Here is a 287,603-nt window from a genome sequence, read left to right as displayed (position 1 = left end):
CGTCACGTGTCCAACGTGGGCAGCACCTACTCTTGTTGTCTTGGCTCAGGGATGGCCCGCAGACCCCCTACCCCACTCCTCGGCAGTGGGCAGGACAGCACAGCACCTTACGGAAAACAAACACTCAACATATTTACTGCTGTTTCCTCTTGGGGATAGAAGAAAAGAAGTGTGGTGGCGTCTCTGTTTCCTGTTACAGGGCCTCCTCACTTGGGGCCTGGGTGCCAAGCCTCCAAACTGATGTCTCTGTCCCTGTGTGCCTTCCCCAATCCAGCAGTCCTCTAAATTAGTGCTAGCTAATTCTGTTAAATTTGTAATTATAATTGAAATATAATTTTACTTATTTATTTTGTGTGAATCATTTATTTAATTTGAAATGAATTATTCAATTACATAGTTATTAATAGCTAATTATTCCAGACACTGTGATACATTTTCTCCCCTGGGCTAAGGGCTTCCTTAGGACCTCCAAGTGCCTTGAGTCAGCTAATACATGTTTTTCTAATTGAAAATGACTTAGTGGTGTTTTTTTTTTTTTCTTTTTTTGGTGGGGGTGCTTCCCTGGTGGCTCAGGTAGAAAAGAATCTGCTTGTAATGTAGGATACCTGGGTTCAATCCCTGGGTCAGGAAGATCCCCTGGAGAAGGGAATGGCTACCCACTCTGGTGGCCATTCTTGACTGGGAATTCCCATGGACAGAGGAGCCTGGTGGGCCACAGTCGATGGGGTCACAAAGAGTTGGACACTATTGAGCAACTAACACTAGTACTTTTCTTTAGTTAGAAACAACTACCTCCCACTGCATTGTAAGGAATCAGGCCTGTTCCCTGTCTTCAGCAAATGGCCCCAACTGAATCCACCCTGGAGAGGTGGATAGCTATTTTCGTAGTATAAGCAGAGTGGCTTGCTGTGAATAGAGTGTCAGATTCTGATGGGTGAGATTAAAGATGAGGTCCCAGATGAATTGCAAAAGGGCTCTATTAGACTTTATGTCTGCTAACATCACTGAAATGGGGCTGACACAGAATCCCCAGTGTCACGCTCCCCACAGAACAGCCCCCATGATGGGCCAGATGACTGCTCCCTAACAGCTTTTTTTTTTTTTTAAGTGTCTATCTCTTCATTTATTTACTTTTGGCAGCACAAGGGCTTTCTTCCATGGCAGTGAGCAGGGACTCCTCTTCCTTACAAGGCACCGCTCCTCTTGTTTGGGAGCACGCGCTCTGACACGTGGGCTTCCGGAGCTGTGGCTCCAGGGCTCCGGAGCGCAGGCCCGGTGGCCGTGGCACATGAGCTTGGTTGCTCGACGGCATGTGAGATCTCAGTTCCTGGGCAAGGGGTGGAACCCACATTCTCTGTATTGACAGGCAGATTCTTAACCACTGGACCACCGGAGAAGTCCCCATAACAGCTTTCTTAAGCCTGAAAAGCCTCAGTTTCCCTCACCTGCCTGCCCTCTGGAATTTAAGGCTTGGACCTTTCAGTGGCTGAAAATCTGTCAGCAAGCTTTGACCTAAGATAACACAAAGAAGGCAGGAAAAATATCTGGATCACCTGGAAAAGGGCTGGCACAGGGCATTCTAACTGAAGTCCCTGGAGGATGCTAAAAAACCCCACAAAGACAAAAAAAAAAAAAAGGCTGATAAAAATATTGGCTGATGACTAACTGGAGGATGTGTTACCAGATATCAAAAGAATTAACAATAGGACATTTGGAAACGAAGACTTGGATGGAGTAAATGTCCAATAGGAGAACAGGGAGAAGATTTTACTGCTTTTTGTCAAAATACAGTGTCCGAAACGTTAGAAGTTTATTTGACTTTCATTCAAATGTAGAGTGTTTATTTAACACATTAGTTGGAGATTCAGCAAGACGCTAAAGCTCCTTCTTGGAAGAGTTTGTTTATTCAGTCAGGAAAGTAGGGCTGAAATAACTTTGCTAAGTGTGTTGGTTTTCTAAGGCTACCATACTAAGCGGCACAGGCTGCAGGCCTTCATGGCAGCAACCTGGTAGCTCATGTCTTAGGGGATAGAGCTCAGAGATGGAGGTGTGGGGGGTAGGTTTTTCTATGCTCTCTCTGGTTGGCTGAAGATGCCTGGCTTCTCTGTGTCCTCCTGTGGTCTGTCCTCTGCGCATGTGTGTGTCCTGATCTCCTCTTCCCCTTAGGACACCAGTTCTATTGGATTGGGGCCCACCCCAATGACCCCACTTTTAACTTAATTACCTCTTTAAAACTCTCTCTCCAAGTACATTCTGAGGCACTGGGGGTCAAGGCTTCAGCATATGAATTTGGTGAGGGTACAACATTCAGCCCACAAGACTGAGTGTTAGAAACAAAGCTAATTACGTCCTGCCAGGGCAAGAAAACTGTAACCTTTGGTGGAACTTTCTTCACCAGACAAATCTTTGCAAGTCTGCTGGACAAAAACCTACAATTAAGAATCTGGGCCATAGTTAGTAGACATTAATAACAAACAAAGCTATGTTCCCTGGAGAATCAAATAATCTTTGAGCAGGACTGTTCAACAATGTCCCAAAATAATACTGAAAGGAAATGCAGTCAGTCTTTTATCGCAATCCCAATTTGGCATACTTTTGGGCTGTTTTTTTTTTTTTTCCACCTGTGTAACAAATACACCAAAAATGTAAAAACAAACAAGAGACAATGCAAGAGGTTAGGAAAATAAGTAGTCTACAATGTGTATTGGAGAATTGTCAGTCTGGAATTATACTCAATGGAATTTCTCCAAGATTAGGTTATTTGCAAAATTCATTTAATAAGAGTGAAACTCTTGTATTGCCTCTTTCAATTTATATATAGATTGAAAAGTCACAGCAAAACTCATAATAAATGTATAAGTATTCATTCATTAATTTAGTCACTGGCTTACTTTTTTTTTTTTTTTTTTTCTTTTTTGACCATGTCACGAAGCTTGAAGAATCCCCATCGAGGGATCAAATCCATACCCTCAGCAGTGAAAGTGCCAAGTCCTCATCAATGGACCACCAGGGAATTCCTTATTTTAGCCCCTGGTTTAAATCAAGTCATTGTACTGGGGGGAAAATGGATCTAAGAAACTAATATTAATTTTTCCCCGTAGATGTTTGCATTTATAAGAGCTATTTTCATATGAATAATTAATATCAGTTCAGTTCAGTGTGTCCCAAGAGCCCATGCTCTGCAACCAAAGAAGCCGCCACAGTGAGAAGTCTGTGCACTGCAAGAAAGAGTAGCCCCTGCTCACTGAGATAAGAAAAAGCCCTCAGGTAGCAAAGAAGACCTAGAGCAACCAGAAAAATAACAATCACTTTAAAAATCAAATATGCGATATGGAGAAGGACATCCTTAGAGGTATCATCTTGAGGCTTTGGGGCATAGAATAGTCATGCTTAATCAGCAATGACTCTGTGCTCCCCCCAGACATTGGCAATGACTGAAGACATCTTTGATTGTCACAGCTGGCCAGGGGCTGGGGGGAGGATGCCATTGGCCTTTAGACCAAAGGTGCTGTTCAGTTCAGTTCAGTTCAGTCGCTCAGTCGTGTCCGACTCTTTGTGACCCCATGGACCGCAGCACGCCAGGCCTCCCTGTCCATCACCAACTCCTGGAGTCCACCTAAACTCATGTCCATCGAGTTGGTGATGCCATCCAACCATCTCATCCTCTGTTGCCCTCTTCTCCTCCTGCCCTCAATCTTTCCCAGCATCAGGGTCTTTTCCAATGAGTCAGCTCTTTGCATCAGGTAGCCAAAGTATTGGAGTTTCAGCTTCAACATCAGTCCTTCCAATGAACACCCAGGACTGATCTCCTTTAGGATGGACTGGTTGGATCTCCTTGCAGTCCAATGGACTCTCAAGAGTCTTCTCCAACACCACAGTTCAAAAGCATCAATTCTTTGGCGCTCAGCTTTCTTTATAGTCCAACTCTCACATCCATACATGACCACTGGAAAAACTGTAGCCTTGACTAGACGGACCTTTGTTGGCAAAGGAATGTCTCTGCTTTTTAATATGCTATCTAGGTTGGTCATAACTTTCCTTCCAAGGAGCAAGCTTTTCATTTCATGACTGCAATCACCATCTGCAGTGATTCTGGAGCCCCCAAAAATAAAGTCAGCCACTGTCTCCCCATCTATTTCCCATGAGGTGATGGGACCGGATGCCATGATCTTAGTTTTCTGAGTGTTGAGCTTTAAGCCAACTTTTTCACTCTCCTCTTTCACTTTCATCAAGAGGCTCTTTAGTTCTTCTTCACTTTCTGCCATAAGGGTTGTGTCATCTGCATATCTGAGGTTATTGATATTTCTCCCGGCAATCTTGATTCCAGCTTGTGCTTCATCCAACCCAGCATTTCTCATGATGTACTCTGCATATAAGTTAAATAAGCAGGGTGACAATATACAGCCTTGACGTACTCCTTTTCCTATTTGGAACCAGTCTGTTGTCCCATGTCCAGTTCTAACTGTTGCTTCCTGACCTGCATACAGGTTTCTCAAGAGGTAGGTCAGGTGATCTGATATTCCCATCTCTTTCAGAATATTCCATAGTTTATTGTGATCCATGCAGTCAAAGGCTTTGGCATAGTCAGTAAAGAAGAAGTAGATGTTTTTCTGGAACTCTCTTGCTTTTTTGATGATTCGGCGAGTGTCACAACTGACAATAGATCTAGTTGAATTGTCTTAGCTATTAACGTTACACTGGCTTAAATTGACCTTTGCCTTGTTTTAATGTTTGACAGACACTCTCAGCACTCAGTCACCTCTCAGATTTCCCAAATTATGTCAAGTGAATGAGGAATTATTGCTTCTTTATAAATGTGCTACCCTCTCCAGTATTCTTGCCTGGAGAATCCGATGGACAGAGGGGCCTGGCGGGCTATATAGTCCATGGAGTCGAAAAGAGTTTGACACAACTGAGTGACTAACACTACAGTATAAATAAGAAAGAATTCTACTCATTTATGGAAAAGCTTCAATCACATACTTTATTTCCTCTTCAATGATACTAGCTTTGTTGTTGATATTTAATAGGCAGTATTTTTTGTCATTTAAACAAATAGGAAATCTCATCCTCTCCCCTCATTTTAAACAATAGAGCAATGAATACAATTCTACAGGGTTCTCTCTACAAGTGGATGATTCTTTTCTTAATATAGTTTCTTAGACATGAAATCGTTGGGTTAAGAAGCATGTTTGTTGTTTTTTAGTTGCTCAGTCATGTCTGACTCTTTGCAACCTCATGGACTGTAGCCCACCAGGCTTCTCTGTCCATGGCATTCTCCAGGCAAGAATACTGGAGTGGGTTGCCATTTCCTCCTCTAGGGGATCTTTCCCATCCAGGGATCAAACCCAAAGCATGTTTAAATTTTTAATAGAGACTATCAAATTGCTCCTTGGTAAAGTTGTTCTTACTTTTCATGAAACACACAACCCTTGCACATGCTTGCTCATGTCTTCATATCCTGATTTATCTTGTAAGCCAATTCCACCTGCCCACCCCCAAAAGTTGTTGATCTAATCAGTACTTTTGTTCTCATTTTGATTTTAAGTTTTCTTTCTTTGATTATTACTAAAGTTGTTTTCCTTTCTCAGTTCATGCCTTTGAATCTCTTCTGTGAAAGTAATAATCATGTCCTTTACCTGCTTTTCTACTAGGGTGTTTGTTCTTATTGATTTGTAACAGCTCTTCCTATAGTAAGGATATGTATATTTTTTATTTTGTATTGTGTTATAGCCAGTTAAGAATGTTGTGATAGTTTCAGGTGGACAGAAAAGGGACTCAGCCATTCACATACATGAATCCATTCTCCCTCAAACTCCTCTCCCATCCAGGCTGCCACATAACATTGAGCAGAGTGCCCTGTGCTATGCAGTAGGTCCTTGCTGACTACCCATTTTAAATATAGCAGTGTGTACATATCCAGCCCAGACTCCCTAATTGTTCTTCCCCCCAACTTTCTCCCCGGCAACCATAGGTTTGTTCTCTAAGTCTGTGTGTTTCTGTTTTGTAAGTAAGTTTGTTTGTATCATTTCTTTTTAGAGTCCACATAAGGAATGTCATACGGTATTTCTCCTTCTCTGCCTGAATTACTTCATTCAGTGTGATGATCTTTAGGTCCATTTATGTTGCTGCAAATGGCACTATTTCATTCCCTTTAATGGCTGAGTGATCTTCCACTGTATATATGTACCACATCTACTTTATCTATTTCTCTGTCGATAGACGCTTAGGGTGCTTCTATGTCCTGGCTACTGTAAACAGTGCTGCAATGAACATTGGGGTGATATATCCTTTTGGATCATGTTTTTCTCTGGATATATGCCCAGGAGTGGAATTGTATGATCATATGGTAACTCTATTTTTAGTTTTTTAAGCAAACTCCATACTGTTCTCCAATACTGTGGCCACCTCATGTGAAGAGTTGACTCATTGGAAAAGACCCTGATGCTGGGAGGGATTGGGGGCAGGAGGAGAAGGGGATAACAGAGGATGAGATGGTTGGATGGCATCACCAACTCGATGGACATGAGTTTGAGTAAACTCCGGGAGTTGGTGATGGACAGGGAGGCCTGGCTTGCTGCGATTCATGGGGTCACAAAGAGTCGGACACGACTGAGCGACTGAACTGAACTGATACTGTTCTCCATAGTGGCTGCACCAATTTACATTCCCACCAACAGTGTAGGAGGGGTCTTTATCTTTAAAAATAAAATTTGTGATCCTAGTATCAAGACAAAATAATATATATATATATACTTTTGCAGCTTATACTTTCTTAGAAAGTAGGGATTGATGTTGCATCCTTACCTATTGATATATCCTGGATACTCTGGAAGTTGGGTAATTATTAAGAGTCAACAAATTTAGGTCTGGAAGGAAAAGTTAATTGCATAGTCATGAACAGTGGCATGCTATGAAAGAGATGACATTACTAGAAGAACAAAGATTGAATAATTTTTCAAGAATGTATTTAAAGGAGAAGTTAAAAGTTTACATGTGAGGCAGTGGATAATGGAAGCCACAGTTAGTAATATTCTGGAATTTTTTTTTTTTTTGCCAGTGTAATTGATCTTTAAAAAGTCGAAGACCCTGAAAAAAGAAATGAAAGGCTCTGGGAAAGTAGGATCATTTTGTTTAAAAATGCATGAAGCTCTTTGATAATACAGCATGGCTGGGGAAATGCCAGGAATCAAGATGGAGCCATAAGAACAAAGCTCAAGTGTGTTATGTCATGAAATGAAAAAAAAAGTTTAAAGGATAATTTCAGCAACTTAACGGTGATTTTCCAGGAGATCACTTACAACCCCAGATCTGCAGCTGCGACCAGAAGTTATCTGGGTTCCCCCGGAATGAGATAAGAAAACAAAGAAGGGCTCTGAGTTCACACACATCCAAGTCTATAGCCAAGAATAATTTAAGAACCTCAGCTCCAAAAGATTGGCAGCCCGCCTTCTTTGTATGAAATCAAGTGTGTTTGTAGTCTTAAAAAAATAGAAAATATATTGTCGGTCTAATTCCCCAAGAGCCACGTGAAAATCCTGAAGGCATGTTCAATGGCAGGTGGGCGGACACCCTTCCAAGCCTGTGCCTGAGGCTTGGTTAGTTAGGCTCAACTGTCTTGACATCTGGGCTATCAAGCCCCAAGATATTTTGGTTTTCTCCTTCCTTCTTTCTCTACCTTATGTCCAAATGGTGGACAGAGGGCATTTCTTCTCAGAAATCTTCCCAAACCTTGGTGAAAATTAGTCATTTCCTCCACCGTGCTTCTAGAAGGAAGGCACTGTTTCAGTGACGGAGCTAATCATAGCTGCTTTGTCTATATGGCCCATGTACACTTTGGCATGTGCTTCCCCAGTGGCTCCGTGATAAAGACTCCACCTGCCAATGCTGGAGACATGGGTTCAATCCCTGGGTCAGGAAGATTCCCTGGAGATTGAAATGGCAACCCACTTCGGTATCCTTGCCTGGGAAATCCCATGGACAGAGGACCCTGGTGGGCTAAAGTCCATGCGGTTGCAAAGGGTTGGACATGACTGAGCAACTAAATAAGAACAACTCATCCTGGCACATCATAGTTTCTCTTAGTTGTTTCCTGAGTTGAGGTTGAATCTAGGGAGGCCAGTCATCTGTATGATGTGTTTTGTACAGTGAAATTCATCTGGGTGCTGTTTTATCATTGTTGCTCCTTAATCCTTGCAGATCCTATTGCTATAATTTTTATGATGATTCTTCTCCGCCCCAGGATTCACGATGTTTTTCTGCAGCTGTTAGTAACCGCCTACAAAATTCTAGACTGTATCCCGGGGCTTGAATTAGTCTCTGTAAGTGAGTAAGCTACTGTGCTTACTTTTTATTACCAAATCAAAGAGCCATGGAGTGTGATGCAAGTTATTTTGTAACCTTTCAGAAAAGTATTTCTGCACATCATTCTCAGGCATCTTGTGAGTGGCAAAATGAGAAGACATATTGCTTTTTTTCTAAACAAAGAATTCTTTTTAGTCTATTCGCAGAAATAGCTTTCAGATTATTTCATTAAAAATTAAAAAACAAGATCCTGTACTGTAGGACCTTGTTTATCTGTTTTATGTAGAGTAGTGTGTATCTGCTTTCACACTGTTTTATAAAGTACACTTTAAGCATTTTTGTGCAATATGTATCAAAATAATGTTACTCGAGGTAAGTTTGGAAACAGGTATCAGAGCAGGAAGGCTAAACTGTCCTCCACCTCTGAAGAAAGCCTAATTCAATCATCACAACAGACCAGGCTCCTGGCCGGGTAGACAGGATGGGAAAGCTGGGTAGGCAGGTGGTCAGGAGAGATGTACTGCCCGGCTCCTGAGTTCCTATAGGCAGGGACTTGATCCTAGTCACCGTTTATTCCAGGGTCTTCCCAGGTGGCGCTAGTGGTAAAGAATCTGCCTGTCAATGCAGGTGACAAAAGAGACCCGTGTTGGATCCCTGGAGAAGGAAATGGCAACCCATTCCAGTATTCTTGCCTGGAAAATTTCATGGATAGAGGGGTCTGGTGGACTAAAGTCTATGGGGTGGCTAAGAGTTGGACATGACTAAGCATGCGCACGCTCGCGCGCGCACACACACACACACACACACACACACACACGAGCGTGCGTGTGCCATTTATTCCAGAATATCATCCCCAAAAGGCCCCCTGGAACAGTTAGATATTTCTGAGATATGCACAGACTTCAAACAGAGGGTGTTCTGTACTTACTTCCTTGGGATGCACGTGATGGGTCAGTAGGATTTGGTTTTTCTGAATCTTAAGTAATTAGTACCTGCTCTTGGCAAAAGTGTGTGGTAGTCGAGCTTTCTTTTCTTCACTCCTCTCACCTTTGGGGGTCCTCCAGACTCCTCTGTCCATGGAATTCTCCAGGCAAGAATACTGGAGTGGGTTGCCATTCCCTTCTCCAGGGAATCTTCCTGACCCAGGTAGCGAACCCTCGGCTCTTAGCTCTTCTGCTTTGGCAGGTGAACTCTACCACTAGCACCACCTGGGATAAGGGGAAGCCAAGGGGCTCATGGTTGTGTTTCTGCTCTGCTGGGAAGTAACTGTCTGATCCAGAAAGTTCTTCCTTCCTTTGGGTCCCAGGTTCTCAGCGGCTCACCGAGAGCAGAACAAAGGGAGCAGCCACCGAAGCTGCAGGCAGTAAGGAGATGCACCATCTGCAAATAATTTTAAAATAATAAGACCAACTAAAAGTCCATCAGCTTTTTATTATCACCATGCTCAAGCAATTCAAGCAAAATCAGTGATAGAATACTCCTCCCTTCAAGAATCTTTTTTGGATTATGTCCTAAACAATTGGTACAATTATTGCTGACTTTTAATAATGTTTGTGTAAACTTTAGCATATTTGTGTTACTTATCCCTTATTAGTGTTTCTATTTCTGCATAACACAGGGCCACAAACACAATGACTTAGAACAGCTCTTACTTCTGAATAAGCATCCAAAAACATGGAATCAGTATCTAGAAGACACATCTGTACTCATCTGTTCATTGCCACACTGTTCACAGTAGTGAAGATGTTTGTTGTTCAGTTACTAAGTGGTGTCCAACTCTTTTCGACCCCACAGACTACAGCACGCTAAGCTTCCCTGTCCTTCACTATTTCCTGGAATTTGCACAAACTCATGTCCATTGAGTCGATGATGCCATCCAACCATCTCATCCTCTGTTGCCCCCTTCTCTTGCCCTCAGTCTTTCCCAGCATCAGGGTCTTTTCCAATAAGTCTATTCTTTGCATCAGGTGGCTGAAGAATTGGAGCTTCAGCATCAGTCCTTTTAATGAATATTCAGGGTTGATTTCCTTTAGGATTGACTGGCTTGATTTCCTTGCTGTCAAAGGGGCTCTCAAAAGTCTTCTCCAGAAGCATCAATTATTTGGTTCTCAGCCTTCTTTGTTAAGACATGGAAACCACCTAAGTCCTTGATGGATGGAGAACATAGTACTATATATATATATATATAATATATATATATAAACATTATTCATAAAAAAGAAAGCAGCCTTGCCATTTTTGACAATGTGGATGAACCAGAAGGGCCTTATGCCAAGTGGGAGAAGCCAGACACAGGAAGACAAATATTGCATGAACTCACTCATATATAGACTAAGAAAAAATCAATCTCAGAAGCACAGAGTGCTGTTTTTCTAGATTCCATATATTTGCATTAGTATACAATATTTGTTTTTCTCTTCTGACTTACTTCACTCTGTATGAAGGACTCGAGGTCCATCCACATCTCTACAAATGACCATATTTTGTTCTTTCTTAGTGGCTGAATAATATTCCACTGTATATATGTACCACATCTTTATCCATTCATCTGGCCTCGGACATTTAGGTTGCTTCCACATTCTGGCCATTGTAAAAAATGCTGCCGTGAACATTGGGGGTGAACCTATTTCCAAGGCAAGATTAGATCTGCAGATGTAGAGAACAGACACAGGGACGCAGCTGGGGAAGGGGAGGGTGGGCTGACCTGGGAGAGGAGCACTGACGTGGATACATTACCCTGTATGAGAGGGAAGCTTTGTACAACACCGGGGCTCAGCGTGGCACGCGGTGATGACCGAGAGGAGTCGGGGGGAGAGGGCGGGAGGCTCATGAGGGCGGGGATATACGTGTGTGTGCCTGCTAAGCCACTGCAGTCCTGTCCGACTCTCGTGACGCCAGGGACTGAAACCTGTCAGGCTCCTCGGTCCATGCGATCCTCCAGGAAAGAATACTGGAGTACGCTGCTATGCCCTCCTCCAGGGGATCTTCTCAGCCCAGGGATGGAACCTGTGTCTCTTATGCCTCCTGCATTGGCAGGTGGGTTCTTTACCCACTGAGCCGCCGGGGAAGCCCAATAATAGGTATACATATAGCCGATTCACTTTGTTGTGCAGCAGAAACTAACAAACATTATAAAGCAATTATATTCCAATTTTTAAAAAGACAGTGGTTGGTTGTCAGGGGATGGGGGCAGGAGAAGGGGAAGATGTCAGTCAAAGGGTGCAAAGTGTCCAATACACAGAATGATTGTGTTCTGGAATCTCATGTACAGCTTGGTGACTGTAGTGAGCAATACTGTATCATGTATGTGAAATTTGCTGAGAGGGTAAATCCCAAGTGTTCTCAGCACACACAGAGAGCAACCTGTGAGGTGATGGACAGGTTAATTAGCTTGATTGTGATGGTCACGTCAAAATGCACACATATGTCAAAGCATCAAGCTGTGCATCTTAAATAGAGACCATTTTTGCTTGTCAATTTTGCTTCCGTAAAGTGAAAACCAATTAAACAAACCAACCCCAGCACCTGCTCATTAGCTCAGCCATGATCATCAGGATACAGCACAGTGATCCTTAGCCAGCTCTCTGCTCGGGGTGTTGGCCAGACTGAGTGCCCACCTGGAACTCCAGGGGATAAACCACCCACTCCAAGCCCATTCTGGTGGCAGAATGCAGCTCCTTGTGGTGGCAGGACTGAGGTTCCCACCTTCTGGCTGATGGGCAGGTCCCTAAGGCCACGCATGTCATCTGCCACATGGCCCCCTCCATCTTCACACCAGCCCCAGAGCATCCGGTGTGTCTCCTGCTTCAAATCTCTGATTTCCTGGGTCTCTGACTGTACATACATGTGTGTGCTAAGTCGCTCAGTCATGTCCAAGTCTGTGTGACCCCATGGATTGTAGCCCATCAGGCTCCTCTGTTCATGGGATTCTCCAGGCAAGAATACTGGAGTGGGGTGCCATGCCCTCTTCCAGGGGATCTTCTTGATGCAGAGATTGAACCTGCGTCTCTTGTGTCTACCTGCATTCTCGGGCTCTTTATCACTACGCCACCTGTGAAGCCCCTCTGACTACTCCCAGGTTGAAAGGGCTCCTGTGGTCACGCCAGTCCCACCTGTATAATCTTCCTAAAAGGCCAGCTGGTTGGAGACCTTCATTCCACCTGCAAAGTCCCTCGAGAGGTGCTTAGATGAGTGTTTGATTGAATAGTGGGAGATCGTGCCCGGACACAGGAACTGGGAATCTTGCTGCTACTGCTGCTAAGTCACCTCAGTCATGTCCGACTCTGTGCGACCCCATCCCTGGGATTCTCCAGGCAAGAACACTGGAGTGGGTTGCCATTTCCTTCTCCAATGCATGAAAGTGAAAAGTGAAAGTGAAGCCGCTCAATCGTGTCCGACTCTTCGCGACCCCATGGACTGCAGCCTACCAGGCTCCTCCATCCATGGGATTTTCCAGGCAAGCGTACTGGAGTGGGGTGCCATTGCCTTCTCCGGGGAATCTTGAGGCCATTTTAAAATTCTGCCTACCCCAAAGTTGAATAAACCTCATCTGCTACAGGAAAGTGAGTCAGAGGATTCCAGTTATGCCCTTGGCCACAGATTAGCCTGGGTTCAGCTACACCCATCCCTTTGAGAGCAAACTGGTCATGCGTTCCTTTTGAGTGAGTTCACTCCGAGTTCATGTCTAAGCTTCTGTGGAATGGCATACTCCTGCCGTTTAAACAGTAGATTTGAGATAAACGTGAGAGCAGAAAGGTTGTAGAGATGAAGAAATGGAATATGATTTCCTTCTACTCTGGCATTCTAGATGATCACCTGGAGTTTCTATTTTTAAAATTTAAAACCATGAAGTCAGGCACCCCGCAAGGTGTAATATTTTTGTTATGTGCAAATTTTCCATACATGAAAAACATGGTTAAATGTGAGTAATGTTTGAAAATGTATTTAAAATTCAAGTGTATTTTTTCTATTTGCCCTCCTTTTTAAAGAAGCATTTATTTGTTTATTTCTGGCCGCCCTGGGTCTTCATTGCTGCACGTGGACTTCTTCCTCTCCTGCACCGAGCGGGGACCGCTCTCGAGTCGCGGTGAGCAGGCTCCTTGTTGCGGTGGCTTCTCTTGTTGCAGAGACGGGCTCTAGGGCGAGCAGGCTTCAGTAGTTGCAGCCCCCCGGGCTCTAGAGCCCAGACCCAGGAGTTGCAGCCCACGGACCCAGTTGTTCTGTGGCATGTGGGATTCTCCCACACCAGGGTTTGTGTCTCTGTCTCTTGCATTGGCAGGTGAGTTCTTTACCACTGAGCCCCCAGGGAAGTCCCTTGCCTTCTTTTTTATTCCATTGCTGTGAAACTGTAGTATTATTCATTACCATGGGAGACTAATGTTTAGGTATAACCTTTTCTCCTTTATAAAAAAATTCAGCCTGCCAGGCTCCTCTGTTCATGGGATCCTTTCAGGCAAGAACACTGGAGTGGATTGCCATTTCCTTCTCCAGGGAATCTTCCTCACCCAGGGATCAAACCCTGGTCTCCTATCTCCTGCATTGCAGGTGGATTCTTTAACCGCTGAGCCATTTAGGAGGCCCATGTAACTAGAAAGTGCTATTCTGTTGCTCCTTTTCTTTGTTGTACTGGAAATTTATTTCCTTTGTTGAACAGAGTGTTTCTTTCATATGTTTTGCTGTCATCATTACCTATAAAGTTCAATTAAAGGGACACTTTACTGTGTTTTTCTGGCCATTATTATTATTGATTCCATTTCTTAATTACTACTGAAAGATGTTTTATTGTAAAAGAGGGAGGGGGATAAAAATCCATCTCTCTGGATGTCACATGGGTTGGGTGCCCACTGCAGGTGCTTGGACCTGCTTCCAGGGACATTAGCAGAGGCCACCATTTCCTGGCACTGCAGTAAGTACTTTGTATATAGCAAGGGTCTGCACCCCTCCAGATTGTGGGCTGGTACTGGGCTATTAGGAACCAGGCTGCAGAGCAGGAGGTAATTGAGTGATGCTTCATCTGTGTTTACAGCCGCTCACCATGGCTTGCATTACTGCCTGAGCTCCACCCCCTGTCAGATCAGGGGCAGCATTAGATTCTCTTAGGAGCTTACACCCTCCTGGGAACTGCACAGGAGGGATCTGTGAGGGGTCTAGGTCATGTGCCGCTGATGAGTATCTGATGCCTGATGATCTGATTCTTTTATTCAGTTGCTATGAAACTGTCATCTTGTTCATTATCACAAGGGACTAATTTTCAGGTAAACCTTTTCCTCCTTTATAAAAAGAAATTATAGTGAGTTGTATGATTATTTCATTATATGTCACAATGTAATAATAATAGAAATAAAGTACACAATAAATGTAACATGCTTGAGTCATCCCGAAGCAACCCCTTGCTCCCCTTCCCCAGTCTGTGGAAAAATGGTCTTCCACGGTCCCTGATGCCAAAAAGGTTGCAGACTGCTACTATTAAGTATTTCATTTAATCCTCACAAAAACGTCACTTTACAGATGACAAAGCAGCCCAGGGAGCGGCAGGCCTGTCAGTGGAGTAGCTGAAAGTCAAGTCCTTGCTGAGGCCACTAGACACAGCATTAAAATACAAAGCCTTGGTTTGCTGGAAGCAACAACTTTATATTCTGTTTGTCCTGCCTGAGTGTGGGCAATAATATCGTTTCCTGACACGACTTCTCTGCCATAGACAGCTGCATGGCCAAGCCCTCTGCACCCCACTGGAGGCTTCGTTGCTGGGCACAGCTGACCCCACTGACGCCGGATTTCTGACTCACTCCCTTCAGATGCCTCCCTTGGCCCATCCCTACCTGCTGCTGTTCTGATGTAGTAAATGAGGTAAGACTCGCTTGGGATATTTTTGAATCTGCTTGTTGGCACTCTAGTCCTTTCACAGCAGGGATGGCGTGTGGTCGGTAGGTGTAACCCCAGCATCTCCCAGAGTACTTGGCACAGAAAATGGGCTTAAGGAACATTGGTGGAACTTCCTTGGCTGGCTACTTGAAAACTGCTGGCTGAGAAGGTGTTTGGAAATGCTCTGGGAATACTGTTTAATAACACCACTCTGATCTCCCATGAACGATGATCAGTTCCTTCCTCTGGCAGGAAGTAGTGGTCAGGATTCCTCAGCCAGAGAGATTTATTCCTCTGCAACTGTGGGTGGATTGGAGCAAGGAGCAAGCAATGCTGAGAGCCGGGCGGGATGGCCAAGGTCAGCCTGGCTGACAAACAAGGCCAGCCACACTGTTGGGAGAAGGCAAATCTGGGAGCTGGGCTCCAAAGCCCTGCAGATAATCCATGCAGTTCTGCTGTCTTCCTGGCACATGGCGGGACCATCCTTCACTCCCACTGGGATGAGGCACAGCCGTGTGGCTGGTTAGGCCAATGAACTATGGCAGGAGGCTTTGGGAGCTTGTGTGTAATTCACCGTGTTGCCTTCATCTTCCATCCACCCTGGTCCCTTTATAATTCTAGTGAGCTGAGTTCCTCCACCAAGCCAGAGTGGGCGTGTAACATGAGCAAGAGATCAGCCCTTACTATCGTGGGTCGCCAACATTTTTTTTTTTTTATTAGTTGGAGGCTAATTACTTCACAACATTTCAGTGGGTTTTGTCATACATTGATATGAATCAGCCATAGATTTACACGTATTCCCCATCCCGATCCCCCCTCCCACCTCCCTCTCCACCCGATTCCTCTGGGTCTTCCCAGTGCACCAGGCCCGAGCACTTGTCTCATGCATCCCACCTGGGCTGGTGATCTGTTTCACCATAGATAGTATACATGCTGTTCTTTTGAAATATCCCACCCTCACCTTCTCCCACAGAGTTCAAAAGTCTGTTCTGTATTTCTGTGTCTCTTTTTCTGTTTTGCATATAGGGTTATCATTACCATCTTTCTAAATTCCATATATATGTGTTAGTATGCTGTAATGTTCTTTATCTTTCTGGCTTACTTCACTCTGTATAATGGGCTCCAGTTTCATCCATCTCATTAGGACTGATTCAAATGAATTCTTTTTAATGGCTGGGTACTATTCCATGGTGTATATGTACCACAGCTTCCTTATCCATTCATCTGCTGATGGGCATCTATCACAGCAAGATCCTCTATGACCCACCTCCCAGAATATTGGAAATAAAAGCAAAACTAAACAAATGGGACCTAATGAAACTTAAAAGCTTTTGCACTACAAAGGTAACTATAAGTAAGGTGAAAAGACAGCCCTCAGATTGGGAGAAAATAATAGCAAATGAAGAAAGAGACAAAGGATTAATCTCAAAAATATACAAGCAACTCCTGCAGCTCAATTCCAGAAAAATAAATGGCCCAATCAAAAAATGGGCCAAAGAACTAAACAGACATTTCTCCAAAGAAGACATACAGATGGCCAACATTTTTTAAAAAAATACTTGTTTATTTGGCTGCGTCCTTCTCTGTTGCAGCACGTGGGGTCTTCGTTGCATCATGCAGACTCTCTAGCTGTGTTGTTCTGGCTCTGTAGTTGTAGCACTTGGGCTTAGTTGCTCCATGGCATGTGAGATCTCAGTTCCTCGACCAGGGATCAAACCCCCATGCCCTGCATTGCAAGGTGGACTCTTAACCACTGGACCACCAGGGAAGTCCCCCCAGTTTTTTGGGGGGGATATAATTGCTTTACAATGTTGTGTTAGTTTCTGGTGTACAACAGTGTGAATCAGCTGTACATATACATGTATTCCCTCCCTCCTGAGCCTCGCTCCCATCCGCTGCCCCATCCCACCCCTCTAGGTCATCACAGGTGCCAGGCCGAGCTCCCTGTGCTATACGGCGGGTTCCCACTAGCTGTCCGTTTTACACGTGGTAGTGTATATATATCAGTGCTACCCTCCCGATTGTCACGCCCTCCCCTTCCTCTGTGCCCCTCCAATACCCCTCTCCCCCATTGTTGGGTCTCCAGCAGTTTCAGAGGGATTGCTCTGGTAGCAGCAGCTAGTAACACAGAGAACCTGAGGGCCTGAGTAGGACACCAAGGGCCTAAAGAGTTAAGGAAAAGAGACAGGAAATGTGGGCCAAGAGGTCAGCGGCGCGGAGTCTGGACGGACTCAGATGCTAGGCTGTCCACTGTGCTCGGCTGTCTGCGCTCTGTACGGCGGGCTGGGTCCCTCTGAAGGTTGGGAGGGAGTGGGGAAGGGAAGCACAGGCCGTGCGGTGACACCACCCAGGAAGTACGCTCATGGGGATTTTGTGGGACACCCTGACTGTGGTCACTGCCGACTGGAGAGGGTGTGTCCTGCACGGGGCCATGGAAGCCTGGAAAGTTCTAAGTCTCCTCCAGGGTGAGTGATCTGGGACACCTACCAGGGAGGCTAAGTCCAACTTCCTGCCTGGGGAGAGTACCCAGCTGTGGGTGAGCTGGTACTTTATCACACGTGGCTGGTGGCTGATGCCCTGGACTCAGTGGCCGCTTCCTGGATAGAGAATTCCTTTGGTCATTATTCATGTATTCCTTCTGCAAATATCGGAGGTCTGAGGCTCTGAGCCCACCGCGGGGAGTAGACTGGCTGCCTGGATATTACGGGCTGCATTTGCTGTCGTTCAGTCGCTCAGTCATGTCCGACTGTTTGAGACCCCATGGACTGCATCATGCCAGACTTCCCTGTCTTTCACCATCTCCCGGAATTTGCTCAAACTTGAGTCCATTGAGTCAGTGATGCCATCCAACTATCTCATCCTCTGTTGCCCCCTTCTTCTCCCACCCTGAATCTTTTCCAGCGTTAGGATCTTATTTCCAATGAGTGGGTTCTTCGCATCAGGTAGCCCAAGTATTGGAGCTCCAGCTTCAGCATCAGTCCTTCCAATAAATATTCAGGGTTGATTTCCTTTGGAATTGACTGGTTTGACCTCCTGGCTGTCCAAGAGACATAGCCCAATAATTAATAGTGATTTGCTGTGGATCGCTAAATCTTCCGGCAGAGGTAGGCACACTCGTCCAGAGGAAGGACACGGAGACTAGTGCACGAGGTCACAGAGAGTGAGGCTGCTCGTCCTCCCGCTCAGGTGAGTGAGAGTTAAATCCTAACTTAACTGCTGCAGAGCCGGTGCCCCCCACACTTACAAATAAACACAGCCCTTCCTTCCAAGGCCAGCAAGAGCAGGAGAATACTGAGTTGCCTGAGGATTTGAATGCAATATAAAAAGTTCTGAAAGTTCTTGGAATAAAACATTCATGAGATGAAGGCTGATGATTCATACTCTTGGGTTCACTTTGTGGTCAAACCAAAGGAGAAAAAAAAATATCTGGGGAATTTGAAAAAAGCCAGGTATCTGGAATGAATTAACTAGTCCTTTTTTCTCTCTCTGTCTCTCTCTCTCTTTTTTTTTTAAATTATAAGTACTATCAGAAACTCATAGGGCCTGAGACTATCAGAAAATTCATATATCACAATGATAACGTGGCTGAATGCTCACCTGGAATTAACTCTTTCCCTTCCAGAGAGTCCCACTCTCCTGTCTCTCTCCCATTTCCTCCCACTGACCGATTCTTTTCATCCTTTAAGGCCCAGTTTAAAACTTCCAGGAATTACACAAGTGAACCCTAAATAGAGGAGGTTTCCTGCTGAGACTGGAAGTACATGGGAAGTGAGGGGAAAGTTCCATTCTGCTTTTTTCAAGTTTCATAAGTGTGTGTTATTTTGTTTAACTATAACCAAAAATAAACCCAAAGAGGAAAATAATCCCACCTCCCCATGGAAGCGTCTTCCCTGATTCTCTGTTGCAGGGTGACATCTCACTAGCCTTTTCTCTTTGGCTAATTTTGCATGGGTGAAGCCTTTTCCTTCCTTTAGACCTCAGGTCAAAGCTGGAGCTATCAATGCACACCATAAAGCCCACATACTGGGAACTCAAGTAATATTTGGTGAATGAATAAAACCCTGCAACGCTGGCATCTCTGTTTATGGGAATCATGGATTGCTTTTGTGTATGTGTTAGAGGTCCATAACTTTAACCGAGTTCCCAACTTTGTGCAGTCTAGCAGAAAAAAGTGAACATGTTAGTTGCTCCGTTGTGTCTGACTCTTTGCGACTCCATGGACTGTAGCCCGCCAAGCTCCTCTGTCCATGCAATTCTCCAGGAAAGGACACTGGAGTGGGTTGCCATTCCCTTCTCCAGGGATCTTCCCGACCCGGGGATCAAACCCGGGTCTCCTGCATTGCAGGCAGATTCTTTACCATCTGAGCCACAGGGGAAGCCCATAGTTCAGTAGATGTAACAACTATTTTTCACCCCCTTCTGGTCCTCACACATGCACATCAGGCCCATCGCCTTCCCCAAGAAATGAGATAACAGGACACAAGAGCTGACGGGAGTCGAGGAGACTGACCGCTCTTCTTCCTGAGAAGAAATCGGACTCTGAGTCCTGCAGGGCCCGCTCCCCACCCTGGGCACCCGAGGCCCTGGTCTCCCCGAGCACCGAGCATTTTTCCCGTGGATCCACTAGATGGCCTTCGTCGAACACTGTGGCTGGAGGAGGCCCTTCTGTCAAAGGAAGCACTTTGATTATCTGTTCACTTGTTTGCTTTCCCTTTCTCTGTGTATCCCCTTAAATCCCCTGAAGCATCACTACTATTAAAAAGAGATCCCTTGTGGATGTGAGAATGGGACAGTGCTATGTCAGTATCAGATCTTCAGGTCTTCAGGCACAGATTTCTGATCGTTGGCAGAACAATAACTGATTTTCTGAGTGCTGGCATTTTGTCCATCTCAACATGACTCTTCCCAGAAAGAAAATAAACAGAAAAAAGCTAAGGGCCCATTAGGTACCTAATAAACTGACTAAAATAAGGAGAGATAGCGGGACCTAGGATGTCTGCGTGTGGGCTTCTGTGCATGGCTGATACCCTGCGTAAAGTCATGGCTTTGTGAAGCAATGTGGCTTCAGAGAAGAGCCGTGAAATAACTCAAATGCTTGAACCAGGAAACTTCTCTCTGAGGAACAATCTGAAAGTTAGAATAAAGTGACCAGTATAAAAATGTTCAGAAAACTTGGACCAATATCAGGGAATGACTCAGTCACCTGTGAGAAATCAGTAGGACACACAGGCATTAAAAACAGTGAAAAGGGTGACCTCTGTCTGTCTCTGTGCTTATGAAGGTTGTTAGGTGACGTTTCCCCTAAAGACTAATTTTCTAGTTTATCGAGTGAGATTAACGGCAGGTACTTTTCTCAAAGTGAGTCTTTATACAGACGGTGTCCCCAGGTAGGAGTCAAACAAAAGTAAACTCAGGGACTTCCCTGGCGGTCCAGTGGCTAAGAATCTGCCTTCCCCTGCAAGGGACGTGGGTTTGATCCCTGGTTGGGGAACTAAGATCCCACAGGCTGTAAGGCAACTAAGCCCATGCGTCGCAAGAGCTGAGCCGGTGCTCTTGAGCCTGGGTGGCCACAACTAGAGAAGCCTATGAGCTGCAACGAGGACCCAGCGCTGCCAGAATTTTAAAGAATAAAAAATAAATGAAAAAGCAATATGTAAACTCAGTAACTGCCTTTCATGGAGACTCTGGGAGGAAGTAAGCCATCTCCAGACCAGAGAGAATACAGTGCAGGCGTGGAGGGGTGGGGTGGCTGGAGGGGGTCTTAATATGTTTGGGCTGCTATAACAAAGTACTTCAGATTGGGTAGCTAAAACAACAGAAGTTGATTTTTCATGGTTCTGGAGACTGGGAAGTCCAAAACCAGGTGCTGTGAGTTCACCTCCTTGTCAGGGCTGTCTTCCTGTCTTGCAGACAGCTATCTTCATCCTATATCCTCCTTGTGCCTGGAGACAGGGGGCTCTGGTCTCTTCTTATTCTTTTTAATATTTTTATTTATTTATTCGGCTGCACTGGGTCTTATCTATAGCATGCGGGGCCTTCACCTGGGTATGAGAAGTCTTAGTTGTGTCTTGTGAGATCTAGTTCCCGGGCCAGGGATTGAACCCAGGCCCCCTGCATTGGGAGTGTAGAGTCTTAGCCACTGGACCACCAGGGGTGTCCCTGGTCTCTTCTTCTTATAAGGTCACTAATGCCTTCATGGTGAGGGGGTCCCATCCTCATGACTTCAGCTAAACCTAATCACCCGCCCAAGGGCCTGCCTCCAAAGACCCATTGCATTGGGGATAAGGGCTTCAGCCTTGTGAATATGAATTTTGAGGGAGTCAAACATTTAGTTTATGACAATAGACAATCCCACCCATGTTGATAGATACTAGGCTATTCACAGAATAGCTAAGGCCAGGGGAAGGCTGGAGAGCTGCTTTTTCCGCGGGATTAGCTGGGTGCAGTCACGGCTCCGCGGAGAGAGGCTGGGTGCGCCAGGACTAGCCCGCACTTGCCTGGATGAACTGTCATCTCCTCCGATTGCAGCGCTGACGGTCACTCACAGGCTGGTCTCTCAGATCTAGCATTTGGCCTACATTCAAACTCTCACACAGTTACACACTGCACCATTTTGTATACAGCTCCAGGCCCACGGGCTTGAACCGCTTGAAGGGACATTCTGGTAACCACAAGCAAAAAGCCAAGTGATAAGACAGCATTCCCTGGAAGGCCGAGGTTCTACTGGGAGATTTTTCTGGCATCCTTTCTATGCAGTAAACTTGGCGGAATATAAGGCATCAGTGAAACTTCCCTGGTGGTCCGGTGGTTAAGACTTTGCCTTCCAGCACAGGGGGTGCTGGCTTGATCCCTGGTGGGGAAGCTAAGATCCCACATGATCCATGACCCCTCAACCAAAACATATAACAGAAGCAGTACTGTAACAAATTCAATAGACTTTAGAAATGATCCACATTAAAAAAAAAAATCTTTACAACAGCACCAACGACTACAACATAAACATATGTATTTTAGCTGATAAAATTCATAAAGCTGACATATGTATTTGAACTGAGTTCTGTATTACAAAGTAAGAAGGGTGATACAAACTCTAGGACTGGTTTCCTTTCTCCTATAAGGTTGTAGAAATAGAAACAAAATTTTAAAAACTGCTCCAGAAGATTTCTTCAAATTTGGGGACAGCTTTCATGATGACATCTTAAAAATATTTATAGAGCATTTACTATGTGCTGGATCCTGTGTGCCAGATGCTGGGTTTATGTCACTGAATGACCCAGAGGCTGTCTTCACCTTGAGCAAGCACGAGCTGGTGGAGAAGCCCTGATAATTACACGATCAAGTAAGGCTACTGTGAAAAGTACTGCAAAGGAGAATATCACCTCTGCAACACTGAGAATCAGGGGTCCTGTCCAAACGGGAGTGTGGCGCAGGAGTGGGGGATCAGAAGTGCTTTAAATAGACCTGAAGCATAGAGGTTAGTTGAGTGTATTCATCAGCTAGAGCTGCCATAACAGAATATGTGTGTGTGCTCGCACGCGCGCGCGTGTGTGTGTGTGTGTGTGTGTGTGTGCGCGTGCGCTCAGTCACTCAGTCGTGTCCAACTCTTGCGACACCATGGACTGTAGCCTGCCAGGCTCCTTTGTCCATGGGATTTCCCAACCAAGAATACTGGAGTGGGGAGCCATTTCCTTCTCCAGGACATCTTCCTGACCCAGGGATCAAACCCACATCTCCTGCATGCCAGGCAGATTTTTTACCACTGAGCCATCTGGGAAGCCCCACCATAACAGAATAGACAACAGACATTTGTTTCTCACCTTTTATGAGATGAGAGCTCCAGCCAATCTGGCTTTTGATAAGGCTCCCTTCCTAGCTTGTACGTGGTATAGATAGATGGCTGTCTTCCCGCGGTATCCTCACCAGGTGGGGTGGGGGAACCCTGGTGGCCCATGGTGTTTTCTGTTTATATGACCATGAATTCTATTGGATCAGCGTCCCATCCTGATGACCTCATGTAACTGTAATAACCTCCGTAATGGCCCTATCTCCAAATACTCCAAACACTACGGACTGGAGCTTCAACATGTGGATTTTGGGAAGGATACAAACATTCAGTCTGTAATATCAAGGATGGATGGAAGGAAGGATGTTGTGAGCAGAGGCCCAGGGGAAGAAGGGGGAAGGAGTAACCAGATGGCTGGAAGACAAACCAGAGGCTGGAGGAAGGGGTGGGTCAGCCTGGGCCTGGGAGGCCAAGTGAAAGATTTTGTTTTATCCAGAAGCAGTGGGAAATGACTGGAGGGTGTGAAGCAGGGGTCTGACCCTGGAGAATGGGAATGAAGTAGGATGGGCAGTCAGCAGGCAGGAGGTGATGGCAGCTGAAACTAGGGCAGTAGTTGTGGGGATGGACAGAAAGAGATGGATTTGCCATATGTTTTGGAGGTCTGCGGGTCCCCCGCATTCTAACAGCCTCTGCAGTTCCATAAGGAAACTGGAGGTCTAGTCTGTGGACAAAGCAGACAGGACCATCAGCAAACTTAAGAGGGGACCTGTGCTGAGAGGTGGGGAAATGACCCGTGTTGTGCAGTAGGGCAGCCCCCGTCTCCCTTGACTCCCGGAACCCTAACCTGCAGACCTAACCCCTTATCCAACACCCTGTAGCCCTTCCCCGCCCTCCACCCGAGAAGTACCTGACCAGTCTTTTCCTGGCATTTTGAGAGTGTTGTAATGTCGATGGTGGAGAATCTTGGCTCCCTGTACTGCCAGGTTTGGCTTTGATATGCTATTCAGCATCCAAAACCTTGTGATATTTTCCCCATGTTCAGAAGGGTTTCGGGAAAGTCCAGAATCAGAGGCAGGTGTTGAGGTCACCATCTTTTCCCAGAGGTCAGCACCTGAGCAGTGGATGGGGAAGGACTACTTTTGCTTTTGTGAGAAAAGAATTCCTTCTTTTGTAAGAAAGGAATTCAGTCATGGACTCCTTGAACCAGCCAGGGTGGTTTCTGTTTGCAAAATTCTGTTTAATGTTTCCTCCAACTCTGGATGGCATGATATCTAATATGGATATTAAAATTTAATAAGTAAGTGTTAATCGCTCAATCGTGCCCGACTCTTTGTGACCCCATGGACTATAGCCCACCAGGCTCCTCTGTCCATGTGGATTCTCCAGGCGAGAATACTGGAGTGGGTGGCCATGCCCTGATGAGGATGCCGGTCCATGAACGCCACTCTGAGTAGCAAGGGTGGGACAGTGTGGCATCTGTAGATGAGGAAAAAGTACTTCTGAACTCGCTTAGGGTCCCTGGCTGGGTCTGAAAATCAAACTGACTAAGACAAATTAACAGGAGAAAAGCATACACATCTGTTGACTTAAAAAATATTCACACACTACAACTAGAGAATAGCCCCTATTCACCACAACTAGAGAGCCCAGGTGCAGCAATGAAGACTCACCACAGTCAAAAAATAAAATAAATAAATCTTAAAAAAGAAAATAGTCACAACCTTAAAATTGAGAGTTATGTTTTATTTGGTGGAAATTTTCAGGAGACAGTTCAGATGCTGTCCAGGAGACAGCATCTCAAGTAGACCCTGAGAGAACTGCTCCAAAGAGGTGAGGGGAGTCAGGTTATATAGAAGTTTTGCAAGAAAGGGCTGGTAGTCTGAACCTCAAAAGAGTATTGTTAACCAAAGAAAACCAGATATCCCAAGTTAAGGAATTTAGCACTTTTCTATGTATGGGAAGATGCAAGAGTTTGGGCTCACTGAAATCATTTCTTTGATATACACCTCAGCGATCCAGGGCCAATATCCTGTTTTCAGATCCTGAGTTTCCCCAAGGCTCACCATAGAGAGTGGCTGCAGTCTGGTGGCTGCTAGATGGCAGGTGTTCTTTCCTTCTGGAGTGTCCTCAGGGCTCACCAGTTCACATTGGAGGTCTGTAATCGCTGATGACTGCGACATCCTTGTTTACTGATATGGCAGGAAATGCTCCATTTCTCACATTTATGCATGACATGGGAGCCCACACAAGGGGAAGAAGACATGGAGAAACAGTCAGACCTGAGTGCTTCTCTGCTGGGCTTGTTGAGGAGCAGGCAGACTTGTAGAAATGAAAGTGAAAGTGTTAATCACTCAGTCGTGTTTCTCTTTGTGACCCCATGGATTGTAGCCCGCCAGGCTCCTCTGTCCATGGAATTCTCCAGGCGAGAATACTGGAGTGGGTTGCCATTCCCTTCTCCAGGGGATCTTCCTGACCCAGGGATCAAAACTGGGTCTCCCACAATGCAGATAAATTATTTACCATCTAATAGGGGAGGTCAAACAGGGCAAATAAGGGTTGTAAACTGGTTGAAACTCAGCCAGGCCTGTTCTCTTGGGTTCTTTTTGGTGTCCCTTTGTCTTTGGAAATAAGGCTGCTGCCTTCCTTGGGGTTTGCAGAGGGCACCCCTCTTGAGGGATTTATGGCCCATCTCAAGGGAGAAGAGTCAGGGAAAAGAGTAGTGACCTTCCTGCACCTGCCGTTTGCTCAAACGCCTTCAACTGGAAGCATTGATGATGCCAAGGTGCTATAACTGGGGCAGTGTGTCCTGAACCCCATCCCATTGCACTTAAAAAAAAAATATTTATTTAGCTTCCCAAGGTCTTAGTTGCAGCATGTGGGATCTAGTTCCCTGACCAGGGATCAAACCTAGACCCCCGCATTGGGAATATGGAGTTTTAGCCACTGGACCACCAGGGAAATCCCTCACTGTTGGTTTTGAATCTTCTCTCTCTCACTTATTGACACTTCGTTGTTGTTCAGTCACTCAGTCATGTCTGAAGCTTTGAGACCTTATTGACTGCAGCACACCAGGCTTCCCTCTCCTTCACCATCTATTGGAGTTTGCTCAAACTCATGTCCATTGAGTCAGTGATGCCATCCAACCAGCTGCCCTCTGTCACCCCCTTCTCCTCTTGCCCTCAACCTTTCCCAGCATCAGGATCTTTTCCAATGAGCTGGCTCTTTGCATAAGGTGGCCAAAATATTGGAGCTTCAGCTTTAGCATCAGTCCTTCCAATGAACATTGAGGGTTCATTTCCTTTAGAACTGACTGGTTTGATCTCCTTGCTGTGCAAGTGACTCTCAAGAGTCTTCTCTAGCACCATAGTTTGAAAGTGTGAATTCTTTGGCGCTCAGTCATCTTCATAATCCAACTCTCACATGATTGCTGGAAAAATCATAGCTTTGACTATATGGATTGTTGTTGGCAAAGTGATGCCTCTGTTTTTTAATATTCTATCTAGGTGTGTCATAGCTTTTCTTGCAAGGAGCCAGCGTCTTTGAATTTCATGGCTGAAGTTACCATCTGCAGTGATTATGCAGCCCAAGAAAATAAAATCTTCCACTTTTTATTTTTCCACTTCCACTTTTTTCCCCCATTTTTTAACCCATCTATTTGCCATGAAGTGATGGGACCAGATGCTATGATCTTAGTTTTTTGAATTAACACCGTAGTTGGGGTCAATTCATGACACTAATTTAACCTCTCTAAGGCTCAGTATCCTCATCTCTAAAATAAGGACAGTCACATCAACCTCACTGGTAAATTTCCATCCAAGGAGATGAAAACATGGAAAATTATCTCACTCATTCCTGTGAGAATCAGAGGAGCCGCCTCCGCCAATGCAGCGCATTAAGGCTGCTATCCAGACGGAGCTGTTAATGTTTGAATCAGGGCCCAGATTAGGGAGGCAGCTCTCATCGTCACCCAGGAAAAGTGGTCTTAAATGCAGCCTGCACTCCTTTCAGAGTGGATGTCCGGCAAGAGGGAAATTGCACGTTAAGTAGGCAGGATCCAGACCTAGGTATACACACATGTGCCTTATGTGGAACTTCAGAAATGGTTCCTCCCAACCTCAGGGTCCAGACTCTCCCTCCAACACAACTGAAAGAGGCAAAGCTAGATCCACTTCTTTTTTTTTTTTTTTTTTTGGTCACACTATGTGGCTTATGGGATCTTAGTTCCCTGATCAGGGATTGAACCTGTGCCCTTGACAGTGAAAGTGCCAAGTCCTAGCCACTGGACCACCAAGGAATTCCCAAACTAGCTCCAGTTTATCCAGAGAGAACAAGAAGATGGGATCTCATTTCCTCAAGCCCAGACTGTAGACAAATAGATCAGAACCTGGGTCTGTGTGGCCACCTGATGGCCAAGCTGGAAAGAGGTGGCCCTACTGTGCGCAGGTTGGAACTCCGCCTGCTGCCTCTCCATGTGTTTCCTTTCCTGGAATAGCAGTTGATTCTCAGTGCTCAGGGTTGCCAGCATTCCCATTCAAGCCCGTAGTATCAGGGCTTTATCTTCAAGTCAGGCAAAAATCGGGGTTTGAGCTGAAAATTTGGAAGTTGGGCAATTAGCATATTTGAAAAGAAGCCACTTGATCTTCTGTGGAGGGCGAGGGGCCTTTCCTTCTGAGTGACAAAAAGGGTTTGTGTTGGGCACTTGGGCTGTTTATACTGAAGTTCACAAGAAAATTGTCTCTGGGCTGTCTGGTGTGCTGTCTGCTTTGAGGCTTCAAGACCCAGACTGACCTTCAGGACTTCTGCTGACCAGAAGGGATCAGAGCACTTGAACATGAATGTGGGAAGGCAAGGAACTTGATATTTCATGTAGAACTGTTGGAAGTGGCCAAGTCCAGTGCTCTCTTCCATAATGGCATCAGGAAAAATACTGGTCAGCTGACAAATATATACTGAGTGCCTTCTCTCTGCTGACACTGGAAGCCCGAAGTTTGGAGCTCAGACTGGGTGGTGATATGTGATTGAAGAAAGGGGGTGGTCTGTATCTAGAGAGGTACCAAGGCAAGTGGGGCTTCCCTGGTGGCTCAGATGATAAAGAATCTGCCTGCAACGCGGGAGATGTGGGTTTGATCCCTGGGTTGGGAAGATCCCCTGGAGAAGGGAATGGCAATCCACTCCTATATTCTTGCCTGGAGAATACCATGGACAGAGAGCCTGGTGGGCTACAGTCCTGGGGTTGCAAAGAGTCAGACATGACCGAGCAACTAAACAACAAGAAGACAGGTGACCAGTGCATCCGGCCAATGGATGACCCAGATGCAGAGTGTTTGGGAAGTTTGGTGGGGAAGAGATTGGGAGTCCTGAAGAAAGATTCCAGGGTGTGTGTGTATTTATGTTTACAGAGGTCAAGTGGAAGGAATAAAGGATTTGGAAACTCTCACTAGCTGTGCGACCCTGGCAAATTTCTGAGCCTTGGGGAAGTACCAGAAACTATAAGAAACCTAGGAATGTATGCTAAATTTATGTAAGAGGTATCTTACTGTGCTTTCTTTTAGCCAGTTTATACCTCTACCAGCATGTATAAGTGTTCTGCTCATTTCACAGTCTTTTCTACATCTGCCAATCAACTAAGGACAAAATGATATATTACTATGGATGGATTTTCCATTTCCCTGCTTACTAACGATGTTGATCATCTCTTCATATGATCGTTGATCATTTGCAGTTCCCTTTTCTGGGGAGAGACTGTTGCACTCTTTGTCCATTTTTCTGTTGCATTTATCTTTTTCTTATTGATTTGTAAGTACTTTTAACATATTTTGCATTCTAATACTTTATAGGTTAAATAGGTTACAAATATTTACTTCTGTTTTGTGGCCTGCCATTTTATTTTTTATAGTGTTTGATATGATCCACAAAGCATCAAATATTTACTATCTGGACATTTATAGAAAAAATTTGCTGAACTTACTTTCAATTGTTTTCTACCTGAGTTTTTGGTATGCTTCATTTCACTGTTTTAGTGTAATTTTTTTTGTTACATTGTGATACAATATCATGTGTTTCTGTTTTGGTTTCTGGTTTCCCTGGTCTATTCTATTGAAATGCCAATTTACTAGTGTTCCAAAATAACCTTAATATCTGATATTGCAAATCTGTCCCCCAAGTCATTTTCTTCATTTAAAAAAAATTATATATATTTATTTACTTTTTGGCCGTGAGGCTTGTAAGATCTTAGTTCCCCAATTGGGGATCAAAACTGTGCCCCTTGTAATGGAAGCACAGAGCCCTAACCACTGGACCTCCTGGGAAGTCTCCCCATTTTCTTCTTTCAGTAGCCCCTGACATCCTCCCTATGTGGTCATGATGATCAGCGTTGATTTATTGCATGAGCTGATTTTTATACTTACACATTTCAACTGCCAGTACATAAGAATTAATGGGTTTTTCCTTTTTCTGGCCAATTATTTTATTGCTGTTCTTGACAGGAAGTGAGTATTTTCCAGCCCATGGCACCTGTTGGTATTAGTGGTAATTAGGAAACTTGCTAGGAGAATCAAAGTCATTTTGGGGACATCTGTTTGGCTTTCTTTGCCTTTCTGCTAGCTTCTAGCTCGGAGTTGAGCTCTTAATTAATTATTACTTATATCGAGCAGTAATACCCGCTGAGAAGGGCCACAGTTTGCACTGAACAAAGCATAGCAAATAGTAAATTGCTGTAGAGACAACAGAGTTTACTGAATATTTATATCTTTAAATATCATTGTGTACCTAAAACTAGTCTTCTTGGAGATCTATCAATTAGATTTGCATACTCATTCCAAAGTCTAAATTCACTTCAGCAGCAGAAATGTTTCATAAAAAAATAGAGTCAATGGGATTGCAGTTGGATTTCTAGATCTCTCTGTTTCACGTTTTCAAATTTTTAAACCATCTTGTTGAGGCATGATCTATATACCTTTAAATTCACTCATCATAAGTGTACAGTTCAATGATCTTTAACAAATTTACGGAGTTGTCTGACAATCACCACAATCCAATTTTAGAACATTTTCATCGGCCCAAGAAGTTCCCTCATACCCGTTTACAGTTGATTAGAGTAATTAGGCAACAGCTAATCTGCTTTCTGCCTCTATAAATCTGCCTTTTCTAGACATATAATACAAAAGGAGTCATATAATAATTAGCCTTTGTGTCTGGCTTCTTTCATTCTGTTTTAGCTGTGTTTTTGAGCTTCATGTATGTCAAAGGATGTTATTAGTAGTTTTTTTCCTTTTTATTGCTTAATATTCTGTTGTGCTTTGTTTATCCATTCATCAGTTAATGGGCATTTGGATTGTCCCTAGGTTTGGTGTTGTTATGAATAATGCTGCTCTGAACATCTGCATATGCATCTTTGTGTGAGCATGTGTTTTCATCTCTCTTGGGTAGATTCCTAGGAGTGGAATTGTTGAATCAAGTGGCAAATTTAACTTTCTATGAAAATGCCAGACTGTTTTCCAAAGTGTCAGCACCATTTTCAATTCTCACTGGCAACATATGAGGGATACAGTTTCTCAATATCTTTGTCATACTTTGTTTTTTATTAACACCATCCTGTGAGTGAATTGGAGAAGGCAATGGCACCCCACCCCAGTACTCTTGCCTGGAAAATCCCATGGATGGAGGAGCCTGGTGGGCTGCAGTCCATGGGGTCGCTAAGAGTCGGACATGACTGAGCGACTTCACTTTCACTTTTCACTTTCATGCATTGGAGAAGGAAATGGCAACCCACTCCAGTGTTCTTGCCTGGAGAATCCCAGGGACGGGAGAGCCTGGTGGGCTGCCGCTATGGGGTTGCACAGAGTCGGACACGACTGAAGTGACTTAGCAGCAGCAGCAGCAGCAGTGAGTGAAGAGTACCATCTCATTGTGTGGTCTTAACTTGCTTTTCTCTAATAATTAATGATGTTGTTAATAGCCATTTGTTTAACTTCATTAGTGAAATTTCAGTTCACATCTTTGACCATTTTTACATTGTGTGTTTGTGTGTGTGTCTGCATTTAGTTGCTCAGTCACGTCTGACTCTTGCAGCCCCAGTAATGTGGGCTATAGCCCACCAGGCTCCTCTGTCCATGGGACTCTCCTGGCAAGAATGCTGGAGCAGGTTGCCCTGCTCTCCTCCAGGGGACCTTCCCGACCCAGGGACTGAACCCGAGTCTCTCAGTCTCTTGCATGGGCAGGAGGGTTCTTTACCACTAGTGCCACCTAAGGGGGTTTAGTTGATGAAATGGTAAAAAAATATCTTCCCCAGGAGACATTTTCCCCAGTGTAACCATCCTCAGCAGAGACTGGTAGATGGAGCTCCAATGTATTAGTTTATAGATGTTTATATATTTTAACACTCATGTCTTCAAAATTTTCAGCATCCCTCAGTGGGAGATAGATGATGACCACTTAATGGCTGGCATGGCTATGTCCTTAAAAGATGACGAACAAGAACACTTATTCAGAACTCCAGTGGTCCAGTGGTTAAGAATCTACCTGCCAGTGCAGGGACAGTTTGATCCCTGGTCCAGGAAGATACCACATGCTGCAGAGCAACTAAGCCGGCACGCTGCAATTACTGAAGCCAGCCAGTCTGGAGCCTGCACTCTGCAACAAGAGAAGTCACAGCAGTGAGAAGCCCTTGCACAGCAACTAGAGAGTAGCCCCAGCTTGCTGCAACTAGAGAAAGCCCATGTGCAGCAATAAAGACATAGTGCCGCCAAAGGGTAAAAAAAAAAAAAGAACACACCTGTTCAATGGTTCAGTCCCTGGCCATGTACTGTTTCATTAACTATTCATTGTCTAGTCCATTAACTGTTACAGGCCACATTATAGCATTGAGGAAGGGACCCGCCAGGAGTCCCCAGCTAATAACTAATAACTGGGCTCTGAAAGCACCAGGGGGAGCCCCAGGGTTTGCGTCCTTCTTTACTGCCCCCTGTAGCTTTGGGACAACTCTTGAAAGCTAGAGGCCTGAGAGTGACGAAGCCAGGGAACAATCGTGGGTTGTAACCTCGCTGTTGTTCAGTTGCTCCGTCGTGTCTGACTCTTGGAGACCCTTCGGACTGCAGCCCACCAGGCTCCTCTGTCCATGGGATTTCCCAGGCGAGAATACTGGAGTGGGCTGCCATTTCCTCCTCCGGGGGTTGGTCCTGACCCAGGAATTAAACCCATGTCTCCTGCACCTCCTGCATTGCAGGCAGATTCTTTACCTGCTGAGCCTTCGCGGAAGCCCCCTTAGAGCTCCCTGCCCAAGGACCAAACCCACAGCCTCCTACATTAAAAGGTAAAATCCTAACCACTGGGCCACCAGGGAAGTCCCCCACTTTCTTCATTTTAAAGATGAAGAAACTGAGCTTTAGAGAAGTGATCCTCCCATAAATACCCCAAGGGTCCAGTTGAACCACTTCCTCCATCCCGAAGCCTTCCTTGTAGGGATCACTAGTCCTTACTGCTGCCCTGTCTTTGACTTCTTTTAGTGAGGTCAGTATGCAGTGTCCATGGCTGAGCTGTTTCATTCTCGTGGGGAATGAAAACCAAAGCACAGACTGGCGCCCAAATTGGGCGGTGACCTTTGTCCGGAGAAGAGTCGTTCTTCTCTGTGTCCACCAAAGTGAAGATGGGGGGGCATCCTGTCCTGTTTTTGGGGTAACATCTCAACTCAAACCCAGGGCCTGCTGAGAGTGGACATCATCTTCTGCTTCCACGGTCATGAAGAATTCTTTCTCCCTCTCTCCTTCCTTCTGCCTCTCTTTCTCCAGCTCTTGGAAACCAGAGACAAATAGGACTCTGGACAAAACAAGTGCTTCCCCAAATGGGGCCTCATCCCCCTGTGGCCTTGGACAGAGGGAACTTTTCCCTTCCCAGCCCTCTTCTCCTCACTGTGTCTCCGCCTCAAGAACTGGTAGATAAATACATCATGGGAAGCCCTACCCTAATGTCAGGGATCCTGGGAACTAGAGACCACAGGAATCTGTTAAGTAAAATTCCATCAAGAGCAGGAATTTGGACCAAGTTGTCCAACTATTTGTGGTTGGTTGGTGTTGCTAATGCCGCCTTAGTTCATCCCTTCCTTTCCTTTTCTTTGTATATTTCTCAGATTAAAGGGATGATGGGCAAGGGCGGAGATATTTAACTTTTAAAATAAAGCAGCTCATTTTCTATGCTCTGCTCCCCTTGCCGGGCTAGAAAAAGCCCTACAGTGATTCTGTATAATACTGTAGACTTGATAAGAATGAGTCCATGCATGTATATGGGCTCATTCACAATTTGTCCCATTTTTTGAACCAAAAGGACAGTGAGGCTGGTTCTACAACTAGGAGCTGCAAGGATAGTTTGCAGCTGACATTCTGCATTGTCATGGACTCCCTGACATATAGATTATAAACAAAGTCTACTCCATCCTTCATTCGTGCAAGGCTCCTGGGTGGATCTTCATGTCTTACAACACTCATGGGTGGAGTGTGGGTGCCTCTTCCCCATTATGTATCATATAAAGCTTCCTAGGTAACTCAGTGGTAAAGAAGCTGCCTGCAATGCAGGAGATGTAGATTTGATCCCTGGGTCAGGAAGATCCCCTGGAGAAGGAAATGGCAACCCACTCTAGTATTCGTGCCCGGGAAATCCCATGGACAGAGGAGCCTGGTAGGCTGTAGTCCATGGGGTTGCAGAGTCGGACATGACTGAGCGACTAAACAATAGCAATAACAATTCTAGGTATAATGACAATGATTTCAGTACATAAGCCCTTCACTTCCTTTTCCATCTGCTGGAGTGAGACCACAAACATTTAAGTTGAATTAAGAGGTTGCTCAAAACCATGTCATTTCTCATGTGTATCAGCTTACTGCCAAGACCATCATAGGGTCAGTTGTCCAGTTTTGCTCCTAGGTTCTTAGCAAGAAACTGGATTTCCTTTTTATCCTCTGGCTCCATGTTTAAAAAATAACTCCCACTAACCTTCCACTTCACCACTGAGGATCTGATTAGGCATACAGGCAGCAAAGCTGTAAGATGAAAAACTATCAGTTAGTTAATTGAACTAATAAATAACTCATTTGACACCAACCACTTCTTGGTCTCATCCCTTCTTTAGGTTTCTGATCCCTAGGACAGGAAGCTTCATGCCCGGTTTTCTTTTCTTCATTCCTTTAACCCTCACTCCCACCTCCCACCTCCCATACCTCCAGGACACACTCATCTACTAGAAAGGGATGCTCAGGGACTTCTCTGGTGGTCCAGTGGTTAAGACTCTGTGCTTGCAATGCAAGGGGTATGGGTTTGATCCCTGGTCAGGGAACTAAGGTCCCACATGCTATGTGGCACAGCCAAAAAAGAAAGCCTAGAAAGGGGCACTCACCCCACCCCTCCCAGCACCTGTGAGGTGATACACCCTTGAGTGTCCCCCTGGCCTCTGGCCCTGTTCCTTGCTCAAGCTTCCACGGGCTACTCGATTCATTGGTGACAGTCATCAGTCCATGTCCTCCACTGGTAGGATCTAATCTATCACAAGACTCTAAGCACAGAGGTATCGATCTCTCTTCTTCCCTCTCTGCTGCAGGCCAGTGTAAGGCACAATCTCGGCTGAGAGGATGTGCTTGCAAACCCAGCATGTGGGCTCTGTGTAACCACGCTGTGGGGGTGGGAGGACAAGGGTGAAAATGAGATGAAGAGCATGTTAGTAAGTCAATGGGAGCTCCTCTCCTGCACCTCATCCTCCAACCTAGCTTTCGTTAGTAACCAACCTGATATTTTGATCACCTGACTGTTGCATCTACCATTCAACTGGGTCTGTTCGCAGGAGGGGAAGAAACCATCCCTTCTGTTGTTGCCATTCAATCACTCAGTCATGTCCGACTCTGCAACCCCATGGACTGCAGCACGCCAGGCTTCCCTGTCCTTCACCATCTCCTGGTATTTGCTCAGACTCATGGCCATTGAGTTGGTGATGCCATCCAACCATCTCATCACTGTTACCCCTTCTCCTCCTGCGCGTAGTCTTTCCCAGCATCAGGGTCTTCTTCTGTACATCCCTTCTGTAACATTGCCTAAAGTGAACCAGTGATGAACGGTAGTAACTAGCTAAGCAGTTGAGCAGAGAAAGATCACATACCAAGGTGACATGATACTTAGATTCACCGTCTACAGGAATACAGACAGAGGTCAACAAAGTCCACTTCCCCTGCTCCCAGGAGGTGGAAACTCTCCCATGAAATCGGTTCCTCACTTGCTGGTAGATGTTCACCATCACACATGCGCTAACATGGAGGGGAGTTCAGTGGACAGCAGGGGAGTTGGAAGTTTGGACAGAGCTCAGATGGAACTGTTATCCAGGAAACACCTTGACCCCGGGATCCCACCCTCACTTACAGGGCTGTTTCCTGATGCAGGAGGAGGAATTCTGTGTGAAGCGCTAAATATAATGCTTGAGGTAGTGTTTCTGGACGGGAAATGCAGTTTGAAAGTGAGGAAGATAAACATATCGACAAAGGAGATGCAGACACGAGAACTGAGCCAAAGGAAAAACCAATGGCCTTCAAGCTGCAGACCTCAAAGAATGTATTGGAGGGGTGGCGGGTTTTGTTTGTTTGTTTCTTGTTTTGTTTTAGGGTGGCCTGAAGCAGGATGTGATGCAAAACTGGAAAATCCAAACTTCAAGGGTTTTTTGTTGTTGTTGTTGAGAAACTCAGCACCTTTGACTGAGGTAGAAAAAGCAGAAACAAAAGTATTTATGAGCTTCTTATAACTTCTGCTTCATATTGTGGTAGTGTGTATCTTTTTCATTTTTAAATACCAGTATGTTTCTTTCAGTTTAAATACCAGTATGTGAAGGCTTTTGATGGTAGTGGAAGTTTCATGGCTTTAGTCTATCTTCAGAGACACTGGGTTTCCTTTTTTGATAGCGTCTGGACAGTCCTCTGTATATCTGACTTTCCAAAGTCTCATGCAATCCTAAAAGCAAGTATGGGTCTCCCCTATCAGCTGATGATCTGTGTGTGCAGGCGTGCCCAGGTCCCTATTAACCATCCAAGTGACGGCTTAACGCCAATTCATAATCCAGACTTGAACCCGTAATTTCATGACCTTGATTTCTAAGCTTTATACTCAGGAAAATGCCAAATAGATACTGAAGTAGAAAGGAACTTCTGATGAGACCCTCACATGCCCATCTCACAGCGTCAATGATGATCACCATCTGTATGCCCACCAGCTCCCCACTGCCCAGTTTATTTTGAAGCAAATCCCAGAAATCACTTCATCCCATCTGTAGACAGTTCATCATGCATCTCGCAGATACAAAGACTCAAAACAGTACCCAGAATATCATTTTCACACCCAAAATTTTAATCATTCCTTAGTATTTCAAATACCTCCACTAGATTATTTTGAAGCACATATTAATATCAAGCATCGTAATAATGTATCTACAAATAATTGTCTATACGTCTAAAACATGAACACTGTTTCCTTTTTTCTAAGCAAAACCACAGTGCAGTTATCACAGTTTTTAAAAAATTAACCCCTTAATACCATCAGATATATTGTCATTGTATAAACTTTCCTGACGTTCTCATAAATGTTATTTTATGGATGGGTTGTTTGAACCTTGGTCCACGTAAATCTACAGATTGTGTTTGATAGCTGTGTCCCTTACATTTCTTTTGATTTCTGGGTTCCCCTTCTCTCTTTGTTTTTATTTTTGTTTATTTATTTATTTTTTGCTGCGCTGGGTCTTCCTTGCTGTGTGAGGGCTTTTCTCTAGCTGGGGTGAACAGGGCCTACTTTCTGGTTGTGTTCCTTAGGCTTCTCATTGTGGTGTCTCCTCTTGTTTCAGAGCATGGGCCCTTGGGTGTGCGGGCTTCAGCAGTTGTAGTTCCCAGGCTCTAGGGCACAGGCTCAACAGTGGTGATGCATAGGCACAGTTGCTCCTAGGCATGTGGGATCTTCCTGGACCAGGGGTTGAACTTGAGTCTCCCGCCTCTGCAGTCGGGTTCTCCACCACTGAGCCTCCAGGGCAGCCCTCTCTTCGTTTTCCTTGATAATTAATTCACGGAAGCACATGCCTTGCGTTCTGAATTTTTCAAAATTACAATCCAGTCATGGTTTTCCCCCCCAAAAAATTTTTATTTTTGCCTTTACTTGTTTAAAAAGAAAGTTTTATCGAGGCACACTTGTCAGACAGTAAACTGCACACTTTTAAAGTATGCATTTGGTAGGTTGTGACATAGGGCTTCCCAGGTGATGCAGTGGTAAAGAATCTGCCTGCCAATGCAGGAGACACAAAAGACACAGATTTGATCCCTGGGTTGGGAAGATCCCCTGGAGTAGGAAATGGCAACCCACTCCAGTATTCTTGCCTGGAGAATCCCATGAACGGAGGAGCCTGACAGGCTACAGCTCATGGGGTCACAAAGAGTCGGACACAGCTGAGCGATTGAGCACACACACACACACACAGGCTGTGACATAGGCATGCACTTTGACACCATCATCGCCATCAAGATAATAAACATATCTGTCCCCCCAGTTCCATTTTGCTCTGAACTACGGCCCCCACTTGACTCATTCTGGTCTCACTGTCTTTTCCATAAAATGAGGGCCTACAAAGGACAAGTGTATGAAACCAAATGATTGCCAATGTTCTACATGTTTTGAACCCTCTGTGATTGTTTCTTACTTGGTTCATCGCACTATCAGACGTTAGGATTATATCACATGTATAGATACATGTGAGCCTCCCCTTCAATAAAAAATCCACGGATGGAACCTCTAGGTTAAATTAGTTTTTTTTCTATTTCATAGAGTTTTGTTTTCCTTTCATTAAAAATACGAGTTTCTCTAGCTGTTTTTTCTCCTGTGTGTGAAAACGGTTCATAAATTGGTTGCTCAGTGCTGGAAACTGGCATATTGCTATTTAAATTCCTGCGTCACAAATATTTCATTTTGAACCTTTGTGAATCATCGCCCTTCTCCAAAACCAGACAATGCGATGTCAGTCTGGGGTCCTGCAAACTCTGATCATCCTCTAAAATAAGAAAGTGCCTGGGGAGGGGGATCAGTCATCTCCCTGGAAGAGGCCAGAGAGGTGTCGATTTTAGAATGTTCACAAGATGATCAAAATGGGCATAGCAGGAAAGTGTTTAAAGCTGACAAAACAGAAGCAAAGGCCGTTAGAATAATACAATGTCTATACACTGGGGTCTCGGCAGAAACTGCTGGCCGGCCAGAAGCAAACTGGGCTGTGAGCTGATGGTCTGAATAAAAGAATGGTGGCATTTTCCCTGGAGACATGCACATTTCAAGGACTCTAAAGCCTTCTGAGTAACAGGTCATTCATCTAGTTATCCACTTGACGCTAAGGGGCTGTTAGGTCTCCGAACACTAAAATAAATAATCCATGGCCCCCTAAGGAGTTTATTTTCTTGAGCTTCAGGATCTCAAGACAAAATACTCAAAGACAATTCAAAGGGAAGCTAAAAAGTTTCATTTCAGTTGCATTCTTGAGCATCTCTGACCCCAGGAATCTTTTCCCATCCTTTTCCCTGGTGAATACCTATTCACTTTCATATCTTAACTGCATGTCTTGTGTTCTAGAATGTCCTCTCCCACCTCTGAGTTTTGGCTACTGCTCTTCTCCATGTCCCCCATCGCTCTGCCGATCAAGAATCTGGTACTTCTTGGCACTGTCCACACTCTGCAGTAGGAAAGAGGCCTTGACTACGTCTATTAGCTGTGTCTGCTTTTTAAGAAAAGTCCCAGACTGAATGCCTTAAATATACAGCTAACTAGCCGGCTCATAAACTTAAATTCCCACCAACTGCGTAGGAGGATTCTCTTTTCTCTGTGACCTCTCAGCATTTATTGTTTGTAGATTTTTTTAATGATAGCTGTTCTCACCGTACACCTGTATCACTTCTGATTTTTCCTTTAACATGAGCAAGTTTAAGGATCATCACTGGGTCCTATATTTTTACTTTAACCAATACTGCCTTTTTTTTTTTTTTTAACACACTTTACCAGGAAAGTATTCAAACACATATATAAACAGACAGAACAATCTTCCTCTTAGGGAGAATCCCCCTCTACCTAAGACCTGCTTCCAACATGGTCAATTCCTGATCATCTGTTTTGTCTGTGCCCCCATCCCTGTCTTCCTCCTTCCACATTTTAAAAAACAAATCCAGGATTTCTCCTCTGTAAATATTTCAATGTGTATTTCTAAGAGACAGGGAATTGCTTTTAAAATGTATAATCACAAAATTGTTATAGCAACGTCAGATGAATGGATAAAGAAGATGTGGTATACACAGTGGAATACTATGCAACCATAACAAATGAAAATTTTGCCATTTTCAGCAACACCGATGGACTTGGAGGGCATCATGCTAACTGAAGCAATTCAAACAAATACCAAATGTTATCACTTACATGTGCAATCTGAAAAATATAACAAGGGAGTTCCCTGGTGGTCCAGTGGTTAGGATTCAGTGCTTTCACTGCCAAGGGTCAGGGTTCAACCCCTGGTTGGGGAACTAAGATCCCACAAGCCACTGGGCAAAAAAATAAAATTTAAATTAAAAATACAACAAATTAGTCAATAAAACAAAAAAGAAGTGGACTCTCAGATACAGAGAATGAACTAGTGGTTATCAGTGGGGAGAGGGAAGGGCGAAGGGCAATATAAGGGTAGGTAGAAAGGGTTAACATGGGATTACATGAAATCGTGTGTGTGAAACTTCAAAAAATTCTAAAGCACTATAAAGTTAAAAATTAATCACTATAAAAAAATTTTTTAAAGCACTTGAAAGAAACATTTGAAAATACAAATAAGAAAGGGAACAACAAGGGTTGCTCAAAGGTTCTAGCAGAGATGGAGTGGATTTGAATCAAGAGTTTGAATGCTGCAACTAAGACCTAGTGCAGTCAAATAGATATGTAAATGAAAATAGGTATTTTTTTCTAAAAAGAGCGTAAATGGAGAAGTGAGCCTTGAATAAGACAAAGGTTGTGAAAGCAAGGAGGCAGTGGCTGATCATTCCTGGCCCTCTCTGATGGGATGAGGGGCCCTGCTCTGCGGTCTTGCAGCCCCATGTCCATGCCTCTCTCTTATTGTTGTGGGGCGTGCTTTTCTCTCCAGTAAACTGTGAGTTTCCTACCAAAAAATAAAATATAACAATAATTCCATAAAATGATCAAGTATCCAGTCATTGTTCAAATTTCCAGTCGTCTCCACGCTAATGTCCGCGTATTACCAGTGACCTGTATGACTGAGTCTATTGATCTACAAGATCCTCCTCTTTCTCTCTTCCTTCTAAGATACTGAAAAACACCAGGTCATTTGTTCCACAGAGCTCCCCCTGATCTGGATTTTTGTGGATGGTGACTCGAAGCAACCATTTGACGTGTTCATCTGTTTTCTGTATTTCCTGCAAATGGGTAATCGGATCTACGGGCTTGGTTTGTTTCCAATTCGTTTATTTTGGAAAGACTACTTCATAAGTGATGTTTATTCTGGAAGATTTTTTTTTCTAGATTCATGGCTTTCCAACTCTGCCCTTCAAATGATGTCCCTTTGTGTCTTGAATCAATAAAATATTCACAATCTTTTTCTCCGCATTAATAAAAAATTTTTTTTTTGATTTTTCCATGTTTACTACCGTGGCAAAAAACACACAGGTTTTTGAAATGCCAAAGCAATAAATTTTCAAATTCATTTTGTTTGGAAGTGCATTTGCTGTCTAGGTGCTCTAATTCCAGCCTTCAGCAGTAAAAGTTTATGAGGAGATCTTGTGAAATGTCTCACACGCTGGTGAGAGCAGTAAAATACCAGCAAGTGGTTAGAGAAAACGAAAGCTGTAGTCACAGGGAAGTTTGGATATTCGGAAGGAAGAGAGAGATGTAGAGGCTGTTGATAACATCTGGTCCCACTGTCAACATCAGCTGTGTAAGTAAGACATCCCTGCCTCCATCGGCCATCAGGAAACATCCAGGGTAGTTGGCAACCCTTCTCGATCTTGTATCAGTTAAGATTTGAAGACGTGGCTGTAATTTGTTTGTAAACACACATAGAATCATTGCTGACATGGTATCTTTTCAGTAGAATTGCCTTCCCTGTTTGAACAATGCAGCTATGCAGACTACCGAAGCAAAGCTTTTTTTTTTTTCTAGATTAACCACTTCATCTAACAATCTCTTTTTTTTTTTTTAATTATTTTATTTTATTTTCTGGCCATGCAGCATGTGGGATCTTAGTTCCCTGACCAGGTATTGAACCTGTGCCTGTTGCATTGGGAGCGTGGAGTCTTAACCACTGGACCAGCAGGGAAGTCCCTAACAATCTCTTTTTAAAATAATTTTATTTAGTTAGCTTTGGCTGAGCTGGGTCTTCGTTGTTTTGCAAGGGCTTTTCTCCGGTTGTGGCAAGGGGAGGCTACCCCCAGTAGTGGCTGGGGGCGCCCCTCACTGCAGCGGTTGCTCTCGTGGAGGACAGCCTCTAGGGCTCCATGGCTGTAGACCACAGGCTCAGTCGTGGTGGCCCACGCGCTCAGTTGCTCCTCAGGCAGGTGGGATTTTCCCAACGCGGGGATCGAACCTGTGTCTCCTGCACTGGCAGGCAGATTCTTTACCCCTGAGCCACCAGAGAAGCTCCCTAATAGTCTCTTTTAAAAGAACAGCGACTTTAGAGCTGGTGGGAGCACGAATACGAAGAGAGGGGGGGTGCAAAGTGGAGCAGCCTGCTCTCCCAAGCCCCCGCAGATGGTGAGGGGAGGTGCTCCCCTGGGGAAAGGCCCATCTCACCAACTCACTATATGTGGAGTTCAGGCAGAGAAAGCCACCACGCGCCTTGCACCCAAGGGCCGTCAGGCAGCAGGCCTAATGCTTAACACAGCCTCGCTTTCAACATCCAGGTCTTTTATTAGATTCTTACGAGAGTGTGTATGGGGCTCTCTGTTCTCCCTCTTCTTTATTCTTGTGTTTATTTGTGTTCTCTTATTTTTAAGCAGAGGAAGCAAGGCACAGAGGTGACTTCCATGAAGAAGCGGTAAAGGGTTACATTCTAACCTGATAGCATCAGCTGAAAAAAAAAAGCACAACCTCAAAGTTGAGAATTGTGTTTCATTTGGCGGGGGGAAAAAAAAATAAGAGGACTTAAGGCTGAGACACAGCATCTCAGATAGCTCTAAGGGACTACTCAGAGGATGTGAGGGGGGAGCCAGGATATATAGGAGTTTTTGTACCAAAGACCAGGTATTTGGAACAGCCAGAGATTACTGTTACCTAAAGAGAACCAGACATCTCAAGTAAAGAAATTTAGGGCCTCCCATGTGGCTCAGACAGTAAAGAATCTGCGTGTAATGGAGAAGACGTGGGTTCGATCCCTGGACTGGGACGATCCACTGGAGAAGGGAATGGCATCCCACTCCAGTATTAATGCCTGGAGAATTCTATGGAGAGAGGAACCTGGTGGGCTACAGTCCCTGTGGTCGCAAAGAGTGAGTGACTAGTGACTAACACACACACATACACGTATGTTTGGGAAGATGCATCATTCCTTTAACGTGCACCTCAGCTCTCTGGGGCCAGTATCCCGTGCTTTTTCATCCCGAGTCTCCTCAGGGTACACTGTGGGCGGCAGCTGCAGTGCTTGATGGCGGGGCATCCCATTCCATCCGCAGTTCCCTTGGGGTGGCTGCAATGTGAACGGCTGTGACACCTTTTGTTCACTGATACGGCAGCAACACCTTTTCATTGACAAGTAAATACCACGGAGGCTTCCCTGGAAGCTCAGTATAGGGTGGCGGTGATATTATGCCAGTTCACGGAGGCGGGGACAAGCTCAGCCAGCAGCCAGGTTGATGGGAGCAGCAGGGAGTGGGAGGAGATGGAGGTGGAGACCCCAAAGCCTGGTGCCCTGCAGTCTCATGGACCTCATCTGCCCTCTCACATGCCCCACCCCATCCTCGCCCCTCCTTCCTCCGGCAGTTGTGCTTGAGAGGAAAGAAAATGTGTCTAAGTTTGTTGTTGTTTCTAAGTTGTGTCCAACTTTTTTGTGACCCCATGGACTGCTGCCCTGGGATTTCCCAGGCAAGAATACTGGAGTGAGTTGCTGTTTCCTCCTCCAGGGGATCTTCCTGACCCAGGGATTGAACCCTCAACTCCCGCATGGCAGGTGGATTCTTTACCACTGAGTCACTTGGGAAGACAGCAGTAGATGAGATAAAATGAGGAAAGTCATGGACTTGGTCCTTATAAGGCTAAAGGGATAATGGTGGTTTTGGCATGGAGGTTATAGGTTGTGCGTGTTCTAGCTTTTGCCTCTGGACAAGGTGTGCTGATTGGATGAATGGAAAAACATCACCAAAACAGAAGTCAGGTGATTAGAATTCACAGTTGTTGAGTGTTTGTGCATTATTTTTTTTTTCTAATGAAAATGGAAGCTCTCTGTCCAACCACTGGGGTGGTCGTCACCTGTTGTCATGTAAAATCCACTTTTGGTCACATGTCACAACCTGATGGAGTAAGTTTGTTGTTGTTGCATAGAAAAAGAGAAGATGAGGCTTCAGAATGATGATTTTTTTTTTATTTTCAGCCAGCTCATGAGGCACCCACTTACCAAGCTTTTTCACCTTTCCAATTTGCTTCACCTGCTGGATGACCATAGAGTGGTTGATGTTGAGTTCTTCAGCAGCTTCTCGTGTAGTTGTAAAAGCATCAGCTTTGATTATTACACTGAGTTGGTCATTGTCAACTTCTGATGGCTGTCCACTACTCTCCTCATCTTCAGGGCTCTTGTCTCCTTTGTAAAACTTCTTGAACCACCACTACACCATACATTTGTTAACAGTTTCTGGGCCAAATGCACTGTTGATGTTGCAAGTTGTCTCTGTTGCTTTATGACTCATTTTGAAACCAAATTAAAAAATTGCTCCAAAAAAAGAAAAGAAACTTTTCTTTTTTCATGTTTCAAACTTGGAACATGGCCTAATAGATCCCAGGAAGAAGGTCTGAATAAACCCCAAAGGGCAGGAGTTAACCTTGCTTACAGATAATACAGAAAGAACCAGCTCAGTGCTAAGTAAGCCCTGCAATGCTTTCTGTTTAAACTTCAAAGAGGCTCAAGGACAGTTCGGCTGCGTCCCGGCAGCTTCTCCTTTGATGGTGGGACCCCTTGCCCCGGCTTACCAAGGACAAGCTGACAATCTGTGTGTGAAGCAGAGGGCAAACATCCCTGAGAAAATTTCTCCCCAAGGCCAGAGCGAGTGCAAATACTGCAGATCAATACCTAGGTTCCATCTGATGTAGGATCAAAGCAGACCGTTTACCCACAAGTGAACACAGTGAATCAATGCCTAGAAGCAATTTTGGAAATGTAAATATACAAGTTTATAATAGCATGAGGTATGTATATAGCTCACAAATAAATAAGGATGTAAATATCAAGTTTGGTCAGACTCGACATCGGTTTGATCTTTCTGGATAGCAGTGCTGCAAAAAGCATAATGATAGCAACAAACTTGTTTTATGACTTCTAACCCAATACTCTACCCCGGCAATTAGAGCACATAAAATTGTTTATATACGGGACTTCCCTGGTGGTCCGGTGGTTAAGACTCTGTGCTTCCACTGCAGGGAACATGGGTTCTAAAACCCTGGTATGGGAGCTAAGATCCTGCAAGCTGCACTCTGTGGCAAAAAAGGAAAAATTTTTATTGAAGTTTAGTTGATTTTTAATGTTTCAGATATACAGCAAAGTAGTGGTTCACTTTTCGGTATACCTGAAACATTGTGAATATATATTTATACATATATATTTTACACATAATATTTTATACACATATACATGCATATATAGCATACATATACATACATGCATGTATACATGTATATTTTTACACACATATATACACATATATTTTTATGTGCACACACACATATATGTATATGTGTATATATTTTTCAGACTCTTCTCCATTGTAGGTTGTTAAAAGATATTGAATACAGTTCCCTGTGCTATTATTCAGTAAGTCCTTGTCGTTTTATCTACTTCATATTCAATAGTATGTATCTGTAAATCCTCAGTTCCTAATTTATCCCGCCCTTTCTCCTCTGGTAACCGTAAGCTTGCTTTCTAGTCTGTGAGTCTGTCTCTGTTTTGTAAGTAAGTTCATTTGTATAATTTTTTAGATTGCACATAATAATTGATGCTGTATGATATTTGTCTTTGTCTGACTTCACTTAGCAGGATAATCTCTAGGCCCACCCATGTTGCTGCAAATGACTTCATTTTTAAAAAAATAACTTTTATTTATTTATGATTTTGGGCTGTGCTGGGTCTTCATTGCTATGCAGGCTTTTCTGCAGTTGTGGAGAGCAAGAGCTCCTCTTCTTTGCAGTTCGCAGACTTCTCACCGTGGTGATTTTTCTTGTGGCGCGCCAGCTCTGGGGCACGTGGGCTTCAGGAGCTGCGGTCCCTGGGCTCTAGGGCACAGGCTCAGTAGTTGTGGCACTTGGCCTCAGTTGCTCCATGGCGCGTGGGATCCTCTTGGACCAGGGATGGAACCCATGTCTCCTGCATTGACAGGTGGATTCTTTACCACTGAGCCACCAGGGAAGCCCATTACTTCATTCTTTTTTATGCCTGAGTAATATTCCATTGTATATATGTACCACATCTTCTTTATCCATTCATCTGTCAGTGGACATTTAGGTTGCTTCCAAGTCTTGGCTGTTGTAAATAGTGCTGTTATGAATATTGGGATGCCTATATTTTTTGAATTAATAGCTTTCTCCAGATATCTGCCTAAGAGTGAGACTGCGGGATCATATGGTAACTCTGTTTTTGGTCGTTTAAGGAATCTCCATACTGTTTTCCATACTGATCATGTCAATTTATATTCCACTAATGGTGTAGGAAGATTCCTTTTTCTCCACACCTCCACTATTTATTGTTTGTAGACATTTTATTTATGGAAATTCTGACTGGTGTGAGGTGATACCTCACCAGTAGTTTTGATTTTCATTTCTCTAATATTTAGCGATATTGAGCATCTTTTCATGTGCCTATTGGCCATCTGTATGTCCTCTTTGGAGAAAGGTATGTATAGGTCTTCTGCCCATTTTTATTTTTTCTTATTGAGCTGTATAAGCTATTTGTATATTTTGGAAATTAATCCCTTGTCAGGCACATTATTTGCAAATATTTTCTCCCATTCCATAGGTTGCCTTTCCCTTTTTTTTGATGTTTTCCTTTTCTGTGCAAATAAACTTACATGAAGTTTTTAAATGTCAGCTTAAAATATGCAGTGGAGTGAACAGTTTCAAAATTCTTTTAAGAAGATGTAACAAAAATCTTTGCAAACTATAGTTTTTCGAAGTCCTATTAGAAATGCCTCACAAAAAGAGTGCCTTGATGAAATAAATTTGGGGAATGCTTCAAATCCCTATTTTGAAAACTTAACAACTCTTACTGATTATCTAAGAAATCCTATGTAAAGAAGTGTGTTTAACTTGGTTTAATTCAGTGTCTCCCAAACTTACTTGTTCACTGATGTATATTTTCTCAAACACTCCTTTTAATATCCTCGGGGTTGTTGGGGAAAAAGCTACCCTTTCACATCCCTCCAGTTACTTAAATGAATGTCCCGATAAAAGAAAATTGTGAACGAAATACTGAAAACAGTAGACCAAAATAAGACACGTGTTACAACTATGCAATACTCTTTATGGAATGAAATACTTTGGTGATCAATGTAAAGAGCTTAGCATTTCCTGTTCTGTTGTAAAGTTGCTGAAGACAAAGATGATAAGTAAGAGGAGAAGGCAGGAAGGGAGGGAGGGCGTGCGTGGGCGGGCAGGCGGGTTAGCTGGTTGACTGATTGATTGAGGAGAAGGTCCTGAGAAGAACAGGACTGTGGGCAGATATCCTGGATGCACACCAGATGACCGTCTCTGGGGAACTATCCCAACAACCGAGGAAGTTGTTTTAACCTGCAGAGCTCGGCTCTTGAGAATAATTACTCAGTGCAAGCTGGTGGACACATAAGCTTTACATTGCGGGGGCAAAGGCCAGCTTCAAATTTGGATGTGAACATTTTATGTGGCTTGGATGAGCCATCTCCAGCTCATGCCCGTCCTCCGGTAAAGAGATGGGAAGAGCTGGAACAGCGGGCTGGCTTTGATGATGTCCAGGGGAGCTGTGTTTCTTCTTCCCAGAGAATCCAGCTCTTGGCCAGTGCTGGCACTTCTGTGGCAGACTCAGCTTGTCACATCTTAGGACCAACATCAGAGCATCTATAAAACAAAGCCTCCCGGCTTTGAAAGGAAGAATGGACCTTAGGGGAACAATGCCACAGAAAATCCAACAAGAGGCCTTTTAGTGCTCAGAGGGGCAGGAACATACCTGGCGGAGAGCCCCGAGAGCCAGTCCTCAGAACGGGCCAGCCTCCCTTGATGAGGATGGATATGAATGACAGAGGACCGTCTTCACTCCAAGGATCAGTCAGCTTAGCTACCAAAGAAAGCTGGTATTTCTTAAATGACAAAGTCTGAGGTAATCTACTCTTGACTGTCTGAGCGTTTATCTAATGACAGATTATCTATATCAATCATGTGCTTGTATTCTGAAAACAACCATAATTATCTACTCTCCTACTAATCTTTTCATATTTTTATTGAGGTAAAATTTACATAACATACAATTAACCATGTTAAAGTGTACAGTTCAGTGGTATTTAGGATATTCCCAAAGTTGCACAACCATCAGCTCTGGCTGGTGTCAAGTTTTTCTAATTATCCCATTAAAGCACCCCATACCCATTAAGGAGTCACCGCCCACCTCACCCTCTCCTCAAAGCCTCATTGTTGTTCAGTTGCTAAGTTGTTGTGTCTTAATCTTTGTGACACTATGAACTGCAGCACACCAGACTCCCCTGTCCTTCACTATCTCCTGGAGTTTGCTCAGACTCAAGTCCATTGAGTCGGTGATGCCATCCAGCCATCTCATCCTCTGTCACCCCCTTCTCCTCCTGCCTTCAATCTTTCCCAGCATCAGGGTCTTTTCCCATGAGTCAGCTCTTTGCATCGGGTGGCCAAATCCTGATAATAAATTCAATTTCTTTGTTTGTTGGAAGCAACTGCGATTGGTTGTTGCTTCTGACCAAATATTCCTTCCTAGGCCCTCTTGGACTAGTCACTTATCTTCACAATGTTTTCATTTCTTCACCTACAAAGCAAGGAAATTTGCCCAGATACCACTGGACCTCTGATTTGCATCTCCCCGGAACCTGACTCCAAGGTGAAGCTAGGGTTTTGCTTACCCTTGGAGGCCACCGAGATCTTCTACTGTGTAAGTCAGCTCTCTACAAGTTACACAAAGGCAGAATCTCACTTCCCCCAGGGGATGCCAGCCAGAGGGACTTTTCATTTTTATGTATATCTGTTAGGATTAAAATCACCAAGAGATAAAATATCTAGGTCGGCAGAAGTCTTTGCGAACAGAATATGGTTAGAATATTTTTTTCCAGATGGGAATCTGGGGTTTGACCCCATAAACATGGAAACATTCTGGTCTCTATCCATTCTCTATGTTCAGTCAGTCCCATGAATTACCTATTCCATCCTGAATTATATACTTTCTGATATTGTCAAGTATGGTTCTGTGATCATATATCACATCTTCCTAATGAGATTAAATATTCTTTCAGTGTGTGTGCATGTTAAGTTGCTTCAGTGTTCATCTGCCAGGCTCCTCTGTCCACGGGGTTCTCCAGGCAAAGATATCTTAGTGGGTTGCCATGCCCTCCTCCAGGGGTTCTTCCTGACCCAGGGATTGAATCCATGTCTCTTATATCTCCTGCATTGGCAGGCTGGTTTTTTTTTTTTTACCCCTAGCACCACCTGGGAAGCCCATTCTTCTTGAGTAAAGTTTGGAAATGTATACTGCCTGTTCTGAACCTTTACTGTATCCATCCCATTTTGGGATGTGGTAGTTATTTTTGAAAAGCCACTGTTAAACTGCATTCACCATCCAATCAGAGCAATGCTGTTCTTACTTCATCAAGATGCTTAAGAGACGTGTATGCCATTTCGTGACTGAAGGGACAATGGATTGAATAAACGAATGATGCCGATAAGGATCCACGGAATTCATGCTGAGCATCAGAAAAAGTGCATCCCCCACCCCACCCCGTGTACCCACAGCTCAGCTCTCCACAAGCCAGGAGCAAGGAAACAGGTGGGCGACTCTTCTGTTCCCATTGGCAGAGGTTTGTCAAATGTGTTGCAGAAGGATACTTTGCACATAGTAGATGCTGCTTTAATCCAGGTCATTGGAGAAATAGATGGAATTAAATGTGCAAGAATATATTGGGGGATGGGGAATGCCTGTGTGAGAGAACATAGAAAAGAAGCTGAGAAAGGCTGGAGACTGATTCCAGTTTGACTCTGAGTGATGTAGAGTGGGAGGAAAAGTTGGGTGAGGGTCTCCTGGGTTGCCGTGCTGTGAGGCTGCTCCCAAGAAGCCAGAGGAGTCCTGTGGCTCCCAGGCACAGACCTGCCTTCATACTGTGTGCAGCTCAGGCCCCGGTGGAGAGCAGCCCATGGGACGCACGGTCCCGATGCAAACACACAGGACAGATTTCAGTGGAGCAGCTGGGGTCCTTGATCATCACACCCCCATAGTCGGCAATCTGTAGGGCATGGCCATCACAGATGCTCGTATTTTTGCTTCATTGAATTGATGATTTTACCTGAAAGAGTCACGTCCCTCTTCTTTTCTTACCATGTGCATCCTTTCCGTGACAGAAGATGCTACAGTTCTCGGAGTGTAAGTGGCCTCAGCCATTTACACGCTGGGCAAATCCCCATGAGGACGTTTACAGGATCCATGCTTTCTTCTTTTATTTTTTATTGAAATACAATTGAAGTACAATGTTTCAGGTGTACAACAAAGTGATTCAGTCCTACATATATATGCACACACATATATATGTGTACATTCTTTTTCAGGGTCTTTTGCATTATTGTTGTTTAGTTGCTAAGTTGTGTCAAACCCTTTGCCCCCAAGGACTGCAGCCCAACAGGCTCCTCTGTCCGTGGAATTTTCCAGGCAAGAATACTGGAGTGGATTGCCATTTCCTTCTCCAGGGATCTTCCCGACTCAGGGATTGAAACTGGGTCTTCTGCGCCTCCTGCATTGGCAAGCAGAATCTTTACCACTGAGCCGCCTGGGAAGCCCCATTATCAGTTATTACGATCTATGGAATCTAGTTCCCTTTAGTTCCCTGGGCTATCCAGTATGTCCTTGCTTTTTATCTACTTTGTGTGTAGTAATGTGTAGTAATGTGCATCTGCTCACACACTTTTTTCAATTGCAGACAGTTCAGATCACCTGATAAACATCTTATTTCTCTGAAATAGCTCAAGATGTGGTCTCCAAAAAATAAAGGGTGCAACAGGAGTGTACGTATGTGACAGACAGACAGACAACACGTTTGTGACAGACAGACAGACTATAGACACTTGTCCTATTCAGAATTTGCTCCAACTAAGCTATGACTCAGAATGTTTCAGTGCTTACCCTCTTCTGACTAAAATGAAAAAGCAGAGATAATGCAGCCAGATCCACTTAATATCAAGTCATTAATTAAAAAATCTGTTTTATAGATCTTTTTCTTTTCAGATTCCAAGCAATTTGGCAAAATTGCAAACCAACTAGCCAAGTACTCACTGACATAAAAACACCCTCAAGGTTAGCATTACAAAGAAAAACATTGCTTTCTGGTACTACTAAAAATTACCTGCCATCAACCAAAGCAAAAAATCAATAATTATAATAGATCGGAACTTGCTATTTTTTTTTCCATCCTCTATGGGTGTGTTGGTTACACACAACAGAACCACTTGAGCGGACCATAATAATGTCAATTCTGTAGAATTAAAAGGCTAAGACCTTGCTCCTGCTTTGATGATGTCATTTTCTTCCAGTTTTATTTTTAGAAAACCCTGTTTACCTTACTCTGGAAAAAGAAGTCTAATCACATTAAAATCATGGTTTCTAGTAGTTCTTAGCAGATTAAACCAGACTTTCAGAGGGTCTAGAAATAAAAGTTTTATGATATTTGCAAAGACGAAAATTTGACTGGAAAGTTAGACTCATATTGTGTTCATGTCTCATTGTCCTACATAGCCAGGGCAAGAAAAAGACATTTTGTTCATGGAAAAGCCATTTGGCTATTTTCCTTGGACCCTCAAGTCTAATTTCATGAAAACCAAAGGCAACAGGCCCTGGAGAAGGTAATGGCAACCCACTCCAGTGTTCTTGCCTGGAGAATCCCGTGAACAGGGGAGCTTGGTGGGCTGCAGTCCGTGAGGTCGCAAAGAGTCGGACACGACTGAGCAACTAACACACGCAAAGGCAACCGGAGGGCTTCCCAGGTGACTCAGTGGTAAAGAGTCCACCTGCCAATGCATGAGGCGTGGGACCCTCGGGCTCGATCCTTGGGTCTGGAAGATCCCTTGGAGGATGGCACGGCTACCCTGCAGTATTCTTGCCTAGAGAACCCGCAAGATCAGAGGAGCCTGGTGGGCTACAGTATTGGAGTTGCAAAGGGTCAGACAAGACAGTGACTAAGCAAGAAAGGGCAACAGGAAGCCAAAGGTAAATTTATACAGATGGCTTGGATCAGTTTTAAAAATGACCTTTTGTTCAGACGTCTCATTGAAAATGGGAATACCTCCTCTCAAGTTGTATGATGTACTTTGTTCTTGAACATTCTTTTCTTTTTAAAAAATTTTTATTTATCTATTTGGCTGCCCTAGGTCTTAGGTGCAGCATACAAACTCTTGGTTGCAGAATGTGGGATCTTGTTCCCAGACCAGGGATAGAACTCGGGACCCCTGCATTGGTAGCAAGGAGTCCCAACCACTGGACCACCAGGGAAGTTCTATTCTTGAATACTCTTTCATTCAGCTATTCCTTCCAACATTTGTTGGCTAGACTGTGCCTATCATTCTATTTGGGTCTAACAGAAGGATATAAGGTATATGGAATGCATCTATACTATCAGAAAGTTTTTCAATTTAGTTGGAGAAAGAAGACATGTACATAAATTCCTACAACACATGAATGACCACAGGCAATTAGTGAAGGAAATTTAAAGCTGAGAGTAGGAATTTTGACCCAATTCTTTGGTGGTATTTAAAGTACAGATTTGGAAAGATGCGTCTGAGGTGAAAGAAGACAAAGAACATAGCAGACAATGAGAAAACTATGGAGAAAGAAGAGAAACATAAAGCACAGTCAGTTTTGTTGACGGTGAGGCCCATCTAGGGGAGCAGTGAGTCACTGAACTGGAAAGGCAGGCAGGGCCTGACTGTGGAGTGTTTTAAATTCCAGCTAAAGAGTTTAGCAATTAGTTGGAAGGCAACAGAGAACTCTTAATGGCTCTTAATTTTTTTTTTATTTTTATCTTTTATAGATATTTGAATCTATGAACCTTGTTGTTTTTAAGTTTTTATTTACTTATTTTTGGCTGTTCTGGGTCTTCGCTGCTGCACGCAGCCTTTCTCGAGTTACAGGGAGTGGAGCTACTCTTCCTGGCAGCGTGGGGGCTTCTCGTTGCAGTGGCTTCCCTTGTTGCAGACGGTGGGCTCTGGGGAGTGCAGGCTTCAGTAGTTGTGACACGTGGGCTTAGTTGCCCTGTGGCGTGTGGGATCTTCCTGGACCAGGGATTGAAGCCACGTCCCCTGCATTGGCAGATGGATTCTTAACCACTGGACCACCAGGGAAGTCCCACTAATGGCTTTTAAAAGAGGAGTGACAGAAAGAAATGTTTGAAAGTAAAAGTGAAGTTGCTCAGTCGTGTCCGACTCTTTGCAACCCCGTGGACTGTAGCTACCAGGCTCCTCCGTCCAGGGGTGATATGCAGATTCCTGGAAGAGGCAAAAACAAGAGGCTGGGGACCAGGAAGTAACCCAAGAATCAGAGTGTGAAGAAGGGGGGTCGATTAAGATTGTGGTGATGGGGATGGAAAAGCAGGGTCAGAAGGAAGAGCCACTAGAGGAGGACAGACAGGACACGGCCCCTCAAAAGGGATGAAGAGGCAAGAGAGGTGAACTCAGAGGTGACCCCAGTCTAAGGCTGGGTGATGGAAAATGGCTGTGCAACCAACAAAGATAAAAACAGTGAAGACAGGGACATGCTGGTATGGACAGAAAGGACGTATGAATGTGCTTCAATATGATTTCATTGCATCCCAGTAAACTCATCTTAAGTTGAAAGAATCGTTAAGTCGAAATTCATTTAATTCACCAACCTACCGGACATCATAGCTTAGCCTAGCCTACCTTAAACATTCTCAGAAGACATATTAGCCTAGATATAGGCATAATCTTCTAACACAAAGCCTATTTTATAATGAAGTGTTGAATAATTCATGCGTTGATAACTGATTAACTACTATACCAAAAATTAAAAGACGCTTACTCCTTGGAAGGAAAGTTATGACCATCCTAGACAGCACATTGAAAAGCAGAAACATTACTTTGTCAACAAAGGTCCATCTAGTCAAGGCTATGGTTTTTCCAGTGGTTATGTATGGACGTGAGAGTTAGACTATAAAGAAAGCTGAGAGCCAAAGAATTGATGCTTTTGAACCGTGGTGTTGGAGAAGACTCTTAAGAGTCCCTTGGACAGCAAGGAGATCCAACCAGTCCATCTTAAAGGAAATCAGTCCTGAATATTCATTGGAAGGACTGATGCTGAAGCTGAAACTCCAATACTTTGGCCACCTGATGCGAAGAGCTGACTCATTTGAAAAGACCCTGATGCTGGGAAAGATTGAGGGCAGGAGGAGAAAGGGATGACAGAGGATGAGATGGCTGGATGGCATCACTGACTCAATGGACATGGGTTTCTGTGGACTCCAGGAGTTGGTGGTGGACAGGGAGGCCTGGCGGGCTACAGTTCATGGGGTCGCAAGAGTCAGACACGACCGAGCAACTGAACTAACTAATACCAAAAATGAAAAATAGAATGGTTGTTTGGTAGCTTCATGGCTGTAAGTGAACCAGTTATGTATCCTCATGATTGCATGTCTGACTTGAAACTGCAGCCCACTGCCCAGCATCATGAGAAGGCACTCTTCTGCCTATCACTGGCCTAGGAAGAAGTCAAAATTCAAAGCATGGTTTCTACTGAGTGCATATAGCTTCTACACCATCATAAAGTCAAAAACTTGTAAGTCAGACCATCTTAAGGCAGGGCCATCTATAGAGGAAAAGTGAAGATGTGAAGCTGAACCTTGATCACATGGAGTTTGAGGGGTGAACAGTAGTCCCTCGGCAGGAAATATGGGACTAAAATCCAGGAGAGAAGTTCCAGGCTTGTGATAGAAACTTAGGAGTGCAAAGAAGGAGGAAGAGGTTGAATCCATAGGTGTATGTCAGCCCATGGAAGTAGGCAATGTGGGGAAGAGAGGACAGGTGTGCTGGAGAGTCGGGGTGGGGAGTGAGAACAGAAAAGAGAATTCAAGGGAGAGCTTCATGAAGTCTGGCCCCCCACAGCCGTGAAGGTGTACCTTCCTCTGATATATGTGGGGATGAGCTTGCGTGCGGTGTGGCTGACCCTCCATCGTCCTATGCTCCCCTGAGTCCCTCTCGGCACGCCTTGGGCTGCTCACACTGCTCCTCCTCACTTGGACCTCCGGCTCCTATTCTCCCTAAAAGAGGAACCTGGGTGGGGTAGGCTCTGTGCTGAGATGTCAGTGTGTTTCCTCCCTGGGCCGCCCCTTATTTATCCATAAACCTCTCAAGTAAGGCTCGGGGGCATGCTGAAAGCTTTCTTAAACCTTTGGGAATAGGAACTCCCCTGGTGATCCAGTGGTAAAGACTTCGCCTTCGAATGTAGGGGGTGCAGGTTTGATCCCAGGTCGAGAAGCTAAGATCCCACATGCCATGGGGCCAAAAAATGAAACAGAGGCAATTTTTTTAACAATTCAATAAAGTCTTTAAAAATGATTCCCATCCAAAAACATCTTAAAAAAAAAAAAAAAAAAAAAGCTTTGGGAATAACTACAGGAAGTGACAGTGTAGGAAAGAAGAAAAGGCAAGTTTGTGTGCTAAATAGACGACTATAGCCCCGAATCCCAGAGAAAAGAAGTCACCCCTTTCCCAGGGCCCACTCACTTCCTAGTCTTGCTTTCATGACTTCAACCCCTTCTGTCTCTCTTCTTAAAGAGAAGCCCATCTTGAGACTTCCGTGGAGGACCAGGGGTTGTCCCAGGTGGCGCTAACGGTAAAGAACATGCCTGCCAATGCAGGAGACCCAAGAGATGCAGGTCAATCCCTGGGTCAGGAAGATCCCCTGGGGGAGGAAATGGTAACCCACTCCAGTATTCTTGCCTGGAAAATCCCACAGACAGAGAAGTTTGGAGGGCTACAGTCCATGGGGTCGCTCAAAACTCAGACAAAACTAAGCAACTGAAGACACACACACACCAGTGGTTGGGACGCCAAGCTTCCAATGCAGGGAGCGGGGATGCAGCCCTTGGTCAGGGAACTGGGGTCCTGCGTGGCACGTGGTGTGATCAAGAAAAAGAAAAGCCCCCTTTTCCTTGCAAATCTCCACTTCTCTATTCTGGACCCAGTGGACTATCTAGCCCTGCTCCGCACTGACATGCAGTCCAGGGCACAGAAAGCTACCGGGACATCCGTCAGAAGGTGAGCTAATCAATCTGGCAGGACAATGCAGGGGCTTCAGGAGACCAGTCCACAAAGGGCTTTCCTCCTCCAAGTTCAGTCTCTGTTCAGACATCTTGAGGCGGAGGTGAGGAGCCCTCTGAATTGTTCTGCAGATGATATGAAAACACGATCTCACACCCTCTTTTCAAGGACAAACAATAACTCCCAGAGACCTTGTAGTCTAAACACACATTAAGGAAGAGAAACATTTTCCTAAAGGTAGTATAACCCGTAAAAATTTCCCCAGTCTATCACTGAAATGGCCTTTGAAGCTGTTAGGCAGAATGATTTTTTCTCCTTTTTTCATTCTCCTGCTCTAGGATGTGCCTGGGGCCCACCTGTGAGACGCTTGACTTTCCAACAACAGAACCATTCATCTGCTCCAAAGGCCTTGCAGAAATTCTTAAATTGTGGTTGTCTCATAAGGAATGTGGGAAAGGCAGCCGGCTGCAGTGGCCGAGACATAATGGTGAGAAAGGTAAAATGATAAGGGAAATAGAATTGCACTTTAGGTCAAGGGAAAAAGAAATTTAAGAAAAGTAGGCCACAGTTTCATGTTCTCCAAAGAAATCAACACAAAAGAAAATGACAAAAGTCATTGCCAACCTAGATGTCATTGGTCACCGTCTACAAAGGAGTTTCCATAGAATGGGGTGAAGGTGGAATGGAAACCAGATATCTTCAGGAAAAAATATCCATGTCGAGAAAGGAAAAGAGGAGCTGACAGTCTGAGATGGTAGGAGATTTGGGGTGAGGTTTTATTTAGGTTGGAGTCCCTGGAGATGGCAACCCACTCCAGTATTCTTGCCTGGAGAATCCTACGGACAGAGGAATCTGGCGGACTACAGTCCATGGGGTCACAATTGGGCGCGACTAAGTGTCTAAGACTTTTACTTTCACTTTTCACTGGGAGACGGCTAGTAGTATATGGACAGGAGAGGTTGAAGACAGACTGTCCCCAGTTGATGAAGCTAAGGTGAGATGGGGTTGGAGGAGAAAGGCTAGAGAAAGCTGCAGCCATACTAATAATAGTCAAGCCGTTTAATTTATCTTAAAGTATTTATTTATTTATTTATTTGGCTGCGCTGGGTCTTAGTTGCAGCACAGAGGGTCTTTATAGTTGCAGTGTGAGAACTCTTAGTTACCACATGTAGGATCTAGTTCTCTGGTAAGGGATGGAACCTGGGCCCCCGGCACTGGGAGCTCGGAGTCTTAGCCATTGGACCACGAGGGAAGTCCCTCCAATCATCTTATTTTGAGAAAGGGAGAAAGGAGGCAATAACATCAGAAGATACAAAAACAAATAAACAACCAAACAATTATTTAAAAACTGACTCTGAGGCAGAGAAAAGGGCGTTGAGATAGATATGCCTCCTCCAGGGGGCAAAAACCTAGTGTTGAGACAGAAGAACAGACATTGTCTTGGAAGCTTGGAAGTTGGGATGAAGGACACAGTGGCTCCTGTGTGCAACCTGAGAGGCAGTAACAAAAATCGTAGAATTTAAAAATCCACTAGAGGAACTTCCCTGGTGGTCCACTGCTTAGTTCCTTACCTGCCAATGTGGCAAGGGTCGACGGGGAGTGTGGGTTCAATTCCTGGTTGAGGCTCACATGCCATGAGGTAAAAAACAAAACAAAACATAAAACAGAAGTGATATTGTAACAAATTCAATAAAGACTTTAAAAATGGTCCACATCAAAAAAATCTTTAATTAAAAAAAAGAAAACCCACTGGAAAAGAATGTATATATGTGTAACTGAGTTAGTTTGCTATACAGCAGAAATTAACACGACATTGTCAATCAACTATACTCCAATAAAATGTAAAAACAAACAAACCTTGCAATGCATACAAACTAGAAAAACAAACAAAACAGAAGAAGTAACTATTGGGAGGGGGTAAAGATCTGTAAGAATTACTCAGCTAGATTCAGCAGATCTGGACAAGTAAGTCTAGCATTTGGTGTCCTTTCCCCTTGAGGGTGTTTGCTCATTCTTGCAGAGGCATCTTGAGCCATGTCTTGGACCTCACGGGGTTATAAGGCAACATGAACTTAATTAGTCAGATACCCTGGGAAGATGAAGACTGAAGGACCAAGGACCGCAGTGAGGGAAGCAGAGGGGGTGTGGTTCATGGATGGGAGAGTCTGCAAGAAGTAAGGGGTGTTACATGCCAGGGAAAGCACCAGTGCACACTCCAATACAATGCAGTATAGTTGGTTTTTGTTTTTGAAGTATTGTTGACTTACAATATTATGCCAATCTCTGCTGTATGGCAAAGTGACTCACTTTTACACATATATACATTCTTTTTTAAAAGATGTTATTCTCCATTATAGTTTGTCCCAGGGACTGAGTATAGTTCCCTGTGCTATGCAGTAAGACCTCGTTGTTCATCCAATCTAAATAATAGTTTGCATCTACCAACCCCAAGCCCCCAGTCCATCCGTCTCCCTCCCACCCTCCCCCTTGGCAACCACAAATCTGTTCTCTGTGTCTGAGACTCTGTTCCTGTTTCGCAGATAGGTTCATTCGTGCCACATCTTAGATTCTGTCTATAAGTGAAATCATATGGTATTAAATGCAGTGTACTGATAATACCATGTGCATAGAACAAGCACCTTTTAACCTAGTGTTCACTCATTCATTCAACAAGTGTTTACTGAGCATCAGGAATGGTTTCAGGTGCTGTACAGAGTACAAAAAAGCTGTAAGATAATTGTTCTCTTTCATTTTAGCCAAGATAAAACATGGGCTTTCCAGCTAGTGGTAAAGAACCCACCTGCCAGTGAAGGAGATGGAAGAGATGCAGGTTTGATCCCTGGGTCGGAAAGATCCCCTAGAGTACAAATGGCAACCCACTCCAGTATTCTTACCTGGAGAATCCCGTGGACAGAGGAGCCTGGCGGGTTACAGTCCATGGGGTCGCAAAGAGTCAGACATAACTGAACGATTGAGCACATGACATATCTCACATTGAGAGGTAGGTACTGTTATCCCCTTCATGGTCTGAGTGATGTAACAGGCCCAGAGAGGTTAAGTAACTTGTTCATAGTCACTCAGCTTGTAGGTGCTGGAGCAGGATTCCAGTCTGGCTCCAGTGGACATGCTGTTAACAACCACAGGCATCTTTCTCTTCAAACCCTTTCTTCTTGCTGTGGCTTTGGATTGCTTCCTGCTGGCTTCTTCTCCATGGAGACAAATCTGTTCATCTCCCCAAACCCAGCTTGAAGGCCACCTTCCTACGGAGCCTTCCATGGCCTCCTCCTCAGGGCCAGGCTTGCCCTTGATGTTTCCTGGCTTTTGCTAACCCTAACAAGTCCCTGGAAGTCCCTGGAGGCAGAAACGTTGACTCATTTGTCTGTCTGTCTTCTCCAGGATCGGTCACACCTGAGATCATTGGGAACAATGAACTGGATCCAAAGAAGAAGGTAAATCCTGAAGAAATGTTGTCAATATTGACATTAAAGTTAGAAAGTTAGAGTCATGACATTAAAGTCATTGAAGTTAGAAAAAAGGGAGGCTTTGTAGTCTAAGTAGCTGGGGGGAGGTTTCTGAACCTTCAAGGATGAGCAAAAACATGCATGGCTGAGGAGGATGGAGGGTGGCCAAGGTGGGAAAGGTGGGTGAACAGGCCTGGAAGCTGCAATGCACATGTGTCTCTAGCCTTCAAATCCTTCCTTCAAATCTAGCCTTCAAATCTCAGTCTTCAAATCCGCCAGATAGGAGGCTACAGGCCATGCAATTGAGGTTCGGGAAGCAAGCATATCCAACTCCCAGTATGAATGCCTACCTACCCCAGTGGGGACTTCCCTGGTTATGACTTCATGCTCCCCATGGGACTTTGCTTAGCGTTATGTGGCAGCCTGGATCCATTTGGGGGAGAATGGATACATATATATGTATGGCTGAGTCCCTCTGATATTCACCTGAAACTATCACAGCATTGTTTACTAATCGGCTATACTCCAATACAAAAAATAAAAAGTTAAAAAAAGAAAAAAAGACTTCGTGCTTCCAGTGTAGGGGGCATGGGCTTCATCCCGGATTGAGGAACTAAGACCCCACATGCTGTAGGGCAGGGCCTTAAAAAAATAAAAATACCTACTCTGGATATTCTCAAAAGGTTCTTCTCCTTAAGTGAATCCAAAAAAAACTGGAATACACATAAGTACAAGAGACCTGGCAACCGGGGGGAAGACAGATTCCAGTTTAATCAGATTTAGATTTTTTTCCATACTTTTTAATTGGATAGTGTGGTATACAATTCTTACATTCTTAAAGAGATGGGAATACCAGACCACCTTTCTTGTTTCCTGAGAAACCTGTATGCAGGTAAGAAGCAACAGTTAGAACTGAACATGGAACAACAGACTAGTTCCAAATCAGGAAAGGAGTACATCAAGGCTATATATTGTCACCCTGCTTATTTAACTTATGTGCAGAGTACAGTATGAGAAATTCCAGGCTGGGTGAAGCATAAGCAGAAATCAAGATTGCCGGCAGAAATATCAATAACCTCAGATATGCAGATGACACCACCCTTATGGCAGAAAATGAAGAAGAACTAAAGAGCCTCTTGACGAAAGTGACAGAGGATAGTGAAAAAGTTGGCTTAAACTCAACATTCAAAAAACAAAGATCATGGCATCTGGTCCCATCACTTCATGGCAAATAGATGGGGAAACAATGGAAACAGTGACTGACTTTCATCTCTTGGGCTCTAAAATCACTGCAGATGGTGACTGCAGCCATGAAATTAAAAGACACTTCCTCCTTGGAAGAAAAGCTATGACCAACCTGGACAGCATATTAAAAAGCAGAGACATTACTTTGCTGGCAAAGGTCTGTCTAGTCAAAGCTATGATTTTTCCAGTGGTCATGTATGGATGTGAGAGTTAGACTATAAAGAAAGCTGAGTGCCAAAGGATTGATGCTTTTGAACTGTGGTGCCGGAGAAGACTCCTGAGAGTCCTTTGGATGGCAAAGAGATCAAACCAGTCAATCGTAAAGTTAATCCGTCCTGGATATTCATTGGAAGGACTGATGCTGAAGCTGAAGCTCCAATACTTTGGTCATCTGATGCGAAGAGCTGACTCACTGGAAAAGACCCTGATGCTGGGAAAGATCCTAATGCTGGGAAAGATTGAAGGCAAGAGGAGAAGGGGACGTCAGAGAACGAGATGGTTAGATAACACCGCTGACTCAATGGACTTGAGTTTAAGCAAACAGAGGAGATAGTAAAGGACAGGGAAGCCTGGCATGGTGCAGTCCATGGGCTTGCAAAGACTTACATGACTTAGCAACTAAACAGCAACAAGCAAAAGCTTTATTGGTTGCTTAAGACTGCGAAGTTACTAAGTCGTGGAGTTAGGGCCCAGCCTAGGACCTGTGTCCAACTCTGTCCCCCGTGAGAACAAACACATTACAACATAGTCCCATTCCACAGAACATATAAATTTTTGCTGTATAATTTTTATAATTCCAATTTGGAGTTTTCTTATACCTTATAAATATTTTCTCATGATTCAAAAGGTTCTATTTTTAGGTAACCACACAGAGTTTAAGTTGAGTAACAGCTGACTCATTGAGATCACATTACATTTTGCAGACTCCTAATTAAATATTTATTTCAATTTCAACTTTCTTTTTCATATTTAGGAGCCAATACATTTTTTCCAGCTTTGGAATATTGCCACGGGTCCAGGAAGGCTCACAGGGTACTCAATCGAGCATGCCTTATGGCAGAAGGAGCCCTGCTCTGGCTTCGGCAGTACTGAGCCTCCAGCACAGGGGTGGGATGTGAGCAGAGGCTTGGAGGGTGAAAAGCAGAAAGCAGAAAAAGGTGGCCGTCACAGCCTCGGCTGGCAGGCGCAGAAAGAACAGGCTCCAGTGACAAGCTGGCCTTCTAACAGCCACGTCTCTCTCTGTGGATCTTCCCTGGGACACTCCGGTGCCTCTGTTCAGGATCAGGCTGTGCCCTTATGTTAACCAGTCTATTAATCCACAGAGTGAAGCCACCATCCAGAAAAATTTCAAAGATGATCAGCGGGAGAGTTTATTCTATTACATATGTTAGTAGACCTCTCCCTACAACAAACCTCATGGGATTCAGCGACCCTGGTCCAGACTGACCTCCTTACCCCTAAACTCCCAACCCCAGAGAGCACTAGGATTGGAGACAAACTCAGAGCAGAAGGGAGCCCCTTCTTCTGTTGCCATGGAAACACGCAGACCACCCCCCCCCCCCACCACCACAGACCACGGGAATTCAAAAGCTGTTTCCATTGCACCTCCCTGGGCCCCATCCTTGCTTTATAGGCAGCGCATTCCCAATAATTCTGAGTAAGCTGAGATTTTGTGAGATCCATTTTAAAAGCACAGGCCAGGGAAACCTAACTATTTAAAGGGACACTGCTTCAAATTTGTTTAGGAGAGGAAAACAGAGAAATCTTTAATTGTGTAAACTGTCAGTGACTAGATTCACTCTTTGGATGTCCATATTTTTATGTTCTGCAGTTTTATGAAATCAGAACACATGACCACAGCACTTGCTAAAAAACCTACTGCATCAGGCTTTGGGATTTAGAAAGAAGACCAGGTTGTTGTTTATGCCACATTTCTTCAGTAATTGACACAAATTTGGAAAGAGAGAGAAACCTGGGGATCTGGGTGAAGCGCTGTACTCTGTTCTCTCAGTTGCCATGGAGAATAACAGCTTTAAAGGCACCTTTGGATACAGTCAACCCTGAGTGAAACCTCTTTTGTTGAGTCAGAGAGAACATGAAGCAGATTGGTGGGGAGAGAGGTGTCTTTGGGCTCCAAACAACAAATGAGTCCAGGAAGACACTCCTCAACTTTGTGCTTGTGCAGAAGAGGAACTCATGGGGAAGACAAAGCAAGCTCCTGGGGTGGCATACTGGTCAGAACTCAGGGCCTCCCTCTCAGCCTTGGGATCCAGGCTCTGATCCCTGGCTACAGGCTTCCTTGCGAAAAGCTGGTTCTCTCCATGTTCACCAGCCTGCATTTACCAAAACTTTTGCTTCTTCCACCCGTGGTCCTGGGAGTCCTGAGAACGCAGTTCACCCTGTCTTATTGCTTGCCAATATTAATAACTCTCTTAGCCCATCTTATACCCTCTCCCTCTCCTTCAAATTTCCCCTCTGATCCCTCATTCCCAGGGGCCTCCTTTATTCTGTTTACCATAAAGAAGGAGGGGATTGCTAATCTAATGACAACTATAATCATAATCATATATGTCAAAGGACTTCCCTGGTGGTCCAGTGGTTAAGACTCAGTGATTCCACTGCAGGGGAGTGGGTTCGATCCCTGGTCAGGAAACTCAGATCCTGCATGCCATTCAATGTGGCCAAAAGTTTTAAAATAAAAATAAAATATTATCATTAAATAATAATATACATCAATTAAGCACCTATGAAGCACCTAATGTGCGATTTTATCCATGGATTTTAAAATTTTTTCCTCACTTTATCTTCCAACGGTCTTAAGATAGATCCTAGTTTGACCCCATTTTACAGAGGAGGAAATAGTCTTAGGAAGTATGATTGCCTTGGCTACACAGTTGGCGGCGGCAGAGTTGGGATTCAGCCCACACTGTCCAACTCTGAAGTCTCTGCTCATGTAATCTCTCCATCAAATCATTCACTCACTGATGCACCAGATACTTACTGAGACCTCATTGGGGTCTCAGATGGTCAGGGTTTATAAGCGGTGATCAAGGCAGAAGAGGTTTCCACCCTCATTAGGATTCTTTGACTCCAGTAAGGGGAATTGGACAAGAAATGAGCAAATAAATTAGGAAATTTTGGAGTGATAGGAGCCACAGAGGAAATACATCAAGGAATGGGGGACAGAGCTGTCCCATTGAACTTACATGAGCTCCCCTGGGGGGCTTTGTCTTTAGTCACTAAGTTGTGTCCAATTCTTTGTGACCCCATGGACTGTAGCTCACCAGGCTCTTCCGTCCATGGGATTTCCCAGGCAAGAATACTGCGGTGGACTGCCATTCCCTTCTTCAGGGGACCTTCCCCACCCGGGGATCAAACCTGCATCTCCTACATTGGCATGCAGGTTCTTTACCACTGAATCACCTGGGAAACCAGCTGAGAAGCCCCTTGGGAGGCTTGCTAAATTGACAACTGCTAGGCCAGCCTTTCAGAGTTCCTGGTCAAGGTTGGCAGTGAAGCTTGGTGCTTTGCTTGTCTAACAAGCTCTTAGCTGAGGCTGATAGCGCTGGTCTGAAACCACACTTGAGAATCACTGGAATTGTGTATACTGGAGTTGGGGTGAGGGAAACCTCTCTAGGGATGCATGCTTCTGACCTGAGACGTGATGGATGAAAATGAGTCAGCCATCCTGAGACGTGAGGAAGAAGGATTCCAAGCGGAGGGTCCAGGATATGCAGAGTCCTCATGAGCTCCGACATTGAAGGGACAAAACCAAGATGTGCAGGGAGTTTAATGAGTGAAAGGAGAGAGACAGACAAGGGCCAGCTTAGACCCGACCAGCTGCGCCCTTTCTTTTCCTTCTGCTCCACTGGGCTGTGTTGTTTTAACAGAAAAACCAGACCCTTTCTAACTGACAAAATAGTGGTAGTTAGGTAATTCAAAATATAAAGCTCCCATATAAGATGCAATGTACACTGGCACTGTATATCTTTTCAATGTCGTTGTTCAGTTGCTAAGCTGTGTCTGACTCGTTGCGACCCCATCGACTGTAGCATGACAGGCTTCCTTGTCCTTCACTATCTCCTAGAGTGTGCTCAAACTCATGTCCTTTAAGTCGGTGATGCCATTCAACCATCTCATCCTCTGTCGTCCCCTTCTCCTCCTGCCCTCAATCTTTCCCAGCATCAGGGTCTTTTCCAATGAGTCGGCTCTTCGCATCAGGGGACCAAAGTATTGGAACTTAAGCTTCAGCATCAGTCCTTCCAATGAATATTCAGGGTTGATTTCCTTTATATTTAAAAAATCTGGCCATTTGTCAAATCTGCCAGTTGTTGCAATAACCCGCACCTTTTCTTTCCTCATTCTTTTTTTCTTTTGGCCGTGCCATACCACAAGTGGGTACTTAGTTCCCTGACCAGGGATTGAACATACGTCCCCAGCATTGGAAGCAGAGTTTTAACCACTGGACCACCAGGGAAGTCCCTCATCGTTCTTCCACTTCAGTGCTTTCCTAATGCAAATGTGCTTAGAACTGAACTCACCTACCAGGAAAGGGGCATTTGTGAAGGAAAAGTGATCTGGGTGAAACTTATTCTTGCCAGAAACCCTTGTCCCCACTCTTCCCCCCACCTACCCTGAGGTGCAGGAATGCCAAACTGGGAAAGCATGGGGTCCAGGCTTCCGCTGGGGTCTCTGCCAAGGTGAGCCTGACTGTTGGGATCATTGTCTGCTCTCCATCTCTCAGTAAACACACCTAGAGCGACTTCTGCAGCCAGGGTTTCATTAACTTCCTTTGCTTTGATCTGTTCTGATTAAGCCATGATGTTCTGCATGATTGATAAAGCCAGCCTGTTCGTCTCCTTCCTAAAAGAAATCGGGGCAATCCATCAAACATCGGGGATTTCCCAACTATGGTGCAGTGGATGGTGGGAGCATCTGGAAACTAACCATTGGTGAGTGTAATGGGCTGAATCTTGTCCTCCCCAATTCGTATGTTGAAGTCCTAGCCCCTGGGGCCTCAGACTGTGACTGCATTCAGGGACTTTCAGGTTAAAGTGGGTAAGTGCAACTAAAGATCCTGCAGGTTACACCAAAGATGGACGATCCCATGTGCCACAACTAAGACCCAGCACAATCAAATAAATAAATACATATGTTTTATAAAGTATATGTTTATGGGAAAAAAAATATACTCTTTAAAATGGACATGAGTTTGAGCAAACTCCAGGAGAGAGTGAAGGACAGGGAAGCCTGGTATGCTGCGGTCCATGGGGTCACAAAGCGACCAAACAACATTTATGCAAATCATTTAAAAAACCCGAAAGTTAATAGGGCTTCCCTGGTGGCTCAGATGCTAAAGAATCTGCCTGCAATATGGGAGACCTAGGTTCAATAACTGGGTTGGGAAGATCCCCTGGAGCAGGGAATAGCAACCCACTCCAGTATTCTTGCCTGGAAAACACCGTAGACAGAGGAGCCTGGCGGGCTACGGTCTATGGGGTGGCAAAGAGTCGGCCCGACTGAGCGATAACACACACACAAAGTTAATTTAAAAATTTTGTGGAGCAAGTCAGTGCTGATTTTATAGCATATATTCCTGCTGCATTTACTTTAAATCTTTACTGAATTTGTTACAATGTTGCTTCTGTTTTATGTTTTGGATTTTTGGCTGTGTGGCTTTCGGGATCTTAGCTCCCCCCAGGGATCAAACTCGAACCCCATGCGCTGGAAGGCAAAGTCCCAACTACTGGACCACCTGGACTGGGCCACCTGGGAAATCCCTCTTGCTGCAGTTTTTTCTAGTTTTATCTAATATACATCAAGGGTGTTTTCCCAAGTGAAAGTCACTCAGTCATGTCTGACTCTTTGTGACCCCATGGACTAGTCCGTGGAATTCTCCAGGCCAGAATACTGGAGTGGGTAGACTTTCCCTTCTCCAGGGGATCTTCCCAACCCGGAGATCAAACCCAGGTCTCCTGCATGGCAGGAGGATTCTTTACCAGCTGAGCCACAGGGGAAGCCCAAGAATACTGGAGTGGGTAGTCTATCCCTTCTCCAGTGGGTCTTCCCAACCCAGCAATCAAACCAGGGTCTCCCGCATCGCAGGCAGATTCTTTACCAACTGAGCTGTCAGGGACCAAGTCACTAAATATTCTTCTAAATTATGATTTTTCTAAATGGTTGCGTCTATCATCAGCCCTTAATAGATGTACCATAATATATGTTTCCAACTCTTCATAACTATAAATGTTACCTATTTGTTACTATTAACAATAAACTTGTGCACACACTTTTAAATAAATAGATGAAGTCAGCGGAGTGGACCCTCATCTGATTTGAGTGGGGTCCTTGTAAGGAGAGGAGATTAGAACACATACACCAATAGAGCAGCTTCCTAGGTGGCTCAATGGTAAAGCACTTGCCTGCCAAGGCAGGAGACACAGGTGTGATCCCTGGGTTGGGAAAACCCCCTGGAGGAGGGCATGGCAACCCACTCCAGTACTCTTGCCTGGAGAATCCCATGGACAGAGGAGCCTGGCGGGCTGCCGCCCATGAGCTTGCAGAGTCGGGCACAATTGAGCAACTGAGCATTCCCACACGCACTCACAGAGGTGAGGCCGCGTGAAAATGCCGCAAGCGGAGGTCTAGCCACAAGCCCAGGAGGGGGGCCTCAGGAGAAACCCACCCTCCTGCCATCTTGGTCTTGCCCTTCTGACCTCCAGAACAACGAGAAAAGGCATTTCTGCTGTTTGAACCCTGTGGTCTGTGGTCCTCTGTCATGGCAGTCGGAGCAAAGTAATATAGGGAGTACTTGTGTCTTAGATTTTTATAGAAGCTTTGTCATCGTTTTCATGCCATGCTGCAATGTTTTTTTGTCTTTTACAAAATAAAAATTAAGAAAACCATGCGGCTCCTCTGAGCGTATCTTGAAGATTTCAGTTCAGCAGGAAGTCTGTCGGCCAGAATCAGAGTGTGGAACTCCTCTCTCTGAGACAATGGTGGGTGGGTTGGGGGGGGAGGTGTCTCTTCTTTCTGCTACAGACCAACCTCAAGCTCCAGTGATACCCAAACTTGTCATTCCCACAGAAGAAAACACTGAAGCAGCAAGGAAGGTGCAGCTGAGGGCCCACAGCAGATGGCATTGGGGTTTGCAGATTTTTTTCTATGATCTTATTTGTTTATTTTTGGCTGTGCTGGGTATTCCTTGCTGTGAGGGTTTTTCTCTAATTGCAGTGACTTGGGGCCACTCTCTAGTTACAGAGATCTGGCTTCTTATTATGGTGGCCTCTCCCGTGGAGCACAGGCTCTAGAGCGCTCTGGCTTCGGTAGTTGCCGCTCACGGGCTTCCTAGTTGCAGCTCCCAGGCTCTAGAGCGCAGGCTCAGTAGTTGTGGCTCAGGGGCTTAGTTGCCCCATGGTATGTGGGATCTTCCCAGGTCAGGAATCAAGCTCTTGTCTACTGCACTGGCATGAGGATTCTTTACCACTGAGCCACCAGGGAAGCCCCGGGGATATTTTTTAAGTTATCATTTGCTGACGCCTCACTGGGTACCAGGTACTGGCTACGTGCTTGCATGTCTCGCACTCATTTCATCCTCACAGCCAATCTTTTATAAGCTTTATTCAGATATAGTTGATACACAAAATTGCACACATGTAACACATACATCTTAATGAGTTTGCTTTTTTCTTTTTTTTTTAAGCTGGACGTCATGAGGGATAATAGTTCCCTCCACCAGGGATTGAACCTGCGCGCCTGTAGCGAAAGCATGGAGTCTTAACCACTGGACCCCTAGGCAAGTCCCCTAAAAGCCAATTGTGCAGTAAGTTTTAGTGGCCCCTATTTTATGAATGAGGAAACTGGGATACAGAGAGGTTGAGTAACTTGCCAGAAATGACACAGCTAGTAGAGGAGCTCAGATCCAGTTTCATTTCATTTAAGCCCAAACTCTTACCCACTTTGGTCTTGGGGCTCAGGCAGCCCTGCTTCTTTCCAGAGCCTCATACACCTCCCTCCACTCACCTACCCCCTCCCACCTGCTCGGGATCAAGGTTGACAGGGTCCAGATGGAGGCAGGCAGGTCTAATGAGATGTGAAGGGTATTGCTCACAGGGAGCCAAGAGTGACTGGGAGAGCATCCCAGACTCCCGCATCCCTGCTTGAGATGTCAGGAGCACACAGTATAGCCGTACATTAAAGACGAGCTCGGCCCCAGAGCCCGCGTCGTCAGGGAACTTGTCCAGCTCCCGTCCCTCCCGCCTCTGTGGTTGGTGTGTCTGGTGAACCAGGCCCCTCAAGCAGCCCCATCATCCTTCTGGGTTTTCAGAACAAGTGACTTAGTTTTTCAATGCTTTCACTGTTTTTCTCCCTTTAAAAACAAAACAACAAAACTTGATTTCAAATGAAGGAATGAAATTGTGCCATTTGTTGATATCTGGGTGGCCCTAGAGACTCTCATACAGAGTGAAGTAAGTCAGAAAGAGAAATCAAATATTGTATTGTTGTTGTTCAATTGCTAAGTCATGTCCGACTTTTTGCGACCCCATGGACTGCAGCATGCCAGGCTCCCCTGTCTTCCACTATCCTCTGGAGTTTGCTCAAACTCATGTCCATTGAGTCAGTGATGCCATCCAACCATCTCATCCTCTGTCGTCCCCTTCTCCTCCTGCCCTCAATATTTCCCAGTATCAGGGTTTTTTCGAGTGAGTCAGTTCTTCCCATCAGGTGGCCAAAGTATCGGAGCTTCCTTCCAATGAATATTCAGGACTGATTTCCTTTAGGATTGACTGGTTTGATATCCCTGCAGTCCAAGGGACTCTCAAGAGTCTTCTCCAACACCACAGTTGGACAGCATCAATCCTTTGGCGCTTGTGGAATCTAGAAAAAGGGTGCAGATGATTCTATCCGCAAGTGAGGCCCTCCGGGAGGCCCAGCTGTTGACTTTCCCCACCCTTCCTTCCCACAGCTCCTCCCCTCTGGGCCTGATGCTGATAACCAAGTTTCCAGGTTGGTCCTGGCTCTGGGTCTCGCTGAGGCCTGGGGGCATCTGAGCTCGTGATCTTCCTTCCTTCTTTGTCAGGAAGTTCTGATGAACAACTCAGTGGCCACCTCATCAAGTCCTCACTTCTGAAAGGCAGCCCATGATTGACAGGAGAGCCTGGCAGAGGCCAAGGCCACAGGCTTTTTATGGTAAATGTGACAGCTCTGTCAGGGACACGTTCTGAGGGGTTAACATCTCACTACGAAGGGACTTGCCTGTCCATCCAGTGGTTAAGACTTAATCTTCCAATGCAGGGGGTGCCAGTTTGATCCCTGGTTGGGGAGGCGGGGTCCCACATGCCTTGAAGCCAGAAAAAGAGATAAAAATATTGCAGCACATTCATTAAAGACTTGAAAAATGGTCCACATTAAAAAAAAAAAAATCACACCAAAGAAAGAGGCGGGCAGGTCTTAAATCAGGCCCAACTGCGCATGGACAGAGGAGCCAGTCCATGGGGTCACAGAAGAGTCAGACGTGACTTAACGACTAAGCAACAACAACTAGCTCAGAGACTTGAATGCAACACGAAGCAAAGTGAGTTTGGGTTCTAAAAGGAGCGGTTTGAAATTTTCCTCCTTCAGGGAAGGCTGAAACGGCGGGTTCTGAAGAGAAAACATCCCAGTTCTGTGCTGGGGGAAATTATGCAGGGACATTATGAGAATGTGTCAGTTAAACGTTATTACATCGATGGCTGTTTAGTTGCTCAGCTGTGTCCGGCTCTTTGTAACTCCATGCACTGTAGCCCCTGCCAGGCTCCTCTGTCCACGGGCTTCCCCAGACAAGAATACTGGAGTGGGCTGCCGTTCCCTTCTCCAGGGGATTGTATTGACCTGAACCCTGACTCCTGCGTTGGCAAGTGGGCTCTTTACCACCGACCCACCAGGGAGCCCCAGTCACACTGATACGAGATTTTAAAATGCAATTCAAGTTTCTTGCTGGTAACAATGGCAGTGACTCATCCTATATGTCTTGATTAAGAGTTCTATTTCAGGAGAACTTCATTTTAAAACCGCAGATTTGAGAATCTGACTTCCATTCAGTCACCTAAACAGTACACGCTGCCCAGAAAGAATGAAATTGCATTGCAGAGACCTACGTGATGCGGTTAGAGCTGATGAGGGGAGTATGTGGGTTTTAACGGCGCCTTCTGATTTCTTGTTTCCTCAAAGTTGCTCCCAATAAGCTGTTCCTCAGGGGACACGAAAAGGTTCTTTTCTGTTTTGAAAAAAAAAAAAAAACCTAACACATATTATAAAGAATTATTATGGAGAACTTCACGGGTGGTCCAGTGGTTAAGCCTCTGTGCTTCTACTGCAGGGGGCATGGCCGGGAAGCTAAGATCCCACATGCCACCAGGCCAAAAAAAGAATTATTGTGGTGCCAGCAGTCAAGCAAACAGAATTGATTTTCATGATTTCCTAAAGTCAGTTCAGTCAGGTAAGAAGAATAAAACTGTTACCTGAAGAATAAATCTGTCAGGTAACATTCACAAGATACCTAAGGTGTGATCTCTAACTGAGTCCAACATTTTAAAGATTAAAAAAAAAACAACACGATAATTCATAGGTTCTTTCTCCAGGGATTCCTCTGCCTTAGAAGAAATAGTTGTGTATCTTCATAGGTTAAATAGATCTGAGCTTAGAGAAGGAACTTATGGTTACCAGCTGGGAAGAATAGGGGGAAGGGATATTTAGGAAGCATGGGGTTGACATGTACACACTGCTATATTTAAAGTGGATGACCAACAAGGACCCACTGTACTGCACAGGACACTCTGCTCAATGTTAGGTGGCAGCCTGGGTGGGAGGGGAGTTTGGGCAAGAATGGATACATGTGTATGTATGGCGGAGTACCTTCGCTGTCCGCCTGAAACCAATACAACATTGTTAATCAGCTATGCCCCGATGTAAAATAAAGGTTTAATAAATAAATAGAGCAGAGAAACAGAGGCATCAGAACACACCTGGACAAAGCCAATGAGAAAAAGGCTCATACTGTTGGTGTCCAGCTGAGTGAATCCTCGCAAACCGAATGCACCTGTTGAATCAGCATCAGATGAAAGAAGCAGAACTAGAAGTCCTCATTCTCCCTCCCCAGAGGAGCCAGCATCCTACTTTGAACACCACTGAAGAATTTCGCCTGCATTTGTGCTTTTTGTCAGTAGGACGCTGCGGCATGTCCTCTTTTGTGCCTGCCCTCTTGCACACACGTCACGTCCGTGAGGCTCACCCATGTGTTGGTAACTGAGAGGTGGTTGACTCTCTGTGCCGGCGGGTGTTGCATTGTGTGAACGCACCACCGTCTATTTCTCCCTTCTACAGCTGATGGACGTTTGGGTTGCTTCCAACGCGGGGCTGTTACAGAGAGCCAGCTGCGTGGCTTCTCACACTGGTTGCAGTGTGCTGGCCAGTGCCCGGTCCCCCTCCTCAAGTGAGAGCTTCGTGAAGCCGTTTGGAATGGCACTGGCCCCCGAGCCCCCAAATGGCATTGTCAGACGCTGACAGATGTGGATCTTAGGAGAGAAAGGCCGCAGCACTCCACCTGTGAAAACTGCCTCTTGTTTTCATGAAAAAAGTTTCTTAAAAAAAAAAAAAAGACCAGCAACTGAGAACAGAAGTCAGCATTGTTCGCATTATCCCAGGGTCTTGAGCAGCTGGCCGTGGGGAATTTGGATGGGAGATAATAAGGTAACTTATCTTATTGAAACAGGATACAGCCTAACAGTTCTTGAACAAGGACCAGGGTTTACCCAGGGAAGTGGGGGATCATATAAGCTGGAAGAGGAAATGCTGCCAAGAAAGCCTAACTGAACCATCTCATCTCAGTGGGTGAAGGGTCTGAAATGAGGGCCAAAAGCCAAGATCCTTCATGCTGAAAGTTGTGAGCGAAAGTCTTCCCTGATGGAGCAGGTTCACATCACCACCCTGGACCACCTAGAGGATGCTGCCCGAACTTCCCGTGAAGTTCTGCTTCTCACCTGCAGAGACGCGGTGATAAGTGTGCCTTCCAGGACATTATGGTCGAAGAGACACCAGAATGGAAGTACAGGGAACACTGAATAGAGGCCGACAAAATGCTGTGTCTCCCGCGGCCGCCATGGGTCATGATTTAGCTGGGACAGGGGTTATAAATAAATAGGCTATAAAGGGTGAATTGGGGCTTCCCAGGTGGCACTAGGGGTAAAGAACCCGCCTGTCAATGCAGAAGACATAAGAAACGCGGATTCAGTCCCTGGCTCTGGAAGATCTGGAGGAGGGCATGGCAACCCACTCCAGTAGTCTTGCCTGGGGAATCCCATGGACAGAGGAGCCTGGCGGGCTGTTGTCCGTAGGGTCGCAAAGAGTCTGACATAACTCAAGCGACTTAGCATGCTGAAAGTGGGAATTAGTGGAAAGTCAGAAGGTTGACCGCTTGTTCCTTTCAAATTGAACGGTTGAACAGTTTCAAGTTAAACAGTTCTATGAAGACCTACAAGACCTTCTAGAACTAACACTCAAAAAAGATATCCTTTTTATTATACGGGACTGGAATGCAAAAGTAGGAAGTCAAGAAACACCCGGAGTAACAGGCAAATTTGGCCTTGGAGTACGGAATGAAGCAGGACAAAGGCTAATAGAGTTTTGCCAAGAGAATGCACTGGTCATAGCAAACACCCTCTTCCAACAACACAAAAGAAGACTCTACACATGGACATGACCAGATGGTCAACACTGAAATCAGATCAATTATATTCTTTGCAGCCAAAGATGGAGAAGCTCTATACACTCAGCAAAAACAAGACTGGGAGCTGACTGTGGCTCAGATCATGAACTCCTTATTGCCAAATTCAGACTTAATTTGAAGACAATGGAGAAAACCACTAGAGCCTTCAGGTATGACCTAAATCAAATCCCTAATGATTATACAGTAGAAGTGAGAAATAGATTTAAGGGACTAGATCTGATAGACAGAGTGCCTGATAAACTATGGACGGAGGTTCGTGACACTGTACAGGAGACAGGGATCAAGACCATCCCCAAGAAAAAGAAATGCAAAAAGGCAAAATGGCTGTCTGAGGAGGCCTTACAAATAGCTGTGAAAAGAAGAGAAGCCAAAAGCAAAGGAGAAAAGGAAAGATATGCCCATTTGAATGCAGAGTTCCAAAGAGGAGCAAGGAGAGATAAGAAAGCCTTCCTCAGTGATCAAAGCAAAGAAATAGAGGAAAACAACAGAATGGGAAAGACTAGAGATCTCTTCAAGAAAATTAGAGATATCAAGGGAACATTTCATGCAAAGATGGGCTCAATAAAGGACAGAAATGGTATGTATCTAACAGAAGCAGAAGATATTAAGAAGAGGTGGCAAGAATACACAGAAGAACTATACAAAAAAGATTTTCATGACCTAGATAATCACAATGGTGTGATCACTCACCTAGAGCCAGACATCCTGGAATGTGAAGTCAAGTGGGTCCTAGGAAGCATCACTACAAACAAAGCTAGTGGAGGTGATAAAATTCCAGTTGAGCTATTTCAAATCCTAAAAGATGATGCTGTTAAAGTGCTGCAATCAATATGCCAGCAAATTTGGAAAACTCAGCAGTGGCCACAGGACTGGAAAAGGTCAGTTTTCATTCCAGTCCCTAAGAAAGGCAATCCCAAAGAATGCTCAAACTACCACACAATTGCACTCATCTCACACACTAGTAAAGTAATGCTCAAAATTCTCCAAGCCAGGCTTCAGCAATATGTGAACCATATGAACTTCCAGATGTTCAAGCTGGATTTAGAAAAGGCAGAGGAACCAGAGATCAAATTGCCAACATCCACTGGATCATTGAAAAAGCAATCGAGCTCCAGAAAAACATCTACTTCTGCTTTATTGACTATGCCAAAGCCTTTGACTGTATGGATCACAATAAACTGTGGAAAATTCTTCAAGAGATGGGAGGCCACCTGACCTGCCTCTTGAGAAACCTGTATGCAGGTCAGGAAGCAACAGTTAGAACTGGACATGGAACAACAGACTGGTTCCAAATAGGAAAAGGAGTATGTCAAGGCTGTATATTGTCACCCTGCTTATTTAACTTATATACAGAGTACATCATGAGAAATGCTGGGCTGGATGAAGCACAAGCTGGAATCAAGATTGCTGGGAGAAATATCAATAACCTCAGATATTCAGATGACACCATCCTTATGGCAGAAAGTGAAGAACTTTAAAGAGCCTCTTGATGAAAGTGAAAGAGGAGAGTGAAAAATTTGGCTCAAAGCTCAACATTCAGAAAACTAAGATCATGGCATCCAGTCCCATCACTTCATGGCAAATAGATGGGGAAACAGTGGAAACAGTGTCAGACTTTATTTTCTCGGGCTCCAAAATCACTGCAGATGGTGACTGCAGCCATGAAATAAAAAGACACTCCTTGGAAGAAAAGTTATGACCAACCTAGACAGCATATTAAAAAGCAGAGACATTATTTTGCCAACAAAGGTCCATCTAGACAAGGCTATGGTTTTTCCAGTGGTCATGTATGGATGTGAGAGTTGGACTCTAAAGAAAGCTGAGTGCCGAAGTATTGATGCTTTTCAACTGTGGTGTTGTAGAAAACTCTTAGGAGTCCCTTGGACTGCAAGGAGATCCAGCCAGTCCATCCTAAAGGAAATAAGTCCTGGATATTCATTGGAAGGACTGATGCTGAAGCTCCAATACTTTGGCCACCTAATGCGAAGGTCTTTTCACTGGAAAAGACCCTAATGCTGGGAAAGATTGAAGGCAGGAGGAGAAAGGGGACAACAGAGGCTGAGATGGTTGGATGGCATCACTGACTCAATGGACATGAGTTTGAGTAGACTCTGGGAGTTGGTGATGGACAGAGAGGTCTGGCATGCTACGGTCCATGAGGTCACGAAGAGTTGGACACCAATGAGCGACTGAACTGAACTGAAGATTGATTGCTTTTCCTTTCAAATATGCAAAAGCAAATATGTGAAAAGACTGCATTGGTGCCAGGCCAGAGTGGAAGGGTGAGAATCTGGGTGCCCCTAAGAGAGCAAATGGTAGCCAAGAGGTAGGATGAGGGGAGGGAGAAGGCTGTGCATGGAGCTGCCTACCTGTCTGTTCCACTTGGCTTCACTCTCTGCCTAGCCGACTCTGGGTACCAAGAGAAAAGCCTCTATCATCATTTGCATCTTTGAGTATTCTCACCTCTCTGAACAAACCCACCTACTAAGGCACTTGACCACCTGGTTAGGTTAACAGACTAAGTCCTGAGGTCTCGGGATTTAGGGCTTCTCAGGCGGTTCAGATAGTAAAGAAGACCTGGGTTCGATACCCGGGTTGGGAAGATCCCCTGGAGAAGGGAATGGCTACCTACTCCAGTATTCTTGCCTGAAGAATCCCATAAATAGGGGAGCCTGGCGGGCTGCAGCCCATGGGGGCCCAAAGAATCGGACACCACTGAGTAACTAATACTTTCTCAGGATTTTGGTGGCCCCTGCCCAGAGCTTCTCTGTCCGGGCCCTGAGGTGGTGGGTCCAAGACAGCCCTTCATTTTTCTGCTGCAGTTGGTAACGACAAGTTTGGATTTCATGCAAAAGATGGTGTTATCTTTGGAAATAAATGGCAGGCAACACAGTGATGCTTTGAGGTCTTGCTGCCTGAAGCATCTCTCCTGCAGCTCTAGCTGGGCCTGGAGATGCCCTGCTGGGGTTTGCAGCTGGGCAGTCATCCTGGCCCATGAGAGGCTATGGCAAACAGAAAAAAATGATTGCTCTGGCATCAGGCAGGAAAGTCACTCAGCTGATTTCCCCATCCTGAGTGAGCCTGACAATGGAATTCCAGCCCCAATCATAACAATCCTTCGAATTCACTCATAGATGTGATAATGCTTCCCGGTCCTCAAAGCTACTAATTTCATCCCAACATGAAAGAGATATGGTGCATCTCATTACACCCATTTTACAAATGCGTGCTAAGTCGCTTCAGTTGTGTCCGACTCTTTGTGACCCCATAGACTGTAACCCACCAGGCTGTCTGTCCATGGGATTCTCCAGGCAAGAATACTGGAGTGGATCACCATGCCCTTCTCCGGGGGATCCTCCTGACACAGGGATTGAACCCACATCTCTTATGTCTCCTGCATTGGCAGACAGCTTCTTTACCACTAGGGCCACAAATAAACTCAGGCAAACCCAGAGACACTAGATGATTGGCTGGTGTAGGAAGAGCCACGGGTCATAGGTCCAGGATTCCTGGATGTGCTCACCAGACCACACCTTCCAGAAGGACAGACATGAGTCTCTGACACAGGCAGGCATAACTGCCTCTGAGTCTCCATATTACCAGACCCTGGATTTAGGGGTCAGATGGCAGTGACTGATTCCCACGTGAGGAGGATTAGCTTGTTGCTTCCTGGGATTCCCTTGTGGGTCAGATGGTAAAGAATCCACCTGCAATGCAGGAGACTCCAGTTCGCTTCCTGGATTGGGAAGATCCCTTGGAGAAGGAAAAGGCTACCCACTCCAGTATTCTGGCCTGAGAATTCCATGGACTCTATTAGTCCATGGGGTCACAAAGAGTCAGACAAGACTGAGCTCCTTTCACTTCACTTCATATCTGAGAAAATGAGGTTCACACCCACCTGGGTGTGATTCTGCCTCTGATGGAGCGCTCCACACTTACAGCATGGGCAGGAAGGAAAAGCCGGGCAGACATCGGCCCAGAGCTCCACGTCCTTACTGTTGCCACGAGGTTTACACCACACGTGGTGTGATGTGACCGGTTTCAAGTTGATTTTTAGAAACATGTGAGTTAGAAAGAGTTTAACTTCACACAGCACAGGGGGGAAACGGAGTTTAAGTTGAGAGTTTAAATTTAACTCCATTTGTTTGGAGTTAGAAGTCCCTTTTCACTAGACAATGGTCCAAAAATCCCTGTGTACTTTTTCTTGTTTACACCTCTGCCCACTGTGTTCCACTGTCAGTCCCAGTTCAGACAAATCTGCAAGCCTGTGATACCGGTTATTTGGAATAATTCATGATCATTACCGTTTTGAAGGAAAAGAGATGGTCAGTTCTCTTCTGGCTCAGGTCAGATCATAGACTTTATATCTAATTAAAAAAAGCCAGTGAAGGAATCCTCTGATTGCATTGATCATGGTAGAAGCAAAAGTCAAACCAGTCCCTCCATGATCAGTATTTCTCAAGGTGTACACAATAAAATTGTTGGACTGAAAAGAAGACAGTGAAGTGAACAGATTTGAGGGGTGCTCGGGTGGTGGAACAAGCAAGAGTCGGTGACAAACTGCTGGTGGGGAGAGACGTGGAGATGGCCCTAGGTTTGAACCTGGTTCTGCATGATCACCATGGGGTCGCCCTTGATTGGAGGAGAAAACCAGCGTGGTCTCAGCAGTCATTGCTCATTTATTTCATGACTAACCTGAAGAGCTGTAAGTGTGGAGCGCTCTATCAGAGGCAGAATCACATGGGGCTGGAGGAACTGGTGTCAGGAATCAGCTCCCCTGAGGGATAAAGGATGTGCTTAAAAGTCCTCCTGGCTGCCCACCACATTTACATAAGACTGGGGCTCCTCCCCAAGAAACCACCGGGAGCCGGCCTTTGCAGACCTCCCTGCCTCCTCTTCCATTCTCTCTCTGACCTCCAGCCTGGGGTCACCACCAACCTGCAGCCTTTCAAATCTGTGGGTTTGAGGCAGCTGTGGAATTCTCTTCATGGTCCCCAAATATCACCTCCTAAAAGAAACTTTCCCCCACCTCCTTCTCAGGTCACCCTCTAGCCAGTTTCTCTGGTAGGCTTTCTTCACAGTACTTAATGTTCTGAGAAACTCCCTGATTTATTTGTCAGCATGTCTGTTAACCACTTCCCCAACCACGTTTGTTTTGGGGTTTTTTTTGGTTGTTGTTTCTTTTCTGGAGTATGGTTGATTCACAGTGTCATGTTAGTTTCAGATATATAGCAAAGGGACTCCGTTATAAATATACATATGTGTGTGCATGTGTGCGAAGGTGCTTCAGCCACTTCTGACACTGTGACCCTATGGACTGTAGCCCCCCACCCCTCCCCCAGACTCCTCTGTCCGTGGGATTCTCCAGACAGGAATACTGATTGGGTTGCCGTGACTTTCTCCAGGGGATCCTCTCAATCCAAGGATGGAACCAGTGTCTCTTAGGTCTGCTGCATCGGCAGGCAGATTCCTTACCACTGGCAGCACCTGGGAAGCTCCAGGTGTAGGTATAGATCTATTCTTTTTCAAATTCTTTCCCCTTATAACTTATTGTGAAATACTGAGTCTAGTTCCCTGTGCTATACAGCAGATCCTTGTCGGTTAACTATTTTATATAAAACAGTGCTGCCCACCACGTTCCATGTCCTGAGCAAGACTGTGGGCCTGGGGCCACCCTGGGGGAGATGGAGAGAAGTGAGCAGAGTCATTGGGGTGATGCGTGGGAGGCAGAGCTGACGGTGTCTGTGGATCAGCCTTCACGGCCTGCGTGGTTGATGCTGCTCACCACTCACCCAGGTTTCCCCAGCAGAGGGTGAGATGTGGGTAGAAAAGGTCTGAGACGGGCTTGTTGCTTACTGTGTCTGTGGCGTTTGAGGCATCCAAGGGGCCCTGCTGGGTGTGCAGAGGGCCCCTGGGTCTGAGCTCGGCAGAGAACTCTGGGCTGGAGTGTAACTGTGAGAGTTACTGCTGGGGATGGGCACAGAGGGTGTGATGACGGGCCGAGTGGAGGTAGAAGGGGGAGGCAGTGGGGGATCCTGGGCTTGAAAAGGAATCAAGAAATGGAGGAAGAAAATCAGGCACAGTGGCCAAAGATGGAAGAGTGTGCTGGGGTGTGGGCGGACTCTCGGGGCTCTAGAGTGGGACCCCTCAGGAAGGCCGCTTCCCACACTGACAGCAGGACCCTGGGGCTTTCCAAGTGACGGGTAACACGGCCTCTGTGAGTGCTGACATGACAAGGCTCCACAAGCACCCTGTCGGTTACTTTCCCCCAGGCTTCAGAGCAGGAAATCGAGGCACACGGAGGGTAAAAGGCTCCCCTCCATCACCAGCCAGTGAGTAGGGGTCTCAGGGTTCAGCCCAGGGTCCATGGTCTTTATCACCACGTGTCCTAACACCCCATCCCCACCCCTACTTTTTTGCAGGCTCCCCTTTCGACCATGCTGGTCCAACATCAGATAATTTGCAATTGCCAAACATCGTCTTTAGCAATCAAAACAGCTCTGACTGTAAACACAAGATATGAGCCAATCTCCTCTGAACACTTTGGTTAAACCTGTGATGCAATCTGGGTTCTTTTTTTTTTTTTTAATTGCTTTGTCACTGTCTGGGATCATTCTCAAACCCTGGGAGGCTTTGAAGAAGCTTCTGAAGTCAGGATCCCTGCCCAGGATCCCTGAGCCTTGTGGGTCCTCCTTTCCCATCTGGCTCGAAGTGGCAGGAACCCCTGAGTCAGATCCACAGGTACATTCAGGTGAAAGCAGCTGCCCACCCAGCCTGCGCTGGCCGGCCCTGCACACGGCCGCTGGGCTCCTTGACCTACCTCACTAGGCTGTCTCAGTAATGAACTGAACGAGAAGGTGCTAACGCAGGCGGCACCTCAGCGTGTTTGTGTAACCTTGACACTTCCTCTTCTTGACAAGCTGCCCTCCAGCATCCTTCAAAGCACTGCTTTCCTCTAACACTGATGACGAACATCTCTTTGCTGCCACTCCCCTCACAATTTCAAGAGAGCCTCTTTAAAAATTTGAAAACCTGCAATGTAAATGGGAGAAAAAAAATCCTGATGGGCATTTAGTCTTGTCTTTCACCAGACTCAATAGGAGTTTCCCTTTGGTTTCATCAAATACCAGAACAGCCAGCCTTCATGTATATTTTAGTCCCTTGGTATTCAAATAACACTGTGTGATTCGGTGAAAAACCGCGTGTTCCTTATCATGAAGTACAAGTGTGCCGAAAACATCAAATTGCGAACGTGCAGCCTCTTCTAATAGTCTGCTGGAACCTCCTTCACTTCAGAAATGACACAGTTTGGGATAGAACTTCCCTTTTAAAAACCACATAAACTCCCCACCCATTCCCCTTCCAACACTTCAGTCAGATTGCAGTATTTTTCTTTCCCACTTCAGTTCTTTACATCAAACATTACCCAGCTATACAAAGTACACAGGAATGCAGTCACACTGGAGGAGAGTCACTTTGGTTATTATTATTATTATTTTGCTGTTAAAGGTTATGTCCATTTACTATTTCTACCATTCGGCTCATGGTAATCAGGATCTGTCTGGAAAATGTGTTATAGCCTCATGACCAGTACCCAGAGAGAAACGTGTTTGCCTTTTGCATTGATGGAATAATTACACGGATTATGTCATTAGGGAAAAAAAAAGCAACTTGGGACTGGTGGTCCAGTGGTTAAGACTCTGTGCTTCCAGTGCAGAGGGTGTAGGTTTGATCCCTGATTGGGGACCTAAGATCCCTCTTGCTAGAGGCCAAGAAAAAAAACATATATAAAAAAAAGGCAACTCGATGTTATGACTGCATTTTTTGTAGAAATCTTTCCTTTCATCAAACTGATTAATCTCACTGACCAATTAATCTGACACGGATTGCTCATTCATTCTCAGAAACAAACTGTAGGCAAAACTTGCACAACTTCCCTGAAGACTCACCTGGACTTGGTTTGGCTTCTTTTTTAAAAAATTAGTTAATACTTATTTGGCCACACCTTGTGTCATGTGTGATCTGAGTTCCCCAATGTGGTATTGAACCTCTGCATCTGAAGCACAGTCTTAACCACTGGGTGGCCAGGGAAGTCCCCGGTCTGGCTTCTGACCCTTTCTCTGAATTTATGTTCATGATGGTGATTCTCAGCCACAAGTCTGATTGGCTGGCACTTCTCTCATGCTTTCAGTCTCAACGGCTGTGGACGCCGAGGACCTGGGCACAAAACCTTCCTATACGGTCAACCATCCAAAGCAGAAACTTCTGTGGAGGGTCTCCCTTGATCTCCACCTACAGCCAGTCAATCAGTGCACCTACAGTCCTGTCCGTTCTGCCTCTTGAACCACTCACCGCCCCTGCTTCTCTCCATGGCCCCAGCCTGGCTCAGTCGCCATCACCCATGGCCTCAGCTGGTCTCCCAAGTGGTCTCCTTGCCTCTGTGTATGGGATCAATCTATAGAAGGGCTCCTTTAAAAATGTAGCACCCACTCCGGTATTCTTGCCCAGAGAATCCCATGGACAGAGGAGCCTGGTGGGTCTCAAGAGGCATGTAGTCAGGTACGACTTAGCAACTTAACCACCTGTGGAACAGCACTCAAGGCCATCCATCACCTGTAGGGTACAGCACAGGTCCCTTCATCGCCCTGAAGCCCCCTCTGTGACATGATCTGGCCCTTCCTGCTTCCCAGGCTTGCCTCCTACACTCCCACCATCTCACACAGCCCGAGCCCTACACCTACCATGAGCTGGTTCCCTTTCCTGTGTCATCTGGGCATCACTTTTGCCTCTCTTCCCTGGGTTCCTGGTTACAGCCTCTAGAAACTTGCTCATCTTTGCTCTGTACCCCACCCCACCCCCACTCCTCCTCCAGGTCTCCCCGAGTGCTTGCCTCCCAGGCTCGCAGGAAACCCTACACTTGATGGAATTTCTCTCTGGGTCTACCTCATCTTCCAGACCAGCATCCTTGTGGATGAGGGCAAGCTATGTTTATTTTTTTCCCCTTGTATCTCCAGCCCAGGACAGAGTCTGTCGCAAAGCAGGGATTCACTAAGCTCTTCTTTCTTGATGATGGGGTTGGGGTTCAAGGTGGTTCTTAGGGTACTGTGCTTCCATCTCTATCCCCTAGAAAGCACCATTCAGGTTTCCACAAATTTTGGTTCAGATTTCATGCTTAAAAGGTTGTTAAGCTATTTTTAATATTGTAGTGTAATAGGTTCAAATTTGTTACTGACAAACACGTGACACACTGCTGATTGATTGGCAAACTAAGAAGTGTGTTGCAAAGAAAAGTTATCTTTGTAAAGACTGAATAAATATGTCATTGGCTGGTTCCTTAAATCCCAAGGTTATAAGGCTGGTTATTTTTAAAAAACTGTTACAGTTTACTGCCATTTGTGTGAATTAGAAATTTCTTATTACAATGTGACCAAAGCAAATGGTGGAAATAAACTAGACCCTGAGGCTGGTATCAGATTGCAATGGTTTCCCGTAACCACAATTTCTATTTTTTCCCATTTATTAAAACAGGCTATAATCCTCACTGGCTGGCTTCACGATGTGTGAGTATCATAGGTCTGAATGGAAATGTGTACCAATGAAATGTCAGCCCCTTGATATTTTAGGACTTTCCCTAAAGCATTGTTTGAAAGATGGGCTTAGCTATTTCTTTAAAAGTTTGGAAAGCACTGGCCAAGGGAATAGGGTCCTGGGCTGAGGCTGCCAAGAGATTCAGCTCTCAATTCCCACCCCTCCCCCCGCCCCCCCCAAAAAAAACAACAAGGCAGCTGCCTGGGACTGGGCTGGAAGGGCAATGGAAGAGCAGCAGAAACTGGGAAGAACTTGTCAGAGTTTTTCTGAGAGGATCAGAGAATAGCGTGGAGCAGCTCTGCATCCCTTTTAGGGGACTACTAACTTCCTCCAGTATCTGTGACCTCCTCGAGCATCCCCGACCTCCTCCAGCACCCCTCACCCCCTCCAGCATCCCTGACCTCCTCCAACATTCCTCACCCCCTCCAGCATCGCTCACCTCCAAGGTCGGTAGGTCGGCTCATTGCCTGCTTCACAGTGGCGTCCGCTCTGCCGGAAGACAAGTGATGGAAGGACAGATGCTCACCGCCCACGCGCTGCCTACTGGGAGGACAGTTCCTGTCCCTCCACATCTGCAAGGGTACTTCCAAAGGAACAGAGGTGAGAGGAAGCCGGGCCTCGGGCTCTTTATGGGAACCTGAGTGAGCTAAATGGAATTCAGTGACTGCCAGCGTTTGGGGGCAGCGCACAGATCCGTTCCACCTCCCACTGTTCCTCCTAGATGTCAAGCCAAGCTGCTGCTGTGGGTCAGCTGTCCGCAGGGCGTGGTGCCCTTCCCCCTGATTCTGGGAAATTTTCTTCTTTCTCATTTAACAAGTAGAGAGTGAGTCCTATCTCTGGAGTTTCTACAGCCATGCTTATGGGTAGCCATTCCCTTCTCCAGGGGATCTTCCCGACCCAGGGATCAAATCCAGGTCTCCTGCATTGCGGGTGGATTCTTTACCATCTGAGACACCAGCGAGGCCCTCATGCTTGCCCAGGACTCCCTAAATACCACCTGGAAAAAGTCCTTCACTCAGGTTCTGGACTCCCTTCAAGCTACTGTCCTGTCTCGTTCCTGCAATTCAGACTGAAACTTCTTGAAATAAGGATTCTCCACCCCTAGAGCATCGTGTCACATTCCTCACACCCTAAGTGCCCTAGATTTTTCCCTGCTGCACCAATGACATCATTTTCAAAGGTCATCAGTGACTTCCTGGTGTTGAAAGCCAGCAGCTTTCCGTAAACCCTGCGTCCCCGCTGATGGTTCACATCCCCTCTCCTCCTGCGGATTCTCTGTTCTGTGACTTGACCTCCTGCTTCCCCCTCTGCCTCCCTGACCACTTCTAGCCAGTCTCCAAGGGCTTTTCTGCCTCTTCTCAAGGGAGATGGCTGTGTTTGTTAGGGCTGCTGGAATGAGGTAGCACTCAGGGATTGAACCTGGCTCTCCTGTATTGCAGGCAAATTCTTTACCGCTGAGTAACCAGGAAAACATTTGCTTTTCATTGACATATAGTTGATTTGCAATGTTTCAGGTGTACAACAAAGTGATTCTACACCTATATATCTGCTAATCCCAAACTCCTAATGCATCCCTCCCCCACCCTCTTTCCCCTCTCATAACCATAAATTTATTTTCTATGTCTGTGAGTCTGCCTCTGTTTTGTAAATAAGTTCATTTGTATCATTTCTTAGGTCCCACCTGTAAATAATACAGTATTTGTCTTTCTCTGTCTGGCTTAATATGATCATCTCTAGGCCCATCCATGTTGTTGTGGCTGCTGCTGAGTAGTATTTAAACCAAGCCCAGGGCCCGTCAGAGAAGGTCATAGGCCCTGAGGCAGGCCAGCCTCCCCACCCTGTTACCCCCTCCCCAAGTCCCCCTGTGCCCCACCCCCATCGATATCCTGGGTTTCCACCAGGGCCTCCTGGCACCCCACCTCCTTCCCCTGCCCCCCTGCTACCCATCTCCCGATGACTCCCATCCTCACCGTCCACACAAGACATCCGCTGCTCAAAGCCTTTGGCATGGCCTCGCTTCCTCCCACGCTGGGCTTGGCCTCTCAGGACAGCACTTAAGGCCCTGATTTCCTGACTTGACTCCTACTCAACCGGACACAGAGCTTGGGGTGAGTGCTCTGGTCTCTCCCCTTGACTGTCCTCCAAGAGGCTCGCCCTCCAAGCCCTGTCTCTCTGAAACCCTAGCCCCTCCTGTCTGTATCAGCAGAACCTCTCCAAACGCCAGGGTCTTCCTCTTCCAAGTGTTTCCTGGCCTCTGACCCGGGTCTGATGGCTGCTTTCCGGTCAGCCCCACACATCCTGCAAGGGCTGGTGTGCTGTCAGCCTTTAAGCCTCCCACCCCCCAGGGGCAGGCTCCATCTCTTTCCCCAAGGCTTAGCTGGGCTGGCAAGTGGTAGTCAGGGGCTCCACCCCACTGGTTTGGCTCATCTGCCCGGCCTGTTCTGCATTTCGCTTGAACCCGAACTAGACAAACCCTTTCTAAGGGTTTAGAAAGAAAAGGATCTTTTTCATCTTCGTTTTCCTCAAGGCACTTGCCTTCAGCCCATATTGTTTCTGTGATGGAGCAGGAAGTTTTGAAACATTGGGTTAGCCCAGGAAGATGCAGTGACCAAATCTATTACCTTATGTTTCCCAAAACTCAACCAATTAAGGACTCTTTGGTGTGACAACAGTCCCTTTCAAAAGCAACATCCGTTGGGGACCGTTTAGGGAATCATGCTTGACTTAACAAATGCCTGCCTGCCTTCCAAATGAGATCCCTGGGGGTGGGGGGAGGGGGTCTCTGATGGGAGGGTGGCGGTCCAGGTTCCCCCACTGTTACACTTTGATTGAGTTTTGTGTTAAACCTCTGTCTCCATTTCACATTAGGCCATCAAAACTGAAGGAGAAAGCCAGATCTCTTGGTGTCCCGATAGCTTTCTTCTCACTGGTGCTGGGGGAGTCAACTTCTTCCAGGACTTCCGTGGCGCCCAGATGGGAATGGTCCTGTCTCTCCTCTTAGTCCATTTCCTGCCCCAGGGCCAGTGCTGCATTGAGAACTGACGGGAGCGAGAGGTCAGCAGAAAGTTAGGGGATGTTCAATTATTATACATTGTAGAGACCTCCCTGGGTCCAGTGTCTAACACTCTGTGCTCCCAGTGGTCTGACCCTGGAGGAAACTAGATCCCATACGCTGCAACTAAGACCTAGTGTAGCCAAATACATAAATAAATCAATTGTAAAATAACATTTAATAATATGGAAAATGTTCATCATATTACTGATCAAGGGAATAAGTGGGTTACAGAGCAGTATGTATGATAGGATCGCATTCTTATATTTTTATATTTAAATAAATACATGTATATTATATTTTACTCATAGACATTTCAGAAAATATTTATTGTAAAAAGGAAGACAAATTTTCCAAAGATATTCAGCAAAATGTTTTCAGTTTCCGGATAGTAAATTTTGGATGAAATCGTCTTCCTCTTTTAAACACATATTTTAAAAATTGTCTACACTCAGAGTGTATTGACATGTGTCCCTGGTGGCTCAGCCGTAAAGAATCCTCTTGCAGTGCAAGAGATGCAAGAGATGTGGATTCAATCCCTGGGTTGGGAAGATCCCCAGAGGGAAGAAATGGCAACCACTTCAGTATTCTTGCCTGGAGAATCCCATGAACAGAGGAGACTGGGGGGCTACAGTCCATGGGGTCACAAAGAGTCAGAGTTGGACTCAGCTGAGCGCACACACACACAAACGCACACACAGACACACACACACACACACACACACACACACACACACACACAGTGTATTAGTCCTTTGGGACAGGCGTGTTTTGCATGGAGTTGGAGACTTGCAAGCCAGTCTGCATCCCACATGCGGGTTTCCTCCTCTGGCACCCTCTCCTCACCTTTCACCATCTCTCCCCGAGATGCCAGCTCCAGAAAGAGGAAGTAGGTGACATCAAAAGTCCTGCTCCAAAAAAAAAAAAAAAAAAAAAGTCCTGCTCCGAGGTCAGCAGGCATGTGATTGCCTTGAGGGGCCGGAGCTTAGTCAGGAGTGCACTACTTCCCTCTCGGCGGGAATTCCAGGACTGAGGTGGTGATGTGGTTTGACCTGCGAGGTGTGACTGCCCGGAGGAGGAGGAGGGAATTGAGCTGAGCTGTCCTGAGTCCCCACGGGGCCAACGCAGTTCTTTGTTGCTGGGGTTTTTGCCGCACTTGGGGCTGGGTGACAGCCCAGGGCTCCCTGGCAGTTCCCTTCCTGGAACCATGTGAGGTGAGGACAGGGCTAGATGGCTCAGAGGGGGCCCTCCACCCCGCCAGCCCATGCCCTTCCAGGACCTTCCTGCTCCCCTACTCCAGAGTGCATCAGCTGCGCTGCTCCCAGTCTCTCCTCTGCCTACCAGGAGCTGGCACACGGCTCCTGGGGCAGGGCGGGGGGTGGCCTTCTAGATCTGCTGGCTTCACGTGCTGCCCTCTTTCCACCGTGCCCGTCACACCTCCCCTGAGACCGTGTCAGTCACTCACTTGGCTCTGACTTGGTGAGCATAGCCCACCAGGCTCTGCTCTCTGTCCATGGGCTTCTCCAGGCAAGACTACTGGAGTGGGTAGCCATTCCCTTCTCCAGGGGATCCTCCCAACCCAGGGATCAAACCCAGGTCTCTTGCGTTACAGGCAGATTCTTTACCATCTGAGCCAGAGATCCCTTCCTAACTCCCCTCTCCCCCTCCCTGCCCTGGAAATCCAGCCCGAGAAAACAGAAGGGAGGTCATGTTGAAGAACACCCTATCCCCCCCACCTCCACATTCCCTAGCTTCAGACAAGGTGAAAAGTTTTAATGTAAGTGAAGAAACCCATACACCAAGAAGATATAAAAATCATGAAATCATACCTATTTAATAGTATAATCTTAAAATTACAAAGCTAAAATTGATGGATTTACATGGGGAACTTGAAAAAATCTACACTCATAGCAGGAGATTTTAAAGCTTATCTCTCAGAAACTGACAGATAAAGCAGACCAAAAATTTTAGGAAATTAGGACCCTTCAAATTTGGGGAAAAAAATTAAAATAAGCTGTGCTCAGTTGCACCAGACTCTTTGCGACCCCATGGATGTAACCCACCAGGCTCCATGTCCATGGAATTCTCTAGGCAAGAATACTTGAGTGGGTTGCTGTGCCCTCCTCCAGGGGATCTTCCCAACCCAGGGATTGAACCCGAATTACTTAACATCTCCTGTATTGGCAGCCAGGTTCTTTACCTCTGGTGCCAAACTGACAAGCTAACTGTAGTGGGTAAGATATAGGTTCCTGTACCCGTCAAATAAATGTTTTTTCTCAAGCACAAATGAAACATTTTCACAACTCGATCACACTAGGCCACAAAGGAAGTTGTGACAAATTTTAATGATTCAATATCTTAAAAGCCCATGTTCTCTGGAAGCAATGTGATATTAATGATTATTAGAAATCACCAAAGGGACTTCCTTTGTGGTCCAGTGGCTAGGACTCTGGGCTCCCAAGGCAGGGGGCCAGGTTCAATCCCTGGTCAGGGAACTATGTCCCACATGCTGCGATTAAGAATTTGCATGCCACAACAAAGATCAAAGAGCCTTCATGCCTTAGATCAACGATCTGAGATCCAGTGCAGCCAATAAATTCACTTTTTTAAATATTAAAAAAAATCACCAATAAAGAGATATCCAAACCACTTCTCCCATGTATATCAAAACCCAATGGCACACTTCTAAACAGTTCATAATTTAAAGACAAAATTCAATGGAAATTATAAAACATTTAAAATGAATAGTTATGAAAATTCAACTATAATTCTTTTGGACTGAAGCTAAAGAAGCAGCTAAGGGAAAATTAGAGCCTTATATATGTATATTAGAAAACAAAAAAGACTAAATTACTGCCTGGGAGTTAAACTAACAAAACTAAGACAAAACAAAAGTGAATTGAAAATTTGTCTTAAGAAGTGTTACATTTCAATAGGATGACATATATATCTATATATATATATATGTACACATATATCTTTTTAAACAGCGTGCAATGAATTTCTAAGGTGCTCTTTTCTATTGCAGTAGCTATTATACTTACTCTGACTTAGCGCATATTAGATGCTCAATAAATTCATCATGAATTAATGAAAGGGTGGAAGCCCCCTAAATTTCCCATTTTCTAGCAGCCACATTAAAAAACAGAAGAGCACAAACACAAGGCCTTCCCAAGAGGCGCTAGTGGTAAAGAACCCGCCTGCCAGTGCAGGAGACGTAAGACATGTGAGTTCAATCCCTGGGTCTGGAAGAGCCCCTGGAAGAGGGCGTGGCAACCCACTCCAGTATTCTTGCCTGGAGAATCCCATGGACAGAGGGGCCTGGTGGGCTACAGTTCGTGGGGTCACAAAGCGTAACTTTGTAATGGACATGACTGACACCCAGGCACAGCACACCCACAAGAGCACAAAACAGGTAAAATTAATATTATATTTTATTTAATTCCCTATTTCCAACATATGATCACTTCAACATATAATCCATATAAAAAACCATGAAGACATTTTACATTCTCTTTTTCATACTAAGCTTTCGAAAGCCAGTGTGTACTTCATGCTTAAACCATATCCCAGTTCAGATGCTAAATTTTCATCAGAAACACTCGATTGGTTTTCAGATTTCACAAAGTTAACCGTGGAAAAGTATTTCCACATACCCAAGTTTTTGAAACTTATTTCAAGGGTTTTCAGTAACTGACTTGTCAGGTTTTTAATTTAAATGTTAAAATTAAATAAAACATTCAGCCCTTCCATCAACATTGGGCATATTTTGCATGTTTAATAGCACAGGCCCCAGAGACTACAGTACAGAACCATGCAGGTCTGGTCCATATAGACATTCACACACCAAGGAATTTCCACCTTCCCTTGTCTGTTGGCCTCTGTTAGGATCTGGGACTTTTCATTCTGACTTCAGAATGAAGCAACTTTCCTGCCTAAGCCACTATGTAGAGATCAGGTAGCCTGGGATGTCAAAGCGCCCCTCCCCCAACATCTGGTGAAAAATTCGGTGTAGCAATAGTACTGATTAGTGCTATTTTCTTTCTTTGTCAAGGATCAGCAGATTACACTTCCAAGAAATATTTTAAAACCTTAAGTAAGGGAAGCAGAAACCAGTGAGAATTCGATGGGTCACCTCTTGCCCCGGTCTCTACATTGGGCACTTCTGAGAATGGTGCTGAAGGAGGGCTCCGCCCCGAACCCACCCAGAGCCAGGCCCCCTGCATCCTCCTCCCTCCACTAGGCTCGGTCAGAAAGGAGGGCTTATTTCAGCTGAGAAACAGAATACCCCGATCAGGTCATTCTTTACACTTTGGCATAAGTTCAAGACTTGCAGAACCCTTCTTACCTCATAGCCTCTCAAGTCTGGTCCTCCCAACTCGTGGGAAGAGAAACGGGAAACAGTTCCAAGGCTCTGCTCCTGGGAGGCCACTGCCCTGCAGTGAAACCTGGGGCCAGTCTTTTTGGCTGAGATCTTAAAACAGGAATCAGAGGGAATCAGGGTTTCCCCACTTATATCATGGACTTTTTTCAGGAGGCTTTCCTGGTGGCTCAGATCCTAAAGAATCTGCCTGCAATGCAGGAGACCTGGTTTCCATCTCTGCGTCAGAAAGATCCCCTCGAGGAGGAAATGGCACCCCACTCTAGTATTCTTGCCTGGAGAATCCCATGGACAGGGGAGCCTGGCGGGCTATGGTCCACAGGGTCACAAAGAGTCAGACACGACTGATGTGACTTAGCACTAGCACATGGATGTTGTTCAGTCGCTAAGTCATGTCCAACTCTTTGCGACCCCACGTCCGACTCTTTGCGACTGCAGCACACCAGGCTTCCGTGTCCTTCACTATCTTCTGGAGTCCACCCAAACCCATGTCCATGGAGTCGATGATGCCATCCAACCATCTTATCCTCTCTTGCCCCCTTCTCCTCCTGCCCTTAATCTTTCCCAGCATCAGGATCCTTTCCAGTGTCTCCTCTTCTCATCAGGTGGCCATAGTATTGGAGCTTCAGCTTGTATATAGTTTTTATTTATTTACTTTTGGCTGTCCTGGGTCTTCGTTGCTGCCTGGGCTTTTCTCTGGTTTCTGAGAGCAGGGGCTACTCCCCAGCTGCAGAGTGGGTGCTTCTCATTGTGCTGACTTGTGCTGTGGGGCACGGGCTCTAGGGCACGTGGCCTTCAGTAGCTGCAGCTCCCAGGTTCTAGAGCGCAGGCTCAGTAGTAGTAGCAGCAAATGGGCTTAGTTGCTCCGCTGCATGTGGGATCTTTCTGGACCAGAGATCAAACCTGTGTCCCCTGCATTGGCAGGTGGATTCTTTACCACTGAGCCACCAGGGAAGCCCCATCATGGGCTCTTGTGAGGGTCAAAGGAGAACACATATTCCATATAAGAATTCCTGGAAAAGTGTATTTTGTGCACCCAGAGTATCATTTTAAAATCACGTTGGCTGCAAGTCTTCCAACATACACCCAGGAAACACTTAAAAAGGTAAGTCCAACAGGTTTTCTTGGTTCTGGCTGGGGATATAAACCAGAAAAAAAACATTTTCTGAAGGAAATTTGTGTGTATCTATCAAAATGTTAAATATTCATACCCTTGGAATCAATAAATTACATGTTTGAGGGTAACCAAAGAAATACTCCCTTGTGTTGAAAAAAATGTACATGCAGAGATTTTACTGTGGTGTAGTGCAAAAAAAAATTGGTGAACCTAGTGCCATTATTTGTATTTATTTATTTATCTATTTTTTATTTATCTCATTGTTTTTATTTATTTATATGTTTTTATGTTTTGGCTGCAGGACATGTGGGATCTTAGTTCCCTAACCAGGGATGGAGCCTGTGGCCCCTGCACTGGAAGTGCAGAGTCTTAATCACTAGACCTCCAGAGAGGTCCCCAGCATGGCTTTTAAAAGCAAAAATTAAAACCTGCTTGAATTTCCAACCATAAGAAGAGTTAATAAAGGAAGTTGTGAAATGATGGAAAAAATGGTATATTCCAAATGAGACCATAACATTTTGATGGTTTCTAAGAGCGGATTGCAGATAGACTGAGTAAATATATTATTCATATTGCGCTAAAACCATGGACAACATCAGTAAGTAGCCCCTTAGGAGATGGACCTAGTGAGATCTTTTTACTTTTTGTTCTGTATTATTTAAGGAGCTTTTCTGGCAGTCCAGTGATTAAGACTGTGAGCTCCCAGTGCAGAAGGCAAGGGTTTGAGCCCTGGTCGAGGAACTAATATCCTGCAGGATCCACTCCCCCCCCTAAAAAAAGAGGGAGAGAGGGACTAGAGAGTGATACCTTAAAAAAAAACATTCTCCACTTCTGTATTGTTTAAACTTTACATTTATCATATGCTACTTTATGATAAGCAAAAGAAATAAAGATGTTCCCATTGTCATAAACAATGAAAGAGAAAAATTAGCCTAAAACCTGTGCTAGGTAGTGAGGATTGGAAATGATTTTAAAATATGGCCCACCATCTTGAGGGATTCAGAGGTTAGCTGGGCATATTTAAAGAAGAGAGACTTCCTGACTTTCCCAAATCATTATCTCGATTTTCCAATTCACTTTGTAAATTTTATTTTTAAATGATTACATGAGACCTTCCTTCCACTATCTTTGAAGCTTTTCATTATTGCTTTTAAAGTCTCAAGATACACTTTACTTCAGTTTTTCCCTTGTTCATTCAGGAAATATTTACAATGCACCTCATGGTTCAGTACAGCCAAGGCACTGTATTATGTGCTATGTAAAAACCAAAGGATTTCTGCTTCTGATCTTGAGGAGTTTGCAATCTGATGGGAAACACAGAGATTTACATAAAGAACAATAGTGTGTAAGACAAGGACTTCCCTGGCGGTCCAGTGGTTAAGACTTCGCCTTCCAGTGCAGGGGGCATAGGTTCAATTCCAGGTCAGGGAGCTGAGATCCTTCGTGTCTCTGGGCCAAAAACCCAAAATCATAAAGCAGAAGCACTATTGTCACAAATTCAACAAAGACTTTAAAAGTGGTACACATCCCAGAAAATCTTTGAAAAAAAAAAAATAATGCGAGACAGAAGATGATGATAAGTGCCCAAAGAGATGAACTGAATTAAGAGTCCCAGGGCTTCAGACAGCATGTCCTGGGGACTGTAAGAGGTGAGAGGCTGGCCAAGGCTTTGTGAAAGGGCTGCTGACCCAGGGTGGGAAGGAAAGGTTTCTCAGTTTAGAGATGAATTGAGAAATGCACAGTAGTTACAGCAAGCCCTGAAGCTTACTGCTGTTGTTTCTATTTCCAATGACTAAACCTCACCCTCCGGCACACACCCCTTCCTTTATGTTGATAGCTGAAGCCTGAACATAGGGACTGGCTGCCACCCACGGTCTGCCGGCAGGTGCCTGACCCGGGGATGGGCCGGGAGCCCGCCATGGCCGAATGCTGGCACGGCTCTTCAGGGTCACCACCCCTCATCCCATCAAAGCAGCCCTTGGATAGACTTTTCTGGCAGTCGGAAACCTCTCAGCAAACCCGATCCTCTGAACTAAGTCAAAAGTCACGCATGTGTGAAACCCATGATCCACCTCCTGCATGTCTGAAGGCAGCTCAGGTTCACTGGGGCCCTGACACCAGCCATGTGAGTGCAAACAGGCCCTTGAGCAAACGCCCGTCTGTGAAATAGCAACTCTAACCATTTCCTCCTAAATCCTTCTTTCAACACTCTAGAATGTCCCTCGATGAAGATGCTCATTTTCTCCTTTTTTATTTTGTTCTCACCACAGTTTAAGGAAAGCCTTCATGAAGGTCACCCCTTCCTTTCCCGATAACCAAGAGGAGCTAAGTCGCGTGGTTGGTGGTTTTGGTGGAGAACATTCTAGCAAACACTTTGGGAACCACTGAGATGGTGAGCACAGACGTTCCTGGGCACGGTCGCCAGGGTGGGTCTCTGTCATCCCGTTCTGTAGACATTTATTAAGCAGTAGCATATCCCGGGCACAGGAGATACCCTAAGGACACACCTGGTCCTTAAACTCTAGCAGCTGCCGGCTGGTGACAGTGATGTGGCAGATCAGATCAACAGCTCCCATTATTTGGGATCTCCTCTAGGTCAGGGGCTGTGTCAGTGTGGTTTCAATCCTTCTCTCCAAGCCTGCAAGGTAGGTTTTGTGAGCTTCTTTCCACTGATGAGGCTTCCCAGGTGACCCAGTGCTAAAGAATCCACCTGCTAACATAGGAGACTTGGATTCAATCCCTGGGTTGGGAAGATTCCCTGGAGGAGGAAGTGGCAACCCACTCCAGTATTCTTGTGTGGGAAATCCCACGGACAGAGAAACCTGGCGGGCTGCAGCCCGTGGGGTTGCAAAAGAGTTGGACACAACTTAGCAATGAAACAGTAGCAGCTAAAAAATTCCACTGAGGAAGCAGTAGAGGACGTGCTCAGCGCCCGGGCGCGCCTGGTGGGGCTGGGGCGGGGTCTCTCCCACAGATAGAGGAGGGCGCCTGGGCCCCACGATGAGCACATGAGGGCACAGAGGCAGGGGCTCTGGGGAGACAGACAGCCCTGTACGAGGCCAGTGGGCAGACGGGTGAGCAGTTCTGAGCCCAGAGAGATCTACCAGGGTCAGAGTCCCCAGTCCAGGAGCCTGCAGACAAATGGCTATGCTTGTGATCAGGAATCATGCGAAGGCCCTGCTTCCAGAGGGGAGGTGTCTTTTTCTTTTAAGGAACTTATATTTAATTTATTCATTCATTCATTTATTTTCAGCTGCAATGGATCTTCATTGCTGCTCACAGGATTTCTCTTATGGCATCTCAAGGGTTTCTCTTTGCGATGGCTTCTCTCGTTGCGGAGCACAGGTTCTAGGCACACGGACATCAGTAGTTGTGGTTCCTGGGCTCTAGAGCTTGTGGCCCATGAGCTTAGTTGCTCCACAGCATGTGGGAGCAAGGGATTGAACCCTTATTGGGAGGCAGATTCTTTACTACTGAACCACCAGGGAAGTCCTCAGAAATGTCTTGAGCTCTGCCTTCTTCCACCCAAGAGCTTTCTTGCCTCTGGCAGCCCGCCTCCCTGGGTGAGCCACCCTGAAGTTGCAGGAGGACACATACAGGGAAGACTTGGAGGAGCATGGCCAATCTCCTTTCCGGGAAGGACAGTGCTCCCCTGCGAGTGATTTGGCAGGATCAGGGCACATCAAGTAGAGATCAGGGCACATCGTGTGTCTGTCACAGACTAGGTTCTCCAGTGGGAGGGGGTGGGCCTGTGGGTGGTCGAAGGTGGCACTGGTCCCCAGAGGTTTGTTTGCCTTTTCTGCCATTTCCCAAAAGCTCTGCATGTAGTGGTCAAACTCGATCTGTGACACTGGGCAAGACACACTTCCTGTAGAATCTTGTTCATTTGTTTGCATAATGGTCAGTGTTGGACTCGATGATTTCCAAGGTCCCTCCCTGCTCTCAATATTCACAAGCCTCCATCAGCGTTTTGAGAAGCAAGATGCATTCTCACAGTCGTCCCCGGTGGCTCAGACGGTGAACAACCTGCCTGCAACGTGGGAGACTCGAGTTCCGTCTCTGGGTCAGGAGGATCCCCTTGAGAAGGGAATGACAACCTACTCCAGTATTCTTGCCTGGAAAATCCGATGGACAGAGGAGGCTGGTGGGCTACAGTCTACGGGGTCGCAAAGAATTGGACACGACTGAGTGACTAACACTTTCACTTTTGTGCACGCTCACACCTCTTCAACCCTGTTAGATGAGTTATTTCTCATTGCAATAATCAAACTTTACTCATGAAAAGAAGTATCCTAAGTCCTAAGCCGCTTGTTACACATGGGGTGGGGGAAAGGTATCCTACGCCCTCATGTATTGACAGAATATGGAAATGTGAGTTTTACAGATTTTCAAAGGAGCTGGTGTCAGAGAATGCAGGTTTTAATCAGGTACTTCCCAGGTGGCTCAGTTGTCAAGAATCTACCTGCCAATGCAGGAGACCTAAGAGACATGGGTTTGATCCCTGGGTCAGGAAGATCCCCTGAAGAAGGAAATGACAACCCACTCCAGTATTCTTGCCTGGAGAATCCCATGGACAGAGAGTCTGGTGGGCTTCAGTCCATGTGGACACGACTGAGCATCACTTATTGGCTACTGAGGTTTAGGCTCTGCCTGAACCCCAGTTTCTACTTCCGTCAGTTCCACAGTGGTCCCCAACACTTTTAGCACCAGGGACTGGTTTCATGGAAGACAATTTTTCCAAAGACCATCAGGGGGTTGGGGAGAGATGGTTTCAGGATGATTCAAATGCAGTACATTTACTGTGCACTTTATTTCTGTTTTTATTACATCAGCTTCACCTCAGATCATCAGGCATTAGATCCCTGAGTCACAGGAAAGCATCTTACTGTGTAGAGTTGTTGCAAGGATCAAATAAGATGATGGATACAGAAGAGTTATAGGTAAGATGAGAAACCAGACACGTGTACATTAGGAATGGAATTTCCAGTATTAAATTCTTGATGACGGAAGATTCGGCTAGCCAGGCAAAAGACAAGAGGATGTGTATTATGTGTGAACACAGGCAATCATGGATCAGGACCCAGTACTGCAGGGGAAAAGTTGCTGAAAAAATGACAATCTGAAGAAGGTGAATTTATTTCAGTTGAGGAGAAGGGCGGGAACAGTGGTGAGCCTGTGGAGAATTTTAGAGGAAAGACAGAAATTTGTGAAGCGAGTTCTTCTTTATGTAAACCTATCTCCTCCCATGGGAAACCAAGCACTGAGGTCAGAGAGTGCTGGAGTTCATGGGGCTTCTCAGATTGCCTGCCTTAGGATCATCTGACCGCCCCAACCATGGCGTTGAAGGATGAGGGAACAGACCGGGGAAGGTGAGGTGACTTCCCTGAGGTCACAGGAGTGGGAGCAAACTCAAGGGATCCAGGAAAGGGAGCATTAAAGAGGGAGAGGGACCAGCGACACTTGAGCTGGCGTCTGGGGTTAGGCAGTGGGCAGATCTCTCCTCACTCCCAAGGTTGTACAGGATCCTGCCAGGAAAGGTTTCTGACCTCAAAGGTCAGAGTAAGGAGGTGGGCTCCCGTGGTCTGAGAAGTAGGCTAGGACTTACAGGACACAGATGCAGGCCTTAAGGGGCTTCCCCGGGGGCTTGGCGGTAAAGAATCCGCCCCAGTACAGGAGATATAAGACATGTGGGTTCGATCCCTGGGTTGGGAAGATCCCTTGGAGGAGGGTATGGAAACCCACTCCAGTATTCTTGCCTGGAGAATCCCATGGACAGAGGAGCCTGGTGGGCAACAGTTCTTGGGGTTGAAGAGCTGGACATGACTGAAGTGACTGAGCATGCACCCAACATAAGCTGAATTGAACTAGGCTCCATGACAAAAGTGTAAATTTATGTATCACCCACCACTATGTAATATCAGTAGATTCTTCACATTACTGTGAAGTAATTTTGTAGCCTGCAAGGCTTCCCTGCGCACAGGATGTGTAAATGAGCCACTACCATTGGTCTGTCGTGGTCGTGTGTGTATACTCTGTCGTTTCAGTCATGTCTGACTCTCTGTGACCCTATGGACTGTAGCTCCCAGGCTCCTCTGTCCATGGCATTCTCCAGGCGAGAATACTGGAGTGGGTTGCCATGCCCTCCTCCCGGGGATTTTTTTGATCCAGGGATCAAACCCGTGTCTACTGTGTCTTCCTGCCTTTCTTTGGGATTGGAATTCCAGTTGAGCTATTTTAAATCCTAAAAGATGATGCTGTGAAAGTGCTGCACTCAATATGCCAGCAAATTTGAAAAACTCAGCAACAGCCACAGGACTGGAAAAGCTCAGTTTTCATTCCAATCCCAAAGAAAGGCAATGCCAAGTAATGTTCAAATTATCGCACAATTGCACTCATCTCACAGGCTAGCAAAGTGATGCTCATATTTTTTTTAGCCAGGCTTCAACAGTACATGAACAGTGAGCTTCCAGATGTTCAAGCTGGATTTAGAAAAGGCAGAGGAACCAGAGATTAAATTGCCAACATCTGTTGGATCATCAAAAAAGCAAGAGAGTTCCAGAAAAACATCTACTTCTGCTTTATTGACTATGCCAAAGCCATTGACTGTATGGATCACAACCAACTGCAGAAAATTCTTAAAGAGATGGGACTACCAGACCACCTTACCTGCCTCCTGAGAAATCTGTGTGTAGATCAAGAAGCAACAGTTAGAACTAGACATAGAATAACAGACTGGTTCCAAATCGGGAAGGTAGTACACAAGGCTGTATATTGTCACCCTGCTTATTTAACTTATATGCAGAGTACATCATGTGAAATGCCAAGCTGGATGAAGCACAAGCTGCAATCAAGATTGCCGGCAGAAATATTAGTAACCTCAGATATGCAGACAACACCACCCTTATGGCAGAAAGTGAAGAACTAAAGAGCCTCTTGATGAAAGTGAAAGAGAAGAGTGAAAAACTCAACATTAAGAAAACTAAGATCATGGCAACTGGTCCCATCACTTTGTGGCAAATAGATGGGGAAACAATGGAAATAGTGACAGACTTTATTTTCTTGGGCTCCAAAATCACTGCAGATGATGACTGCAGCCATGAAATTAAAAGACACTTGCTCCTTGACACGGAGAAGGCAATGGCACCCCACTCCAGTACTCTTGCCTGGAAAATCCCAGGGATGGTGGAGCCTGGTGGGCTGCTCTCTATGGGGTCACATAGAGTCGGACATGACTGAAGTGACTTAGCAGCAGCAGCAGCAGCTCCTTGACAACATATTAAAAAGCAGAGACATTACTTTGCTAACAAAGCTCCTTCTAGCCAAGGCTATGGTTTTTCTAGTAGTCATGTATGGATGTGAGAGTTGGACTATAAAGCAAGCTGAGCACCGAAGAATTGATGCTTTTGAACTTCAGTGTTGGAATACTCTTGACAGTCCTTTGGACTGCAAGGAGATCCAATCAGTTCATCCTAAAGGAAATCAGTCCTGAATATTCTTTGGAAGGACTGATGCTGAAGCTGAAGCTCCAATACTTTGGCCACTGATGTGAAGAATTGACTCATTGGGAAAGACCCTGATGCTGGGAAAGATTGAGGGCAGGAGGAGACGGTGACAACAGAGGATGAGATGGTTGGATGGCATCACTGACTCAATGGACATGAGTTTGAGTAAGCTCCGGGAGTTGGTGATGGACAAGGAAGCCTGGAGTGCTGCAGTCCATTGGGTCTCAAAGAGTTGGACACGACTGAGTGGCTGAACTGAACTGAATCACTCTACTGTGTAGCAGAAATTAACACAACATTGTAAATCAACTATATTTCAAAAAATAAAATGAAAAAAAATCACCATTTCCACACTGTATCTAACTACTGTTTAGTTCGGGTCACCACTTCCTAAGTTTGGTGTTGAGAGCAAGTACCAAGGTAGTAAGCAGTCCATTAACATAAAATGTGTGTGTGACAGGAAAATAATATTTATTCTCAAGTAACGTTAGCTGAGTAATTCCAAAAGCACTTTCTGAGCATCAGCAGTTACTAAATCCTGTATACACTACCTGGGAAGGAGTGGTTTCTTCCTAAGACCTATAGGTGACACGTAAGAAGACAACATCTTTTTATTAATATTTGACTAATGCTTATAAAGGGCACCCTTGGTGACTCAGTGGTCAAGAATCTGCCTGCAGTGCAGGAGACAGGATTCAATCCCTGGGTCAGGAAGATCCCCTGGAGAAAGAAATGGCTACCCGCTCCAGTATTCTTGCCTGGAGAATCCCATGGACAGAGGAGCCTGGTGGAGTCACAGTCCATGTGGTCTCAGAGAGTCAGACACGACTGAGTGCACATTTGCTCACAATGCTTATAAATGTCTTGGGACTCTTTTTAGAGATCATCTTTATTAGCTGAATCAGTGATTTCATCCAGCTGGACCATGGTAGAGGCATGATGAAAAGAAGTCCTATGTTCATAACATAATTTAGAAGTCTAGAAGGGAAATAAAGAATGAAATTCAAGCGGTAAGTCTGGAGATGTGAATCAGTTTCTGAAACAAGATGAAGGGAAGTGTCACAGCCCAAGACAGAGCAGTCACTACAGCATCTGGAAGCTGCCACTGTGGGGATGGCCAGTGGCACTGGCCATAGAAGGCAGCTCCCTGGACCTCTTGAATCCCCAAGGCCACTCCTGTTATCCCATCCCAAATGTCAGGGACCTTGGAAGCGAGTGGGCAGCAAGCCAAGCTTGAAACATTCTTGTGAGGATAGTCCCGGGTCTTAGGAGTCCCTTGGCCTTATTTCAGGACATGTGTGTGTGCGTGCTCAGTCGTGTCCGACTCTTTAAGACCCCATGGACTGTAGCCCGCCACACTCCTCTGTCTATGGGATTCTCCAGTCAAGAATATTCTCCAGTCAAGGTTGCCATTTCCTTCTCCAGGGGATGTTCCCAACCCAGAAGTTGAATCCATGTCTCCTGTGTCTCCTCCATTGCAGGCAGATTCTTTACCACTGAGTCATTGAGGAAGCCCCTATTATTCTCTAAGGAAAGCAAAAAGTTGGACTAAAAAGAAGTGTAGTTTATTTTAGTTAATTATAGTACACCACATGGACTTCCATGGTGGCTCAGATGGTAAAGAATCTGCCCACCATATGGGAGACCTTGGTTCGATCCCTGGGTTGGGAACATCCCCTGGAGGAAGGCATGGCAACCCACTCCAGTATTCTTGCTTGGAGAATCCAATGGACAGAGGAGCCTAGCGGGCTATAGTCCATGGGGTCACAAAGAGCCGGACACGATAGTGACTAAGCATAGCACAGACAGCACACCACGTGGCTAAGTCTTGAGTAGTATTTCCATAACTGTGGTAATATAAATGCTGTATGCTGATTTCTGCTCATATACATGCACGTGTGCTTAGTCTTGTCCCACTCTTCTCCACCCTATGGACAGTAGCCCCCCAGGCTCCTCTGTCCATGGGATTCTCCAGGCAAGAGCGCTGGAGTGGGTTGCCACTACCTTACTTCAAGGGAACGTCCCAACCCAAGGATTGAACCTATTTCTCCTGCATCTCCTGCATTGGCAGGCAGATTCTTTACCAACTGAGTCAGCTAGGAAGCCAATTTCTATTTAATAGAATATATTTATTTATATTGGGAAGGGAGTACAATATATGAGACCTAATTCTTTTCTTCCACAGAAGGGAGACAAAGGATAATATCAAAGCAGAACAAATCAAGAAATAGCAGCATAGGCAAGTGGTTTTTCAACATATGGAGGCAAAAATCAAAAAAACAACTAAAGTAGTTGGAACTAGAAACCTCTTGATGCGAGAATCAAGGGTGGGCAGGCTGGCTTGGCAACTGCTGCTTTTGTTACAAGCTCATAAAACGATTTCACTTTTTTTTTTTTTTAGCCACGTGGCATATGATGTCTTAGTACCCCAACCAGGGATCAAACCCCTTGCTGTGGGATAGTGGTGTCTTAAGCACTGAACCACTGAGGAAGTCCTTTACTTTCTAATGTATGTGCATAACTTTAAAAATTGGAATTTTTTTTTAAAAAGGGAAAAAATAAACTTCCAGACATTTGTAGGTATCTATAGAGACACGAGTGCATTAAATGATGCAGGATCTCAAAACCCCTGTCCTGTAGGACTCAGCTGCCCACAAGTCCCCAGGGCGACATTCCAGCCTGCTCAGACCTGCCTCTGGCTCCTCCTAGCAAGTTGGTCTTTAGGTCACTAAAGGCTGACGGAGTTGTCTTTGGAGGTTTATACCCAGTGACCAAAATGCAAGCTCTAACAACAGTACTCTTTTTTTAGCATGAGAAAGAAACGCATAGGTTGCCAGCGAATGAACTAAATGTTATATTTAGCTGGGAAGATAACATATCCCTAATGTCTGGATTTATCAAAACAAATTCCAGATGGCAGGCAAGCCATAGCGTGGGGCCATCTGCTAAGTTACAGCAGGGCTCATTTTTCTAAAGGTGAAAAGTAGCAAATGTCAAAACTTCTGATGCTGAAACTGTATCTATCTGTTTCTACTACTGGATTAGTCATCCTGAGCTGTGCGTCCTATATGTGCTAATTTAAACATCTGTCACCATATGTTCTTTCTAATAACTGAATGAGGAAGTATATTTTTTTAAAAAAGAAAAAACACTTAGTGGGAGAAAAATCGTATGACAAACTTATATGTGGTATCTTTTTTTTTTTAATGTGGTATCTAAAAAGAAATGATACAAACGAACTTATTTACAAAGCAGAAGCAGACTGGCAGACTTAGAGAACAAACTGATGTCTCCTGTGGGGAAGGATGGAGGGGCAGGGCTAGTTAGGGAGTTCCGGATGGACATGCACACATGCTGTATTTAAAATGGACCACCAACAAGGACCTATTGTGAAGCACAGGGAACCTGCTCAATGTTGTATGGCAGCCTGGGTGTGAGCGGGTTTGGGGGAGGATGGATACGTGTGTGTGTGTATGGCTGAGTCCCTTTGCTGTCCACCCGAAACTATGACACCATTGTTAATCCTCTATACCTCAACACAAAATAAAGTCGTTTTTTTCCTTAAAGAAAAAAACCTCTGAGTGGATACAGTAAGTTTCAGTGTACACCTGCTAAACATATATTGTATGGTGACAGCTGTAGGCATTAACAAAACCGTTTAACAGGCTACCATGACACAAACTGGGAGTAGAAACCACTAAAAACCGATATCATTTTTTTTTCAAAATGATTTAGGATGTAGCTGCCATTTTTGATTTAGCGCAACAGTGGTATTTTTAGTGCATATTCTGTTTGACAGGATGTTTCTTGCACATATTTTCTGCTCTCCCCACTCCCACTGTTCCCTCTGAAACTAATCATTACATGCCTGTGTTTATTCACCCCCCACCCCACCCCCAGGCCCTGCTTGCACACAACTGCCAGCTTAATCTTCTTTAAACATGGCTCTGTTTATATAACTTCCCAGCTCAAAAAACAGTCAATAACTCTCCAATGTCTAGGAGATAATGTGCAGGCTTCTATTCACAGACACCCCTGCTTTTTCACCCACCCCTCACCGGAGTCCCCCATCTGCCCAGGCTGCAGCCAGGCTCTCCTCCCCCAAACTGGATGGAGCTGTCTCTAACCACAAGGCATTTGGCAGGGACCCTGATTCTTTCTGATGGGCTCAGCCGCCTTCTCCCCGAGAAGTCTGGTGGGTGCTCTGTCTACCGTGGACTGAATCCAGCATGCCATGCCCACCAAGAAGGCAAGAATTCCTCCAACACAGAGACTTCTGTGGCTAAGCCCACCCCCAGCTCAGCTTCCAGGGGTGATGCTATTATCCCTAGGTATGGTGTGATGGAAAACATTGGTCACCCCCTCAGGTAACTTCAGAAATGACCTCCCCACAATGTCTATGTCAGGACTTCCCTAGTGGTCCAGTGGCTAAGACCCCACCCTCCTGCTGCAGGTGGCCCAAGTTGGATCCCTGATCATGGAACTAGATCCCATATGCCACAAATAAGAGTTCACATGTTGCTACTAAAGATCCTGCACACGGCAACAAAGATGCCACCACTAAGACCCAGTGTAGCCAAATAAATAAAATAAATATATGTATTTTTTTAAAATAAATATATGTATTTATTTAAAGGTCTATGTCTTAATTCCTGAAACCTGTGAATGTTACCTTACAGAGGAAAAGAGCCTTTGCAGGTATGATTAAATGAAGGCTCTTAGGACGCGGAGATGATCCTGGGTTATCCCAGGTGAGCCCCATGTAATCACTTGAGTCTTTATAGGAGGGAAGTTGAGAGGATCAGAGGTAGAGGACGTGATGAGATAACAGAAGCAGAGGTCAGAGAGAAAGAGAAATTTTGAAGATGCTCAACTGTTGGCTTTGATGATAGAAGGAAGGGACCATAAACCAAGGAATGGAGACAGCCTCTAGAAGCTGGAAAAGGTGAGGAATCCACTTCTCCCCTCGATCCTCCAGCATGAGCCAGTCCTGCTGACACCTTAACTTCCTGCCTAGTGAGACTGACTTGGACTTCTGACCTCCATAAATGTAAGACAATAAATAACTCTGTGTTGGTTTAGGCCACTGAATCTGCAGTCGTTTGTTCTGACACCAACAGGAAATTAATACAACCTCTTCTGGCTCTCCTAGGTCCAGCCCTAACAATCCTGGCCTGAGTCCAACTCTCTGCGGACCCTTAGTGAGGTCCCAGCAGGCTTAGGCTGAGATTGGTTAAAACCTGCCTGGTCCAATACATTAACCACTAGTCTCCGGTGGTGATTTATATGTAGATTTCACTTGTTTAGTCTATAGGTCATGTCTGACCCTTTTGCGACCTCATGGACTGTGGCTGGTCAGGCTGTCCCAGTGTATGAGATTTCCCAGACAAGAATCTGGGAAAATGGATAGCCATTTCCTTCTCCGGGGGATCTTCTCCACCCAGGGATTGAACCTAGGTCTCCTGCATTGGCTGGCAGATTCTTTACCGCTGAGTCACCAGGGAAGCCCCAAATTTCACTTAATTAAAATAAAACACTTAGTTCTTCTGGTATACTAGCTACATTTTAAAGTGTTTAATAGTCCCATGTGGTTAGTGACCACTGGATGGTGAAAATACAGAATAATTCCTTCACCAAAGCAAGTTCTACAAGATGGTGCTGTTTATAAGGGTACACTGTGTGCCACTAGTTTTTATAAGCCCCCCAGTTTTTTAACCAATCTAGTTTGACTTTCCCCCCATTGAGCTATAAGGTAAATGGTGGAAGTTTCCTGAGGGGCGCTTTCCAGGCTGGGGAAACAGGGTTTAGAAGTTGGATAAACCTAGGGTCCGTCATACAGAGTGAAGTAAGTCAGAGAAAAACAAATGATGTGTATTAATGCATACATATGGGATCTAGAAAAGAGGCAAAGATGAACCCATTCGTGGGGCAGGAGTGGAGACACAGATGTAGAGATGGACCAGGGGACGCGGGGTGGGGAGGAGGAGTGGAATGAACGGGGAGATTGGGGTGGACACGTGTTCACCACCAGGTGTAAAGCAGATAACTCGGGGGTCCCTGCCGCGGCGCAGGGAGCTCAGCCCGGGGCTCTGTGACGACCTGGAGGGGTGGGAGGGGATGCATGTGTACACCAGGCTGATTCACGTGCTGTGCGGCAGGAACAATTATTCTGATACGTCACATCAATCAGAGGCCTGTTCACCATGGCATGTGGTTATCCTATGTTCGGGCTTTTATTTGATAAGATTTCATATGAATTACCAATAGGATGACTTAGAAAAATAGGAATTGAGGGACACTTTCTGCACTTGTTGTTTAGTCACTGAGTCGTGTTCAACTCTATGTGACCCCACGGACGGTAGCTCACCAGGCTCCTCTGTCCACGGGATTTCCCAGGCAAGAGTACTGGAGTGTGTTGCCATCTCCTTCTCCAGGCGATCTTTCTGATCCAGGGATTGAACCCAAGTCTCCTATACTGGCAGGCAGATTCTTTACCACGGAGCTACGAGGGAAGCCGCTATAAAGCAATTACATCCCTAATTTTAAAAAAGGAAGTGGGTGAAGTGAGTGCACCTGGGTGACCGCACATCTTGAAATGCTCAGAGGCACCCCCCCCACCCCCGCTGCTGGGGGAAGGTGCCTCCAGGGCATCCCCAAGTGCTGGGTGTGGGCCAGGGGCCTGCCACCTGCCTCCAGGGAGCATGTCTGGTTTTTCAAATTGCTTAGGAAGTCTGTTCCTATTGTTAGAGGATAAAAACATTCTTCACTATTTCCTTCTAACAAGCTCAGAAGCTTTTATTTTAAAACTTTCTGTAACTAATCTGAAATTTGTTTTTGTATGTGATATGAGACAGCGATCTTTAAGTTATTTTCCCCCATGGATAGCAACAGTCTTATCATTCTTTCCCCACAGTTGAAATGCCACTTTGGTTGTGCAATAAATTCTCATGTATAAACAGATGTTTTTCTACTTATCTACCTCTGCGTGACTATCATCCCATTTTACTTGCAATAGCTTTGCAGTTTATTTTGTCATCTAACAGAGCAATTCCCTCTCATTGTCCTTGTTCTTCAACATTTTATTTTTCTTTTCATTTCCTCCTCCTGATGCACTTCAGCATCAGTTTGCCAAGTTTCACCTAAATATTCAGTGGATTTTTTTTTTTAGAATTATTTTGGATTTAGGTTCATGAGTTCACTGACATTTTAAAAATATCAAGTCTCTCAATTTAAGAACAAGATTTGCTGTTCATTTATTTAGGTGTTTATTTTTGTACTTCTTGAAGGTTTTATATGTGTCTTCATTGGAAGTCAACGTACAATGCAATAATAAACAATAATAAGGCATTTGTCATTGCTAATGTGAAAGGCTTTTTCCCCCCATGGGTTTTTTAATTGCTTAATTTTAGTACATAGGAAACAGCTGATTTTTGTGTATGGCTCTCTTAACTGAACCCTTTTTCTATTTTAACAGTTTTTCTGTTGATTCTCTGGGATTTTCTAAATAGATTATCATCCCATCTGCAAACCAAGGCAGTTTTTCCTCTTTTGTCCCTAGAAACTTTATCTCTCACTTCTTTTTCTTGACTTGACTCAATGGAATATCCAGCATGCAGTTGAATACTAGTGTTAAAAGCTAATATTCCTGTATCTTCCTGGGTTTTTTTTCCCCCCTGCTTTTCTTAATTGGAATATTTCTGTTATCTCACGATTAAGTATAATGTTGCCTGAAGAAAATTTTTTTTCTTTTTCTAATTTGCTCAGAAAGAGGTGTTGAAATTTAACCAAAATATTATTTTACCTTTGAGATGATTATGTGCTTTATTTTCTTCTTTAAATCATAAATGTTGAATTATAATAACAGATCTCTTAATATTGAGCTGGCCTTATAGTCCTGGAATAAACCCCATTTGACCAATCGCATTAGAATTAACCTTTAAATAAACTGATAAATTCCGGAGGGGTTTGTCCTGTCCAGCTTATGTTAGCCTTGTACCATAATTTGGGAAACTTTCCAACTTTTTCTAGCCTCTTTATATGTTCTAAAAGTTTATATGTTCTAAAAAGTTTATATGTTCTAAAAGTCTGGGAGAACTTTGTGATAATTGTCTAGGACAAGTAGCTTTTTAAAGATAAAACTTTCTCGACTTTAACTTCTTCTGTAGTGATTGGTCTATTCTGTTTCCCTACCTCCACCTCCAGTGTTCATTGCACCATTGTTCCCAGTAGCCAAAATGTGGAAACAACTGGTGTCCATCAACAAATGAATGCTCTATACAGACAATGGGACATTATTCGCCTATAAAAATGAATACATTTGTGATACACGCTGCAACCTGGATGAACCCTGAAAAAACACTAAGTGAAGTAACCAGTTACAAAATGATGGTGTGATTCTACTTATAGGAAATGTCCTTGTTTAATCGCTCAGTTGTATCTGACTGTTTTGTGACCCCCCCAACCCCATGGCCTGTAGCCCACCAGGCTCCTCTGTCCAAGGGATTCCCCAGGCAAGAACACTGGTGTGGGGTGCCATTTCCTTCTCCAGGGGTTTTTCTCAAACCAGGGATCAAACCCGCGTCTCTTACATTGGCAGGCAGATTTTTCACCAGTGAGCCACAAGGGAAGCATAGCAAATTTGCAGAGACAGAAAGTAGAGGAGAGGTTACTAGGGGCTGGGAGGTGAGGGAAATGGGTGAGATTGCTCTCCTGTTTGGGGTGACAGAAGAGATTTGGAAACACAGAACAGTGATGGTTGTACAACAGTGTGAATGTAATTAACACACTGAATTGTACACTGCACATGATTAAAATGACATATTTTACATCATCTGTATTTTATCACAATAAAAATTTTAACCTACATAAAGTACTTTGTGTTAAAAAAAAAGTTATTTTTGGTAATTTGCATTTTTCTTAGACTATCTCCTATTTCCTCTAGATGGTGAAATGTATTATGTGAATTTATAGTTTTGTCCATTTACTTAATTTCATTTGTTTATACATCTTTGGGCTTCTCTGGTGGTGTAGACAGTAAAGAGTCTCCCTGCAATTCAAGAGACCCGGATTCGATCCCTGGATCGGGACGATCTTCTGGAAAAGGGAATGGCAACCCACTCCAGTATTCTTGCCTGGGAAGTCCCGTGGACAGAGGAGCCTGGTGGGCTACAGTCCATGGGGTCACAAAGAGGCAAACATGACTGAGTGACTAACACATACACGTATGTCTTAGCGTATTTTGTTATTCAGATTTGTCCAAAGCTTTCTCCAAAGCTTATTATACTGATTTTCACCCTTCACCTCCTAGGAAATAGTTTTGAGTTTGGGTTTCTTTTTTTTTTTGGTTTGTGTTTGGCTGCGTTGAGCAGCATGCAGAACCCCAGTTCCCCAACCAGGGATCGAACCTGTGCCCCCTGCAATAGAACTACCAGGGAAGTCCTAGCTTTCTGTTTTATTGATGAAAATGTACTGGGTTTTTTTTTGTTTGTTTGTTTCTTTTCAATTAACTCCTCCTATTCTCTTTATAAATTTCTTTTTTAATAGCAGTTATTTCATTGTCTTTTTAGCTTCCTGTCTTCTATATGTAGTCCCTCACTGTCCTTTACTTCAAAATAACTCACAATTTAGTTAAATGTTCTTTTTATCGCAGGGGTTAGACATTTTTTAAAAAATTGCAAGCAAATTGATTTCTTTTCTGCTACCTTTTTGCTGTTGCTTATTTTTTATTTTATTGCCTTATGGCTTGAGAATGTATCCTGATTGTATGATTTGAAATTTTTGAACTGCATTGAGGTTTTCTGTGTAGGCTAATTCAGAGTGGCTTTTATGAATGTTTTAAAATCAACTGAAAAGAATATATGTGAATATATATGCATGCATGTGTTTATAAATATAAATACATATGTATGTGTGATTCAGTGGTTGAGCTATGCACCAAGTCACTTCAGTCATGTCTGACTCTTTGCGACCCCTTGGACTGTAACCCACCAGGCTCCTCTGTCCATAGGATTCTCCAGGCAAGAATACTAGAGTTGGTAGCCATTCCCTTCTCCAGGGGATCTTTCTGACCCAGAGATTGAACCCGCATCTCCTGTGTCTCCTGTATTGCAGGTGATTCTTTATTGCAGAGCCACTGGGGAAGCCCTGTGATTCAGTACTTAATTATATTATTAAATATCCCACATCCATTCAGAATTAACTTTTTGTCTGTTTAGTCTTTTCATCTGGGGGGAAGGCATGTTAAAATATCTGCCTAAGATTTCTGATTGTCATCTTTTTGTGTATTTGCATACATGTTAAAGCTATGTTGTTAAGAGGACAATGCTTCATGACAATATGTTTTCTTGGCAGATAGTAGCTTTTACCACTACAAAATATCTTTTGTCTTTCTATCTAGTACATTAGTTATTTTGTTTAATTTATGATAAATTTTATTTATTATGATAATTTTACAAATTAAAGGTTTGTGGCAAACGTGTCAAACAAGTCTACTGGTACCATTTTTCAACAGCATTATTTTTAAATTAAGGTACATTCATTTTTTTTAACACATAATGAAATTGTATACTTTGACTACATTATAGTGTTATCACAACTTTTAAAATATGTTAGTCTTAAACTTTATTTTGTGTGATATTAATATTGCCATACTTACTCTCTTTAAATTATTTTTTAATTTCCATAGTTTATTTTATATGGGTGCGTGGTTTTAAAAATAATTTTACAAAATTTGTAACCAAATAAACTTCTTGCCCCAACCCTCCCACTCTGATTTTTCTTTCCCTAGAGGCAACCACTTACTATCCTTTTCATAGTTTCCTCAGATAATTGCTTCCACATTTTTAAGTAATAACCTTCCTGCTGTTATCTCTCGATTTTTCAGTTTTAGATTTTATCCATTTCCTGTTGTGGAACATTATTATTTAGCTCCCTTACATGATTCCATTCCCAAATCCTCCCCAAATTGTTACAATGTGGAGTTAGGTCAGTATTCAATATTCATTATTATGTTTATGAAAGTATGATTCATAGCCAACTTCTTTAGTATATGATGATTATATATCTTTTTAGGTATAACTTTCTGTTTTCCCTGGAGTCATTACATTCCTCCCTTCGCTTCATTGTTTAAGTATCACCATTTCATCCCCAATTTTCCACCAGAAGTTAAACCTGTGTCCACATGATACAGTCTTCTCTCTGCCCTCTGGTGACACTGGTGGATCTCAAGGCCTGTTGCACTGTTGCACTGCTGGGCTTCGGAGTCTCTGAATCTGGGTGTTCCCTTGATCATCCTCCTGTGTTTTTATTCCCCAAGTGGCGCTAGTGGTAAAGAATCCACTGGCCAATGCGGGAGATACAGGTTCAATTATCTGGGTCAGGAAGATCCCTTGGAGAAGGGCATGGCAACCCACTGCAATATTCTTGCCTGGAGAATCCCATGGACAGAGTAAGACGTGAGTGTGCGTCTGAGCACAGTCCCATGGTGGACCCTATGCAGAGCTTCTTAGGACAGGGGACAGGAGGGTGAACAGTCTGAAACTGTCTTTACTCTTACATTGGATTAAACAACGTTTGGGGGTCATGTCTAGGAACTCTAAGCTGCAAATCATTTTCCCTTGGGATTTAGAAGGCATTGCTAGTTTCTAGTCTTGCTGTTGACTTGTGTTGCCAAGCTGATTCCTGCTCCTTTGTGGCCTGTTTTGCTTCCTGGGAGCTGTTAGGACTCTCCTACGTCCTGGGTTTGCTCTGAAATTTCACAAGGAGCTGCCTTGGTCTGGATCTCTGTTCATCCACAGTGCTGGGCACTAGTCAGTGCTTTTCTTCTAGAAACTTGGGTCTTCTATTTCTGAGATTTCTCTTGAGTTGATGATTTGATCACTTCTCATTGATTTTCTCTCTGTAACTCCAGTTTCTCAGGATAATGATCCTATTAGATAGATGCCCTGATTTTCTATAATTTCTCATCCATTTACACTCTGTTTCTTATTATCTTAATTTATTACTTTTGGGAAGACTTTCTCAAATTTAACTTTTTATCCTTTCATTGAATTTGTCATGCATACTATTGTTTTTCATTTCCAAGGCAACTTTTGAATATTCCTTTGCAATCTACTGGTCTCTTTTTTTCATGGATATAAGTTTCTACGAATTCCACTTCTCTGAAAATATTGCTTTGTTTGGCTTTCTAAACTTCTGCATTGTTTCTGTCTCCCTCAAATTTAATTTTTCTCTTTTGTTGAACTTTTGTTTTCTACTTTTGTGGGGAAGCTTTCCTCAATTAACTGGTGATCCTTAGATGATCTTTCAATGTCAGAGGGAGTCACTTAAAAGCTTTTTGGAGGAATTTTCCTGGTGATCCAGTGGCTAAGACTCCATCTCCCAATGCAGGGGGCCCAAGTTCGATCCCTGGTCAGGGAACTAGATCCCACATCCTGCAATTAAAAGTTCGCATGTCGTGACTAAGACCTGGCACAGTCAAATAAATAAAAATAAATTTTTTAAAAATAAAAGCTTATTGGAAACTCTGAGTGGATGCAGCTTGTCTCCTAGTGGGCCTACTGTAAGAACATCTGGCTGGGCAGTATAGCTAGAGAACCCCAACCATTAACATTTGAAGGTCTTTTCACTTAGGTGAGGTGAAGAACTGAACTTTTTACTTAAGTGAAGAAGAACTAAAGAGCCTGTTGATGAAAGTGAAAGAGGAGAGTGAAAAAGTTGGCTTAAAGCTCAACATTCAGAAAACTAAGATCACGGCATCCAGTCCCATCACTTCATGGCAAATAGATGGGGAAACAGTGGAAACAGTGGCTGACTTTATTTTTCTGGGCTCCAAAATCACTGCAGATGGTGATTGCAGCAATGAAATTAAAAGATGCTTACTCCTTGGGAAGTTATGACCAACCTAGACAGCATATTAAAAGCAGAGACATTGCTTTGCCAACAAAGGTCCGTCTAGTCAAGGCTATGGTTTTTCCATTGGTCATGTATGGATGTGGAGTTGGACTATAAAGAAAGCTGAGCGCTGAAGAATTGATGCTTTTGAACTGTGGTGTTGAAGACTCTTGAGAGTCCCTTGAACTGCAAGGAGACCTAACCAGTCAATCCTAAAGGAGATCAGTCCTGGGTGTTCATTGGAAGGACTGATGTTGAAGCTGAAACTCCATTACTTTGGCCACCTGATGTGAAGAGCTGACTCCTTTGAAAAGACCCTGATGCTGGGAAAGATTGAAAGCAGGAGGAGAAGGGGACGACAGAGGATGAGATGGTTGGATGGCATCACCGATTCAATGGACATGAGTTTGTGTGGACTCCGGGAGTTGGTGATGGACAGGGAGGCCTGGTGTGCTGCAGTCCATGGGGTCACAAAGAGTCGGTCACGACTGAGCAACTGAACTGAACTCACTTAAGTGAATCAGGTTCCTGGGAGACAGCATCTCTAACGCCTGGGAGTAGAAGAGCAGACTAGCAGCATGCCTGAAGCCAAGTGGAGGCGGGAGACCAGGGGTTTCACGCTTATACTGTGTGATGTTTCCTTCAACACTGTAGTGCGTTTAACACAGTGTGTTCCTCTCTCCTTCCTCACCTAAGTCCAGGGTCACTCTGGTTCATTATCTTTCCAGGTATCTGTGGAGGTGGGGAGGACAGTTGGAGCTCTAACTACATCGTATGTGGACTTGAATCAATAGTCCCGTCTTTAGCCTCACATATACCACAATGTTCATACTCACACTGTTGCCTCCTCATGAGACTTTCTGTTGGTTTGTGGCCCAAAACTGCCTACTTCCGGGTTCCCCAACTGCCAAATGGGCATAAGCTCTTTTGGTTTTTTCAACCACTTACCAATTAGATGTCTAACCGCTTTCCTTTTTCCAAGACATCGTTGCATCCGTTATGGGTCTATCCCTGTATGAGAACATTCACCTCATGGCATCTTCAGTGGCTCTTCAGATGGAAGTGGGAGCACCTTCAACCCATCATACTTAACTCAGTGCTCCCTGTTTGTTTTCATTAGTATTAGCTTGCTCTATCTTTGCTTGTTGCTGTATTTTCAAACTTTAAACCCATCATTCTGTTTCAGCTGTCTCCTATAGTAACAAGAGCTGATATCTCTTGACACTATCTGCTAGGCACTTTACATATACTGTACCTGTACATGCATGGTCTAATTTATGACTCATGACGACACTCTGAAGTAAGAACTGCGTACTATTCTTATGCTCATGTTACATGTATCTAGTAAGCAGTGATGTACCCGAGATGCAAACCCACAGCCTGTACCACTGTACTAATCACTATAGTACCAGTAATGGCCCCTGGATTTTTTTTTAACACATCAGAGTCTTTGTCCTTTAATAGGAGAATTTCAACTCATCGTGTTTATTGGGCTAATGTATGTATGAATGTATTCTTACTATCTGTGGTGAATTATGTCATTACTAGAAAATATTCTCTCTCTTTTCCAACTGAGGGACGGTTACAGTTCAGTGCTCCTCAGATGTTGAGTGTGGATTTGTCTTTGTTTTAGGCCGCAGAATGTAGGTGGCTTCTCTTCTTTCCCCTCTGGCATAAACAGGCATATCTCAGATAAGGGTACTCCTTCATGGCAAGTCCCAGAGTGAGAAAAGAAAGGAAAAGGCCCACATCCTGAAGGAGAGCCATAGCAACCCATGGCCATCATACAATGTGAGCTGAAAATAAATGTTTACTGTCATAAGATACTAAACTTTTTGAATTGTTTGATATGGCAGCTCTTTTAGCTTCCTTTAAAAACTTGTTTTCTCTTGCTGAAGTACACTCAAATACTGTCTAAAGGGCTGATGGGATATAAAGTTTCTTAATCTTTGAATGTCTAAAAATGTCTTTATATTGCCCACTTGAATGTTAATTTGACTGGGTATAAAATTGGACATAATTCTCTCTTGGAATTTTGAAATTATTTTTTTCTTTTTCCCCCTTTTGTGTCTATTGTTTCAAATGCCAACCTGAGTATCATTCCTTTCTGGATAACCTGTTTTACTCTTCTGGAAGTTTTAGGAATTTCTCTTTATCTTTGGAGATTTAAAATTTTAAGATGACACTTCTGGATTTTTTTTTTTTTTTCCTTTTTGTCTCGCTCTGCACACAGTGAACTCTTAAATATGAACATTCATTTTTTCCACCAGTTCTGGGAAATTTTCTTCAATTATTTATCTAATATTTTTTCCCTTCTTTTGTCTCTTACTTTCAAATTCCTGTAGGGAAAAATGTTCAGTTCTCTCTCTCCCAGGTCTTGTATTTTCTATCTCCTAATTGAAAATTATCATTATTTTATACTTTAACGCTATATTGGGGGAGAATTTCTTGGGTTGATTGTACACTTTCAATATGAATCCATGCTTCTATTTAGCCCAATTATATTTTTATTTCATGAATCTTTTAAGTGTTGGAGCCAGGATTCAAATCTAAGTCTGTGCTATTAGTTACTACATGACTAGTAAATGGTATAATGACTTTTTTATTTAGCCCAAAGAGAGTCTTTTTCCTATAAGAGAGAAATTTTAACCCACCAACATTTATTGAACAATTGATGTGTAATTGAATGTACATTAACAATCTTGATTTAAGAACATGAAAACATTTCTCTGAGTATATCATTTATAAAGATTTTTTTCCCCCTTTCTCTATTGAGGCTGTTTACTCAGGGTTTGTTTCTTTCAGTGGGATGACTTTGATGTATTTATTTCCTGATGCATTTATTTCAGGGTTGCTTTTTCACAAGTAAGTATTAGAGTGTTCATACTTGATTCCCTCTTCACCTGTCTTTGAATGTCTTGATTAGGATAGCCTGCCTCCTTCTGATCACGAAGAAGGATTGGAATTTAGGATTCGGTGTGTGTGAGGGGCTGGTTTCTGGATCTCCGTCCCTTCTGTATTTTGCTAATTTTCTGACTCCTTAGCCCCATTACCTATGCTGTGGGTCTCTGGTGTCAGATTTCCACTTAGGAGCAGTACTTTTATACTCGGGAAACAAATACTGAATCAGAAGTTTTCACATATTTCCTCCAATGTCCCTACAAGGCTCCGGAGGTGCGTCCGAGTTCATCTGTATCGTCCTTTAATTCAGCCCAATATAATAAATATTTCTGTTTTGAAAACAGTTCTAAGGGTTTTAACCTGGGAACACACGCTGCTATCACCACTGGCTACACACAGTGAAGCAAAGGTACGAGAAAGGACTTCTCCGATTAAATTTACTTAACTAATTGCCCTGCCAACTGATGGAAAGTCCAGGTCTGTTCATCATAATCATTTACGCTGAGTGTGGAGACATTTTAGAATTGCTTTTGTGGCCCTGAATTTTAAAAAGGATTTTCCTGTTCTTGTTTTACCATCGTGCAGTCTTTAGTCACTCTTTGTCTTCTAGGAGTTCCTAAAATTTCTGGACTGTGGACATTTCGTTTGTGTTTCTTGTGCTGTTGTTGTTCTGTTTTAGCTGTTCCTTTAATGGAGAGAGGGATAAAACATGTCTTCCATTTTTCCATTAGTCACCTTGACTCAGCACTCTACTTCATTTTGAAAACGTTTTTTGTCTCCGAAACAAAGTAAGTAGGGGAAGTGAAAAGGGTATATTTGTGGGTAAATTGCCTCCTCACAGCCACTGCTGAGGGCTCATCTGAGGGCCCTTTCTCATCAGTCTCATAGCCCAGACCCAGTGGAGACTCTGGTGCTTGGTCAAACCAGCTAACTAGCTTTTTGATCTCTTAGAGCACTCTCCCTTCTACTTAGAACTTTTCACTCATCCTTCTCCCTCCACCACCTCTCACTTCACTTGAATGGTCAGAGTTGTCAAGTAGCCTACTTTCTCCTGTAGAGCAAATCACCCAAGACACTAACTTGCACTAAAATGTTAGGAATTTAATATATTTTCCCTACCAGTCATATGCGTACTTTGAAAATGATGAAAGAAGAAAGCAAGGCTCACAATAAGGGATTGCTGTGGGCTGAATGCTTGTGTCCCTGCAAAATTCACATGTTGAAATCCTAATTCTGACTTCCCTGGTAGTCTAGTGGTTAAGAATCTGCCTGCCAATGCAGAGGACACAGGTTCAACCCCTGGTCCGGGGAGCGACTAAGGTCATGTGCAACAACTACTGAAACCCGTGCTCCCTAGAGCCTGTGCTCCGCACAAGAGGAGCCACTGCAGTGAGAAGCCCGCTCACCACAACCAGAGAGCAGCCCCGCTCACTGCAACTGGAGAGCAGCCCCACTGCTACTAAGCCAGCATGCAGTAACCAAGACCCAGCACACCAAAAAACAAACTCCTGATGCTAATGTGACGCTATTAGGAGGTTGGGACCCTTGGAAGGTGACTAGGTAACAAGGATGGAGCCTCAGGGATGAGATTAGGGCTTCCCTGGTGGCTCAGATGATAAAGAATCCGCCCACAATGCGGGAGACCTAGGTTCAGTCCCCGGGTTGGGAAGATCCCCCGGAGGAGGGCATGGCAGCCCAGTCCAGTATTCTTGCCTGGAGAATCCCTATGGACAGAGGAGCCGGGCGGGCTACAGTCCATGAGATCGCAAAGAGTCGGACAGGACTGAGCGACTAAGCGCAGCACAGAAATGATACGAAAGCCCCTGCTTTCGCTGTCTGTGCTCTTTCTGCCTTGAGGACACACTCAGTCAGCAGTGTGCAACCTGGGAAGAGGGGCGCATCAGAACCTGATCTGCATTCCAGCCTCCAACTCTCTAGGAAATGAATTCCTGCTGGTTATAAGCTACCCGATCCATGGTATGTGGTTATAGCAGCCAAGCTGAGACAGGAGTAAATAGGTATTAGCAACAGTGGCACTTCAGGTATTTTGGAGGGAGAGCTCATCAGTGCACAATTTTCAGGCCGCTGTCACTTTTCATGCCCTTAAAGGTAGCCCTGGGACTTCCCTGGTGGTCCAGTGGTTAAGACTCTGCACTTCAGTGCAAGGGGCGTAAGTTCTATCCCTAGTCAGGGAACTAAGATCCTGCATTCTGTACAGGCGCAGCCAAAAAAATTAAAAAATAAAGGTAGCCCTGACTCCTACCTTCTAAGGGAAGTCTGCAGGGTGGGTTAAACTGTGGACGGTCATTTATTTTCTCTCTTTAGTTCTTTGTAGTTAAGGATATTCATGCTTAACTATTAACATTTTAGCAAAAAGTCAGGGGAGACCCCTGAATACTTGTTGGGGTGACCTGTCGGGTAGTTATAAATGGGCAACTTTGGGCGGGTGGAAGGCATGGTGGTATGCTGGCGGAGGTCGGGGCGGGGTGCGGAACCTTTTTATTTCCATCTCTTTTGACTTTTCTCCAGAAGTGAAACAAAAGCCCCACTCTCTGCCTTGTGGTTTCTCATTGTAGGAATTTTCCTATAAGGAGGTGATTCCACTCTGTTCCCCTGTGGTTGGGAGGAGGAATTCATACTGAAGTGGTCCGTCTATCAGGTGCATCACCTCACTGGGCTATGCACATGAAACATCTCGGTTATTCCTGATAATTCTCCCTGGTTTTTGGATCCCCTCTGGGCTTCCCATGTGGCACTAGTGGTAAAGAACCTGCCTGCCAACGCAGGAGACATAAGAAACAGAGGTTCGATCCCTGGGTCAGGAAGATCTCCTGGAGGAGGATGTGGCAACTCACTCCAGTGTCCTTACCTGGAGAATTCCACGGACAGAGGAGCCTGGCAGGCTCCATGGGGTCACAAAGAGTTGGATACAACTTGAGGACTAAACAACAACAACAAAATATAACATAAACGGTTACGGCCTCTGTGTTAGCCATACTTTTTACTCGTGTCCCTCCCCTGCCCCCCAACAAAGTCAGCATCAGTGGTCAACACAGTCTTTTCCCCTCCTGGGTGCCACCACAGTTATATCAGAGGCACCAAAACCCAGGCGTCAGCCAAACACCTGCAGAGCTGCAGTTAGAACTTATTTCTTTTATCAATTGTCTCTTGCACTTTCATACCTTGTAAGGGAAGAAGGTGTTCAGTAAAGTCTAGATTGTGTGTGTGTGTTTCTGCGTGTGTGTGACATATCAAATACATCTGAAATGAGCAGGCAAATCAGGGAATACTTTCCAGGGTTATCTTTTTCTTTGTCTTTAATGAATTTAAGTGTGCAGCACACAAACTGATCCCTGACATTCCAAAATGGCGCACAGAGTCATGCTTAGGGTCCAGTCTGTTGGCCTTTGTTCAGACCAACAAACTGGGCATTGTCCTTGCACAGTCACTCAGAGCTCTAAAGAGTTGTCAAGAATGTGTAACTAGACATGTAATTACCCAAAGTGCCCCCTGTTCAGACGGCCACGGTAACGGAGTGCATTCCCCTCGTTTCTCATGTTTGCCAGCCTTGCTGGCTTCTTAAGATTGAGAGCCCAGAGGACCAGAACCATCTGTATCTAGAACAGCATCTATTATGTGGCTGGAATTCAGCAAATGTTGAAAAATAATGATAATTACATGTAGAGCAGGTTCAAGGATTCCTTAATATAATGCCAAGTATTTCACTTGTCAGGCAACAGAATCTCTGACATCGAGGCTTTCTTCTTGATGAGAGGCAGTCGATGAGAGGCCAGAGCGTGACAAACCAGATGTGGTCCAGGCTCCTTTGCAGAGAGAGGTGTGCATTTCTTCCCTAATTTTTATTTTTAATTAAAGTATAGTTGATTTGGGGCTTCCAAAGTGGCACCATCTGCCAATGCAGGAGAACCCACCTGCCAATGCAGGAAACATAAGAGACCTGGCTTCGATCCCTAGATGGAGAAGATCCCTTGGAGAAGGGAATGACAACGCACTCCAGTACTCTTGCCTGGAGAATCCCACGGACAGAGGAGCCTGATGGGCTACAGTACACGAGGTTGCAAACAGTTAGACACAACTAAAGCATCTTAGCACACAGGCAACCTGCTTAAATGGCAACCTGGTTAAATGCATCAGTTTCCCAAAGCTTACTGATCAGAAGCATGGGTTGTTCACATGACTCTGGGTTTTAGTCCTGGATTTGCTACTTTCTGAAGGCGCCATTGTGGCCGTGTGAATTCATGTCTCCAGGTCTTGTTTTTCTCTTGTCTGTGAAACTGTGAGAATGGGAGGGCTGGCTGGCTGCACAAGCTTGTGTGAAACGAGCAGAAAGAGTGCCAGGCACAGGCAAGCTCCCAGCCAAGGGGAGCGGCCCGAGGGAGAGTCGTGGTGCTCGGACAGCCAGCCTTGCCTGGGCAGCTCGTCAGCTTATCTGTGGCCCTTCTTACAGAGCCGAGAAGAGGGGCTAGGGGCGTAAGAGTCTGAGGACTCAGGAAATCCCACATTCTGGGCACAGAGTGGGGAGAAATAATAGTCTTTGTATCCCAGCAGACTTCGCTGCCCCGTGTGAACTGTTCTGACGCATCATGTTCAGGGCAGCCGGACACCGGCTGCTGGGAGAGCAAGTCCTAATTTCCTGGCATGCGTAGTGAAGCGGCCTTCTACTGGCACGGCTTTGTGTTTAATTTCCTTAGTTTTTTGACACAAAGCATTGTCTGCAAGAAAATGGAACTAAAAAGGAATAACTGCACAGTGGGAGACACGTGCTGATCTGAAGATGTCACCGAGAGTCTCAAAAATACTCATTGTGTAAATGTGTGCGTGTAACAAATGAATGTTTTTGCTTCTGAAGGCACACAGCAGCAACGGAATTGTCTTTAGAAAATATAGTCCTGCTTGCTTTATCTGTGCCATACTATACTCCCTTATTTATATTTTTATATCAAGCAGATTCTGACAAACTTAGCAAAAGACAGCATTCTTTCAAAAAATTAAATAAACATGCTGAAATTTCAATTAAAAAAAAATGAAAATATCTTCCGCCATGCTGGGGGTAGAAGTCCCCCAAAATAGTTCAAAGCCAGTAAGACACTATTTTAAAACATTTAGTTAATTCCTAAATATCCCAACCAAACCCCAAATTACTCAATGCTGAAGAAACATTTTTCTATCTTTACAACAAGCAAAAATGATTTCTACTTGGACCTATTTCTACTTTAGTTTTCTTCCTTCTTTTTTCTCTACCATCTGTTTTATATTTGTAAGAAGGTCTAAGAAATTTTGTTACAATCTAACTTAAAGGTAATTCTTTATAGTGATTTGTAGACTGAAGTCATTGATTATAAAGTCAGTCTTTAAAAATTACTGTGTAGATGAAAGCAACTTGTTAGAGTTTCCTGTGATTTTTGATTTTGATAGATCTACACAGTGCTATGAACTCAGTATGAGCTTAAAAAATACATGTTAGAGACTGAGACGGGGTGGCAAGAGAGAAGGTGAGGAAGTCTTAGCAAAACCTATCACAGTGACCCTTCCTAAACTTCAGTTCAGTTCAGTTGCTCAGTCATGTCTGACTCTGCGACTCCATCAATTGCAGCACGCCAGGCTTCCCTGTCTATCACCAACTGCTGGAGTGTACTCAAACTCACCCATGTGCTAAAATGTGGAAACCACTACGTCACAATAAGAATGAATAATGGTCTTCAACTTCTATAAAAACATCAAAATTGTTAACATGGTTTGAAAGGATACATGCATCCCAGTGTTCATTGCAGCACTATTTACAATAGCCAAGACATGGAAGCAACCTAAATGTCCATTGACAGATAAATGGCTAAAGAAGATGTGGTATGTATATACAGTGGAATGTTACTCGGCCATAAAAAAGAATGAGATAATGCTATTTGTAGCAATACAGATGAACCTAGAGACTGTCATACTGGGAAGAGTAAGTCAGACAGAGTCAGACCTAGAAAGAGAACTATCATATGATACTGCTTATAGGCAGAACCCAAATGACACAAATGAGTTTACTTAGAGAATGAAGCAGACTCACAGACTTGGACAAGGAACTTATTGTTACCAGGGGAGAAGGATGGGGTAAGGGATAGTTAGGGAGTTTGGGATGGACATGTACCACTGTTGTATTTAAAGTGGGTAACCAACAAGGACCCACCATATGGCACAGGGAACTCTGCTCAATGTCGTGTGGCAGCCTGCACGGGAGGGGAGTTTGGGGGAGAATGGATACATGTATACATATGGCTGAGTCCCTTTGCTGTGCCCCTGAAACTATCGCAAGATTATTAATCAGCTGTACACCAATATAAAATAAAAAGTTTTAAAAAGCAAAATTATTAAATCATTGTTATAGATTGGATTGTGTCCCCCCCCCCCCACAAAAGAATTTTGTAACCCCCACTGTCTCAGAATCTGTCCTCATTTGGAAATGAAGTCTTTGCAGGTGTAATTACTGTAGTTAAGTATAGCCATCATGGAGCCGGCTGGGCCCTTAATCCACTATGACTGGGTCCTCATGAGAAGATGGCCTGGTGAAGACTGACACCCAAGAAGGTCCTGGGCCTGGAACTAAGGCGCTGTCAGCCAGGTGTACTGAAGATGGGCAGCCACCCCTAATTAGCCAGAAGAGGCAAGGAAGGCTCAAGTCCCCTGCAGGTTTGGGAAGGATGTGGCCTGCCAACACCTGCTTTCAGACCTCTCACCACCAGAACCACGAGACAGTACATTTCTGTTGTCTTAAGCTACCCAGACTGTGGTACTTTGTTAGGTCTGTCCTAAGGAAATGAATGCAATTAGTTTTATTTATTTAAACAGTAGTTTCTTTTATTTATTTAAATTATTTTATTAAAGAACATTGTGTGTGGGATGTCCCTGGTGGTGCAGCGGCTAAGACTCCATGCTCTTAACACAGGAGGCCTGGGTTCCATCCCTGGTCAGGGAACTGGATCCCACATGCTGCAGCTAAGACTTGGCTCAGCCAAATAAATATTTTCAAAACAGAGAAAAGTTTCACACAAATTTTTTAAAAAATGTTTGTATTCTTTATTTCACAAAATAAGACATGGTAATAGAAGAAATTTGTAGAATTATATGTCCTGAAAGAAGGGGAAAAAAAAATCACAATTTCCATCAATCAAAAGCTACTATAATTTGATATATTTCTTCCTTGTTTTCCTACACATAGTTTTAAATTTTCTGCAGCTATAACTATAACCTCATAACACTTTTGTAAAATGATGTTTCCAATTAACATGACAATATACATCTCTACATTACTACAAACATTTTGTAAATACCCCTTCTTAAGTTTTTCAGTATAAACAATGCCCAGATTATTGCTGGATAACTCTGCTATTTTCATCTTTTCAGTCAGTCTTTTGGTGCTAAGGAATTAAAAATATTTTTTATTATCTCATCAATTCTCTGTAAAGTGTGTTGTGAGAGACAGGAGTTAGGTGATTTGGTAAAAAAACCAAAAATAAAAACAAAAAACTGGGCCCTCGAATAGACCCTAGGTTTCAAGTGTATAGGAAAGTGATTCAGTTATATATGTACATATATATGCAAATATTCTTTTCCCTTTAAATTATTACAGAACATTGAACAGAGTTTCCTGTGCTATACAGTAGGTCCTTATTAGTTATTTGTTTTATATCTGGTACGTGTGTGTGCATGCTCAGTTACTCAGTTGTGTCTGACTCTTCAAGACCCTATGGACCATAGCCCGCCAGGCTCCTCTGTCCTTGGGGTTCTCCAGGCAAGAATGCTGGAGTGGGTTGCCATTTCCTCCTCCAAGGGATCTCCCTGACCCAGAGACTGAGCCCGCCAGTGTCCTACGTCTCCTGTACTGGCAGGTGGGTTCTTTGCCAGCGAGCCACCCTGGTAACCCCATAATAGGCTGTGGTCACACTCAAATAGTCGAGACACAGCTGATCCTCACATCTGTGTGTGAGACTTCATATGAGACGGAAGCTTGTGCTAATGACTGAAACAGCAGTTAGTGAATATTTGGTCCCATGACACCAGGCTGCCCCCTGACAGAACCGATGCTAGTGGCACCAAATCCAGGGCCTGGGTTCCCAATTCCTCCTCCTGGATCTTCCTCCGTCTCTGCTCAGGTCATAGCAATGATTTGAAAAGTGCCTCCAGTGCTTAGTTTTGAACTCAGCAGAAAGAGAGCTCATAGATGCGTGCCATGGGATCATGGAAATCTTGGTTCCAAGGGTACTTTAGCTTGTGATTTGCAAACTTTTCTTAGTGGTGGAAATCTTGTCTCAATAAACTATTACTCATATTCCAGACGTATAAAAACGTCTGAAAGCAGAAACTTGGTGGTGGAAGGAGGGAGGACCAGGCGGCCAGCTCAGCGGTTCCCTTACTAAGTCCCTCTGACTCTCATTGGGAAATCCAGGGAGACCCTGGGAACCCAGTTTGTAGAATAGAGCACACACTCTAGGTCTGTGTCCACTTTGCACAAATGGCCCCACAGAAAGGAACTTCCTTAAGGCCCAACGTGTGTAAGGAATTTTCAATTTTTCCGAGGCCCTGGTTCTCTCTTCTGAGTGACTGCCATGTTCCCATTTCCTGGAAATTTCAAGATGGGGGTTGACACATACATGTGGGTGTCTGTTGAGTCCACATTCACATGGCTCCCTTTTCAATTCCTCTTGCCAACTACTGACATCCCACCACCTCTGCATTTCTCCTCTGCTCAAGAGCTAAGCTGTGATTCTAAAGGCCATTATTGTGTAGCACTTCTCTACAAGTACTATTTTAACTCTGAATACATTTTTTACAAGCAAGGCAGCTAATAATAATTATACATTCTAAAGCCATAAAAGATGCAATTTTGTGAGGATAAGAGGTCTTCCCTTTTTGGACCCTGAGGTGCATTTACAGAAGTCAAGGCCCTCCACTGATCCAGACACACTTTCTTGTCCAACTCTTCCCCTCCTCCCCTCTCCCACTCCTCAACCTCCAACAACCTCAAGGACCATCTGTAGCCAAGAATTAGGGCAAGTCTGGGTGATCCAAAAGTCAATTGGTCATGGCCAGCCTCTTGACCAGGCCCTAACTATATTTTCTAAACTAGCTGGCTATCGAATATGGGATACAGACAGGGAAAAGAAGATGAAGATGATAATTACGTTTATTTAAGAGAATGGGACAGGCATTACAATTTTGTAATTCATCAATGACATGTATGGTTCAGAGTTTATCATTGGTGTATCGCCATTTAATCTTTTATCATAGGGTGTAGTTTAGGAGATTTTGAGACTGGAGTCAGTGTAATTAATTTAGAACTACAAATCAATAGGCCTGGCCAGCTTGCAGGATCACTAATGGAGGCTTGTGGTTCATTCATTTTTAAAGGGATAAACTTGATTATGACTGACTCCTCTCCAATGGCAGTGCTGATGCAGGCTGATGTGTGTCAGATGCCAGAATCTGATACATCCTATTCAAGCTCCAGATCCTTTCCTGGTTGTGACATACTCAATGACTGAGCATCAGAGAGGCCTACTGCTCAGGTCACTTTCTGAGATTTAGCTGCAGAAGCTTAGGACACAAATATGGACTCAAGGATGTAGAAGCCTATTGTCTCTTCAGCTACCAGGCCTGACTTACTTTTCCCTCATCAAAGCCCCTGGTTCCTGTTGCCCAATCAACTTTTGAAACTCGACATACCTGACAACTATTTAAGGTCCCCATCCAGCTTCTCCCAACCACTTCCAAAGGCTCCTATCTTGATTTCTAAAGCTGTAAGTCTACCTTTGGGCTTCCTAGGTGGCTCAGTGGTGAAGAATGTCTGCCAATGCAGGAGTTTGATCTCTGAGTTGGGAAAATCCCCTGGAGAAGGAAATGGCAACCTACTCCAGTATTCTTGCCTGGGAAATCCCATGGACAGAGGAGCCTGGTGGGCTACAGTCCATGGGGTGGCCAAGAGTTGGACGTGACTGAGCGACTGAGCACACACACATACACAAGACTACCTGTGACCTTATTCTTGAGACCCCTGGGGGATTTTTGCAGGTTATGGCTGAACTTGATTTAAACTATCCTTACATATAAAATAGAAACTTACAAAAAAAGATTGAGACTTCCCCAGCAGTCCAGGAGTTGATTCCATGCTTCCACTGTAGGGAGTACGGATTCCATCTCTGGTGGGGCAACTAAGATCCTGCATGCTGCATGGTGCAGCCAGAAAGAAAAAAAAGAGAAAAAATAAGAGGATAAATTAAGGGAAGTACTTCTCTTTACAGAAGATTTCAAATAGGTCCAAAATAAGTTCTTCTGCATGCAAAGAGCCAACTCATTGGAAAAGGCCCTGATGCTGGGACAGATTGAAGGCAAAAGAAGAAGGGGGCAACAGAGGATAAGATTGTTGGATAGTATCACTGACCTAATGGACGTGAGTCTGAGCAAACTCCAGGAGACCGAGGAGCCTGGTGTGCTGCAGTCCGTGGGGTTGCAAAGAGTCAGACATGACTTAGCAATTGAACCACAACAATGGTATTTAAAATACCATTTAATGTTTACAAAACCCTTTTCTGTGATCACAGGTACACATAAAGTAAGGTCAGTCAACATTTTCTCATTTCCTGACCAGCTCAATGCATTCAGCCCAGCTGCCCAGTAATAACCTGTCTGTGAACACTCTCCTTGTTGATGCGTCTCCATCCCAGGTTTCTCTTTCCCTTTTCATTCACTTATGTTTCCAGGCATTACCTCTGAAATAAACCACCAGCACCCAAAGCGTTGTCTCAGGATCTGCTTTTGGGAGACATCTGAGCTCACACCACTTCCTCATCACGGGAGTGGCAACTGTAGGGCCCTGGTAGTTGGGGTACGGTGTCTGTCTCGCCTCTGGCCTGCTTCTTCTTTTGTTGCCCTTTGATCCTGCTTCTGTACCCCACGCCTTCCATCCTGTTGTGCACTAGAGGATATGCTTCCTTTTAAATCAACCGATCAACTGGTTTAAAAAGATTCTCTGCCAATGCTCGAAGATAGCCTTTAAGGGTTGAGCTTGGCTGCTAAATCTACAGCATGCCATGGGTTCTAGAAACTTCCATTGGTCCCATCAACCCTCTTCTACTCAGATAGGAGGGGTGAACAGTTCCAGGGCTGATGCCAGGGTTCTAGAAATCTGAGTCTCTAAGTTCCCTAGAGGACCTTTCAATCATTTCCACACAATTCCATGTAACAGAAAACCGAGGGAGGTGGGAGGGAGGTTTAAGAGGGAGGGGATGTATTTTAGCTGATTCACATTGTTGTGCTGGAGAAGGCAATGGCAACCCACTCCAGTACTCTTGCCTGGAAAATCCCATGGACAGAGGAACCTGGTAGGCTGCAGTCCATGGGTCACTAAGAGTCAGATGCGACTGAGCAACTTCACTTTCATGCATTGGAGAAGGAAATGGCAACCCACTCCAGTGTTCTTGCCTGGAGAATCCCAGGGACGGGGGAGCCTGGTGGGCTGCCGTCTGTGGGGTCGCACAGAGTCAGACAAAACTGAAGTGACTTAGCAGCAGCAGCAACATTGTTGTGCAGCAGAAGCCAACACAATATTGTAAAGCATTTGTCCTCCAATTAAAAAAAACAAAACTGAGCGGCAGGGAGGGTGAACATTTGCAACACTGTCCATCAGAGAGTCAGAACTCAGATCTCTGACCCCCTACACCTCTGCTTTTCCTTTTCTGAGCTTCTGAACACATTCCACCATCATCTCCTTGTTCTATTCGTTCCCCTCACTGATCAATACTTCCAGGATTCATTTTCGGTTGCTCTAAGGCTTCAAAGACCCTGAACCCTTGAATTACGTTTATGTAGTTCAGTTTCATGGCTCTGCAGCCCCTCCTTTCCCTGCCCCATTCTGAGGTTGAAAATCAATTGCTACCAATATTTTTGCAACTAAGAAAAACTAGGAAATAAGTGGATGTCCAAGGGACTGTCTGTATAGACTGCTTCCATAATTAAGCTGCTCTTGGAATTTCTGTGACTGGAGGCAGATTATTGCTAGTCTGGTCCACTGTACCCTGAGAAGATGCAAATGTGCATCCATGGCCTGCTGAACTCAAGAGCATCTCACCTGCCACCTGAACTCCTCAAAGCCAATGCTCAGCTGTTTTTCCCTTGACCTGACTGATAATCTCAGGTCAGACAAGGCCTTGGTTTTGTCCCGTTCCCACCTGGCTTTCTCAGAACTGAGTCCCCCTAGCTCAGAGTAGCCAGTTTCCTCATTCTTTCAACTTCTCATTCTTTGTCCAAGCAAGCTGTTTTTTCCTCCAACCTAAAATGCCAAATTAGTATTTATTTTCCACATTCTTATCTTGATCGTCTTTTGGGTGGGTTTATTTGTGTTCTCAAACAGATGCTGGAGGACAAAGCCCTGACTTTGATCTGCTTTCTGGCATCACATGTAGCTTGTTAGGGACCAAATATGTGTCCCCCACCCCCTTCCCATGCTGAAACCCTAGTTCCAGTGTAGCTGTATTAGGTGATGGGGCCTTCACAGAGCTAATTAAGGGTAAATTCATAAGGTCATAAGGGTGAGGCCCTGATCTGATAGGATGGGTGTCTTTATAAGAAGAGGCACCAGAGAGCTTGTTGTTTCTGTGACGGAAACGCGAAGGAAAGCCCATTTCCGGACAGAGTGGGAAGGCAGCCATCTACAGGCTAGGAAGAGAGCCCTCTCCCGGGACCAAATCAGCTGGAACCTTGATAGTGGACCTCCAGCCTCCAGAACTATAAGAAAAGAAATCCCTTTCACTTAAGCCACCCAATGTATGGTATTCCATTATGGTGGTCTGAACTAATTCATACACAACTGTTGATTGAGAATGTGGTCCCCAGCCTCAGAGCTGCTTCTGCATGAAAAGCCAACTAACTTTGTAGAGTCCCAAACCAAACCTTCCTTTGCTACCACCATTCAGGAAATCCCATCCTTGCCTCGCTGTGTGTGACAGCCTCTTCCCAAGTGTGAACAAGGATCTGTGCTGTGTTCAGTTGCTTGTCATGTCCGACTCTTTGCGACCCCGTGGACCATAGCCCAACTGGTTCCTCTGTCCAAGGGATTCTCCAGGCAAGAAAACTGGAGTGGGGTTGCCATTTCCTCCTCCAGGGGATCTTCTCGACCCAGGAATCGAATCTGTCTCTCTTACGTCTCCCACATTGGCAGGTGGGTTCTTTGCCACTAGCACCACTGGGGAAGCCCTTCCCAAGTGTGAACCAGGTTTTGAACCACAAGCAAATCTTTTACCTCCTTGTCTACGTTGCCTCTGGTATTCCATTAGATGTCCAGTCTTCAGAATGTCTGGCCCGACACCTCTTGTATCTCCTTTTCCCAGGCCTTATTACCCTGCCCTGTGCCCTTGAGATGTCCTCTTAACAGGCCTCACTGCCATCATTATCTAGCACACAGAAGAGGAAATGGCAGAGGCTCAGAAGTGACACGTGCCGGCTTGCATAACTGATAAATAGAACTAGGTTCAAACCCAGTTCAGTTTTGCCCCCAGTCCAGTATACTTGCTGCTAACTTGTTTAGCACTCTTTCTATATCACTAGACTTTTTAATGTTCTGCCTTTAACTGGAGTGATTTATGAAACTGTCCTACACCCGTTAGCAGATGGTAAGCTCTTGGAAGGTAGCTTGTCTTGATCGCCCTTATACCCTGGGTGCTGGCTAAGCCCTTGCCCTGGGGAGGGACTTAAGAAAAGGTACTGAATTGAAACTAAGAGACAGTCATCACAATGCTGATACAGGGAAGAGTAGCTTAGGAGATTTAGAAGAAGCTGGTAGAAAGAGGAGTCGGTTTTTGGATTGAACTGGAGGTGATGAAGAGAATTTGGCTGGGCAAAGGAGGGGGTGGCCTGGGGAGGCCTCGGTGTCATGAAGTTGCAGTTGAGGCAGACGGTGAACTTGTGGGCTTGCCTGGTGGCTCAGGTGGTACAGAATCTGCCTGCCAATTCAGGAGACACAGGTTCCATCCCTGGGTCGGGAAGATCCCCCGGAGAAGGAAATGGCTACTCACTCTAGTACGCTGCCTGGAGAATCCCATGGACAGAGGGGCCTGGTGGGCTGCAGTCCATGGGGTCACAAAGAGTCGGACACAACTGAGTGGCCAACACACTAACTGTGAATCTGTGAAAGGAGGCCGACTTGGTGGACCCTGGAGTTTCTGCATTGGGTTCAGCTGTGGACACCTGTGAACACCGAGCAGGTCAATTAATTTCTTTATATGTTGGTTTCCTAATGCAGGGATCCCCAACCTCCGGGATCTGATGTTAATGATCTGACGTGGAGCTGATGTAACAATAATAGAAATAAAGTGCACAAGAAATGTAATGCATTTGAATTATCCCCCAATCATCTCCCCCATCCCCCGTCCATAAAAAAATTGCCTTCCACGAAGTCGGGTCCTGGTTCCCAAAAGGTTTGAGGCTGCTCTTCTAATGTGTAAAGTAAGAAAAGTAAGAGTACCTACCATTTTGGGTTAATGTGAAGAATAAGGAGGATAGCATATGTAAAGGATTTAGTACATTGTTTGGACCCAAAACATGTTACCTATTATTAATAATAAATACTACTAAAATACTATTACGAATACTACAATCTGAAAGCTCACACTGACACCAGTCTAACTCTCTGAGTAAATTATTTACTTTATACTCATAGATAAGTCCACTGCTGTTGGTAGATTAAAAAACAAAATTATTTAAAAGCACCACTAAGAATTCCCTGGCAGTCCAGTGGTTAGGATGAGGTGCTTTCACTGACATGGCCTGGGTTCAATCTCTGGTTGGGGAACTAAGATCCCACAGGTCGTGCACTGCAGTGCCATGCCCCCCTCCCTCCTTCAAAAAAGGCACCATTACATTCATAGAAACACTTTGCTTACTATGATTTTCCTGATCAATGGATTCCAGGAGTCCCTGAATATATTTTAGCCTTATGAGAGACTCTCAGAGTTGGGAATCTAGGAGTTTTGGGAGACAGAGGAGTGGGAAACATTGATCTGGTACAAGACTAACTTGACTGAGGCACTTGGTTTGGGAACAGGCTGGTGGGAGTCCCTGCTCCACTTATGGGCTATGCCTTTAAAGACTTTAGGAAAATCCCTTCTCTTCAATACTTTGGCCACTGGGTGTGGACAGCTGACTCTGATGATCAGCAGACCCTAATGCTGGGAAAGACTGAAGGCGGGAGAAGGGGTGACAGAGGATGAGATGGTTGGATGACATCCCTACTCAGTGGACATGAGTTTGAGCAAACTCTGGGAGACAATGAAGGAGAGGGAAGCCTGGAACCATGCAGTTCATGGGGTCACAAAGAGTCGCTCGGACCTGACTGAGAGACTGACCATCAGCTTATCTTTCAGCTTCCTCAGCCCTAAAATGAGGTTAACATCACCCTAGGGCCATAGGAGGGGTTCAGTAGACACTGTGTGCAAACCAAGAATTGGTAGATAATGATGCCGGTGAAGCCCAATCACAAAGGGCCTTGGAGTTTCATCCTGTGAGGCCCCAGTTCTCAAACTTCCCATCACAGCAACTCATCATCGCCGCCTGTACAGAGAATGAGGCTTCTCAGGCCTACCCCACACCCCAGATCAAACTCTGGAGGTGGGGTCGGCAATCAGCGCTTTTGCAGTCCCTCTCGGTGATTCTTGGACCTTCACGATTGAGACACTCTGAGGGAATACGGAGCCATTAGGGTGTTTGGCCAGTGGACTGACAGTGAGACAATGACTGTTTGCAGACCATTTATTCACGTTCAACAGGATGAAACTGTCTAACTGCTGACTGGCTTCCAAAGTTGCCGGAAGAAGTCCTATCCATGGCTCCTCAGCGATATCTAGGCACAGAACTTGGGTCAAGACTCCTGGTCCACGCCTCATCCCGAGTGAGGAACTCAGCACAGGCAGTGAAAGGAGAGGTTCGTGTTCAGTTTCCGCCCAAAGTCTCGGGACCCGTCGGCCGAGTGATGCTCGGCGAATCCCCAACTACAACCAGGTCACCGGTTCAGCCTGGAAAAGAAGAGAAAGGACCAGAGAAGCCGGTAGGGAAACCGGAAACGAGGGTCTTCAGGGGCCAGACTCGGCGGTGGGGGATGCGATGGGAGGAGAGGGGGGCGCGGGCGCCGGGAGGACCCTCCCGCTCTGGGATCCCGGCGGGGCGGGGCGCGGCGGGGCGGGGCTCCGCGGGGGCGGGGGTCGGCCCGCCCCTCCGCCCGAGGCAGGGAGGTGGGGGGTCCGGGCCGGCTTCCCTTTGTCCCGGGTGCGCCCCCCTCCGGCCCCGCGCGCGGTCGCCGCCCGGGCCCCACCCCTGCTGGAGATTCGCGCGGCTGCCCGCGCCCGCCGCCCTGCCGCCTCCGGGCGCGAGCGCGCTTCCGCCCGCTTTTCCTGCCAGAGGAGGAAAGGGGGAGCTGTTCGCTCTCCTCCGAGTACGATTTCGGTGTCCCGTGTCTCCTCCTCCCGCGCCGCCGCCGCCCCCGCCCCCCGCTCATCTTTGTCTGGCGGCCTCGCGCTCCGGGCTCCACACTCGGCGGCGCCGCGGCCCCTGCTCCGGGCCGCTAGTGCAGGCGCGCGCGGGGCGCGGGGCCGGGGCCTGAGGCGCGGGCGACGCCCGGGGGCCTGCCGGCCGCCCCGGCCATGGAGTGAGCGCCGCCGCCGCCCGCCAGCGCTCGCCCCGCCCGCCGCCCCCGGCCTCGCCCGCGGGCCCGCGCCGCCCGCCGGGCCTCCGACGCCCAGAAACACGCCGGAGACCTACTGATCGTGGCCGATCCGCGGAGGCAGAAAGGGAAGATGGCGAACGACTCCCCTGCCAAAAGTCTGGTGGACATCGACCTGTCCTCCCTGCGGGTGAGTGGCGGCCCGGGAACACCCCGGCGCGGGGCGCGGAGCGCGCGGGGACCCGGGGCCGCGCCCTGGCCGCCCGGGCGCTTGGGCGCCGCCGCGGGAAGAACCGCGGGCACGGCGGCCCCTTTGTCTGCCCGCGTCGACGGGTGCGGGGGCCCTGGGGGCGCGACCCTTCGCCGGCGCCGCCGTCGCCCGGGACCCCCGGTCCTCGGATCGCGGCCCTCGGGCTCCGGCGACCCCACCGCGCGAAGCCCACCGCTGGGGTCGCCGCCCTTTCTCTCCGGCTGCCCTGCTGCTTTATTCATTGTTGTGCTGCTTTCCGACGCTCACCCCTCCCCTCTTTCTCCTCCAGGATCCGGCGGGGATTTTCGAGCTGGTGGAAGTGGTGGGAAATGGCACCTACGGACAAGTCTATAAGGTCGGTACGGGCGCCTCCTTTGTTTCCTGGGGACGGGTTGAAACTTCTGGTCCGGGGGCGCCGGGGGATGGCCACGCCGCCGCCCGGAGGCCACGCCGCGCGGCTGAAGTTGGGAGAAGGGGCTGGCCTCGCCGTCCCGCTGTTTTTTAGCAGAGTTTATATTCACACTGGCCTGAAAAGACCTCATTTCCTGGCTCTCAGATAAGGAAATAACGCTCCACTCTCGGGCATGCACTTCCATAAAATGGGAAAGCGTTTTTTTTTTTTTTTTGCATCAGACACCCTACATGTGTCCCCCCCGCCGCGTTTTTCCCAGATCTGGCCTTCGGAGTTGGTGTGTTCATTACAATTCAGAATAGGCAGGCCTCGCCTGTGATTATCCCAAAGCACTGCCTTGGCCTCCTTGAGAATTGTCTTCGTGTTGCCTCGTTTGAATGCTCGCCGGGAGTCCAGGGAGCGGAGTTTGTTGATACCTGGTTTTGCTTTATCACCCGCATACGTTCTACCGATGGGCGCATATTTGGGGGATCAGGGGAGGGCTGTGTGTTTGGGTAGCAGGAGCAGGAAGAATTACAGGGTGAGGATTATACAGTCTGAATTCCAGGAATAACCTGTTTGACAGGTGTGTAATTGAACCAGAAATGAGACAGAGCCCAGGAGTGGCGAGGGTGCCCAGATTTCACACCTACCCCAGGTCTTTTTCTCTTTCTTTTAACACGCCCCCCCCTCCCCCCCCGAAACTAACAAATTCGGAGATTCTGAGTCGGCCCCGAGTAACAGACACCTGATGAGACTAAGTGTGTTGCTGGTCTGATTCCGTGCACGTTGTGGCGATTACAGAGAACTCTGGCTAATGGAGGCACTGGGCCTTGAATGTTTGCAACAGAATGTGAAATTCTCCGTGTTCTGATTTGTTTCTTATTACTGAAGGCTCTCTCCAAGTTATCTGCACCACATCAGGGGTGTTCATAGCTGTTCCCTGTTTTCTAGTTGGATTGGGATAGAAGAAGAAAAAAATCTTATGAAGCAGGGCTTTGTGGTTCGCTGTGAAGAATTGTCATTGTCTGGTGAGAAGTGGAGGAGGGGGGGTTGGAAGCTGACTGTAGACATTTTCTTCGGCCAGATTAAGTGTGGATCCCATTGTCCCTTTTTCTGCTCTGTGAATAGGGTTTATCTATACACAGCTCCAACTTTCCCCCGATCCCAGCCGTGTACTGGCCTGTGGTCTGAACTGGATGGAGTCCGTCTTTTTAGGTGATCTCAAGTGAATCAGCGTGTGTTCTGTTGGCTAACAGTTGGGGCCAGGGCCAGATTTTTGAATTTGAAAGAGAGCCCTGTTAAGCTCGGCCTGCCGGGCTCAACTGAATTTGGAAGCTTTTGGAAAATTTTGGAAACGGTCATGTTGCAACTCCCTGAGTGGTCTGCTAACTGGTTCCAAGACCGTTCTCCCCAGCCTCAGTGTTTGTTTAAGCACTGGTTGGTTTTTCCTAACCGAGTTTTTCTGGCCAGATCCGAGTGGTGACCATCCTCGTCCAAGCGAGTTAGTAGCCAGGGCTTGTTTTTGACGTGGTTACACAGAAGTTGGATTGTTTGGGTCTTCAAGGGTCAGCATGAATGTGAAGGCTGGTGGGAGTAGACCAGAAGCTGTCGTTTTTGTTTTTAAACTGTAAGAGAAAAAGAGAGTGAACCCTGAATGTGTCTTCATGGGTTTAGGAGCCTGGGGGTTCTTAGTGGGAGCAGCTGGGGCAGGTTCACTCCCAAGGTTTTCCCTGCTCCTTCCCTCTGGTTCCATACTCTGTTCCGGAAAGCTTTTGGGATCGATCTGCTAAGCACCAGGTTTGGAAAGCCATTGGGATCGGGCAGTAACAGGCTCTCTGGCTCTCTCCTTACAAAGTCAGTACAATTGAGAAGGAATTCTCAAATTATGCAAAGCCGAGGAAACTATAGGAAATCTGTGCAACAATGGCCTGCAGTCTGAAGCAGAACAGGGGAGCTTTTGCTTGCCTGCAGTTGTTTTATTATTACGGAGAATTTGAAACAGACACTGGTGAGGGAGAGGAAGAGGACAGCACCGGCTTCACGGTGACCAGCACATGACTAATCTGGTTTTTTCTGCTGTCCTTCTCCCACGTCCATTATCTTCACATAAAACTCAGATGCCATTTCCCCATAAATACTTCAGTTGGTGTCTTTTTTTTTTTTTAGGTAGTCTCCATGCTGTTCTCACACCGAAAAAACTGAATTCCTTCCTAGCAAATGTTCAGTTTTTCTTTTTTAAATTGAAGTCTAGTTGATTCGCAGTGTTATGTTAATTTCAGGTGTACAGAAAAATGATTCCGTTATATGTATATGTGTATGTATGTAAATATTCTTTTCCAGATTCTTTTCCCTCGTAGATTATTACAGACTATTGAGTTACCTGTGCTATGTAGTAGGTCCTCATTAGCTGTCTGTTTCATGTATAGTAGTGAGTATATGTTAACCCCAAACTCCTAATTTATCCCCCGTCCCTGCTTTCGTAACCATAAGTTTGTTTCAGATGTTCCGTGCTAAATTTTCCTGATCATTTTATATATGTTTTCTTACTCTCGTGATAAAGTCTTTCATATTTTTGAACTGACCCTGGGAAGTTGAGTCTCTGGTGAAAGAGCAGAAACCGCTAACATCTCCATTTTTCCCCTCCCTTTGTTGTTATTTCTAGAACCATTTTCTTTCTTTTTTTTTTTTCCTAGAACCATTTTCATCATGCCTAGAAGTGTGTTTAGGGTTTCTGTTGGCATGATTTGCATACAGTGGTTTTGTGATTAGATTATTGACACTCTAGCATTTGTTTGCTCTTCCTGAATGTCCATCAGTGTGACTAGTGTCAGAGTTTGGAAATTAAAAGAACAGCTGTAGGTGAAACACCTGTAAGCTGAGCAACCTGTAGTCCTACTTTATTTCATTGTTAGATTTTCTGTTTTTTATTTTTTTCTGTGAACTTTTTTAGTGATTAGTGGTTGCTTATTTTTAGAAGATTGTGTTTACATGAAGTGAATGAGTTGAGAGAGGGAGTTTGCTGAGTTTTGATATGTTCTATGAAAATGCCTTTCTTGGGGAGAGTTTAGAATTTTCTCCATTCCTGACTAAAACGGTATGGTTGGACAGGACATAACTTTATTTTTAATAAAAGGATGTGAGACATAGGCTGTATTCTATTTAGAGAAGCTTAGTTTTTGCTTTAGGTTTTTGAGGGATCATAGGGAAGGATACTCATAAATTAAAAAGTGAAAAACCCATTGTGAATTTCTGTTTGCAGGGTTTTATTTGGAGTACCATACATTTATAAAAGAAGTGTCTGTAAAATGTTCCTGTGTGTGTCAAGTAGTGCATGTAGTAGATGTAGTGAATTTTAATTATTGTCATCAAAAGGGGGCAATGATAATGGGAAGAATCCAAACCAGGACTGATAGATCGAAGTTCATTTTGTATCATTGGAGTTTGTTATTTTTAAATTTGGCCGGTTTTGTTTCTTTTCTTGGTGTAGCTACTCTCATTTTGCTTTTTGTGAGCATTCAGTGGCCAGTGGTCCAAAATGTCTTGGATAAAGACAGGAAAATCCTGCACTGGAGAGGCCTGGGGGGTGGGGGTGGGGTGAGGGGGTGGTCAGGGAGCTGAGAATCCAGCAGCCCCCTTGCCTGGAGTCAGGGCTTCCTCACTGGAGGGATGATGAGCGTCTGGACTTTGACTCTGTCCTTCTGGGCTGGAGGCCTTGAAGGTTGAGGAGGAGGAGGCTCCTCCAGGCCTGAAGGTGATGAGTAGTGTTAACCTGAGAGTTGGCCACCTGTTAGGCGCTGTGCAAATGCCGTCCCCCTCTTTTATTGAAAGCGGGGTATGTGTGGCCGAAGGTGACCCTCTGGGAGTGGCAGGAGGGCTCGCGGGTGGTGGGCAACTGGAGGAGGGTTTATTCCTGTTGGTGTTGAGGACGCCCCTAGTTCCTTGACATCAAGGATCCACTGGAAGTTTGGGGGTCTCTGAGAGTAGGAGGCTTGCTCAGGTTTGAAGGAGGAGAAGGTGAGATGGTTGGCCTGGATCAGTGGTCCAGGAGAGAGGAGGGGAAGGCCAGGCCTGGGCAGGGCAGGGCAGGGCAGCAGAGAGAAGAGGGTTGGAATGAGTACTTGGGCTTCTTTCCTTGATCAACTCACTCCCTGTCTGCAAGCTTTGGTGTGATCCTTTACATGGGTCCACTGTTTGCCCGCTGGATGAGAAGGAGCCTTGGGATTTGTTAAAGTGCTGAAATTGCTTTCCATTGCTCAGCAGTAAAAGTGCCATGTAAATGGTGTAGCTTTAAAAAATCATCAGTGTAACATTTTGGAGCAGGCACTTAAACTTTTGTGGGGGGTGGGGTGGGGGCTGGTTTCTGCAAATGTTACCTTGTCAGGGTAGTGACTCTTGCTCTTAATTAGAGGTAAAGACATTCACTGGGGCACAATGAACTTTGTAGAACTGCCTGTTTTCCTTAAGAGGAGGGTTGATCTGCCTCTGAGTGGCATGTACAGACTTGTTCAGAGACACAGAGTTCCTTCCTGCTGGAAAGAATCCGGGCCTGAGTTTAAGGGAGGTGGAGAGGACACACAGAGGCAAGTGGCTCTCTTAAAAAAAATTATCAACCCAAACTTCCAAAAACTGTTTTGAAATGCAACTAAATCAGGAATGTCAAAAGCCTTGTAGAAAAGCCAACCATCAGATAACACCCTGCCCATGGTAGTTTTTTTTTAACTCTTTATTGCTTGAAACTTTGTAATACATTGTTTATTTCTGTAGCTTGCAGACTTGTATTTTGCCTCCCCCTAACCCCCAATGGATCTCAGATTTATGTCTGTTTCTGTGTATTGACATTATCCAAAAATATTATCCGGGGGCCCTTTTGGTACAGAGTGTGTGTTCATAGATTTTTGTGGACTGACCCTGGAAAAGCAAAGATGATTTTTGGAAAAATAGATCCTACTTTGGAAGTAGGATCCTTCTTTGGAATCCGTGAGCAGGTGTGCTAAACCACGGAATAATCTAAAGCGTTTATCCCCAGGGAACAAAAAAAATACTATAAAATGCATTTTAACCTAAAGGTGGGTGCTTTGACACATACATTTCATATATGGTCTTTTATTTTGTTTCTTTGTTAGTAAATATATACTTTCATCTTGTTATGCATAGCAGCTTGAGCCAAGACATAAATCCAGAATTGGTTAAGAAAAGGGCAAAAAATGCAAGTTTGCAAGCCGAAGGGTTGCCTCCCTCGGAGCTGTTGGGCGTTCTCTGTCTCAGCTGCGCTGCCTTTAGGGTGCCTGTGCTTTTCAAAAAAGCGTTAATAACACTGCTTTCAGTTGTCTCTGTTCTGATGACTTACATTGGCGGACAGCAGTGCATACAAATTATCTCACAAGCGCACGGCTCGCAGACCCAGGTGGCCCGGGTACCAAACGGGACTGTTGCCCAGAGAACACCACTGGAAGCTTCGCTCTCTGTCTTATAAAGGAAAACGTACAAGAGTGCAGACCAAGAATTCATGGTATTGGAGTCAAGAACTTAATCTGCAGTGGGTTCTCAAAATCGAACACTGCCTGTTTAGAACTTTTTGTGATGATTTTAAGGGTCGAAACAATTTTAGGTCATCACCTTACTGTTTGAAAATCAGGGTTTTAAAAGCTTTGTTTCTCCCACATGTGGCTAGATATATGGCTAGTGGATCGCGGGTCATCTTAAAAGTACTTGCGAGTAATTGCTGTAAATATTTAGTATAAACAGATTTTTTGTGAATTCAGGTTGGTTTTAATACCGTTCTGAATTGTCAGTGTTAACATATTGAAAAGCTGTGTTGAACGTTTAATTTGGGACCTGATTTTCATTGGAACATGATTATCAGGGGGGTAGAGATTCCCAAGTACTTTTAGAAGATTCTGTTTATAGTTATTAATATTCTGGGCTCATAATATGATAACGCAAGAATTGAATCAGGATACATTTGTCGGTCACAACTGAACAACAACATTTTTTGGACTTAGGGAGGGATGGTGAGGAAGAGAATGGAAACCAGGGCAATGTTAATATCACCGGTGACCAGCATGCCAGCTGAATGGTCTCAGGTTTTCATGATACTCTGTTAGGAGGCTGGCTCAGTAATAAACGTCAGCTGGCATCGTTCACAAGCAAAGGGAGCGATGTGTTGGCAAGCGCTGAGTTGCGCGGCACTGTTTTCTGTAAGAATTTCAAAAGGAAGGACTAAATGATAAGTTTTAGAACTTCTCAAGTTTTAAAAACTGAGATCTTAGAAACTGACATCTGTGTTGCATCGTGAGGAACTTTGAGCTGATTTCGGGAGATGAGTTAACCACGTGGGGCTGGTGTCCTGCCTCTCAGGGCGCTCACTGCCCTGCAGCCCGAGCTGGGCCCTGCCCGCGTGGTCTGTGTCCGTGAACCGGTGCAGGCAGCGTGTTTATCCTCCCGGAGCCAGGGAAGACGGGGTGGACACCGTGTGCCAGACGTGTACCATCCTGAGCTGGCTCTGTCTCCCCAGGCCCTGCACCCAGGCACGGCCCATGCACCCAGACCCAGCTTTCCGGCCTCCATGGGGCTTCTCTGGGCCGTAAAATACAGTACCAACTAGACAAGGAAAGAGACAGAAAATCAGATACAGAAAATACCACCCTGAATCTTTTTTTTTTTTAATTTAGTTTATTGGAGTATAGTTCATTCTACAATGTTGTGTTAATTTCTGCTGTATAGCAGAGTGATTCAGTTTTTTAATATATATATATATATAAAATACACATTGTTTTTCATATTATATGCACATTGTTTTCCATTATGGTTTATTATAGCATCTTTAATATAGTTCCCTGTGCTATATATGGTACTACTGTATAAGGTCCTACAAAGATAAACAGTATTGAAACTTAGAGTTGTCCTGTTCCAAGATGCTTTTAGTTGATCCATCTGAAATGAACTGCTGTATTTTTAAATTATATGTTTGCATGGGTTTTTCTTGGTTTATTAGGTTTGTACACTTACTGACTACTAGAGATGGTGGTTATGGTTTTTGAACTACTGTTGTGGTCTTTTGTGAAGAATTAGCTGGTATACCTGCCCGCCTCCCTTAGATGAGTATATCATAATTTGGGGTTAAAATGATAATTGCATTATACCGCTTATCTCTGAGCCAAGTAGTCTAATAGGATTCTGTTTTCTGTTTTAAACACTTGAAAGGTTACATCAAATGCCTAGCAGAGTTCAGCTTTTATCAAGTTTTTTTTTAAACACGACAGATGACTTATTGTTTCAGATAGCTTATTTTTTGTTCAGTTGTTGTGTCTGGCTCTTTGCGACCCCACGGACTGCAGCATGCCAGGCTTCCCTGTCCTTCACTATCTCATGGAGTTTGCTCACATTCAGCTCTGTTGAGTCGGTGGTGTCATCCAACCATTTCTTCCTCTGACGCCCACTTCTCCTATGGCCCTCAAGCTTTCCCAACGTCAGGGTCTTTTCCAGTGAGTCAGCTCTTCACATCAGGTAGCCAAGGTATCGGAGTTTCAGCTTCTGTCCTTCCAGTGAATATTCAGGATTGATTTCCTTTAGGAATGATTGGTTTGATCTCCTTGCAGTCCAAGGGACTCTCAAGAGTCTTCTTCAGCACCACAATTTGAAAACATCCACTTTTCAGCGCTCAGCCTTCTTTATGGTCCAATTCTCACATCTGTACATGACTATTGGAAAAACCATAGCTTTGATGATATGGACCTTTGTTGGCAAAGTAATGTCTCTGCTTTTTAATACGCATCTAGATTTGTCATAGCTTTCCTTCCAAGGAGCCTATAGATTCACTTTTTTTTCCCTGGAGGAGAGCTGGCCGGGTATACGTGCCCCGACCTTGGTGTGTCTTAGCTCTGGTCCTGGACCATCTGTTTCCTGGATACCTCAGTCTTTTTTTTTTTTTTGGTTTACTGCCTTAACTTTCCTGAAGCACATCCTCCAGGTGCAAAAATTTTGTCTTTGGATGGCTGAAAATGTTTGCATTCTACCTTCGCATGGAATTTATATATTAGCTGGTGGAAAATATTGTTGACTGGAAATCCATTTTTCTCTTGGAGTTTTGAAGACACTGCTCTTCCATTTGAGTGTGACCTGTTCTAACTTCTTTGGGGAAGCTTTTAGCATATTCTCTTTATTCCTGACGTTCTTAGATTTTGTGATTGTCGTGTATTGTCATTCACTGTTTCAAGAGCTTGGTTAATTCTTTTCATTAGGAGCTGCCCTTTTCTTCTGGGAAATTTTTCTGTTTTCCCCCTTCAAATTCCCAGCCTTCTCTTTCTGAAAGTCCTATTAGTCACCTCTTTGATTTATTTTCTTATCTTTTCCTCTATTGTTATGTAGTTTTCAATCTTTTTTGTCCTACTATTATGAAATGCCTTTGACTTTCCATTTCAATGTTTCTATTGAATTTTAAGCCTTGTCATATTTTTAATTTATGAGAAGCCCTTTTTCACAGTTTTTTTTTTTTTTGTAAACTGCATCTATTCTTTCTTGGATTTATTTCTTATCTCTCTGAGGATATTGCGTGTAGATATTTTTGGTTGGTTAGTTTTCTTGAGCTCCTGTATTATTTTCCCTTTTCCTCCAGATTTCATTTTTCTTGTTTGTTTATTTGGGTCTCTATATATTAGTGTGTGTGTATTCTTTTTCAGATTCTTTTCCCTGATTGGTTATTATAAAGTACTGCGTATTGTTTCTTGTGCTATACAGTAGGTGCTGATTGGTTTTCTGTTTTACATGTAGTGATGTGTATATGTTCATCCCAACCTTGTAAGTTATCACCGTTGTACCACACCAGCCTCCTGGAGACAGAGAAGTCTGTTCAACAGGTTTGTTTCTTTAATCAGCTTTATTGAGGTGTATTTTACGCACTCTGGAGCTCACCTGCCTCAAGCCTGCCTTTCAGGCATCTTTGGTAAACGTGCTGAGTGGCATGACTGTTACCGCAAGTCAGTGTTCAGCACGTCCCTCGCCCTAGCTAGGTCCCCTCGCCCCTTTCACTGTGAACCCCCTGTTCCATCCCAGGGCCCCAGACAACCGCCCACCTATTTTCTGTCTATAATTTGCCTTTTTGGAACATCGTGTATAAATAAAACCATGGCGCATGTGGCCGCTGGTGTGTGATTCCTTTCACTTTGCATAAAGTTTCAAGGTTTGTCCACGCTGGTGAGCGTGGTAGTCTGTCCCTTTGTGTGGCTGGATGGCATCCGGGGTGTGGACAGGCTGTGTTTTGTCCACTGGTTTGCCAGCTGATGGACGTCGCGCTTGTTCCTAGGTTTTGGCTGTTGGGAGGAGCGCCTTCTGCAGGTGTCTGAGCCTGGCATCTGAGATGCTTCCCGAAGAGCTGCACCTGGAACCTTATGTAGAGGGAGAAAAGAGACGGGGCGCTGGCCTGCCCGGGTCTCCCCCTTCGTCGTCAGCATAACTCATCACCTCCTGGTTCTAATGACCCAGCCCCTTCCCTTGAAACCATTACCTTTCCCGCCCTCAGTGTTAGTCATCGCTATAAGTTTAGATCATTCCTAAACATGAAAAGTTCCTTATCACGGTAAAGACAAACTGCTCACTATCAGTGAGGTCAGTGGTATCGGGAACTAGACCAAACCTGTTCTTCTTCTCACATTTGTTGGGGGATTCCCTTGTCCAGCGCCAGCCGTTTGCCCTGGGATGCTGAAGACTGGAGTTTTCCTTTATCTCAGACAGAAACCATTGACTCACCAGGATTTTAAAAAACACAACAAAATCTATTATCCTTGGTCAGAAGGGTGTGTACGAAGTTAAAGAAATGATTTGTTGCTTTATATGGGGGAATACAGGACTTCCCAGGGGACTCAGTGGTAAAGAATCCGCCTCCCAATGCAGAACATGCAGGAGTCAGGGGTTTGATCCCTGGGTTGGGAAGATCCCCTGGAGGAGGAAATGGCAACCCACTCCAGTATTTCCAGTATTCTTGCCTGGAAAATCCCATGGACAGAGGAGCCTGGTGGGCTCTGGTTCGTGGGGTTGTGAAGACTTGGAGATGATTAAGCATGTGCGTGCACATAGCATACACAGGCTGGGGGGGAATACAGTTATTCCTTTGATTTTCCTCAGCTGTACCTTGTAGGGTATTTTTTCATCTTTCATTCTAAAGAACTCTTATGATATCTTTTATTAGAGACTTGAATGCATTCAGGTCAAATCTAAATTTTAATACTAGGATACTTTTGGAAAATTCTTGTACTTAGAGCTTTCATTCTTATCTGCTTGTGATACTGACAGTCCAGAGGGTTGCAAAGAGTCAGACATGACTGAGCACACACACATATGATCTAATAGAATGCTGTTAGCAGGGACTTCCCTGGTGGTCCACTGGTTAAGAATCTGTGTTTCCACTGTAGAGGCGAGGATTCGATCCCTGGTCAGGGAACTAAGATCCTGCATGCCGCGTGGTGTGGCCAAAAAAAGAAAAGAGAATACTGTTGGCAGTCAGAACCCGTGGCGCACCAGTAACCCTGGGACCCTCTGTAACTGCGGGGTAGTTTGCTGACTATTCAGTTGGGAGATCTCAGGTCAGAGACTGGGTGTTACCCGGGTCAGGTCTGTGCATCAAGGGACATAGGAGTTATTGGGACCCCGAGTCAGGCAGTGAGGACGGCCTCCCTGGGGTTGAGGATGTGCATTCAGGTGGCGCAGGCTTTTCTGGCTGTATTCCTCCCCTGCGGGGGCCCGCCTGCTGTTTTAGGGCCTTTCCTGTTTGAACCTGGCAAGTGAGGATACCTCAGTTTTCTCTCTGTGTGTCTCCTCCTAGTTCCCGGAACAGACTTGTAGGCGTTCAGCTCTTTCTTCTTTCCTGTCTTGGGGGCTTAGCATCTGTCCGGCGTGTTGCTGTTTGTGAGAGATCTGAGCCTGCTTTGCCGGCAGCAGTCCTTCCACTCGTCTCTTAGTCTGTTGCTGGCTGTGGACATGGTGAGCCAGGCACCATGACGGGCTCCTTCTTGGTTTTGTTCAGTCGCTCAGTTGTGTCTGACTCTTTGCGAGCCCATGGACTACAGCACTGCAGGCTTTCCTGTCCTCCTTTGTCCCCCGGAGTTTGCTCAAACTCTTGTCTGTTGAGTTGGTGATGACATCCAACCTTCTCCTCTCATGTTGCACCCTTCTCTTCCAGCCTTCAATCTTTCCCAGTATCAGGGTCTTTTCTAATGAGTTGGCTCTTCACATCAGGTGGCCAAAATACAGCATCTGTCCTTCCAATGAATATTCAGGGTTGATTTCCTTTAGGATTGACTAGTTTGATCTCCTTGCAGTCCAAGGGACTCTCAAGAGTCTTCTCCAACACCACAGTTCAAGAGCATCAATTCTTTGGCGCTCAGCCTTCTTTTTGGTCCAAGTCTATATGGACCTTCTTGGTGGCAGTGAACAAGAAAAGTGGTCAGTGCGCCATCCAGCAGCAGGTAGCCCTGAGTTTGAGGCGGATGATGTGGCTGGTGGGAAAGAGCGGGAGGGCGGGGGCGGGAGGAGGTGCGTGGGAGCCTATAAGTAGGCTAGATCTGATAGAATCGACATTGTGATACACAGTGAAGCTTTATGATTTAAATTCAGTCTCTGGCTGAGGCAGAGATGGGTGAGGAGCCTTGGAGCTGATGACTCATCGTCCTGGTTAATGGAATAGAGATAAGAGGGGTGTGATCCATTGATTATGGTAATTGCCAGCCCCTTTCAGTTTTCCCAGAGCCTGTGTCTCTTGAGGCCTTACATCCTGTGTCTGCTGCTCTTGTGGTGTCTGGACTCTCCTGAGTTTGCAGCTCTCCGTGGAGCCCTCCTCAGCACCCCCATGGAGAGTAGGGTGGGGAGGGCGTGCTTGTCAGACCTTGGGGTGTCCTGTGAGCAACCTGCGGTGCTCATATTTGGGATGAGCGACATCTGTCATTTTTTTCGCATCGCTCCTCTCAGTTATTTTCACTTTTGTTTCCCTCGTTACTGCTTGATGCTTCTTAGCAGTACTGGCTCCATCACCGCCGCTCTTATACTTTGACACTTGCTTGTGGACATCCTGGGCTTGAAATAAAAATACTGTACTCCTGTCCTCCGTGCAGTGCTGGGCAGTAACGTACACAGGAGCACCTCCGCTGGTCCAGGGTGCACGCATGTGATCGTTTTCACCAGATGCGTGAACTGACTTACATGATTGGACATGTGAACACATATTGGCATCTTTGAAAGTTCGCGACTAGAAGGTCTGTATTTAGGTGACTTCAACCTAGATAGCACATTAAAAAGCAGAGACATTACTTTGCCAACAAAGGTCCGTCTGGTCAAGGCTATGGTTTTTCCAGTGGTCTGTATGGATGTGAGAGTTGGACTGTGAAGAAAGCTGAGCGCTGAAAAATATGATGCATTTGAACTGTGGTGTTGGAGAAGACTCTTGAGAGTCCCTTGGACTGCAAGGAGATCCAACCAGTCCATCCTAAAGGAGATCAGCCCTGGGTGTTCATTGGAAGGACTGATGCTGAAGCTGAAACTCCAATACTTTGGCCACCTCATGCGAAGAGTTGACTCGTTGGAAAAGACCCTGATGCTGGGAGGGATTGGGGGCAGGAGGAGAAGGGGACGACGGAGGATGAGATGATTGGATGGCATCACCGACTCGATGGGCATGAGTTTGAGTAAACTCTGGGAGTTTGTGATGGACAGGGAGGCCTGGCATGCTGCGATTCATGGGGTTGCAAAGAGTCGGACACGACTGAGTGACTGAACTGAACTGAACTGAACTGTATTCAGAGTTATGCAGTCATAGCTGCATTTTGGAACATATTCATTACTCCAAAGCAGAAATCCCATATCCCAGTCCTCCTTTTTACCTTTCTCACCTCAGCCCCAGGCTACTACTAATCTACTTTTATTGTTGTTCAGTTGCCAAGTTATATCTGACTCTTTGCTACCCCACGGGCTGCAGCATGCCAGGCTCCTCTATCCTTCACTATCTTCCGGAGTTTGCTCAAGTTCATGACCATTGAGTCAGTGATGCCATCCAACCATGTCATCCTCTGCCTTCTATCTCTATAGATTTACCAATTCTACACATTTCATATAAATGAAATCACACAATATGTGTTTTGTGAACACTTAGCGTGTGTTTGAGGTTCATCTGTGTTGTAGTAGGACTTCCCTGGTAGCTCAGCTGGTAAAGAATCTGCCTGCAATGCATGAGGCCCCGGTTCGATTCCTGGGTCGGGAAGATTCATTGGAGAAGAGACATGCTACCCACGCTAGTATTCTTGGGCTTCCCTGGTGGCTCAGCTTTTAAAGAATCTGCCTGCAATGTGGGAGACCTGGGTTTGATTCCTTGGGTTGGAAAGATTCCCTGGAGAAGGGAAAGGCTACCCACTCCAGTATTCTGGCCTGGAGAATTCCATGAACTATTTCATGGGGTTGCAAAGAATTAGACATGGCTGAGTGACTTTCTCTTTCACTGTATTGTAGTATGTATTGGTACGTCACATCTTTTTGTTGCAGAATAACATTCCGTTGAATGGATATACTAGTTATATTTATTATTCAGTTGAGGGTCTTGTGGACTGTTTCTACTTTTGGTCAATTAGGAATACTGCTGCTGTGAACATTTGTGTACAAGTTTTTGTATAGACTGTTTTCATTTTCTTGGTTTTCTATCTAGGAGTAGAATTGCTTTTACTGTCACATGTTAACTCTAACCTTTAGAGAAACTGCTAGTTTTCCAAAGCAACTGGACCGTTCAGCATTCCCACCAGCAGTGTATGAAGGTTCCAGCTTCTGCACCTCCTCACCATACTTCTCATCATCTGTTTGATTATAGCCATCCTAGTGATATCTCATTTTAGTGGTTTAGATTGCTTTTCTCTGATAACTAATAATGTTAAGCATCTTTTCACATGCTTGTTGGTCATTTGAATATATTAGGAGAAATGGTATTCCTATCCTTTGCACATTTTAAAATTGTGTTTTTTGTTGTTTAAAGTTTTTCAGTTCTAAGAATTCTTTATGTATTCTGGATACAAGTCTTTTGCCAGATGTATGATTTGCAAAGATTTTCTCCCATTCTGTGAGTTGCCTTTTTGCTTTCCTGATGGTGTACTTTGAAGCACAGAAGTGTTTAATTTTGATAAAGTTCAGCTTACTGTTTCTTCTGCTTTGTGTGCTTGTGGTGTCATATCTAAGAACCTAACTGCCTAAGCTAAGATTATTGAAGATTTCCTCCCATGTTTTTCTTTTAAATTTTATAGTTTTGACTTATATTTAGCTGCTTGATCCACTTTGAATTAATTTTGTGTAGATTCTGAAGTAGGGGGTGCAGCTTCATTCATTTGTGTGTGGATATCCGGTGGCCCAGCACCCTTTGTTGAAAGGACTATTCCTTTCCCATTCAGTTGTTTTGATACACATGTCAAAAACCAATTGACCTTAAATGTGAGCATTTCTGAACTTTTCTTCCTTATTTAAATGTCTGAACTCTGAATTCCATTCCACTGCATCCCTTGATCTCTGTATTTATCCTGTGCAGTACCACACGGTTTTGATTACTGTAGCTTTGTGGGAGGTTTGGGAATTGGGAAGAGTGAGGAGTCCTCCAAGCTTGTTCTTGAAAAGGACTACTTAATTTGCTAATTTTTCACTAATGACTAACTGTGGTACATACTTTCAAGATGCTTTTCTGGCACTTGATAAAAGTTCTGTCAGTTAGAACTTACTCCTCTCATGATGGAAGATCTATTGTTTTGCAGACTAATGTGTCTATTCATATGTGTGTGTGTGTGTATGTGTGTTCACCTCCTCAGTTGCACCCAACTCTTTGTGACCCCATAGAATATAGCCCTCCAGGCTCCTCTGTCTGTGGAATTCTCCAGGCCAGAATACTGGTGTGGGTTGCCATTTCCTGCTCCAGGGGATCTTCCTGATCCAGGGATCGAACGCATGTCTCTTGTGTCTGTTACATTTGCAGGCACATTCTTTACCAATCAGATCACATAGACAGTTCCCACCCCATCCCCCTGTATTTGTGAGAGAACATCTAGAGATACTCTTGGTTCCTCCTGCAAATGCGTTAAGGAATGATTTGATAATGTCACTGATTCTTTCAAAATCTTTATAAATTAAGTACCATACAGTACAGCAGAGGAAAAATAAATAAAAGATGCAAGGAAATGGAACCAAGCCAAGTTGTCTAGATATGAAATAGCTCTCCCTAGATTAAAAATTTTTTAATTTTTAATTTTTTTTATTTTATCATTTCTTTTATCATTTCTTACAAAATTTTCACTGTAGAAAATTTCACTGTAGAAAGTCTATTCCAGATATGTACAAATATATACTTAGACAACATACCTATCATGCCTATCATTATCAGAAGCATAGAGAACTGTGTTTCTTAAGGAAAATCAAAGACTCTGGCCCTGAAACACTAAGAAATAGTTTGCCTTGAACCTCAGGGGTTGATGAATCAAAAATTTCTGTTACAGCAGAATCTTTGGTATGCCTAAAATATGTCATCTAAGAGGAAAAAAATGTGCATTGCTAGCACACTATTTCAGTTTGAATGATAAATGAAGAAGTTCCTACCTCCCATCACCAGAAGTAACAAATACCCAAGGATCTTTCCATTGCAGTTATAGTCTGGAAACTCAGCTGGCCTTGGGATGGAGCAGGTTGTTGAAAATCTTCAGGAGCCTTACTCATGCACTTACACATGAGTGCAGATAAATCTCAAATCCAACCCAGTGCGATGCTCTAAGCAACAGTAGTGACTTCAAGGCACTTTGGAAATCTGATGGTGCTGCGTAAATGCTACAAAATGGTCTTGTCAGATTTAGTTTAACACTTACTATTCTTATACTCTGGAAACATAGTTTTTAACTTTTTAAACTGCTTGTTTATAAATAACTAGGAAAAGAGGAACTACCCAGAACACAGATTTCATCCCTGCACACCCGTGCAACCTGCTCAGACTAAATTACAGGGAAGGGAGCTTTTGCTAAAACGCATTTCCTCTACTTGTGAAGAAACCGTTGAGAAATGAACTTTAACTCTGAGAAGATTATGCCATCTTGTACAACATATTTTGGGCTTCCCTAGTGGCTCAGTCAGTAAAGAGTCTGCCTGCAAGGCAGGGGACCCAGGTTCAATCCCTGGAGAAGGAAATGGCAGCCCATTCCAGTATTCTTGCCTGGAGAATTCCAAGACAGAGGAGCCTGGTGGGCTACAATCCATGGGGTCACTAAGAGTCAGACACAGCTGAGTGATAACACACACACACACACAATGTGTTTATACTTAATGGATGTAATTATCTTACATTTCAAATGAGCCCCTCTTCCCCCCAAAGAGTTTAAGAAATATATTCCTCAGCTGTCTTCTGTAATTAATCAAGGAAATGTGCTTTCATCAGCAAATTGTGGGAAAGCTATGAAGTTCCTATGAAGTTTATCACTGATATCAATCAACCCTGAATAAGCATGGAAATTAGGTATTTATGGCATTAGTGCCCTTATAAGAAGAAGAGACCAGGGACATCCCTGGTGGTCCAGTGGCCAAGACCCCACACTCCCAATTCAGAGGGTCTGGGTTTGATCCCTGGTCAGGGAACTAGATCCCACATCCCACAACTAAAGATACTGCATGCTGAAACTACAATCTGGTATAGCCACATAAATAAATAAAAATTTAAAAAACTTCATTTTACAAAAAATGTCTAATCAACGATTAATTGCAGTGTCATCAGCTGAGAGTTAGGAGTTTTCATCTGTGTGTTTGAATGGATGATAATAGGAAAAGGGTAAGTCAAGTCATGGGGCTTCCCTGGTAGCTCAGAAGGTAAAGAATCTGCCTGCAATGCAGGGGACCCGGGTTTGCTCCCTAGATTGGGAAGATGCCCTGGAGAAGTCAGTTATATGTCAGCTTTGGTTTTAGGTGGTCAGATGCCTGGATTCACATACGGCAACACGAGACCTGCTTTACTTAGCTCAGCAGGAAATGAGAATGCGGCCTGGAGGAAACCACGCGTCTCCGGCATGGGCTTTGCAAGCTTCTCATTGGTGTTGAGGAGAGTAAGTGAAGTGTATTTCCTTCCCCAAAATGCTGATGATGAAGTGGAAATAAGATCTATATACAGGTGAACTAACCAGATTGGGTCTGATGTTTACATGTCAGAAGAGGGGATTTGAAGATGAGTTCCAGTTCTCAGGAAGCATAAAACAAATGATGGGATTTGAGGGCTGTGCCAGAGGTTAAGGTTCTGCTACATGTCGCTTAGTTTCTTTATGTGGACTGCTTTTTCATGTCAGTGGGTCACACACGTGGGACAGTGTCCAGGGGGTGTCATCTGCAGCGCTTGAGAGCTGAGGGTGTTCCGCACACTGGTTTTGGTGGGTTTAGGGAAGAATCAGGGTGTGCTGAGCCCAGCGAGGACTCCTTAGACTTTGCTCCAGAGATGTGACTGTATAAATGAATGGGAATGTGCAGACGAACACTCACAAGAGAAAACAGGCTGGACATTGGAGACTGGACGGATCTGTGGGAGTTTTGGAACCGATATGATTTATTTGAGTTAGTAAAGAGAGGGGCCATCTTGGTGGTATGTTAAAAAGATAATTGCCCTCTTCAGTACTGACTCCATGAGATCTTTTGTATATGTATATATATTTCTTAATTTTATTCCTTATTTCACGTATGAATAATTTGTAATGTTGAATAAATTGCCTTCAATCACATAGCTAGTAGGCAGTGGAGAAACCGGGTGTTAAGACTTTTCAGTTGACTCAAGTTTAGCACTTACCCATTTTGCAGGCTGTTTCCCAGAGTATTGGCAGGTTGATTCGATAGGCAAGGTGTGACCAGGTGGGAGGGCGTGGGGCCCTGGAAACCCAGTGGGATGAGGGTCGGATGGGAGTTGGGGTGGGGTTGACAGGCAGAGGAGGCAGAGGTTGCCAGCCCTGAAGGCCCACACCCCCCAGTTTTCTGCGCCTCCTTCACTGTTGTTGTTCAGTCACTGAGTCGTGTCCAGCTCTTTGTGGCCCGGTGGACCACAGCACGCCGCACTTCCCTGTCCTTCAGTGTCTCCCTCGGTTTGCTCAAGCTCGTGTGCATCGAGTCGGTGATGCCATCCAGCCATCTCATCCTCTGTCACCCTCTTCTCCTCCTGCCTTCAATCTTCCCAACATCAGGGTTTTTTCAGTGAGTCTGCTCTTTGCATCAGGTGGCCAAAGTATTGGAGCTTCAACATCAGTCCTTCCAGTGAATATTCAGGGTTGATTCCCTTTAGGATTGACTGGTTTGATCTCCTTTGGTGCTTTTCAGTCTTTTTTAAAAAAATAATTTAAATATTTTTTTAATTCGGCTGCACTGGCATTAGTTGTGGCATGTGGAATCTAGTTCCTTGACCGGGGAGCCAGTTCCCTGACCAGGTATCGAACCTGGCCCCTCTGCATTGGAAGCACAAAGTCTTAGCCACTGGACCACCAGGGGAGTCCTGGTGCTTCTTAACCTTTAATGTGCACTTGAGTCAGCTGGGGAGCTTGTTAAAATGCAGGTTGTCATCCAGCTGTCTGGGATGGGGCCTGGGGTCTGTGTGTCTGAAACGCTTTCTGGTGATGCTACAGTAGCTTTGCACTTGGCTTACTAAGGACCTAGAAAGAGGTTCCAGGGGGAAGTCTTGGGAGGCAGCTACTTAGACCAACCTTACATCGGAACACAGCTGTTAGGGTGGCCTGGTCGTGTGGGGATTCTGTCTGATCTGTGTGGTGTCACGTGTCTTGTGTTGTGGCTTTGTGCAGGGACCTTGGGCTTTGAGCATCACAGAATGTGGAGGTAGAGAAGGCTGCTAGAGATTCTGCCTCCTGACCCCGTGGGTGACGGGTGAGCGCAGTGAGGGATCTTGGGGCCTGGTCAGGACTAGGGTCCCCGCCCCCCTCGGCGCTTCCTTTGGGTCTGTCTGGGTTGAAGGCAGTGCAGTGGGGTGCTGCCCCGCCCATCCGGTTTGGTGATTTGGTGACCTGATAAAAGTCAGAATAGGAAACCGATGATGGTTCTCACTCCATTTCAGTTTGTAGCGAGCTTCAACAGTAAGTGTTTCAGAGGGTGAATGAATAGAGGAGAGAGCCAAGTTTCTGGGTGAGGTGGTCATGGAGTGGCCGGCGGCTGGGATTGTGCCAGAGCCCTGGTGCTGGTTCCTGGTGAATGTAGACCCCGCGATGGGGGCTGCAGAGCCTGGCAAGAGTCTGCTAGATGGCAGCTGGGTTCTGAATTGGGCTGGGGCAGGTGTGAATATAATCAAGTGGAGAGCTGGGGAGAGACTTGCTTTTCAGTTCTTGATCACGTGCTCTTGCAGAACTGGGGAGCAGGCAGCAGACGGTGTCCTCGGCCTGTCTTTTGTTGGAACAGAGTGCGGGCCGCTGGAGTTGGGTGGGCAGAGTGTGGAGATGTAAAATGCTGTGCAGAGAGAAGCAGGGGAGAAGTGGGCGGAGCGGTGTGTGGCTTGGTGGTCTTTAGGTCTGGGTCTTCTGTGAGGCCCGTGGGTGAGGCCAGTGGTTTTTATGCTGATGTCTCAGAATCGTATTCACAGGATGGTCCTGGGTGGGCCAAAAAGTTCATTTGGCTTTTTCCATGAGATGCTGCAGAAAAACCCAAGTGAACTTTTGGGCCAACGCAGTAGTTCTGGGAAGAACTTGAGGCAGCCTGTAGTTCGATCTCCCTCATTTGCCCAGAAAACCCCACCGAAAGACCCAGAGAGGTGGGGGGCACAGAGGCTCACAGTAGGAGAGGCGGACAAGCTGAGGGGGCGGTTGCCAGAAAGGACATTGACCTTTTTTTGCCTAAAATGACTCATTGCCACTCTCACTTTCTCTCACCCTTACTGATTAAAAAAAAAACACATAAACATGTCATAAACATGACTCTTGCTGTCATTTTCCTTTGCCTTTTGGATGGTGCTTCCTGAAAATTCAGAGATGCAGGCTCATGAATTCAGTCATCTTTTGTGACTGTTTGCTTAATACAAGAATAGTTACTAGATTTGTCTTAGGCTTTAATTTGGAAAGCAAGTGGAATTATTGCCGAATTTCTGGTTTTGGCAGAATTAATAGCAGATTTTGCAGTCTGTTGCATCAGGCTGGTCTTTAGAGACCATTTTATTACTCAGTTTTTCTGTGCGGCACATTAATAAAAGCCATGTTTAAAATTTCGTCCTTTGAAAGCTTGGTACTTTAGGTGGATTGCCTTTAGCACTAATCGTAGGAGCTTTCTTACCATGAATTCAGCAATCTCAGCATCTAAAAAGCACAGAAGTAACACTTCCATTTCACAAATGTGTGCTTGGCACTGAGCCGTATCCGATTCTTTGTGACCCCCATGGACTGGAGCCCACCAGGCTGCTCTCTCCATGGGATTTCCCAGGCAAGAACACTGGAGTGGATTACCATTCTCTTCTCCAGGAGATCTTCCTGACCCAGGGATTGAACCTGCCATTCTTTACCGCTGAGCTCCTGGGGCTTCTCTTATGGTTCTCTTGTTGTTACTGAAGTTTGCTTAAAACAACTCACTTCGGGGGAACACAGGGCTTCCCTGGTGGTTCATATGGTAAGGCATCTGCCTACAGTGCAGGAGACCAGGGTTCGATCCCTGGGTTGGGAAGATCCCCTGCAGGAGAAAATGGCAACTCACTCCAGTACTCTTGCCCGGAGAATCCCCATGGACAGGGGAGCCTGGTGGACTACAGTCCATGGAGTTGCAAAGAGTCGGACACAACTGAGTGACTAATACTTTCAGAGGAACACAAGTTCAGTACATTGTGGAAATCTGATTATTACCTATTTGAGAGAAAAAAGTAAAGCAAAGTCTGCTTTTTTTTTTTCACCCCTTCAACCCATTATCCACTGCCCCCCCCTGCCCCCCCCATCCCCTAGATGAGAAGTTCATGAATTACTATTAACTTTCTGACTAGCTTAGTTTTCAACTGTGTTATGTTGGAGTTTGTCCCTTTGGGAGTTTGCCGTTGATTTCTGTGGTTTATGTAGACCTTTCTCCTCATAGCTGTGACTTTATATATATTAATATCAGTGCCTTTATTTGAGGGCATTTCCGGGGGGTGCCTGTTCTGCTTCTGGGGGAAGAGCTGTGGAGGCTCTGGAATAAAAGGGTTTCAGAACCAGCCATTTCCTGCCCACGTTCTCTGTGATTCCATGCAATCAACGAGATGGGCTTGACCTTGCCTGCACCCAGCATTGGCATAGTGGTGGACGTGGACCCATCTTATCTGAGGATATTCCCCCATGTTTTTTGTGTATAATACAAGTATCTTGTATAAACTAATGTACTAGTAGTTGTAAATACCTGTAGTAGACATCAAGTTACTGAAGATGTTCAGTTGTATATAGTAAGAAAAGTAGGCTTTGGATAAGCAGACAGCGTGGGTCAGGCAGATTATGATCTGCTTTTTGCACAACCTCTCAAGACTCCTAGAATCACCATTTCTGTTTCGAGGGGGTGATGCCTGCAGCAGTGAGCGCCTTGTGAAGCTGGTGTGCCTTCCGTGTGACCCCCTCACCTGGAGGGTGCAGCCTGCAAGCTTCGAGGGTTCATGGCATTAACTACTACTTGCCGAGTTCTCTGTTGCCAGCCCTGTTCTGTTCTCTCAGCTTAGTTGAGAGAGGTTGAGAAGGAAGCCATAAGTTGCCGTGGTGTCAGATGGCCTTAGTGGTGGAAGGGCCCTGAGCTAGCCCGTGCCTCTTCCCCCGCCTTCAGAAGGCCCTCCCCAGCAGAGCATCCCGGCTGGCCCCTGGGCCTTGCTCCTGGCCAACTCAGGGTCCAGAGCTCACGGTCACTTCATGTACATCACTCATGGTTGGAGATGCAGGCCGGTGTGTGTTTTCTTTTCGGCAGCTTCTGCCCTGGTGGGTGATGACTGACTGGCCAGGTGATGGAATCCTCATTCCTGTGTCCCAAGGGCTCCTTAACGTTAGACTGGGCATCTTCAGTCCTTCCAGCGCTCTTCGTGTCTCTGCGCGTCCCTTGTGGGGGACGATGGCTCCGAATGCGTTCCAGTGGATCACAACCTCGGTGACGCCCGTGGTGCTCAGGAGTGGACCTGTGTCCATGGAAGCCCTGGATGGCCCTGATGGACTCCCATAGCAGGCAAAGCCCTGAGGTCAGTGCCCAACAGAGCTTCAAGGTCAGGGATTTCCTTCAGTGCTGCAGTGTGATAGGATCAATTGTGTTGAGCTGGTCACGTCCTCTCTCTGGGCCTCAGATTCCTTTTCTACAAAAGGAAGGGGTAGGCCAATGTAGGCCTGTTCATGTCTAAAATTTGGAGTGCTTGCACAAGGCAGCCTTTTTTTTTTTTCTTCAGCTTTTTATTTTGTATTGGAGTAAAATCAGTGAACAATGTTGTGATAGTTTCAGGTGAGCAGTGAAGGCACTCAGCCATACATATACATGTATCCATTCTCCCCCAAGCTTTCCTCCCTTCTAGGCAAGGCAGCCTCTTTTCAGACCTCTAGTACAGGTTCATTAGATGGGATTGAGACTTAGGGTACCCGGTTCCACTCACAGATGGTTGGTCTCCAGATAGTGTTTTAAGTCTAAGTTGGTTTCTTGGTTTGGTATTTTTGCCACATTTTCTGCAATCCAAAGATTCTCTCTTTGGAGGGAATGAAAGACAAATCAGCTTTGGGTCTAGAACTTAAAGGATGATTTGTCTCAGCTGTGGGACATTGACCCTACGAAGTTACAAAACCCGCCCCCTCTCCCCCCAGACCTGCGGATGAGATGAGGCCCAGAAGTGGGTTTTTTTTTTTTTTTTTAATAAGGCTCAGTAAAGGACTGAACGTGGGCTTCCCGGGGGGCACAGTGGTAAAGATTCCACCTGCCAGTGCAGAGACATTTGTTTGATCCCTGGGTTGGGAAGATCCCCTGAAGGAGGAAATGGCAGCCTACTCCAGTAATCCTGCCTGGAGAATCCCGTGGACAGAGGAGCCTGGTGGGCTACAGGTGCTAGAGTCAAACCCGACTCAGTGACTGAACACACACTCGCAAAGGACTGAACAGCCAGGTTTGGAATATCCGAGCTTCAGATGCACTCGCTGCTTCTAACTAGTGACGTATTTGAGTATGAATGAGACCTGTCTGGGACTGACTTCAGAACAGTCCAGGGCGAGGAGGAGGAGGTGGCTGGGAGTAAAGAGGCCGCCATCATGGCTGCATGCTGATGATGATTAAAACTGGGGGTCTCCTGGGGGTTATTCTCCTTCCTGCTCTGTGTGTTTGTGGTATGTTTGAAGTTTCTCAGACTAAAAGGTAAACAGGAAAAAGTTCTACTTTTTGAAACCATTTACTCTCGCCTGTCGCGTTGATTCTACAGTCACGAAAGGTAAACGGTAAGCTAGGCCCCGGGCTCATCTCACCCCAGACTGACTGGAGTCAGGTCTCCTGGGTCCAGCTTTCCTTCCCTCGGCCCCTGCACGCACGCCCGGGATGTGTTACTCACTGCCAGGGTGGGTCAGCCCATTGCCCTGTTGGCTTCAGGTCTCCAAGACAACGCGAAGAGAGAAGTTCTCTCCCATGAACAGCGCCAGAACCAGCGTCACAACACGGTTGGGTGTGAAGGAAAGCAGCGAAGTGGCCCATGTGGCTGATGGCTTGGGGCGGAGCCAGGACTCCTGTGGTCACGTGGCGTTTACACTCGGGCTCAACATTTTTGCAAGACTCAGCACCTCTCTCTCAAGATTGTCCGCTCCTCAGAGCCTGTTTTTTAAAAAAATCAGTTAATTACTGGCTGTGCTGGGTCTTGGTTGCTCTCTTGTGAGGCAGGGACTGCTCTCGAGTTGCAGCGTGCAGGCCCTCGTTGCGGCGGCTTCTCCGGTTGCAGAGGACCGGCTCTAGAGCACGGTGCAGTGGCTGTGGCGCGGGGACTGACCCACGTGCTCTGCGGCACGTGGGATCCTCCCGGGCCAGGGGCCGAATGTCCTGGGCGTCGGCAGGCGGGTTCTCATCCACTGCACCACCACGGGGGTCCAGAGCCCCTTTCTTGGTAGCCCCTCCTGTTTCTGGTGGAAGTCTGGGTAAAAGTGAGTGTCTCTGAGTTCCCTTGCATGTCCGATGACCCGCGCGGGACTCCCTGCCCAGCCCTTCCTCAGCTTCGCAGCCCCGTCGGGTTTGGGTGCCAATGACGTGACTGACTTGGACTCTGACTGGGGTACCAGCCTTTTTGTCTCTCACACGTTGTGGGGAGAAGCCAAGCAGATGGATTTCTATGTTAGAGAGGTGTGAACTTAAGAGTTTTGAAACAGCTGTATTATCTCCGGGTGAGGATTTAGAACTTTAAGGGGGCTTTGGGGCTGGTGTGTGTTTCTGGTGGTTTGCTTGTAGGAATTGTCATGAAAATTGCCTTTGAGTTAGAGCAGGTTCATCACTTTGCTGCCACAGGTCAGTGGGTCTTTGTTAGGTCGGCAGACAGAGAACTGCCAGTTATCAGCTAATTTATGAGCCAGTCCTCTTTCGCATTTTAGTTGGGAATTTATTGTTGACTGGAAATCCATTAGGTTTAGCTAAATAGCAGCTAATGTTAGCTGACCGTCTTGGAGTTAATCATGGGTTTTACTGGCTGTGGGTGGAGTTTTCTGTTGTTTTCTGCTTTGCAGTTAGCCTGGCTGGACTTCCATACACCATCATCAAGGCTTCAAGGCTTCCTTAGGACATAAGTAACTTTATTTTGGAATTAAAGGGCCTTTGTGGACAGGATTATAGAACATGTTCCTTAAACCAGGTGGGAAGGGCAGGATGTTCCTGTGATGTGTTTGGCCTGATTCACTAGATAGAGGAAGAATTCAGTGCCTCTGGTTTAATAGCCTGCAGACAATCTATAGAAACAAACAGAACACTCAGCATCAGCTCAAGTAGTTGCTGTTTTCAAAAAGGAAAATTTATTTCTATAAAACTCAGTGGAGTGTACTTTAAAGGTCCTGTGAGAATTTAGGGAAAAAAATATTATTTCAACAAATACTGTTATCTTAAAATACCCAGAAGTATAAAGAACCTTGAATAAGTCTGTGAGATTTGTCTTTCGATAGTTGCTGAACTGCTTAAAGATAAAGCCAGTTTTATTTATTTTGCCTGAAAAAAAAAACCAAAACCAAAAACAGTACTTTTTGTCAAACAAAGTGTAGTGTTTGTTAGTCACTCAGTTGTGTCTGACTCTCTGCGACCCCATGGACTGTAGCCCACCAGCCTCTGTCCGTGGGATTCTCCAGGCAAGAATACTGGAGTGTGTTGCCATTTCCTTCTCCAAGGGATCTTCCCCACCCAGGGATCAAACCCCGGTCTTCTGCATTGCAGGCAGATTCTTTACTGTCTGAGCCACCAGGGATGCCCTTGTCAAACATAGCGTATTATCAAATAACTGGTCTGTGTTACAGACTCTATACATTCTTTTTTGTTAAGTTCAGATGAGTAAAGAACGACAGAGAGCTAAGACGACTTGTTTGTTGGTTTGGCAGTTAGCACTCGTGTTAAACAGGGTAAAACAGAAAAGCAGCGGTGAGACTACAGAAGTACACTTAGGACTCCACATAGGAAATGCGTGGAACCGGAGAGCTAGGAGATGATTAGTTTGGTTTGCTCTCATGAAATAACTGAAACACCCAGGGGTGTTGACTTTAAGGTTACAGCCGAAGCCCTTGCCCCGTCTAGTCGTGGCTGGGTTTTGGGTCATGCTGGTCTGTGCGGCACGCAGGGACCGTCCCACCAGCGTCCTCCTCGGCAGGTGTGCGCTGGGTGTGGCTCAGCACGCCCACTCCACAGATCTGGTACAGTCGGTCAGCAGTGGGTTTAGAGTCCCGTTTCCCACAGGCTGCCGAGGAAGTGGCTGGTCTGGGCTCTGCACTTGGAGGAAGTGTCTGTATGTAATCGTCTGGGGAGCGTTCCTCCCAACATTTTATTAAGAAAAAAATCAAAACTTACGTGAAAGTTAATATCTATAAAATGAACACCCGTCCCTATCTACTTCCTAGATTTTATAACTAACGTTTTATTATATTTGCTTTCTCACAGTTATCCCACCTGTCTGTCCATCAGTCTTTTTTTTTTTTTTTATTAATACTTGTATTTATTTATTTGGCTGTACCACCAGGTCTTAGTCGCAGCATGTGGGATCTTTTTACTTTTTGATTGTGGCATGTGGGATCTAGTTCTGTAACCAAGGATCTAACCTGTGTCCCCTGCATGGGAGCTCGGAGTTCTTGCCACTGGACCACCAGGGAAGTCCCCTTTTTTGTTTTTTTAAAGACATGATTTTTCTTAGATCAGTTTCAGGTTCACTCTAAAATTAGAAGGTCCAGAGATTTCCCATAGAGCACCTGTCCCCCTCCCCTCCCCTTCCAGCTCATCCCCTGTATCAGCATCCTCTCCGAGGTGGTACCTTTGTTACACTTGATGAACCTCCATGGACACATCATTGTTACTCAGAATCCAGAGTTTACCTTAGGCTTCACTGTTGGTGTTGTGCAGTCTCTGGGTTTCGAAAAATATATAAGCTGTGCATCTACCATTAAGGTATCTAACTTAGTGGGGTTTTTTAATTTTAATTTTTTAAAAAAATTATTCGGCCCACACCGAGTGGCATATGGGATCTTAGTTCCCTCACCAGGAGTTGAACCCTCACCCTCTGCATTGGAAGCATGGAGTCTTAACCACTGGACCGCCAGGGAATTCCTGAGATTCCTTTTAAATGAAATAAGTTTTGGTTCCTGTGGATTTTGCCTTTCTTGCACCGTCCAGAAATGAGTAGGAAAATGATGAAGGGTCCCTTATCTCGTGTGGTCTCACGAGGACAGTGATTCCTCCCCTTGGTGTTGAGTTGCTCTTCAGAATTGGGCAAGGAAAGCTGGTTCTGCAAGTTTCTGTGCTAACATGTGTAGTCAGACTAGCCTTGGAGTAGGTGTGGATTTTAGTATATATTATCATTAATTTTAAAGTCGGTAGGAGGGAATTACCTGGCAGTCCAGTGGTTGGGACTCGGCGCTTTCACTCCTGAGGGCTCAGATTCGATACCTGGTTGGGGAACTGAGATCCAAAAAGCTGCCTGGTGCAGCCAAAACAACAAGAAGGAGGAGATAAATAAGCAAGCAAATAAGCAGGAGATGAAATGGGCTCAGAAAGTCTGCATGGCTAGCTGATGCGTGATGCGGTTCTGTGCTGAGGTTGATAGAGACCACATGAGGGAATTGATTCATTATCCATTATACAGGATGCAGGGAATCATACTATAGTTTCTTTAGTAATAGAGAAGATTGAAGTTTTGAAATTACTTTTGTTTGAAAATCTGTATGAACTCAAACAGTATAAAAATAAAACGTTGACCTGGTACATGTTGTGTTTACCTCAACTCCCTTATTTTTTGATTGTGTTTACTATTAAGAAAGGAGAAAAGACCAGAAGACTCGCAGGCTCAGTTTGAGGCACATGTTTATCTTAATGACGCTCTTGTTTCTGTTGTTCAGTCGCTAAGTAGTGTCTGACTCTTTGTGTCCCTGTAAAGTGCAGCATGCCAGGCTTCCCTGTCCTTCACCGTCTCCTGGACTTGGCTCAAATTCATGTCCATTGAGTCGGTGATGCCATCCAGCCATCCCATCCTCTGTCGTCCCCTTCTCCTCCTGCTCTCACTTTCCCAGCCTCAGGGTCTTCCCTGGTGAGTCGGCTCTTGTGCTGAGTGAAGGTTTAGTACAACCATCAGGTAGTGTACGTAAAACATTATAATTAGTCGTGTGACACAGTCGTGCAGAATTTATACACATGCACACACTGTGTGTGTTTTCCCCCCCATTTCCATTCTGTGGTGTCTGTACTCATGCTCCAGTTCAGCCATCCCTGATTTGCCAGGTGCATAGGGCGTGGGGAGCTTGGGGAGACCTGGGTGTTGCTCTCAGGACCGCCTGCCCTTCCCCCTCCTGTGGCCCCGCCTGCAGAGGGTCACCTGATTGGTCTGTCCCCTGCTTCCCTGCTGGCCTTCCTGGGCTGCTTAGGGAGAGAGGTTTTGGGTCTGTGCACGGGTTACACTGTTCAGGGAACAGCATGGTCACGCTGTGTTTGGCTGGAGCTGAAATGACGCCTGGGGTAGCATCCTCAGCATCCCAGACGCTCAGAGTGTTTCTGGTGAGACAGTTGAGCATCCGTGGCCCCTCGGGGAAGGGTTAGGGGTCAGAAGTGCCAGGCCCAGTCAGCTTAGGTTTGGACTTGTGTTTGTGGCTGGGGTGATGTTCAGAGAAGGCACCAGGCTGAAATGCCACCTCCCCTCTCCCAGCCCAGAACCAGAATGTCTTTGTCCAGCACCGAAGCCCTCTGTGTTCCCTTTATATACATACAGCAAAAGGCTCATCACACAGATGCGTGGTGTAGCGGCCGGGTTTCAGTTGCTGTTTAAACAAGATAAAGGAGGCTGAATGCCAAACAATTGATGTTTTCCAACTGTGGTGCTGGAGAAGGCTCTTGAGAGTCCCTTGGACAGCAAGGAGATCAAACCAGTCCATCCTAAAGGAAATCAACCCTGAATATTCATTCATTGGACGGACTGATGCTGAAGCTGAAACTCCCAATACCTTGGCCACCTGATGTGAAGAGCTGACTCATTGGAAAAGATCCTGATGCTGGAAAAGATTGAGGGGTGGAGGAGAAGGGGACAACAGAGGATGAGATGGTTGGATGGCATCATGGTTGGATGGCATCACCGACTCAATGGACATGAATTTGAGCAAACTCCAGGAAATGGTGAAGGACAGGGAAGCCTGGCATGCTGCAGTCCATGGGGTCGCAAAGAGTTGGACATGACTGAGCAACTGAACAACGCATAAACAAGATCCCATTAAGATGGCTTAGGAGGAGGGCTTAGGCTGGAAGTTCTAGGTCAGAAATGGGGGTTGATGGGATTATAGTGGCATTCTTGCACAAATGGGGTCTCCCGGGGCAAAATTTAATTGGTCTGGCCCTATTTATCTTTATCTCTGTGCTAGACCCAAGATAGTTGGCAGAGGGGAAGGGTCTTTATCTCTCAGACAATGGCTGAGCAGGAGGCCTCTTGCATAGCCCAGCCAGGGCACCAACTGGGCACCACCTGCATTATTTCTGTGCTTGGGTTTCCTGCTGAGGTCAGATGAAAAATCTGTAGGTTTTGGAGTAAACACTCCCCAGAACACCCTACGTCACCCTTAGTCATTTCTTGGTGGGTGGGGCAGGGCCGACGCAGAAAGACAGGCAGGGCCAGTGGCCCTTAGGAGGCCCTGTGCGTTTCAGCCAGGGAATTGAGGGTTTGTCCTGAAGTTACAGGATGAAGGGTTTGAAGTGGGAGAAGTTTGTACTTGGCAAGAATGTGCCATCTGCAGAAGGCAGATGGCATGGGGTGGAGTGTGGCTGAAGGCAGGGAGACCAGCGAGGATGCTATTGGAATGGGAACCAGAAATGGTATAGGCGCTTCTATTTACACCTGTTACACCTTCTGGAAGCCTGCTCTTTGCAGGTGTTTGACTCCACCACAAGCACGTTGATATCAAATCCTTTCAAAGCTAAAAATCCTAGAGCTGCTGCTGTTCTTGTTTGTTTGCTAAGTTGTGTCTAACTCTTTGCAACCCCATCAACTGCAGCATGCCAGGCTTCCCTGTCCTTCACCGTCTCCCAGAGTTTGCTTAGATTCCTGTCCATTGAGTCGGTGATTTTATCTAATCATCTCATCCTCTGTTGCTCCCTTCTCCTCCTACCCTCAGTCTTTCCCAGCATCAGGGTCTTTTCCAGTGAGTCGGCTTTTCACATCAGGTGGCCAAAGTACTGGAGCTTCCGCATCAGTTTTTCCAGTGAGTATTCAGGGTTGATTTCCTTTAGGATGAACTGGTTTGATCTCCTTGCTGTCCAAGGGACTCTCAGGAGTCTCCTCCAGCACCACAGTTCCTTCCCACTGGTTCACACAGCCCGCAGCAGGCGCCTTCATTTGAACCAGCTTCTTTGAGAGCATCTGATCTGTTCTCTGCAGCTCAACTGGAGGAGTCTGTCCAGAACAAGATACGGATGGTCTCACCCTCTTTCAGTGGTTGCCCATCACTCATGGGATCCGGATGCTAATGTGACTCTCTGTCCAGGCTCCGCCAGATGCCACGGTCGCTCTTCACCGTTGTGTTCCCACCACACTGGTCTTCTCATCACGCTGCCATCTGCCAGACGCTCAGGACCCCCACCCGTCTTGCCCCGATGCCCCCGGCTGGGTCCTGGTCTGAGCACTTGCTGTCATGGCACTTGGCAGAGTCGTGTTTTCACATTTGCTCGTGGAACCTTTGGTTTGTGTAAGAGAAGGATCACTTCCCTGTCCTGTCACATACCTGGTCCTTACGTGTTTTGAATTCACCTCCCGTGCGTTAGAGTAACTCAGGCTATTCATTGCAGACCCTCAGTCATTCAAAAGGCTGTGTTAAGTATGTTATTTTTCCTGGTTGAAACTCCTCTGCAGTGACTCCCCAGTGCCCGGTCTAACTTGGTGCCCTGCTCACACTTCACTGAATGGACGCCCCCCGCCCCCTGCCAGGATGTTAGCACTCTGAGGGCTTCAGACTTGGTGCCGGCCACTTACAGCCCTGTGTCCCTGGTGGGCGCTTAGCGCAGGTTTGCTGAAAGAACACTAGAGAAAGATATCCACTAAAATAGGAGTAAGGTGAGTCCTGGCATCAAAAAGGTCAATCAGCCCCTCTCCTCCTCCGCTCCCCTCCTTCTCTCCCCTCTCCCCCTCTCCACTTCCTCTCTTCCTCTCCTGACAGCTCATGTTGGCTCTCACACTTCAGCGTGCCTGACTGCGCCATCCTGAGCTGTCCGCACACAGGAAGAGGGGTCCATTGGGCAATTTGGAGTTTTGATTGTGAGAAGTTAGTCATCATGACAAACCCATGAAACCCAGATGATAAAGCCACTAGTAGAGCTTAATCCTGTGAAATGATGTGTCACCCGGAAGAGATCCAGGGTCCGTCCTTGCAGTTGGCGTGTGCCTTCCATGGGTTGTGAACTGCGTTGGGCCCCTGGGAGATGCGAAGTCGGGTCAGGGCTGTGATTTAGTGCTGCGCGGATAAGCCGCCGTCGTCCCCGGGGGGATGAGACGAGCCGGGTCCTCTTTTTAATTCTTGGGTTAAATTAAGTTGGCTCTGTGGTTCCAAAGAACTTAACGAATGTACGTTATTGGTCCAAATGACTTTAAGCTGTGGTAGTGGTTTAGTCACTAAGTCATGTCCAACTCTTGTGACCCCGTGAACCTTAGCCTGCGAGGCTCCTCTGTCCATGGGATTTTCCAGGCAGGAGTACTCGAGTGGGTTGCCATTCGTTTCTCCAGGGAATCTTCCTGACCCAGGGGTCAAACCCGGGTCTCCTGCATGGCAGGTGGGTTCTTTACCGACTGAGCCACCAGGGAAGACTTATTTACTGTGCGCTTTCTCCCCCTGTTACTAACATTGTGTGTATTTCCCTTTACTAATACATCTCGTTCATGGATCTGAGTGTGAGGTTGGGGAATGTTCAGAGGAGATCTGGGTCAGGACCGGCCTGGAGCAGCCCGCGGGCGGGCTGCGTGCTGCCCCTTAAAGCATGCCGGTGAGCACGCACGTTAAAGACTGGGCGAGTCTTTTCCTTTCTCTGCCGCCCCTTGGGAGTTGCTCCAGGCCGGAGGCTGTGACTGAGACAGGTGACTCAGGTGAAAGAAAATTTGAAAAGGAAAAAGCCTGTCATTTTCTCCTTACTCACGATCATTCAGGCCTCAATTATGCCTTTTGTCCCTCCTCTTTCCTCTCCTCTTGCTCCTTCACTTATCTTTTTTTTTCTGTTTATTTTGTATTGGGGTATATAGCCCATTAACAGTGTTGGGATGGTTTCAGGTATGCAGTAAGGGACTCAGCCGTGCGTATACACGTGTCTGTTCTCCCCCAGACTCCCCTCCCCTGCAGGCTGCCGCGTGACTTGCTCCTTCATTTAGAAGTAGGTCTCCTCGAACCTTTTCTGCGCTTTTCCAGAGTTGACCAGTAGTGAATGGAAATGGGAAAGGAATGCCACAGATGAGTGTTTGTTGATCCCTTGCTCCACTGTGGCGGCGTCACACAGCTCGTAGGTGGTGGGGTGAGCTGACCTGGGTTGGGGTGGACTCAGGGCTCCGCTGGACCACACACCTGCTCATTGCCAGGGAAGATCCACTCACGGACAAGTCCGCAACGGCCACTGCCCTGCTCATTTTTCCTGCTTCTTCTCTGAAGTCGCTAAGATATATCCCCAGACAAAGACTGGGCTTTTCAAACACCAAGGAATAGTGGCATAAACCTGGGTCCTGTCTTAATCCACCGAATCACAGGAGTTAGAACATCACCTTCTGACCAGGAATTCACTTGGGCTCCTCACAAACACAGGCTAGCCAGAGGGATAAAGACATCCTTGACCCAGCATCCTGAGCGAGAAGTGCCTTTGGTCAGAATGGGCAGAGCAGTAACTTACACGCTGATTGAAAAAAAGGCAGTAGGATGTCTTTTTTTATGCAGGGCAATTAAAGTCAGTTTCAGTTGAACAGAATTGATAGTAGTTGCCTCTGGGAGGCGATTTAGTGCTTTGAGATTCGTGGAGTGAAAGAAACAGGATAATGATCGGCAGAAGGTTTCTTCGGTTCAGTGATTTTTTTTTTTCCTAGACGTCTCGACTCTGTCTTCTCCCTGTGTGCCCTTCACTGATGCTGGAGTGCCCTGGGGACCTGGATCCGGCGCCTGGTGTCCATGTCTAACCACCTTCCTTTCCTATCTCGGCCCCTGCGTCCCCGGTTGTCCTGCCCTTGGGCTGATGTAGGTTAGAGGACTGGTGGGGAGGAAAGGTGACCACCTGGACTGCCACCAGAAGGGCTGCGGCCTTGCGAAAGAGACTGAACCCCAGGGCCCATCTTTCAGCTGTGAATCAGGGTTCATCGCAGTCGTACCTGTTGTGTGAGGTGGTGAGGATCGTCAGAGGTGAACGAAGCCAGATGCTGAAGTGGTCAGAACAGACTTTGATCTGAGATAATGGGTGTGACTACAAGGGAGAGAGTCCAGCATGAGCCGGACCTCAGTCTTTACAGAAGTGTCCGGGCATTTCTGAAGGGGGATGAGGGCCTCCCTGGCGGCTCGGTGGTTAAGAATCCACCAGCCAGTGCGGAGGACGTGGGTTCGATCCCTGACCTGGGAAGATCCCACGTGCCGTGGGGCAAGCAGCTGAGCCCCCGCAGCACAACTAGAGAGTGGCCCTTGCTTGCCACAACTGGAGGAGCCCACATGCAGCCGGGATAAAGAGGCTGATTTAAAGAAAGAGAAGGAGGGTGTCAGGAAGGGGTGAGCAGGCCCACTCTGAAGTCCAGCAGGTGGAGGTGGGGCCATGGAGCTCCTGACCAATGCTTTCTGAACTCGGCTCCCACCTTCCCTCGGGGCCCAGGACAGGCCCACCCTCCAGGCCTCGGCTGAATGGTCAGTTCTCTTTGCAGCTGGAGTTTTCTCAGGCAGGTGCTTTTCGGCTGGGGGCGGCGGGGACAGGGTCTTCCTAGGGATGTGTCCTTGAGCTGTTAGAAGCGATGCTAGTGTTTGTTCAAGGCTCCACGGGCCTAGTTGAGAAGAGGCTCAGAGCAGCCGAGGAGGGGGTCTTTGTTAGCGTAGACAAGGTGGGGTTGAGATGGGATGTGTTGCGTGTCGTGTGCTGGCCGCTGGCCGTCTTGGCTGGTAGGACATCTGCCTGACTGTGCTTTTCCTGTGGCTTGGTCCCAGGTGCAGATTCTGTGATGGTACCTGGCCCCGGAGGAGGCAGGACAGGAGGCCGCACTCATGGCCCCAGGACAGGCTTCCCCTAGCAACTCCGCACGCGTGTGTGCTAAGTCGCTTCAGTCATGTCCGACTCATGGACTGACTCATGTCCGAGTCATGTGACCTCGTGGACTGTAGACCGCCAGGCTCCTCCATCCATGGGATTTCCCAGGCAAGAATACAGGAGTGAGTTGCCATGCCCTCCTCCAGGGGATCTTCCTTACCTGGGGATTGAACCCATGTCTCTTACGTCTCTTGCATTGCAGACAAATTCTTTACCACTAGCGCCACCTGGGAAGCTCAAAAGTTGGCCCATTGCAGTGAGTGACTCTCAAATCAGCTGGCGATCAGCATGGTAATTCCTCCCATGCACAGAGCTGCTGTTCTGTAATTAAGCAGACACGTGAGGTCAGGATGGTGGGCCTCCAGCGAGGTGCATCGATTTCTGTGTGGCTCCGGGCCCCGCTGCCGCAAGCCCTAGCCCCAGCACGTTCCCGTTGGCTCTGGGACCTGCTCCTCCCTCAAGAGCGTGCTGCCTCTGTCTCCTCAGTGGGCAGCATGGGTGAGCCCAGAGAAAGCACGCCTGTGAAGACAGTTCGTATAGCATAGAAGTGAAAACGTTACCTTCTTCAGGGATAGGAGTCCTAATGTTTCTTCCCCTGAAATATCATTTGATTTTAAAGCGTGGTTTTTGTTTTTTTGCGCTTTGCTTTTGTAATAATTCAGTACAATTTAATAAAGCAGAGGGTATGGCTCAGTGGGTAAAGAATCCACCTGCCAATGCAGGAGACACAGGAGATAATGGGTTTGATCCCCGGGTCAGGAAGATCCCCTGGAGGAGGAAATGGCAACCCACTCCAGTATTCTTGCCTGGGACATCCCATGGACAGAGGAGCCTGGTGGGCTCCAGTCCATGGGGTTGTAAGAACTGGACATGACTTAACGACAAAGCGCGCACACACTTCTGTAATAGTGGGTGCACTCTGCCTCTGGTTCTGAGTTGTTGTAATTTTAAGTTCCCTGGGGGGTGCCTGCTGCTTTCTCAGTCTGAATGCTCTGTGCCTTATTGAATTTGGGTTTATTATATAGATTTACCTTTCATAAACTCTGTGGACTCAAGGTTAAAAAAATAAATAAACCTGGCCCTGAAAACGTGTTTCCTTTACAACATGCCAGGTAGGAGAATTTGTCTGTAAGTTATTTAAACTCCAGAAATGCATTCAGAATTCACGCAGTTAAGAATTGCTGATCACTTCCAGCTTTATTTGAGGGGTCAGCTGTGGATGTGTTGGGGAACAAGGCTGGGCCCTATCAGAGTGGTTTCTGCCTCCTAACCTATAAGTGAAGAGGCCCCGTGAACCTTTGTTGGCAAAGTCCTTCTCCCTCCGTGTGCCTGGGCCTCTGGCCTATCCTGTGTTCTCTGGGGACCCCAGGACACCCACCAGCCTGACTGCGGAACCTTCAACACGATATCACTCACGTCTTTGGCTTCCAGCGATCTGTATCATCACCTTGATGTGTTGTCCCTTGGCCCTTCAGTTGAAAGCCTACTTTATTGTCCTGCGCCTCCAGTGTCTTATCTGAATTGGATCCCCACACGGTTAAGGTCATTCGCCTTCTCCAGCCAATGAAGGGTGTCACCAGGACTTGAAGGGTGCTCTTTGACCCCGATGCCTGTGGTAGATTCTCTTTTCCAGCTCTCTGCAAAGATGGGAGGGAGTGTCAACCTCAGATGGGAAAATAAATATTTGCAGATAGAGATTAGTTTTCCCACTTTGCAGTGTCAGCATCAGCAAAGCCCTGTCCCTTATTTGCTTTGAAAAAAGAGCTTTATTTTTAGAGGAGGGAGAAGGAAATGTGTCTGTTGAGAAAATGTTGTCGTGTGGAAGTGGAAACAGTTCTGCCCTCAGCCCTGCGTTCCTTTCCTGTGGCTGATAATAATAGCGGTGACTGCAGTCAGCATGTGTTTGTGAGCCAAACGTTACGCTGAGGGTTTTGCCCTGTGAATACCCTTTTAGCTGTTATTTCCATAGTGCAGATGAGAAGACTGAGGCCAGCAGAGGTTACTGCTATCAACTGAGGCCTTAAAGTGTTTAAGGAAAAAACGAAGGGTCTGAGACTCAAGGACGCTCATGGACTCTCAACGCTGTTCTAGTGTAAGCTTGGCAGTTTTGACTCTTTCATTTTATACAGGGCGGGGTGGCTATTTTCCCCATCAGCATGGATTCTGATGTCCCTGAGCCTTCCGTGAGGAGGTGACGAGGTCTGAGTTGGCCCCTGGCCTTTGCCCTGCGCCCCTGTGCGCCTCACAGCCGAGCGTGGCCCTGGTGGTTCTGATGTCACCTGAGAATGGGCGCAGGTGGCATTTTCTGATCATCCGCTCTTTGCTGATCTCATTGCTTCTAAGAGCAAAGTTGCTGCTGTGTTCAGTCACTGAGTCATGTCCAACTCTTTGCCACCCCACGGACTGCAGCACGCCAGGCTTCCCTGTCCTTCACTGTCTCCTGGAGTTTGCTCAAAGTCATGTCCATTGAGTCAGTGATGCCATCCAAGAACAAAGTTGGGTGTCTTGAAACTGCAGTGAGCATGTGATTCTGAACCCTTGAAACCTCAGTTATTTGAAAAAGGCAGGAAATGAGTTATTCTGAGTTGTCAGTTTCTCGGAGATGGGCAGAAATTTATTTAGTAACTTTTGGTGAGAAAAGTTCTAGGTTCTCTAGAAAACTTTTAACTTCACTCTGTTGCTAGTGTAACACTACTTTTTAAATAGTCTAGTCATTCATCAAATGAGTAGCTAGTATAGCAGATTGAAATAGTGTGAGACCAAGTTTTTTTTCTCCACTAATCAAGTTGGGACTTGATCAGTGGAAAAAAAATATTTGAGGGTGTGTTCCTTTAGTTTATTTGCATCTTTTTTGAATTTGAAATGTAGCATATGTAGCCTCTACAGATATGTGGTTTCAGATTACGTGTCACCAGGTTATTTTCTGTAGTAAGATTTCACGTTATAAAATAGATTGAGTCAGAGGAGTAGCCAAAGATGGAAAAAAGTGAAAATATACCCTCTTCTCCCCAGTAGTCCTGCTTCCCTCCTCCCTCCCACCTAAAGTGCTGCTGAGCAGAGTGAGGATGTCTTGTTGCTCTCACACATGCCCATTCATTCCAGGTAAAAAGAAAAGGAATGGGCGACGGAGGATGAGATGGTTGGATGGCATCATAGACTCAATGAACGTGAGTTTGAGTAAACTCTGGGAGATAGTGAAGGACAGGAAGATTGGCATACTGCAGTCTTGGGGTTCACAAAGACCCCGCTGAGTGATTGAACAACAAGAGCAAAGAGAACCCACAGCTGACTGTGAATCCTGAGTTTCTGCCGCCTTACGTGGTTACCGTTGTGTACGTAACTCTGAAGTGCCTAAGCTTGGAATGCCACACACATACACATGCACGCACTCACTCAGTCACTCACTCGCAGGGGCTTTTTTCCAGCTGTGGTCTGAAGTGCATTCCAGATATCAGGGCAGGGTGTGTGTAGACCTGAGCACTTGTGTGTGGGAGTGGTTAGATTGGTCCTTCTGGTTGTGAACTAGATTGCTTTCTGGAACCTTTAACTCGGCAAGCAGAGCCCTAGGGTGTGAGCGCGCCCTCCGCCCACCTGTGTTGCCTGCTTTTTTTCCCTCCTAAGTGGGTGTATTCCTCAGATTCTTACTGCGATGACCCCCACCCCCACTGTCCTCCCTGCTGTTTCTACTGCCTGGCATCTACAGTCAGGCCGGATCGCTTGAAATCCAGTTTTCATGTGTCCTTGTTTTTCTGCTGCTTGTTCAATAAAATTGTATGCTGATATTTTTATTGTTGGTACGGTGAATGAATACGGTGTTCATTGTTTCAGAGCACTTGTAAGAAACTTGTTTCATCTTTTCTAAGTTTCAGAAGTGGCTTTATTTGTGGCTTGATTTGTTGATCTGGGACTTCCCTCGTGTCTTAGTGGTAAAGAATCTACCTGCAATGCAGGAGACCTGGGTTTGATCCCTGGGTCGAGAAGATCCCCTGAAGAAGGGAATGGCAACCCACTCCAGTACTCTTGCCTCGAGAATCCCATGGATGGAGGAGCCTGGTGGGCTGTGGTCCATGGGGTGGCAGAGAGTCAGACACAACCAAGTGTCAAACACACTTCCACTCTTGTTAATCTGCTACCATAATGTATATTATATTCAGGAGAATTGACTGCTTCTCATGGACAAGGAGCTGATTTGTACATTCTATCCTGGGATTTAATTTGATAGGGTAACTTTTCTTACTGCAAGATGAGAGCTTACTGTAAAAATGCTGTTTGGGGAATCTTTTACATTTCAGACTATGCCTTTAACTATAAATATTTATTTAAGGAAATTTAAACTTTTAAAATGAGGGCTTTCCTGGTGGCTCAGTGGTAAAGAATCCACCTGCCAGTGAGGGAGACCTGGGTTTGATCCCAGGTTGGGAAGATCCCCTGGAGAAGGAAATGGCAACCCACTCCAGTGTTCCTGCCTAAGAAATTCCACGGACAGAGGAGCCTGGTGGGCTGTAGTTCATGGGGTCGCAAAGAGTCGGACACAACCAAGCGACTAACACTTTATCTTGTTTTTAATTTTTTTTCTTTCTCCAGTTCTTTATTAGACACTTGAGACTTCTAGCATGGAATGTGTTGTTGCTAAAACATTGAAGAACCCAGGTTTTACTCAAAGGTTTTTGTTAGCAGCAGCTCCCTTTGTATCTAAACATGTCCTTCTGTCCCACCCTTTCTCGCCAGCACATTTTAATGTTGGCATCCGAACGAGAGTTTAGGATGAGCCCAGGAGAGAAATCTGAAGACTTGTCCAGGGGCTGCTTTCACACACACACTCTTCGGCAGAATCAGTGTCTGCTTCTGCTGGGTTTGAGAAGGGAGAGTGAGGGGTTAGGTGCCCGTGGCAGAAGGAGGCATTTCAAGCGTGGCCTGATTAAAGACTTCTTTAAAGGAACAGTTTCCCACCTTCTAATTAGAGACAGTCTGCAGAGCGGGGACCACAGACAAACAGCTCAGTTGGGACAGGATCTTGGATGCTGTATCTTTCAGCAGCCTCATCTGTCTTCCTTTCAGGAGATCTTTTCCCCCATCTAAGCCTTGATGAAGAACTAGAAAAGTTGACTGAGGAAGTGAACAAACTGACCAACAAACAAAAAGTCCCTGAATGTCATTGCATTGCGCGATGTGCACATTTGGAATGTGATGTGGGCTTGGTCGGTCTTTGCAGCAGCCTTTGGAGATAACTGGAGACACCGGGGAGAGTCTTGCTCGGCTGGCAGCGCGTGGTCCTGTGGTGCTGTTGGGGGATGCTTTACAGGCACCCGGAGCCCCGAGAGACACTGTAGCTTTGTTCAAGCTTGGGGTGGAGTTAGTGCCTTTGGGGAAGAGGAGGGACTTTTGATGTCTTTTTAGTACGTTGGGAAAAGCTATGACAAACCTAGACAGCGAATTAAAAAGCAGAGACATCACTTTGCTGACCATGGTCTGTATAATCAAAGCCATGGTTTTTCCAGTAGTCATGTATGGATGTGAGAGCTGGACCATAAAGAAGCCTCAGAGCCAAAGAACAGATGCTTTTGAACTGTGGTGTTGGAGAAGACTCTTGAGAGTCCCTTGGACCGCAAGGAGATCCAACCAGTCCATCCTAAAGGAGATCAGTCCTGAGTGTTCACTGGAAGGACTGATGATAAAGCTAAAGCTGAAGCTCCAATACTCTGGCCACCTGATGCAAAGAGCCGACTCATTGAAAAAGACCCTGATGCTGGGAAAGATTGAGGGCAGGAGGAGAAGGGGACTTCAGAGGATGAGATGTTTGGATGGCATCACCGACTCAATGGGCATGAGTTTGAGGAAACTCCAGGAGATAGTGAAGGACAGGGAAGCCTGGCCTGGGGCTGTCCATGGGGTCTCAGAGAGTTGGACATGACTGAACAACAGCAAAATGTTGGATGTATTATATGTTTTCTAGATCATCTAGTTCAAAGGAGCAGCTACAACCTGAGTCTTGAGTGGAAAGCAGAGCATCTTAGTGTTCTGGGGGCAGTTTCTAGAGAAAGTTGGTGGCATTGCATGTAAATAATGTGTAAATAATGGATCCTGCTGTTTGACTTCTGAATAAGAGTCTGGAGTCACTGAGTGAAGTTATTCAAAACTGGGCAGCCAACAGAGGCGGTTCCCATATTTGTACAACCCCCTTAAATAGCTTGTAGTCACAGGAATGCGCCTGTGTGTGCGTGGCAGTAACACATGCCCAGGTGTTTTCCTTGTGAGAGCGCACAAACGTAATAACAAAAACCAGTTGCCGCTTTTCTGCTTTGGGATTGAAGTAGTTATTCACAACAGTAAATAACTCATCTGACAAGATGAGAAATTTAGGGAAGACCTTCCTAGGTCCACTGACTTTATGTTTGTCACTTAGGAAATTATTTATTTATTTAGGCTGCCTGTGGGTCTTAGTTGCGGTACTTGGGATCTTTAGTTGCGGCACGTGGGATCTAGTTCCCTGAGCAGAGGTCGAACCTGGGCCGCCTGCGCTGAGAGCATGAAATCTTAGCCAGTGGACCAGCAGGGAAGTTCCTGTGTTTACCATTTCTTGATGTTGAACTTGGGCTGAGGTTGGGAGACCGCTTTTAGGAACGAGTCGTGAGGGGACCTGTCCAGGGTCTGCAGGGGTGACTTCAAAAAGAGGAAGGGAGTCACTGCCGGTGCCCAGTCCTCTTATTCTCCCGAGTCCCATCCCCAGGGCCCGCCACCTGCCAGCAGCCCCGTGGGCCCCCCCAGGACCTGCTCCCGGGACTGAGTGGCCTCTCACTGTGTCTGTGCCGCGCCCGCTGCCCTGCTGTTGCGTTGGGAAGTGTGGCAGGGTTTCAGTCACAGCTTTCCTGCAGGGCAGTCAGTTGTGTGTGTGTGTGTGTTAAGTAGTGTCCGACTCATGACCCCATAGACTGTAACCCACATGGCTCCTCTGTCCATGTGATTGCCCAGGCAAGAATGCTAGAGTGAGTTGCCATTTCCTTCTGCAGGGGACCTTCCTGACCCAGGGATTGAACCCACATCTCCTGCATTGCAGATGGTTTCTTTAGCACTGAGTCACCAAGTAAGCCCTCCGTCTTCCACAGGAACCCATAGTCGCATTCTCATTAGATGACGGAGCATGAACATCACAGAAATAGGAAAGGAGAAGACAAACTTCAGAAACCGAAAAATTGCAGTAGAATATGTTAAGAAGAATCTCAGCTTTGTAGGAGTGTTCCCCGTTTGTTTTCGTAAATAAATTGGGAGACAGAATACTTGGTCAGGAGACTGGTTCTCTCCGTCTTCCCGGGCTGCATCCCATTCTTGCCTGGGGAACCAAGAGACAACATGGTTTATAGCCAGAGTCTGCCTGTCGTCTGCAGAACGGGGCTCAGGTGAGACTCGATGGGCCAATTCCTGATGTCCCTGTGGTCACTCAGCAGAAACTTAGAGGGTCCCTGCTGAGTGAGGCACTGCCTCTCCAGGTGTTCGGATCTCAGGGGACAAAGGGAGCAGGTGGTGGGAAACAGTCAGGGATGCTGTGTGGGTGTGAGGGGGCTGCTCAGAGGTTTTGGAACTGTCCCCGGGACTGGCATGTGAGAAGACAGGTGACTCATCCTTGGTGCGGGAGGGGCCTGGCCATAGGCAGTTGCAGGTGGGCGAGAAGCTGAGGCTGGCCTTGAGGGGCATCGGTTCCCTTGGGACGTGTACGATCCTGGTTGGGTGCCCAGGTTGCGTGTGTCTGAAGTTCCATGTAAGCTGCCCGCCGCAGAGGTGTTGGCGGGGCTGTCGGCCCTGGTCACCCTGTCACTTCTACCCAGGTCACTTGGGAAGATTCCTCTTTTCCTGAGAAGGCAGGCCTGCTAGTTTGTAGCCGATGGAGGCTGTGTTTTCTTTCTTTGGGTTTGTTCTCGTTTTTTGATTTGCAGCTTGACTCAGTGCTTGGAGAAGAACCTTCACAGCTTCAAGGATAGTTCTGCCCAGAGAGAATTATCTGCAGGTCATCAGACTGAAGGTGTTTGTGTTGAAATTTGCTTTGCAGTGAAAGTGGTGCTACCTCTACATCTTCGCAGGTGAAAGGGCCAGGTCTGCAGGCCTGGTGGGAACCATGGCCTGTGGGTAGGCCCCACAGCAAGACAGGGCTGGGCTAGGTGTCTACAGGCCAGGGCTCACCTGCGGAGTTTTGGGGTAGGCAGCTACCTCTGAAGTTTCTGTACTGGATGTAGTGAAGATGAGGCACTTGTCCTGTGGCCTCTCAGGAGGAGGGCCTTTGTGAGCAGCATCTTTGGTGTCCGGCTGTCTGGATGGCGGTCTGGGCATTCTTTTGATTGTCCCAAAGCCCAGCCACGTGCGGCCAGCCCCGGGCCTTGAGAGGTCAGCAGTGCCATGTCTGGGGTGTGTCCATGGGACTGATTTTAGGTCTTTAAATAGCACAGGCTCAGAGCACATTTCTGGGACCAGCCCATGGTTTGGCTGGGCTGGGGGCGGATACCGTTTGTCAGGCTCGAGTGGCCTGTCGTCGGGACTTCTCTGGAGGCACTGTCCTCCCTGGGGACCAACTCCTTGGCCTGGTGCTTCCACGAGGGACGCTCTGCAGAGCACCCGTCCTTCCCTCTTGGGTCCTTACTTGGACAGCGAGGGAGATACAGGCCCAGAGGAGGAGGCATCTCTTTCTTTCCAGAGTCTTTTTTCTTTCTTTTTAAAAAATCTTCTTTCTTACATGGGGCTTCCCTGGTGACTCAGATGGTAAAGAATCCACCTGCAATGCAGGAGACTCAGATTTGACCCTTGGCCTGAGAAGATCCTCTGAAGGAAGGGAATGGCAGCCCACTCCAGTACTCTTGCCTGGAGAACCGCATGGACAGAGGAGCCCAGCGGGCTGCAGTCCATGGAGTCGCAGAGAGTCGGACACGACTGAGCGGCTTTCTTACACAGCTTCCCCAGAGTGGGGCTGGAGGGACTTGAGTGCAATTTGGGCAATAAGGGGGTGAATTTGGGCAATAGGGGGTGAATTTGGCAATAGGGGGTGAACGGTGGAGAGGGTAGGGTGGCTGGGATACCTATGTGGAACTGATTCAACAAGTACCTTCAAGCTGCCTTTCGTCACTGAGCTGTTGAACCTTGGGCCCCTCAGAGGTGAGTATCACGCCCACTTACACACTTTCCACACACACCAGACTCCACCTCCTTGTTGTCCTGGAGGAGCCGATGGAGGGCAGGCGTCAGCTGTCCTCACCAGGCTGGTGGCTCACCATCTCCTCCCAGAACAGGTGACCCAGGGTCTGGCCAGCCAGTCTGTGACTGTCCTCACGGAAAACAGCACTTCCCAGGCTCTGTGGGATTTGGTTCTCTCTGTTTTCTGCTATCTTTTTTTCTGAACCTCCCTCCCTTCCAGGGTTGTTGTTCAGTTGCTCAGTTGTGTCCGACTCTTTGCGACCCCATGGACTGCTACATGCCAGGCTTCCCTGTCCTTCACCACCTCCTAGAGTTTGCTCAAATTCATGTCCATTGAGTTGGTGATGCCATCCAACCATCTCATCCTTCAGAGTTGTAAAGTGGGTTAAGATTAATTTTCCCTTGGACTTTAAATATGACATGCCCAAAGATAAATGCCGTCACCCCAAGGTACTGAGACTGGTCTGTGAATGAAAGATAAGTTGACTGTCAGTAGTAATAAAACAAACAGCCCCGGAAGAACCACATGATCACACAGGTTTAAAGTTCCCAGGCTGTGTTCACAGGACACCAGCCAGGCTTTTATTGAACAGTTAGCTTCTCAGAGCTTCCTGTTCTTATCTGACAGGCTGACAGGCTCATCTCATTTATCTCATTTGTCCAACTGTGTGCTGTTTCATTCCTGGCTCAGGGCAGAGTGCCACGCCCTACAGCAGCCTGTCCCTTTCTTCTTCATGAAACACCCCGCCCGGGTTCTGATTATCGGGGCTGACAAGCTCACGCCTTGTGCCAGAGGCACTGGCATTAGGAAGTTACAGGGAGGAGGAGGAAGGAGAGAAAGCGATGCTCCAGGGGTACTGAGCCAGATGCTGCGCTGGGGCTGCCACCCGCGGGGATTCGTGCGCATCGTGTGATCTGGGTCCCCATGTAGCCCAAGAGAAGACGGGAGGCTTTCAGCAGGGTTAATAAGTTAGCTGTGTGTGGTCATGGACTTGAAGGTTCAGGGTTGGAATGCAAGTTCATCCCCTAAACCGCACCGAGAGTTGTGTATGGTCATCACTGCCCCGCATCTGACTGTGAAACCGTGTCAGTTCCAGAACTCGTTCTGTGGGTGCCAGCATCCCGCTCCCGGTATACCAGCAGCTTCGCCCAGAGACTCTGCCCGTTGCCAAGTGAATGGTGACAGTGACCCGCGTTTACTGCATGTTTTGTGCCTGCCAGGAGTCACTTAGCTGCAGCAGTGGAGTGTCCTTGTACACAGCATTTCATCCAGTCCCTCCAGTTAATGCCAGGAGGCGAGCACTCTTATTATTTCCATTTTTTATGTAGATGATGAAACTGAGGCTTTGAGATGCTTTTTCAGTTTGCCTGAGCTTCTGTAGAGCTGGTCAGTGGCAAGCTCTGATTGCCTTGTTAAATTCACCCGCCTTCCCAAATCTGCCTCTGATGAAAACAGTCTCTTCAGCGCACACTCCCACCAACACCCCCAGGCTCTTTCAAAGCAAGTCTTTGTTGGAAATAAGAGTGTTTGAAATGTGCCTTTGGCATTTTGCACAGAAGCATTCTCACTGTGCTGCTCACAGGAGGCCGTGGAAACACTTTCCCCAGGGACTTGGCAAAACAGGGTCCGTATCCATCTTCTTTATGGAGGTTCTGGACCCTGAGATGTCAAGTCACTGACATCCTGGGGTTTATGCAGCAGGGGTGTGGGTTTTAACAAGTAGGTAGACCACTTCGAGCATTTTATTTTAGACTTCTGTTTCATTTTTATTATTTTTTCTTGGCTGCGCTGTGCGGCATGCAGGATCCTAGTTCCCTGAGCAGGGATCATGCAACGCCTGCCCCATGCATGCCCCATGCAATGGAAGGTGGATTCTTAACCATTGGGCTACCAGGGACGTCCCCACTTTTAGCATTTCTATGTGTTATTCCTTCCAGACAGTTTTGTCTGTAAGGATCCACTTGAGGTTTGTTTAACCCAAACGTGTGACTGTAAGATACCCAGTGAAAACATTACCAAGGTCCGGTTTAGAAGGCAGTCCATATATTTGAAGCAATACTCATAATAGGAATTGCCAACACACTAAGGGATTTGGGTGATTGCTATGGATTTAATCAGTTATGCATCTTTCTAAGACAGGTGCATAACTAGTTAAATGTGGTTTAAAGAGTTAAGGGCCATTTGCACCAAGATGATTTAGCTGTTTAAACCACAGAAGGTTGAGGCAACAGTGTCTTGCGGGGGTGGGCCTTATTGTTGGTTCCCGTTCCTGGGGAAGCGAGGAGGAGGGACAGTCGGCTAGCCAGCTGTGTGTGGCACTCTGTTTTCTTTCTGTTAATGGGAAAGGTTCAGTTAGGGAGTTAATTGCTTTTGTTTTCCCGGTGTTGGATGAGTGTCCGATGCTGTCTGCATCTTCTGTTTGAGTGGACGTGGGGTTGCTCTCGGGTGGAGAGAACCCACAAGTCATCTCTCGGCTTCAGGCACCGGCTGCCCAACTCGGTGGGAAGTCACTATCACGCGTCATGCCTGCTCCATCGCTTCAGCCGTGACCCACTCTTTGCGACCCCGTGGACTATAGCCCGCCAGGTTGCTCTGTCCATGGGATTCTCCAGACAAGAGTACTGGAGTGGGTAGCCGTTTCCTCCTCCAGGAGATCCGCCCGACCCAGGAGATGTCTCTTACATCTCCTGTGCTGGCAGGCAGGTTCCTCACCTCTAGCGCCACCTGTTCTGTCCTAGTCACAGGAGACTGGAGGCTCTCAGTTGGGGAAAGCATGATCTGTTTCCACTAAGCAGCGTGGATTCAACAAAGCCATGGAGTGTGTGGTGGCCTGTTGGCTGGTGTCCCCTCAGTCCTCACCAGCTGACTTTGGTTGATGACGATTTGTGTGGGAATGGAGGGGGTTGTGAACATGGTTTGGGGTGGGGGCGTGTTACAGGACAGTGTCATGGCCACAGAAACCCAGTGGCTTGCTTGCCACCTGCAGACATCTCATGTGGTGTGGCCACATTGCATCTGTCTTCACTGATTGATGCCTTGCTCCAAGAGTTTAAGGTGACTGTCCTCTGTCCAGTGAGCCTGCTCAGATGAGACATTCATGCCAGGGGGTGGCCGCTCCCTTAGGAATACGGTGTTTGCTCAGAAAACCCAGTGCAGTGTGTACCTTACTGGCTAGATTTAGGAATCACTCGTGAGTAAACATTACTTTGGCCACCTGATTCAAAGAGCCAACTCAATGGAAAAGACCCCAAAGCTGGGAAAGATTGAAGGCAAGAGGAGAAAGGGGTGGCAGAGGATGAGATGATCAGATAGCCTCACTGACTCATTGGACACGAGTTTGAGCAACTCCGGGAGGGTAGTGGAGGGTAGGGGAGCCTGGCGATCTGCAGTCTGTGGGGTTAGAGAGTTGGACACGACTTAGCGGCTGAACGACAGCAAGTAACACTAATCAGCAATGAGTAAGTTTTGTCAAATGCTTTTTAAAAATTTAATTTGCTGTGTTGATGTCTTTTTTTTTAGAGCAGAGTGAAAGATTCTCACTTCTCAGCTAGCATCCTTAAAGGTTCCCTTGTGGACTTCGCAGTAAAGGCCCTTTGTGTGTCAGGCAGACTGAGTTCACATGACCGGCACTGGGGATAAATAGCCCTCAGAGACCCGGAGTCGGGAGGCTGGCCTGGCCTCTGCTCCTTTCATGCTTGTTTTTACTCCCAGCCCCCACCCGGCTACCGTCCTTGTCCGGGAGCGCGGTCCAGGGAACAGAAACTCCAGAACACGACCCTTTGCACCTCATCCCTGTGTCTGCAAACTGCGATTTTTTGCCAATTGTTCTGCATGAATCCTTTCTCCCCTGGCTCCTCCTCCTCTGCCTTTTTATGTTTCCTTGTTAAACAGAGGTCAGTGGGAAGCACCCTGCAGGGGTGCAGAGTCCTGTGGAGTGGTCTTCCTCTTTGAAGGGGCCAGCCCACTGGCGCCTGGGTTTGGGTCCAGGGACTGCTGGACGGGGTGGCTTGCTGTCTGCCTGCTCTTTCCCTGGGCGATGTTACTAAGTGCACATCTATCTATGGTGACTTCCCCCCAGCTCTGTGCACGTCTGGGCAGCTTTATTCATAGCATGCTGCTCACATTTTGTTGTTGTTGAGTCGCTGAGCCGTGTCCGACTCTGTGACCCCATGGACTGCAGCACGCCTGGCTCCCCTGTCTTCCACTATTTCCTGGAGTTCAAACTCATGGTCCATTGAGATGGTGCCATCAACCATCTCATCCTCTGTCGCCCCTTTCTCCTCTAGCCTCACATTGCAGGTGACCTTTTTTCTCTTGGCCCTTCTTCTGATGTTAATCTGAGTGGTGGGTTTGCAAAGTCTTTTGCTCCAGAACCAGAAATTTCAACCTAGGGAGTTTCCCCATCACCCTTCTGCTTTTTCTTTTTAGCAGTTTTAGTGTGCTTTCTTCTAATTAAGAAATAAAGCACTCATTTCTAATTCAGATCTTGTTATGGACCTGTTGGCAAGTTTTTGAGGGAAATTCTTTAAAATTATCATGAGAACATTATTGTTCTCACTATTGTGAAAGGACTTAAAACTTAATTGTGTGTCTTAAATCAGCCGGTTAGCCTCTGAACCTTGTCATCAACCTCAGAAGAATCTGATTGCAGCACACTCTCACTGAGGCCTCTTCTTTAGTAGGAAAGAGGGATTAAAATTTGTTGTTCAGTGTGACCCCACAGACTGCAGCATGCCAGGCTTCCCTGTCCTTCACTGTCTCCCAGAATTTGCTTAAACTCGTGTCCGTTGAGTCGGAGATGCTGTCCAACCATCTCACCCTCCGCTGCCCCTTTTCTCCTCCTGCCGTCAATCTTTCCCAGCATCAGGGTCTTTTCCAGTGAGTTAGCTCTTTGCATCAGGTGGCCAAAGTTCTGGAGCTTTAGCTTCACCATCAGTTCTTCCACTGAATATTCAGGATTGATTTCCTTTAGGATTGACTGGTTTGATCTCCTTGCAGTCTAAGGGACTCTCAAGAGTCGTCTCCAGCACCACAGTTTGAAAGCATCAGTTCTTCCATGCTCAGCCTTCCTAATGGTCCAACTCTCACGTCCATACATGACTATGGAATTATACAACTCAGCATTTTCTGCTGGAGGGGGTATATTTGCCCTTAATGCACACTTTGGTGCTTTGAGCTGTAGATGCAGCCCTGGGCCCCTTTCTGGTCGATGGACTGGCGTGGACCTGGGTGTGTCCCTGCTGTGCTGCTTCCCCATGCTCCATGGGGGGCAGGTCGCTGAGGGCCTCTGACTTCACTGATGGACCCACACACAGTGAGGCTGGCTGGAATGGGCTGAGCTGGGCTTTGCACCCAGGCTTTCTGGGCACATGAGAGAAATTTCCTGGGCTCTGTTCCTCTCTGAGAGACTGTTCAGTCTTATTTCTGGTTGAGATGGTGTTAGGAGAAGTCGTTCCATTGTGTTGATAAGATTTCTTTCAAGTAAGGTCACTGCAGTGGATAATTTTGAGTAGAAAGGTCTGGTCATTTTCAGTTAAAGGCAGAGTCGTGTGCATCACCTCCACTCATTCTGTCAGCTGTGTGTCAGAAGGGCCGTGAAGACACCTTGATGTGATGAACTCACAAGATCCCAGTGCTGCTTCTTAGACTTCCTGTAAGATTTCAGCATGAGCCTTAATACAAGGCTCCTTAAAGCTAAGAGGGAATTGCTGATGCCTTCTCATCTAAACTCTTGTTGTTTTGCTGCTGGCAACACCAGCACCTGCCTCCTAGCAGCTGAGAGAGACTGTTGAAACAGTGTTGAAAGTCAGGGGTAAAGAGGTGGGTGGTGGTGGACTGAGGTCCGACCCCTGTCTGCTGGGGCCCCTCCTCTGTCCCCAAGTGTGTCTGATCACTGCCTGGCTTCCCTCTCTTACAAACTGTCCTACTCTGTTCTGGAAGATGTTCATGTCAATATTTACTCGCTGGGTTGTTTTGGGGGAAGGTCCTGAGTGCTGTTGCTATTTATTCTTCCTTTTTACTTCACGCAGAGTGTGAGGGGTTTGTTGGACTTTTTAAAAGTATCTCTGTGTCCCTTTGGGGGACACATGACTAAACAACAACAGACTTCATCTTTTTAGATCATCTTCTGATGGTAACCTCAGAATGTTTTGTACAGGATATAAAACAGAGGGAAACTTTTTTCACGTGGAAAACTTAATGCGTAAAGAACCTTGGGACTTTGCTTTATACAATGATGTTGTATACAGAAAGTATACATCTTATACAGAAAGTCATTGGAATAATTACAGTTTGACAAGTACTTTTTGAAATAATGATAATCTTCACCCCAAAACGAAAAAAGGCTTTTTTTAATGATTTTATTGAAAATATTTAAAATCTGTTTTATACAGTTTTTTTTTTTTTTTTTGGTAATGTGTGTCAGAAAATTTGAAAACCACCAAATAAATAGCAAAGGAGGTTTTGTATTCATTTCCTTTTCTGGTGTAAGGTTAAATTGTATAGATTATTAATGCATGTCCACTGAATATAACTCTGGTTTTGTGATATAAATGCTTAGATTTTATGGGTGACATTCCGTTAGTGGTTGCATTAAATAACTAAATTGCCATTGTGATGATTGACATTTGTTTGTAAGCACCGAGTTATTTATGAATATAAGCTTTGTCCTTAGTGTATGTGTTTTTAACTGTCAGTATGGGCAACTCTTTGCATCATTAGTGAAAAAAATACAATGATATAACCTTAATAAATCATGAAGGAAATGGCAACCCACTCTAGTATTCTTGCCTGGGAGATTTCATGGACAGAGGAGCCTGGTGGGCTGCAGTTCATGGGGTCACAAAAAGAGTTGGACGTGACTGAGTGACTAAACAGCAAACTTTTTTTTTTTTTAACCTCATCTTCTGTTGGGAACCTCAGAATACTTTGTACAAGATGTAAAAAATGCTGTATATAGTGTCTGTTTCTCTTTCTTTCCATACAATTTGAGAACAGCTTCCTGGTAATTAATAATCGTAAGTAGATCGGATCTGTAGAAAAGTGATTGGTAGCTTGCATGTGGTGAAAATCAAGACTTGAACCCAGTCCAGAGGCTTTTGTTCAGTAAACAGACTTAGTGATAGGTCATTTAATACAAACTCCATGAAAAAACAGAACTTTTAAAATAGTTTTTCTAGTGGTGAATATAGTCATGGAGCCCTCAATTCTTGGACGGTGATAAATCAGAGCTATCCGCGTGTCAGAACTGTTGTAACAATAGCCGTCTTACATACTTTATTTGAAAAGGGGTCTGGGGACTCACTGGACATTGTCAGGGTTGTCGTGTTCTGCGTTTATTTTATGGTTCAGTTCAGGTAGTATGAAGGGCGGTAGGGTTCGCTGTTGACTCCAGTTCTCCCAGGACGTGAGTTTCCAGCCGCTCTGCCGTGATCACCTTCACACTGCCTGATGCCACAGCTTTACTGCGAGTGCTTATCCTCTTAAAATGTGCTCCAGTGGGCTTCTCAGGTCGCCCTAAGGGTAAAGATCCCCCCTCCCAATGCAGGAGACACAAGAGATGCAGGTTTGATCCCTGGTTCAGAAGCTCCCCTGGAGGACAGCACGGTAGCCCACTCCAGTGTTCTTGCCTGGAGAATCCCCATGGACGGAGGAGCTGCCGCCTGCAGTCTAGGGGGAAGCGGCTTAGCATGCTTGCACGTGACCCAAAAGGAGGAAAGAAGACACTGGGAAACCCGGCAGAGGTTAGAGGTGATCACACCCCTTGGGCGACGTGTTCTCTGGGGTTAAATTGATCCCGTGGAAGCTGGACACTGAAAAGGGGTTATTGTAATTTTAACTTCAGATATTTGAGAGTTCTGGTTTTTAGTTTTCAGTGGCCTGCAGAGGCTCATTAGCTCAGGCTAGACTTTGCTCTGTTTGAATACAGTTTGCTTCTTTGGGTTTCCATGGGCATTTTTCTCCTAGAAAGAGGTCTTACCCATTTCCCTTTTCCATGCGGAGTCTTGCATGACACCATCTCCTTGGCATTTCCTCCCAGTTTGCTGTCTGGAATTCTTCAACCTTAGTGGACTGGGTTGGCTTGTGAAGGGGAGATGTAACAATACAAGTGAAAATCAAGTGAGCTTTTTATTTCATTCCTTTTTTTTTTTTAATTTAGACTCTATTTCACTTAAGTCTTTGAAACATTTCTGGGTTTTCATGCCCTCTAGGTTCTTTAAGAGCTGGCTCCCAGACACAGAGATGCCTGTATACAAACTATCAATAGATAAGATGCTCTGCTTTAAAAAAAAAAAAGTGGTGGCAAGGCAGGCGTCAAATACTGTTAGAATAATACAGATTTTGTTTTTTAAGCTCAAAATGGAGTCTTTCACCTTGTTGGCGCTTAGATAAATAAAGACTAGATTGACTCCAAAGAACCACCTTTCAATCTTAGGAATTGTCTGAACTCCAGGAAACAAGGGTTGTTGAAGCAGTAGTGACTGGAGTTTTAAAGGGAGGAGTTTGTGTTTTGTGAACTTGCTGTAGGCGATCAGGTGCTGTTGTGGCAACACGGGTGTCTTTTCACTTGTAAATTAAGATTCGGGTGGGGGTGGGGGTTTGCTGTCATTAGACTTCTTTCCTTATACTTTTCTATGATTTCGTAGATCATGGAGATGGTGATGCTCCATCTTCTCCAGTGATCCACCTGAGATTTCGCTCGGGCCCAGACATCCAGCACGTTTGCTGCGGCATCTTTGTGTGGCTGTCAGTGGGGTGCCGGGGTACAGGTGTGAGAGGGGGCCAGCCCTCCCCCCCAGACGGTCTGACTTTGCAGGCAGCTAGTTAGATTCCAGTGAAGAGTGGGCACTCGGAGAAGAAAGGGGCGCTGAATCTCCTCTCTAGCTACCACTTCCCAGTTGCAGCACCTGTGTGGAGGTGAGGGGGTGAGCACCTGTGCGGAGGTGAGGGGGTGAGCACCTGTGTGGAGGTGAGGGGGGCGAGCACCTGTGCGGAGGTGAGGGGGTCAGCATCTGTATGGAGGTGAAGGTAGGTGGCTCCAGCCAGCTGACTCCCAGTGGGTCTGTTAGTGTGGGCGAGAATTAACCCCTCTCCATCTGCTTATTTGTCTGGAAAAATAGACCCAGGGGTCCCTGCCAGGCAGAATTGTTTGCAGGACTAGAAAGTGTGTGGAAAGTGAGCTGACCTTTCGTTCAGTATTAGGTGAATGGTGTCACGATTCAGGTCATGACCTTTGGCATCAGGAATTGTGACACCCAGATTTCCAGGTGCTTTGTTTTGAAAGCCTAGAAGACGTCCTCCCAGAGAGAAGATGGAATCTGGGAACTGCCTCTTCCCGATGAAAGACTGGGTGTGCCCTGGCCTTGCTGGGGTGGCGGGTTCATGGCCAGCTCTGCCAGCTCAGGGGTGCTGTCCCCAGGGCAGAGAGCCCCCGTCCCCCCAGTGACTCGGGTTCCTGGGGGTGCGGAGGACCAGGGATGCTGTCAGAGGAGGGCCGTCTGAATAGACCCTCTGTCTGCTGGGCCCTCACAGTCCCATTCAGGCCTGAGCACAGAAGTACTTTTGATCCCGACTGCTGAGTTGTCAGCGTTCGTGGAGGTGAAATGGCCAGAGTGGCGCAGAGGCGGTCAGGAGGGGCTCGGCCGTCTGACTGGGGGCTCTTTTAACAAAAGCCTGGCAGGGGATGGGGTTTCCTCATTCCAGATCGCTGTGCAGAACCCCCAAGCATGTGGCGGACAAAGCAGCTCTGTTGCCGCCGAGACGCCCGTGACCGGACAGCCGCCCCACCCGCGCGGGTGGGAGTGGGACTGCGCTCAGACGGGACGCCGAGAGTGGAGGCCTGCTTTCTGCCGGTTTCTGGTGCTTCTGATGCTTCCAATGTTGACTCCAGGCACTAAATAATCAGCTCTTCCTTCTGTTCAGGATCATTCCTTATACTTTTCTGTATGTTTAGAAATTTCACAAAGAAAACTTGAGTAGTACTTCCCTTTTTGAGGCAGTTAATCTACGGGCTGTCTTTTATTTTTTCAATTTATTTTTACTTGAAGGATACTTGCTTTCTGATATCATTTTGGTTACAGATTGTATTTTAAAATGTAGATTTATACTTTTAAAGATGTCTTCCTTGCCACAGTGACTTTTGGCCTTTTTAAAGCTACTTGTTTAACGTTTCACAGTAAGAGAGAGCACCCCCTCCTCCAAGGGGTGGGAGGTGGGGGATGCTCTTGGCGGCCCCCCTGGCTCTCTCGACTGGGGCCAAGGGCCCTTCTTATCCTCTACTGCTGCTGAGAAAATTTTCTCCCTTTAGTCCGTAAATTAAACTGTTGTGAGCCCCTGTGCAGTGAAAGTCTTTGAGATGAGATTACAGAAAAGTGAGGTTACTGCGCTGACTGGTCCTCCTCTTTCTGAGCAGGTGGGGGCTGGGAGGCTGGTGGTGTCTCACGAGTAGCTCAGGAGGGAAGTCGTGTGGCTTGTGATTTGGTTTTTGTGTTGGGGATCATATTCATGTCTTAGAGGGGGGCCGTGGGAACTCTTTGTTTTGTGGGGTTACCTTGGCATCATCGACTCCATGGATGTGAGTTTGAGCAAACTCTGGGAGACAGAGGAGGACAGGGGAACCTGGCATGCTGCGGTTCCTGGGATCGCAGAGTCGGGCGTGAATAGGCGACTGAACAGCAGCGGCCAGGTGTCTTTCAAGTGACCTCTCAGCAGTAAAAACAAACAGCCAATTTGAACCCATTGGCAAGTTCTGAAGGAGATTCTTTTTAAGCCTCCAGTTTCCAGCCACAATCAGATTTACAGCTTTATTGTTTAAGAGTTAGATTTTTTTTTTTTCCATTTTCAAGTTTTCTTAAACTTTGCGTGTTGTTTCCTAATTTGTTTCCGGCTTCCCTTTGTGTTTCCTGTGCTTGGAAATCTTGCAAGCGCTGTCTGGTTGCAGAGGTTGAGGTGACTTCTTTGCACGGGAGAGACTTGTTGATGACAGAAGGGGATGACTGGATGGGACGGTAGGCAGGGGACCCCATCTGGAGAGGAGAATCTTGGAGACGTGTTTGGGACTCTTTCAGGAAAAGCAAACAACAGCAAATGTGAACCCCCACTGGAAGTAGGGAGAGACGCTCTGGGTTTGCTTAGGATTAAAATTTTTTTTTTTACATTGTAAAGAATGTCTCTCTTCTCCCACATGTAAGGCTTTTCAGAAGCTCTTCTTGAACTTGGAGTACAGAAATTTTCTCCTCCTGGCGTGTCTTTGGCTTTCAGTTCAGTTCAGTCGCTCATGTCCAATTCTTTTCGAAACTCTGGATTGCAGCACGCCAGGCTTCCCTGTCCATCACCGACTCCTGGAGCTTGTTCAAACTCATGTCCACCGAGTCGGGAATGCCATCCAACCATCTGATCTTCTGTTGTCCCCTTCTCCTCCTGCCTTCAGTCTTTCCCAGACTCAGGAAGTGAGTCAGCTCTTTGCATCAGGTGGCCAAAGTATTGGAGCTTCAGCTTTAGCATCAGTCTTTCCTATGAATATTTGGGGTTGATGTCCTTTAGGATTGACTGGTTTGATCTTGCAGTCCAAGGGACTCTTAAGAGCCTTCTCCAACACCACAGTTCAGAAGCATCAATTCTTTGGCACTCAGCTTTCTTTATAGTCCAATTCTCACATCCATACATGACTACTGGAAAAACCATAGCTTTGACTAGATGGACCTTTGTCAGCAAAGTAATGTCTCTGCTTTTTAATATGCTGTCTAGGTTGCTCATAGCTTTTCTTTCAAGGAGCAAGCGTCTTTTAATTTCATGGCTGCAGTCACCATCCACAGTGATTTTGGAGCCCAAGAAAATAAAGTCTCTCACTGTTTCTATTGTTTCTCCATCTGTTTGCCATGAAGTGATGGGACCGGACACCATGATCTTAGTTTTCTGAATGTTGAGCTTTAAGCCAACTTTTTCACTCTCCTCTTTCACTTTCATCAAGAGGCTCTTCAGTTCTTCTTCTCTTTGTGCCATAAGGGTGATGTCATCTGCATATCTGAGGTTATTGATATTTCTGCCGGCAATCTTGATTCCAGCTTGTGCTTCCTCCAGCCCAGCGTTTCTCATGATGTACTCTGCAGTCTTTGGCTTTGGTTGTGCTGAAGTGTATTGTCTCCAGGTTGACCTTGTCCTTGAACTCTCAGACCCCTGGAGAGAACACCAAATACTGAGCACTTGGTGTGAACACATGTCTCACCTTTGGAGATGCTTCTCCTTGTTTTTATCCAAAGCAGAGTCCTTCCTGGGCAGAGTTCTTGGGTTTCCTCGACTGAGCTGTCCCTTCTAAGTGTTACTCTCCGTCCTTGGGGTGCGTGGCAGGTTGTCCCAGCCTCTCACGAAGCAGGAAATTTGCTCTAATAATTGCTGTGACAACTTGGTTTACTAATAACCAGGTTACAACAGAGCTGTAATATTCTGTTGCTTGCGCTTAGACCTGTTATTTTTTCCCCCTTTTACTTTCCCACAAATAAAACAGACTTAGATTTGGTGGCTGACGATAAAGCGGTGCTATTGTTGCAATAAAGGATTGGCTTTCAGACATTTTTGGAGTCGCTCATTGAAACACAGATTTTCTTTCCTTTTTTTCTTTATTAATTGTTACTTACTTGTATGCTTTCTCTTTGCACGTGGTTTATTACTGCAGTTACTCAAAGTGGCCTCTCCAAGTATATGATTTTCTCGTATCATGATTATAGTAATATTTTAATATCATAATGATTTGGGGGCACTAAAGTAACTTTGTGTTTGTATCCCCACATCCAGTTGGGAGGTACACTTGTCCTTTTCAGTACGATTTCCACCTGTTTCCTCTGAAACTGACCAGTGGGCATGGGAGATAGAGAACATTACAGTAAGTCCCCTACATACGAGCCTTCAAGTTTCACACTTGCAAAGATGCGCCTGTGCGTTCCGTCGGCGTCAGGTGTGAGTGAAGCTGCAGCCCGCCCTCCGACTCCTGTTGCTGATGATCCTTCAGCTCTTCGTCTCCCCCGCCTCTCCTTCCTCCAGGAAGTAACTCTTCTTTGTTCCCTCACAGCCAGCCCCTGTACTGCAGCAGTTGGACTGTTATTACTCTCCTTCTCAAGGTACGGGGCTGTAAGATTATAAATCTTTTGTTTGCTTTTAACGTGTTACTTATGTGAAAACTATTGTAACCCTGCTACAGCACAGTACTGTCTAGCTGACTGTGTCAGCTGGGTACCTAGGCTAACTTTGTTGGACTTTCGAATGCATTCTCTGAACAGAACGCATTCACACATGGGAGCTTACTGTATTTAATGTAGGCTGCTTTCCTTTAAGAGTCGAAACTGCTTTTGCCAAAGGATAAAGCGTTGGATTAGAAAAAACAAAGCAAGCTGTTCAACGAGCCAAAAACGCTTGCATTCTGACCTGCAGTGCTCAGCGGCCAGATTCGGCTTAGCCGTGGTGTGCTTTTGGTTATGGGCTTCCCAGAGACACAGTTTCGATCCCTGGGTCAGGAAGATCCCCTGGAGGAGGGCATGGCACCCCACTCTAGTATTCTTCCCTGGAGAATCCCTCGGACAGAGGGGCCTGGCGGGCTACAGTCCTTGGGGTCCTACAGAGTCAGACATGACTGAAGCGACTTAGCACGCGCGCACGCTTTTGGTTAGAGGCCCACATTTTAGACATTTCCCGATTTCCCATAACATGAGTGTCTGCACAAACACCACTGCCTGCTTTTGTGTGCGTGTGCCTAGAGAGAAGGCAGTGACACCTCTGTCCCCTGCCCCCAGACCTCGTGTGTGTCTCCTGGCGGAGGAGGTGTTCACAGCTGGTGGCGGACAGTCTAAACTTGGGGTTTTAAGAGCTGCTGGGTTTCCCTGGTGGCTCAGATGGTAAAGAATCTACCTGCAATGCAGGAGACCTGGGTTCAATCCCTGGGTTGGGGAGATCCCCTGGAGGAGGGCATGGCACCCCACTCCAGTATTCTTGCCTGGAGAACCTCATGGATGGAGGAGCCTGGCAGGCTACAGTCCATGGGATCACAAACAGATAGGACTGAGTGACTAAGCCCAGCCCAGCCCAGCACAGCTGAGTGTGTGACACAAGACACCCTCTCCTGGCCTGTCGGTGTTCCTGCTGCTCCTCTCCAGGAGCACAGAAGCCTTTTGTTCGCTCCTGGTGAGAAATGCCAGTTCTCCGGAGGAGCCTGGAGCCAGTGCCCAGCTGCTGTCAGCCTGTCCAGACTCTTTCTGTTTAAAGCTGCAGTGGCGTTCAGTTAGAAAGCTAAAAGAAGAAGCTGGGGTTTTATGTCTTACGTGCTACTTTGGTAATTTTAGATGAAAGAGAATGTCTTTGCTTTTTGCTTTTGCTAAAATCTTGTGCCTATGTCTGCTGCACGGCTTCTTGAAAATAATTGTAATCGATTGAATCTTAAGTGGTGTTATGTGACCTGGCTTTTTTTCTTTTTCTTTAAAAAAAAATTTTTTTAATTGAGTAAAGTTGATTAGGGCTTCCCAAGTGGCTCACAGCTTATTAAAGAGTAGAGACATCACTTGGCCGACAAAGGTCCATATGGTGAAAGCTATGGGTTTTCCAGTAGTCATGTATAAATGTGAGAGTTGGACCGTAAAGAAGGCTGAGCGCTGAAGTGATGCTTTTGAACTGTGGTGCTGCAGCAGACTCTTGAGAGTCCCTTGAACACTAAGGAGATCAGACCAGTCAATCTTAAAGGACGTCAACCCTGAATATTCATTGGAAGGACTGATGCTGAAGCTAAAGCTCCAGTACTTTGGTCACCTGATGCAAAGAGCCGACTCACGGGAAAAAGACCCTGATGCTGGGAAAGGTGGAGGGAAGAGAAAGGGGCGACAGAGGGCATCACCGACTCAGTGGGTACGAGTTTGAGCAAGCTCTGGGAGATGGTGAAGGGCAGGGAACCCTGGCATGCTGCAGCCCATGGGGGTCTCAAAGAGTCAGACACAACAGAGCCACTGAACAACAGCAGTAGCATCTGAAGTTGGAGTTCACACACGTGAAAAAAGGATACCCCCAATGGTTTCTCTAATTTGGTGGACTTTAGTGAATATTGCAAAAGATTCTTCTAAGTCCCAGTTCAGGGAACAGACATACTAATTGAGAAGAGGCACGCCTGCAGAAGTACCAGTCTCTGGACGAGCTGTGTCTCTTGTGAATTGCTGGGACTCCCTTTCCAGAGATCCTGGTATTCCGTCCAGGAAAGGATGAGAAAGAGAAGTTGCTGCAGGGTTTTCTCCGCTGTGTCCCTTCCTGGAGGTATCGCACACGATGGACAAAGTGGGGCAGAGAGCAAAAGCCAGGGAGCCGAGGCCGCTGGCACTGGCGTTTCGGTGTTTCAGCGCTTTCATTCCGAGTGAGGAACCGCGTGTGCGTTGCTGCGCTGCGGCACGTGCTGGGCTTGCCGCGAGCCTCCTGGGAGGTGGATGGGGCGGCTTCATCTGGTCGGCGCCCTTCAGCCTGCTGCCTTGGGTTTTCACAAAGCGGGTGCCCCGCACGTGGGGGGAGGGTGGCACTTTTTTGTACATGCTGTATGATCTCTGGGCCCTCGGGTTCCCCCGGCAGCCAGCGCTTCCTTCTCGATGGTAGTGCTCGGGACCGGAGTTCAGTCCTGCCACGGTGTCCAGGTTTTACCCTGAAATGGAACTCTGGTGTGGGGATGTCCTGAGAACAGGAAGACGAGTGCAGGCCCGGCCGGGAGGGCGCGCGGACAGTGAGTGGTAACAGAGCAGCAGCCCTCAGTGGCCCTGCCTGCCTGCCCGCCCGCTCGCGGGGGCCCCTGAGCAAACAGGAAAGAGGCCCCAGGTCCGGAGGTGTCCTGGGTTTTAAATCATCCCTACTTCCCTTTAGTATTTAAATGTTATTTCGGAAACTGTCATGCAGTTGACTTCTGTTTTCTTTTGGTGTGTGCGGCTGTGAGTGAATTCATGTAACCACAGCCGGGACGTGGGATGAGTCACCTTGACCCCTCGTGCGGTTCCTTTGGGTTCAGAATTGGGGGTTTACAGGACCCCTCCCCCAGCAGTCTCACCCTCGAGCTTCCTACGTGTTGCTGGGGGGTGACTGTCCAGGGCTCCTGGGGGGTACAGGCCAGGAGGGGACATGCCGTGCCTGGGGGCCTCTGCCCTTTAGCCAGCCTGGGGCGTGGCTGTCCACCTGCTCCGGGAAAGGACAGCCCCACCTGGCCTCCCCAGAGCCCCGCACCTCGCAGTGGGTCGGCTCGTGGTCACGTTGGCCTCTGTCTCCCCCGCACTGTATTTCCTGGGAAGGGCTTGGATCTCCCAGTTTATTTGTGGAAAGTCTGTTGAGGTGGGGCCAGCGTGGTGGGCTTGCTGGGCAGCTCTCGAGGGACTTGGAAGATGGACGTCTATTGGAAGGTGGCTTGTGAAGGTCGTGCCGGCACAGCAGGGAGTGACCCATCACACACCATCCACCACTCGTGACTCCTCCCTGGCCCCTGGAGATCTTTGGCCGGGGCCTGTGGTGTGCTGACCCTGGCCACAGAGCCGGGTGTGGGTGGGGTGTGACCCTCCTGGCCTCTGACTTAGGGCCTCACAGTTAGTGATCCAGCGTCTGGCGGAGCTTTTTTCCCCCTTAAAGCAGAACATCTTACAGCACGCTTGGCGGAGGGTGTGCAGACCGTCTGGGGAAGGGGGTATAGGCTGCCTGGGGGAGGGGGTGCAGACCATCTAGGGGAGGGTGTACAGACTGTCTGGGGAAGGGTGTGCAGACTGTCTGCTGGCCCCAGGGGGTACAGACTGTCTTGGGGAGGGTGTACGGGTCATCTGGGGCAGGGGTCTGCTGGGTCCTGGGTCAGACCTGCTGCCCTGGTAGCCTCTTGGCAGCTCCCCGATCCTCCTCCTCCTCCTCCTCGGTCCTGTTCAGATGATGAATTAGCATGGTGGTCCTGGTTGGGGGGGGTGAGTTGGGGGCGGGCGCTGCCAGGGAGATCGTGGCCTGGTGTTTCTGCTGGACCGAGTGTGGTATCCGATGGTGGGGTTTCGCCCCAGCTGTCATGCTGTGACCTGTGACCGGGAGGTGACAACCACCCATTCATTAACTGAACTGAACTGAAGGCTGAACTTACTGTATAGCCTGTGATCTAGGGTGGGGGTGTTTTGGTTGTCTTGTAATTTTTTTATTGGCAAAGAGGGTTTTGCTGGTGCTTGCTGGGGGATTTTAAGGACCTCCCAGATGGTGCTCGTGGTAAAGAACCCACCTGCAAAAGAAGGAGACATAAGAGATGCAGGTTTGAGAAAGTTCGGAAGATCTCTCAGAGGAGGCCATGGCAACCTTCTTCAATATTCTTGCCTGGAGAATTCCGTGGACAGAGCAGTCTGGTGGGCTGCCGTCCCTGGGGTCACAAAGAGTCGGATACGACTGAAGCAGCGTAGCATGCTGGGCCCTTTCTGCCGTGACTCCTCATGAGGCCGTGCTTACGGTTATTCTGAATTATTTAGGGGAGATCACAAGGTACAGATGCCCAGGCCCCACTCCTTAGAGATTTTGATCCAGCGGATGTGGGTGAGGCCCAAGTACGTATAATTACAAACAAAGCAAAAGACACCCAGCGGCAACAACAGACATTGTCCCGGTGACTGGTCGTCAGCCTCCAGTCTGCCGCTGTAGCCTCTGAATTGAGGACACTGGGTCCAGACCAGTGAGTGCAGGTGTGAAGGTCCGGGTGGTGGGGCTGTGTGGGTAGATGGAGCTTCCCTGCCCACCCCAGGGGGCCGCCTCCACTCAGCCTGCCTCTTCTCCACGTTGTCTCCCGGGGCCCCAGGGCCCAGCTTTAACAAATCTGTTTTTCAAGAGAAACTAAAAGTCTGGGTTTTAGAAATGTGCAGACTCTTCATTTTTAGAATGTTCTATTGAAAAAGACAAAAGCAACCATTTCCAACTTCGTCCCACCCCCACACCCCAAAACCACTAAAGGAAAGTGGTGTCTAGCTGAGGCAGTGAATTATCAGGGAGAACCTGATGTGAGCGTCTGGAGAGTGGTTTCTGGCTGTAGAACTCAGAAGAGCTTTGCCTTAAGATACCCGGATAATCTGAAATGGTAGAAGTGGAACCATGAGACAGCACACACGTTGTTTCTAATACAACTGTTCGTTGGCTTTCGCCACTATCCAGTGATTGAATTTTGAGTTTGAGCAAGCTCGGGGAGATGGTGGAGGGCAGGAAAACAGGTGTGCTGCAGTCCGGGGGTCACAAAGAGTCGGACACAACTGAGCGAGTGAGCAAATACAGCTCAAGTAGCCACGTTGGCGGCTGTTTGTTCAGTTGCTCGGTTGCTCTCACTCTTTGTAACCCATGGACTGAAGCACGCCAGGCCTCCCTGTCCTTCACCATCTCCCGGAGTTTACTCAAAACTCATGTCCATCGAGTCAGTGAGGCTGTCCAACCATCTCATCCTCTGTCGCCCCCTTATCCTCCTGCCCTCAGCCTTGCCCAGCATCAGGGCCTTTTCCAGTGAGTTGGCTCTTCGAATCAGCTGGCCACAGTGCTGGAGCTTCAGCTTTAGCATCAGTCCTTTCAGTGAATATTCAGGATTGATTTTCTGTAGCACTGAATAGTTTGCTGTCCAAGGGACTCTCAAGAATTTTTTCCAGCACCGCAGTTAGAAAACATCAATTCTTTGGTGCACAGCCATCTTGAATACTTGGTATGTGGCTAATAAAGTATTAGTATGCAACGATGTGGACCATAAATTTAGGGATTTATTTTTTAGTCAGAAACATCTTTTCTCCTCGACTGTTGTCTTTAGAGAAAGAAAGGAGACTTTGGTTTCAGTGCTGGGATGAGAGATCACAGCCAGGCTCTGCCCGCGGAGGCCCCAGACCTTAACCCTGCCGCCGAGTTTTGCCGAAGAGAAGCGGTGTAGGCAGGTGGTCAGTGGGGAAATCTTGCGGCTGCTTTTGGCTGTAGCCTGTGGTCCTGCCTCTCACCACCTCCTAACTCACGCTCAGCTTTGCAGGAGGCAGTGGGCAGTGCTGGGTCTGGCTTGCCGTGCCCAGAGAGGCTCCTGCCCTCCTGTGTGCTGGGCAGGCCTGTTTTACAGACACCCTGCAGTGGGATGTCCTTGGAGCTGTTGCCAAGAGGGCATAGAGCGTGTCACAGCTGTGGAAGCCGCCTAGGACCTTCCCGTCACCTGCAAGCCGCTGAGGATGTTGCTCTGGCCGAGGAGGGGCTGGCAGCTAGCCCGCGCGCCTGCGCGGTGGTTTCTCCATGTAAGTTACTTATGGGTCCCAAGATCCTGCAGGGCAGGTTGTTGATCACTCCTGCCCCAGCTCTGCCCAAATGACAGGGTGCCGGGGAGGCCTCCCTGGCCACCCAGGATAAAATAGCAGGCACCCCACCCCCGGCACACCCTCTCCTCACTTGGCTGGATTTCTCTCTAGAACCTTTTTTGGGTAAACCATCAGTGCATTTTCTCATGTATGGCTGTGTCCCCTCTTAGAATGAGGGCAGAGCCTCACTGCTTCATCCATGGGGCACCTCTGGTGGGTAGACCAGACTGGTGAACCACAGTACCGGCCCGGGGAGCCGCTCAGAGCCGTCGACATCTCATGGTGAGATGGCTGTGCTTCTTGGAAGTTAAGGGGCTCATTCAGGGTCATCAGCCCAGTAGCTGAGTGAACAGTTGACTCAGGTGATCAAAATTTCCTTCTGCGCTGAAGGTCGTGGGTTTATCCTGTTCAGTTGCTGAGCTGTGTCCGACTCTCTGCGAAACCATGGACTGCTGGGTGCCAGACTCCCCTGTCCTCTACTCTCTCCCAGAGTTTACTCACATTACTGTCCCTTGATTCGGTGATGCAGTCTACCCATCCCATCCTCTTCTGCCCCCTTCTCCTCCTGCCTTCAATCTTTCCCAGCATCAGGGTCTTTTCCAATGAGTTGGCTCTTCACATCTGGTGGCCAAAATATTGGAGCTTCAGCTTCAGCATCAGTCTTTCCAGTGATTATTCAGGGTTGATTTCCTTCAGGATTGACCCGTTTGATATCCTTGCAGTCCAAGGGACTGGCTTATCTTAGGGAAGCAAAATGTGGTGTATTTGTGGCGTGGAGAGTTTCAGTTCAGTTCCACGGGTTAATTTTGGATGCTTGTGGCTGTAGGCTGAAGAGAGGAACTGCCATGGATTAGCAAGTCCTTTCACAGGTTTGTCTCCTCAATGGGTCGACGAAAGGGCAGGTGGGATGGAGCTCTGTCCTGGGGAGGAAGCAGTGGTGCTTGAGTTGATGGCATGGATGTGTCATTTCTGGTGAGGGATCCTGTCAAGTGGAACCTCAAAGGGAAACTTTCTAAAGGTGGGTTTTCTCTTTTACCTCCTTTTAAAGGAGGAATGGGGGAATTCTGGATAATGAATCAAGTATCTAATGCATATTCAGCAGAGGCAAGGTAGGAGATTTGTATGTAGAACAAACCTGTTATCTCTTTTTTAGGAAGAGTGGAGTTATGAATAATCTTGTGAATTTTTAGCACAGGCGAGTTGAGTTGTATGCAGACTTGGAAAACCAGAAGGAAAACAAACAGTGCCCCTAGAGACCACATGGCAGGGCCATAGACACAGCAGCGGAAGTGGTTCGGGTTCAGAAACCAGGTTATTCTTGTATTTAGAAGTCATTCAGTAAGACACAAAGCTGATTTTATATAAATACTGGAAATACATCCAGGCTCAAGGGCTGTGTTATTTTGGAGTCAGCGTCTTGAAGGGCTGAGAAAAAGCAAGGAACAATTTGAAAACCTTAATTGAAGGTTGGGTTGGTGATGACTGGGAAGGTCCGTGGGCAGAGCCAGGAGCCCAGAATGGAACAGAGTCCCTTGCATCACTTAACCTCTTGCCTTTTGACTTGTGTCTGAAACTTCTAACCTTTTACTCTAAGCCAATGACATGAGCTCAGTTTGAGTGCTTTCTAAAAGTATTATTTCAATATTGAAATTAGTCTGTGGGTATAATTCGAAACATTGAGTGTATTGTGAAGTCACAGGGGAGGAATGTAGGAAAACATCTTGAAGGGCTGGGGGTCGTGGTGGGAGAAGGAAGGAGAGGACACAGAATCCCATCTCCGCTTTTGTTCTGAGCGGTCAGCTGCTGTGCTGAGCAGTGCGTGCATGCTAAGTCGCTCAGTCGTGTGTGACTCTCTGCGACCCCGTGGACTGTAGCCCACCAGGCTCCTCTGTCCATGGGATTCTCCAGGCAAGAATACTGCAGTGGGTTGCCATTTCCTCCTCCAGGGGATCTTCCTGATCCAGAGATTGACCCCTCGTCTCTTATATATCCTGCATTGGCAGTGGGTTCTTCACCAAAAAAAGAGACGATATTCCCTAATTTGAAATAGGGGACTATGGGTTACCCTACATTTTGGCCAAGGAAAGGCTGAAGAGAGAGCTGTTCACACCAAGAATTATAGATAAACATTGATCATTACTCTTGCAGCAATTGAAGTAAAAGCACATGACTTGAAATAAGAAAACTTATCAGTATCTGATTAGATGTATATATTTGGTATACATATATATCAAGTGCTGTTCATTTGACATCATTTTGCTGACAAAGGTCCATCTAGTCAAAGTTATGGTTTTTCCAGTAGTCACGTATAGATGTGAAAGTTGGACCATGAAGAAAGCTTAGTGCCCAAGGACTCTGGAGAGTCCCCTGGACTGCAGGGAGATCAAATCAGTCAATCCTAAAGGAAATCAACCCTGAATATTCACTGGGAGGACTGATGCTGAAGCTCCAGTACTTTGGCCACCTGATGTGAAGAGCTGACTCATTGGAAGAGACCCTGATGCTGGGAAAGATTGAAGGAAAGAGGAGAAGGGGACGACAGAGGATAAGATTGTTGGATGGCATCACTGAATCAATGGACGACATGAGTTTGAGAAAACTCTGGGAGATAGTGAAGAACAGGGAAGCCTGGCATGCTGCAGTCGATGGGGTCACAAAGAGTCAGACATGACTTAACAACTGAACAGCAACAAACATCTTCATATGTGAAATAAAGCAACTAATGAAAAAATAGTTTTTTCTTTTCTTCTTTAAAAATATTAACGGACATTTTAATCATAAAAATATTGATAGTATAGAAAAGTAGAGAAAGAGAAACTTATTATTTCTAGTAGCTTCAGACAATCAGCAAATAGGTAAATAATATATTTTATATGCAGCTGTTCCCATGAGAGCCTGTCAGTAAGGGAGTACGTGTTTTATGGGTCGTGCGTGTCTCCTTTGCTGTCTTTTCTTTTATCCACTGGAGAATCACGTCACCTTCAGGAGGACGGTATTTGAATTTATCCTGTCCGAGTCCTGTGATGGATGTTAGGTGTAGTGTTTCCAGAGTTCTGACTGCTCACCTGTGGAATATGGTGCCTTGTCTGTTAGTGACTGAGGTAGAAGGTAACTTCATACAGAGATTGGCCCCTTGTAAAGGCTTTGGAGTTTTGTGTGTGTGTTTATCCTGTGCTGTTAAATCCTTTGTTATTTTAAAGTTGTTCAGTCTGAAGTCAGTTGGGTATTTATTTCTGGCGAGCTGAGGAAAAGGCAGCTCAGCCCAAGTGTGTAGTAAGTGTTGGGACTTCCCAGGTGGCTCAGTGGTGAAGAATCTGCCTTCCGATGCAGCAGATGAGCCTTCGATCCCTGGGTCGGGAAGATCCCCTGGAGAAGGAATGGCAAAACACACTGCAGGATTCTTGCAGGAAAGTTGCATGGACAGAGCCTGGCGGGGCTGCAGTCCGTGGGTCGCAGAGTTGGACGTGACTGAGCAGGTCAGCATGTGAACTCTTAGCTGTGCACTGGCATGTGGAATCTTGTTCCCTAACCGGGGATGGAGCCCAGCCCTCTGTGTCAGGAGCATGGCATCTTAGCCACTGTGCCGCCGGGGAGGTCCCAGGCACTGGACATTTTTATAGAGCAGCTGCCCTCTCTTCCCACCTGACCCACTGCCCGGACACAGACACGCAGGCACATAGGTGCAGACTCACACACGCATGCACGCGCGCACACAGACACACATGCACACACACATTGTACACATGTGTGTGCACACACACACATCGCTCCTCACCTCCCAGGACACTTGTCTCCTCCCTCCGGCCCTTTCACTCCATGCACACCCAGCCTGTCTCCACTTGGCAACTGAAGGAGGTGTTTGCTCCAGTGATAGCTCACGTAACTGGAACTTAGCTTGCTGTCTGGCCAGCCCCCACCCCATGTCTGTTCTAAAACTCATCTGAAAGTGACCAAGCAGGCCTGCAGAGCCCAGATGACTGGGCCTTTTCTTTGCTGAAGTATTCCTGCCTGACGTAATATTCCCTGTGGCTGTCACTTAATTGCAAGGACAGGATAGTAATTGATGTTCATAATGATTTCCCTGAACCATTAAGAAAAGCATCTTTAATGTACTCAAGATTTCAGGCTTTAGGAAGATTTCCATCCAGATCAGTCTCTTAAAAAAAAAGATGTGGTGCATAAATTATTTCCCTACCTGCCAGCTCGGCGGTGCAATGAGCCTCTCATTCATTGCCCTCTCATTCATTGCGGGTGGGCGCTGGGTGTCACTGTGCTGTCGGTTTTGGCTGTTTTACTTTTTGTAGGAGTCAGATGTCTGCACATTCTCTGCTACTGAGGCATAAATTTCTTTAAAGAGAGCACTGTTCTCCTTGCGGCACCTCCAACCTAAGTTGTTCAGTCGCTAAGTCATGTCTGACTCTTTGCAACCGCATGGACCGCAGCAGGCCAGGCTCCTCAGTCCTCCACTTTCTCCCGGAGCTTGCTCAGATTCATGTCCTTCGAGTCGGTGCTGCTATCTAACCATCTCATCCTCTGTCAGCCCCTTCTCCTCCTGCCCTCAACCTTTCCCAGCATCAGGGTTTTTTTCCAGTGAGTCAGCTGTTTGCATCAGGTGGTCAGAGTATTGGAGCTTCAGCATCAGTCTCGGTCCTTCCAGTGAGTATTCAGAGTTGATTTCCTTTAGGATTCCTATAGAATTTAGAATTCTCTATGGAGGTCTTTTAATTTTCAAGGAATAGAAGCTTGGTTTTCTTATCAAATCACAATTCTTGGCCGCATGACACTTATATTTCCCTATGTTTTCTCAGTCTTCCTGCTCATCTACAGCCCTGAGCATGGAACAGAGGGAGAAGTAGGTGGACAGATCTTGATTACAGTACATGGCAGTTACACGGTCGCAGTGCCTGCCTCACTGGATCTGGGCTCTGGAGGACTGTGATGAGAAGGTGTGTGCAGTGGGTCTTGTCACCCTTGCCTGCCCTGGTGTCAGGAGGTGTTCAGGCGTCTGAGCGCCTTCCCAAAGGGCCCTGAGCTGACTCTCTCCCAAGTTAATTACCTGCTGCCTTACCTCAGGTGGCTTGGGAATGCTGTTTGGGTAATATGCCCTCTTCCTCTGTTGCTGTTTTTTTTTGCAGATACTTCCTGGAAAAGAGCACTCATAAGTGGGGTGTGGTTTGGGGGTTTCCAGTGCAGAACCAACCAGGCTGGTCTTGGCTTGGGCGTGGATGGACATGGAGCCTTAGAAAGTGGTCAGTGCATCGCTGGGTGCTGAGCTTTTGCCGTCCATCACGTGGTCAGCTAGGTTTCATGTTTGCCCTTTAAAGTAAGGGCTTGTGAGGGGGAATTATCCTTAGAATTAAAATGTTTTTTTAAAGACTTTTTTTTTTTTTAGAGCAGTTTTAGTTTCACAGCAAAATTGAGAGGACGGTACGGGTATACCTGTTTTCACACATACATATCCCTTCCCCATTATTGGCACTCCCCTCCCGCCAGTGTATAGCTGTTAAAACTAATGAACCTCTGTTGACATATCGTAATCACTCGCTTTATGCTACGGGTTACTCCCGCTGTTGTACAATCTGAGTTTGGATTGTATCCTCCCTGAGGTGGATTGTATCACCACATATCTATGTGGTGACATGAATCTGTCATTATAGTATCATGCAGAGGGTTTTCACTGTGCTCTGAAATTCTCTGTGCTCTGCCGGGTCCATCTCCCTTTCGCAGCTGGAATTCTTAGGAGTGAGACATCAGGGTAGAGAACTGATACACCAGGCTGATCCCCTGGATGGTCTCTTGTTTGCATTGTGGGTTGACTTTGTCATCTCATCTGTTCACCAACCGTTTTGATGAACTAGGCTTGCCTGTCCTTTGAGCTTCTGGACCTCTCAGAACATAGTTCTGTTTCAGTGATAAACATAATCGACATTTGTTAGAGCTCGTTTGTTATTAATCTGACCTTCCCATATCAAGACCCCAACTAAGATAATGAGTGTGTATCTTTATGGTAATAAATACCAGAAAGGATATGAGAACTTGAATTTGGGCTTTTTCATGCAAGTATGGAGAAGCGATTTTCAAAATTCAGAATGCGTAAGAATCACTAGTCATGGATTCCTGCACCTCTCTGAGAGAATTCTTGTGTTTGGGTCTGAATCTTTGGGTTCTCTCCTCTCGCTTGGCCTGGTGACGCTTGCCCATGTGTTCTTTTCTGGGATTTGGTGAGGATGGTCTGCAGCTCATATCTCAAGGGGACCCCTCCTGCCCCCTGAAATCTTCAGGCTCACCAGGCAGTCCTCGCGGTCTGCACAGGGTCTCCACCACTGGCCCCACAGTGTGTCCCATCTGATTCCGCCTTTAAAGGTACTTCGTGTCACCCAGGGTGACCCGGAGCACTTGGCTTCACCCTGTCCTGTTTGCTAAGTTTCTGCTACAGACTGCGGTGTCTTTCTCTTCTTTCTGTCACTATGTAATGCTCCTTCTTGTGGACTGTTTTGCAGCCCTCTCGGTACCCTGCCCCCGCTCCCTGCACAGGGGTAGTGGGCTACCCCCTCAGTCTGCAGCTCACATCCTGGCCACTTGTTAAGAGCAGGCTGCCGCCCTCTGCTTGCTTAGGTTGGTGTTGATGGGCTTTTCATGCTCAGTTGTGTCCGATTCTTTTGTCAGCCTGTAGCCTGCCAGGCTCTTCTGTCCATGGAATTCTCTAGGCAAGAATACTGGAGTGGGTTGCCAGTTCCTCCTCCAGGGGATCTTCCCAACCCAGGGATTGAACCCAGGTCTCCTGCATTGCAGGAAGATTCTTTACCGTCTGAGCACCAGGGAAGCCCGATGATGGGCTTTGCTCTTAAGCAAACAGAAGGTCAGTTTCAGGCAGTTAATCTGTAAAGTTGTCTCAAATTAAACTCAACAGAAAGCAAAAGCATTCTGATCTCCAATATTTATTGAAAGAAAATTTGTGAGATAAAAGAAGGAACTTCCCAACAAGAACACATTGTAGTTTCCTAAGTCTATGGGTGAGGGGTTTGAACTTTGCTCACACTCTCCTTCACATTCCAGAGAGTGTTCTGGGGTGTTCTTTCATTGACTTTTCCTGATTTCTCATGGGAGAGAAGACGCCAGGAATTGAAAGCCAGCTTTTATTTTTGGCTTCTGCATTCCCGGTTATGTGGAAGCAACTCCACTGCAGGAAGGTGTTGCCTGATGGCTCAGTGGGTGAAGAATTGACCTACAGGGCTGGAGACCCGAGTTTGATCCCCGGGTCAGGAAGATCCCTGGAGAAGGGAGGGAATGGAGACCCACTCCAGTGTTCTTGTCTGGAGAATCCCCTGGACAGAGGAGCCTGGTGGACTACAGTCCATGGGGTCACACAGAGTCGGACACGGCTGACCACCTGAGCACACCATTGCAGGAGGAGCAACGGGCTTGTGTGTCCAGTTTGGGGGGCCACCCTGGTGAGGAGGAGCTGATCTTGGCGTGCCTCACGTGGGAAGGCCTGGAGAGTTACCTGTCCTCTTAAGTTCTCCTCTTTCTTCTTGGATTCTCGGAAATTATAGCTTGGCTTCAGGATTGTGTGGCCACGGTCATGGTCACCTGGCTGCTGAGTCTCTGCTGGTAAATTCGTCTTCTGTCACTGGTGGTGGGGGACAGGGTCCAGCTGCACTTGATCACCAGGGCTGCCCTTGACCCTTGCTGAGTGCTGCTTTTGCCCCTCCATCGTCTTTTCCCGTGACACCCCCATGACACGGGCAGCGCTGTCCCTGCTGACAGAGGAGGCCGTTTGTGTGGGTATGGCCGTGGTTTCCATGCTGGGCGCCCTGTCCTGCAGCCAGAGAGGGTCATTGGCCCAGCGTGTCTGCGTGTCACAGCTGCGGGCCCCATGCTCCGGAGGGGCTGAGCTTCCAAAGCCCAGAACCCTCGGGTGAGAGTCAAAGGCGGATACGTCAGCAGACGCAGAATGGTGTATGGACAGGTAGTCAACCATGGCCACTACGCCCAGTTCCCTGACACGCTGTCAGGGTCCTACCTCCAAGCGGGGGACAGCCCCTTAGGTCATGTCATGTGCAGTGTGGGGCTGGGATTGTGGGTCACCCGGCTGTGTTCCCCTGGTGGCTCAGATGGTCAAGAATCTGCCTGCAATGCAGGAGACCCAGGTTCAGTCCCTGGGTCGGGAGGATCCCTGGAGAAGTAAATGACAAACCCAGTCCAGTGTTCTTGCCTGGGAAACCCCATGGACGGAGGAGCCTGGCGGGCTACAGTCCATGGGGTCGCAAAGAGTCAGACACGACAGCGGCTACCACAAACAGCTGTGGCAGCCCGTCCCTGGTGCTGTGCTGGACGCGGGAGGATGTGATGGGAGCGTGAGGCTGGTGACTCAGAGGGCACTCGGGGACTGGCAGTGGGACTGGGGGACAAGGCTGGACGCAGGGCTCCTGGGACTGGCCCACGAGGAGTGTTCTTCCCTCCCTGCCCCGTGCCACCGCAGAGGTGGGGCTCCTACAGACGTCTGACAGTGGCCCAGGTAGGGGTGATGTGCGCGGTCTGCAGGTGGGGGACGTTGGCAGGATGCTCCGGGCCTGTGGGCTCTGTGTGTCTGGCTTTCCTGCATCCAGGCTGTCCGCAGCCCTGCTCAGAGAGGGACTGCTGTGACCGCAGGGAGCTGAGACTCCTCGGTAATTCAGTGTCATTTTCATGGAGTTGTTTTGTCCAAGTTGGAATTTGAGTCCCTGCCCAAGCTTTCCAGAATAAATGGAGAGCTTCCCCTATCGGGTTTCAAGTTCTAAAGTTCATAACTCTTTCCATCACGAGGCCACAGTGAGGCAGCCTCTTGGAAAGTCTGGGGACGTGCCTTCTGCTTCACGTTTGCTGCAAGGATCGTTTTCTGCAGAGCCCTTGAGGAGAGGGTGCTCATGGTGTCAGGGCAGCGCATTGTTGCTGGCCCCGGAGATGCCCGCAGGGCAGTGCAGAGAGGGACGCGGGGGAGAACCAATGGCGAGGAAGCTCCTGCGGCAGAGGGGATGGGAGAGCAGTGCCCAGCTTGTCTGAGATGCTCGTGATACACATGAGTAACAGATGTTTCTGTCCTGGGCCGGGAATTGTGACACAGCTGTAAGGCAGTGCTCTCTCTGCACCCCATCTCTGCATGCACTCCTGCCCCCCAACCTTGTTCTGAGTAACCATGCTGCAGCCTCCCTGCGTTGGGCCCACAGGAAAGTGTCCGGGAAGACTCTCAGTGAACTCTTGGAAAATCAAGTGCTATTGGGGGTGCGTCAGCAGAAGATGACTGTTATCCATTTTTGATGGTAAATAATATAATATTTGGGCTTCCCAGATGGCAGTATGATATCCAGACTTTTTTTTTTTTTGGGTTATTTCCTTCATGTGGAATGTTGAGAAAAAAAGATTGATCACCCTGGAAGAAAAGGTTTAAGATGTTCTGATTGAAAGGCAATGATATGTAAATGAAACCCAGGAAAGAAGGAGGGAATTGATTTTTTATCAAAAGTTGTTTGTTATGCTGCTTGATTGGTTTTTTCAGTGTGGTTCATGAAGTCTTACAAACCAATAGAACCGTATGGTTCTGTTGGGAGAGCCTGGGACTCTGTCAGCATCACTTTTGGGGGTAAAAGCTCAGAAGAGGTGATTTGTCGAAACTTCAGCTGTTCTGTTCTCATCATGGTGCAGAGCATTTGTGCCAATTATGTTTCTTTCATTTCTGTTTTTCAGGGTCGACATGTTAAAACAGGTCAGCTGGCAGCCATCAAAGTTATGGATGTTACCGAGGTAAGGTTGGGCCACAGATGTTTTCAGAGAAATCCTTAGATAAAAAACAAGGATCCCTCCCGTCCCCCTTCAGCCTCCCCCTGTTGAAGAGGAGTTGTTCTGTTTGGAGAATCGATCTTGAGCAAATTACCCTCGTGTGACGCTGTGGGTTCAGAAGGCTCAGCAGACAAGCTGGCTTAAGTTGTTGCAGATGGGCCCCGAGTAACTAAGAATCAGTAGCGTTTTCTTAAGGGAAGAAAAAAAAAAGAGGCACATCGAAATGATGTCATCCTTGGCAGCATAATGGACCATAATTGGAAACATCTTCTCTAATGGAAAAGATTTGAGAAGTCATCACGGAGGTCATATGAGTAGGGAGGTTGAGGGGGCGGGTGGGGAAGAGGTTCTCTGGGGTATTGGGCCACATTTGGGCCATTTCTTTTATTTTTGACATGGGGGAAAGAAAACAGATCCAGCCAAGTTCCCAGAGGTTTGCAAACAGAAACATCTGCTAGAATGCTGAGCAGATTGTTGGCAAAATTTAGTAGCAAAAAATAGTTCTCAAAATGGCCACATGAGGATTTTACTGTGTAGCTTTGGATGGGAATGAGGAGAAGTGAACTCCAATGAAAGGTAAGTGTGTATGTACCCATGTGTGATCGTGTGCACATAGGCATGAGTCCACATTCAATTTAAAGAAGTAACCACGGAGTATAATGAGCCAAATCCACCTTCTTTTAAATTTCCATCGGAATCTTCATCCTCCCGTGGTTGCTTTTGACTTGCTTCTCAGGTGGCTCAGATGGCGAAGCCTGCCTGCAGTGCAGATGCAGGAGGCCCGGGTTCGTCCCCGCGGTTGGGACGGAGAGGGGAACAGCAACCCACTCCAGTATTCTTGCCTGGAGAATTCCACAGACAGAGAAGCCTGGTGGTCTACAGCCCCTGGGGTCTCAAAAGAGTCAAACACGACTGAGCGACGTTCAGAGAGAGAGAGAAAATGATGAGTGAAATTTACATCATAGAGATTCTAGAGTGAGCTAACCAGAAACCATTCGGGGTGTCTGAATCAAGCTGTAATCTCCCCAAGTGTGGGACCCATTGAGGGAGAAGATGGCTGAACTGGTCCCAGGTGTGCAGGTGATCACCTGGAAGGTCTCCTCCTCTGCCTTCTTCTCCCCTCAGTCTCTAGGGTCGCTCATTGCCAGCATGTGGATTGCTTGAGTGAGACTTAGAAAGTGTCATCTCTGGGCCACCAGGCAGCTGGGAGGACCTTATATAGTATGTGAAGGTGTGATATTTGATGCAGTGACTGCTGTCTTCTCGCTCTATGTTTTCATCCTTTTAGCTGCACCTTGCAGCACTTGGGATCTTAGTTTCCCAACCATGGATCGAACCCATGACCCCTGCACTGCAGTGCGGAGTCTTAACTTCTGAACAGCCCAGGAAATCCCACTGTCATTTTTTTTTCAATAATAAAAAAGTACCATTGTTTGGCTGGCCAGAGGATTCTTGTAACCTCCTAGGTGATTTCTGTTGTGTTCTAGTGATCCCACTGGATTCTTTTCCAGTTAAATGCTAATGTTAAGATCACAGAGTGGTGAACGCTGCAGATGCCGACTTCCCGTGATGGAAATGGCGCAGCCGGTTACTGATGAGGTGCTCCCTGAACGGACCAGCGGGGCCCCTTCCCGCCAGGCTGCTCACGCTGCCTGGTGGTGCATCTCCAGCCTCTGACATTTACCAGTGCCCTCCTGCCTTGGTTATGGGCAGACTCTGGGTACCGTTTTAAGCATCATCTCTGGAAGTTCTGTGTGGCATCTGCCAACCCCCCTGAGAGCAGAGGCTCTTCTCTGGCTCCAGCCCCCGCTGCCTGGCTGCCACCTCCAGGAGCGCTGTAGTGAACTCGCCTGCTCTGTGGGCATCCTCTTCATCCTTGCAGTGCACACTGCACACTGTTTCTCTGCAACGAACGGTTGTTGTTGGGTGGTTGGTTGGTTTTAAAGTGTAAAATACAGGAAAGTAAAAGGTACAGTAAACCCCCCTGCAGTCGTCATCGTTGGTGCCCTTGTGCATCTCCTCACCAGCATCTCTCTGAGCATGGCTCTAAAACACGGACCTGTGTGTGTACCAGACACTTGAGGTGAGTTGCATGCGAAAGGTAGGGCCTTCCCAGGTGGTGCTAATGGTTAGGAACCCTCCTGCCAGTGCAGGAGATGCCAGAGACATGGGTTCAGTCCCTGGGCCAGGAAGATCCCCTGGAGGAGGGCGTGGCAACCCACTCCAGCATTCTTGCCTGGGAAGTCCCATGGGCGAAGGAGACTGGCGGGCTACAGTCCATGGGGTTGCAGAGTCAGACACGACAAGCCACTTAGCGCAGCACAGCACATACAAAGATATTTCCTTGCCTGAAAAAATCAGGCAGCACCGGACAAATGCATTTTCAAGACTCCTTTAATAATAATTATGCAAAACCCATGTGTTCAGGTGAAATGAAAAGCAGATGGCGAGTCTTCAGAGCAGATAAAAACCCAACCAACCGTTTACCGTGTTGGCCTCTCAGTCATGTTTCTCGTGTGATGTGTTCATGCAGTGACCTCTCTCCAGAGTGACCTCTGACCTGTGAGCAAATACGATGGTGGGTGGGGAACTGGTGCAGTCGGCGCCCTGGGGAACATGGCCCCAGACCTTCCCTTCCAGGGGCCTGCCTCTCTGCCCTTCTTGCCAAGCTTTGGGAGCAGGAGGGAGAATTGGCAGCTGGTGTTTCTGCTTGCAGCTCCGGCAGGAGGGGCTGTGGGAGAGGGTTCCTGGTCGGGAGCAGGGTCCTTCCTGGTTTCTGAGTCCATCGGTCTCGTCTCGGGAGCAAAAAGGTGTGGACGCTGATCCTTAGGAAGAACCTCAGGCTGGTCCCGCCTGTCGAGCCTGTTCCTTGAGTGACATTGAGAGGCAGTTGCTCAGGCTGTCTACAGGCCAGAGGAGCAGCAGATGTGGGGAGGGGGTGGCGGGGTGGTTCTGGCCCCAGCTGTCAGCTGTCTTCAGCCCTGAATGAACCACTCCAGGCTGGCTGCCCGAGTCCGCTTCACCTGCTTCACTTGATTGTGTGGCCCCGGAAAACAAAGCAGACAGAGAATTCCCATTTTGCCCTGGTGCTTTCTGGGAGACCGAGTGGTCTGGGAGGGAGCCCTTTGTTCGCTGGAGATGTACACATGTCTGTTATGTTTCTTCTTGAGCTTCAACTCTTTTTTTTTTTTTTAAAGAATCGCTTTTCTTTAGGATTTGGAAGAGTTCTTTTTAAAGAAAAAGTGTCATGTATCTGATTGGTGGTGGAGAGGTTTTGAAGGGCATGTTCAAACAGGACAAGACCAGGCTGTGAGATCTACAATACATAACTTTTGTGATCATTAGAGATTCACAAGAATTTGCAGAAAAATGTTCAAGGAGGTCCCACGTATCTTGCACCCAGTTTTCCCCGAGGGTCACATCTTGCATAACTGTAGTACAGTGTCGCAACTAAAGACCTGCACAGAGCTGACCTGGACTCCAGTGTTAGATTATAGCATGTGTGTCTGCCTGCGTGGTGTAGAGCCAAGGTGAGCCATGGGGCTCGGCGCACTGATCCCGTCCACAGAGCTTATTCGGAATTCCCCATTGTGACAGGTGTGTATGTGTGTGTATGTTGTAATACATTTTGAGGGTTACTTGAATAGGTTATTTGAATTCTTGATAGCCCCTTCATTTCAGTCCTTGTGTCTTTATATATATATGTTTGTCAATTTTTTATGCCTTTTGTTTAGTGGGAAATCATTGCCCTTTAAAACCCTACGTGCCACGCTAAGTCACATGTGGGATCTTAGTTCACTGTGCTTTGTGATCAGTCACTTCAGGCTTTGTGATCAGTCACTTCAGGTGTGTGTGACTCTTTGTGAGCCCACGGACTGTAGCCTGCCAGGCTGCTCTGTCCATGGGGTTCTCCAGGCAAGAATACTGGGGTAGGTTGCCATGCCCTCCAGGGGATCGTCCTGACCCAGGGATTGAACCTGCATCTCCTGTATTGGCAGGAGAGTTCTTTACCACTAGCACCACCTGGGAAGCCCCCTTAAAACCCTCCTATTTAAGCATAAGTGATTATGTTTACAAAGTATTGACAATTTTAGTTGTCTTCTTTCATACTTTAAAATACGTCAGCTCTCCTGTTACAATCCTGACCTAAGGCAGCAAGGAAAGTCTGAGCCTTGGGAGGCTCACCGCAGCCTCCATCCCGACCCCGCACCCCCATCCTCCAGTCACCGCCTGCCTCAGTCCTGTGTCTTCAGGCCACACTTGCATCCTTCCTGTTACGCACAAGAGCCTGATAGTTTGTCTCTTGCAGTTGAGGTACCTCTCGTTTTTATTTAACACTCTGGAAGGTAAACAAACAAAAGAATGATCTAGATCAGTAATTCTCAACTTGGGGTCCATAAATTCTTTAGGATTTGTTTCTAGGATGTGAGATTTATGTTTTTATTTAAATAATATGCAATCAACTCTTTATTATGAAAATGTTCATAATTATAGCACTGTTCAGAAAGTGAACTCTCTCTACCCTTTGCTGAAATTAGCAACTTTTGGCTTTTCATTTGTGTATGTGGTATGTCTGTATTGTGATACCAAGACGCAATGCTTGTAAATACTTGAACACACTTCTCTTAAAATACAGCTATAATCAAAATACCACTTGAGAGGATGAATCATTTCAGATTGTCACCTAACGTGGTCTATTTCAAATATACTCAGTTATGCCAAGGACGTTTTTATAACCCTTTTTTTCCAATCATGGTCCGATGGAGGTTTGTGTATTACATTTGGATCTCTTATCGCTCTTTTTAAAATATCTTTTAAAAAAAATTAAGTATAGTTAACTCACAATGTTGTATTAATTTCAGGGGTACAATAGAGTGGTTCTTTTTCAGATTCTTTTCCATTATAGGTTATTGCAGAATACTGAGTGTAGTTCCCTGTGCTATACAGTAAGTCTTTGTTGTTCAGCTGTTTTATGTGTTGTAGTATGTTTAGGTCGCTCCCCACCATCTAATTTACCGTCCCCCTCAATCCTCTTTGGTAGCTAGAAGTATGTTTTCTATGTTCCTGAGTCTATTTTGTAAATAAGTTCATTTGTATCATTTTTTAAAAAAAGATTTCACTTATGAGTCATATCATATGATACTTGTCTTTCTCTGTCTGACTTACTTCACTTAGTATGATAATGTCTAGGTCCATCCAGGTTGCTGGAAATGGCATTATTTCATTCTTTTTTATGGTCAAGTAACATTCCATTCAGAAATCAACATTCAGAAAACTAAGATCATGGCATCTGGTCCCATCACTTCATGGGAAATAGACGGGGAAACAGTGGAAACAGTGTCAGACTTTATTTTTGGGGGCTCCAAAATCACTGCAGATGGTGATTGCAGCCATGAAATTCAAAGACGCTTACTCCGTGGAAGGAAAGTTATGACCGACCTAGACAGCATATTAAAAAGCAGAGACATTACTTTGCCAACAAAGGTCCGTCTGGTCAAGGCTATGGTTTTTCAGTCATGTATGGATGTGAGAGTTGGACTGTGAGGAAAGCTGAGTGCCAAAGAATTGATGCTTTTGAACTGTGGTGTTGGAGAAGACTCTTGAGAGTCCCTTGTACTGCAAGGAAATCCAACCAGTCCATCCTAAAGGAGATCCGTCCTGGGTGTTCATTGGAAGGACTGCTGTTGAAGCTGAAACTCCAGTACTTTGGCCATCTCATGCGAAGAGTTGACTCATTAGAAAAGACCCTGATGCTGGGAGGGATTGGGGGCAGGAGGAGAAGGGGATGACAGAGGATGAGATGGCTGGATGGCAGCGCCGACTTGACGGACACGAGCGTGAGTAAACTCCGGGAATTGGTGATGGACAGGGAGTCCTGGCGTGCTGCAGTTCATGGGGTCGCAAAGAGTCGGACACAACTGAGTGACTGAACTGAATATTCCATTGTGTGTATGTGTGTGTGTGTGTATGTATATCCATTGGTAGATGAATGGATAAAGAAGATATGGTGTGTGCACACAGACACACACACACACACACACTGGTTAGCTTATCTCTTAAGTCACTTTTAATCTAGGTCAGTCCTTCCTACTTTTTTTTTTTTTTAAGAGAAATTGACTTTCGGAAGAGCCCAGCCAATTGTTTGGTAAACTAGTCCCCATTCTGGATTTGTCTGATAGTTTCCTCATGTTGTGCTTTAACTTGTTCCTCCTCCTATATTTCCTGTAAACTGGAAATTAGATCGAGGCTTAATTAGATGCACAATAAGTGTTTTTTGGCAAGAACACCCTGGTGGTGTTGGAGCTTCCGGTTGCATGACCTCAGGGGGCACATCCATCCTGATTGTCCCAGTGTTAGTGAAGCCGTTTTGCTGGAAGACGTGACTGCACAGGTCCCCATGCTGTCGGCTGCGGCCCATGGAAGCAATCCACATGTAGACACTGGGTTAATCCTTATGACTGCCAAGTGTTGATTTTCAGATTCTATCTTCCAGGCTTCTTAGCGTGCATCAGTCTGTAAAGAAGAGTTTCCTTTCTTACCTACCCCACCCTTTCTTGTCTTCTTTCTTCTAGATATTGCCATGGACATAGGCAGTTTTATTAATATTTCTTCAATGTGTATCCATCAGCTGCAGCTGCCATTATTACTATCTAATGAAAGCATGCCACATCTAGCCAGGGGAGCTCTTTAAAGACTGCCTTCTGCAGCCCCTTGACACGGCCCCATTAGTTTCTGAATATTTCCTTGTCTTTTGGGACAAGTAGGTGTTTGAGGCTCATCTTTCAGAATGTGAGTCCCTTCCGCTGAGGAGCCTTAGTTCCTTTCAGTGGGAAGTGCACTCAGAAACCGGTATCTGGACGCTCAATGAGCTCAGTGCTGCGGAGGCTTTCTGCTTCCCTGTGTGTGTCACATTTGTGACTCAGTCGTGTCTGACTCCTTGCGACCTCATGGACTGTAGCCCGCCCGGCTCTCTGTCCATGGAATTCTCCAGGCAAGAGTACTGGAGTGGGTTACTATTCCCTTCTCCAAGGGCTTTTCTCGACCTAGGGATCTAACATGGTTCTCCTGCATTGTAGGCGGATTTCTTACCGTCTGAGCCACCAGGAAAGCCCTTTTTGCTTCTAGACCCTCTCAGTAGATAGAGCTTGGGAATACATTTTTCAGAATCATTTTTTGCTTAATTTCCAAAATCTTGTGTATTTTATATTTTTCTTTTTGCCTAGACTGAAAACTGTTAGTTCGTAATAAAATATTACATTTACTTATTTACTTTATCCTCTGGTAAACATAGATGTGCTGGAGAAGAGAATGTCAACCTACTTCAATATCCTTGCCTAGAGAATTCCATGGACAGAGGAGCTTGGTATCCTGTCTGTGGGGTCACAAAGAGTTGGACATGCCTGAGCGACTTTCAGTAAATGTAAAATCATTTCAGAATTACAACACCAATGTTACCACTTATCAGTGAACACAGTAGAGTTTTATTTGTTTGAAGCTGTTTTTGTCCTTAGACTCTTATCTGTCAAGGATTTGCAGAGTGCTATATTCAGAAGTTACTAGGAATACTCATCTCCTTGTGGGGTATATCAATCGGGTGTGTAGCTGCTAGCTTCAGTTTCTATTTTAATTCATTCATAGTGTTTCCTTTTTCTCCTGATTTAATTTTCGAATGTGTGAATCATTACATGGTTTGCAAGTCAAAACTATATAAAAGGCGTGTATTTCAAAAAGCAGTTTTAGAAAGCTTAGGCCAGCTTGTCTGGATGGTGAACCACTTTAAACCCAGATACTGCGGTGCAATTCAGTGCCTTTACATGTGTGTAATAATTGTTTTGGGCACAGGAGGTCTACCGTCTTGTGATGATGCGGAGAAAACAGAGGTGAACAGTATGTAGTGCTTTATGTTGGAGAGGGATGAAATGGTGCTCTGTCTGGGGGTGGAGGGTGTCTCCCTGCTGCTCATCACCTCACCCAGTTCAGTCTTCTGGCAGAGTGGTCCCATGGTCCTTCCTTCACCATGCCTTCCTGGCATCAGATGGGGTTGAAGTGGTGGATTCTCTCCCAGCAGCACACCTGCAAATTTGTTAGAAATGCAGGGTCTCAGGTTCTACCCCAGACTCTTGCATCGGAAGTGCTGGATTGGGGCCCAGCAGTCAGGATTTTAACAAGTCCTCCAGGGGATTCGAGACATCCTCAGGTTCAAAAACCCTTAGGAGAGAAGACACCCCCTCAGGCCTGCAAGTGAAGGATTCCAGCTTGGAGACACTGACCTTCATGCTCAGGAGCACATGACTAGTTAGGTGGCAGGGACTAGAGCCCAGATCTCTTGATTCTCAACTTATGGAACCTTTGAAAGGATTAACAATTTCAGATGCTGGCTTCTCAGTAGGCTGTTGGGAGAGCTGATATGATCCTGACCTTAAAGGATGGGTGGATAGAGAGTGTAGATTCAGCCAGAGCAGACTTTTTTTTAGTCCTGATGACCTGAGTGTTGGTCGTGAGACATATTCCTTGGAGATTGGGAGGATACTGGGCCCAGTGGTCGCTGGGGTGCAGGGTGCTGGTTGGCAGGATTTGGGGTGTGCCCTCCCCACTTTTGGCCCCATGCTCCTACAGTGAGCATGGGAGAGGTAAAGCTGTGTAAAGCCCAGCCACTAACCCAGCTGCCCCAGAAGAAGTGGCCTGATGGTCAGCCACGTAGGTCGAATCTGGGGAAAAAGACCATGAGCATCGTCTCGAGCCAGCTCCACGGAGGAGACAACAAATTCTTGCTCCTGGGGCGGTCACACTCTGGCAGGAGGGAGCACACACGCTCATTCCAGAGACCAGGCAAGGCCCTGTGAGGCCTCCCAGTGTTACCAGTTTTCAGCTGGAGGTGAGCACGGTGTGATGAACGAGTGAGAACAGAAGGGAGGTAGGGAGAGAGTGCTGTGGACTGTGACTTGTTCCATTCTGCTGTTGTCCGGAAGACACTTAGATACTGCGGCCTTGCAGCTCGGTCCTGGTTCCTTCTTCCCGCCCACCTGCACCTCCCACAGGCCATCCCCGTCATCAGGGAAGCGGGCAGTGCATCAGTCAGCGCTCAGCTTCACACCGCTGTGTGCACACTCCTCCAAATATCCTTTTTTTCCCTTAACTTCTGTTTTTTACTTGCCTTCACAAACCACCTTCTTTCTCTCAGCTTGTTGTTCATTCGCTGAGTCGTGTCCGAGTCTTTGGGACCTTATGGGCTGCAGCACGCCAGGCTTCCCTGGCCTTCACCATCTCTTGGAGTTTGCTCAGACTCATGTCTATTGAGTCGATGATGCCATCCAACCATCTCATCCTCTGTTGCCCTCTTCTCCTCTTGCCCTTAGCCTTTCCAGCTTCAGAGTCTTTCCCAGTAAGTCATCTCTTCGCATCAGGTGGCCAAAGTATTGTACCTTCAGCATCAGTCCTCCCAGTGAATATTCAGGATTGATTTCCTTTCGGATTGACTGTTTTGATCTCCTTGCAGTCCCGGGGACTCTCCAGAGTCTTCTCTAACACCACGGGTTCGAAAGCATCATCCTTCAGCGCTGAGCCTTCTTTGTGGTTGGGCTCTCACATCCATACATGACTACTGGAAAAATCATAGCTTTGACTGTACAGACCTTTGTTGGCAAAGTGATATCTCTGTTTTTTAATACCCTGTCTAGGGTTGTCACAGCTTCTGAGAGAGAAACTGATGTGCCAAGTTTGTGGGATGCTGAATTTCCTTATCTGGCATTTTCTTATGCTCGGTAACTTCTAACTTAATTTAAATGATTTTGATATTAGATTTCAGCTTCCTAATTTGGATTGTCTTCATTCCTCAGCCTTCTGTAGATGAAGGTCACAAGTTATACCTCTTCATTGTTGTTATTATTTTAATAATGGTATAAGGCAAGTCCTTGAAGAAAACCTCTGAAAGTTAGAGATTGATTAAGCTTTGGTTTATTTTGATTAAGAAATATGACAGTAACTTTGAGAACCTCTAGTCCCACTGTGTTCCCAAAAGATCATGCCCTCATTTTCACAATCACCTCCCTAAGAAGACTCATAAGATTTTTCTTTCTAATCACACTGATGGAAACTATAGTCTGCACACATCTGCTCATGTACTGTGTGTGTATCCTTGTGCTTTATACATTAAAGTGGTAGGTGTCTCCCCGCACCTCTTGGAACCACTTTTCATCCCCTTGGAGGGTGATTGGAATGCTCAGATGCTCAGTTGTGTCTGACTCTTTGCGACCCCATGGACTGAAGTCTCCTATGTCTGGGATTCTCCAGGCAAGAACACTGGAGTGGCCTGCCATTTCCTTCTCCAAGGAATCTTCCCAACCCAGGAATCAAACCCACACCTCTTGTGACTCCTGCATTGGCCAGCATATTCTTTACGACTGTGCTACCTGGGAAGCCTTGGAGGGTGATGTCACCTGCATTGTGGACACCTGGTGTAGAGTAAATAAACATGGACCTTTGACAAAAAAACCAGAGGGTGCTTTGTACTATTTCCGATATATATATATTTTTAAAGTTCTACTAGAATTAAAAAGACACTAGAATTCATCTTCAGTGATAAAGTGTAGAGTGGATGAAGTGAACTGATGTTTGTTAAGGACTTGTACCAGGCATGGGGTGTGCCAGGCTCAGCTGGGACATGGATGCCCTCCTCCCCTGTATCTAATGGAGGAACAAAGGCTGGGACCACAAGAACAGACGGTCTCTGAGTGAGTGTAGTTGATTTGTAGTGTTGTGTTAATTTCTGGTTTATAGCCAGGTGACTTAGTTATACATACATATATTCATCCTATACATTAATAATTTGCATCTGCTAATCCCAACCTTCTAGTCCATCCCTCCCCTAGATTTACTCTCTTTCCTTCTAATTGCTATCTATCCTCCTTTCCCTGAAAATAATATGAAGTTAACTTAGGGTTAAGGCCAAACTACTCAACAAATAGGTCCCTGAGGATGTGTTTTAAGGACTTCACAGGTGGCTCAGTGTTAAAGAACCTGTCTGCCAATGCAGGAGATGCAGGTTCAGTCCCTGGGTCAGGAAGATCCCCTGAAGAAGGAAATGGCAACCCGCTCCAGTATTCTTGCTGGAGAATCCCATGGACAGAGGAGACTGGGGCGGGGCTACAGTCCATGCAGTCGCAAAAGAGTTGGACACGACTGAGCAACTAAACAACAACAAAAAACAGCAAATGTGTTTTAAAGGTAACAGAGTCGGACACGACTGAGCGACTTCACTACTACTGTTGGTGAGGATGTAAAAAAAGGTGAGATTTTTGTAAAGGATTAGTTTATTTTTGCGGAGATAGAATTTGTTTTTATCTGTGATTGATTTACTCAGTGTAAAGAATGTAACTAAGGATTAACAAAATACGAAAATTCTCGGGTGCTGTTCCTGCCTGTTTCATCAGTAAGTGAGCAGAGGAAGATAAAGACTAGATGAACTGTATGCTTCAGATCTTTTATGCTTGTCACGTCGACTTTATGCACGGGTGACAACATGTGACGATTAGAGCGGTGATTGACTTGCTCGGAGTCCACAGCTCCTTGCCAGAATAGCACCCTGCTCTTTCCATTGTGCTCTGATAGCCCCTAGTTCACTCTGAGAGTGCAGCTCTGTGTCCTGTGCTTGGGGTCTGCCTAGCGCCAGGTAACCAGAGGCGATGCCCAGTAGGTTTCGTAGGCATTCAGATCTTTGAGTTGGACAGGGTGTTCTCTTTTTGGTGGGCACTTGGAGAAACACATAACAGATACATAGTATTGGTTCTTGAGCACTGAAGAATTGATGCTTTCCAACTGTGGTGCTGGAGAAGAGTCTTGAGCGTCCCTTGGACAGCAAGGAGATAAAACCAGCCCATCCTAAAGGAAATCAACCCTGAATATTCATTGGAAGGACTGATGGTAAATGTCTAATACTTTGGCCACCTGATGCGAAGAGCCAACTCATTGGAAAAGACCGTGATGCTGAGAAAGATTGAGGGCAAGAGGAGAAGGGGGCGGCAGAGGATGAGACGGTTAGATAACATCACTGACTCAGTGGACATGGGTTTGAGCAAACTCTGGGAGATGGTGAAGGACAGGGAAGCCTGGTGTGCTGCAGTCTGTGGGGTCACAAAGAGTCGGACATGACGAAGTGACTGAACAGCGACAACAATTGATTTCATTGTCCCAAGAAAATTCTAGTACTATTTTGTTGTAGTAGAATATTCTTGGGAGTATGGCCACATTTTACAGTTCTCATATTTTTGTAATAAAAATTATTAAAAGTAACCCTAGGTGTTATACATTAATCATAAATAAATAATAGTAAGACCTGCCCTTCACACTTGAATTTCATCCCTCTAGGAAAGAAAATAAAGGAGTCTCTTAAAATTATTAGTGGTTAGAAAGAGTGAGTACATTTCTGGCTTTTGTTTTTAGAATGGTCACCAAACTAATAAAATTGATTTATTTACTTTTTCCTTTTTCCTGTGAACAGAAATGTTAGGCCCATAAATATTTTTCAAAGTGAATTTATACTTTATGAGCCTCATCGAAAGTCAGCCGCGTTTATTTAATAGTCATGCCCTGGCTTTTACTCTAAGACAGCGTTAATGTCCTTTGGCAGACTAGAGCCTAGAGTTAAATTTAATAAAGCTCCAGTTTCCTCATCTGTAAAATGGAATAATTCCTACTTCACAGGCTTTTGTGACATAATAGATGCACGGTGGCCAGCATATAATTTTTATATGTAAATGGCGGTTTCTTTGCTCCCTTCTCCTCATTGAAGTTAATAAAATGACATCACTCATTGACTCACCCACCTGCCCTCCTGAGCAGCTGCTGCCTGACCTCTGCAGGTGGCCCGCGTCCTCAGCATCCTCCTCCATCTGCCTCCTGCCTCAGGAGGCGGCTTTGTCCCCTGGTGTAGTCACATGGTCTGGGCCTTGGCGACCGCTTCGGTCCCGCCCGTGAGTTCTCTCCTCGTACTGTTTTAGTGGCTACCTGGGGAGCAGTTTCTTCATGTTCGTTCCATGCTCACTGTTATTCCGTCCTGAGCTATAAACGCTGTGGGAAGCTGACTGTTACAGGGTTCTCCTCGCCTTTCCAGTCCTAGGACGGAGTCCTTCACACGGGTGGTGCTCAGCTTCTATTTTGCTGCCATGTCCTGGCAACTTTAAAGGAGAATTTCCAAACACGTTTTGAGTGTTGGCAAATATATATATATTCCCTTTTATGACAATGGAGACAGCGCTTATTTTCATACATATTATTTCTATCGCTGCATAGGTTAGAAAAAAAAAATCGGAACAGGAAACCATTATCATCCATTCTTAATGGAAGTAAGAAAAAGTGCTCCTGATTTTGGTCAGGTGCAGTGTAGCTGGAAAGGGAATGTGTCAACCATGGTTTTGGGGCTTTTGTTCTTGGATGTTTTAATGCTGTTCATGAAGTTGCACTAATTCATTCATTTAAACAATTACTAAACACTTAGTCTTTTAATGCAGGCTCTTCTCAGAGGTAGAGTGGAATAGAAAGATTAATTATGCTCAGAAGGAGCTATTCTTGAGCTCCTGGTAAAATAAAACTTGCCGTGAAAGGGAGCTCTTTGTAATTGTTGATGAACCATCTCCAGGCGGATACGGCTACCTTGTCACTTCGTGAATTGAAAGCATTTTTCTCAGGGAAAATAAATAGTTCAGTTGAAAGAAAAAAAACACCCAGCAATTTTTCAATCACGTAAATTGCTATTTTTTAAATATGGGCACTGTTCTGTAAAAATCTTATCCTCCCTCCCCACCAGCTTTTCTTTTTTAAATTTACTTGAGGACTATAAATGCAAAATTCTACTTCTCATCTCAACACTTCCCTTCTTGCCTCCATTCCTAGCAAACTTACTTAAAAAGATGTTCATCGCCTTGGAACTCTGCTCAACGTTAGGTGGTAGCCTGGATGGGAGGGGAGTTTGGGGAGAGAGTGGAGACGTGTATTAATATATGGATGGCGGAGTCCTGTTGATGTCCACCTGAAGCTGTCACCGCATTGTTAATCAGCTCTGCTGCTGTTCAGTCACTAAGTCCTGTCTGACTTTCTACGACTCCATGGACTGCAGCACGCCAGGCTTCCTTGTCCTTCACTATCTCCCGAAACTTGCTCAGATAAATTCATGTGCATTGAGTCCTGATGCCGTCCAACCATCTCACCCTCTGCTGCCCTCTTCTCCTTTTGCCTTCATATCTTTCCCAGCATCAGTCTTCTTCTGTTTGCATCAGGTGGCTAAAGTATTGACCAAGGTCGTTGGTTATACTGCGACACAAAATAAAAAGTTACATTAAAAAAAAAATACACCTGTGTGCATTGGCGAGGCCTTCAAGACCATCCTCAGGCTTAATGGCTCTCTAGGAGGACTCAGGAGTCAGCCTATACCTGGCCTCAGCTGCGATTTACAACCAGGGAAGGACGTGAAGCAGAGTCAGCAGAGCGCAGAGGCGTGTGGGGTGAAATCCGAAGGAATCCAGGCACAGATTTGCAGGAGTCCTGGCCCCCTGAAGTCGTCATAAAGACAAACGTAACTCCTCCAGCAGTGAGAAGTCCTGCCACGCGGCAGCAGTGTCCAGCAGGGAAGCTCCGTGGACACTCTGCACCTGGGGTTTTATTTGGAGCTGGTCACATAAGCACTGTCTGCCTGGCATGTCCCCGAAATTTCAGTCTCCCCGCTGGGAGGTAGGTGTTCAGCATAAACCCCGTTGTTTGTTCAGACAGCCAAGGAACCGGCAGCTGCTCATCTCCATCTGAGGGGTGCTGGGTGCCCTCCCCAGTCCAGGCCGCAGGTGCCAGCTCAGGGCTGCTGGGCTCAGAGCCCTCTGACACCATGGTTGTCCTCCGAGGTCACCGTGGTGTCTGGGGCCTCTAGAGGCTGGGCGATCTCTCCCGGCCCGGGATCCCTGTGCTGTTTCTTCTCTGCTCTTGTTTCTCTTACGTCCAGACCTTCTTGCGCCTGGTTTTTTTCTCTTTAATGTGCCGTGCTGTGGCCACAAAGCGGAGAGGCTTGGGAGCGGCCACTTCTCAAGGACACAGCTGTGTCCACTTGCCTTCGTGTGTGTAGTGTGACATGCATACAGAAAAGTGCACAAATGACAAACCCAGGACATTTCCAAAAGCCGAACTCACCCCACCCACGAGTCAGCAGCTAAGTCAAAAAACAGAGCGTTGGTAGCCACTCAGGAATGTGCCTGGCAGTCCCTCCAGTTACCAACCGCTTCCCCTGGAAGGAGCCACTCGCCCGACTTCTAACACGATTGATCATTTTTGCTTGTGTCTGTGGTCGATGTGAGAAGAGTCACAGGGTCCCATTGTGTCTGCTGCTCTGACATCACCTTACGTTTGTGGAAGCCGTTCGTGCCTCTGCATGTAGTGGTGATTTACTGTCCCTGCTCTCATCATATTCTTTGATGTCCCACTAGCTTCCGAGAAAGCAGTCTCACCTATGGGTGTCACGCTGGCCGTGCAGCCTCGGGGTGTCTTGCGTGCATGTAGCAGGTGCTGAACTGAAATTGCTGCAGACACAGAAGGAAGTCTACCTGGTGGAGGAACTTCTCCTTGATCGGAGAAGAGATGCTCAGGTGCCTGTTCTAGGGAAAACAGACCTTGGCTTTTTAATTTCTTATGTTTGGAACATGATTAAGTATTTCTTTTCTGATTTAATCTTATCCGTTTCACTGCAAGAGTCGAGAAAAAAATCAGGAATATTGCTCACTTCTGATGACTAGAGAGACTCAGTGTTCTTTGGGAACATCTCTCAAAAATCCCATCTTCCTTGGCGTCAAGTGTCCCTGTAGCCACTGGTCTTCACCAGGGACTTGCTACCCAGTGCTCCTGGGGTGCCTCGACATCACACCGCTGTGGACCGGTTCGTTCTTTTAGAGCCGATGGTCACTTTTCTGCTGACTCTGAGCTCGGGTTCCGGGCCAGCCTGGGTTCTTACCTGTCGCTCTGCTGTCCTCGCCTCCCAAGACACCCTGGGGACCCTCTCAACCTGCCTCGTCCTTGCTGATTGATAATAGGGCTGTTTCAAAGTAACACACACAACCAAAGCCTACCTGTAAGCTTGTCCCTAGTGTGTGTTTGCACTTTATAGTGATGTAATGTAATCAGAACACTCATTAGCTTTTACCATTTTCTTTATTCCTTCTGTATTTTTCATGATCATAATCAGTGATGAATCAGATGTAATGACTCTCAAAAACAAGATAAAATAGTCTACACTATCAGGGGCCCCACTTCCTGTAATGAAAATGAGCACAGTTGAGTCTCATTAAGTTGGATCAGTTCAGATTGGGTGAATTTAAGTGAACAGTGGTGAAGAACCCGCCTGCCAGCACAGGAGACTCAGGTTCCATCCCTGGGTCAGGAGGAAATGGCACCCACCCCGGTATTCGTACCTGGGAAGTCCCATGGTCAGAGGAGCCTGGCGGGCTACCGTCCATGGGGTCACAGAAGAGTTGGGATGCAACTCAACAACAAAGTGGTCACTTCTGTCCATGTATTGTGTTTGGACAGCGTATCCTTTAGATTGAGTGACTGCAGAACAGGCCACTTTAAGGGACTTCACGATACCATGTGACGAGAAGCACTTCTTACTTTTTAATAAGATCTTGAAAAGTGGGCAGTAATCAGCTCTGTACATTCTGATGACTTAATATATTTTCCTTGACGGATGCTCCTTAAACTACAAGGCATTTGCCATCATCTTTATCATCATAACTCATCTGAGTATAAGGAGCAAGGAAGTCAGGGGAGGGAAGCAGCGTATGACTTTAAAAAGCCCGACTGAAACACACGCACTGTGGGAAACCACTGGTAGACCCCGTGTATCTCTGCTGACACTTGACGCAAACCTTCCACGCATTGCATTGTCACCGTGGTTCAGTCCCACTGTTTGTTACCGTACCGTATCCAGCATCTGTTGCTTCGCTTGCGTGGGTGGGAGATGCTGGCTGCCAGGCAGTCTCGGAGTGGAGCTGTGACATCATGTCTGATCGATGGACACAGCTGTGGGATTTCCATGTGTGCTTGGCAGCACCCACACAGACACATCTGGTCTGAGCATGCAGTTACCTTCTCCTGCGATGCTGTGAAAATTATTCTGCGTACGATGGAGTAATGCCAAGGGTATTATTGGTACTTACCTGATGTAGAAGACAGGAGTGATTCAAGAGCCCAAGATGGTTTTCTGTGCAGACTTGAAGATTCTAGTGAAATCAGACTACCGTCATCTTACTGAGTTTTTGCCTATAAATCATTTAGTTCAGTGCTCATGGAAACTTGTGAGCTTTTACTTGTTCTAAGTTTAAGAAATGGACATTTTGATAAAACATGTGGTAGAAGCAGCAGTGCAGACGGTGGCCAGAGTGAATTTCGTTTGGTTCTAGTCTCAGAAGGTTTGCTGTGTCTGAGATGCATTTCTTAGCAGCTCCTGTACATTTTCAGGGTGAATGCTTAGGGAAGATGTCTGAGGATCACTGGGTTTTTTCCTTTATATAGTTGTAGAAGGTGTATATGTGAATTCAGCTTCCCTGGTGACGTGGTGGTAAGGAATCCACCTGCTGGTGCAGGAGATACAAAAGATTCTGCTTTGATCCCTGGGTCAGGAAGATCCTCTGGAGGAGGAAATGTATTTTTCCTCCAGTATTCTTGCCCGGAGAATTCCATGGACAGGAGAGCCTGGCGAGTTGCAGTCCGTGGGGTCACAGAGAGTCGGACGCAACTGAGACAACTGAGCACGTAGCACGTGTTCACTTGGTCTTTTTCTGTTGGGGCTTTTATCTTGGAACCAATGGATCTTGTGAGATGGACGCTAACTCATTTTAAAGGACGTGTCCTTCCTTCCTCTGACTATATTCCGTACCTTCCTTCTTCGCAAGAATCTTCCCTGCAGAGTTGTGTTCGCCTCTGGTTGAATTGCCAGTGAATTTAAGTTGTAGGACTTTTCATGTGCCTGAGTTAGAAAAATTAACTTTGATTCATTCACCTTGCTGTGATACTGAATAATACTCTCAGATATCACTGGGATTTGCAAGTCAAAGGTGATCTTTTTTTATTTCTCTACCAGTTAACTGTCTCACTAAAACAAACTTGTAAGCTGTTTTTTTAATGGACATTTGCATTTTAAGTATATGTGTGTTTATACACTTCAGTGGTGAAATCTGCTAGAGATATTTGCATATGTCATTTTATTATGGTTCTCTGCATCTAGTAAAGAGAGAGTGAATAATGAGTCGCCCTTCCTGTTTTTGTTCTTCAGCTGTTACTGAGCAGGCTTCTTTCTGTAAGGGCTGTGCTGGGAGAACGTTCCCAGTCCTCTTGGATCCTCCTGGTCAGCTGAGGTCCACTCTGTCTCGTCACAGTTCCTGCCATCAGTGGAAAGAGACGGAATTCAGGTTACAAGAGTTTAAACAGCATTTTGCTGCATGTGTGCTCCGTGTCCGAGCATTTCAAGGAGTCACTAAAAAACCCCACTGGTCCCGTGCACTGCTCCATGCTCAGACGGTGGAGCGGACAGGACTTATCAGGTGACTCCCAAACCCCTGGCTGCTTTTAAAGATGACCATGATGCTCAGATGTCCTCCAGTAGCCAAGGAAGGCAGTGGAAAACTCCTCCCCAGTCGTAGCCCAGCCAGAGACAAAGGCCTTTTCTGTGGGAGCTTGCTCCCAGTGGGAGAGTCCAAAACTCTACTTGGCACCAGCTGCCTGTGATCACAAGGGAAGGGGGGCGGGTCTGGCAGCTGCTTGGTCCCCGGAGGAGAGCAGGAGGGGGCCTTCCCTTTCTTCTCCGCATGTCCCCTCTCCTCTTTCAAGTGACACTTCATTTTTTTTTTTCCTTCATCTGTACATTACTGTGGTCCCCTGGAGACGAGTTAGGACTCCGCTGGGTTATTTGGAGTTTCACCGGTTCCCCTTTCTTTGCAAATGTGGGGTTCGTCATTGGTTTAGAAATGGTTAGCCTGCTTGGAGTTTGTTTTCTCTGTATCGTCTCTGGCAAAGTGAGGTGTGTGTGTGTTTGTGGTGGTGATACGTGTAAATATATACTGGGGAGAGCCCACCAAGCCTGTATTTAACTAATGACCGATGGGTGTTCTCAGCTCCCATGTTGGTTCATCATTACCCTAAAGACTCATACATGTAAAACACCATATTAAAAGCGTTGGCTTCCCAGATGGTGCACTGGTAAAGAATCCATCTGCAAATGCAGGAGACACAAGAGGTGTGGGTTCGATGCTTGCACTGGGAGGATCCCCTGGAGTAGGAAATGGCAACCCACCCCAGTATTCTTGCTGAAGATCCCACGGACATAGGAGCCTGCTGGGCTACAGTCTGTGGGGTCACAAAGACTCGGACATGACTGAGCACGTGTGGGCACACACACGCACACACTTTGGTTGTGATGAGGGTCCCAGGTGTACCTGGCTCAAAGCTGTTGACAGACACTGCATTTCTGATGCTTAGACAGTCCCTGACAATTAGTGGTGCTGAATGCCTTTTTATTTTATAAACTGTGCAGTAACCTATTTTAAAACCAGAGAAGCCAGAGAAGGGATGATTCAAAGAATATACAATCCTTATCCTAAAATGGTGGTTTGAGAGGACAGTATGCCTTCCTCTAAACACCCGTTTCATCTGGCTTCCATGATTTGACTACTGAAGATCCAGAAATACTCTGGAAAGTGACATTGATCTGATTAGTGTATGTCAGAAAACATTTGATCGGGTGGCTAGGGAGGTGGGAGAGGGGATCGGGATGGGGAATACATGTAAATCCATGGCTGATTCATGTCAATGTATGACAGAAACCACTAGAATATTGTAAAGTAATTAGCCTCCGACTAATAAAAATAAATGGGGGAAAAAAAAGAAAACATTTGGATGTTTCAGTCATATTAGAAAAGCTGTTCCCAACTGCACTGAAGCTGTTCTTACGTCGTATTTCATCATTTCTAACTTGCAGCCCCATTTCAGACCTGTGACCGTGTGTCTTACAGTTGGTCGTGAGTCATAGTTTCATTATGAAATGTGATGGAGCGGCTGCCTAGCTGCGTCTTAGGTGCAGGGGGCTGCATTGTGTGTGAGGGTGCGCCAGCAGTGTGACCTGTCTCTATATTGAGTGCTGTTCACACCCACAGACAGTGCTCAACTCAGGTCTGTAAGGATTTCTATGCAGGTAAGACATGTCAGGGTTTTAACTTGGTGGTCTCGGGAAACCTCAGGTGCCGTCGGAGGCTCTTGGTGGTTCTTGTTCAGAGAGGTGAACGAGTTAGGGGACACAGCTTTGTGCAGTCACTGGAAAGAAGTGTCAAAACCAGTCGCATTATGTTGTTTAGTCACTCAGTCCTGTCCGACTCTTTGTGATTGTAGCCCACCAGGCTTCTCCTCTGTCTCAGTACCGGAATGGGTTGCCATTCCCTTCTGCAGGGGATCTTCCCAACCCAGGGATCGAACCTGGGTCTCCTGCATTGCAGGCAAGTTCTTTACTGTCTGAGCCGCCAGGGAAGCCTTGCTTGGTCCATGACATGTTTAAATCCTGCACTTGGTGTGATTTACGCATCCATGAGGTTTCAGTGAGAATTACCATACAGCCCCGTGTCTAGACTGCACTTGGCCTTCTGACCCTGCTCCTCATTCACGGCGTCATCTGTCAGAGTCACGTGACGGCTGTGCCCATCAGCAGCGTGCTGTGGCATCCTCATGGTTGCATCTCTGGACCGAGCTGCAAGCCGCCACTGTGAGAATGGCTGGCGGATGATGATTGTATGTTCCGGTGTGTACTTGGCTTGTAAGCAGTAATGAACAATGGCAAGTTCTGTTTTTAAAAAGACACTTTCCTTTTCATTTGGTCTCATGGTTAATACCTTAATTGTTCCCCCTTCATGGATCACAGCCTTATCACGGGGAGGGGGCTGGCATAACTCAGGGAAGCGTTGAGCTATCCTCTGCAGGGCCTCCCAAGACGCACAGGTCGCAGTGAAGAGTTCTGATGATCTTGCGTCTTTTATCTTAAAGAACAGTGCTAGAGAACCTAACTTAGGTTCGTTCTGTGAGGCTGTATGGAAGGTTCTGGGGGATGCTTGGTTGCACCAGTAGGTTTCATGCGCGCGTGTGTGCAGATGAACATACCCGCATGGCTCACAGTCTTCGTGGAGAGGGAAGGACAGCACTAAAGTGGAAGGAGGCCTTAGAGAACCGGTCATCCTTTCTTGTTGAAAATACATGAAACAGAGGGAGTTCTAGAGGTCTGGTTATGTGAAGCTTTTCTCAAAGATCCTTGTCTTCCCTCAAACATCTCTTTTCTGACCAAGGCTCATTTCCGCTCTTCCTCTCATTTTCTCACTTTGGTTTTGCTCCCCTCTCATCCTGTTGGTTGTCTGTGATCTTGCCTTCAGATGACTTCCTGAAGGTGACTGGTGTCACCCTGCCTCTGTGTCCAGGCTCGACAGGGGACAGGCCGCCTCGAGGATGCCGTTTTCCTGGGCAAGGGGGTGTGCGTGTGTGGAGGAAGTGGAGACCTTGCTACACTCACAAGAGTAACTTAGCTTTATTTCTCCAGACTGTGTCACCACCTGCGCTCTGATCGTCTCTCACAGGCTCTTCCTTCCTCCCTCTGCTCATCTTAGCTCAGTAAAGTGAGAGGCCAGGGCGTGAGCCCCGTCCCGGACAACCTGCCAGCACCCAGTGCTGTCTGTCTCCGGGCCCCCCGCCCAGGACGGAGGGCTCCTGGGCTCAGCCCCTGCCTGTGGCCCCGACCCCGGGGGATGCTGCTGTGAGAGGCTCTCAGAGGTGAACCTCCTCCGCCTTAAATGCCGCGGACAGTTTATGCTCACAAATGTTCTCTAGAAACAGCCCTTCCTGGTAATCGGTTGAAATGGTATTGGCCAGTTGGTCCCCCTTTTCCCCCCGTTTTTACAGGTGAGCAACTTGAGGCTCAGAGAAGTGGAATGAGCTGCCTGGGGGCACGTGGTCAGCGAGAGAGCCTGGTCCGCGCATGCCCTCTGCTGCCTCTTCATCTTTTCCTTGTGTTCTTGTTGTCTTCTTTGCTGAGCTTGTGATCACATTGCAGAGGGTGAGCCCCCAGTTCTTGGCAAAGGCCACAGTAACTGTCTCCCTTGCTGGAGGGGCCAGGACCCTCTGATGGCCTGCGTGTGGAAGAAGTCCAGTCATGCATGTCATTCAGACACTGTATGTTTTATTTTTTTCTTAAGGATGAAGAGGAGGAAATCAAACTGGAGATAAATATGCTGAAGAAATATTCTCATCATAGAAATATTGCAACGTATTACGGTGCTTTCATTAAAAAGAGCCCCCCAGGACACGATGACCAGCTTTGGGTAAGCAAGCGTCTCCTGTGTGTTTTATGGGGTTTCCTTTTTGGTTGTACTAGAAGGGCATTAAGAACCTTCTAGAGGAAGGCGAGAGAAAAGCAAAGAAAAGGGGGAAAGTCTGGTATCTTCCCTGGACTTCTCAGTGGAAGGTATGCTGAATGTTTATTTTGGTGTTGATTTCGCATTGCAGGGAAAAGAGTTTGTGTTTTGGGAATAAGGTGGCACAGTAAGAAACAAGGAAAACAAGCAAAATAGCAAGGAAATTAGGAGCTTGGACTTAAAAGCAGTATGACAAAAACTTTATGGAAATTAGTATAGTATCTCAGCAACGTGCATTTTCTTTACTTCTGTGGAATTGAGAGACAAACTGCAAAACAACAAACTTAGTTCTGTAATTTACTAAGAGCAGTGGGTTTCAGGTAAACTTGTGGAATTTATGCATGTTCAACCTTACCTTTTATTGAACATGTTTCAAGATGATGACACTGAGATAGTGCTGGCTCTGTAGCGATCACATTAGTTCTGCCAAAAGTACTGGACTTATAGAGCGGGAAGATAGATGAATGCTCTTCTGATTTTTTTTTTGTTAAGTCATTGTAGAATATTTGCAAAGTTAGGAAAGTAAAAGGGAAAAAAATTACCTTTATTTCTATTGCCCATATCTCAACATAGTTAAAATTTTAGAATAGTTCAGTTCATTTTCTAAGTACTTTAAAAATATTCTTTGTTTATATTGTTCAAACATTTAAGTATTGTAGAGTGTCTTGTGAAAAGTTCTGTGCTGCTTAAAAATAGTTCTCTTTTGTACTAACCCCAGTTAACATAAAATAGTTATGTTTTATGGGGAATCACAGCGTTGTGGAAAGTAGAACATTTGGGATGCTGGGAGGTGAGAGGCTTGTTGGGGAGCATCTGGGTCGGTTTCTGATGACTGGGCGCTGGTTGAGGACAGACGGCCCGCCTGCGCCTGTGCTCTGGTGACGGGGGCTGCAGGGACGGGCTGTGCTGTGGAGCATGAGGACCCCAGTGCCCTGGACCCGTGTCCATGCCCAGGAGATGGGGTGGGGGAACACGCTCTCAGGAATTCGCTGCCTCCACAGTGATCATGCGCCCAGACCTTTAGGCAAAGGGCGGGAGTTAGACTGCCCTCTGGCCTGCCCGGGGAGCGTGCTGCCATCTGCGATGCTCTGACCTCCGGCGGGATGTGTCCGTGTCTTGTCTCCCTCCAGCTCGTTATGGAGTTCTGTGGGGCCGGATCCATCACAGACCTCGTGAAGAACACCAAGGGCAACACGCTGAAGGAAGACTGGATAGCCTACATCTCCAGGGAGATCCTGCGGGTGAGCCGCCCTGCGCTCGGCTTTCTTTGCATTTGCTGCTCGTGGTGGTCGTTCAGTTGCTCAGTCGTGTCCGACTCTTGGCGGCCCCGTGGACCACAGCACGCCAGGCTTCCCTGTCCTTCGCCAGCTCCCAGAGCTTGCTCAAGCTCGTGTCCGTCGAGTTGGCGATGCCAATCCAACCATCTCACCCCCGGTCACGCCCGCTTCTCCTGCTGCCCTCAGTCTTTCCCATCATCAGCTGCCACTGTACAGATTATTCGTTTCACGACAACCAAGGATTCTGTATAGCCAGTTGGCTTCGACAGTTGAAGCCACATCACGATGTTGGCTCTGGCCTGTATCTAAAGAAATTAGACTTAAAATAGTTGTGTGTGTTTTTTTTTTTAAATGTAATTTATTTTCCTGAATTCATCCTGCAGTCATTCAAAAGAAAATCAGCGTGCAGAGGAGGAGAAATAATCTCTTGTTTATGGAAATCCTGTGTCTGAGCTTATAAATCAATATTAATGGTGCTAAATGCTGGCTTTCAGAGTCATCTTCTGGGCTTTGGCATTAACAGTTAGAGTCTGCTGCAGTATTTACGAGAGAAAGTTCTTGTGTTTAATGTTATTTACAGCCAGTTGGAAAGCTGGTTCATGGTCTTTGAGCAAGTTTCGGAGCTACCAAATGATTTTAGCAGCTTCTGAATGATTCTTTTCAGTAGTGGAGCCATTGTGATGGCACAGTGTGTTTGAAACTAATGTATTTAAAAGCTGCTTGTGAGTTAGTTGCCCACGGGCGGCTTCTCTTTGGTCAGCTGTCACAATTTTCTCTCTACTTTACCTGTAAATCATACACTTAAACGACTTAGTTGAATTTCATTTACTGACCACATTTGAAAAGTAAAGACTATGGAATTGAATTGGAATCTAATTGTAAAAGAACCTGTTATTTTTTATGTGTAGGTAAATTTATGATTAAGCTTCACAGAGGACTGCAGGTTTTTAAAAATGCTGTCTAGAATTCACGGAGACAGTTTGAATTTCTTTTTATCTAGTTTACAGAGCCCTTGAAAATAGATAATTCTTCTTAAGACAACTAGTTGGATAGGGAGAGATGGGAGACCTGTCTTTGTATCATCACATTCACATTTCATTATAAAAGCATGGGGATTCTTTTGTGGTTATTATAGGAGCCTTAACATGTGAGCCTAAGCCTCCCGCCTCCCGCTGCTATGAGGGATTTCAGTGAGCGGGCACCTGCAATGTCCTAATAGCAAAGTTGTTTATTCACTCAGTTCTGTCTGACTCTTTGTGACTCCATGGATTGTAGCCTGACAGGCTCCTCTGTCCATGGGATTCTCCAGGAAAGTATACTGGAGCGGGTTACATTTCCTTCTCCAGGGGATCTTCCTAACCCAGGGATCAAATCCGCCTCTCCTGCTTTGGCAGGTGGGTTCTTTACCACTGAGCCACCTGCGAAGCCCCATGATAACAATAAAACCCCACTGAAATGTTAAACAGGAAAAATCAAGTAGACGGCGCATTCTCATCTATCCTTTCTCAACCGCGGCGTCTTGGACTGGGTAGATCAAATGGCACATTCTCATCTGCCCTTTCTCAATCGTGGCGTCCTGGACTGGGTAGATTGCTTGTGCCTTGGGAGGCAGCTGCATGTTGAGTTCTCTGGCAGAAGTCGGGACAAGCAGAGTTGTGAGAATGCTGCCTTTTTGTCTTTCTGACCATATTTGGATGCAAACTGCGTTTTTGTTCTCCCACCACCTCTCATCAGAGGCATGCTCTGGGCTTCATTCCAGATACGAGGTCATCAGAAAGTGCTGTGTGCCCACTAGGGCTTACTTCCTTGGGAGAAAAAGAAAGATGCTTGATTGGCACATGAAGCTCTGTGGATGGCAGGACCGTTGTACCCGTGGGGTAGAGGTGGGGTCAGTCAGTAGTTCACAGCTTGTGGCTCTTTGGTGGGAAAACCAGGCTGGGTTCAAGGGCCAGCCCTTGAAGCCCACTGTCACCCTTGCTTTTCCCCTGGAAGGCATGCGGTTCACATCTCCCCCCAGGCTCACCCACTGCACAGTGGGCGTGCAGTGTGGGAAGAGAACCGTCCTGTGCACAAATAGCACACATTGCAATAGAGACACTGCAGATGGTCATTGAACACGTGACTTCGGGGAAAAGCTAGAAAGTGGTAGCGCTGCCCTCACCCTGGCCCGGACCCCTTGGGACTGGGGGTGCTTCTCTCTGTATGGTGTCACTGGTGATACCTTGCTGGACACGCACTGCAGTTGAATTGTGTGCACAGTTTATTTTTCAGTATTTGTTTGCTTGCTTGCTCCGGGTCTTAGGTGTGGTACACAGACTTAATTGCCCCGCAGCATGTGGGGATGTTAGCTCCCCAGCCAGGGATAGAACCTGCACCCCCTGCATTGGAAGGCAGATTCTTAACCGCTGGACCACCAGGGAAGTACCAGAGAACGGGTTTTGTTTTGTTTTGTTTTTTTCTCTCTTTCTTTTAATCTTTTGGCCACACTAAGTGATATGTGGGATCTTGGTTCCCTGACCAGGGATCCATTCCTTGTCCCCTGCATTGAAAGGTGAATTCTTAACCACTGGACCGTGCGATATTATAAGGGGCACATTCTGGGCTGGTCACTGACAGCATCAGAGAACTAAATCTCTCTGTCTTACCTGCAGGGCCTGGCCCATCTCCACATCCATCATGTGATCCACCGTGACATCAAGGGCCAGAACGTGCTGCTGACCGAGAACGCAGAGGTGAAGCTAGGTAAGTGTGATCTGATGCCTGCCAGGGTAGAGTCTTCTGTTGGCATCACCCCCGTTACCCGTTCCATCCTGTTGGAGAAGTGGGAGCCAGGCTTACCTCTTAGCACGGCTCCAGGCGCGCTTTGTCCATGCCCCAGACTCCCCCAGCAGTCCCTCTCGTGGTTTTCCACAGTCCCTGTGGGAAACTCAGGGACGCAGTGGGTATAGGCCCCTGGGGAAGCCCCCAGGCTGGTTGAACATCTTGGCGCTGTGGTGACTTGGCTCTGGAGGGGGTGCTCCTTACCCGCGTTGCTGGAGGGTCGCACATCCACCCTCTGCTTGTGTGTGGTTTTACTGTGAAGACCCTGCTCCTCTGTGTATGCGTCCTGTTCTTGACTGGTTTGCTCACTGTGGTCCGCTTTCCTTCCTTCCTCTGGCCGCAGTGGACTTCGGGGTGAGCGCCCAGCTGGACAGGACCGTGGGGAGGAGGAACACGTTCATAGGCACCCCCTACTGGATGGCCCCCGAGGTCATCGCCTGTGACGAGAACCCGGACGCCACCTACGATTACAGGGTAAGGTGCCAGCAGCCTGGCCTCATGGGCTCGCCGGTCCTGGGCGTGGGTTCTGACCCCACTTCCCCCTCCCTGCCCCAGCGAGGACTGCGTGGACTGCTGCTGTAGGGCGCATCTGCCGGGACAGTATTTTGAGGCTTTTTGTGTGTGTGGTCCGTTCTGCATCAGCTCTGTTCTAAGTCAGGTGCTACTTTCAAGGCGGGAGGGGCCCGTCGGTCTCAGAAATGTTTTGTCCCCAGTCAATTTAGCGCTTCTGCTGTTTACTGTTCTTTTTAATTTGAAGAGTGTCAGGTATTTATTATTTCAGAAATATTGTCAGATTACATAGCAAGCACTTTGTGTGAAATTTCAGAGTCTTGCTAAAGAGCTGTGCACCTTTGCTTTGGTCACAAATGTGTTTAAAACTCTTGAGAGTGACCTCTAGAGACGTGTATCAATAATACACTTCTTGATCCTGATGAAAAGTCTTGTTTGATCATCAGACTCTGGCTGAGAGTTGGATCATAGGTACAGCAAGTGGTTCTAATTAACGATCATTATTATCATTATTGCATAACTTTTCACAAAGCTGTGCAATACAAGGCAGATTGTATAGCTTTTCCATCACCGTCTTCATGAATTGACTGGACTTTATGAGTTGATCATTTATTTACTTGGAAGGTGTTCTTCCAGATGTGTTTGTGCTTGTGGTTTCTTGGCAAACTTCCTTTTGGTTCGTACCCCCAAAGAATGCGTTTATGTGATTTGTGTGCATGACCAGTGGTGGTGAGTTCCTGGCCTCACGGTGAGGATGGTGCGCTAACGTCTTCTTTGTCCTGCAGAGTGACCTCTGGTCCTGCGGCATCACTGCCATTGAGATGGCTGAAGGCGCTCCCCGTAAGTAGCCTGTCTTCCTTGTTAGCCCGGTTCTATGCAATGTAAACCTGGTCTCAGGGCTCCAGAAACAGTGGCTTCATGAATGGAGCTGTTCCTGGTGGAGCGTTCAGGTGAAGGAATCATAAATACAGTGGAGTTTTAGATGTGAAAGGAGTTCTTGGCACACGTCAGTCCTTCTGAAGGCCTCCCTGAGGTTCACGGGCTGCGTTACCTTTTAAGTTGTAATTAGATGTGTGACCTGAATTTATTCTAACATCAGATAATGACAGTCCATTCCAGTATTTTTGCCTGGAGAATCCCATGGACAGAGGAGCCTGGCGGACTCAGTCCATGGGGTTGCAAAAGTTGGACGGGACTGAGCATGCACACACACACACACACACAGTAATAGGCAATAATTTTTCTTTTTATAGTTTGAACTTAGTATTCAGTGAAACTGGTCCTAATACAGGAAATTTCCATTTTACTTATGTTTTAACTTTAAAAATAGAGGCACAACCTTTTATCCATGGAATAATTTTTTTTTATTACCTGTGAAATTTTGCTTCCGCTTTGGATTAAGTCAGTGACAACTTCGTGAAATTGGTTTTTAATCAGGAACAGAGTAGAATTGCAGAGAGCAAAGGAAAAAAAAGAAACCTATTATTTTCTGCTGGTCCCCCTTGAATATATAACATTTGGTACTTAATTGCTGCTGACTAAAGTTGAACGAATGATACAAGGTTGCCCCCAGCTAGGGATTAGTTGCACTGCAGAAGTGGCCATCTGTCCTGCTCACCCTGTGCTCCATTGTGTCCCCTGAGGACCTGAGACAGGGCAGGACTGCCCGACGTCTTGTCTGGTTCCCTTTCGCCCGGGAACAGCATCCTCTCTTTTAGCCCTATCTCCCAGCTGTCTTGTAAGGTGCTTGTGAAGGTGAATAAACACACGGAAATACCTGTGTCCACATGCACCTCTCAAGCCTTCACTGGGCCAGTGATCAGAGGATAAATAGTCATCAAACAAAATTAAACAATCCCACTCACTCCCCGATTTCAGGAACACTCACTCTAACAGTAAGCAGTGAACACGCCTGCTAGGCTCCTGAGTTCCAGGCATCGTGTGAAGAAGGCCTTCACAGCTGTGTCTCATTTAATCCTCACGACAGTCCTATGAAAATAAAGATATTTTCGTTGTCATCGATAGATGCCTTAAGCTGTTAACTCCTTTCGGACTTTGAATCAGCATTTATCTTTGATTTATGGACGCTTTCCAGTGTGTTTGAAATGGTCCAGTCTTCTCGTTGCTCTCGTCCTCCTCGTGTTTGCTGTGCTTCAGTGGGGGGTTCAGGGTATGTTCTCAGCTGCATAACTAGATGTGCAGGCTGCTTGACATGACGCCTGTCGATCCGACAATGGGCAGAGCGTGTGATGTCACGAGTGGGTCCCAGAAACGGAGACCGAGTGAGCCGAGTGCATAACTGACACCCCTCTCCTCTCCCCAGCTCTCTGTGACATGCATCCCATGAGAGCCCTGTTTCTCATCCCCCGAAATCCTCCTCCCCGGCTGAAGTCCAAAAAATGGTAAGATACACGTGCTTTGTTGTCATTCTCTTCCTTTTTTTTAAAAAAAGAAAAGTGTTCCTTTTTAGTTTGACTTCAGGACAGAATCCTGGCCATTCTGACTCCCAAAGAACACAAGAGTCAGTGTCCCAAAACACAAGGTACAAAGTGTATCGCTTTAGTTTTTAATGTTCTTTTTCCTCTTGATCCATTGTCCTCGAATGATAAAATAGCGCCAAGTGACTCTGAAACACCAGCACAATATTTTAAAAAGGTTCTATTTTAATATACTTCTCAGTGTAGTGGACTCCCCTGGTGGCTGAGACAGAAAGAATCCTCCTGCCATGCAGGAGACCCTGGTTTGATCCCTGGGTCAGGAAGATCCCCTGGAGAAGGGAATGGCAACCCGCTCCAGTGTTCTTGCCTGGAGAATCCCACGGACAGAGGAGCCTGTCAGGCTACAGTCCATGGGGTTGCAGAGTCAGACATGACCGAGCAACTAACCCACACTCAGTGTAATAGATTTCTGTACGGCTGTACATGAAGAAGCAAAGTTGTGTTGACTTGTACTTTCTGGTTGAAGGGATATTTTAATAAAACTCATGGAAGGGTTCACTGTCGTCATGGCAGGACTTTGAAGTCTGAGGGGCCCTTGCTGCCCGAGCAGAACGTGTTGGAGGAGGGGTCCTCTCCCTGGGTTGCCCCTTCCTTCCCCCTCCCGATTAATTCTGATAAACAGCGTCGATCCCGGGGAGGGAGATGGTGCCAACCTCCAGGCACAGAAGAGTTCAGAAGTGCAGTGGGGCGGGCAGATGCTGCTTTGGTGTGCTTTTGAAGTCTTGGAGGAAGAACACGGTGCTTTGTTCTTTTGGCCTGAGAATTTTGCCCCCTCGCTCCCTCTGAGGGTTGTTCTGAACCTTCCCTGTGGGCACCTGTCTGTGCCCGGGCCCCCATGCATGTGGGCCTCCCTCCCGCCCTGTGTTCTGTTTCCTGGGCTTGGCTGTCGGTCTTACCTGCTGTGTGTGTTTGTTTTCCTTCCTGAAGCTGTTCTCACCCGTTTCCCAGGTGGTGGTGTCTCCTCTTAGGTTCTTGCTTCTAATTCTGAAATACACCAGAGGGCCCCATTTTGGCCTCCTCCTGCCAACTGTTGGGGTGGAGGGTGCTTCAGACGGTAAAGGATCTGTCTGCCCTGCAGGAGACCTGAGTTCAGTCCCCGGGTCAGGAAGATCCCCTGGAGAGGAAGATGGCAACCCACTCCAGTATTCTCGTCTGGAGAATTCCCTGGACGGAGGAGCCTGGCGGGCTGTAGTCCATGGCGTCCCAAGGAGTCGCCTATGGCTGAGCGACCAACACTTTCACTTTACCAGCTCTTAGGTCTGCTCTTCTCGGGGGCGCATCCTCTGATGTCCTAGAGCAGCGGTCCCCAACCTTTTGGGCACCAGGGACCGGCTTCATGGAAGACAGTTTTTCCACTGACTGGGGGTAGGGGGAAGGTTTTGGGGTGATTCAAGAGCATTACATTCAGGATTTGAGCTCCCCTGAGAATCTCACGCTGTGGCTGATCTGCCAGGAGACGGAGCTCAGGTGATAGAGAGAGCGATGAGGAGTGGCAGCAAATACAGGGGAGGCTTCACTCCCTCACCTGCTGCTCACCTCTCGCTGTGTGGGCTGGTTCCTAACAAGCCGTGGACTGGTACGGATCTGGGGGTTGGGGTCCCCTGTTCCAGAGGCTGCTAGTCCACCGGTGTAGACGCGAACATGTATTTTCACCCTTGTTTCTCTCCTGTTCCCTTCTGTCTTCCCGTCTTCCCCCTTTCATCTGCTGGCGAGATTTCCTCTTCCTTCATCCTTTCTTTCACCACATTCAGCTCCAGGGAACCGAGGTTGTCTGGTTCCACTTACCAGTTCTTGGAGAGGTTCTTTAAGGCAATGATTGAGCCCCAGTTGGTCTCCTGTATTATTAAAACATGACAACCGTGTGCGCCCACCGGTGGCCAGCCCTGGGAAACCCCATGTGAACAGTAGGTGTCACTAGGGAGTCAGCTGTGGGGCTGGGTGACACTTTATCCGCTTCATGCTAAACTCAGCAACGCTCATTTTCTCTTTGCTTATTCTCAGATTTTATTGAAGGGAGCTTATGCTCCATCTTCAGGGTATTTTCACAGTTTGTCAGTCAGTCGGTTATGCCACCCGTGACTTTCAGGCATGGATCAACTGCTGTGTATACAGCACGGTGAAATAGAGACACTTGTAGATAACAATGGAGTCTCCCTGTGTTCTTTCACCAAACTGCCTCTAGCTAAGCTGGATCAGATGCATTCTCAGCAGTTCACATCGCTGCCTCAGCTTACCCGGGTGTTCCAAAGGGTCCAGAGGGTCACAAACGTGAAGGCCCTCTTCCTTTACGGATGCTGTCTTCCTGTCCACAGGTCGTGAGTTTCCACAACCACTTTGGCAGAAGTGGCCTTTGAAAAATGATCAGCAAATTCTCAGCAGAAGCTGACAGTTGTGTTTAAAGACTGTATCGTAGATGATCATTTCTCTGGTGTTAATCTGTACATGGCCCGTGAGAAGCCCTTTGGAATTCTTTATCTTAAGGTGTCATCCTCAAACTCTCCAGTGTGAAGGTCTGAGGAGTGACTCAGGCATTTGTATTTTTAATAAACTCCCCAAATGGTCCTCCTGGGCCCCGGGATTTGGGAATCCGTGTGCTATAGCATTCCTCTACCGCTGTGTAGAATCCTGTGCATTCCTCCTTAACCACAGAACAAGGCCACAGCTTCTTCAAGTGGCTGAGGGCCCTTCTGTACGCTGACCCTTAGTTCTTTTAACTCTTTTTCCACTTTTCATTGCAACATCAGAAAGCCGTTCACTGTCCCCTTTGGACTCTGCTGCCTCGTCACTCTGGAACGGTGGCTTTTCTTGGGAAAAAAGAAAAGCCTCCTTTTTCTTGATGTTGAACCCATTCCACTGCCTCAGTTCTGTTTTCTTCCTCACAATTTGATTATGCATCCGCTATTGAGTATACATACACTGTTTCCTATGTGTATGTCTTACAGCATAAACAAATGTAAATTGTTGACACATGAATATTTGTTGGCTTGAACAAAAATAGTAAGTTCTGAGTACAAACAGAAGAGAGAAGAACTGATTCTCTCTCCTCCAGTTTTTTTTTAATATTTAATTTTATATTGAAGTATGGTTGATTTACAATTATCACGTTAGTTTCAAGCGTGCAGCAAAGCGATTCAGTTACTCATATACACGTACCTGTTCCTTTGCAAATTCTCTTCCCATTTAGGTTATTACAGAGTATTACGCAAAGTTTCCCTGTGCTATACAGTAGGTCCTTGGCATTATCTGTTTTACTCGTTTATTTTTTAAACTTTTTATTTTATATTGGAGTGTAGCCAGTTAATAATGTGATAGTTTCAGGTGGACAGAAAGAACTCTTAAAGCATGAAGTAACTGGAAAGGACTGAACTCATTCTCTCAATCACATTTTTAAAGACTGAATAACTCATTCATTCAACAAAAATTTACTGCATACCTATTGCAGTTGACATGCTCCGAGCTGGGCCTTGCTGACAAACGGGAAAGCAGGAACCAGCCCTGACCTGTACGGTTATAAACCAGGAGGAGCGACAGACATAAACGTGAAGTGTGCAGTGTGTTACATGCAGAGAGCCCAAAAGAAAGGGCTCCTGGCTTAGGGCGTGTGGTGCAGTGTTGCCAGGAAAGGTTTATGGACAGGAAGCTGTCTGAGCCGAGTCTCCAATAACAGGGTGGCTGAGAGTGTCTCTGCTGAGGCCACGGAGGGGTCACCATGAGCCAGAAATGGAGAAATGAGCAAAAATAAAGTGTCTGGTGGGGTAGGTGTTGGCAACAGGGTCAGTGCCCCCCTCAGCACTGTTATTTCTGCCCTTGTCCATTAAGTGTAGGGCTTCCCTGGTGGCTCAGTGGTAAAGAATCCGCCTGCCAGTGCGTGAGACATGGTTTTATTCTGGGTTGGGAAGCCCCTGGAGGAGGGAATGGCAGCCGAGTCCAGTGTTCTTGCCTGGGAAACCCCATGGCCAAAGGAGCCTGGTGGGCTACAGTCCATGGGGTTGCAAGAACCAGACATGACTTAGTGGCTAAACAGTGACATAAAGGGTAGAGAGCTGACACATAAGTCAGCCTAAAACTGATGGAAATGTTACCCGAACAAGATCCAGATCCTCAAACCACTTACCCGGGTCCTTCCTCGTCCCGTGTCTGTCCTTGTCTGTAAGGATCCACCATCTCTCCTCTGTCACCTTCACATTTGCGAAGGCCTTCCTTCCCTCGCTTTCCTCCTCCCCCGGAATCCACGATCAACAGGCAGCATTAACTCCCACTGCCCCTGCGGCCCCCAATGTGCAGAGTGACTCCTGAACTGTGGCCCTCAGGGTCCCTGCTTCATTCCTGTTTTATCCCCATGCATTTGCAGCGTCGCTCACAGTGAATACTGAAGCCTCGCCTCATGTACCAGCTTGTAAGTTACTGGTATTTTGGAGCTTTGCTGTTCGTGGTAGAAATCTGATGATCTTTTTTTTACTTTCTCTTTTAGGTCCAAGAAGTTTTTTAGTTTTATAGAAGGATGCCTGGTGAAGAATTACATGCAGCGGCCCTCCACCGAGCAGCTTCTGAAGCATCCTTTCATTAGGGATCAGCCGAACGAAAGGCAGGTTAGAATCCAGCTTAAGGATCATATAGACCGGACCAGGAAGAAGAGAGGAGAGAAAGGTATGAAGTCTGGCTTTATTCTCATCTTAAATATTCTTTTAGGTTTTTGCCAACCAAAGTAGGTTGTCCCTTTCCTACTCAAGTTTGGGCTCGTCTGGCCGGGGCTTGAGTGTCTCGACCAGCTTGGTCTGGGGGCCAACCTGGCTTTGGCAGTTGCGACCCCGGGCAGCGGGGCCCTGCAGCTGGTCAGTCTGTGATGCCGTCTTGCTCCACCTCGGATCACAGCTTGCTGGCTGCGCTTCTTACCACCCTGGGGGTCTCATTCTCCGTGTGGGCCATGCCGAGCTCAGCGTGCTGGCTGCACGCGTCACCATGGGCCTGTTACAGACTTCTCTCCTGCCCAAGGGTTTCCGGTGCTTTATGCTGCTGTGGGGCTGTGGCAGGCCTGTGCTCTTGTCTCCTTTTGCTGTTCTATTTCATCAGTTTTTCCCTGGCTCCACCTTTATACTTATTAGCTTTTTATTTCAGTTGAAGTATAGTTGATTTACAATGTTGCGTTCTTTTCTGATGTAAAGTGATTCAGTCATATGTACATATGTTCTTTTTCATGTACGTTTCCATTATGGTTTGCTGCAGGACATTGAATATAGTGCCCTGTGCTGTTTGGTAGGACCTTGTTTATGTATGGTAGTGTGTATCTGGCGGCTTCCCAGGTGGTGCTAGTGGTAAAGAGCCTGCCAGCCAGTGCAGGTAGACGGAAGAGACTCAGATTCGATCCCTGGGTTGGGAAGATCCCCTGGGGGAGGGCATGGCAACGCACTCCAGTATTCTTGCCTGGAGAGTCCCATGGACAGAGGAGGCTGGTGGGCTGTCGTCTACACGGTTGCAAACAGTCGGAGGCGACTGAAGCGACTTAGCACACAGCGTGTTGTGGTGTCTGCTAATCCCAAACTCTGAATTCATCCTGTCCCTCTCTTTCCCCCTTGGTAACCATCAGTTTTCCGTGTCTGTGATTCTATTTCTGTTTTGCATGTAAATCAGTTGATTTGTATCATTTTTTTTAGATTTCACAAATACGTGATATATGGTATTTGTCTTCCTCTGCCTGATTTACTTCACCTTTATAATTTTGGGGAACATGTGATTTTGGTTTTCTGCTTGAGTACCTACTTTTTCTCCATCCCGCAGACTTTTGTCTGCTGTTCTCTAAGATGATCCCTAAGTGCTAAAAATAACTGAATATATTCTCTTATTGCTTTAGTTGAGGCAGTTAAATCTCTCTTTGTTTTGACATCAGAGTGGACTTTGTGAATTTGCTGATGCTCATGGCCCATTTTTCTTTCATGTCGTGGGCTCTGTAGCCCCTCTCCCAACCCTGCGCCCCCTGAGCTGAGCATCCCACAAGGGATTGTCACGAGTATAAGGGAATCAGCTCCTCTGCTGGCCCAGGGCCTGAGCACCCATCACAGTGGGACTCCCCGTCAAGGTCTTCCTCCCCGCAAGGTGCCCACACGTGTTACTGTTTTTCTCCAAGAGTATGTGGTTTGTGCTCAGTGGTGCTGCTTCCCTTGCGTGCGGCGTCAGCACCTGTGAACTGACCCACTCATCCTGCCCTGTCCTTTCCAGATGAGACCGAATACGAGTACAGCGGGAGTGAGGAGGAGGAGGAGGAGGCGCCCGAGCAGGAGGGGGAGCCCAGGTAAGGACGGGGCGTGCGCCCTGGGGTCGGGGCTGCAGGAGACGCCCTTGTCGTGGGAGGGAGTCGCCAGTTACTTTGAAAATGCCTTACTATCTTCCATCCTTCACTTCTTTCAAAGACTCTTGTAAAGCACTCTCCCCGCTCTGGAGCTGCCTGCTGATTCTTTACTGAGACCGTGTTGCTTCCTCTCCCCACGGTTTGGAAATGGGCAGGCTGTCTTTGGCCTGGGGCAGGGGAGCTTACCTATGACAATTCTTGCTCCAGGAGGTGTGGATGGAAAACGTCTTGTAGCTTGTGACCCAGTCCTGCACAAACTGAATTATCCCACTCACGGGCCACTTAGGGCCTCCACTAAAAACGCTATAGTCTTCCCCAAAACACGCCTGTTGGCTGGTTGGTTTTCCCCTTCCCACCCGTGTGGTCACCAGCATTCACTGCCTTTATGAGGATGCGTTCTGGGCTGATCCATTCTGTAGTCTGTTTTGGCCCTCTCTGGCTCCCCAAGACACAGGGAAGCAGAAGGTTGAAGATTTGGTAGCAGGAACCTCATAGTGACTCGTTAATCAAGGAAGAGAGGATTTAAAAGGTTTAATAATGGTCTTGTCTGCCTGGTGTCCAATGTAGCCGACTAGCTGGACACAAGGAGGGCCGGGAGTGTGGTTGAGAGACTCTGTGTGCGGAGAATGGATGTTTGAAGAGAGCAAATCAAGACAGAAGAGAATTTATTGGAAAAAAAACTCCATCCCATCTTTTTGTAATTACATGAAAGATTTGAATCCATTTGAGACAAATTTTGAGAGCAGTGTGAACTGATTGCATGAACAGTATGGTTGTTTGGGGTTAGGGATGTGATATAATGGAAGAGGCAATTGAGGAAGGTTTCTTTGCCATGTGATTCTGGGGGGTTTGAGAGTGGAGAAGTGACTCTCCCCTGGGAGACCAGCTGGGAGGGATGTGCTTCAAGTTTATGTGTGTGGTGGCGCATCCTTGGGACCCCTGGGCTCAGCTGCCGGGAGAAGAGAGAGCGAGAGGGTTACGCGGCAGGGAACGGGACCAGACAGGAGGGCAAGGATCGGTACGTGCTGACGGTGACCCCGCTGTGACTACCTGTCTGGCCTGAAATGTGCTGACGCTGTTCCCGATGGGAAGTCAGGTGGTCACAGAGGGTCTAACAACAGGTGGAAGATGGTGGCTTCAGCTCTCCGCTGCACAGTTTGGGTGGACGTGAGAATCCTACCTAGAGACGTCCTGTCAAATCAGACACCCAGGACAGAGTTTTATGGTATTTATGACCATATGAAGGAGAGGTGAAAGGTGATGCTGTTGAACTGTGTGTGCTAAGTTGCTTCAGTCATGTCCGACTCTTTGTGACCCCACGGACTGTAGCCTGCCAGCCTCCTCTGTCCGTGCGACTTTCCAGACAAGAATACTGGAGTGGCTGGCCATTCCCTTCTCCAGAGCCTGCCTAGAGATGTCCTGTCAAATTAAACACTCAGGACTGAGTCTTAAGGCATTGATGATGCAGATGAAAGAAGAGGTGATGCTATTGAACTGTAGGTTTTGGTTATCCCCGTGGGTTTGTCTGCCGGGTCTCGGGAGGAGCCCAGCAGATGTAGATGTGGACGTGGACTGGCTCGCGCCCCTGAAAGCCCCTCACCTGCTTCCCCCCACAGCTCCATCGTCAATGTGCCGGGGGAGTCGACGCTGCGCCGGGACTTCCTGCGGCTCCAGCAGGAGAACAAGGAGCGCTCCGAGGCCCTGAGGCGGCAGCAGCTCCTGCAGGAGCAGCAGCTCCGGGAGCAGGAGGAGTATAAGCGGCAGCTGCTGGCGGAGAGGCAGAAGCGCATCGAGCAGCAGAAGGAGCAGAGGCGGCGGCTGGAAGAGGTAGAAGAGGCAGTGTTCGAGGCGGGCCCCACTGTCTAGTCCCAGGGGCATCCTGGTGCTCCGAGGGCCGTTCTCCGCGGCCCTCTCCCCGGCTTGGCCACGCCGGTTCCCTCCGGCAGGACGGCACATGCCCAGAGGCCCCAGGAATGTTCTTCCCTTGTGTGATCTTTAGGGACCCGCCCCGCCCCGTTACTCATCCACTTCATGCAGGTCGTGGGTGGCGTCACCCTGGGTCTTCGGAGGCCGTGTCCACTGCCGTCTGAGTCGGCTGGCTCAGCTTTGACCTCGTTTCGCTTTCACTCTTGGCCTCGGGGTCCAAGCTGGCGTGTCATAAATATTTTCCTAGAACTTTCAGACCTTTCCACAGGGAAAACATTTTTTTTCTACAAATGCCTTCACTTCACGTTCATTTAAGAGGGAAGGATAAAGAAAAGAACTACATCGGGCATAATACAAATGCCGTTTTGTAATCTGGCGGTTGTGGGGGATTAGTTCTTTGTAGGGGACACTTTTTGTACCACCAGCTCCTTTAACTCACTGAGACTCTCAACACTGGTAATGTGATTACTAGGGCTGCTTCCTTTTTAATTCTCAGAGACACTGTTCCCTATATTTCACTTGAGGCTCAAAAGACCCTTTTTCTTTTTTAATCTAATTTTAATTTGTTTTAATTTTTTGTTTTCTTTCCCTGACTGCCATTTACTGTATACTTCACAGCTTCAGATTTCTCACTTACAGTAGTTTATTTCCATTTACTTCATCTTTATCCTTTATCCTTGATGCCAGGAGAAAGAACCCCAAAGAACAGTCAACCTGTTGATACTATACAGTGGAGTTTAATTTAAATAATAGCACATGGTGTTTTTTTTTTCCCCAAAGATTTTTTGTGTGTGTGTGGATCATTTTTAAAAAACTTTTTATTGAATTTGTTATGGTATTGCTTCTGTTACATGTTTTGGTTTTTTTTGGCCAAGAGGTACTTGGGATCTTTGCACCTCGACCAGGGATCAGACTTACACCCCTGCATTGGAAGGCGAAGTCTTAACCACTGGGTCGGCATGGAAGTCCCACCACACGTGCTTTTTCCCAAGCTACTTAAGGCTACATGTTGTGGAGAAAACCTCTGCTTTGTTCTGTGTGTTATCTGGTAGCTCAGTGGTGAATCCACCTACTAGGGCAGGAGACGTAAGAGACGTGGGTTTGGTCCCTGGGTCGGGACGATCCCCTGGAGGGGGAAATGGCAATCCGCTCCAGTGTTCTTGCCTGAGAAATCCCATGGACAGAGGAGCCTGGCTGTCTACAGTCCACGGGGTCGCACACGAGTCGGACATGACTCAGCGACTGAGCCTGCATGCACACAACTTCTATTAGAGTCAGTAAGCCAGTGCAGTATCTGTGAATGAACCCCACTGTTATCAGCACCGACCTAGTTAGAAAAGTCAGACGTCTGAGATGAAAGCACTGCTTTTAAATGCCGATCTGGAAAAAGAACTTCAAGATAATTAAAGCATGGTTGGAAAAGTACATATTTACTCAGGCATGCTTGGAAAAATTTAAGTAAGAAGGAAATCTCTTTATAATTTGAGAGCTTTGGAAATGACTTTACAGCAGCATGCAGGTTTTCAGTTTGTTAGGTTTTGTTTTTAAAGAAAGAATGATTTAAGAAAATAAGAATGACATCAGTTTGAAAATACTTCAAAGGATTTTTATTATGTTTATCATTCTTAATGGGGTAACCTGAGCAGGCATGTTTCTTAGACTCTTGGGTTTTGTTGCTTGAAGTTGCAGGCAGAACGTTAATCCAGTGTGGATTGATGTTGCTGAGTTGGTGGCTGATGGTGTGTATGTTTAATTTTGGCCATTTTCTTTTAACGTTCTATTGTGAAAGGCCAGCTTTTCACCTTCGTGATCTCTTAAGGTATTTATTTACTAAGGGCCTTCTTTAACCCCCCAGCACACACACACCCCAATTAAGGGCCTGTTCTGACTGTAGTGGTTTGTACAGTTGGAGTTTAAATTTTGGCTCTTGATCCAGTTTGCAGCTTCAAGTACTAGCACATAATGTGGAAGAGGAATTGGTAACTGCATTGTTCTTTGCCTCGGCCATCAGCCTCCCAGCCAGGACTTGTTTAGTGAGTTAGTCAGGGAAATGTACCGCGTGCCACATTATCCTGTGGATTTTTAAGAAGTGTGTGGCTTATCTTACCTATAAGACTTGGACGAGAGGGGCTGTGTCTGATTCATTTTGTGTTCCCACGATGCTTCATGAGTATTTCTCAAAAGGAGGAATCAGCATTTGTAGCTTGGGTATAAGTGTCCTGGGAACTCGCACCCATTCTTCAATGAACTTTTGGGCTTGAGATCTCTTGAGTTCCAGAGCCACCTTTGTTGTTGTTTAGACGCTCAGTTGTGTCCAACTCTTTGCAACCCCATGGACTGTAGCCCACCAGGCTCCTCTGTCTGTGGAATTCTCCAGACAGGAAGACTGGAGCAGCTTGCCCTTTCCTTCTGCAGGGGATCTTCCCGACCCAGGGATCCAACCTGCGTCTCCTGCATTGGTAGGCGGATTCTTCATTGTTGAGCCACCAGGGAAGCCCTCCAGCCACCTCAAAGGACCTGGCAGAACATCCTTAGCCACAAAGGATGTGTTACTTTCTCTCTGAAACTTGCCCTTGTCTTCTCTGGAGACAGAAATTTGTACCCTGAGGCTGGTGTGAGGTGGACCCTTGACTCAGTGGCCGTGCGGTGGGCAAGGGTGTGCAAGCACCCAGCGCTGCTTCTGCTGCAGCCTGTCTGACTGACCTGGAGGGGAATTGTTACTTATCCTCATGCCTTCCTCTGTTGTGGTTCTTGAGCTACGCTAGAGACTTCGTTGCTGTTGAGTCACTAAGTTGTATCTGACTCTTGGGGACCCCATAGACTGCAGCACTGCCAGTGCTGGAGACTGTTTCAATGTAAATTCACTTCAGTGAAATAAAATGAAAAGCTCAGTTCCCCCCAGTTTAGGTGCTGGGTAGCAGCCTGGGGCCGGTGGCCGCTGTGCTGAGATAGGGTACCTCCCCATCCCAGGGGTGCTGCCGGCCAGCATTCTGCACGTTTGTGGGAGGACTTGATTTGTATCCACGCGGTGGCCCTGCTTCACTGACAGAGGCGCGTCTGGGCCGGATGAGAAGTGGCCAGACGTGTGCCCAGGTCACACTGGAGCTCAGAGGAAACGCTGTGAGAGCAAGTCTGCCGCCTCAGTAGCTCCTGTTAATAGGATGCAGGGTGCTGTCTAGTTAACGGTGGGAGTCAAGGGTGGTCCTTGACCGGGAGCCCACCACCCTGTCAGCACTGGACAAGTGACTTATGTTTCCTCCTCAGTGCAGTAGGAGTGAGGGGCTTCCTAGGTTTGTCATGAGACTTGCAGTAGGTAAGGGGACGCGGAAGGAAGATTGTCAGATACTTAGCACCGTGCAGACACAGAGTGAGCTTGAGCTTCGGTGGCGTTTATCTTCACGAATAATAATCATGACATCTCTTCATTTTCTTGGTGTCGCTTCCTCTTTCCCTGAGGTATGCTTCTTTTTTTCCCTCTTTTAAGTATTTCTCTCCTCCCCATCCCCCCCATTTCTGTTCTCCTGTATTCATTTCTCTACTTTTCCTTCTGACTTGAGAGCCTTGAGTAACCCTGTCAGTGATACTCAGAGGTACTGAATTCGTCATCCCCTCGTTGCTGTGGTTCAGTGAAGAACAAGGAATAACTGATAGCAAAATGAAACCCAGCTCTGACCTGTACTTATGAGGATGCTGGTGCGTGGGCAGAGGACAGCATGGAAATAGTCGGCTGGCGGAGGTGGGGTCCCCCAGCCCCGCTCTCGCATCTCCCTGTAAGCGGACAGCACGCCGTCCTGGGCACTGTGGCCGGGCAGTCTGCTGACAATGCACCATCTTGACTTTCGCAGCAACAAAGGCGAGAGCGGGAAGCCAGAAGGCAGCAGGAACGTGAGCAGCGGAGGCGGGAACAGGAGGAGAAGAGGCGGCTGGAGGAGCTGGAGAGACGGCGGAAGGAAGAGGAGGAGCGGAGGCGGGCGGAGGAGGAGAAGAGGAGAGTGGAGAGGGAGCAGGTCAGTCCTCGGGGGCGTTCTGGCCGGGACCTTGGGACTCTGTCACTTGGCGGAGTTGGGGGGTTGCAGGCAGAAAGCACACATAACATACGCATGTGCACACGCGCACACACAGAAGTTTAGGACTTCAGAGGTTGGAGAATGCAGAAACAGTTGGAAGCATTCACTCTAGTAAATTGAATCTCTTGTCTTTGCCAAGAGATACATAAGTCATTACACTTCGGACACATCTCTCAAAACCAGAAGGGTGGTCTCCACTATTATGATGCCTGAAAGATTTCTAAATGTGTCCTCTCGGTTTGGCTTAAATGCTTTGAACCTCAAATATCTGGATAATGAAAAGGGAAATTTAAAACCAACCTTGAGACATTTCCTATGAGAAATGTTTGAAGCATCCAATGACTGATTATTTTAAGATATATTTGCAGATATTAATAATTCAGTGTGTACATAACGTAACGTTAGAATAACTGATAACATTAGCCAAACAAATGCCATCATATTTTAGTGATATTTATAGCATGTTAATGTCAGGTTATGTTGTCTTCAGGAATCCTGAACCACCTCTGCAAACAGAAATTGTGCGTTTTGTCATCTATGTCATCTGTGAATCCCATCATGCCTCCCTGGCTTGCGTGCCTTTGAGTTGATCAGTCTTTGTTACGAGCTTTGAATAAAGGAAAACAGATATGAATGGGGACCAATTTAAATGATACCTGAAATTCACGCTTAAAATGCTTATAAACAATGGTATTAGCATCCAAATTTGATTATTCCGCTACTATCCCTGAGACTCATCCTTTGTCTTGGGTTTTCCTAGTGTTGGATCTACATAACATTTTTTTGTTGTTGTTGGCGTTTAAGTTATTCTCTCTCTTTCTTTACTGACTTTGTTGGCCAAGTTAACTGTGGTGTGTTTAGGTTTCATTTGCTGATTATACTTGGGGACTACAAAGAGGAGTAAATGTGCGCTTGAACAAATTAAGCCATCGAGGAATAATTGTTGAAGCTTGATTGGGAGGAGAGGTGTGACTCTAGTAGGGTCATTGACTTTCCTGTGTAGCAGGTGTCCCTCATCTCCTCTTTTATAACAATAGCATCAAAGGTCAGTTTTATTCCAGAATATTCCCCGTGTCAGCCGTGCTGTAGGAACACATCATTTCTGTGTGAACGTGGGTGTCTGTATACATGTGTCCTTGTCCAACTGTCCCTGTGATATGGAGGCAGAAAACCAGCGATGTCCTGAGCTGAACCTGCAGCTGTGATTCAGTTGTTTGGTCTGGAGAAGTGGGGAGCCGGGAGTCAGGGTCCTGTCAGCCATTAGGGGGCGGGGGGTGCAGTTGGGCACATTCCCCAGGGCAGGTCTTGGCCACCCTGGGGGTGTGGTGCAGGGGAGCGTCTGTGTCCCGGACTGGAGCCTGGATTAGAATCCAGGGGCCTTTGCCAGTGGCCTGTGGATACACTTTACCCAGATTGAATTTTGGGGGACTAAATTTGCTTTGTAAAGAAAAACTTTCTGAGGGAAATTTATGCCATGGTTTCTGCTCTCTAGCGTTCTCTCCACCTGTTCAGCCCAGCTGGATGGCTGCTTTTAGGGCGTATACTCAGCGGTAGACCCTGCAAAGAAATAATCTGAATAATCTGAATTTCAAAATAAAATCTCCTCCCCGACCCCTTAGTCTGCTCCTTTACTAGAGAAGTGAGCTTTTCCCCTGTTGAAAGGGAGCCTTTTATTTGTAAAATCTTGGTGCTCTTCGAAGTAATTTCATGTCTGTTTCATATATGAGCCTCATAAAAAGTCCTGAGAGTTGGGAGAGAATATTCTTGATGCTCATTTCCCCAAAGAGAAGACTGAGAAAGTGGGTGGCCGAGGCCTTGTGGGAAACTCGTCTGATTGTTGGCGGATCAAGGTCTCCTGGTTTCCCTCCCATCAAGTACGCAGCCAGCTCCACAGCTGGGGTTTTCCCTTTTACATCATGTATTTTGGATGTGTTTACCTGGTTATTTTTGTTCGTTTTGCTATAGAGGTTTATCATTCTCTTCCCATTGAAAAGAAGTCACACCGCCCCCATAGACACACACAGACACACACACACACATCTGCTTACCTCACAGACACATACACGCGTCTGCTTACCCCACAGACACACACACACACATGCATCCGCTTACCCCACAGACACACACACACATCCGCTTACCCCACAGACACACACACACACACACGTCCACTTACGCCACAGACACACACACGCGTCTGCTTACCCAACAGACACACACACGCGTCTGCTTACCCCACAGACACACACACACATACACACACGTCCGCTTACCCCACAGACACAGACACACACTCACGTCCGCTTACCCCACAGACGCACACTCACGTCCGCTTACCCCTCAGACACACACACAGACAGACATACACACAGACACACACAGACCACACACAGACAGACACACACACACACAGAGACACACACACACACAGAGACACACACAGACACATACAGACACACAGACACACACACAGACAGACACACACAGACCACACAGACACACAGAGACACAGACACACACACACACACACACAGACCCAGACACACACAGAGACACAGACACACACCCACACCCACACACACACCCCCATCGCTGTTCGTCTGGGAGAAGCCTCCTGTGTCTGCTGTCCCACGCCAGGACTTTGAGAATGTACTCGTTGTCTGTGTGTGTTAAAGAAAAAAACAAAGCTTGGTTATTTAATATTAGACAGTTTTTGGTTTGGGGTTTTAAAAGTTGGCAGTGCATGCTTGTTATAAACAGTAGTTAATTATCAGACAGACACTAACGTGAACTCTGGCCTCCTTGTTAGACCCTCGGTTGCTCTGGGCTTGCCCTCTGAAGAGGAGCAGCCTGGTCCTCGCAGAGCTTCCGTTTGTGTGCAGCAGCCGCGTGCAAACAGAATAACTCACCCATGCGTTTGTGGTTGTCATTGGCCTGCATGTCATTATTTATTAGACTCTCCAGGGCTCAGAGGCCAATCCGAAGTTCCTGGGAGGGGGGATATCCTTGGCAGTGGGCTTTTTCAGCCATTTGTGGCGAAGTGAGTCACCCCCAGATGGTGGGGGCAGACAGCTGGGGGCACAGCATGCAGGGAGTCTTGACGCGTCCCTCGGGGATCTGCTGATTGCGCATGCTCTCTGTGCGACAGGAGTACATCCGACGGCAGCTGGAAGAGGAGCAGCGTCACCTGGAACTGCTTCAGCAGCAGCTGCTCCAGGAGCAGGCCATGCTACTGGTAACGCCCCGCGCGGCCCCGCCCCGTGGCTAGGGCACCCCGAGCTGGGCAGGGCCCTGCCGACCCCCGGGGCCCCTGTGGCCAGAGCCACAGGGCTGGCTGCCTCTCATGGACACGTCCTCTGGGCTCCACTGCTGTTGGGCGCACCAGAGGCGGCGTTTCGTCCCCTCTCTCCTGTTGCTGAGCTCCCTGTTCTCATTCAGTAGATAGACAAGGTTTTGCGCAGCACACGTGGCATTTGGTGAACAAGCTAGGATGCTGAGAGCGGAAGGTTCAAGGCACATGCCTTAGGGACTTTTACCTAGACTCTTCCAAGTGTCTTTTGAAACCTGCATTTCCGGGGGAGGGGTTTCTCTCTACCTGTCCGGTGACCTTGTGGTTAGTGGCCCGCGGTCAGATTTTCCCGCAGGTTTCCCGCCATTCTGCATCCTGGCTTTGTCACGAAGCCAGCGTCAGCGCACGCTGTCCTGGGGAGAAGAGCCGGGGCGAGGCAGGCCCCCCGGGGCCCTGGACTGAGTGTCCCCTCTCCCCCCAAGGAGTGCCGCTGGCGGGAGCTGGAGGAGCACCGGCAGGCGGAGCGGCTCCAGAGGCAGCTGCAGCAAGAACAAGCCTATCTCCTGTCTCTACAGCACGACCCCCGGAGGCCGCCCCCGCCGCCAGACAGGAGCAAGGCCGGCCTGCACGAGCCCAAGGCCCAGCACGAGCCCGCTGACCGGGCCCGCGAGGTACGGCGTCCCTCATCCTCTGCCCTCTCCAGGGAGTGGTGGGTGGCCAGGGGCTGGGAGGGGCCCCTTCTCTGCTTGGTGTTGTCTCGAGAGGACCCAAGAGCCTCTTTGATGGTTCCCAGTCATCTGAACACTGACCTAGACGGAAGATGGGAGGTCGTGTGGCAGCATCCTTCCGTCCCTGTCACGGGGGGAGGGTGGCCTGCTCAGCTGTTTTCCCAGAGCTGCCGTTTGGATGAAGTGTCCCTGGGCCCGACTCACTGGATTTTTGGTGATGAGGGTTTATTTTCTGAATTGGGGCTTGTGGGCTCCCAGGGTCTCTGGCAGGGATGTTGGCAGAGCAAGATGGTTGCTAGGATATGAGCAGGATGGACTGGGCGGCCCGTAGGGTATGGATGCTGGCCCGTCGGGGGCTTCCAACCAGGCCCTCACTTGGTACCTTCTAGAAGCAAATGTCCTGCTTGCTTGGCAGTGCCTTGATTTTTGGTGGAATGAAACTTGCTAGATTCCTGGTGATATTCAGTGGGTTTAGTTGGTTGCAAGAGATTAATTTCTTTTCTTGGCTTATCTTCACATGCACTCCTAGCATCCAGCTGGTGGGGGGAGGTCTTAAAGGCTGCCTCTCTCAATTTTGATCTTTGTGACGATGTCTTGATCCTGCCTAAGATTGCTGTCTTGTGCTATCTGCCTCCGTCTCTTTTCTCGTGGTTGAAGAAAACAGAAGGCTTCTCCTTAGGGTCCTTCCACTTGCAGGCCGTCTCCAGTGTCTCTGCCTTTTTTTTTTTTCTCTCCTACTAACCCTGAGTTCTGTCTCCTGATTCTCTGACGCAGGTGGAAGATAGATTTAGGAAAACTAACCACAGCTCCCCCGAAGCCCAGTCTAAGCAGACGGGCCGAGTATTGGAACCTCCAGTGCCTTCCAGATCAGAGTCTTTTTCCAGTGGCGACTCCGAGTCTGTGCACCCTGCCCTGCAGAGACCCGCCGAGCCACAGGTAGAGTGGCCCGTGGGCTGTGTGGGTCACGGAGACGCTCACAGCGGCTCGGCGAGCCACCAGCCTGCTCGCACGGCTCAGTTTGGTGTGTTCAGAAAGGGAAGCTGTTAGCAGAGTGAGTTTAGACTAAAGAGGACCTGGCCTCAGCGGGTAGGGAAAACCAGGGTTCTCTTCCACATGATTGTTGTTGTGCCTGCTAAGAACATCTAGATTCGGTGATTTCTTCTTTCTAACTTTTCGTCTTCACTGACTCAGATGTTTGTAAAGCAGTGCCTCCTTACTGAATACAAAGACTTTTCCGTTCAGGATATAGAAAGTTACTGTTGTAAGTATGCAAAGGGAGACCTTATCTCAACCTGGGGAGTTCTGTGAGTGGGAGGCCCTGAAATTCTTTTATTTTTTAAAATGTTTATACAAACACACATATTTTTGGAACTGGAAAGGGGAAGGAGACTTTTATCAGATTCTCAAAAGGTTCAACATCCAAAAAAGTTTACGACCCAAGTGGGTTGGGTATGGGTTTCCCTGAGGTAGGTCAGGGTAGAGGTCACTGGGTGGGCCCTGGCATTCGGCCCCGCCCAGCTTTGGGTGGAGGGGACCTCCACGCTGTCTGGAGGATAAAGCAGACAGCAGAGACGACCCGGGTCGGAGCTCTCAGAGATCCTTAGGACGCGGGTCCCCACTCTCGCTGAAGGTAGCTGACCTTCAGGCGACTCGCTCCCTGCAGCGTGCAGTCCAGGGTACTGGGCGCAGAGTCCGTGAGGCCGCGTTTACCTGTCCACTGCTGTTTGCCTGGGTTGGGGACAGTAGCGGTCGTGGTGGTGTTCAGACCAACCCAGATGAGGACTGGAGCATACTTTACAGTAAATATCCTTGATTTGGAGCGGTTTTACAGTGAAAAGAAGACCTGGGGTGAAGCTCAGTGGGGTCACTGTTGGGAGGGTGGTGTTGATGAGACGAGCGGTGTCCTGATTCACAGGAACACTGACCCAGAAGCCAGCGGGCAGCTCCAGAAAGTGAGGAGTGGAAACAGAAAGGATGTAGAGGAAAGGAGGATGGATGACGGGGGAAAGGAGGATGGGGAGAATAGGTTTGCTGAAGGTTAGACGTCCCCTAAATGGAAACTCCTTATGTGGCCACTACCAGTGTAGAGAAAAGGAATTCCTGCATTATGTAGACTACTTTTTATACTGATGACTAATTAACATAGTGCCTGGAAATAGGCTCTATTTTCCCTTTTCTGTCTGAAGTGGCTTTTAGCCAAAAACCTGCACTTATGAAAACATGATTTGGAAAAAACCTTTTTTCATGTAGGACTTCATTTTAAAACCTATTTTTTACTACACTTGCAGATGATGCTTTTAGTTACATGCTTTCCCCCTGAAAATCAAATATTTTGGAAGTCTGGGATTATACTAATAACGGAACTTGCGTGACTCTCATCTAGAAATTACGAACTTGGAACTATTTCTGGATCTTAAACCTAGCAGCGTTGAATCAATCCTGATTGAGTATTTCCAGTTCTCATCAAATATGATGATGTAATAGCTAGAATTATGCAAATTTTAATACTGGACCATTATTTTAAAACAAAAAGTGTAGTCTTAAGAAAATACAGATTGTTTCAGAAATGGCTTTTCCAGTTTAAAAGTGACCAGATGGTTTCAGTTGCCAAGGCACTGTCTTATATCTTCCAGTGTCAAGTAGACGGAATACCCCCTCAGTAGTCCACTTAGGGAATTCCACTGCTGATCATTTCTAAAGAAATTGAAGTCCTCTTTTTTTTTTTTTTTCTGACTAGTACAAAGACATGTAAAGTTCTCAGGGGATTGGAGTGTTTTAAGTTGTGGGACGCAAAAGAAGGAACATGGTTGGTGTATTTGACAAGCTGGCTGTTTTTAAGCTAAACTCTACAACCTATCGGAACACGTGGGGCTGGTCTTTGCACAGTAAATGTGTGACTGTTGTGACTTGGGAAGATGGGCAGTCCATGGGAGGATGGGCAGCCAGGTGTGCACGTGTGGCGATGTCCATCCTGTGGTCTCCCCACTCTGCCTGTCCAGCTGCTTTGACGCAGAAATGCATGCCGCACGTCGTCCATCAGACAAGAACGCTCTTTAAATTTTTTGATCTTCACATTTACCGCTCTCTGTAACGTTTGTCTGGGTACTAAGAGTTTTCCGTATAAATGTACATTTGTGCTTTTCTGCATTCTGTGCTGCCCAGACCACCCTGCGTGCGACCCTCCCCCCGCAAAGCATAGCTGTCGTCCGCTTGGCTGACCTAGTCCCAAGCCGCCCCGTGTGGGTCCCCCACTGCCCCGGCGCTCTCTCTGGATTTGATATTTACCAGAAAAGCGTTTTCTGCAGAACGCATTGAATGTGTTGTGTTTTGTTTTCTCGGAAGGTACAGTGGTCCCACCTGGCATCTCTCAAGAACAATGTTTCCCCTGTCTCGAGATCCCATTCCTTCAGTGACCCTTCTCCTCCCAAATTTGCACACCACCATCTTCGCTCTCAGGACCCCTGCCCACCTTCCCGCAGTGAGGTGCTCAGTCAGAGTTCTGACTCTAAGGCGGAGGTGCCCGACCCAGCCCAGAAGGCTTGGTCTAGATCAGACAGTGACGAGGTGCCTCCAAGGGTAAGGAGCAGAAAGACAGACGTGTGCTGCTTTTTCCTTTTCCTTATTTATCTATTTATTTTTTAATTACTGATTTCAGTGAAGGGTGTGGTGACGTCACCAGAATTAATGGGTGATGAAATGGCAGAACTTCTCGCAGTGGGGAGAAAATTCCGTAGTGAGGCCGTCACATTCAGCCCTCAGCCAGTTAGCTCTTCACTTGTGTCTCTAACTCTGTGCTGAAACATACGATACCAAAATAATTTAATAAGAGTACATCTACAAAGAGTATGCATCTAGAACAGACAGGATCAAAATAGATTTTACCAGCTGTCTTGTCAAGTTCATACAGAAGCTATAAATGACTCTGCACTGCTAAGTAATATCAAAATTTTCAGAAAAGATCTCATAAGGGAAAAAACGAACATAAATGTTTCCCAAAACAGACTTTTTTTTTTTTTTAATTGAGGGATTTTGGTTTTTGGTTTTTTTTTTTCCCTTCCTTTCAATTTTAACGTTTCTGAAATTTTGGGTTTGGTCATTAATGTTGAAATTCAACAAAAAGTCACATTTTAATTTTTTTTTCCCTCCACTCGGAACTTGCTTCCTCTGAGTATTTTCTTGCTTCCAACATCCTTTGTTTCTTGCCCATCCATTTGTAAGCCATTGTTTGGTTTCTTTGAGCTTATTTCCCTGATTCTCACATTATCTCAGCAAAATGCTTTTGTATGTCCCCTGCCACCACGCTTCAGCGCCAGCATCATTCACGTGTGACGGGAGCATAGGAAGGGGGGCCTGGTGCCTCTGACCACGTTATCCCTTTCTGTTGTGTCACGGGAAGGCAGGGAGCATCAGCGGGCGGGGGTAGGTGTGTGATAGAAGGGTGGCGAACTAGAATGACCTTAGAGGTGGTTGGTAGGAAAGGCTTTGTTCTTCTCATGTTTTCAGTAGTTTAATCGCTGTATTTGGTACCCAAAGGTCCCTGTGAGAACAACGTCACGGTCCCCCGTCCTGTCCCGCCGGGATTCCCCCCTGCAGGGCAGTGGGCAGCAGAATAACCAAGCTGGTCAGAGAAACTCCACCAGGTAGGTGACGAGCGAAGCTTAGGACAGGTCTGCCGCACGGTGTCCTGCAGTCTTTTTTTTTTTTTAATTTATTTTTAATTGGAGGATGATTGTTTTACAATGTTGTGTTGGTTTCTGCCATACAAAAATGTGAATCAGCTTTAAGTATACAGACATCCCCTCCCTCTTGAGCCTTGCATAACGTTTTTTGTGCTCTCAAACATGGAAGTTCTGGGGCAAAGAGGTGATCCTTTTATAAAGAAAATGCCAAAAAATCCATTCATGTGAATAATGTCAAATTGATCCATGGGGGAAAGAGATGAAATCTGACCATGTATTGTGGCAGTTTTAAGATGAAGAATCCCTGCCTCTGGGAGTTTTAAGTGGGAAAACCCCAGGGAAGGGGGTTTCCAAGGGCACTGTGACCCAAGAGGGTTTGTGATTCAAAGGATGTTGGGGGGCCCTGGGAGTGGCATAGAAATTACACACAGGCCACGAGAGAAAGACAGTGGTCGACTTTGAGTTGGTGGTAAACTTGTGGATTAACCACAAAATGTTTTCAGGTTCTAGAGCTGTTCTGTAGAGTAGCTGTTAGCCACGTGGGTGTTGGCAGTAGTTTAGTCGCTCAGTCGTGTCCGACTCTTTTTAAAACTCCATGGCCTGTAGCCCGCCAGGCTCCTCTGTCCATGGGATTTTCCCAGGCAAGAACACTGGAGAGGATTGCCTTTGCCACATGAGGCTACTTAAATTTGAAGTTTATTAAGATTACATAAAATTAAAATTTAATTTCCTGAGCTGCACTGGTCACCTTTGAAGGGCTGCATAACCTCATGTAGTTGGTGGCGACCGTGTTCTCCAGCTCAGCAACTCACAAGAGGTCGTGTGAAGGGTTTGGTACCCTGATCATCACTCAGCCTCCAGACTTGGTGTCATGGGATAACCCGAGGCAGTGGAATGGGTGACATGAAGCCCAGGAGCTTCATGGAGAACTTTCTCAGCTGTCAGCGGTCAGGGTGGGCTGCAGGGTCCTCCTGTGCCCGAGTCCACGTGTTAGTTCTTCACCTAGAGAACCGGTGCCGTGGTGTGTCTGCGGCAGGGATGTGCCCCAGCCCACTTGCTGTCACATCTCCAGCCCAGATCACGGGAAAAGGACCGTCAGTTCTTGACAGCAGCGGGTACTAGAAACAGCATGATTTTGTGGGTAATCACATGGGTGGAATTTTTCGTAATAAGAAACTGAGTTTGTAGCTGAGACAAAAATAGTGACACTTCTAGACGGAACAATAGCATTTCCTCTTCACACCCAAAGAGGATTCGGGGTCCACTAATGGTTGGATGGGCTTTCCTGGTGGCTAAGTGATAAAGAATCAGCCTGCCAATGCAGGAGATAGGGGTTCGGTCCCTGGGTCGCAAAGATCCCCTGGAGGAGATAATGGTAATCCACTCCAGTATTTTTGCCTGGGAAATCTCTGGGGCAGAGGAGCCTGGCAGGCTGCAATCCAGGGGGTCACAAAAAGAGTCAGATGTGACTTAACAACTGAACAACGGTAGAATGAATGGCTTTCACGTTTTCGGTGTGTTCAGCTGAGGTAAAACCAGTGACTAACACTTGTGAATTTCATGTTACGTCCGTTTGTGGGCTGATGTTCTCATTACTGCTGTGATGACACGGTGCTCGTGTTTATGGTCTGACTCTGTCTTGGGACAGAGCTTGAGTGGTTTTCTCGTCTTCTTCTCCAACAGTAGCATCGAGCCGAGGCTGCTCTGGGAGAGAGTGGAGAAGCTGGCGCCCAGGCCAGGCAGTGGCAGCTCCTCGGGGTCCAGCAACTCAGGGTCCCAGCCCGGCTCCCACCCGGGGTCTCAGAGTGGCTCCGGGGAGCGCTTCAGAGTGAGATGTAGGCTGCCTTTCCTTTCTTCTCCCTTGCCACGCTCACCACAGGGGGTGACCCTTGAACACCCAGGGTTTAGGGACATCTCCCCACCCCTCACCCAGCAGCTGAAAATCCTCTTCCATAGTCAGCCCTCCATCCCCGTGGTTCCTGTGCATCTGTAGTTACACCCCACGGATCCAACCATCTGGGGGGCCCGCAGTACTGAATTATTGACTTGTTGAAAAAACTCCACACACAAGTGGACCTTCAGAATTCCACCCCATGTTGTTTAAGAGTTGACTGTGTTTTGGAAATCCTTATCAGTCATGGAAAAGACCTGGAGTTTTTCACAGCTGCATATTACTATACAGTGTTTCAGTGTAGGTTTGCTAGTGACACAAATAGTCATCATAATTTTATCAGTAAAGAGTTAAGTTTTGAGAGTTTACACTTGTTGAACACCTTCTCACTTAATCCTTATAGCAACCCCCAGGAGATGAATATATGTTGTGTCTCTGTTGTATACGTTCAAATAACTGTACTTTAGTGAGTTTCCCTGACTCATCCAAGGTGTTTAGCTAAACGTCCAAACTGAGCTTTGAACCCACTCTTCTCAGCATAAATTCCATCAATGTTGTCATCGATATTGGTTATCCTCACCTACTGCTGATAATAGGTTAGCGGAAATTCCCTCTACTGTATCACTGATGTAATGTAACAAGTTGTGAACATATATTATTGCAGTGTGACAGTCAGGGGTTCTCAGGAAGGGTCAGAAACCCGGGGTTCAGACCTGTGTGTGGAGGGAGCCCTTGCTGTGAGCATGGCTGACAAGCAGGCAGGACCAACAGGAGGTGATCCTGGTGGGCTGGGCAGCCTCGTGGGCCACACTCGGATGTTCACGTGTCTGTCTTTCTCATCTCCGAACCTCACAGCATCATCCAAATCTGAAGGCTCGCCATCTCAGCGCCTTGAAAATGCAGCAAAAAAGCCTGAAGATAAAAAGGAAGTGTTTAGACCTCTCAAGCCTGCTGTAAGAATCACACAAAATCCATTTTACTCATTTCAAGCTTGAGCGAGAGCTTTCTTTTAAAGCAGTGTCGTTGCGAAGCCTGCAGGCCTCCCTGCGGGGCCTTGCAGATTTGAGGGGTTATGAGGAAAGCTGTAAACCTCAGACACACTTGTGCTCTGCAGCCCTCTGCCCGCCCAGTCATTTAAAACGATACAAAAGAAAAGCGTATCTCTTTGCTTGGCATCAGCCTTTACATGTTCTTGGTGAGTGGGCATCTAAAACACTGGCTTTAAGAAGAGATGTTTTTCCCTCACCTTCTTCAGCTTCCCTGGGGTTTAAATCCTGCCCTTGGCCCTTGGGGCTGTTCCGGCTCTTTGGTCCTTCCGCGGCGGCTGCCCTGTCACTGGGCACGCTGGGGGTCTGAGCCTTCCGGGGTTTTGTCTTTTGCTCGCACTGATTTCTGTGCCCCCCGCCCCTTCTCTCCTCTCTGCTCCCTGCTGTGCACCCCTTCTCCCGATGGCTTCTCTGGCTCAATGGACCTCCGCCGGCTGCAGGGTGAAGTGGTAAGCCCCGTCTAAATAGCTCAGCCTGTGCTCCACCTGCATGCCTCTTCCTTCTTCTGCTTTCTCTTTTCTCAGACTAAAAAACCCTAACCTTCTGCTTCATCTTTCTTAACACCCCAAATTCGCCTTATGTGCTTATTATTTATTATTAAATACAGCTTTAAAAAAAAATCACTGTAACAAAAAACTGCAGCTGTACTCAAAGTCGCAAGCAGGCCAGGCCAGTCCTCGCTTACTTGTCTCAGAGGCTCAGGTGCAAAGGAGGGAAGCGGGTTCTTAACTGGAAGAATTTTAAGTGGACAGGTACATATTTCAAGCTTCCATTATGAAGGTGTAGGATAGAGATAACAATCAAGCTCGAAAGTTGTATTAGGATAATTGATAATTGACTGACTCTAAAAAAACCTTCATACAGAAGAGTAAAGGAGGCTGATGCACTTGTGAGTAACCAGGCAGCTTTCCCTCCTGCACGCACGGTCCTGTCGGTGATGGGGAAGCCTGCCAGCCACACACGCCGGGCGCTTTCTCACCTAACACGTCGGGAACTTTGTCCACGAATGTGGCAAGTGGTTGACGGTCTGTGAAGCCAGACGTGAGGCATACGCTGTACTCACTTCACCATCTTTTACTTTTCTGCAAGTTGGACATTTTTCAAAATAAAAGTTGGAGTTAAAAAACCTCCCTAAATAAATAGTTTAAATCACCCCTCTTTAACTAGAATCTTGCTGCTTTTTGGAACATCTCCTTAAAAGAAGACTTTGCCATAGGGCCAAATATCTTGATAACAACCAGATCTATCTTGCACACATTTGTTGATTTAGAATTTTCTGTCTAGCAGAGAGGAAGAAGCAATTGGTATAGTCATGCCAGAATGCAGCATACATTTTTTTTTTTTTTTTTTGGAATGTTTTATTTTGGTAAGATATATATATATATATATAAAATGTAGAATTTGAAACAAAAAAATAGAATTTGATAGTTAGAAAAATATTCTCAGCTCATCATAAACAGATGATTGTTTTTTATGGCTGTCAGGTTTAAACTGGGTACAGCATCTTTGACTTCTAAAAAACTCTTTCCTGTTTCCTCCAGCTTTTTGACTTTTCTTGGTCTTTCCTATCAAAAGCGTTAAGAGCTCCACCTCGTGGTACCAGTGGACTCCGTGGGGCGGGTGGTCAGGGCGAGGCGCTGGTCGCGGCGGGCCTCTCCCGCCGCCCTGACTCTCTCTCTGCCCCGCGCAGGACCTGACGTTGCTGGCCAAAGAGCTCCGAGCCGTGGAGGACGTGCGGCCGCCACACAAGGTGACGGACTACTCCTCCTCCAGCGAGGAGTCGGGGACGACAGATGAGGAGGACGACGACGTGGAGCAGGAAGGGGCCGAGGAGCCCACGTCTGGCCCGGAGGACACCAGAGCCGCGTCAGTCCCGCTGAGCGTTAGGGAGGATGAGTGTCCCCGCGGGCTTCCCAGGTGGCTCAGTGGTAAACGGCCCGCCTGCCAGTGCAGGAAATGTGGCTTCGATCCCTGGGTCGGAAAGATCCCTGGAGAAGGAAATGGCAACCCACTCCAGTGTTCTTGCCCGGAGGATCCCATGGACAGAGGAGCCTGGCGGGTTGCAGAGAGTCAGACACCGATGAGCGTGCAGTCACGAGTGTGCCGCGCTGGGCCTTCTTTCCAGCTGGGACACGGTTTGTAAACCTGTCCTCTGGTCCTGTGAAATGGAGCGTTTTGCTGGTGGCATGAGCCTGGCTGCCCCTTCTTTGGGCTGGTGTGTGTGTGTGTGTCAGGGCCTCTCTCCAGGACTCCGTGTCTCTCACTTTCTCTCTTTAGTTTGAGTCTGTGACACTCGGGAAATTTCAGTTCATTTTCCTTGGGGAAACTTTATACTTGTAGCCTTAGGTCCCTGAGAAGGTAAAAATGTAAATAGTGTATTTTCGGCTTGTGGGTCACGGCCCTTCACGTCTGGATTGTGTCTCAACAGATCATCTTTGAACTTGAGCAACGGTGAAACAGAGTCCGTGAAAACCATGGTTGTCCATGACGACGTGGAGAGTGAACCAGCCCTGACCCCGTCCAAAGAGGGCACGCTGATCGTCCGCCAGGTACCCATGCTCCGCGCGGTTAGAGGCCGCGCTGCTCCTGTGGTCATTAACCCACGTGCTCATCCACTCACTCATGCTGTTTCTCCATTGTCATCTGTTCTCACGCTCACCAGGCCCGGAGGGCAGCGGGGCCGGGCCGTGGGAGGCAGGCGTGTGCCGCACGCCCCTGGGGCAGCCGGCAGCGTCCCCGTCCCCGTCCCCCCGCCCCGTCCTGCCCTCCTTGCATGCTGTGTGGCAGCCCCCCTCCCAGCCCCACGCGAGCCCCGCGGCCTGTGTCTGAAGCAGGGCAGCCGGGAGGTGTGCATGGAGCTCTCGGCTCCAAGAGGCCGTGGGGCTGAGGCGGGAGCGGCCGAGGCAGGCAGGAGCCGCCGGGAGCCAAGAGGCTCCTGGAGCCAAAGGGGTTAGGGGGGCGGCCTCTGCTCTGTGCTCGGGTGTTAGTCTCCTCCTTCATGGAATATTTAACGTGTGCCCCCCAAGATGTGTGTGCTCCTTTTGGGCTGCCGAGTTTTACAACCGCCTGTTCATTGCGTAGCTTAGAGGGAAGGAAAGTGATGCTCTTCTCGTTTCAGCAGAGCAGGGCCCCTGTCTAGAACTGCAGGCCTCTCCCTGAGTGTGTTCCATGCTCTGCCACTACATTTGGATGGAAGGCGGGAAGTGGCCCAGGAAAGATGAGGGTTCAGAGAAGTGACAGTGTGCTTTCTAGGGCTTTAGAGAGATTTAAAAAGAGAGGAGACAAAGCCAGTAGTTTTGGTGATAGCGGCTCCCTTGGCAGATAAACCAGCGTGACTTGGGTCCTGCCGTGGCTTCCGCTGGCTCAGCCGAGGCACCTGGTGAGGAGGGGTGAGCAGGCCCAGCTGGTGCCCTCCAGTCTTGCCCGGATGACCCGGCAGAGCTTGCGGAGCCGCGCAGCACCGCGGCAGGCAGGGTCAGTAGGGTCTTCGGCAATGTCAGCGGTGCTGGGCGAGACCAGTGTGCCTTTTTCTCTGCAGAGTGCAGTTGACCAAAAGCGCGCCAGCCATCATGAGAGCAATGGCTTTGCGGGTCGCATTCACCTCTTGCCAGATCTCTTACAGCAAAGCCATTCCTCCTCCACTTCCTCCACCTCCTCTTCCCCATCCTCCAGCCAGCCGACACCCACCATGTCCCCACAGACACCCCAGGACAAGCTCACTACTAATGAGGTATGTCTCACACCGCAGCTGGCTGCTCTCCCAGGGTTAGACCAGCACCGCTTAGGAGCTAGTCTGCAGAGACCTTCCCACGCCCTGCCCTCACCTGCCCTCCCCGCCCACCTTCTTCTGCCACCTCCCCTTCTCTCCCACCCCCCACCCCCACCCCCAGTAACATGTTTCAGGTCTGTATACAGACCCCTTAACCCTAGAGCGATTGCCCTCCAGACTTGCCAGTTCACTGTTTCCTTTTCCCTAGATAAGTAGTTGCATGGCTTTTCTGATTCAGTTCATTTTTCAAAAAAAGTCTAAATAAAACAATTGTTGTGTTTTCAGATCCTTTATGTATTTGGCATGAAATTCTGGTAGTCTTTTGTGGAATCTGCCCTTTTCATTCTTTTTATCCAGTAAATAAAACACAGAAACACTTGGTTGAGCAGATTTGGCCTTATCAGGACAAATGTGTAGCTTTGTACAGGAAAGGGCTGGATTTTTTTTTCTTTGGAGAGGCATTATTGGTTGGTTACTCTTATTTATTTTTGCCAACCTTGTTGAAAGGATTTCTCTCCTTGAAATTTATAATCCCTCATAGTTTAAGAAGCCAGATACTTTTGGGGGGAAACCTAGAAACTTAAGATGTTAAACATGAAGGGCAGAGAACTGAGCGTGCTTTTAATTTCAGCTTTTTGAATGGGACATCCTGTGTGCTTGTTGGAAGGCATGGCTGTGGTGTCAGTCTGGGTGCTGGTTGGGTGATCCTCTCTCTTGGGGAGACAGTCATGGCCCCAAGTGCAGTGACAGCTCACCATGGGCCCCCATCCTTAGTCACACAACTGACCGTCTTCGTGGGAGGTTTGGCTTAAATGCCTTTGTTGAATATCGCAGTAGCATGTGGCTTCAGCCGATCTTGTCAATGTAAGCATTGAGCTGCCGGCCTGCCCACCTGCTCCTATTTTCGTTCTCTTATTAGAATAATCCTCTCCCTTTGAGGAGCCAGGGGAAATCAGTGGCTTCTAAGGCAGGCTCAGCATCAGACTGATTGCCACTGGGTGGATGGGCCCCAGCTGTAGACCCGGGGATGGGGGAAGTGCTCGGGGCAAAGCCCGCCAGGAGACAGGTGCCAGGTGGGAAGCAGGGAGCTGAGGAGGGGCTTGAGGGGGTTGGCTGCAAGACTTGTCATTTTAGCTGCCCAGGGGAGTGAAACGGTTACAGGACAAAAGCAGTGGTCAGACATGTCTTTCCCTCCACTTATATATCCCACCTACAATTACATTCCTTCTTATGTTTAAACTTGGCTCCATTTTGCTCTAATGTACATACAGTATGTACAATAACCCTTAACTCACTAAACTGGCAAGTTTATATTTCTGTTTGTTTTTAATTGTCATTACATTTCCACTTAACAATTTGTTTCACTTTCTTTGTGTTTTTCTTTTTTTTTTTTTTTCTGTCTTAAGCTACATTATTAACCAAAACACTCCTATTCCTAAAAGAGCAAAAGAATATGCCTTTGCACCTTTCACTAATGTGCCCCGCTATTTGATACGGAGTTGATGATACACCTAAAACGATGGTGGCCGAAGCTTCTGTAGTTTCTGGCAAGAGGCTCACTTTAAAATAAGCGATATAAGACTTAAGATTTGCCGGTATTCCAACATACATTCATTGGACTTTTGGGGGGTAGGAGAACAAACTGAAAAACTGATGAATTGAGATCAAGACATTTCAAGCTTCCTTTAGGAGTTTTCATTATGATTGTTTATTACAAACCCGAGGAGCTCGTGAAGTATAGATGTTGCTGGTAGCTTGCACGTTCTGTCTTACCAGAACAATGTTTCTGGAAAGAGAGGTCGCTCTGTTTGGCTCCTGGTTAAATAGCCTGTATTGGGGGTTGCGGGGTTCACACACAGAGGTGCCTGCAGAGCATTTGGTGGGGGAAGAAGCAGGGGGATCAGTTGTCTGTATTGGGAAGCAGAGCAGTGAAGCAGTGGGTTGAAGTATTTTGTGTTTGTTCTTTTACTGTCATTGTATTAATACGACTGAAATTTACATTGCAGACTCAGTCCGCTAGTAACACACTCCAGAAACACAAATCCTCCTCCTCCTTTACACCTTTTATAGACCCCAGATTACTACAGATTTCTCCATCTAGCGGGACAACAGTGACTTCTGTGGGTAAGTAACACAGCGGCAAGCAAGCAGCCGCCGGCAGGCTCACTTCTCACTCTGTTTGGTGTGGTGGGCACGCGTAGTGGTGGTCGGCAGGCTCAGACCTCAGACCGGATGCACACCCCACTGGCACTGTCTTTTGCAATGAGCACCATAGTCAGTCTCCGTTTTTCACGTCCATTTCTTACGAGTTTCTCTTCCTCGGCAAAGAGTGGGTCGCCACATGAATCTTTCCTGGACGCATAGTGGGGAAGGGAACAGGACCAGCCCCCACGGAGACAGAAGTAATTCCAGTGTCATATGTTTCAGTGGGGTTTTCCTGTGATGGGATGAGACCCGAGGCCATGAGGCAAGACCCTACGCGGAAGGGCTCAGTGGTCAATGTCAATCCCACCAACACTCGGCCCCAGAGCGACACCCCGGAGATCCGCAAGTACAAGAAGAGGTTTAACTCCGAGATCCTGTGTGCTGCCTTGTGGGGTAGGTGTCTGGGCCCTTCCAGCCCTTCTGTTCTTATTGTCAAGGGTGGACCGGGCATTGGGAGAACAGCAGCTTTGGGATGTCTGGGGGGCTTGGGGAGCGTTGTTCGTGGGTGAGGTGGAAGACGCTTGACATCCCTTGCGCACACTGTCCCATGGAATCCTACACGCACACAGACCTGCCCTTGTTTCAGCCATCATGTACTGGACAGAGTGACTCATCTCCATCACTTTGTATAAAAAAGGAGGAAAAAGATGAGAAAGGCATTTGATTTGGCCCATATTTATAGGGAGAATGAAGAAATTTGTCAAATTGCTTTTCTTTAAATGTTTCAGTTTAACAGTGTTTACTGACTCTTTGTGACTTAAGGCGACATCTAAGTGAAGTTTTGGGGGGTTTTGTTTTTGTTGTTTTTGATATGGACCTTTCTTTAAAATTTGTTCTTTAATTGGAGGAAAATTGCTTTATAATATTGTGTTGCTTTCTGCCATACAACAGCATGAATCAGTCATAATTATACATATGTCCCCTCTCTCTTGAACCTCCCCCCCCCCAATCCCGCCTCTCTAGGTCATCACAGAGCGCCAGGTTTGAGCTCCCTGTGCTACCCAGCAGCTTCTCACCAGCCATCTATTTTACACACACCTGGTGAAAGTGTTGGTCGCTCAGTCATGTCCCACTGTTTGTGACCCCATGGACTGTAGCCCCCCAGGCCCCTTTGTCCATGGGATTTCCCAGGCAAGAACACTGGAGTGGGTTGCCATTTCCTTCTCTAGGGGATCTTCCGAACCCAGGGATCAAACCCATGTCTCCTGCGGCTCCCGCGTTATAGACAGATTGTTTACCCCTGAGCCACCAGGGGAAGCCAGAGCAGGTGTGGGGAAACGAGGCGGGAGATGAGACACGGCTGGAGAGAAGGAGCTGGGGAGTGCCTGATATGTACTGCTCCTAAGAAAAGAGGAACCGAGGACCAAATGCAGCTGTTTGTTTCTTAAAGATGATGGAGGGTGGTCTTTAAGAAACCTGAAGCTGAGTGATAGATGCCGGTTGATCACAAACAGTTAGGGACTAAGGGGGCTGTGTATGGCTCGTTCTAGAATATCTCCCATGCAAAGACAGATGTTGAAGGAAGCAGGCGGGGATCATGACATTGGACAAAGGTTTGTCTGTCTGGTTATCTGATAAGATAGATAAGATGGAGAGTCTGTGGTACCCAGGAGATGGTGGGCTTGGATGTTCTGGGGCTACTGAGGAAAACCCAGAAGCTGGAGGATCAGGAATGAGGCAAGCTCATTGCCCCCTTAGATCCTTTTTATATTAATGTGTAAATGAATATTCCATCCTCTCCCCTCCATGGTGATTTGTTGCAGTTTGGGTACTTTAATCTCTGACCATCCTTAGCTTTGGAGAAAAAAATGGCAACCCACTCCAGTATTATTGCCTAGAGAATTTCATGGACAGAGGAGCCTGGCGGACTATTAGTCCATGGGGTCCCAAAGAGTCAGATATGAATGAATGACTGAGTGCGCACATCCTATAAGCATCTCTGTTTGTGGGTGACTTGAGGAAACCACTCTTATCCTGAGAGGTGGTGCTGTTTGCTCCATACAAGGCCATCTGCCACGCACAGTGTAAAATTGTGGTCTTTCTGTGTCCTTGACATAGGAGTGAACTTGTTGGTGGGTACCGAGAGTGGCCTGATGCTGCTGGACAGAAGTGGCCAAGGGAAGGTGTATCCTCTGATCAACAGAAGGCGATTTCAGCAGATGGACGTCCTGGAAGGCTTGAACGTCTTAGTGACGATATCTGGTAAGTGTGGGTTTGGGAGAGCAGGCCACCAGGACTGTTTAAAAGTGCGGTGCTTCCCCAGATGGAACTTGAGTGAGCTCGTTTTCCAAAGTGATAGCTCAAAGATAGAACCATAGCGAGATTTTACAATAATGTGATAGGAAAGCATATTCAGACGGGACCCACTTGTCTGAACTTGCGACAGGGTGGGGCTCCTCTGAGCTGTCCTGGAGCAGAGCACCTGCACTTCTTACTCCCCCACCCCCCACACGCCCGCCCGTTCCCTCCATCCCCATCTCGCCACCAGCCCCTGCAGCCTGTCCTGTTCAGGGTGTGGGTTTGTGTCCACTTCTTCCTAGAGGACTCTGATGCAAAAAGAACTATTCTTTGCCATTGCTGGTAAAAGCATGGTGGTTTTATTTTTTCCATGTCTGTCAGCACTTGTCAGTTTCTTTTTAGGAGGAGCATTTTTCTTGGTATAAGTTATATATGTTGATTGTAGAAAGTAAAAAGCACTGCAGAAGAGCAAATAGGAGGAATAAATTGTAAAATCAGTTCATCCAAAGAAACTGTTAACTTCACTTTTTAACTGACAGTCTTGTAAGCATATACACACTCGGGTGAGAGAAGGTCTCTATAAAAATAGTTATGCAACATATTGAGGGAATAATCTGATACCTGTATACTGACGAGTTAGAATACACTGCTGTCCATACAGTTGGTGTCTACTCACCCTCGGTAACCACTGTCCTGAAGTTAAGGTGTGTCCCTCCGGTTCTTGTTTGTCCGAACCTGTAGGTTGTTTTTCCGTATTCCTTCAGGATAGCCATTCTGTACTGCTACAAAATGTTTCTCTGCATGGATGCACTAAAGTTTATTTACCTCTGTTGTAACTTTTCCATTTACTCCTTTTTTCCCCGTCCTGTAAATATTTTCATAAGTATCTTTGTAACTCACTTAACCATTCAGCATGTGAATCCTTGTTGCCTGGATCATAACTTCCTAATTTGCATTTTTGCTGGGGTTAAAGAGTATGCAGAAATGTAAGACCTGTCTCCTCATTACCCACAGTGATTTAGATTTAATTATCAGCTAACTCAAACTTGCTGTATTTATTTATACGTAACAAATTTCTTGCAGTGATTTTTAGTTTTCAAATAGGTTTTTGGTTTTAAGTAAGATGCCTGTTGAAATGCAAAAATTTCACCATCCATCTCCTACTTAAATGAGGAAACAACTATTTAAGACTTGAGTGCTGTTGGAAAATGGGTTTTCGAATTGGAGGAAAAATAAATCTGCAGCTGAAAATGGTTGAAACTTCATTTTGTGATCCAGTGAGCAAGGTGATTTGTGTGGATCAGAAATCAACTGATAACTGTTTTTTGGGTCCACTTTTTTTGTATTCTTTTTATAGCTTTCATTGGTTTTCAAAATCATAAAAGCAATAACATGTCAATTGTGGGAAACTTCAAAAACAGGAAAAAAAAGCTTAGGAAAAAGAAAATAAAATGTAACCCTATCTGAGAGAGATAGCTCTTATTAACTGTTTAATATATTCCCTCCTCATTTCTATAAATGTATCTCACCGTGTGGGAATAAAACACTGTACATAAAACAGTGTTGTCTTTGTTTCACTTAATGTATTGAGTATCTTCCCACATTCAGAAATTCTTCAAAACTTAAGATTGTGTTGAAGTATAAGACATAATTCAGAAAGTGCACAGATTATAAATAATTACAGGTCCATGAAGAGTCACAGTTGGCCATCGTGTGGCCCCCAGCGTGGTGACCTCCTCCACCAGCCCACGGTTCTCCTGCATTGCCTCCATCACTGCCCACCCCCACCACACACACACCCCCACCCACCTGAGGAAGCTCTGTCCTGACTTTGAACACCTTAGAATATACTAGATATGGTTTGATGTCTGTTTTTTTGCCTTCATTGAACTGAACTCAGTTAAATGGCAAAAATACTTCTTTTGTGTCTCACAGATTTTTCTAGAGCAGTTTTATGTTTACAGAGAAAGTAGACAGTCTTATATTGGCCCCCTCTTCTCTGACATTTGTTACAGTGGATGGACCAGTATTAATGCATTATTGTTAGCTGAAATCCACAGTTTAGGGTTCTCTGTGTGTGTGTCCTCTTGGTTGAACACATGCATAATTTTATCTACCTTTACAGTGTCATACAGATGAGCTGCATCACCCTAAAAATCCTCTGTGCTCCATCCCTTCCTCAAAGCCCATGGCAACACCTGACCTTTTTCTGCTCTCTATTGCCTTTTCCAGAATGTCCTAAGTAGGCTCATGCAGTGTGTAGCCTTTTCAGACAATTGAGAGCAAGTACCTTTTTATGAGTCAGTGTGATGCTTCTCTTGTCTGTTCTGGGTGCTTGCTCAATATTTCTGCTAGGTTTGTCGTTGTTCAGTCGCTAAGTCATGTCTGACTCTGCCACCCCATGGACTGCAGCACACCAGGCTTTCCTGTCCTTCACTCTCTCCCAGAGTTTGCTCAAAATGAAATTACCTAGCATGCACGCACGCATGTCCATTGAGTCGGTGATGATATCTAACCGTCTCATCCTCTGCTGCCCCCTTCTTTTGCTTTCAATCTTTCCCAGCATCAGGGTCTTTTCTAGTAAGTGAACTCTTTGCATCAGATGGCCAAAGTATTGGAGGTTCAGCATCAGCCCTTCCAGTGAACATTCAGGGTTCATTTCCTTTAGGAGTGACTTGTTTGATCGTCTTGCTTGCTAGGTTATCTCTCGTCTAATTGATGTACAGGAGTTCTCCACACATTCTGGGTAGGAGTCTTCTCTTAGCTCTTTGTGTTGTGTCCATTAGTTTATGGCTTGCCATTTGCTGGACTGAAGTGGCCAAGTTGGGTGATCTGTGAAACCCTTTTGTGCTCTTAAATGGGAAACAGTGGTTACTCCAGAAGGTTTTAAGAATCAGATGACCTAATGGCTTGAATTGAGTTTCTAGTGAAACTGATACAAAACAATTCCCTTGGGGTGGGGGGAGGGGATGGTATTTATTGTTTACTGCAGTTTATTTTGATTACTGTTGTTAACAAAGATACCTAGTTTGGAATATGCATGTAAAGTACTTATTATTTGTTTTGTTAGGCAAAAAGGATAAGTTACGTGTCTACTATTTGTCCTGGTTAAGAAATAAAATACTTCACAACGACCCAGAGGTTGAGAAGAAGCAGGGTTGGACAACAGTCGGGGACCTGGAAGGCTGTGTGCATTATAAAGTTGGTAAGTTCCTCCATGGTTGCAAGGGTTCTGCTTTTCAGAGGTTCAGTTTATCTTTTGTTTAAAATTTATGTGCTTTTGAAGCTTTTAGTGAGAAAAGTGCCTCTGATACTCACTCCTAGCTCATTTGAAGCACCTTCTAATCCTGAGGTCTAGAGGGCTCCGTTTGAATCATAATGAGGTTCTCTTCGGCCGTCCCCGACTTCCATCCCCCTGACCTTGGACAGTCCACATTCTTCTCTGTAAGATGGGGTTCAGAGGAACCTTGTTAAGGAAGCATTGCCCGAAGAACACCAGGCCCCTCGGATTCTTCCTTGACCCTGCAAGCTGGTTCTCACTCAAAGCACTGTGGGTCCTTGGCAGTCACTGATGGAATGTTTGAGAGTTTGCCTAAAGAGCTCTGGCCTGTCAATTTGAATAAAATGCGCTGTGCACAGCTACTGTGCTCATCACTGAGGAAGGAATCTTGCTGGCCGGGCAGCCTTTTGTGGCAACCTTTTTGTTATTTTTCTCTGCAACATTCATGCCCTGCTTCTCATAAGATTTCATAAGAACAAAACCAAAATACATTTTTTGTGTGTGTTGGGGGAAAAAAAAATCAAAATACTGGCTCTAACATTGGAAATTAAGGAGAAACGATGGTGTTTAGCCCAATTACAGTTTTATGGATGAGATGATGTGTTCTAATTGCATTTGAAGTGGGAAGTTGAGAAGATGAGCAACTGGTTTCTCTATATAGACTGAGAATGTGAGGGGCCTATTGGATGCTGACTTCTGCTTGTGTATTTCCTGTTCTTCTGTGTTTATGAAACTACATGCTGTGGTCAGTGCTTCTGCTCCCAGGGATATTCCAGTCCTTGGCGCTGTCATCTTCTTGATGTAATCTGTTTGCAGCCCTCAGCTCACTGGTTGCTAATGAGTGTGAATGCCACCCTGATATTAGAGTGATTCTGAGTGATCCTGCAGGGCTCTATCCTCTTGGTGTAGGTTTGGGGCTTAGGATTTTCTGTGCTGTGGTCTTCTGTAACCTTTTTCCTCGTTGAGGATGGTAGCTGAATGTAATAAACTGGCTCATAACAGCTGAAATGTCCCTGAAGAGATGACTCCACGGGGGAGCGAGGGAAGATGTATTAGACTGGGCTGGACCTTCCCCAGGACGGAGTGCCCGCCCTCACTTAGGCCCGCTGTTCATACAGGGTGAATCATGCACATTCATTTGTCACGTTTAGCCTTCTGTTGTTGTTCAGTCGCTCAGTCGTGTCCAGCTACTTGCGACTCCATGGACTGCAGCCTGCCAGGCTTCCCTGTCCTTCACCATCTCCCGGAATTTGCTCAGACTCATGTCCATTGTGTTGGTGATGCCATCCAACCTCTGCTGCCCCCTTCTCCTGCCCCCCATCTTTCGCAGCATCAGGGTCTTTTCCAGTGAGTCGGCTCTTCACATCAGGTAGTCAGAGTATTACTCAGTTGACCTAGACCCGTGCTGTGTAGTATGGTTGCCATCAAGAACAGGGAGGGTGAGAGTGGGTATTTAAATTTATTTATAAATTAATTAACGTGAAGTAAACGTTAAAGCTTCAGTCCTCAATGACACGAGTACATTCCAAGTCTCCAGTAGCCCCATGGCACATAACACCTTTCCACCGTCACGGAAAACTATCCCGTCAGCACTGGATAGCCTCTTAGAATTGTTTGTATTGTCATAGTCCTGTGATTCATTTGAATAGTGACAACACGTGGAATTTAACAAGGAGAGTTATCAAGTCAACAAGCTGAGTCTCATGGTCAAAGTCAGGATCAAGGACTGCTGTGGTTTACAGAGGCTGTGCAGACACTGGGGTCTACACCAGCCAATAAGTATCGTGTGGCAGGGCCAGGGCCGTCTGGGTATCCTCTGAGCAGACGTGACGGCTGTCAGAGAACTGAGACAGCTGTGTAAAGAAGGCCTTCCCGTATATGTATAAAGTTACAGAGAGATTTTTCTTTACGTTTGGTACAGGATGTAGAATCCTATATAGAATCCTACCAATTACTACTGTCTCTATAGCTGGACGTTCTGTAAAGTGATACTTGGTCTTACACACAGAAACAGATAGAATTCAAATTCAGTTGGGTATTTTGTCATAGTTCTTCCATCTGTAAGCTCCACGTGGGACTCGGGAAAGCCCACGTGGAAGATTTGACCTCTTGCTGGTATTCAGGAGCCTCTTGGCTGATGAATCACATCATTATCCTTTGGAACTAATGCTGAGTCCTCCAGACAACAGGGTGGAAAGGTCGACACTGTCCTTGATTATTCAATACTAAGAACTGTAGGAGCAGCATTGAAATTGCTCGTTGGTAGTAACCAGGGTATGGAGCGGAGTCCAGCGCAGCACTGAGGAGCATGGGGACAGCCTGCACGTATATTCGAGAATCTGGAAAGTGAACCAGTGCCTGACCTCTCAGCATTGATCTCTCATTGGTTTGGATGGATCGACAGAGAAGGGCATGTTTGCAGAAGACTGCTGAAGGAGCTGAGTTCCACCACGATACTGACCTGTGCTCTTCTTACTGTTTCAGTAAAATACGAAAGGATCAAATTCCTGGTCATTGCTCTGAAGAGCTCTGTGGAAGTCTACGCGTGGGCACCCAAGCCATATCACAAATTCATGGCCTTTAAGGTAATAACGTCAAGTGCACTTAAAAATAGTATCAGCCATGCACACCGTGACCAAGAGCCAGGGAATAAGTTGGCTGATCATTCATTTAAAACTGTGCTGTTAGAAGGGGGACAGCAAGTATGGAATCAAAATTGAAATACATGTGTATGTCTATGATACCATGGGCTTCCCTGGTAGCTCAGCTGGTAAAGAAGCCTCCTACAGTTCAGGAGACCCCGGTTCAATTCCTGGGTTGGAAGATCCCCTGGAGAAGGGATAGGCTACCCACTTCAGTATTCATGGGCTTCCCTGATGGCTCAGATGGTATAAAGAATCCGCCTGCAGGGCAGGAGCCCTGGGTTCGATCCCTGGGTTGGGAACATCCCCTGGAGAAGGGAATGGCTACCCACTCCAGTATTCTGGCCTGAAGAATACTGGACTATATAGTCCATGGGGTCACAAAGAGTTGGACTTGACTGGGTGACTTTCACTTTCAATTTTTTATCAGCAGTAGGAGCTCCCAGGTATATATCTGTTCAGTAGGACTAATTAAGAGTGAAGTTACAGAAATTCTTAATGACATAGTGATGTATATTATACATTAAATAGAATAAGTATTTAAAAATATGTATAGTATACTATTTTTTGTTTCAAGAAAAATACTGACAGTTATTTTGTGGGTGTTTTTTAATATTTTTTTGTAAGTCTAGGCTGCACTAGATACAATTTTTAGTTAAAAATGATATTACTATGACACTAGATATATAAATCACTTAATAAATATCACTTCTGATGTTTATTAGACATAAAACTTTAAGCATCACCCTGGGCCTATTTTAGTGCAGGGTGAGAAATTAAGAATTTTTTTTTAAATAAAAAATGATTGTTTACTTATTTTTTAAAATAGTTTTGACATGTTAAGGGTAGGCCTCCATTATCTGGAAAATTGACATATTTAGATGGCTTATTTGATTCTCCAGTAAAGCAAGATAAATGGGGTTATCATACTTGCTTTAAAATAAAGCCACATATTATTGACTAAAAGCAATTGGTTGTGAAGTTACAATTATCTTTTGAGATCTGATCTTAATCACCTTCATGGACCAAGTACTGTCCTCATTGTTTTATAAATAAATAGCTTACTCGGATCTGTCTCATAAGCTGTAGGTGTTGACGTTACAGGCCACCCAGGCTGTTACAGTACATGGTAGCCTCTCATTACCACTGTTAAACGAGTTGGAAAGTTAAAGTGGAAGTTTGAGTAGCTCTGTAGAGACTGTGATGACCACACTGATAAATTCTCCATATATGTCTCTTGCAGCACTCCTCTCTCTCTCCATCATCTGCATTAGAGTAGTTGATGCTAGCAGATAAAAGCAAAATAAAGACTCACCGTGTGGAGTATTTTTGCTTTTGGTTTTGCCAGGGTGCTTCAGTCATTGAGTAACTGAGCGCCTGGGTCTGGCTTCTCCAGGTGGAACCGTCAGACATAAGTTCTGCTCATCTCACTGCTGCTTCTCGCCTGCTTCTTTGCAGTCGTTTGGCGAGCTGGTGCACAAGCCATTGCTGGTGGATCTCACTGTTGAGGAAGGCCAGAGGCTGAAAGTGATCTATGGATCCTGTGCTGGATTCCATGCCGTTGATGTGGACTCAGGATCGGTCTATGACATTTACCTACCAACACACGTAAGAAAGAACCCACACTCTATGGTTGGTTGACTGGCTTCACTGTGTTTTGACTTTTCTCTCTGCTCTGCTCAGGGCACTAACACGGGCAGGGCCCCTCACTCCCCTTTGCGGTGGGGGTGAGTATTTCAGTGACCTGCCCTCTTCAGCAGCTCTCTGCTCCTGTCTCTGAAGCCCTCCCAAGACGCGCCTAGCCCTGCTTTCACTAACACGGGATGGGAGGGGGCGGCTGCTGGCAGGTCAGGACAACCATGGGGCGGGACTGTTAGAGGAATGTAATGTATTCCATGGAGCCCATGGTCCAAGTATATTCCGGGGGCCTCAGGAGATGTGAAATGAGCAGCATGTAGGGCGTATCAGAGGTAGACTTGCAGATACATATGACATCACGTGGGTTCTCCACTATGTCGTCCAGTTGCTGTGTTTATCACTAGGACCAGAGCCAGTGCCTCTACACAAGACACTCTTATTAAGCCCGTGTGCAGGGGTAGAAGTGGCCACCGATGTGCTTTCCTGTGCTCTGTCCCCTTCTCCAGATCCAGTGTAGCATCAAACCCCACGCGATCATCATCCTCCCCAACACGGACGGCATGGAGCTCCTGGTATGCTATGAAGATGAAGGGGTTTATGTGAACACCTACGGGAGGATCACCAAGGATGTGGTTCTGCAGTGGGGCGAGATGCCAACGTCTGTAGGTACGTGTCCCTGAGCGGAAGAGGTCATGTTTGTTAAAGTAGAGCCTTTCCTGAAAATGTGTGTGTTTCAGATATTGGTGTTACGTGGTGTTCAGACCGTTTGGCCATTTAACAGAGCGGTTGGCAGTAGGTGGTGGGAAAGGTAGATTGTAGACTGTGATGCGTCATAGTCTTATGTTAGGACAAAATCTTAAGCAGTTTTTTTTTTTTTTAATCAATTTATTTATTTTGTTAGTCAGGCGCTAAGTTGTGTCCAGCTCTTGGCGGCCACATGGACTGCAGCATGCCAGGCTTCCCTGTCCTTTATGGTCTCCTGGAGCTTGCTCAAACTCACGTCCATTGAATCAGTGATGCCATCAAATCATCTCATCCTCTGTTGCCCACCTTCTCCTCCGGCCCTCAATGTTTCCCAGTATCAGGGTCTTTTCTAAAGAGCTGGCTCTTCCCATCTCTTTTTAAAAATAAATTCATTTATTATCTCTCTGACTCTGCTGGGTCCCTGTTGCTGCACGGGTTTTTCTCTAGCTGTGGCGAGTAGGAGCTGCTCTCTCCTCATGGTGTGTAGGCTTCTCTTTGTGGTGGCTTCTCCTGATGTGGAGCACACCTCTAGGGTGTGTGGGTCAGTAGTTGTGGCTCACAGGCTTAGCTGCTCCACGGCATGTGGGATCTTCCCAGATCAGGAATCGAACCCATGTCTCCTGCATTGGCAGGCAGGTTCTTTACCACTGAGCCACCAGAGAAGCCCCAAGTAATTACTTCTTAAAGCTCTGCCTTCACAGTCCTTCATTTAATCTAAGGCAGCCAGCCAGGGACAGTAAGACAGATGTAGTTGTGACTAATGGGTGGAAGGCAAGGGGAACAGGAAGGTAAGTGATGCTGTGGCCATCTCATGGCCCAGCCGCAGTCCACACATAGCCTCTGACCTTCTCTGTCCTAAAGACTGATGTCTGGAACCTTGTTGGCTCCAAGTTTATTTCCCCAAACTACTTTGATTTTATAGCAGCCAAGTCGCTGGCTCTGTGCACTTGCCTTCTCTTCTCCCTGGTAATTGGCATGAGGAAAATATAAGCTAAACTGTGGACAGGGACTGGGGGTGCTGCTCCAGCATGTCCTTCTCAGAGGCATCAGCAGACTCAATTGATAGTTCAGAACATCACCTTCCAGGATGAACCACAAGGTTGCACGTGTAGAGTTCCTTACATCAGTGGGCCCCATCCTTCTTGGCACCAGGGGCCAGTTTTGTGGAAGACGTGGGAGAGGAGGGATAGTTTGGGGATGAGTCAAGCACATTATATTTATTGTGTACTTTATTTCTGTTATTACATCAGCTCCTCCTCAGATCATCATGCATTAGATTCTGGAGGTTGGGGACCCCAGATTCTGGAGGTTTGGGGCCCCTGTATTACAAAAACCTCCAAATGCCAGCTGTTTAGAGGGGTGGGGGTGGGTGGGTGTGTGTGTGTGTGTGTGTGTGTGTGTGTATGTATGTGTATATGAAACCTGAGCAGCTTCTTTCCGTGGCTGTTTCCTCATCTTTAACAATATGTGTTTTCCTCTCTCAAAAAGCATATATTCGATCCAATCAGACGATGGGCTGGGGAGAAAAGGCCATAGAGATCCGATCTGTGGAAACTGGCCACTTGGATGGCGTGTTTATGCACAAAAGGGCTCAAAGGCTGAAATTCCTGTGTGAACGCAATGACAAGGTAACAGTCTCTTTAGGGATTCTTTTTAAATGTTATCTTTCAGCAGTGGTTTATTTTCCATAGGGTTCAGTGAAGCCTTTCCGTGGGATTTTGATAGATTCTGAACTAACTTTATCAAGAACTTTTCAGTAGTGACTTTTTAGAGCTGTTAATGGAGGTCAGGATATATTTTATTTTGTTTTTGTTGAGGGGGTGGACATGTTTATCTCTGCAGAAATCATTCTGTGTTGGGTTTTTGTTGTCTTTTGAGTGTTTTTTTTTTTTCCCCATTAGGTGGCCTGTCTGGGCTATGTTTAGTTTAGGGATAGAAAAGGTTGAAGCTCCCAGTTTAGATGGATGGAACTCTTTTGTGATTAGAAAGAACCCTCATGCACATTTAAATAATAGGGGAAATTTCCCTTCCCCTGATATATGCTTGAAATACATCACTTGTTAGTCCTTCTTTTGAGTATTGACATAACTGCATTGTTTTCCTGGCACAAGTGCCTAAAAGGAGAAATTATTTTATGCAAAAGCAGGAGTGCTGCCTACAGGTGAGACCTGTGAGACCCCAGAGCGTCAAAGCCCAAGTTAAAACCTTTGCTTTTCCAAACTGGCCACATCGTTTTCTTATCTAGGAATCCCTTCCTCCCCAAACCAGCCTTGGAGTGGAGCAGACAACTGGCCAAGGGTGCTGACCCCTCTGGCCTTTTCTAAGCTTAGATTTCTCTCTCGTCTGTCACTTGGATGAAAATATGTCTGACTACCTGAGGTAGCCCATGACAGCCTTAGAAACATTTCCACCTCTTGCTTCACATTAAAACACATTAAGCCTCCAGTCACCAGACCTCAGGCTGACTTCTCAGATGAAGAGGAGCTGTCGTTTCTACTTGGCAGGTGGGCCTCCCGCCCAGCTAGGTGCTCTGCTCAGGTCCACATCCCCCCAGCCCACTTCCTGCTGCAGTCCAGTCCTCTGGCTCATTCGCCGGTGCACTTAACCTACATAATATCTCCCAAATCTTTTACCTTGGAAACCCATGTAACTGCAGAGCTAACCCAGGATTTTACCAGCTTCGGGGCTTACATTTTCCTAAGTTTAGTTTAGTGGAGCCATAACCACGGTATTCTTTGAACTTCAGGCATTTAAATTTTTTTTTTTTAAATCATTCATGAAGTCATACCTATCAGGGTTTGTTAATAAAAGGCACAAAACTAAATTATATATGTATTTGACAGTAGAGTCCTGTGAAATAACCAAGACATTTCAGTTTCACTTTTTAAAAGAGAAAAACAAGGCAGCTGAGTCGCCTCCCCACTGGTCACTGAGTTTGCCCAACACATTGATCTTTCGGAAGGTGTTAACGGTGGAGGTGAGCACAGATGATCCAGTTTGGGGAACATCTTGTTTTCTCTGTGTTCTCACAATAGGGCATGAGGTGCAGAGTCACCCCTTGGCTAAGGAGTCTTCCTAAGTTAAGGAAATGTTAGTCGTTCAGCCTCCTCCGGCTCTTTGTGACTCCCTGGGCTGTAGGCCCACCAGGCTTCCGCGTCCATGGAATTCTACAGGCAAGAATAGTGGAGTGGGCTGCCACTCCTGCTCCAGGGGATCTTCCTGACCCAGGTCTCCCCTGGTAGGTTCTTTACCTCGGAGCCCCCAGAGAAGCCCTGCTAGTGGAGATGCAAAGTGGCTCCTTACTGGTGAATGGACATCACCCCAGACTTCCTTTGGGAGGGGGCCTCCGGGCTCCTGCTCACCCCTCTCCCCCTCACCCCTCTCCCCCTGCAGGTATTCTTTGCCTCGGTCCGGTCTGGGGGCAGCAGCCAGGTTTACTTCATGACGCTCGGCAGGACCTCTCTTCTGAGCTGGTAGGAGCGGCGGGCTAGGCTGCCGGCCCCGGAGGTGTCGACCATGAGAACCCGGAGATCCTGGCAACTGGAGCGCGGAGCTGCCCGGGCCGCGTGGGCGGGGGTCTCCTCCCCGCCCCCACCCGCTCTTACCAGTTCATCCCCATTCTCTTCTTGTCCTGTTCGAAATAAATCGAGGCTGCATCGCAGCTGGTGCTGTCGAGACTGCCATCAGGTGCTATCCGTGCTGGGATGGAGCGGCGGGCAGAACGCATGCGCATTCCCTCCAGCTCCAGTGTTCGTGTCTGCGGCTCCATCCTGGGGCGTCTGCGGGTGGAGACCGGACGCCGGCGGGGGGGTTGGCAGGTGTAAACGTGCGCTCGAGGAGCAGGTCGCTGAAGCCAAGAGCAGATTTAATATAGTAACATTAACAACGTATTTAATTGACATTTCTTTTTTTTTTTTTTTTGTAATGTGACCATATGTGGACAAAGAAGAAGGTGCAGGTTTAAGAAGTTAATATTTATAAAATGTGAAAGACACAGTTACTAGGATAACTTTTTTGTGGGTGGGGCTTGGGAGGCGGGTGGGTGGGTTTAGGGACCCATTTGGTTTCTTGGGTTGTTTTTTTTTTTTTTTTTGGCCAAGAACTCAGTCGTTTTTCTGTGTACCAAGTTTTGCCTAAAATCACGTGCAGATGATTCTTTTAAAAAAAAAGGAAAAAGAAAGGGTGTGCATTTGTATCCTGCCCAGAACCTTGTTGTGTGACAGTATTAGCGCTGCCTCGGTCAAAGGTTTAATTTTTGTTTAAACCTGGAAGTGCAACAGCAGTTTCACCATGATCGGCACTTGCAGAGGGGAAGAAAAAATCTTTTTCAACCACGTGTTTATTTTTTCGCCTACCTCATTGTTTTTAATGCATTAAGAGGTGGTTTAGTTTCTATGTCTTTGGAGGAAAACATTAATGTTTAACCTTAATACCAAAACGATCCGATTGAAGTTTGACTGTTATTTCGTCATGTCTCAGTAGGCACAAGAGAAATTGTCCCCGAAGTTGGGAAACAGCCATGAGGTTTGTCCGCTGATGGGCACGTCTGCTTTCTGAGCTGAGAAAGCAGATCACACCATTTTCCACCAGATTCATCAGTGGTGGTGGTAGACGGACAGGCGGCCATTGCCCACAGCACACGGGGCCTCGCTGTACTCAGCTCGGAGCTTGCAGACAGGTGGTCATTTGGGGGACAACCCCACAAACTGTCGACAGTGTTGCCGGAACCTTTCCTTGGGGCCGGGGGTGTTTCCCTTTTTCTAAAAATGCAATGCACTAAAACTATTTTAAGAATGTAGTTAATACTGCTCATTCATAAGATAGCATCTTCCTGCGTTTCGGGTGTGATATCAGAGCCCTGGCTTCTCGAGTGCTCTCCCTTGCTCTCTCTCTCTGCGCGCTCTCTCTGTTTTTTAAACCAGTTTTACTTTATGAATATGTTCATGACATTTGTAATAAATGTCTTGGGTAATAATTGGTTTCATGGCTTCTGGTCACTGGCTTCCTCTGAGGATGTTGGTTATATTGATTACTTGTTAAAGGGTGGCTGTCCTCTGGCAGAGTTCTGATGGGAATCTCACTCACCAAACAAAAGCTTGGTGTGGCCTAGGCTTATTCCTCCTCTGTGGTGAATTTGCTTTTATGACATCAAAGCAGAGGTTTTCCGCCCCAAGAAATTAACAATCACTTGCACCTGTTTGCTGAGTCTGCCCCCCACCCCCACCCCCAAAGCCGCATCCCGTTTGGCATCCACTTTGACCCATTGTTCTCTTCCTCCTGGGTCAGCATTTTTGCCAGAGGCTCCCGCTTTGAATTTCAGAAATGTAGTGAAGAGTACACACACTCACAAATGCAGAAACAACAGCTGAGCACGTACACCCACCACAGCAGCAACTGCTGAGAAAGCCTGCCTCTGTGTTGGAAGGATCCAGGCTGGGCAAACAGGCTTCCCATGCGTGTTGACTTCAGCGTAGTGCTGGCGTCTAAGGCCGAAAGAACCAGTTCTGTTCTGGTCACTTGTGCTTAAAGGAGAGAAGATCCGGGCGCTAATCCCGTCCTTGGCAGGAGTTCTGAGACTGGCCAGACTAGTCACTGCGGGGCTGCAGTCCCTGCCGCACCACTGCTGGTGATTCCCTTCTCGGGTTGGCTCTTGACCGGAGACGAAATGTGCCCTAGCAAACACGTGCGTCAGGATGAGAACGGACTGCATAGTGGGGTCAGCTGTAGCCCCTCCCATGACTTCAGCGAAAGGTCAAGTTGGGCAAGTGTCTTTCAAAAAAATACTAAACTTCTGATACCAACATGAAAGATACAAACAGGTTGAGGATGATGGGCTTCAAGCTCAGGTCAGCGTGGGCCTGTCCTACCTGGGCAGCAGCTGGTGGTGGTGGAGTTGAACGTGATTGAATCCGTCAACTGGGCTTGGCTGACCGAGGTCAACCAGCCACTGGTCCCCTGGTTGGGTGCCTCGGGTCGCCTTCCTTGTCTGGGGTGTCCCTCCCTCCTTGGCCTTCCCGCCGTGCAGACCAACTTAGGTTGCTACAGTTTCAAGCAGGCGCCGGGTTAGCTTTCTTCATGGAAAATGGCAGGCTCTCTCCATTTCGTTCCTAACAGGGTAGTGACTTCACTCAAGTGCCAAGATGGCAAAATTAGCAGGAGAATTTAGTATTGTGCCGATACCACTAAATATGGAACCTAGAAAACCATGACAGCTCTTCCAAACAAAATACCAGTATGGCTCTAGGTTTAGTTGAAGCTTTAATAAGTGATACTTTTCTGTATTTAAAACGGAGTCGCTATATCGAGTGCAGTTTTTTGGTTTTTTTTTTTTACTTTTTCTCATGCACATGTTGTGTTGAAGAAAATGTTTACAAAAAATAGTTTTGTTACACTAATGGGCATCACATATTTATGGTCTATTTTTAAGTGATTTTTTATGGGTTATTTAGGCTTTCGTTTTAGTTGTAGTCCACTTAAATGATGGTTCATAATCCCTAATTTTGCCAATTATAAATTTGCTAAACGGTAATGCAAATGACAAGCTGCATTAAGTTTACTAATCAGAACTGCGAAGCAGACTGGTGGCAAGTACACACACAGCCTTCTTTTTTCAGTGCTAACTTGTCTTCTGTGTATTATGAAAATGACTGTTGTCCCTCTTCTCCCCCTTTTTTTGTCCTTAAATAAAGTAAAAGTGACACCTGTTTCATGTGGCATGAGTTTCAAATATATCTGTCCCTGCAGAATGTTCACTTTCTGTAAGGATCCTCCTTCCCTGGTGCTACCCCAAGGCCCGAGTGAGCAGCTCCCAGATTTTGCCATCTCCCTGAAGGGGGTGGCCCAGGGGATTCCCAGGCACAAGTTACAAAAGTGGCAAACATTTGTTTGGAGATCTTAGAATGAGGGCCTTCTCTAGTGGTCCAGTAGTTAAGAATCCACCTCCCTTGAAGGGGACATGGGTTTGATTCCTGCTCCAGGAAGATTCCACTTGCCCTGGAGCAGCTAAGCCCATGTGCCTCAACTGCAGAGCTGGAGCAACCCACTCAAAAGAAGCATTGTGCCACATGGGCAACCAAGAACCGACACAGCCAAGTAACTAAAATTTTATTTAAAATCTTAAAATGAAGTTGATAGCTCTTGATGGCCATGTTCCTGAAGCCAAAAGCAAAAGTAAAGCTTCTTAGGAAGAAACCGGGTTTTGTTTTTCCAAGCCTGAGTTGGATCAAGAAGTAAAATGCATGCTCTCTGTTCTGTAGCTAATTGGATGTTGGAAGGAACCCTTTCTCAAATTGGTGCATAAACAAGAACTGAAGCCTGATCATTAGAGCTCCTCCAGTGCAAAGTCATCATGGCCCTGCCATGGATGTGCTCTGTCAACACCCGTACACCCCCGCCCCCTAGCTTGGCAGGAACATTCCTCACTGGGTACATCCCAGGTCAGCCGTGGGTGTCAGCACTTTGCCGGAGCCCCCAAGTTGGGGAGGACTAGTCATGCAATTTCATCATCAATTGCACGTGTTGGTCAACTAGCTCCTCTCTGCTTCATGCTAGAAACACGTTCCTGCTTTAAGGTGAAAATAAACTTGGAAATACCTAGGCCACCTGCTCTAAGGTGAAAATAAAATACCTAGGCCACCAAATGAGCGAGTTCCCTTCCACCTCGTCTGTTGTAGCTGGTATGGGTGATGAGGAATAAACCTCCGGTGGTCTGTCATTCTGGACCCTTGTTCCAGCTTCCCTCCATTGGTGGGGATTTCACAGGTCAGGAGGGTCAAGTCATCCCCTCTAAGGATGACTTGGTGACACTGCTGCTCTCTTTGCCATCTAGGACTTAAACAGTGCCCATGCTTCACTTTAGCAGAAGTAGGTGCTGCGTTTTGCAAAGTAAAATGGCTAAGGAATTAAGCCATTTTCTCAGGAGAGCAGTAACAGGTGTTAGGGTAGGAGATGCTCATATCGTGTCATATGTGCGTTTCAGAATCTGCCTGGCACCCTTCCACCCCTGCCTCTGTCTGACCTGACTTCCTTGTGCTTGAAGTTCACCTCATTTCTCCTCTCTGATTCCCTGATGATGGCCCGATGTTACCTTGTTCGTTCTGTTTGTATCTGTATACAGACCCAGCATATGACAGTATTCTGGCAAATCCCGTGGACAGAGGAGCTGGGGGTGGGGCTGCAGTCCATGGGGCCGCAGAGATTCGGAAGTGACCGAGTCACTGAGCATGCATTTGAGCTGCGACTGGTTCTCACTGGCTTGCTACTCTAATTTCCTTGTCGTTTGCTTTAGTAGCTTGAAATAAACCCCCTGATGTTCATCTGAAGCGGAAGCCAGGCCCCTTTGCAGCATGGGGCTTGTGAGGAAGTGCCCTGGGGCAGCTAGGCCCCAGGAGGGCTGTGAGGCCCCGCCTACTCCAGGCAGGGACCACCCAGTCCTGGAGCAGACAGCCAGCCCCATTGGCTGCAAATTGGCTTCTTGTGAAGACAGTGTGGGACCTCGATGCCTAAATCTTACCTCCTAGTTTCCTTGGTTACAGGAAATTTGAATTCGATGGTCCGGCACAAAATTTACTGTTTTTATTGTGGTCTGAATTCTACAGTTTTGGCAGCTTCTCCCCCCAGAAGTTCCTGCTGCAGGGAGATGACGTGGATGGAGCATCAGTCAAGCAGCGCTGCTCGTTCCTCATTTGGAAACCAGAACTAAACTGCTTTTCTACAATAAACTATATTAAATACTGCCTTTGATTCTTTTATTGACAACTTTATTGAGGTGATCCATACCACACAATTCACCATTTAAAGTGTGCATGTAACTCCCATCAGAGATGGGCATACATCACCACAATCCATCTTTAAACATGGTTATCACCGCAAGAAGACAGCCTGTACCCCTTTGCCGCCATCCCTTGGTCCGCTCCCCTCCCATGCCCCTAAACGCCATGCAGTCTGCCATCCGCCCTCTCTTGATGTGGACGTGTCTCTTGGACGGTCCATGTCAGTCGTTTGTCACTGGTTCCTTTCGTTTCTCAAGATGTCTGGAGCTTCACCCTGGTGTAGCGCATGCTGATTCTTTCTCTGTGTTCTTCCTTTCTCTTGGCATCCCTCAGTTCATCATAGTTGCTCTTGTTGCCTTCTTTCAGCCTTAGGATCGATGGACCACTGCACTGAGAGCAGAGAAATTCATTTACTTTTCACCCACCCCCCACACACACACCCCAAGACTGAAATTGTGGGTTTCACCCAGCACTTCTCAGTTCCAAGTCACTTCTTAAGTTCTCCATTCCACCTTTGTGTCCAGACTCTGATTCCTGCCACTGTGCGGTTCACACAAGCACGCAGCCCATGCAGAAGTGGAGAAACAGTAGTGACTATAACTGCGTCACGGCGCGTTCGTGCGTGGCCCGGTGACTAACGCGGGCAGACTCTTCCATTCCTCTTGGCTCCCCCTGTCCTGTGGCTGGAATGCAGGGTGCGGCAGGTCACTGTCGCTAAGAGTCCAGGTTGTAACCTCCCTTTTGTTGAAGTACAACCCTCTCGTTAAACTGATGCTTTGATGGGCTTCCCAGGTGGGTCAGTGGTAAACATTTCACCTGCCAGTACAGGAGACGCAGGAGACCCCTGTGTGTGTTCAGTCCCGGGTTGGGAAGATCCCCTGGAGGAGGAAATGGCAACCTGCTCCAGCATCTTTGCCTGGGAAATCCTATGGACAGAGGAGTCCATGGAGTTGCAGAGTCGGACACGACAACAAATGCTTTGATACCATTCAGGAAAATCAGGTGCAGTCATTCTAGCACAGTGTTTGTGTTGAAGCCATTGTGGTTGTGAACCGGGTGTATCCTAAGTGAATGCTCCTGGAATCTGCCGGAAGTAAGGGCTTTTTGTGGAGGACCAAACTCTTGTCTTAGAAGAGATTTCCCCAAGATCAGTTCATCAAGTTCGGCTGAGAGTGTATTTGTAACCTCCATAAAACTGAACATGAAGTATCTGCACCAGAATAACTTGTTTTACACACAAAACAGTTTATCCATTCTGCCAGTGCTTCTGAAGCATCGTGCTTGGAGCCGCTGTGTTGCATGCTGAGCTTACTGTATAACGTGAAGGAAGAGGATCCAATTGTGGCTCAGACTCCAAAAGGAAGTTTATTATAAGGAATTGAAAGAGATGCTGGCCACCCTGCAGCCGTGGAGCACCCCAAGGCACCCTGAGGACAGGGTGGGACTCAGGAGAGAAGGACCCACAAGGTTGCAGGTGTGGACACCTAAGTCCTGTAGCAAGTTCCTAGCATGTGTCACATCACCTGGAGGACTTGTTAGAACCCATTGCAAATTCCAAGCCCAGCGTTTTGGGTTCAGGAGCTCTGAGGTGGGGCCAGAGAGTTTCAGGGGTTTCTGATACTGGTCTGGGACTATGCATAAGAACCTCCCCTTAAAAAGAATTCATTTGAATCAATTCTAATGAGATGGATGAAACTGGAGCCCTTTATACAGAGTGAAGTAAGCCAGAAAGATAAAGACCAATACAGGATACTAACACATATCTATGGAATGGTATATATATGGTATATATGGGATGGTAACGATAACCCTATATGCAAAACAGAAAAAGAGACACATGTACAGAACAGACTTTGGGACTCTGTGGGAGAAGGCGAGGGTGGGATGTTTCGAGAGAACAGCATCGAAACATGTATATTATCTAGGGTGAAACAGATCACGAGCCCAGGTTGGATGCATGAGACAAGTGCTCGGGCCTGGTGCACTGGGAGGACCCAGAGGAATCGGTTGGAGAGGGAGGTGGGAGGGGGGATTGGGATGGGGAATACATGTAAATCCATGGCTGATTCATGTCAATGTATGACAAAAACCACTACAATATTGTAAAGTAATTAGCCTCCAACTAATAAAAATAAATGGAAAAAAAAAAGAAGAAGAACCCCCCCCTTATATAGAAGTTAGTAAAAACAGGAAAAGTAAGGACAGTGGAAAATGCCTAAGATTAGCAGTTACTTGAGCCAAGTTCCACAATCAGAAGTATAGAGAGCACCCAGAGGGGAGATGGGCTATATCACTTGCCCGTATTTTTCTTAATCCCTCCTTACAAAGTTCTTAATGAGAAGGAATCAAGAGGCTGACACCCTGGTGGTTTACTTGGCGTATGCACATTTATTGATACAATGGATGTTTTGCTCTTGAAACAAATCCCACAAGGGCTTGTATTGGTCTTCTCACCCCGAGGCAGCCAGGTGTCTGCCTCTCACTTCCCTCCAGGATCAGTGATGGGTTTGCACTTCAGGCTAGATGGAGTTGTGTGTGTAATTGGGACTATGAATCTTCAGTTTTGTTCCATTAGTCTACTTATGCACAAATGCTACACTCTTAATGTTAGAGACTTTATAATTTGTTAAAATGCCTCTTGATTTATCAACTGTAAATGTTTATTTGTTGTTAAGTTGCTAAGTAGTGTTGGACTCTTTTGCAACCCCATGGACTGTAGCCTGTCAGACTTGTGAGATTTCCCAGGCAAGAATACTGGAGTGGGTTGCCAGTCCCTTCTCCAGGGGATCTTCCCAACCCAGGGATTGAACCTGTGTCTCCTGCATTGGCAGGCGGATTCTTTACCACTGAGCCACCTGGGAAGCCCTTTAAATGTTTAACTCCTTATTAGGAAGAACAAGACTTTGCCTAATTTACTCCTCCTTTCTTACTCCTTTCTCCAGCTTTTCAGAATTACACATTTTTATTCTTCTGTTATATTTTAAATTCTAAAATGTATTTTTAAAGGCACATTTAATTCTAAAATATTTTTTAATATTTTAAATTCTAAAAAGAGAATTAATTGTAAGATTCTAGCCTCTAGGGTGCATGTGCCTCAGTAGTTGCAGCTCCCGGGCTCTAGAGCGCAGGCTCAGTAGTGGTGCGTGGGCATAGTTGCTCCTCGGCCCCGTGGGATCTTTGCAGATCGGAGATTAAACCTGTGTCTCCTGCATGGTAGTGGATTCTTTGCCACTAAGCCACAGGGAAGCCCATTTTTGGTATTTTCTACCTCTCAAATTTTGCTTTACAACTTTTTTTAAAAGAGTTTCATTCTTAGTAACATTTTTCTATGGGTTGATCATGAAATTTGAAAATGGAGGTATAGTGTTTACATTAGTTCAGCTCTAAATGCTGTTCTCTACCTAATTGAGGAGTTGCTAGAACTACTTTTCACCCCTTACAGTCAAATGTTATGACCTCTCTTCCACTGAAGGGAAGATATTTCTTTTATCTGAATCTCACTGATGATCTTTTTCCATACTCTATTAATTGATCCAACTGTGGTTCTTATTTCAGCCATGGTTTTCCTACATAGATTTTCCCCCCTAGAATCCCAAAATACTTTTAAAGAAAGCTATATTCATCTTAACTTTCAAATCATCCAGACTTTCATTGATAATCACCTACAGAATACAATCCACTGTTCCAAGTAAGAGACATCCCACTTCCTGGTCTAGCCTAAGCCTGTTGCTGTCTAGGACAGCTGGCCATTTCTTATTTTGAGACTTCCCTTTACTGATCACGGCCCCTCCCCCTACCTGGGTTCTACTGTTTTCTGGATTTCATTTCCTTCTCTTTCTTGTTTTCCTTCCTTATTTTCTTGATATCCTTGAGTAACTTTCTCAGAAAGGGTATATGGGAGGGACAGTAGGTCTTTGTCTTTCTGAAAATGCCTGTGATCATTCCATCTCTTATTATTTGATTGATAGTTTTCTTGGGAATGAAATGCTACGTTAACATAAACTCCCCTCAGAATTGTGAAGGTATTTTTCCATTGTCTTATAATATTTGATTGTTGGAAGTGTGAGGACTTGTTTTCAGTATGATTCTCACTCTTTGATGCTTGAGAGTTTCTCCTTCTGGAAGCATCTAGAATTTTTCTTTTTGGTGTTCTGAATACTCATGAGTCTTCTTTCCTTTATGGATTTTTTCCCAATTACCCCTTTAGTGGTCCCTTTCGGTCTGAAGTCTGGTGACTTGATTTGACACTGGGCCTTTTTTTTTTTTTTTTTCAGTTTTTCCCCCACTTTCACTAGCTCTGACATCAAAGGGATGCCTATGAGCTGGATGTTCTGCTTGTTGGATTGACTCATTTTTCCCCTTTTTATTAAAGATTTTAGCATTGTCTTTCAGCTTATTAATTTTTCTTGACCTTAGCTTTCAGCCTGTGTACTGATTTTTTTTTTTTTAATTTTAGAAATTATGTTGTTATTTTAAAGTGAAGGTAAAGGCATAAAGTAATGGCAGAAAAGCATATTCTAGACTACTGAGAACAACTACAAATGCCATAAAAGAATACAAATCAAGTGAGTTCAAAACCACTGGAGAGCTATTAATGCAGGCAGGACGTAAGGGACC

The 287,603-nt window shown here is 46.5% G+C and overlaps 1 protein-coding gene, 4 long non-coding RNA genes and 1 other non-coding gene across 55 annotated transcripts; 2 read left to right on the top strand and 4 right to left on the bottom strand.

The window, feature by feature from the left end:
- Nucleotides 1-25,340: 25,340 nt before the first annotated feature.
- LOC122703945 lies at nucleotides 25,341-45,589 on the bottom strand. Its single transcript, XR_006343679.1, has 4 exons — nucleotides 45,568-45,589; nucleotides 32,158-32,184; nucleotides 31,117-31,144; nucleotides 25,341-25,413 (listed from the first exon to the last, which is right to left on the bottom strand). It is a non-coding gene; the product is annotated as an uncharacterized LOC122703945 (long non-coding RNA).
- TRNAE-UUC lies at nucleotides 27,170-27,242 on the bottom strand. Its single transcript has one exon. It is a non-coding gene; the product is annotated as a tRNA-Glu (tRNA).
- Nucleotides 45,590-48,885: 3,296 nt separating the features above from the next.
- LOC122703947 lies at nucleotides 48,886-68,961 on the top strand. Its single transcript, XR_006343681.1, has 5 exons — nucleotides 48,886-49,205; nucleotides 56,032-56,180; nucleotides 58,450-59,142; nucleotides 65,216-65,351; nucleotides 68,102-68,961. It is a non-coding gene; the product is annotated as an uncharacterized LOC122703947 (long non-coding RNA).
- Nucleotides 68,962-69,214: 253 nt separating this feature from the next.
- Nucleotides 69,215-71,520, bottom strand: LOC122703946. Its single transcript, XR_006343680.1, has 3 exons — nucleotides 71,403-71,520; nucleotides 70,536-70,654; nucleotides 69,215-69,739 (listed from the first exon to the last, which is right to left on the bottom strand). It is a non-coding gene; the product is annotated as an uncharacterized LOC122703946 (long non-coding RNA).
- Nucleotides 71,521-130,379: 58,859 nt separating this feature from the next.
- On the bottom strand, nucleotides 130,380-132,061 carry LOC122703944. Its single transcript, XR_006343677.1, has 2 exons — nucleotides 131,820-132,061; nucleotides 130,380-130,658 (listed from the first exon to the last, which is right to left on the bottom strand). It is a non-coding gene; the product is annotated as an uncharacterized LOC122703944 (long non-coding RNA).
- Nucleotides 131,296-280,919, top strand: MAP4K4 (mitogen-activated protein kinase kinase kinase kinase 4). 50 transcript variants are annotated; one of them, XM_043918525.1, is made up of 33 exons: nucleotides 131,296-131,492; nucleotides 131,842-131,907; nucleotides 204,064-204,120; nucleotides 226,407-226,532; nucleotides 227,756-227,866; nucleotides 230,554-230,644; nucleotides 231,066-231,196; nucleotides 232,018-232,072; nucleotides 233,556-233,634; nucleotides 238,202-238,377; nucleotides 239,944-240,016; nucleotides 241,690-241,900; nucleotides 245,845-246,006; nucleotides 249,215-249,301; nucleotides 249,931-250,026; nucleotides 250,858-251,019; nucleotides 253,426-253,659; nucleotides 254,617-254,723; nucleotides 256,449-256,597; nucleotides 257,509-257,606; nucleotides 258,140-258,148; nucleotides 259,390-259,565; nucleotides 260,128-260,248; nucleotides 261,238-261,429; nucleotides 263,475-263,592; nucleotides 263,896-264,066; nucleotides 265,732-265,875; nucleotides 268,982-269,116; nucleotides 271,676-271,776; nucleotides 273,292-273,441; nucleotides 273,978-274,137; nucleotides 275,704-275,843; nucleotides 277,609-280,919. In XM_043918525.1, the coding sequence occupies exons 1-33, from the start codon at nucleotides 131,436-131,438 to the stop codon at nucleotides 277,690-277,692; spliced, it is 4,029 nt and encodes a 1,342-aa protein (XP_043774460.1). In that variant the 5' UTR covers nucleotides 131,296-131,435; the 3' UTR covers nucleotides 277,693-280,919. The 50 variants fall into 50 exon arrangements, with proteins under 50 accessions (XP_043774460.1, XP_043774456.1, XP_043774455.1 ...); XM_043918521.1 differs by having other exon boundaries at nucleotides 249,838-250,026; nucleotides 256,446-256,597; XM_043918520.1 differs by having other exon boundaries at nucleotides 249,838-250,026; nucleotides 256,446-256,597; nucleotides 273,292-273,465.
- Nucleotides 280,920-287,603: the final 6,684 nt, after the last annotated feature.

This window comes from Cervus elaphus, chromosome 11 (genome assembly GCF_910594005.1).
Source record: "Cervus elaphus chromosome 11, mCerEla1.1, whole genome shotgun sequence".
Lineage (NCBI taxonomy): Eukaryota > Metazoa > Chordata > Mammalia > Artiodactyla > Cervidae > Cervus > Cervus elaphus.
This window is presented reverse-complemented; position numbering and strand designations above follow the sequence as displayed.

Coding starts and splice junctions, on each gene's coding strand:
- MAP4K4 (XM_043918520.1), top strand. CDS start 131,436: ATGGCGAACGACTCCCCTGCCAAAAGTCTGGTGGACATCGACCTGTCC. Junction 230,645..231,065: donor GAACGCAGAGGTGAAGCTAG/GTAAGTGTGATC, acceptor CTCTGGCCGCAG/TGGACTTCGGGGTGAGCGCC. Junction 246,007..249,214: donor GGAGAGTGGAGAGGGAGCAG/GTCAGTCCTCGG, acceptor TCTGTGCGACAG/GAGTACATCCGACGGCAGCT.